The sequence below is a fragment of the Cupressus sempervirens genome, chromosome 5, assembly GCF_028749045.1.
Source record: "Cupressus sempervirens isolate cs-2001-9-10 chromosome 5, ASM2874904v1, whole genome shotgun sequence".
Classification (NCBI taxonomy): domain Eukaryota; kingdom Viridiplantae; phylum Streptophyta; class Pinopsida; order Cupressales; family Cupressaceae; genus Cupressus; species Cupressus sempervirens.
The window spans coordinates 591000129-591288486 of record NC_143122.1 but is presented as its reverse complement, the minus strand read 5'-3'; the positions used below and the strand labels follow the sequence as shown (position 1 = coordinate 591288486).

Below are 288358 nucleotides of genomic sequence, written 5' to 3'. Positions count from 1 at the left end.
TTCTAAATTTTTTTTTAAAAAAATCATTTTTATTAAATTAAATTTTATTAATCATTTTAATAATAGTTTTATTAATTATTAAAAAATTAATAATTAATAATTACTGTTACAATTTAGTATTTATTAATTAATTTAGTTTAATTAAGTTTTAATTAATAATAAATATTATCTAATAAAGTTTAAATTTATTTATTTTATTATTATTATTATTTATGATTTTGATTTTTAATAAAATTGTAATTATTTTATTAGATAATCAATACTTATTATTTTAATAATTTAATAAATAATTCTCTTTAAATTATTTTATGATATTTGATTGTGATCCTTGTAATCTCATAAGTTAAGGGTGATTGTGTAATATGTTCTAACACAAGAAATGGGTTAAGTTGTAAGGGTAAAATGTAAATCTTATCTGCTTGAAAACTTACATTGAAACAAAAACTTAAACCTTAATATTAACTTAGACTATGTGTCTTCAGATTCAAACAAAACTATGAAACTACACTATTAACTGTATGATTGTCTTATGTTTTGGGGTTTGGGTTGACTAGAGTGTTAACTAGTCCTAGGATGTTTACCAGAGTCTCGAGAGTTTTATTTTTGTGATATTATGATGATTTTTCGATCTTGATCTTTTATACTCAACCATGGTAATGTGTTTGGTATTCTTTATGAAGAGTTTGGATCTATTGTTCCTTATTGCTTTCTAGTATTCTTTTGTAAAACTGAGGTGAATGGTGTCACCTATTTGATTTAACTTTTGAGTCTTTGATTAGTTATTTTTGGATGCTTTCTAGTTTCTTATAAAGGACTGAGGTATTATTGTGAATTATCTTTTGATGCTTTCTAGTCACTTGTATAGGGCTAAGGTGAAAACTATGCTTCTTTGATTTGTACTTTTATGAGCTTAGGGTAGGTTATTTGTATGTAATTTTAGGAAGTGGCTTGCAATGGAGGTGGGAGCCCAAAGTGGCTACCTGGGTAACCCATTGTAGATTATTTTAATAAGTGAAAACACTACACTAAATGAGAGTAAAATGAGCCTAATAAGAGTCATTGTCTTTTCTCGCCCATGCGTTGAGTGCTAGTACAAACTAGGATGGGAGTAGAGAGGGTACTTGGTTGCGACCATGCATCGTTAGTATGCCTTGTCAATACAAAAGGATACTAGTGCCACATAGAGTCAGTAGGAGGCCAGGGTCAAGTTAAACTACTAGGGTAACTCTAGAGTTGACTCATGCGATGACCCTTGCCCACTTGCATAGTAGATTCCCTACGTGTCTTTGTATGCCTCTGGATTTAGATGTTGTTTTATATCTTGGCACCCTGAATTAGATTACTTTCAGGTTTTCCCTTAACTTAGATATTACTTTTGATTTTTGGGATTGTTATCCTATTTGGGACTTGAGACTATCTCCTCAGCATAGGGGGAGTGGACCTTTTTGGGTTACCACAAGGTTGGGTGGTAGTGCTTTTTACTTTTACCATTGAGATCCATCTATTGATGTCATGGCTAGAGTTCCTTCTTCTACATTTCCTTTCATTCAATCTTTGTGTATTATGATGGATGGTTATATCTATATGATGGATGATTTTACTTATTGTATTGTACTTTTTTCATGAATTCGAAAGGGATGATGTAATCTATTTTATAAATGCATATTCTTTTAGCCTTTCATACCCTGTGACATGTACAGTGGATGATTGTGCATTCTGATTATTGCCAAGTGGCATTGGAAAAAAATGTATATTATTTAAATAGATTTGAACTTGTAGTTATTCTTTTATGTGGATGTGTTATTGATTGGACTTATTATTATTTAAATTTAAATGTGATTCAACGTCTTGGGATCCTTAAGGAATGTAATCTATTATGTGTTGCTTATATGTATGATTGTATGTTATTGCTTCCATTATTTTATAATTGTTGTTATATGTTATCTCAAAAAAAATGTTTGGCAAACTTAGTAAAACTTTAGGTTAGTTCTTTTGGATCCCTTGGTGGGGCGTTACACCTTACTCTACATCCTAGAAATCCTTATATAGAGAAGGATTGCAACAAGCCTCAAAAGGGTGGGGCACATGTCAAAATACTATTAGAAGAAAGAATACAAACATATTTCTATAAAGCTGCATTTAAGACATTCTCTATATTTAGATAAGACTTAAATAAGTAGTAGCAAGATTGGCCAATGACACTTATTGCAGGAACCTATAATTACTTCTATTTGTCTTCTACTGCCTTAACTATGTAATATCTTCAACTGCCTCCATTAGTAGGGCCATGATATCTCCAACTGCTCCTAAAAAAACTTATCTCCTTTCCTGGGTTGTTCAAAGCATAAAATTTTATTTAGATTTCTCTTTGCTTTGCTCCATCCAAAAATCAGATCCCATATACTGCATAGATCGAGCAATCAATGCTCATCCTTTGGTTTTGTTCCCTCCAGTCCAGCTCTGCAACTCAAAAAGAAAATCCAATGCCTTATGCCACCTTAGTGCATGGATTATCAATGTAATTCTAATCAACCTTTCATGCTTTGTACCTTTTTAAAATTCCATTGGCCATGTTGACCTGCAATGTTGCACCTTCTTTTTGTTTGTTGTTTCACATCCCTTTTTCCTCATTAACTACTTATCCTTGTGATGTTGCAGTCACCTCCTTTTATACTCAATCACTACTTCACATCCTGTAGCTGGGGTTAACACTTAACTCTGTGAGAATGAAAACAAAACATTTCACATTATCGCTACCTTAAATCTAGGTCTGACTTAAATATCTGTAATGAAACAATAACCCTTTGGCTTGACCTTTCTTTGTTTGTTTGCAGCATCACAACCTTGACCCATCACCTCATTTTGAACCCTGCAACTGAGCAAATAAGTATTTTGCGGCTTTTTTGTCTTAACCTTGGGTTAACATTAACCTTTTGTGACCATGCAAAACACTAAATTGGACTACTACTTAAATTCCCATTGCACCATCACAACTTAAAATTTTACTATAGCTTAGACGCTTGTGATGGTGCAATGACTGTTTCCTTGACCACCAAATGACTCTTGTAGCTTTGCAACCTATTGCCCTTTTAATTGCTTGGTTTTGTGATGCTACAATATCTAATAGAAGCTAACTATTTTCTATTCATCATTATTTCACAACTTGCATTATTAACCCATCTTTAAACTCTGTGAAAGTGCGAACAAGAAATTTTGCCACTTCACAACTTGAACCCCAGTCTATATTTAACTGTGTGTAATGATGCAAAAGCATTGATTTTGAAAGTAGCAATTAGCTTCACACCATCATAACTTGAAAAATTAATTCAGTAATTGACACCAAGATAGTGCACTGAATGATTTTGCAAATTCACCATGTTAAACCTAAGTCACACATAACCACTTGCAAAGATACGAAAACCTAAAAAGACTGATGCTACCCACTTTCGCACCGTCATGACTTAAACACTAAAGGTTTTTTGACCACTTGCAACCATGCAATCTCCATTGAATCACTCCTTCACACCCCTAAACTAGTAGTTAGCTTTAATAGTTGTGAAGCAACACTGACCTGTTTGCTGACTTTTTTGCATCTTTGCACCTTGCCAAATAGTTAGCAATTACAAAGAAGAGATGTTGTGCCATAAAGGATTTCGCAACATCATGACTTAAAAAGATAAGGAACATGAAAAAGTAATATGAAGAGCTATTGAAAGACTTAGATATATATATGCATAACCAAGATTTTTCACATTTTGTAAAACATGAAACAACATAAAAGCCCTAGGGTTTAATAAGAAAGACACATTTCAGAAACCCTACCAAGAAAAGTTGATAGCAGTTTTACCAATTTGCACAGGGTGGTAAAAATTGGTAAAACTAGCGAATGATGACTCTATACATTAAAATACTCTATACTTATACCTAGCAAGCCACAATCATCCTGGTAGATTACATTAAATAAACACTTAGAATAGGTGCCAAGTTTACAAACATAAGTAACTCCATTGGGGGACTTCACAGAGAGAGGCATACCCAAACAAGAATCTAGGAGGGATGTTAAGCTACATTCCATAATGCCAAAGATCTTAATCTAAGTAGCTCTATCTATATTGAAGAAGTACAACTTACTTTTATTATAATTTATACGTTGTCAAGAAAGAGAGGCACATGAATCCAAGATTTTCTTCCAATTCAAATCTTTAGAGACAAAAGCCTCTCTAAAAATGATTTTGTTGTCTACAAATTGCCAGTGTGTAGAGGGTCAAAATTGGAAAAAGTTCTTGACACTACAAAGGATATGATTTTCTCTCATTTTTTGGATGTTTCTACCGATTTGTTTAGTCACCATAAGGAAGAGGTAGGGAAAAGGGGATAATTTTGTCTAAGATTTACTTGGCAAGAATAGCCCTGAGGGAGACCTATTAGCCAACATTGATTATTAGTGGAGGTCATACAACATAGCATCTTATTAAAAAATTTACCTTTGAACTAGAAGTTTCTAAGCACAACTTAAAGGAGCTTCCCTCTAAACTTGTCATTGGCTTTAGAAATATCAAGTTTCAACATCATTAGATTTTCTGTGAGATTCCATCAAATGGACCAATTCATGAGTAGAGATAATAACATCCCAAATATTTTAAGATATAGGTTTGTCCGGGGCACCCTTAAATTTATTTACCATAACCTTAGAAATTGCTTTTATACATAGTATTACAAGACTTATAGGACAAAAATTAGACATCAACTTTGGATCACCATTTTTGAGAATCCCAACAATATAGCTACTCTATTAGTCCTCAAAACTTTTTTAGCATTTTTAGTCCTTGCCTATTCATAATAGGGAACTATTTTCATTAGACCTCCATGCTATTAATTTCTACATCCAAATTTATTTAGTTATAAAGTTTAGGAACTATTTCATTTTTAAATTAATTTATTTATATTTGTTCCTTTTTTCTATTGGTTGTTTCCAATTTAGCTGGGGGTTAATTTATTTTTGAATTAAAAAAAAGAAAGAAAAAAATTGTCATTTTATCTAGAAGCTTTCCACTGTCCAGTCTTCTGAAAACTTCGCAAAGCTTTGTCAACAATAATATGTAGTCTTCTATCACCTCCTCAGGCACAACTTGATTCATTTACTTGCAACTACTCTATAATCATGAAGAAATATATTGAATAGACAAGGATCAAGTCACTACAGACTAGTGGCATTGTTGAAAGATTTTATTTCAACTACTCCATAATCATGATCCTACTGAATTCATCATTATTTCTAAGGAATTATGTGCTAAAATTTTGGCCACTTAAATTATGCCTCCTTGCACTTTGAGACATACTTTTGATATGATATAAAAATCTCTAGCTTTGGAAAGGTGTGGAACTAGGGAAAAAAACCTTTATTACTCTAGTTCAGAGCTTTTGCAAACACTACCTATAGCATTGGATTTTTTTGGGCCTTTTGTGTGAGGAAGTAGGTGAGTGTTGGGAACGAATGACGATGGAAATGAATCTAAGGAATCTACTGCGAATTACAATACATAATAGAAAGTGCTTTTGGCAAGTGTTTTTGCTGGCAAGGATTTACTTTTAGAACCACCATGCCCTTCAAAAATATCCTTAAAATAGTCATATTGACAATCAAAACTTAATATATTTTATTTTAGTTAATTGACTTCTAAGAATATTTATTGTAGAAACTTTAATCAAAATTTTTAAGTGTTAAGAATAACCCTAGAAAAAAATAGTTTATGATATTTCACCACTATTTCAATTTCAATTTCATATTATTTTTCAATCAAAGTTTTATGAATAAAATTTCATGTAAATCTATTGTCATGCATATGAAATTTCATTAATTTTGTTTTAATTTAAAATCTAAGCTTATGTTTAAGTATACAATTTTTTTTTCCATATTTATATATGATATTTTATTTAGGTCTATTTTTATGCAAGTGGTAGGAAAGTTTTTGCTCATTTGAGATTGAATATTGAGATTTCTTTAATAAATTGTTTATTTGAGTTTAGTGGTTGAAATGATTCAAATATGAAGAATTCACTGGATAAAAATAAATAAGTTGTGTGTGTATGTGTATAAACTTCTTTTTAGAAATGGGAAATTTTTTAGTTTTACATTTTTTTTAGAAATATAAAAAACTAATTTAATATTTTTAGATTTATTTTATACTAATCAATAGTAAATGTCTTATAATAACTATTATAATTTTTTTTGATTGAAAATAATTATGATTATGATATTTTCATCTTGATTCAGTATCTAAAATCTATCTTCTATTTTAGGCAAAAGGTAGGGACTCCATCTTGACAAAAGCTCTTGTTCGGAAGATAGTTACTATGATTAGAATCGATCATATTTCTACATTTTTCAAGTGCCTTAAAATACTGATGTGATAAGGAAACGAATAAAAAAAATCTATTATATAAGATTGGTGAAAAATTTAGCTAAGTCCTACAAGTAGTTGAAGAGGCCAAAAGTCAATGGAGTAAAGTTGTGTGGTTTTCTTTGGAGATTTTATCTTCTTTTAAAACACGATTTAAATGTCAAAATACATAATGATTTGAAGAATTCAAGAGTTCCATATAAGATTGCCGCTAACATAACTAGAGGGGTAGTTATTATAACTACCAAAAGGATAAGTATATTCATATTTGCATAAATATGTTGTAGAAACATTTTCCCACTATCCTCTTTATGTCCATCAAGGTGGGAGATTTGTATCAAGTACATTAAGAATCATATTCTTAGCTCAAAATGCATGGAAATGTAGAACCATGGAAAATGCAACTTGATCATTCAACAAAATTCTAACAAATAACCCATCTCTACGAGCTTTCAATTTGTGTCTTGACATCCCTGAATGCATGCTAGAAAGGTATGGAGTCATCTAAAAAACATAAATGTAAAATGTGAATTACATCCACCTAACTTGATTTTTTTTTATAGAATACATCTAAGATATATTATATTAAGGGAAGCAATGATTACAAGGTTTGAAGGAAATGGATTTGTTGAACAAACTTTGAAACTTCTCGACGGATTGAACCTATGACATTTTTCCTACTCATACTACATCATGCGACTTGGAACACATTATAAATAGCAACGGAAACTCAATATAAGAAGAGTGTTGTCAAACATCATAATTGGAAATTTCCTCCTAGAGATGAATTTGAAATGTGGAATCATGGGCAACATGGCATCTTGGTTTGGCAAAGAAATTTCTAAGAGACCATCATGTTAATACACTAAATGGATTTGTTAAAATGGCTTCAAGAACTTTCTCCAACATCTTCAGTGCCTACAAGAGAAGATGACAACTTTGGAATAGTGCATGGATAATATTGAAATGACATGAGATCACATTCAAGGATATGAATGGAACATGATGATAGACATGCATTTATAATGTGGAAACATCAATAATGGGTGAATTGTTCAACATAATTCTTCCAAGGGATGTCATTTCTAGGAATAGGCATTAGCAAAGAAAGTTGATGCCATGTAAATGTTACAAGCTAGGGTTTTCATTGCACCAAAATTGCTAGATTAACTGCCAACATTTCCCTCTGGGATTTGTGATATGGATTAACCATCTCTTGTATTCTATAATTCTAGTGGTTGTATCAGGCATTGATAGGATAATATTTTGGTACAACAACAACCCTAGCCTGTAGCAAGTGGTATTAGATCTATGAGTGGGCACTAGTGAGTTCCATTGCCGATTGAGCTGAGGGTAAAATAAAAATGTTACTAATAGTGACTAACCCACATTGGAGAGAATAATATACTTTCTATGTGTAGCCATTTAGAGAAAAGTATTGAAGAGTAGAAGTGGTTTGTGTTTCACATGTGAAAGGTTTAACTATTGCATCATTTAAAGGATTAGTTTAAATCTTGGAGATTGTGGACATTTTTGTGAATAATCACTAGGGAGTTTGTGGAAAATTTATGGGGTGACTATAATAGTTTGACATGAGTGAGAAGCAAGCCAATAGTTTCTTGGAGGAGTTGCATGCACTATAAGTTTGATTGAACCGAAAGTCTCTTGAAATTATTCTTATTCATAATATCATAACTCTTATTCTCTTTGAAAAAGTGTGAGTTAGAAACTATTATATATAGAATAGAGTGTTTGTGTGGTTGACAAGAAAAGTGAAATTTAAAATTGGCATGCTTAAGAAGTGTTGATGAAAAAAATGTTCTTATAGTGTGAAGTGGATAAGAAAATTGAAAAGTGGTAGTTTTTTTGTTGAAATGAAGAGTTTGATAAAGCTCTCTGAATGTTTGTAATCTATAAGATTTTGATGTCCTTGCTTGTTTTGTTTATAAGAATGCCACCACCAAGGCACTATCTTTGCTAGAGACTTGGTGATGATGGGTTTGTGTGTATGAGATTGGGAGCTTCATCATTTATTTATTTTACTATGGCTTCCACTGAGATGTCTAATATTGTGGTTAGTGAAAATTTAGATGTTGTTAATTATGCTAGTTGGACTTTGAGATGGAGTTAATTTTAAGATGAAAGGCTTATGGGAAGTAGCCACAAAAGAAAAACCAACAAATCAAAGTTAACATGATAAATAGAATAAAATGGATATGAATGCACATGTTATAATTTAATGGAGATTTGGTCAAAGGATTAGGCCATACATTCAAAATTTGAAAACAACAAGAAAAAAGAAGTAAAAATTTGCAAACAATGTATAAAAGAACTAGCAAGTTGAAAGTGGTGGATATTAAGAGACAATTAATTCATTTGAAAATGAAAGTAGGAGATAGCATGAATGATCATATTTCTAAATTGAAAAATTTAAGAAATCAACTTGCGACCTGATGAAGGTTGAGCATCAAGATGCTGAAACCATAGATTTTTTAATTGAAAGTCTTCCAGAGGAGTACTATAATTTTATTTGTACATTAGAACTAACTGGAAAATTTGAAAATATAGAGCTGGAAGAAGTAACTAGTGCTTAGTTGAATGAAGAAGAAAAACTTAAAAATTGTACAAGTGAGTCTAGCAAGAGTCAAACATTTATTGCTAGAGGAAATATGAGAATTACAATCAAAATAGATCATATCAAAATCAAAGAAATAATCAAGGGAATCAATATAAAAATAATTAAAGGCAATGAAGAGATAGTCAAAATAGGCAAAGCTATCAAAGGAAACCAAATGAATGGAGAAATTACAAAATAATTTTGAAGGATAAAATGCTATCAAATGTTCTAAGTATGGACAAGAAAGGGATAAAAGTGATCAATGATTAAAATTTAAAAGAAGTAGATTTAATCAAATAAGGCAATCAATTTTTTTCAAGAAGAGAGTAATCATCATATAATGATAGTTTCTATAGCTACCCAAGGAGATTCAAGTAATGTATGCTATATTGATTCAAAGATAGCCTACATATGACTTACAACAAAATATATTTAGCTCTTTAGAGGAAACAAACAGTGCAAGAATATTTATTGGTGATGATAGTTCACATGACATTGAAGGAACATGCACCATACCAATGAAAGGAAATGGTGCTAAAATTTTGTAAATAACTAATGTAAATATTGTACCTAAGTTGACCAAAAATATTCTTTCAATAAGTCAAATAAATGAACATGTTTATAAGGTGGAGTTTTATTCAGATAAGTGTTTAATCAAAAATATTAATGATAGATACAAAATATTGGCAACAAGAGTTGAGAATGATGGACTATAAATTTTTTTAGCATTTATTGATAAGAAAGTTATATTACTACAAGATCAGCCTTAAGTGAGTTATATCATCAAAGGTACATTCACTTTAATTATCAAAGTTTGTCTATGTATTCAAAGATATATATGATACTTGGATAAAAATAAACACTAATATATGTGAAGGATGCATGGTTGGTAAACAATATAGAGACACTTTTGAGAGGTCTACATGGAGAGAAATCAAATTTATCAAACTTGTATCCATATTGATTTGTGTGGTCCTATGAATCCAACATCAAAGGGAGGAGCTAGGTATATTTTAACATTCATTGATGTTTTTTCAATGAAAGTTTGGGTTTTCTTCTTGAAACAAATGGATGAATTGTTTAAGAAATTTGACATTTTCAAAGCTCTTGTGGGAAATGAAAGTGGGAATAATATCAAGCAATAAGAACTAATAATGGTGGATTAAATCTAAACAATAAGTTCAAATAATTTTGTGAGTATCATGTGTTGATATATGATTGAAAAGATCATTTGAGTTAGAAAACTGTTGTAAGAAGTGTTTTCAATCATTGTTTTGTCACTGATGTCAAACCTGCTATATGTTGGTAAGATAATTGCTTACATGTTTCAAGCACTATCACTTAGTTGATTGATGAAGAGGATTTGATCAACAAGATGTAACAAAAGTACCCAGAGGAAAGGTTGAGTTATGATTATGTATTGAAGTGTAAGAATCAGTTAAGACAATGATAACATAATATATTGATGATCTACTTGGGGTTACAAAATGTTTGGCTGCACTTAGAAAGTTTAGATGAAAAAGGTTGAACAGAAGTTCATTTGCTAAAAGCTTGACCAAGTTGACAGAAGGTGTCGAGTAAAGTTAGTGCAAGCCGTGCAAAAAGTCAGTTGGAGCTAAGTGAAAGCAATTTTTAGTGGATGTCGAGCAAACTAATAGCTGTCGAGCAAGTTAGTAGATGTTGAGTGATTTTTAGTATGTGTCAAGCACCAGTAGAATCTAGTTTATGTCGAGTGATTTTACAGTAGATGCCGAGTAACATAGTATGTGTCGAGCATTAGTAAATTGATAATTCCAAGCTACTACATTATGAAAAAGATCAAAGATTTGCCAAATGAAAGCCGACAAGTTTATTTTCTTGGAACTTGTGAATTAGGAGGAAGATAAGATTGATGAGTTGGAGGCATAGAATCTTATGCAAACTATTTTGGAGGTGAGCTAAAATGGATTCTAGGAGAAGTTGCTAGAGAAGACAAGATATGGGGTAGATACATTGTATCCTACGTAATCCATCAAAAACCCTAATTTTTGAGATAGATAATGAGTGGGAAAAAGAGTTCTAATTCCCTATATCTAGGGATGCCCAGTCATGAAACAATGGTAGAGAGGTCAGAGAGTTTTTGGATGCAAAAATCTAACAAGGAGAAGGAAGAATGGTTTGCTTCATCAAGTGACCTGAATGAAGAAGTCTACAATGGTGAACTAAGCAAGAAGGCTTAATGAAGATGAATGCTTGAAGGGTGAACAAGTTGTCAAAACTACAAAGATTGGAAGCCAAGCAAAGTTGAGGACTAAATAGTGATCTGTAATTTGCAAGTAAGGTTGTAAGTTGTATTAGATCAAACTCTATTGTTACTCTCTAACAATTGTATTAGATTAGGGTAAATCATTTGGAGAAAGGTTGACTTAATAGTCATTGGAAAATCCTTTAATAGGGTGCATTCCAAGTGAATGACCTAAAGTCCTCTAGCAAGGCTCACTTTTAACAAGGTGATTAAAATCCCTTAACCGGGTCACATTTAATAGTGTGTGTTGTAACCTTTTAACAGGGTTGGCCTTTAACAAGGAATCACTTTAGAAGAGTGAGAAAGGAGTAGCATGTTATAGGTGGTTTTTCCCAAATTGGGTTTCCAAGTTAAATCATTGTGTCAAGTGTACTGATGGATGTGTTGTGTTTTATGATTTACATTTTTGCATGTTATTTTAACAATAACATATTAGTTTTGGTTAACACACAATGAATGCATGGATGGTTAAGAATGTTTTGTGGGTTCATTGAATTGTAAAAGTTTTATTTGGACATTTGCACTTTGAATAATTGATTCACCCCCCCACCCCACAAGTTATTCTAAAATAATTCCAACATCATGGTAACAAGAGAGAAATAACTTGAACACATACTCCTCAACAAAATTACATTGTTGAAAGGAAGAATACGACTTTAGTAGAAATGACACATTGTATGACATGATCCAAGAATCTTCCTTTGTTTCCATGAGTTTATGCTCTATTAATATTGCATCTAATCTTTTAAATAGATCTCCCACAAATGTTTTGTAAAATATTATTCCTGGAGAAGCTTGGAGTGGGAGTTGGAGGAAACCAAATGGTAAGTACTTTAGAGTGTTTGGATGTGAAGCATATGCTCATTTACTAGATGAGATTAGAGAAAAGATTTTTGATAATAAAGTATTAAGTTCATCTTTGTGGGGTATGATGACCAAAGGAAAGGATATAGGTTGTATGATCCTAGTGCGGAAGATGTGTTTACAAGTAGGGATGTGAGGTATGATGAGGGCTTTAATATTATGAAAAATTCCTCTCCTATTCGACAAGTGACCATAGATAATCATGAATCTCACAATGATTTTGAAATTGGTGACAGTTCTAGGGAAACCTTTGATATAGTTGAAGAATCTCGTCCTCCTCCAAAGACCAAAAATATTTAAGGTATTTATCAAAGGACTCAAAAAATTAATTATACTTTAATGACCACCCTAATAAAGATCAATGTTCCTCAAACATATAAAGAGGTTAAAGGAAAACATGAATGGGAACACACTATGAAAAATGAGTATGATTCCTTGATAAAGAATAAAACTTGAGAATTGGTAAAGTTTACAAAGGGTAAGAATGTGGTTAATAATAAGTGGGTTTACAAGACTAACTTTAAGTCAAATGGGAGTGTTGAAAAATACAAGGCAAGGCTAGTGGCCAAAGGATATTTACAAAATGAGGGATTGACTACACATAAACTTCACCCTAGTAGCAAAAATTAGTATTGTCGAGACTATCACAACATTGACAACTCATTTCAAGTGGCCTCTTCACCAAATGGAAGTTAAAAATACATTTTTGAAAGGTGAAATTGATGAAGAAAACTATATGAATTAGCCTTAAGGATTTGAAACTTTAGGAAAACACTTGGTTTGCAAAATAAGGAAGTCTTTAAATGGTCTAAAACAAGCTCCAAGAGGTTGGTATGCTAAAATTGATGAATATTTTCAAACTCACGGCTTCCATAATAGTCCTCATGATCCAAATTAATATGTGAAGGAATTTGATGATAATGTTATCATAATTATTGTACTTTATGTTGATGATCTTATCATTAGAGGACATAACATGACTCAAATCTATAACATAAAGTTGAACTTGAAAGATACATTTGAGATGATAGATCTTGGTTTTCCACACAATTTTCTTGGCATACAAGTATGCTAGAAGGATGATGGTATTTATCTCTCTCAAACCAAGTATTCTTTAGAATTGTTAAAAAAAATTATAATGGAAGATTGTAAGAGTGTTTCTACTCTAGTTTCTCCAAGACTAAAGTTAAGTAGGGACATGGAAGGTGGAGATGTTGACCCTACCTTATACAAACAATTGGTGGGTAGTCTTGTGTATTTGACATACTCGATCGAACATCTCATTTTTTGTTAGCGTGGTTTCTATATTTTTGCATTCCCCTATGGTACCATATTGAATAGTAGCCAAACGAATATTAAGATATGTGCAAGGAACTTTAACAATGGAAATCTAATAGTCAACTCATGTATATTTCCACTTATTGGGTATTCAGATTCAAATTGAGGAGGATGTGCACATGAGCACAAGTCAACTACATGTTATGTTGTCTATCTTGGTTCAAGTCCCATTCCTTGGTTCTGTAAAATGAAATCTACTATTGCTCTATCTACTACAAAGGCTGAATATACTACGAGAAATGAATCAATGAAAGAAATAACTTGGCTACATGTTATTCTATCAGTCCTCATACACCATCATGGGGGGCCTACTTTACTTTTTTGTGACAATCAAATTATCATTTGATTGACCGAGAATCCAATGTTTCATGCTTGTACAAAAAAAAATTGAGGTATACCATCATTATATCAAACATCTCATCCAATAATAGGTCATTCAACTATAATATTGCAAGACACAAGACTAGATTGTTGATATCTTCATCAAAGCATTATGTGAAACTAAGTTTTTATCTCTTAGACATGTTTTTGACTTATGAGAAGTCACATGATTGTCTCATTGTTTTCATTCAAGGGGGATTCTAGTGGATTCAAACCATCATATTAGGAGAATAATGAATTTTTATAATAAATGGGTGCCTAACAAGGCTTTAGATTAGAACCCATCATTTCTAGACGATAGGAGGATATTTAGATAGTAGTAAAGACATATAAAATAGTTAGTATAATTAATTTAAGAAGGATGTTAGCATAAATTAATTATCAATGATTGACACTTTCACAAATACAACTAAAAAAGTTTACTGTAATCACGTACAACCATCCATAATCACCTACAACCGTCTATACCAACCTCACATTAATAAAAAACTAGAATCTAGAATCTTTTGCATATTTACTGTTCATTTAATTATAAACTAGTAATCACACCTTAGTGTGCAATAGGTACGCCGAAGATATGTTGAAAATAAATTAAGGAAAAATTTGGTTTACTAATGTGTACAATTGAGTAATATTTGATGAAGACATTTCCCATGAGGTTGCAAAAAGTGAAGTTTTCTTTTCCAAGAAAAGACTGATTGATAGATTCAAAGGATTTTGGTCGAGCTTGCCTCAACTTCACTAATGGATCACAAGAACTTGGGGGCCCCTGTTGAAAGATGGCAGTCAAACAATTATTTATGCAAGGGGATTTTTTTGTGGTGGTCTTTGATGATATTCAAGACTAGCAAACAATTCTAGTAATTACTAAATGGGCTTTGAGGAATACCTATTGATGTTGAGATCCTAGAATCCATCTTGGACCTAATATTAAATCTTTCTTTATTGTTCTGTCCTAGGTGGGACTCTTAAACCTTCCATTTCAATTCTTGTTTGATTCTTCTTTTGACACAATCGATAACTCTTTGGGGAAGTTCTTTGGTGTTGATGAGGGGTCCTTAAATAATTCCACAAAACCTGTGATCAGATATTAGTGGATCTGGACATCACCAAAGACTTTTTTGCAGAGATCTCACTTCAAAGTTATAGAAAATTTTACACTCACATGGTAGAAAATGAGGTAATTCCCTTCCGATGTCAAAGGTATTATCATGTTGGCCATGTGGATGATCAAGCCACTTGATGGAGGGGAGTCTCTCCCTAACACTATATTGTGAAAGAAGTGGACATTGTGTAGGAAAGAAAGACTAGGTCTAAGGGAGATCTCTTTGTACAAACCATGGAGTGCAAAGTGGTCAAAAAGTTGCATTTTAAAATACTTTCATGATACCCGTTATGTTCACCTTCAATAATTGCTCACCAAAAATGCCAAAAACACCAGTTTTTTTGGCAAAATGTCTTAGTGGTCATTATGAAATGTCCCAATAGTGGTGCACAAATGGGGCAATTGACAACCAAAAAAAGCTAAAAGAATGATCTATTATTAGTATATGTGTGATTGGTTACTGGGGGTATCTATGACATCTACTCTATGTTGAGAAAAGATTGATGCAAGTATGAGAATGTGTTACCATCATTGTTCTGTCACTGATGTCAAACCTGCTACTTGCTGGTAAGACAATTGCTTAGTTGATTTGAGTATTATCATTTGTTTGATTGATGAAGAGGATTTTATCAAATGAGATAACAAGAGAACCTAGAGGAAAGGTTGAGTTATGGTATGTAAAAGAAGTACTAAGATCAGTTAAGACAATGATGATATAGTGTTGTATCATCTTAAAATGGAAGCACTTCTATGTTAAGAGTGTTTAGCCCTCTGAGTAAGAGGTATGGGGTCATGTCAAGCACCTTGAATGGGTCTTTGCATGGATATAGTTGTTTTTGTTGGAATATTCAAATAGGAAGAATGCTTCTAAGAGGGGGGGGGGGGGTGTGGTGAATCAGAAGTACTATATTTTAGCCATTAAATTTTTTTAACTAAAAGTAGATTGCATGCATATGAACATATTAGATAGTTATGAAAACCACATAAGCATCACCACATAACACTTAAGATTTTGGTAACCCAGAAACTTTCCAAAAATAAGAAGGTAAAACTGGGGTGGGGATGATACCCACAAAATCACTGCAGTAATAATATTTAACCACTTCTGATGGTCTGCCCTGTTAAAGGCTTTACATTGTATCAATAGTGACCTGGTTAAAGGATTTGCAAACACTTCACATGAAGTGTCACCCTGTTAAAGGATCTACAAAATAGCTATTAAGCTAGCCTATCACCATAGAGTTTTTCATTCTAATACAATTTCTAGAGAGTATTAGGTACAATAAACCTGATAGCTTGCAATCCTTCATTTGCTGAATACAGGCACTTGATCTGCTTTCTCTAATCTTGATCCTCTGAGATCTGATACTCTTTACTCTGAAATAGTGTTCCTTCCATACCCTTGTACATCCACTTCTTTTAATGAGATTTTGTCTTCCTTATAAAGATATTCGAAGACTTAGGGTTAGGTATGGATCTACGATCCATATTGAATCTTTGCTTCTCGCTCATTCCTTGCACTTTTCTTATTGGTTGCATGCCTTCTCCATTTTTCTTATTGGTTGCATGTAGATTGCATAGGAAATAAAAAATATTCGATCTTATCATTTAATCCTATCATATGTCGGCCATGAAAATGGTTTACATATGAATCAATGAAGTTACAAACTCTTATGTGCATTCTGTGTTACTCAGCACTTGCTGATTTCAGATGCTTGACACTAATAAAAAATTGGCTTACTTGGGTCCTATTGCATTTCTATATTGCTCGGCATCATCTGTAACTCAACAGTTAAATATCACTTGGCACTTGTATCATGCTCGACACCTAAAGTCATTCAACACTTGAACTTTGCTCGGCACCTGATCTTCACTCGGCACCTAGAGGCTACTCAACACCTAAAGATCACTCAGCACCTGAAGTCTTTCCTAACTCAGGACATGTTGTGGCTCAACATACATGGTGTACTCGGTTCCAATATAGAAATTGGTTAAGTGTATTGGCACTCAAGTGTCAAAAACCATTATGAGGTTAACAATTTTTCCCCTCTTCTATTTCTCTCCCTCCATTTCCAATCTCTTTCTAACAAGTTTCTCTGTGAATATGCAAATTTTGAATTTTTGGGTCAAGGTTTACCTCGACCTTGACCTAGGTCAAGGATGACCTCAACCCTAACCTAGGGAAAGGCTGACCTCATCCTTGACCCTAGGTCCAATTTCCAATTTTTGGGAGTTTCAGGATATCAGGCTTCAGAAAGTTTCATTTTCTCACTTCCATGTTTTGGAATGGTAGACTTTTAAATTGCATTTAATCTAGGTCCATTTCTAGGGGTTAAGGTTAATAGGGATTTAATGCTGCCATGCTGGCCTTCTCTAGAATTTTGTGTCTTAGATCTCTATATAAAGAAGCCTTCTTCTCTCATTTTGGCATCCACGAACAACTATGATCCATGATATACACAAATGCCTATCTACTTACTATGGGAAATTACCTACTTTTCATAAGGAAATATTATCAAGCATTCTAGCAGTCAAGCATTCAAGTTTTCCATTGAAGATCAAGGATTTAAGCATTCAAGCCTTTGAAGGGATTTGGTTCAAGCATTCAAGATTTATCATTCAAAACCCTAGATCTAGTCATCATAGTGGTGTGATTTTCCTTCAAGATCCTTTGTTCATCTTCAAGATCTATTCATACTTCTTTCACAGTGGATTTTAAGCATACAATCATGGAGGTTTTGATTTACATTTGTTAATTTTATGTTTAAGCTTTCATATCAATATACTTGTTTACATCTCAAATACAATTGCATATCTATTGAATAGCATAGCTTCATTGTTAAATTTATTTCTACTACTTGCTAGCATTCTTTATTTCAATCCTATTACTAAGGTTGATTCCAAACCGGGCTTTGACCAAGGCAAACCCCTCATCCAAATTTAAAAAAAACTATTTTTTGTTGCAGATATAGGTGTGGAACAATGAATTAAAGAGTATATTTGGATACCCTTTTCATTGAACTTAGGGGATCTGTGGACATAAATTTCATTAGAGCAGTGTAGGTCAAGGTTGACTTTTTAGGGCACAATTGTGTTGTGAGGTAAGATTGTGCCTCTCTATCTAGGTCAAGTTCAACCTCCCTTCAAAAGGACAAAAGATTTCTAGGTTTTTTCTGTCTTGACATTTCCAGTCCAAAACAAGAAGCACAATTCCCTAAAACTATACATTAACACTAGAAATCAACATTTTCCAGATTTATCCTACTCCAACGTTAGTATTTGTCTTTTATCTATTCAAGATTTAAGCTCATACTTTTTAAATAGAAAGACCATAGGATCTATTATTTTCTTCATATTCTCCATTTCTTGATCCATCTATGCATTGATCACTTCCTTGTGGTTAATCAATTTGGATAATTCCTTTTGGGAATTTTGGTTGAAGATAGGTCCTATTTTCTTCCTATTCATTTTGGTGAACCCAACATACTTACTTCCTATCTTTTGTGGAATCAAATGCCCTATTGTGTTTTGCGGTGTTGAATTTCATTTCATATTTATTAGTTCTTTTCTTGCATTAAGATTAGATTTCATTTATGCTCTTGCATTTTAAAATTTTAAAATACAAAAAAAAAAAAACTATATATTCAATAAAATACAAAAACATTTCTTGCATTTCATTTACTATGAAGATTATTAAGATGCTTTGGTGTGTGGTTATATTCCATATTACCCTTCTTTTAGCATCTCTTTACCATAATTATGATGTTTATGAGAGTATAATTCATTTTATTATGTTCATGATCTTTCATTTTATTCTCGCTTATGCTTTTGTGAATTTAACTGATACTAGTCTTCCTAGATTCAAATCTTTCATTAAAGATTCATGTGGTAGACTTATTGTTATTTTGGATTATGTGAAGGATTTGGTAGATGATACACCATCTCCTAATCTTCCTAATCTAAATGCTATTATTCTTAATCTGATGCCTAGATCTCCAACTGTTAATCCTCATTCTTCCCATACTTATGATAGGTTTCAAGATACTATTCAGGATGCAGATGTACAAGACTTCTTTGATTTACCTTCTCCTCTGATTCATGATAATATTATTGGAAAGGGTAAAGACACTCCTTCCAAACCTATTATTCCACCTTATACAAAATTTTCTTATGAACATGATAAACAATCACCTCTTGTAGACACTTTACATGATATGTACACTCCAAGATATAATATGATAACTAAACAAGGTTACAAAGGTTTAGGGCTTGGAGTTAATGAGCATGTCATTAAGTATCTAGTTCATATACCCTCTACACCGGATTTGCATGGTGTTGGTTATTTGAAATCTCAAGTTAAGGAAGGTGATGTTAATCATCATCCTCCTCTTCATTGAATTCTCCCTACACCTACTTTAGATAACTCTGATATTTGTCAAGATGTGTCTAAACAGATGAATGTTGAATTAATGAATTCCAAAAAAGAAATATGTAAACCTATACTGAAAGATGCCTTATCCAATTACAAATTTCCTTTTCATTATCGTAATACACACTTGTTGATTGTAGACATTTCAAATTGTATGCTCGTGAATGAGCTTCTTTAGGAATTATATCTCACTCTCGTGTAATTTTAAAATTCCTTCATAATTTTGATATAGGGGATTCCCATCCTTCTAATATAATATAGATCTCTTCTCCTTTTGTCTCTGGACTAGGGGGCAAGAGGTGTATTTTCATCCAGTCTCTTAGGATCCATTAGGCTTTTTATTTTGGCTTAATTGGTATTCTTTCTTCCTATTCTCTATTAGATTATGTTCAAGATATCTTTTCTATTATATTTATTTTGTAAAGTTATCCTTTGTCTTCCTCCCTGGGGGCAAGGTTCTTCTTTTTTCTCTTTGTCTCGGGAACTCCTTTCCTTAGCTTAGTGGCATTTGTTTATATTGCAATATTATTTCTTCATATAGATTGATGTTTTGATTATGGATAATAATTTTTTCTTTTCTTAGGTCATCACCTCTTCTTTATGTTGCAAATGTTGTTCTTTATAAACTCTTACCCTTGCTTTGGTGTTAGAGTTGTTTTCCTTGTTCCAAAGAGTCCTCTTCCTCTTCTTTATAAGGTGCTAGATGATTGAATCTTTGTTCCCATTTGATTTATCTTTGAAAGATGATATTTTATCTAAAAGCACTCCTCTATGGTAGGGGTCTTATTGATAAGATATCTTTCTTTGAGGATCCTTTTCCCATAAGTGACATATCCTTTTCATGATTATATATGCTCTTAGATGTAGGGGTCAATATCCCTTGCTAAGAATATGGTATACATTCTTACTGAACAGGATATCTCCTTGCCTTGTGAAGTAGGTATCATCTTCCTCTTCCTTATCATGTCTCATCAATAACCACGATAAGGAGGAGGGCATATATACGGTCTCCCTTGTACTATAGTTTTTAAATTTATATTCTAAATCTTGGAAGATAATGCACATAAGTTGCTAAATTTGGAAGAGACGTGCATTTTTCAATTTTTAATATGTTAAATTCTCAGAGGGTAACACACATAAGTTGCTAAATCCTAAAGAGACATGCATTGCTAAATCATCTAAAGGTAATGCACATAAGTTGCTAAATCCTGTAGAGATACACATTTTTCAATTTTTCAATATGCTAAATCTTCCAAAGGTAACACACATAAGTTGCTAAATCCTAAGGAGACACACATTTCATATTCATAGTTATAAAATAAAGTGGATCTATGGGTATTCTAGAAGCCACATTGCAATTGTAGGCACAATTTATGGGTGAACTATCAGGTTTGGCCACCTATTGGGCTATCCCTCTCTTTTCTTGTTTCATGGTAAGGTGGGCATCTTACTAGGTGAGGTAATCACTTCCTCTTTTCTTTCTTTTCACTTTCATGCTAGTAGGATTGGATCATGAAGTTATGTTTTTTATTAAGTAAAATAGGTTTTAATGGGTGCCTGAAACCCAATAGTAAACAAAATAAAATTGACTAGAAGTTTAGAGCATGAAACAAAACATCAAAAAAAAATAGGCCATAGAAGGTCACTAGAACCAGTCATATGAAAACACAACCTCTTACAGAGTAGGTAAGCCTAGCAAACCAAAATATCAAAGGAAAAATAGAAAAGCCAAGAGAACCAATCAGGGCACTGTATCTTTGATAACTATGTTATTTATAGTGTTGCTCTTGTCTTTCTTATGTAATTATTGAAGGATTTGACCAAAACAAATCCACAAAGCCTTCAAACACTTGCATGCAAAAAACCCATCACAAAAGAAAAATATGAGAGGAGAAAACAATTTTTCTCTGAAAAATATGCTAACATATTCTCAAAAAATGGAAGAGATAAAAAACAATTACAAGAGTTCAACCTTAAAGTTGAACGAAATCCTAAAGCCTAAGAAAGCTAGGTTGCACATTAATAATTAATAAAAGAATTAATGCACCTAAGAGAAAGATTAAGCACTAAAGAGTAATAACTTAACTAATTAAATCAAAATGATTTAAGTAGTAAGGAAAAAAAATATTACTCTAACACCTCACCTTAAGCTGGGAAAAACTAGCCTAGCACAGCTATGAAAGCAGGAAGTGGGTCCCGACAACAAGGCCTGATTAGGTACCCAATACAAGGAAATATCTATAAACTGGAGACAAAGAAGAAAACCCAGTGGGAAAAAGTCCTCTCCAAAAAGAGATGAAAAAACAACAAAAAGAAAATGGCCCAAGAGACTCTCTCAAAACCATAAGTACAACCAGCCCCCCCATGAGAGAGAGATGAGACACCAAAGTCCCCCTAGAATGATGGAGCCACTATAGAAATAAACGAACCAATGGAACTCCAATGTGGAAGAAACAAGGGCATAGAACAAGGAAATCACTAAATGATTGGAAGGCCTAACTGATGCTCAAAGGAGAAAACATGAGGATCCTGAAAGGGAATCCCCAATGCAGGTGTGCAGACACTGTCATGAAAGAGGAGAAGAATGTCCTCTATAAAATCTGCAACAAGTACACCTAGAGGCTTGATGAATGGAGTTGGAGGGTCTGACAGAGTGGAAGTAGAATCTTGTTGAAGAGGAAAAACCTCAACTAGATGTGGTGTGGTAGTCAAAATAGTGATCTCGGGAATAATACAAAGGTTCAAGTGTCTTGACTGCACCACATGATGCTCTTACAAAAGAGAAGAGCTGTGCTTTGACAATGTTGATGGTGGACCAAAGTGTGAGAAGGTGTAGAGATAGGTGGTATGATCAACTGTCCCTATAGCAATAAGGCCTTTTGTTGCACTATCCTGAATGTAGACTGAATCTGAAGTGAACTCAACTATCTTCGCTGATCCACTGTGTGTAATCTGATACATCTAGAGAAGGTTTGTAGATAGAGATGGAACATACAATACATCATTGAATGTTCCATCTTGAATGAAAATTGAACCTTTCCTGTAGACTATTAGGGAAGTGTTATTCCCCATGAGAATATGAGGAATGGGAGAAGCCTCAATAGAGGAGAAGATCTCTTGAGAAGATGCCATATGGTGAGGAGCACCTAAATCCAGTATCAAAAGGACCTAGGAAGGGGATGCAATGGATGCTTATAATGCATGACCCTGGCCAAAATATGGTGTAGATGTCAAAGAGATGGAAGAAGACTGAAAGGAAGACCCCTGTGAGGTAGAAGAGGATGAAGATGAAACAATGCTCTTCTAAAGAAGAGCTTGTAAATCTGTAATCTATTTCTCATAACCATCAAATCTCTTCTGAAAATAATGTGACTCATCATGAGGTCCCTTCCGAAAATAGGAACATGTAGGAGTCTTAGTCTTCTTTTTCTCCTTCTTATAAGAAGATGATGAACCAGTAGAGTGCTAAGAAGAGGAATCTGATATCTGCTTCAGCAACTGCTTCTGTGTATCCTTAGGTGACTTGGCAAGCAATGCCTATGACTGTGAACCTATAAGTGAATCCATCTAAGTGAGCTTGGATTGCTCATGAGTTAACCTATCATGGAATATCTCAAAAGAGGGCATAACATGTAGTGCACCTTGAGCATCCATAGTGGAGTAGAAGGTAGAAGTCAAAATTTGATAAGGGCCTCGAAGCTTTGAGAGTATCAGAAAGATACACTCATCATCTGACTTTGTCTTTCTAGTAACCTATAACATAGATCAAAGAGACTTGAATTTCATCAAGAAGTTTTCAATGCTAGTGAATGATTCAGTAACAAAGGTGGTAAACTCTGCATCTATCTGTAGAACCTTGAATTGATTCATTGTGCCAAACAAGGTGGAAAACTTGTCCCACATAGCCCTAGGTGTAGTCAAATCATTCAGGTGAAATAATAACCCATCTAAAATATTCATTGCAATGAGGCCCATTGCCTCATCCATCTTATTGTGTTGCATAAGAACCTCATAAGGCCTCTGTAGGACTGGCTGGGCCGCATCGAGGCATGACCATAACCCCTTTTCCATAAGCAGTCCAGTCATTTTTCCTTTCCAAGTATGGTAGTTATGAGGTGTAAGGAAGGTGACATAAGATTTTTCCATTGAGAGAAGAAGATGGAAGTAGAAGGGTCGATTCTAATGTAAAATATAGAAATGAAAAGGCACCCCCCATAATGTAATAAATTGATCCCCGACTTAAAAATTGATTGCGTAAAGAAGAGAAGAGAAAAAAAGCTTCATATATGAATCAAAAATACCTAATACCAAATATTGGTAAAAATACTAAGAATCTAAAAAGTGCTCAAGAAGATATTTTTGATGCTTTTTTTGGAATGGAAAATAGAACTATAATGAAGAAGTTATGCCCCCCGGAAGATAGAATCCATCAATAGACTTCAGGTGCCAAAACAAGTATCAGTTTGGAAAAAAATCCCAAATTTTTTTGCTCCATCATCTTTGTCTCAAAACTAGCTTTCTAATGCTTCTTTTAGATAGGAAAAACACCCCTATATGCTCGAGTTATTGCAAAAAAATTGATAGGGCCCCAAGAAGAAGAGAATTTTTTTTTTTTTTTTAAATTATCAAAAAAACACCACTGGAGCGGTTGTGGAGTGGAGCAAGGGTGGTCAGGAGGCATAGTGTGGCCAACATGGCACCAAGGTGGAGTGTGGCGAGGTAGAGTAGCCCCATGATGGTGCTTGGGCAGAGTTCGACAACTGTGTTGAAAAAATAAAAAAACAATGCCAAAAATCATAAAACCGTTGACAGCAGTCGGGAGATGGTAGCCCATGCCGGTAAAAGGAATTAGCGGTTGGTAAAATGGGTCCATGGGCCAAAAAATGGCCTACGGCTATTTCTACTTTTATTTTTTGAAAGATTGCCTCGATGTGTGTGCATGAGGTTGTACAACCTTTTGGGCAAAATGTTTTTGCCTCTCGGACTAACATTGTCTGAAATAGAAAAATTTTATATGGAAATAGGGGTTTTGATGCCTTCTAAATCCATCTATGACATCTATTTGGCCTCAACCTACTCTGAAAATTATTGAACCCCCCATTTTCTCAGAAAATGCTTGAAAAACTTAAGATCTATTTTGTCAAACCCTCATTCTCCTTTTTCTCCAAATAAAGAACAAGCTAAAATAGATCTAGCTTTGATACCATGAAAGATTTGATCAAAAAAAATTCACAAAGCCTTCAAACACTTGCATGCAAAAAACTTGTCACAAAAGAAAAAAAATGAGAGGAGGTAAGGGTTTTGCTCTGAAAAATATGCTAATGTATTCTTACAAAATGGAAGAGATAAAAAACAATTACAAGAGTTCAACCTTAAAGGTGAATGAAACCCTAAAGCCTAAGAAAGCTAGGTTGCACATTAATAATTAATAAAAGAATTAATTATTAATGCACCTAAGAGAAAGCTTAAGAACTAAAGAGTAATAACTTAACTAATTAAATCAAAATGATTTAAGTAGTAAGAAACAAAATATTACTCTAACAATTATTTATATTTTTATGTTAGATTTCCAAATATGATATTAGTATAAGAAATATTTCATAGTAAGGTTCCTTGTGCTAGTTGATTTAGGTTTGTTTTAGTACTAACCCCTCTTTTGTGTCTTTTAACTTTATTTTTGTTTTTCTTTTTTTTCGCACCCCTGTGCGTGTATATTGAGTTAGAATCCTTAGCCTAGAGGCTTGTGTACGTAGATAAGTGTTATTTTATCTCGTCATGAATCCATTAGGATCTCTTCTTTCTTCTCCTTTACCAAGAGTTTGCATTGAATCCATACTCTTGCTAAAGTGGGGGCTAAATGTATCATCTTAAAATGGAAGCACTTCCATGTTAAGAGTGTTTAGCCCTCTGAGTAAGTGGTCTAGGGTCATGTCAAGTGCCTTGAATGGGTCTTTGCATGGATCTAGCTATTTTTCCCCTATTCTACTTCTCTCCCTATATTCCACACCTCTTTTTGACAAATTTCTTTGTGAATCTAAGGATTTTGACTTTTTAGGTCAAGGATGACCTAAAGGGTCAAGGTCAACCTCAAACTTGACCTAGGTCAAGGATGACCTCAACCCTGACCTAGGGTAGGGGTCAACCTTGTCCTTGACCCTAGGTCCAATTTTTAGTTTCTAGAAGTTTTGGGATATCAAGGTTCGAAAAGTTTCATTTTCCGACTTTCGAGTTAGCTATTTTGGGCTTCAAAATGGTAGACTCTTAAATTGCATTTAATCCAGGTCCATTTATAGGGGTTAAGGTTAATTGTATTTAATGCTCCCATGTTGGCCTTCTCTAGAAGTTTGTGCCCTAGATCTCTATATAAAAAAGCCCTCTTCTCTCATTTTAACATCCACAAACAACTACGATCTCGAATTTATCACACACAAACGACTATCTACTTACTATGAGCGATTACCTACTTTTCATGAGGAAATATTATCAATCATTCTATCATTCAAGCATTCAAGTTTTCCATTGAAGATCAAGGATTGAAGCATTCAAGGCTTTGAAGTGATTTGGTTCAAACATTCAAAATTTATTAGTCAAAACCCTAGATCTAGCCATCATGTTGGTGGGATCTTTCTTGAAGATCCTTTGTTCATCTTCAAGATCTATTCATACTTCTTTCAAGAGGGATTCTAAGCATACAATTATGGAGGTTTTGATTTACATTTGTTAATATTATGTTCAAGCTTTCATATCAATATACTTGTTTACATTTCAAATACAATTGCATATCTATTGAATAGCATAGCTTCATTGTTAGATTTATTTCTACTACTTGCTAGCATTCTTTATTTCAATTACATTATTAAGGTTAATTCCATATTGGGGTTTGACCAAGGCAAACCCCTCATTGAAACAACAAAACCATTTTTTCTTAGAGATACAAGTGTGGAACAACGAATTAAAGAGAAAATTTGGATACCCTTTTCGTCGAAATTGTCAAATCTATGGACTTCAATTTCGTCAGAGTAGTTCAAGTCAAGGTCAAATTTTTGGAGTATAATTGTGCCTCAAGGTAAGATTGTGCCCCTCTCTCTGGGTCAAGGTCACCCTCCCTTCCAAAGGACAAAAGATTTTTGTGTTTTCTCTGTCTCAATATTTCTAGTCTAAAATAGGAAGCAAAATTCCCTAAAATTGTACACAGACATTAGAAATCAACATTTTTTAGATTTACCCTACTCCAAGGTTAGTATTTATCTTTTTTCTATTCAGGATTTAAGCTCATACTTTTCAAATAGAAAGACAATAGGATCTATTCTTTTCTTCATATTCTCCACTGCTTGATCCATCTATCCATTGATCACTTCCTTGTGGTTAATCAATTTGGCTCATTCATTTTGGAAATTTGGGTTGAGGATAGGTCCTATTTTCTTCCTATTCAAGTGTATTGTTTATCTACTTAAGGCTGCAAAGGATGGATACATGGAATAAGTCTTGAAGAATAAAAAAAGAAAATTTTGTCTGCTTAGCTTGACTGAATGAATAGTTGGTGCTGAGCAATGTTAGTGCAAGCTGAGCAGAAAGTTAGTTGGTGCTGAGTAAAGTGAAACTTAAGTGTATGTCAAGTGAACGTAGTGTAAGCCAAGTTAAGTTTAGTTGGTGTTAAGCATCAATAAAATTTAGTATGTGCTGAGTGAACTATTAGTGGATGTTGAGCAACACAGTATGTGCCAGGTATTAGCGGTTAGTTAATGTTGAGTGACAAAATTATGAGTTAAATCATGAATTTGATGAATCTAAGTTGACAAAGTTGATTTCTTGGATTGTGTGAACCATGTGGAAGATAAGCTTGATGAGCTGGTGGCACAGAATTCAAGTTAAACTATTTTGAGCTGAATTCAAGGAGGATTGAGAAGGAAGTTTCTAGAGGGAGAAAAATGGAAAAAAGGGAAGATTCAATGAATCTAACCTAACCCTAGAATGGATGATTGTGGTTGAGCAAAAAAATACCTAAATTCTCTTTATAAGGGGATACAAGGCTTGAAGCAACAGTTGGCATGTGCAAGAACCCAAGGAAGACAAGGAGTCTAGGGTGTTGCTTCATATGCTGGCCAAACTATAGAGTCTGCAATTGGCATGCAAAGAAAGAAGGTTTAAGAGGATGAATGCTTGAAGGATGAACAAGATGTCAAAGTTGAAGTGAATGAAGTCAAATAAAATGGAGGAATAAAATAGAGATATGTAATTTGCATGTGAGTTGTGATTTATTATTAGATCAAAGCCTTACTGTTACTCTCTAATCATTGTATCAGTTTAGAGTAAATACTTTGGATTAAGGTTGACCTAACGATCATTTGTAAATCCTTTAATCATGTGACATTCTAATGGAATGGTCTAAAGTCCTCTAACAAGGCTCACTCCTAATAGGGTGATTGAAATCCTTTAACTAGGTCACATTTAACAATGTGTATTGTAACCTTTAACAGGGTTGGCCTTTCACAGGGCATCACTTCAAAAGAGTGAGAATTAGTAGCATGTTACTGGTGGTTTTTCCCAAATTGGGTTTCCACATAAAATTCTTGTTTTATGTGTGAATGATTCTATTATATTTCATGTTTACATTTCTGCAAAGTGATTTTGACCTAGGGTAGTAACCTACAAGTTTAAGTTTTGAATGATATGATGGATGAATACAAGATACATGATAAGGAGATATATGTATGAGTTTTGTTATGCACCAAAAATTTTTATTGGGAGTTTTGGACCTTGGATAACTGATTCACCCTCCCTCTTGGTTATTCTAAACTATTCCAACACTCTATCATGGTCATTGGACCCCTTACCGACTACTGAGTCTTTTCCTCTAATGAACTAAACAATCACCTGAATTTATCAAACATCAAAATTTCAATTTATATTTTAGATTCTCTCATTAAAATAAAATAGAATAAAATAATAATTAAATAATTTATACTTTAAATATTTTTTCTTAAAACTTTAACTATATTATAACTAATCTCATATTAATTAATGAGGTTCATCCATATAACAATTAAACAATTTTTTTAAACACATAATTCATAAAAAATGAACATTTGTAGAAGTAGAGAGATGCATATTCTAGATTTGATTGTGTGGAAAATGCAAAAATATGACACAATCAAATCTTGAATATGCATCTCTCTACTATGATTGATTGTGTAAATTTGTTCATGTTAATTGTAGAAGTGTAAAAGTTAAAATTTTATTAACAATAACTATTGCAATGAGCGAGAGGGGGAATGGACTACAGTTAGAAAGAAAAAGAAGAGTAGAAACCCTTCTCTAGTCTCCCCAACTACAACCAGGAGTAGAGCAAAGGATTATTTTGGAGAAAAACCTAAAACTCCTAGAAGGAACAATCACGACCAGAATAGGAAAGATGAGACTAGAAGGAATCTAGTGGATGGGAGTCAAATGACCATCCAAGATGCCTAACTTGTAAAGAAGAGAGGAATGTCATATCCTAGAAAATTTTTGGGCTAAACGGAGCCCACAAAAAAAAAGTAATCAAAAATATGATTAAGGATCATAGACTAGATTTTATGCTAATTCAATAAACCAAAATGAAAAAGGAGACTATGGAGAGAATCTCTTTCACTAGGAGTATGGAGTGGTTTGCTACGAGTTCGAATGGGGCCTCGAAGGGGTTGCTTACCCTCTACAACTCTAACATTTTCAAGTCCTAAGTCTTATATGTTGAAGGTAATATTCTTCTCATTCAAGTTCTTAATATCAAAAATCATAAATGCTGGTATCTTTTGAATGTCTATGCTCCTAATTCTAAGATTGGTAGGAGGAACTATTGGGTTAATATCATAAATATTTTAACTAGATTCCAAGTGGGAAATTGTATCATTATGGGGGAGTTTAATACCCCCTTAAGGGATGACGAAAAATAGGGGGTTTGGCTCCAGATATGGATAGTACGCAAGACCTATCAGACTTCATTAATGATTTGGCTTTGCTAGATGTTGAACTTCAGGGAGGATTCTTCACCAGGTCTAATAGAAGAGTAGGCATATATTGCATCCAAGTTTAGCTAGACAGGGCTCTGATATCCTCAGATTGGATGAATTCCAACTACTACAATTTATCTTTATTGACTTAGATTAGATCATATCATTCTCTAATTTCGCTCACTTTGGACCCCATTGATATAAAGCATAACTTCCCCTTTAGATTTGAAAGAATGTGGACTTTCCACCCAGATATCTCTTTTTGAATCTAGGAGTGGTGGAATATTCACATAGAGGGCACTACCATGTTCAAGGTGGCCAAAAAGTTGAAAAATATCAAGCTCAATATCAAGAAGTGGAATAAGTCAAATTTTGGTAAAATTTTCCAATCCAAAGCTAAGATCTCAGAGGACCTTAGCATTATTCAGGGTGTTATTTAGAAGGAGGGATACAATGAGGAGAGGCTAGAGGAGGAAAAAAATATTCTTATTAAGCTTCACAATATTATTGGTCAAGAGGAGGCTTACTAGAAATAGAGATCGAGAGCTATCTGGTTAAAAGAGGGGGACCAAAACACTAGATTCTTCCATATCTCTACTCTAAAACATAGAGTCCATAATAGAATCAGTAAAATCAATTTGGGGGATGTTGTTTTGGAGGAAGAAAAAGATATAGCGGCAAAGGCCATCTCTTTCTTCTCTAATCTTCTAACGAGAGATATTAAACTTGGGGAAGAAGACTAGCAAGAAATTATCTCTGATATCCTGAATTTGATCCAACCAGATCATAAATCTATGATTGTGGCTATTCCTTCCCCTCTGGAAGTTGAGCAAGTCATTTTCTCCCTCCCTACAGACAAGTATCCAGGCCTGGATGGTTTGCCTACTTTCTTCTTTCAAATGTTCTAGGAAGTGGTCCATCAAGATGTTATCAAAGTGGTTCAAGAGTTTTTTGGAGCTAAAAGTCTACTCAAGGAGATTAATGCTAGTTTCTTAGTTCTTATCCCTACAGTGTTAGGGGTAGATTCTATGAATCTTTACAGACCTATAAACCTCTGCAACTCTGTCGACGATATTATTTCTAAAGTGTTGGCCAATAGGATAATCAAGATCCTCCCTATTATTATTGCTCCTCAATAGTCTAGTTTTGTTCTAGGGAGACAAATCTTGAATCCTATCATGACTATTCATAAAGTCATCCACTCTTTGGAAGAAGGTAGGAGAGATGGCTTTCTCCAAAAGCTTTACATGTCCAAGGCTTATGATCAGGTGGACTAGTCTCTTCTCTTCAAGGTTTTAAGAGCCTTTGGGTTTGATTCTAAGGTTATCAATCTTATTAACCAACTAATTTCTACTTCCTCTTTGGTTGTTTTTATCAATGGTTCTCCTTCAACATTCTTCAAACCCTCAAGGGGGTTAAGGAAAGGTGATCCCTTACCACCCATTCTCTTTATCATTTTGGTTGAGTGTTTGGGAAGGATGATTTCAACCAACAAAATTCGAAGGGCTTTGAAAGGAATCAAACCTTCTTCTTTAGTCTTCTCTCATCAACAATTTGTAGATGACATATATATATATATATATAAATTTTTTTTGGAGGGGGGGGGGGGGGGAAGCTAGGGTGAACAAAAATATTTTGAGCTCTTATGGTAGGGGATTGGGGAAGGTTATCTATTGGAACAAGAGTTCTATCTTCTTCATCAATACTATGGTTGTGAGACATAGGAAGATAAGTGATATTCTGGGTTGTGGCAAAGGTAGCCTTCCCTCGATTTATTTGGGTTTCCCTATGGGCCTCAAATTTCTTGATTCTTTCTGGATTATTCTTATTGATAGGTTTAATAAGAAATTGGATGGCTAGAAGGGCATCACCCTTAGCCAAGTTGGAAAAATTTAGTTGGTCAAATCCACCCTTCAGAATCTTCCAACCTATGTGCTGAATCTCTTTGGGATTCCCTAGAAGTATGTTGACCTTTTGGAGAAGATTTAGAGGAATTTTCTATGGTCTTGTTTGAAAGACTGCAAGATATTTCCCCTCATTGCATGGGACAATGTATGCCTCCCTAAACACTATGGGGGTTCAGGTATTAGAAAATTAAGACATTTCAATAAATCTCTTCAAGAAAAACAAATTTGGAGGATCTTTTCTAGCAAGGGGGATTGACGAGATATAATGGAAGGAAAATACCTTCAAAGTCCTTCCATAAGATACTTGTTCAATGATGGCACCATTCCCCGTGGCTCAAATATTTGGAATGGCATGCTCGAAGCTAGAGAAACTACCAATTGCAAGGCAAAATGGAGATTAGGAAATGGTAATGATATTCTTTTCTGGTAGGGCAACTAGTTGTTCTAGGGGCCTCTTCTCAATTTTCTTGCTTTTGAAAGATGGGCTAATACTTGTATTTAGAGGTTTGGTAGAAAAGTTAGTGACTATAGATTAGGCCAAGAATGGAGAGACCTTTCTATAATCTTTGAGGACCTAAAATCTCTGATGACTATCCTATACTCAGTGATTTTGAATGATGATAAGGACCAATTAATGTGGGAGAATACTTCTAGTGGCTTTGACTTGGTGGCTTCTAGGTACCAAGCTCAGATGGAGTAGGATTCCAAACTTGTATGGGTGAAGGCTTGATACCCTGGTCTTATTCGTAAGATCAACATCTTCTTTTGGCTTTTCCTCCAGAATAGGGTTCTAACTATTGACAATCTCAGCAAAAGGGGTCTCTATATTCCTAATAGATGTGTTCTATGCAAAAACCAGGCTGAGTCTATAGACCCCTTATTTATTCATTTCTCTTTCACAAGAGAGGTGTGGTCTATTTTTAATCATGGTTTTGATTTGGACTAGTGTGCCCCTACCTTGACTACCAAATTCTTTAGGCAATGGGATGATTCTTGGAAGGGGTCTAGTCGTCAAGCCATCAGCAAATAGGCTCTACCCCACTTTGGTTGGAGAATATGGAAAGAACACAATAATCAAATCTTTAGGGATATCAACCTTCCTACCAAGATAGTGTCAGGTAAAATTCTAAATGCCCTTTTGGAAAATTACCTTTTTGCAAAGGATCTAACTTGTTTGTTGTAGACACCAGAAGTAGCAATGACACACAAAAAAGAAGAAATCAATGCTAATGGTCTTTTCCCCCAGTGGGGTGGCACAAAGAAAATTTTGATGGGGCAATAAAAGATAATCTGGGAGAAGCTGGCAGTGGTGGGGTGATTAGAAATAGCTATAGTTATGGCATAGTGACAGTTATCTTCTATTTGGGGCTCCAAACTAATCACTTCACTAAGGCATGTGCTACCCTTCAAATTACTAAGATGGCAAAAGATATCAGTGTTAAATATCTCTAGCTTGAAGGAGACTCTAATAACATCATAAAATGCCTCAGAGGTGAACATCCTCCATCCTGGTCTATTAAGAATTTGGTGGAAGAAACCAAAAAAATCCTACTTACTTTTGAAAGGGTCTACGTGTCACATGAATATAAAGAGGCTAATTCAGTTGTTGATTAGATGGCTAACGAGGTGGTCAAAAGGGACATGTCATACAAGTGGATTAATGGTGATAGGATTCCAGTGGTAGCTAAAAGCATGATTGAGATTGAGAGAATCTAGGGGAGGATGGGAAGTATTAAGAGTAATTATGAAAGGTAATGATGTTAGTTCCACATTTAAATTAATGAAAGCTAAAAATGGGCCGAACACAAGTAAGCCTAATTGGGAGGCTTTTTGGCATGCTTTCTAGGTGATTGGAAATCTAAATAACTATTACAACCCTAAGGAAAAAGGTAAGTTTTTTTTAGTAAGACTTATCAGAGCTTTGTTCATCACTCTCAAAGTTTGCATAGAATTTGTTCTACTCCTAGCAACAATATGGTGGAGGGGAGGCATCGCAGAGAGCCAAAGAATGAAGCAGCGAAATGGAAAAGGAGGTTGAAAGTTTAGGAGAAGCTAAGGGAAGGTGGTATTTCAAATTTCATCAAGAAATTTCATGGCTGGAACCCAAAAATTACTAAACTCATGGTCACATCTTGGAGAAAAAGGGAAAGTTAAGATTGATGGTATTGACTTCCAAGTTAATGAAGGTGTTATTGTAGAGGTCATTGAATCCCCATCTAAGGGCATCAAATTCTTTAGGGATAAGAAAGTTTCCCCCAATGATGTTAAAGACTTTGCAAAGAATGTCAAGGAGTTGAAAGATTTCATGAAAATAGGGGTGTACTATGAACTAGCATCAATTTAAAAACTTTAGAGGTTTGTTCTAAGGGTGATTATCTCTTACATTACGCTAGACATTAGGAATGATAGAGTCTGTATATCACTTTTTCCTCCTTAACCACTTCAGGTATGGCACTGAAATCTCCATCCCCTACTACCTTTTCTTCTCTATTAATAAGAATATCATGAGATATAAGAAGAAATCGTATGCTAATTCGACTTTCCATGAGGGCCTGTTGTTACTGATTTGTGAGCACTTTAAGGCTCAAACCTGTGGTAGAGCCATAGCACATAAAGTAGAGTCTTTAGAGGACACAAAAAGCTCCTATCTCCCTTCTGACACTAAGGATAGTACTGGGCTTCATTCAGATGATGAAGAGGAGGTGGCCAAGATTATAAAGGATTTGGGAAAAAATAAGAAGAAAAAGGTTGGGAAGGGCTCAATAAGTAGAAGTATAAAGTCTGAGGTTAATTCTGCTGAGGACTATAATGAAGAGGATGTGAATAATGTGAGAGAGGAGGCAACTAGCAAGGCCCCGATTCACAGGAAGGTGGAAAGCCCTGCCAAAAGGAGAAGGGGAATTGATATGCATGTTGATTAGGATTCTAGCAAGGGACATGAGACCACTCTCAATGCCCAAGAGAAGAGAAATGAGAATTATGACACAAAAAAAACTACCTGTGCTTTCGGCTATAAGGGCAAGACAATGGTCTAGAGGAACTTTGAAACTTAGATGGTGAAAATGGGCATGGTGAGAGAAGCTATCTATACTAAGGTCTTATAGGGAAATGATGGTAGATTTTAGTTGGAGGAACTTATTGTTCCAACAATGGTGATACTTAGTGACAATGCTAGGGAGGTGGGAATGAATCTTCTCAAAAATGCCCGTAATACCATGGTGGACAACTTCTAGTCTATCAAGTGGATTTCCCATGAAACATAAGAGATAAAAAATAGGTTGTAGGGTCTGGAAAGGAAGGATGGGGAAGATGGGACCAGCAAAATTGGCAATTTGGATTCCAAGGTTACTAAGATGGAAAAAAGAATGGATAGGATGGAGAGCTCCCTCCACAGCTTTGCTAACTAGAGCCTCAATATTATCAAAGGCGTAAATGATAATATCAAATAGTTGCATACTATGATGGAGGTTAGCACAAGGGTGAAAGTTGACTTAGACAATGAGGAAAGCAAGGTAACTAAAGAGGATGTCAACCCCTTGGTTGAAGCCTGAGCTATAAAACGAGATTGAACAAGAGGAAGAGGGAAAGGGAGGACTCTCTAGATGACATTCACTTGATGAGTGTTGTGGTTGGCACCATAGAAAAGTTGGAGCTCAAGGAAAAAAATTTGGTCAAAGATACAATGTCCTGATTGGTTCTCTTGGCTTTTCTTTTTTTCCTTTGATGTTTTGGTTTTCTAGGCTTGCCTGCTTCGTAAGAGGCTATGTTTTCGTATCATTGGTTCTAGTAGCCTTTAATGACATGTTATTTTTTGATGTTTTGTTTCATGCTCTAGACTTCTAGTTAGTTTTATTTTGTTTACTATTGGGTTCTAGGCACCCACTAAAACCTATTTTACTTAATAAAAAACTATTGCAATATCTAATTAAGAAGAATTATGTAAATGGTCTTACAACATATATAATTTTCTCATATTTTGACAACATGGCAAGATATTGTTTCTAAACATTTTCATGTTTTTTAAGTTGCTGAAAGAAAACGTAATGATTTAATTTTTTTTCACTTATGTGACCAGCTTGGATTAACGATATCAACAATTTAAAAGTTTGATAATAGTTTTAGTCCTCATCCTAAGAATAGGTTGTGTTGATAGGAAAAAATATTTACAATGGGGATTTCTAGTTCACAATGATTGATGTGACTTGTGTTGAGTGGGGGACTTGGTAGGACTGACTTCTTTGAAAGAAAATGATGCCAACACATATGCAATTTTTAAAAAAACTTGAACAAAGAATGTACAAAGCAATGTATGGCACATATATATTGAAGGAATCTCATCATAACAACTTCAATGGTGTAGTGGTCCCCAATACAACAATACTAAGCATTTTGCAAAAATTCAAAACAAATGGTGAAGATTAATTGTATGGTCGTCCAACTACCGTGGACATAGTTGAATCATTGATCATCAAAAACATGTCGGACATGTCAATATAGGAAATGCCTTCGATGTAATAAAATGAAATCGGATTTTTTTTTCATATTTATTGTTCATTTAATTATAAATAGAATGATTGAACATGGTGATTGAGCTATGTCACACTATATTTTCTCTATTTTTTAGTAAATGCTTTAGAAAAGGTAACCAACCTAATACTTGTTGTACTACATTTTCAAAAAAAAAAAAATCAGTAAATGCTTTGGAAAAGGTAACTATGCATGCATGCTAGCCTAAGCAGTATCAATTTTGTCAAGAATCTCGAAGGAGACAATGATCATCACTCTAGTTGATACATGTGTAGAATGGAGGATAATTTCTATCTAATATTATGACCAAATGTGGTCTTTACTACATGTGAGAGAAACCTCTTTTAAATAGCCATATAAAGGAATATCCTCCATCAAACACATAACATTTGTGAGAAAGACACAAAAAATAGATATTTAAGCTGATAGGCTTCACTCCTTGGGAAAGCTTCACCAGTTTGTTCAGATTTTATGACAGTCTTATGCTAGAAAAAATGAATGGGAAAGGTGGAAAACAAACACATTGAAATTGAGCATTTGAGTGTTTTAGTCCAATAAGATCCTCATCGATTAGGTGCCAGATAAGCAAATAAAACAAAAAGAGAAGGGGAGGTGTCACATTAGTTATGATGGTGTAAATACAAAGGCCAGGTATAAAATGCAACATTTGTTGTAGATTTTCGCAACAATCAATTCACTTTGGTTGAAACATATCACACACTCTGGAAGTGAATGAATGTTTGGACATTCCCACTCTTTTTTATATGACATATAATACTCTCGAGTGCTACCAAATATAATTACTGCTTTTGGCTTCCTATGGATTCTCCAGAGGTAGAAAGGTAAATATGATAAGAGAAGAAGGGTCAATGGGTTGCAGCATACAATCTGCCACATGGCATAAATCTAATGAACCCACTGAAACAGTGGCTTCTCAAGCCAATGGGGCAACATATGCTCAAAATAAGACACCAATATCTTTATGTTCAAGTTGTGATATGGAAAATAGAGACATGTTGTTGATGGGAGTTGGTTGACTCTAAAGCCTAATTAATCGATATATGTGTGTGCTTTCAAGCACTAATAAAGCATGTTACATGAGAAGCTGGAGCCATTAAAGAAATATAAACAATTGGGGTTATGAGCTGTTTGGATGTGGCTATGATACCATACCACTTTTTTCTTAGTTCTTTATGTTGTGTGGGAGTATATGTGTGCATGCCTACATTGTTTTGTTGCTCTTTCATTGAGGATGATAACATGATTAGCATGGCTTTAAGATTTATCAAAAAATTGAAATAGTTATTTTTTGTGAAGTAATATTTTTCACTTTAACAATTAAATTAAAAATACAATATAATTCATTTACTTATCTATTAGAAAAAAATTCAATGTTAAAGGTTAGAAAAACATTTGTTAATATATCTAGTGAGGAGCAACCACTTTTAGTAGTTATCGTACTTAGTTGTATTTAATTTATTGTTGCATTTTGAACAATACAAACTTATAGAAGTTTAAGAATAACCTTATTTCATTTTGCATGTGCAATATGTTGAAATTAGAGATTCTTTAGTATAATATAATATTATAAAAAATTATATATGACATATTAATGAAATTCAATTCATATCTCACATGCTATTAAAATTATAAGGTAGTTAGGCAAGAGCCTACACCATAATGGTAACTTGTGAGCCTCCTACTCAAAGTTCAATATAGGTTTCAATTCATTATAGATCAAAAAAAATTCATAAAGAAAAATTATATTATAAATTAATTAAAAAATTGATTAACATGTTAAAACAAGAAAGTCACTCACTCTATATATACCATTATCAAGTTAGTCTTTCTATGAAGAAATTCTCTCTTGATTCAAATCACACTTTAAAAATATTATAAGGGTAAGGTCCCATAGAGGCTTAAGAGGAAGAAGAGATCCAATAAGGAAACAAACTATAATATCTCCTACTTATTAGTTGTTCCTTTTGTTTGTAGGAAGAATATTTCTAAAAGATAGAAAAAATATATTATTTTTCATGTTCTATGTATTCTTTTATCATCACATAAACATTGTTGTAAAAGACTCTCACCATAATCTATTCGAACTTTTTTTTATTACATCTTATATTTTATTTGTCCACAAAATACAAAATAAAAATATAAAATTAGAATTATGTATTTTTAAATTTGATTAAAAAAAAATACATGACATCACATTACAAATACAAAACTATACCCAAATCAATTAGATCAAATCTCAAGAGAAAAAAAAACCCGATTCTCATTCCAACCACCCACCAAATCAAATACAGTATTGTCAATGTTCTTCACAAAGTTTTAGACTGTGCATAACTTTTCCCAAGCGATGCATGCCCTCTAGATGAAACTAAAACTTCAAATGCTTAGGAAAGAAACATGGATAACATTTTGGCTATTTTGGTTGCTTCTTCTTGGTTATATAGAAGTGTGCATTCATGAAAATATCTTCTACCACCATGGTTATTTACAGAACAAGGTAATTGAATTATTCTTAAAAAGATTTGCATATACTTTTGGGGTATGGAGTTTAATTGGGACACATAAAAACATAATCACCGACCACAGATTACCTAGATCTTATCTATACATAAAAATATTTCAATGGTTTCAACCATCCAAGTATGCCCACCTTTTCTAAATTATTTTATTTGAACTTATGCATTAGATTGAAAAAGAATCACATAAAATAGTTTTATAAGAGGATGGAAAGGATAAGGAAGTGGTTACTTGGGTGAATTTATAATACTCTATTTAGTATATTCATTTAGAAAAGCTTTGATAATTGATATTATCTTGTAAGGATATTAATAAATTATGTGTACAATTTTCATGTGATATATATATATATATATATATATATTATATAGATTTTTTTAAGCTTTCAATTGTAATTAGTATATAGATTGAGTTTTCACATGGCATGACGTTATTTATGTATGAGTGTGAATTTATCTTTATTATATACAAATTTATGTTATGTTAATTTGAGATTGAGGAAGTGATGATTATTATGAAGTGCATTAAATTCTTATATTTTCAAAAGTCATTGCAAATGCATATCCAAGGATATGAAACCCTTCTCTTTAATGAAAAGGCGTAGTAGAGAAAATTAAGTAAATAAAAGATTTCAATAATTTCTCTTATTTGAATATCTTTTATATCAATAAAATTGATTATCTATAGCTAAATTTGAAAAAAAAAAATTGAAACTAATACTTTTACAACTTACCAACTTTAATGATGTAATATCTACTTTTAATTAAAATTTTGATATAATTTAATAAATAAAAAATTTGATAACTTTTTGATTTAAAAAAATCATTAATAATCATCAACTGCTTGAAATCTAAATAAATTAATATTATCATTTATTTATTTTAAATATAATATAAGGGGAATTCTAAAATGCAAGTATAGACACTGCATAAGGTAACATCTCATGATGAGGAAATGAATTTGGCAATGTCTTAGTTCAATCGAACATGCATGTGAACACGATATAACTCATAACTATATCTATCACCACCTCAAGTAGAATTGTGTCGATATATCATAGACAAGCAATTACATTCTCCTCACACTATGCCAAGGACATATAAGTGGTTTCTATATATAAAAGACACATTAATACTTGACTCTCACATCTTACCAAAGATGTATTAGCCTCGACTTTAGGTCTCCCATCACTTCTGACTATAACTATTCATTGCCTACACCATAAGAGGTAATTAACTGTGTACATGTTCATAAATTGGATTCATCTAATTTTCATTATGCAAGGTTGAATATAAATAAAATTTACAATTGGTTGTCTTCAAACTTTCTAGGATCACAGATGAATGAATTTGATAATTTATACAAAGTTTTAGACCATTACAAAATAGTTGAACATAACATTATGCTCTTTTAAAATAAAATGCTTATGGTTTCTATGTAAGGCTGAATTATGCATTTCATTATCTATCTAAAATATATGTTAAATAACTCTTTTACCAGACCTACCCATTCCTTGGTCAGAAATGCCCATCAAAGAAGAAGATAAACAACCTCAATCATCAACTACTTGAAATCTAAATAAATTAATATTATAATTTATTTTTTTAAATATAATAAAATATAATATAAGGGGAATTGATGAGGCTTACTACCTTGAGCTTGCCTTTCTAAAGTCACCACCCTATTACTTACTTTCTACATCACAGAGAAGCTGTCTTCTAGCTTCTTTTCTTGGCCCTGCAATCTTTTATCTAGGTTCTTCTCTTGATCTTGCAATCTTTTATCAAGGCTCTTTTCTCTTTTGTCCATGTTCTGCATCAGAGATTGCATCATCTCCTTGATTTCATCTATCCCATTTGAAGATGTGGAAGTTTAAGGGACTGGGACAAGGGATTGTGATGTAGAAGTTGTGGGAAGAAGAGCCATTGATGATTGATTGTTTGGAACATTAGGGAAGAAAGGCATAGGAGGCCTCGGAGCTAGTTTGCCTCCTTGTATTAGGATATTCTCTTATTCTATTGCTATGTCATAAGCATCAGGCAAGGTATCTCCTCCCATAGTTTGGATTGCAGTGGCAATATCATTGTTAAAAGCTCTAAGATAATGCAAGAAGGCATTACCAGGGGTAGGTTTCACTGAAGTAGGTATTCTATCCCATGTCCTTTGAAATCTATAATTAAAATCAGTCATACATTCATGGGGGGCTCTTTTTATAGTAGTCAACTGCTCTAAAAGTGACAGATGATCACTTTTATCCTCAAAATGTTTGCACAATCCTGCTCCTAATCCATCCTAATCTATTATAGAACCATGAGCTAAACCTCTGTACCATTGTAGTGCTTTTCCTTTCAAGGATGAGGCTAGGAGCCTAATTGCAACATCATCCTTTGTAATACCATGGATATTGCAGAAGTTTGCAACTTCTTGAATGTGTTCTGAGGGAGAGATAGATGTTTCACCAGTAAACTCTGGTATACTTTTGAGGGCAGCTACTAGTATGTCATGTCTTTGGGCTAATAGGAGAGGACTTCCACCATTAAAGGTGGCAAAAGTGTGAGCTCTAGGCAACGCCATATAGACAAGTGATCTATTGATATGTATTGATGGCAATCTAGGCTGAGATCTAACAACAAGAGGAGTAGAGATAGATCTTGTAGGTGTATTTGTTACTACTGCACTCCTAACTGGTGATAAAGATATTCTAGTCCTCCTTCTTCTAGGATTTGAAGATGAAAGCTCTTGATACTGAAAATTACCTCTAGAAGATGTCCTTGTCTCAGCTCTGGGCACGAATTTTGCAACTCTGGTTTGGAACTAGATATGTATTTGAAGCTCAGAGTCATCAAGTACTTTGAAGAATGAGCTTCCTGAAGGCTTGAACATCGAGGCCAGTACTATCTCCTCAATATTGATCTTGAAATCTTTCCTTTTGACACCAATAGGCTTGAAGTTTTCCAAGATTTTTGTCCCATCGGGCGTGCCAAAAAATATTGTCACTTAGGTTTGCACCCTTGTCCAAAGCCTATGCATGAGGACAACCTAATGAAACATGGAAACAACCTCCAAGCTGTGGGACTTGAATTGTGAGGTTGAGTCTCCGGAGAAGGCCAGCTTCCTCTTACTATCAGGATGCACCTAACTACTCTTGGAGAGGAAAAGGGAGAAGGAGAGTAAGAAAGCAGATCTACCTAATCTAATCTAAAGAGGTGATGCACCAAAATAGAGTGTTCAAACCAAACTCTGCCCATAAATGCACTATTGAACCAGAATGAAACTAAGGATATACATCTTTAGACTTGCTTTAACCTAATAATCACATGCAGATCAGAAAGACCAAGATGAATGACACAAGGAAAGAAAGATTCACTTATATTATCATTCATTGATCCAAGGAGATACAGTCATGCAGATTACAGATTTCTACAAAACATTGGTGAAGGCAAAGAATTCTTGCACTTTCACACCAATGGCTGAAAGAGATAAAATAGAATATCATTCAGTTCAGAGGCATAGGGGAATTTTACACTGGAGTTGCAGAGCAACAACAGACAACAACAAAGAATGATCGACCTTTATAAAATGCACCAAAATTGCCTTTATAGTTCAGGCATAACTGAGATTTTCCCTCCAAAACCATCCTGCAACCACCACCATCAAGGCTCTGTCAGGAACAATCATGAGGATCTGAGGAAATCTGATCAAAGTATAGCCTTTTGGTACCATGAAATCTGATTTTTTACTAAAACAGGGCCTTGAGAAGACAGAAGCAGCGCCATAACTGTGCTCTGACTAGGCAAATGGATCAACTGGGGGGTGGTGGAGTGTTCTTCTTCATTCAGCATTCATGCTAAAGTGGTTGGCATTGATCACAAGATCAAATAGCGCAAGAAAATGTGATTTCCATCGTTTCTGGGTTCATGAACCAGCAAAGTCAACAAGTCAAACAAAAATCTGTAAGCAAAATTGGTCGTGCGAGCCAATAGTTTCTTTTCTTTCTGCCACCTTGCAGGAGTCTTACATGGTTGACTACCTTTCTATTACTAACCACGCCATGCCCCTGACTGCAGCAATCATACTAACCACCAGTCCTTTAACTGTTAATGCTAATTGTGCTACCTTCCTGGGCCCATAAGGACACGCGTCCTCAAGTCGCTACCTCGCTGTGCATATCTTTCGAGCACCTCTCCATAGCGAGATAGAAAAAGCCATTGATATGAGGTCGATCCAAGGGTGAAGAAACTGCACATGCATTCTGAAGATTGGTGGGTACCATAATCACTATGTTGCTATGAGTAAGCAACTTGCAACTTTCCATAGCGAGGTAGCGAGGACTATTGATTTTGCATTGATCTGATAGTCAAAATCCCTCCTGTGCTTTACAGAAGGGGTGTGGGTACAGGTATTGATGGCATCAAAAAATTTGCACAGCTAGCGAAACAAAACCCCACTTAAGCATTGTCACCCTTCCATGTCGCATGAGGTCCCACCAAATACTCGTTTCATGGTGACTCGCTATGTCGCTAACGGCAAGATGCTTGAGTTTTCTGATAGCAAGATAGCGAGTGCCAAGGGCTTTATCAAAAATCAGCGCCAGAGAAACAATGAGGATAGGGAGGACCCACCGGACACGCGACAAAACCTCGCTATGTCGCTATAGCTAAAGGTCGAGCATTTTCTCATAGCGGCATGGCGAGGGCCGTAGATCCTGAGAAGATCCAACGGCAGGAGAGTTGTGGGTCTGCAGAAATGTTAAAGCGCAGTCACTTAGAAAATAAAGAAATAACCTAAGGTTTTGATCGTTGATTTTTTATATTTCTGGGACGTTTAAAATAATATTAAACCTGGGAAATAGCCGTTGGGCAGGGTTGAGCATTTGGATTCAAATTTTGGCGAGGGCGCAAAAATGAGCTTTATCTCCCTTTATAATTTTCTTTCTATACGTCTCCACAAGATAAAAAAATTTGGACCTGTTACATGGAGAGCATCTCTAATGAGTTTAGGATCGTAAAGAGATGAGTATTTTTTTACATCTATTTATTTTGAATGCATGTCATACTGTTTGGATGAATTCACATGACTCATTGGCTATGAAATGCTTGAAAAGATTGGTATCTTCTTTATCTAAGCTCATTATTGTAGTGGCAGTGCATATCCCTAAGACTTCGACTAACCTCAGTTCTGATAGACTGCAGACTCAATTTTGGTAGTTGTGTTGACCTACAGATGTGTGGAGCTTTCATACATCTGTTAGGAAATTTTCATTTGTTGCCAAAGTGCTCTATCAATCATTCATCTTATGGTCAGTCCCTATCAATCGAGATGTGACTTGTTTCAACATCGTTTTAGGAACAATGTAGGTACTAGTGACTCTTGTCTGATTTGATTGTGATACTATGTTGAACTTTTAGATTAGCTAGATCTTGAACCTAACAATGTCCCATTTGTTATTGAAGTAAAATTTCCCATTTGCTACTTAAGTAATCAATCTAGTAATGAACTTATTTCCAATACCCCGTCTTAAGCTACAAAGTTTTTTTTAGTTTAGAGCTTTCATGAATCAGCAAGGACTTGAACCTAAGAGCTTCTATTTGTTGTTAAGTAAACTCTACCAAATGAACTATTGAACCCTCTATGAACACTCCAATATACTTCTGAGTCTAACTTGTTTCCAACAGTGAACTGCTGACCCCTCTATGACCAATCTATTATCAATTCAGATGTGATTAATTTCTATTAACATATAAATAATTGTTTATGTTATGACATATCCATTGCATTGTTACAACATTGATGCATAAGTCTTTAAGACCCTTGAAGAGGCCTCATTCTTTTCAAGGAGGAGTTGGTTTAACTTTTGGGTATGTACCTCGAGATTGCTCTAATAATGATAGCTTTGTAGGAATACAGGGAGGATCACGCAACCATACCATAGTAGGATTGGTTGTATGTTTGAAGCAAGCTGTGAAGTAAAGAGTTTGAGGCATATCAACCATAGGTCGTTGCCAATTATTAGTTTTTTCTGATTGCTTTTTTTTTGGTTTGCTGTTGATCTTTTAAAATAATTTAAGTGTAATAGTAACTCTTTTTTTATCAATTTTGATCTTCTCTGCTATATTTTGGTATAAGTTAGGATTATTCATTCTTCTAATGGTTTGTCTATAAATTAATTGTTCTTTTTTTTTTTCGTAAAGACTTTATCAATTTTTTTGAACTCTGCCTTTATAAATAATACTCTTTTTGTTATTTTTCATTAAAAAAACACTTTCTTGTGTTCTTCAAAATCTATATGGATTCATCCTCTCCCTCATCAAATTAGGGGTTTCCACAAATCTCAATCTTATATACTGCTTCATCTCTGCTTCAACAATTACTACTTCTGTATTTTCAAATACTTTTCAAAGTCCACAATGTATGAAAACAAGCTGATGTTAATTCCTATTCCAACCTGTGGAGTTCTTTATTTATAACATTCTAATGTGCTAGAATTGTGTTCATCTATTCAAGTTAAAGAGGGAAATTAACAGCTGCTTCCATTTTTAAGAGAACGCGAAAATATCTCAAACCTTCATTACGCCACTCAGGTGAAGTGAAAGTAGCTGTTTTGGTTAAAATCTCGGTCTACAATTGAAGACCTTGCTAGATATATTCCACAAGCGTTCTCTTTCTAAACGTTGAAGAAGTTCCTTTGCACCACTGACCTCCATTTCTGCAACTTCTTTCAAGTAAATGCAGGCTCCAGCTTCTATTATCTCCCTCTTGCACTTTGCATTTTGGGAAACACTAAGCAGAATTGAGATGAGGTATCTTTTGTCTGCAATTAGGCTTGAACAATTTAAGAGTTGCACTGCTCCTAAGATGCCATTTGCTTCCTTTTTGAATATTCTCCTGTTGCCATCAAAGAGCAGTAGAACAGACAGGACCTTCGCTGCTGCTTCCTGTTCATCTTCATAGCTATTCTCGGCTTCAATTATTTTCACCAGTGGATGAATGCAACCAGCTTCTCCAAGTGCCTTTCTACTTTCCATTGAAGTAGCAAACTCATAAATGGCAACAGCTGCGATTTGTTTCAAATTCGGAATCTCAACACAGTTTAAGGAACTTACAAGCCTGGGAATAAATCCAGAAGAAATGAGCAGATCTGAATTTCCTCTGCCCCTCGAAATATTTTTCAGTGCTCCAATTGCAATTTCTTGGGCTCTAGGTGTTGAATCTGCATCCCAGAAGAACATCAGCGCATGAAGTCCACCGTATTTGGCTATCAATGCCCTCAGATTATCATCAGTAGATGCCAAATTTTGCAAAGAATCAGCTGCGTGTTGTTGTGCAAGGGTTGTGCCTGAAGTAATTAGGCTTATTAGGGCAGGTATGGCTTTTCCTTGAACAAAATGTTGCCATAAATCTGACATTTGTAAGATTAGCAAGAGTCCCTGCAGCAGCTGTTTGGGCTGAAGGAGTTCCAAATCCACAAACATCAACCAGAGCTGATATGCCGTAGATTGTTCCTATTGACCTCGCAATTTTAGGCGTGGAAGTTAAAGCTTGAAGAGCTAGTGAAGCTTTTTCTATCGCAACTGATTCCCCTGTCTTCAAAAGCCTTACCAGATGAGGCAGAGCCCCTTCTTCAACCAGCAAATGTTCAAAGCTGTCAGCCTGTGCAAGCCTACAGACAGCAGCTGCAGCTTTCTCTTGGATTTCAGTTAACTCAAAGCTCAATAAGTGAGATATTAGAGGTGCACTATTATGGCCTGCAACAATGTAGACATTTTTCTCATCTTCTTGCATCAAAGATAATAAAGAATCCAAAGCCCTTTGTTTTGACTCTATATTTCCGACTTGTATAAGCCATAGGAGTTCTCTGGTCGTGCAGCATGTTGCAGACTCTCGCCTAACTTCACTTTTCATCGTAGATTTGCAGTCTTGAAGGTGCTGGTTCAGTTTTATGGCTAAACAATCCAGATTGCTTTGCATTTGCAGCTTTCCAATGCTGAGCTCTACATCAACACACATTTTTATGAGATCCCGTGTTTCATTCAGTGTATTTGAAATGGCCTTTATAACCTCAGTGTATATTGTGGTTAGAACAGAATCTGGAAGATTTGCAATATGTGTGAGTTCTTCTGTAAGAAGCTGCAATTTGTTCGTAATAATATTCCACTTTCCTCTGAAGATTTTAACCAAAACAATCTCTGCTAAAACAATCGATACAAGATGCTGAGACTCTTGCCAACAATTATCTCTAAAGATTAATTCGTCTTCGTTGTAAGATTCTGCCATTTTTCTTATTATCTTCTGCGAAAACAAAATAGACTTCAGCAATTACAGACTCGGATTCCTTAGATGGCCGCACACTATTGTTTTACAAGGATTTTTTCTCTTTAAAAAAGTTGAGTAATACAACATTTCCTGACACAGATGTTTCAAATTTACATGACAAAATCCATAAACTTGTGTTAAACTTTTTCTGGTTTTGCACTAGATCAAATTTCACCTCTTCAGTAATGTTTTGCCGTCAAGAATGTTTCCACGGACGCTTGAGTTCATTTTTGCAACCTCTATCTAAACAGTTAGTAAATTCAAATTTGTGAAAAGAATAAAAGCGGAAAATCGAACTTCAAAATATTCGTACAGTATCAAATCAGCGAGAAGATCTTGTTAAGCTCCAAATGCAACAATTCTCGCTTGTGGATCTTGAAAGCTTCCTATACAAACGAGCTTCACGGACTTCCTTTTAAGTTTTGCATACTCTGTTGCATAGTCGAGAAACAATCATTGTTTGCAATTTGGAAGACTTCGAATTTCGACAGCATCCTTTAAATTAGCCGTGTTTGAAATCAGTTTCTGAGTAGCATTTTTTATTTGGATCAACGGAATAAGATATCCAACAAATCTAAGGCAGAAAATGCTTCTGATTTTTTTTTTCTGGAACTGATGACCCAAAATATTTGACGCAGTCACTTCCGAACTAGTTATTGGTTCCTACCGCTTCAAACTCTCCGCCATCTAGACAATCTTATGCTCTACATTCTTGCCTGCAAAAATTCAACCGCAGATTTACAAATCGAATTTTCTTCGCAAAATCCAAAATTTCTCAACCCTATATTATAAGATGAATGCATGAGCTAGGTTTTCTACATATGAGAAGCATGAGCTGTGATTTTAGAATGAAGAGGTTGAAGAGGCCGAGGTAAGGAACTTCAAATCTTTTTGGGGAGAGGAGTTGAGCAGAGTCTAATACTACATCATCCTATCTAATCTTCCCACACATTTTACTATTATTATTATAAATTGTAATTAATTTATCTATTTGTAAATAAGAAGAAATCTAAATGTCGATTAAAAATAGACTAATCCTTGAACACATGAAATCCTTTAAATGCTATAAAATAAATAAGTGAAATAAAAAACTTTTTGTGTCAAAACAAAATATAATAGCTACTTACTAAGCATAGAATTATGGCTTCTCGCTCTCGAGAATTTTCAAACACGCGCGCTCCGGTAGATTCTCAAGCTTCTGTCACTGCCTCTGTGCTTGCCGCAGAGGATTTCCCCTTGTTGCCTTCGGGGTAGGTTGCGGCAAATGGTGCAATTGGGGGGGGGGGGGGGGGGGGGGGGGGGTAGGGCTTCCCTCATGCCCTCTCCTAGTGGCATCATTCCTTCTGTCCTTGTTCTGCTTGCTATGGCCAGAGCTAGTTCTACAGGTCCTAAGGTTGCTGGCCCGTGGGGAAGGGTCTCCTTTGCTGATGTGGCCGGCTTGCATGGCGTTGTTCCTCCCACAGGTCTCTGTTATGGGCCTTCTCGTCTTCGAGTGGCCTCTCCGGTGAGTCTCTCTAGCCCAACAAGGGTTAATTTAGACCAAAATATTGCTGATGAAATTTTTAGTATGGCAAAGGACTTTTCTACCCATGCTACTATTTTTCGATTCTAGGGTTACTAGCCCTCTCTTTCTGATCTCCATGCTTGGATCTCTGAGCATTGGGAACCAATCTTAGACAATGGTGTTCAAATCTACCCGATTGCTAAAGGATTCTTCATTGTCAAGTTTGAAACTGCTGAAGACAAGAAGACTATTCTGTGTGATAGTTTTTCTTGACTGGATCGTTACCCTCTCATGGCCAAACCATGGCATATGGATTTTGATCCGCTCACGGTGTCCTTCAACAAGGTTCCTATTTGGGTTCGGCTTCCTAATCTCCCTATGCACCTCTAGCTTGACTCTATTTTGGAAGTTGTGAGGAATGCTATTGGAAATTTTTTGCTGGTGGACTCGGTTACTTCTGATGTTCTCCATTCGATGTGTGTTCAAATTCTTGTTGAGTTGGATGTCTCAAAGGGCCTCCTAGAGAAAATATGCTTGGCCTCTTCGCGGGGCTCTTGGACTCAAATTCTGGATTAAGAAGGTATACCCTTAAGATGTAGGATTTGTCATATGACAGGTCACAGAGCTGCTCGTTGCTCTACTCTGAAAACCAAGCTACGACGACCTCCTACTTGGTGGCCTGGGGCCTCCTCCGAGCACTATACTCTGCGTAAGTCTCTTGATGTGTCCCTGGATCCTGCGGATGGCTCTCCCCCGATGGTCGGCCCTTTCCCGTCAGATGCTACTTCAGGGACTTTGGTCGATAAGGATACCCGACCTTCGAGTCAGGATCCTGTCCCTTCTCCTTTCTTTGATCTAGCTGCTATTCCTAGTCCTGATGGGGGCCTATCTTCTTCAGGTTCTCCTAGGGAGATTGTTATGTCTGGTGCTTCTGCTTCTCTCAGCATCCTCTCTGAGGCTTGGCTTGGTGAGGCAGCTAGGGTGGAGGATGGATGGACTGATGTAAAAAGGAAAAAAAATTCTAAGCCCTCTATTCATCCTCTAGATATGATTCTCAAGTTGAGCATGGGAGGCTCTAAATCAAAGGGCAAATTGTGAGCTCCCTTGTTGTGACTAGTTTTTGGAGGTGGAGTCCATTGTTGGGTTCTTTGGCTCCTAGTTGGACATTTTGTTTGTACTAGAGTCTTAAGATTTGTACAGGGTTTCAAGCACCCTTTGAAACCTATTTTACTTAATCAAAAACAAAGTATAATAGCTATCTAATATATGTGTGCCTCTTAAAAAATAATATGCTCACTTAAATAAATATTGATACCTTGGTGTACAAATACTATTCTCATATGTACAACTATTGGGGTAGCAATATATACATATAGAGTAAATCATATTAACAATATGTCTTATTACAAATATAAAAAGTGAATATTAATAAATGTCTTGTATTTTGTATGAAACATATGATATTGTCAAAATCTTTTAGTGTTCAACTATTGGTCTATTTATGTTAGATATAGGTTGTATTTTATATAATAATGTGTTATTTTTATAACAACAATTAATTTTTTTCGTTATAAGTATTTGTCCTTTTGTGTTTAATATAAAACTCATATAACAAATATTTATGATTAGTAATAATTATTTGGTCCATTTAAGTTGCATATATGTTACATTTTATATAGTTATACAATATTCTATTAACAACAAATGATATTTTTTAATTTAACTATTAGAGATTCTAGATTAAACTTTGGTTTAATGTTTATAAAGTCATTTTTTGACACATTTCACTAGGTGCATTATTTTGATGAGTCACACCTTCAAACCTTAGTTGTAGGTAGTTCAATGTCCACTTTACATTTCAAGAAAAAAATGAAGGTCTTATGATATCTCATGCAACAACTAGATGTTGACGAAGTTAGCCCTCACGACTATTGGTCCCTCTCCCCTATATACCAGGATGGAAAATTTGAAGGTTTCAATGTATAATTTCTGACGGGAAATCTTGGAATGTTGCCTATATATGAACTTGAAGAATGACTATGGGCTCTGAGTACTTATACCGCTCAGAATTTTCTATGCACGGACATATGATTTCTTGGACATTTTTGAAGCTTTGCAATTGATAAGGATAAGCAAGTTTTTGTTACAAATATATTTCAAGACAGATGAATAGACTTTCCTAATTCGGCTAAGGGCCATACATCATTCTTAAAATATTCTGTTTGCAAAGTGAAACAAATTTCTTATACCAATCAATGACATCAATTTATGGGTAACTTTAAGAAAATTCTCATTCTTTTAGCATTGTAGTAGAGTAGTAGATGGTTGTTTATTTAAACTTGAAGAAATTTGCATTGAGTCATGCCTAGGCCTTAACTTGATGCACACATTCATGCACAACATGGTGAATAAGAAGCATCTTGTAAAATTGTATGGGGAACAATCTTTGAAGAAGATTGAATTTCTAGTATGGTCTATTTTGTCCAATTTATCTTGAGTCGACTTTGTATGTTTGTGGTCCCACTATATATAAAAGATATGCTTAAGGTAGGAGTGTTTTGATATGGCTCAACATTGTAGTGTCTATTTTCTCATTTGAGGAGCTTTCTATTAATTTTTTAAATTTTTTTTTAGAAACTTATCTTATTGTATAAATGATGTTAATAGTAGTACTTGTATCACAAGGTACAATGTTTATGTTGATCAGAGCATATGTTGTAGATATTGTCTAAAATGTAATAATTTTAACATTGTTAGAGAGGGCCATTTATAATTTAAATAGAGATATATGAACAAGATATATTGGATATCATATTTAGTATTCATTATTTTTAAAGAATGAATATTAAAGCAATGTATTCATGTTGATTTTTGTTTTTCTATGTAGCTTGGAAGGTGGAGTTTCTTTAAAGCAACTAGTGTTTGATATTTAACAACAATTTTAGTTTTTATTCGTTAAATAGGATAGTTATGATTTTGTGAGGTAGGATAAAACAAGAGTGATTTTATGTGTTTTAAAACTAAATAAAGCAAGGAAAGAAACTTTCCTTGCTTGTTAAGTAAAGCAGTATATATAAAGTTGTTGTAGCAAACTCTATTGTATTCTAGAAGAGAAAGTTTGTAGTTAGGCGGAATAGAAGATCTAACAGTCGCAAGTTTTTTTCCGGGTTTCTTGAGTATATTTGTGTTATTGTCTATGTCTGATTAGCTTCAGGTTTTTTGCTTTGGTTCCCACTTTTTGGCCAAGTTTGACACTAAAATGGATTTTTTAACAAAAACTTGATTTTCAAATGCATATTACTAAAAAATTATAAATAATTTGATGATGATGTAAACTAGTTTATTTTAACATTTTCTATCTAGTTTCTAACAATAGTTTTAATTTTTTTTTAATAATTTCATTTGAAGTCCATTTTTTAATCTCCTCTCGGAAGTGGTTTCTATGAAAAATTGATATTTTCAAAAAGTGATAGGTGTTTTGATCAACATAACTTTTTTTAAAATAGGATAATTACAAAATTCTTTCAAGGCTAGAATAGTAACATCAATAACTAGAAAGTTTTGTTGGTTTTGTTCAATTTCGTCAAAAATTATAGGTTTTATTTAGTGACAAAGTGACACTAATGATGATTTAGACATAAGTTGCTTTTGATCAATGTAACTTGATTTGTATATATCAAAATGTAATTTTTCTTGGCTTGTTAGAAAGCTAATACACATAGCTTTGATGATAAAAAAAAATTCAAATTTTATTATTTACTTTTATATTTTTCCCAAGGCTTGAAATGGAGATTTCTAAAATGAGAAAAGAACCTATATTTAATAAAATTAAAAATAAAACATCACAATAAACACAATATATGCTAAAAAAAAAATCATTGGAAATCTTATTGAAAGGAAAACACCTTTCTAAACTTAGTTTCAGAGTTTAAACTTATTTGGACCTTGTTTGAGCCATCAAAAGAGGAAAATTTGACAGAAATTGAGAATAAATTGAGAAATTACATTTTTTAGATGCTTCACATGAAGACAACTTCATTCTACGCCCATTTATAGGTCTTCACGCAAAGAGCCTTCAAACGAAGCCTCTAAGGTGGTTTACCACATTTTGGAAGGGCTTTGTTCGAAGCCCCTTGGGTTGTTTCCCGACCCCTGAGAGAGGTCGTGTGGGAAGGCCTAGAGGGTTTAGTTCAAAGCCCCATGCACAACCATGGGACTTTGAATGAAGCCCCTTGGCTACCGCTTTGAGTGCCAGGGGTTTCATTTGAAGACTCTTGGAGGATTGGGTGCCAAGGGGCTTCGTTCAAAGCCTTTAGGCTGCTGTTTTGGGTGTCAAAGGGCTTCAAGCGAAGCCCCTATGATATTGTTTTTGGTGTCACGGGGCTTCACTCGAAGCCCCCTGAAGACCCAAAATAAATTTTTAAAAATAATTTTGTTTGATATAAAAAAACAATTTTGCCTTCATTTTTCAAATCAATACAAAAAAATCTTATAAGGAATTCATTGTTTTTGAAGAAAAAGGACGAAGATTGAAGACAATTTGAAATATTTTGATAGTTTTTTGAAGACCAACTTGACAATTCAAAATACTTTGATAATTTTAGGAAAATCAAAGATGAGACAACGACAAGAAAGACAGAGAAAATATGCAAGAAATAGATCAACTGATGCATAATAGAGAAATTGTGAGAAAAATTTAGCAAATTATCACAAAAAAAGAGAAGGTATGTACATGTGTAAATTCATATGGACGTGTATATTTGCAATTTCATAATTAATTTTCTAATTTTTTCATTTATATGCATGTAAGTCTTTAAAAAAATTGCAAGATGAGAAAATACATGTTGAAGAAGATTTGAGTCATGACAATCTAGGGCATGACAATCTAGGACATAACAATCTGGGACATGATAATTCAAGCCATGAATCAATGAAACTTGGAGAAGGGCCAAGATCAGTTTCCCAAATTGGTATTGATGAACACATAAGACTAGCCACAAGTGTAAAGAAAAATACCAGTCATAGAAATTATGATCATTTACTTACAATGGATGTGGATAAATTTAAATTGCTTGCTGATATTAAATCTTTAAGTCTTTAAAAAAAAGAGCTTTGAATAAGATAGTAAAAGATATAGCAAGTAAATTTGATGTTCAGAAAACACTTGAAAAAACTCAAGTGCTTTCTCATTTTATTTTACAAAAAATCTTGGAAGAGTCGTTAAAATTGCTAGGTGTAGACACAACATCAAAAAAGAGAAAATTTTCTAATATGAAAAGTGATATTATTGAAAATGTTAAGATAGGTTTGAGCTCTATAGGGAAGAAAACTTGAAGTAAAGACAAGAGCACTACAAGAAGAGTTATGTTGCAATCTATTCTTGGTAGTAGTATACTCCAAAATAGACAAATATCTTCAATTTCATCACATATTGGTTTTAGTAGAAAAACCATATCAAAATATATTAAGAGGAAAATGGTTTTGGATGATAGCACTTTGGAAGGAAATTGGACAATTATGTGTAGAGCTCCTCATTGTGATATAATTGATGATAGAATAAAAAATTTGGTAATATCATTTTGGAATGATAATACTCGTCCTTCATCAAATACTAGAGATGTTCTCAAACATAGGGTTAGATGTAACCTTTATGAACATCATACAAAACATTGGTTGGACATAACACAATATGAAATGTATGTCTCATTTTGTAGTTCAAATCTTGATATAAAGATTGGGTAGACATTATTTGAAAGATTGAAACCACATTATATTTCTTGATGTCATTATCATATTGAATTCGATCTCCACTGTCAAGTTTATTGGAAATTTATAGAAGAAACTTTTGGTTATAAAAATGCCCCTCCTAGTAGACGAAGTGAATTCATCTCATCTATTATATGTGAAAAAGTAGATGATCTTGTTGGTCAAATCAATTGCATTAGAGGAAGATGTGGCACGTGTTCTAATTTAGGTCTTTTTCCTTTGAATAATGAAGATATTGATGTCACAAAAGCGATAACTTGCAAGGGTTACAAGTATGTAACAAATGAAACTAAATCTCAGAAAAGATCAAAAAGATTAGAATATGTTGTAGAGGAGATTACTATTGGAGTATTTATGGACAAATTTAAAAGTTTGATACAACCATATATTCGTCGTGCATTTTTTGCAAAGTGGCAAGCACAACAATTTCAAACACTTAGAGATGACTTCCCACTTGGAACCATTTTATCAGAAGTTGACTTTGCAAAAAACTATTCATTTGTTCAGCAAATGGCTATTCAATCAGACTAATATTTTTCAGATCAAGTTACTATTATGGTACAAGTGTGCTATCGTCATGCAGAGTTAGACTTGGATGGTATTCAAAGCACAGTTGAAGCATGAGCTATAAAAAAATATCACTTCTACATAAGTGATGATAAAGAACATGATATTCATTATGTAGAACATTGTTTTAAGAATTTTTTTGCATATATCAAAGAAAGAGGCATAAGTATTGATAAACATGGCAAAGGTGAACATGATGGTGTTGGAACTTGTATCAAATGTGCTATATGAAAGTATCAAATGAATTATAAGGAAGTTTGTATAAACAATGCACATGACATTGTTGATTGGTGTAAGACACATTTTGCATCAAATGAGGTTGGCACATCATCAAGAGTGAGTCAAATAGTACCATCAGAGTCTTTTGGGAGATATTAGGTAAATGTACATGCACATGTATATATATTCTCTCTTAAATCTAATTTAAGTTATACACACATGATATGTGAATACATATTTTTGTCTCTAATTTTATTTGTATATATTAAATATGTGTCTTTAGGTGTGGATAGAAAAAATATGCATGGTTGCAAGAGGGTAGAAAAAATATGATCCTTACATTCTGTTATGGGTACCAATCATCGCAATTGGATATTGTACACGAGAGAGTATTCATGTTTTTGTTGTTATTTATTGAGAATTACATGAATGCATTAATCAAGATCGTGGATATGTAGGTCTATGGACCTTACTGCCACTTGTTGTTAGTAATACAAATAATAGAGATGAAGATGAAAACTCTGATGACATTCCTTTGATTTCTACTGATTATAACCATATATCTAGACTATTTTGAATTGGTAAGTAAAATTTTAAAAATTATATATATATATATATATATATATATTAAAGTCATAAAAAAATTTTAGAGCTCACAATATACATGTATGATATTTAAATTGTGTGTATAGATGAAGTCTTTGTAGTTATTGCTGAGCTTGGAAATGTAAAATCAGCGAGTTACTATTTATTGCATTACACTACAGAAAGGATGAAGTTAACTAAGCTTGAATAAAGTGATAGAATGTTATTCCCTACAGGTACATGCATTAAATTAACTAAATTATGTGTGTTTATATTTAAATGATGAATTTATTTATTACATGTATGTACATTAAATTAACTTTTAAATGCATGGTCTACAGGTGAATAGGAAGAAAATAGGACCTATCCTCAACCCAAATTCCTAAAAGGAATTATTGAAATTGATTAAGCACAAGGAAGTGATCAATGCACAAATGAATCAACAATAGAGAATATGAAGAAAAGATTAGATCATATGGCCTTGCTATTTGAGAAGTATTTGAAATCTGAAATAAAAAGAAGACAAATATTTACCTTAGAATAGGATAAATCTAGAAAATGTTGATTTTTGATGTCTATGTATAGTTTCAAGGATTTCTATAACCTATTCTGGATTGAAATTTCAAGATAGAGGAAACCCAAAAAAAAAAATCCTTTTGAAGGGAGGTCGACCTTGACCTAGATAGAGGGGTACAATCTTACCTCGGGGCACAATTATACCCCAAAAAGTTGATCGTGACCTACATTACTTTGACAAAAATTTTGTTCATGGATTCTGCAAGTTCGACGAAAAGGATATCCAAATTTTCTCTTTAATTTTCTATTCCACACTTGTATCTAAAAAAAATGGCTCTGTTGTTTGGATGAGGGGTTTGCCTTGGTCAAACCCCAATTTGGAATCAACCTTAAAATGGAATTGAAATAAGAAAATGCTAACAAGTAGTAGAAGTAAATCTAACAATGAAGCTATAATACTCAATAGATATACAATTGTATTTGAAATGTAAACAAGTATATTGATATGAAAGCTTGAACATAACATTAGTACATGTAAACCAAAACCTCCATGATTGTATGCTTAGAATCCACCTTGAGAAAAGAATGAATAGATCTAGAAGATGAACAAAGGATCTTGAAGGAAGATCACACCACCATGATGGCTAGATCTAGGGTTTTGAATGATGAATCTTGAATGCTTGAACCAAATCCCTTCAAAGGCTTGAATGCTTCAATCCTTAATCTTCAATGGAAATTTGAATGCTTGAATGATAAAATGCTTGCTCACTTGAAAATGGATGCTTGATAATGGATTGTAGATGCTCTTCATAAAAAGTAGATAATAACTTTGCTCATAGATAGTGGATGCGCTCATGAATAATGGATGTCAAAATGAAGGAAGATGACTTCCTTATATAGAGATCTAGGGCATAAACTCCTAGAGAAGGCCGACAAGGGAGCATTAAATCCCAATTAATTTTAACTTCTAGAAATATACCTAGATTAAATGCAATAGAAGAGTCTTCCATTTTGAAACCTGAAACAACTGACCTGAAAGTGGGAAAATGAAACTTTATGAAGCTTGATATCCCAAAATTCCTAAAACTTGAAAATTGGAACTAGGGTCAAGGACAAGGTCGATCATGCCCTAGGTTAGGGTCGAGGTCATCCTTGACTGACCTAAAAGGTCATCCTTGACCGAAAAAGTCAAAGTCCTCAATTTCACAAAGAAAGTTGTTAGAAATAGGTTGGAAATAGAGAGAGAGAGAGAAGCAGAACAGGGGGAAAACAAACATATCCATGCAAAATCCCGTTCAAGGTGCTTGACATGACCCAGACCACTTGCTCGGAGGGCTAAACCTCTTAATATGGAAGTGCTTCCATTTTAAGATGATACAATAGGTTCAGTTATTTTGGAGGGAACATATCTTAGGCAACAAAAATTAGTGAAACATGGAATTCACTTTGTTGATTACCAAATTGACAATAAAGTGCTTCAATATAGTCACCATGTTATTGCTACATCCATTTCTCTACATCCAATTAAGCATAAAGGTGGATGTCGCAAGTGGAGATTAGATACTAAGGACCTATAAAGAATATTAAATGTTCTCCATGAGCATGTGAAACCACTTGGAACCACTTGACATATTTCATATTTGTAGCACCTGCTTAGATATTTCATATTTCCAGGACTTGCTACATTTAATACTTCATATTTCTATCTCACTTTCTTAGATATTTCATATTTCATATTTCCAGGACTTACTACATTAAATACTTCATATTTCTAGCTTAGATACTTCATATTTCTAGGACTTGCTACATTTAATACTCCATATTTCATATGTAATTTAATCCATTTCATGTACATGTATGTTCATTCTATGTGTCTAGACATGTGTACATATGTTCATTTCATACGTAACTTGCTAGGACTTATATTGAATACTTACATGTTCATTTTATATGGAGTTTAGGAGCTTATTTGTGTACATATACATTTTCATCAATCATGTACATCTAACCATAAACTAAATACATATATAATCAGTCTAATCATAAATTTAACCATTCATGTACATGTCTAACCATAAACTAAAGACATGTATATCACATGGACCATAAACTAGAAACATGTATATCACCTTTAGATAATCATAAATTGAACATGTCTAACCATAAACTAAATACATGTATATCACATGGAGCATAAACCAAAAACATGTATATGTCATATTTTTAATCTAGGATTCACTATAGTGGCAAATAATCACAAAATGATGATTGTTTCCCAGTGACCAGTATCAATTTGGCAAAGTTTTTACACATATGCGGGTTGGTGCATCGCCCCAAGGTTACCAAATATGAGTGAAACCCTTGGACACATTGCTAGAGGATTTATGTCATCAAATCATGTTTCAAAATGAGATAGCTAATCAGAAATATTTTTGGCACACAAAAAATTAAACACTTTCGTCTATGATTTCCCTCATGATCTTTTTGGACTGCCTCAATTCACCCTTGGTTTTCAAATTTTTTTAAGGAGAGGGGCAAAATTTTCCCCCCAAATATATGGATGTGTGTCCACACAAATTCAATTTCTCCATCTATATTGTACATGGTTGTATAATAGACAAACCATATTCACCCTAGAACTTCTAGAATATAGGTTTTTCTTACGTGGACTTTTCCAAATATTTGATACGCCCTATAATATTCCCACAAATTTGGCCACAAAAGAGTGGTATAAATACATTCATAAATAAGTAGGTTGTCCAAGTTTCAATCAGTATTTAGTAGCGAAGTCTCAATTTATCATACTACCAAGATCATTATCGAGTGAGCAGCAAGTGCGAGGACTACGTTTTAGCCAAAGGTAAGTAACTTAGACCCTATCTATCTATTCTCTATAATTTTAGTTCATTCTTATATGTAGTAGATACAAGTTAGAATGTTAGTGGTCAATTATCAACTGGGACCAGTTCAATATCTAGGGAGACTTAGGACATCTATATTTTAAAGTGTAGGTTGTACAACTAATGAATACTATTTAGATAAATATATGTAATAGACTATAGTCAATTGTCAATCTTTTAATAACTTGAATTTTATGGTAGCCTATATTTCTTTAGAGATGTTGAACATGAATGAGGGTAAGAGTCCTACATGTGGTGGAGGTCAAGAAAGGCCAACCAAGCGCACTCACACCTTGGCATCATATTTTGGTGGCAAAAATCAAGAAGCAACATCATCACAAGTGCATTTACAAGATTCCCAACCATTGTCACTACTAGTTCCACTGACACATATTAAAGAAATTGGTGAACCTGATATATCTGATCATGATGAACTTGAAGAAGATATTCAGGTAAATAGCCAGAGTAGCCAAGATCTATAGGTCAATACCCAGAGTAGCGAGAATAATATAATAGACTTGGATGATAATTCCAAAGATGGTGATGGTGCACGACCAAGGAAGGGAAAAAGGAAATACAATGCAAAAACTAGTGTGAAATCCAACAGAAATTGACATTGGGATGTATCAACCAGAAATTTTCAAATAGAATGGGCCTTAAAGTATCCTTTCATTAAACCTATATGCAATCCAAAAGAAGATGAGTCTCCGATAGAATGTAGATGTATGATATGCTCAAGGATAAATAAAAAGGAAAATAGGTTGCAGCTAAAAATTGACACCATAGAAAAGCATATGGGTAAAGTTTATGAGAAGAAAGTCATAGATGGAGTGGAAAAATTTGTTACAAGATGGAAAACCAAGGAGGAATGTCAACATATTAAAAATGCATAAATCTTAGAATTTCAAGAGAAAATACAGACAAAGCCTACTGAAGTAAAAGGCTCCATGAAATCTCTTTTTGGAAAAGCAATGGAAGTTCAAGAAATGGGTAAAGTTCTTCAATTAAGTGTTTTTTTCTATATTTTAAGAAAAGGGTGTGCCATGAAAAAATAACCATCATTGAGTACTTGATTACACTTTGCAAAAGTTTGTTATTTGTGAGGAGTCACTAGTTAGTAAACAATAGATGGGAATGGGAAAGTTGTCTTGTTGAGGTTGAAAAGGAAGATATCAGAGAAAAATTTAAAGAGTCAAATTTTATTGCATTATATTTAGATGAGGTGACAACAATAGACAATACTTCCTGGGTATGTATGCATCTCTATACTATGCACAATTTTGTCTGCCAACTCAATCTACTAATTGTTGTTAAAATGAAGGATAATTCAATAGCGAAAAACATATTTGAACTAGTAAAGAGTTCCCTAATTAAATATAGAGCTATAGATTTTTAAAAAATCTCAAAATTTGGTGTATGTTGGACCGGATGGAGCTTTGGTAATGCAAGGCCATAAGAATGGTCTTGTCACAAAGTTAAAAGAATTTGTTGCACCTTACATTGTTGACCTTTACTGCATGGCTCACAAAATGAATCTAGCATTTGAAATTTTCAGCAACTCTCTACAAATATACAGAGTTGAAGTTTTAATATAAGAGATCTATAGGCACTTTTGTTAAAGTCCTAAACAATTTAGGGAATTTCAATAGTTTGCTAAGGGCCTAACTAATGGGAGAAAGCTGCTTAAGGATGATATTACCTGATGGATCTCTTTGGATGGACTAGCTCATCGAGTTTTTTCTAAATATCCATTGTTTCTTGGCACAATGGAATCAACTCACAACAATCAGGGTGGTCAACGAAAATATGGTGATCTGCTTGAAAGGTTAAGTAATGTAGAGACACTCTTAAGATTGGCAGCCATTCTCCCCATGCTAGAGGAAATGTGAAATATAGTGAATAAGATCCAACAAAGATATATGTATATTGAAAAATATAATACGCTGCATAAAATTACATGCGCAACCCTTGATAATCTCTATAGAAATTCATAGTCTTTTTCTATGGATGAAAAACTTTCAAGGTGGATGAGAATCATAGATTTGGATAATCCTGATAAATTTTTAAAGATTGATGCAAAAGGGGAGTTATGTGCCATTATATCAGGTGTTGAGATACCAATGCACTACTATGGAAGGCCCATGTCTATGAGAAAAGAAAAGAAACCCACGCAACAAAAATTATCTGTTACAAAGGAAGTGTTTAAATAGATTGTCGAGTCTGTAATGAATTCTATGAAGGATATTTCTTATAATATTTCCTCAAGAATTAGAGAAAGATTGCCTCAACATGAATTGCTTGAATCAATTTGTGTTGTGTTTCCCAATGCTGGAGTTTAAGAAGTGCTAAGGATTTTTGAGATAAGTTAATGGTTTTGATAGATCAATTTTGCAAAAGCAAAGCAACCAATGGGGTGACTATAAATGGAGTTTTAGATGAATCTCATTTGAGAGAGTAGTCACATCATTTTTCCTATACAATGGTGGAACAATATGATCTTATGTGGAACCCCAGAGAAGAAAGATTAGTAACCAAACTTTGGACAAATCTAACTCAGAGTGAAGTGTTGTGAGATTCAATATCAGAATTTTTCAAGCTTGTTGAATTATATTTGACCATGATATTGGGGTTTGTGGAGGATGAGAGAGTTTTCAGTACTTTGGGGTTCCTAAGATCGAAGTTAAGAAATAAACTAGACAAGAATTTGGAAAATTGTTAGAGGCTGTATACATCTAGATATGAAATTAATACTTTTCCTTATGAAAGGGCATTGAAATTGTGGACAAAGAAATACCAAAGAAGAGGTTTGGGCAAGGTTTCAAATAATGAGATTAGTAACTCAGGTAGTGGTGCTGGTAGTGGTAGCATTGATGTTGAAATTGAGGATTACTATCAGGATGATGAAGGTATGCCCATTAGAGAAAATATGGAGCATGATGGACTATTTGAACTTGATGTTGAGGAATTAAAAGATTCAGATGATGAGATGATGTGGAAAGTTTAATAGTTAAAATATGATGTGTCAATTCTAAATTATTATCTGAATCTAATCATGATTCATCTATCATGAATAATAATTTGTATCATTTTTTAAATGTCTAATGTCAAACAAACAAGTACATTTTAAGGTAGATGATGCCATGATTCATGCATCAAGATTCATTCAAATTTTAGTATTACTATTGTTTTTTATTCGCATTATTATGCTCATATGATACGTTGTTATGGTACAATGACAATTCTTGATTTTTTTTGTGAAATTATAGCAAATCAAATGATAAAATTTAATGATTTCAATTTGTGAAAGTTAAATTTGGATGCCCAATTACATAATCATGAGTTAAAAGTACTAAATTTACAACTATAACATTTAGCAAATGACCCTGAACTCCCTTCTATAGAAATATAGAAATAAGGGAGAAATAACAGCTTCAAGTCATTTTGCCTCATGGGAAGAGTCTTAGACTCTTAGACCAGCATCAAATTTAATATTAGTTACATTTTTTTGCCTTTGTATTTGATGGGCCTAGTAACCAAAATAGCATTTTAATTATGTTATGTTTATCTTGTTCAAGAAATAAAGTTTAAATTTAAAAATCATATCCAACAATTACAAATAGAGATAAAGTAAACACTACAAAGATGATTAAAATTACTTTCCAAGTGTCACATAATACATACTCTAATGCTTAATGGATGTCTTATGATATGACTAAATATTTGGTTAGCTTTTTTAGGAAGTTGAGGTCTGCTTCATTTGGAGTTTTAACATTTGTTATGTTATAGTAGATGACCTTTAACTTCATCAGACTTCCATTTTTGGAAGATTTACTTGAAAGAAATGCTATATCCAATAGTGCATTCAAATTTTCCAATGGTTTGATGCAATTCAAAATGCCTTCAAGAGTTGAATCCTGAGGAAACTTGACTACTTCGAACATTATTTTGGCCTCCAACTCTTGTTGGTAAGCTTCCCTTCCAATGAATGTTGTTGATGAATTACTAGAGTAAGAAGTAGGCAAACCAAGACCTATCATTAATTTTTCTCAGTCATCCATCTTGGTGAGTTTTCTCCCAATTAAGTTCAAATATTCCTCTCCTTCCCTTATACTCTAGCATTTTTGAATAATAGCTAAGGTCTTTACTAATGCACTAACATGATCATGAACTCCTTGGCTGGCCAAATACCTATCACTATGTGTGTTGATTATGTGTATAACCTATCTTGCAATCTTCTCCAGCTTAAAAAGGTCATTGTTCTTCTCATCCTTCTCTTTGATAATCCCACAAAAAACTCAAAAAAATTGATGTAATTCAGACCAATCATACAACCTATCGATATTTACCATAATTTCCCACCATATTTTTTCTTTAATTAGCTTGAATGATTTTATTTTTTAAAATTTGAATCAAAGAAGTTGTTCTCCATGGTTTTGATTATTTTATTAGCCTTTTGTACCTCTTGCTCCATTTGTGACAACTAATTTTCACTTTGTTTCTTTATTTCCTCTAATTTCTCTTCCCATTGTTTTGTTTTTTCCTTCTCATTGTCCAATTCCTTATTTGTGTTACTGATTGTATGTCCACTAGACTCCATCTTTTTGAAAATATCTATTATAGATGCTCTGTCATCCTCATGTTTTTTATTTGTTTCTTGCAATTTGTCCCTAAGCTCTTTGAGTTTTTCATCGGCTTCCATATTAACATGGTTCAGAGTATAACTGAGTTTCTTATTGCTCCATTCCAATTTTTCCTTTAACATCTCAAGTTTTTCTTATCTCTCTACATTTACATCATATATCTTTTTATTACTTTCTTCAAATTGTTCCTTCAAAAAATTTATTTTTGCCTCCGTATTTTTTGGTTGAGGCTATGTACTTGGTCCTTGAGAGGAAGCACTTGTAATCCTTTTTCTCTATTTCTTTGCACCTGTTGTTTTCTTCTTTCTCCTTTGCCTTTGCATTTTCCAAGTCTTCTTTTAACTTTTCAATTGCCTTCTCCAACCCTTTTTTCTCCTCTGCACCTTGAACAATGAACTGTAGACCAAAAAGTTGGTCTTTTTTTGCTACACTGACTTTGTCAACATTTTGTACTTTGGAGAAATCTATAGATAGTGTGCTAACATGAAAATCTAATGGATTTATCTTACTCTCTAGTGGATTATTATCTAGCTTTGGGGGACAAACAATCATAAACTCCATCGTTTCTTTATTGTGTTATATATTGGAAATATCCTACTTGATGTAAGTTCTTGAGATCAAACCACCTCAAGTACATCCTTCTTGATGCCTTAATATTTTTTCTATTCATCTTTGTTGTTTCTTAAAAGTTTGATACAAAATTATTGAATTCAAAATTTGGGTTTGCTGATAGAATGTGATGCCTCAAAGGAGAAATAGAACTTGCAACATTGTACTTGTCTCCACCAATGCCTGAAGTTGTAATAAATGCATTTTGAGGACTACCAATACCAATGACATCACTCCTTCCTAATCCTGCCCACTGCCACTAACAAGTGGAGTTTTTGGATTGTTTTGAAGGTTTTGTGCTGAGGATGTTGAGACTGGAATTTTATTAGTATCAGTACCCGAAACCTTTTGCTTCTTTTCACAGTGACCTTCAACTCCAAGGGCAAGAATCTTATTAAATTTTAGTCACACCATACCTTTTCCAGAGGAAAGAACTTGGGAGGTTATATATCCACCTAGGATGAAAAATTGCTTGAGTTAACATTTTTTTGAACCCAATCAGTGATTTGACTCATCTCCAATCTTTGGTTTATGACCACGTTTTGGCACGTCTAGTATTGGGAGTGGATACCAATTTCCTTGACCTGTTATGCCCAACCCACCATCACCTGGATAACCCATTTTTTCTATCATATTTGCCCCTATGCCATATTTTTCCCTTCTCTGCTGATTAAGTACAACATATTGTCCAATTTCTATTGAATCAAATGTACTACTACTTGGAGCAGTGGATTTAAGTGAACCAGTGGTAGTGCCTATGGCTATGGATGAAGGATCCTTACAAACCTCATACTCATTGCCTTCATCAGATGCATCATGTTGTGTTGCTGCTACATCTGGATGCTCATTATCCCATAATTTGCTAAATGTTCCATTCTTAGGCAAGTCTTCAAAATTTGGAGAGGTGTATGGTTTGTCGAGATTCTTCTTCATCTCCCAAAATGCATTGATTTTTAATCAACGCCACTTTGCAGCTACACAATCATGATTTATGGCATCTAGAAGATATTTTTTACTTCTATGATCTACTTTCTAGTAGAAATTATAGATTGTCACAAGATGTAATCTTCTTTAATTTGTGTTGACAATTCATATATTTAAATATAATTTTTTCACTGGAGCATTTTTCCATCTCTATTTTGACCTCTTCCCATGAGTCCATATTTTTAAATCTTTCAATCAATGGAACACTCTCATGTTGACATTTGATTGTGGAGTTCCCATTCTGAACAAGCTTTGTACCAATTATGTTTAGTGGATCATACTACCAATTCCTGACAACATCAACTTTAAAAAATGCAAACAATTATTGTATTACATTGAATGTTGTCCTCTCAAATGTGAACCCTCTACATCCAACAAGAAAGGAAGGAAGAATGGTTGTCTTTTGTTGACCATGAAACACTACATTTGTGATTTTCATCTGTCATACATATTCCAATTCAAATAACCTCTCTATCACATGTATAGGAAGTTTGTAGCGTTCCACAAGTAAACTATAAAATCTTAATATAGTGTACTCTTCCATAAAGTACCAGTCGGCCAATTGAATTTGACTTCCTAGTTGAATTAATCATTTACAAGACATAGGCAATCTAGGCATTGAAGTGCCTATTATTTTATGATAAAGTGATGCCAAAAAGAAGCCTATTAAGTGTTTGTAGTTCCCATATGGATCACCCATCCCAATCATAGTTGTCCATTCAAATATTGGTTTATGAAAATTATGTTGAAGCTTGTTTGTTTCAAAAATTTGATGATGCTTTGATAATGAAAGACAACACAAGTAGGTCATGTATCTAAATGTCTTCTATGTTAGTGGGTTTGCCCCTCTTTTAATCATTAACAATTGTTCATTTATGTGATGTACAATGTGCCCAATATAATTATATCTTATGGGTTGTTTTAGACAATGAATATTGAAAATTATTTGCAAAATGTTGGCACCCACTTTCTTGTTACTTTCCAAATCGAAACACATTGATAACTGAGATATAGTATCCTAAATCGACTACAAAAAATATCCAATTTGTAAGGAGGTTTATGATCATCAGGAATATTGAAAGTGATGCAAGAGCATCCTGGGTTGCACTACTATCCTGCATGTTTTCAGTTTTTACCTTGCTGCTAAAACTGTGTTCTGTTGAAACTGTATCTTCTGGTTTTTGGGTGCTTGTTGCATACCATGTAAATAACTATCCTTAATGAATGAAAGGATGAACACTTGATGTATTGAAGAGGGCCTAGAGTAATATCTATCTTCCAAAGTGCAAGTCCTATTTCATCATAAGTTGGGAGATATGGCAATTCTCCCAAAGTATCAATTCCTGGCCGTTCAACATGACATTTTTCTATAATTGACTTTCAGAGTGGACACACACTTTTCTTCAATGAATCATCCTTTTTGCATTTAAGGGGTTGTAGAGGACCTAAAGTACTAACTATGGCTCAAAGCATGAGTTCTAGTTCAATCGAAGCTAGGAGATATTACGATGTTTCTCAGACATCAATATTTGGACATTTAATTGTTGTTGCAGGCCGACTTGTGGCTCTTCAAGTATTTAATTTTGGTTTTTATAATTTTGGGCTGACTTGTGGCTTATATTAGTATAATTAGGGGTCTTGGGTAGAGGCTTAATCACAATTTGAAGGTAGATAATTTGGTAGAGGAGTCTTAGGTGGAGTAGGTTGGAAGCAGAAGTTCATATTTAGGTCTGGAGACCTATTCTTTTTTGAAAGATGTATTCTTCTTTGTAATGGTTGTAACTCGAAAGGCCATATAGCTGAGCATGTTAGATGTAAGCTTCTTGATATGAATTTATTAAATAATTTTTCTCTAGATCTGAATCTTTCTCCCCTTGGTCATTTTTTGCTGTGTGTTTGTTTGATGTTCTCTGGATCACCTCATTTTGGAGTACATCTGGATTAGCACTGCATCAATTGGTATCAAAACTCAATTGTTCCTGAGTGTGCAAGAAGATTGCTGAAGTGTGAGGTAGTTTGTACTAGAACCATAAGAAATGGGCACGAATTGGCTTGGATTTTTTTTGAAAATGGTATAATGTGGAGGAAGTGGCACAAGACAACCTGTGGCTATAAGAATTCACAACCTTAGTCTGGTCTTAGTACTTTTTACAATGACTAGTACAGTACTACTAGGGTTTTCCTAAGAGTTTGGTTTCATTTTCCATTTTGTTTTATCAAATGACAATCACTTTACATGCCTGTAGAGTCTCTAGACTCTACTTCAGATTTTAATTTTCAAGTGACAATGAATATCAATGAAATTTCTAGAGTTCCATATAAAATTTGTATTTCATTATTATGCTTACTTATGCAATATTTTGTCATTTTCCGATTTTTCTATTAAATTGTTAAGAAACAAAATATAACATTTAACATTGAATTAAAATTAACTTATTGAGGTTTCACATTTAACAATCAATTTAATCAATAGTTACTTTTATAATCAGATTTAACTCTCCATTTGATAGGCTTATTTTACAATCAAATTTAAAGAATCATTGAAAAACTATTTCATTTTTAAAATTAGAAATATTCTAATATATTTAAGAACTATGTTACTAATATTATAAAGTTAAAAGGCCATGACATGTTGACCATTGGATGAACAAACATTAACAACTTCAGATGATTTTTTGAGCCGAATTCAGCAACAACTGACTAGCTTTTCCAAAAGCCTCAGAAAGAAGACACATGGCAAACATGATCAAGTGCGAAATCACTATGCGCATAGTAGCACTGTTTGATCAAGTTAGATCAATGACCAGAGATGCTTTTTGGGAAAATGTGGGGCATGCTCAACCAATTTTATAAATGCAACCAGAGAAAAGACACGTGTCATCTCTAGTCTATAATAACTAAAAAATATGCTATATAAGAACACTCAACTATTCATATTGTAATCAATTTTTAATTAAAACTTTAAGTATGCTATATGAATTAGAATAATTTAACTATACTATATTAGGTCCTTAAAACTAATTATATTTTAAGCATCTTTAAAAGCATAAAATAAGATAAATATATTTTTAATGTAAATGGTTTAGTTTGAAATTCAATGCACATTGCACAAATGCAAAAGTGTTAATAGATTCTTGTTTTTATTATAATATAAAAATAATTAATATTAATATTATAATTTAATACGATGATACAAGTGTTAATATAATAAAGGGGATGCCAACACTACCATTAGATGAGCAAGGATCAACAACTCGAGATGTATCTTGGGCCAATTTGCACAACACTCAACTCATTTTCCCAAATCAATCTGGAGAGAAGACACGTGGCATACATGTAATACTAGTGACTATTTGATAATCATTTTGACATGGACGGTGGATATCATACTGACACGCGAGATAGGGAATCAAGCCAACCACCAATAGATCAACTTAGATCAACGACTACAAATAAATTTTGAGTTGATTTAGGCAACAGTCGACTTGTATTCATATATTCCTTAGGAAAAGGACATGTGGCATACTTGATGTAACATCTATTGCAACATTCACATCCTTTACAATGATACAAACCATTCGATCAACAAAGATCAAATGGTCAGAGTCATATTTTTGGTTGATTTTGGCTAAAGCAGTATTGCTTTCTCAAATGCCGCAGAAGGAAGACACATGCCATACATGAATCAGGTCAGAAAGAAGACACATAGCATTGACATAGATCATGGTGAGATAATAGGAAATGTAAAGGTCGATGGCTAACACTTTTGGAGCATCAAAGATTGACAGCTCGAGATTATTTCGGGTTGAATTTGGTTACCTTCAATTTTGTTTCAAAATTTCCCCCAAAAAGAAGTCTTCATAAATTAGTGATAACTATTAGAGTTAACCCTAAATTATACTGTAACATCACACGTTTATGGTTTCACAAATAATTATAATAGCAGTTATGTACAAAGTATGTTAGAATTAATATCAAACACATGCTCGAGTAATTTTCTTTTGTGCATACCATAAGGTTTAGATTTCATTATTCAAACTTGGATTTCTGCTATGTGCACAAATTACCAATCCAAGGACCAAGATTCAGTAAAAGCAATGAAGTTGCGAGCATCAGAAACCTAGTCTTCTTTGACAACTCACAACATCACAATTTTTTTTATCAATTATAGTTTCAAATTTTTTGGTTAGAATTAAGATCCTGATTCTTGAACACATTTTTTACCAATAGTTTAGTAACTAGTATTGAATATAAAATTCAAGGTTTAATTTCCAATTTATCATGCATTGTAAGCCTAAATTGTTACTTTTTAGTGACTAGGTAACTTGAAAAGTTAAAATTACAAATACAATGTACAACTTAAATGTTATTTGTGCCTATAAATTGTAATTTGTGTTCATGTATAGTTCTATAAAATTTTCAACGATGACAAAAATAGACAAAAGGAGTGGCACTGGTAGTGGAATTGCAACCCAAAAGAAAATACAAGGGACCCAAAAACTAGTTTTTGACATGTACAAACTTGTTAAAATACCAGGTTTTACTAATGAATTCCATGATATTTTGGATCTTGCTATCTATGGAAGGAGTATTAAGGAAATCATATATGCTATTGAAGATAAGTGGAATGATGTACAAAAAGAATCAAAATATATTGAATCGAACACTATGATAGGGACCAGTGTAAACAAAGTTGCAAAGTGGACTGGTGAAATTGCTTGCTTGGGGTTCCCTCAAGTATTCCCTTGTCCAAAATTTGTAATAGTTTGTGCTAAAAACTATGATGAAAATAGAAAGGCAATTGTGAATCGAAACACATGCGAGGTGATTTCGTCTATCACATAGAGTGAATTTGGTAGAGTTATGGAACTAGGGTTTGAAGAACAAAACCCAACCCAATTGACCTAGGAAAACTGGTAGAAACATATGACAAGTTAGGTTTAGATAAAAAAAACATTGTTATATTAGAGGTTTATCACATACATTTTGATGTAGTGCTAATTCATATGTACCCCAAAATGAGGTGATCCATAGAACAACAAACAAACTTACGATGAAAAATGAACAAGGGGAGCGAGATTCAGATCTAGAGAAACAATATTTCATACATTCATATCAAGAAGCTTCTAATCTGGATGTACCCCAAAATGAGGTGATCCAAAGAATAACAAACAAATACATAATGAAAAATGAACAAGGGGAGCAAGATTCAAATCCTGAGAAATAATATTTCATATATTCATATCAAGAAGCTTACATCCAACATGCTCGGTTGTACAACCTTTTATGTTACAACCATTACAAAGAAGAATACATCTTTCAAAGAAGAACAGGTTTCTAGACCCAAATACAAACTTCTGCTTCCAAGTTGCTCCACCTAAGACTCCTCTACCAAATTATCTACCTTCAAATTGTGATTAATACTCTACCCAAGACTCCTACTTATACTAATCTAAGCCACAAGTTGGCCCAGAATGCTAAAATTCAAAATTAAATAATTGAAGAGCCACAAGTCAACCTGCAACAATAATTAAATATCCATAAATCGATGTTCGAAAAAAATCACAATATCCCCTAGCTCCGATTGAATTAGAACTCATGCTTCAAACCTCTACACCGCTTAAATGTACATAGTCTAATTCATCAAGGAAAAGTATGCATCCACTCCAAAAGTCAAGCACATAAAATTGTCACGCAGAATGGCCATAAATTGATACTCTGGGAGAAATGTCATATCTCCCAACTTATGAGGAATTAGGACTTGTGCTCTACAAAATAGATAATACTATAGGCCCTCTTCAATCCTTAAAGTGCACAACCTTTCATTCATTAAGGATAATTATTTAAATGATCTGAAACGGTCACCTAGAAACTAGAAAACACAGTTTTAGTAGAACACAGTTTCAATAGCAAGGTAAAAATTGAAAACATGCAGGATACTAGTGCAACCCCGGATACTCCTACATCAGACAACCAAGGTTGGAAGAAATGATTCTCCTGAATCATTGAGATGTCTCAACCTGAGATGAATCCAACTTAGATTAAGAAATCCCTGAAGTATCTTCCATAGATCTATTCTTCCACTTCACCAAATATTCATAGTAAGCTTTTCCCCTTGTGCTCTTACCAACTCTCTGATCCAATATCTATTCAACTTCTTCAATTTGCTTCTTAGGATAATCTTCTAATACAACAACTTCATCATCTGAATCATGATACTTATACAAATCAGAAATATTGAATATAGGATATATACCCATGTCATCAGGTAACTCAACTTCATAAGCATTACTACTATCAAACTTCTTCAAGATCTTACAAGGTCCAAACTTCTTCAACTTTAGCTGCTTGTATGTTCCAATAGGAAATCTTCCTTTCTTTAGATGAACCATCACTTCATCACCAACTTGAAAATCATGATGTCTCCTAGACTGATCAACATTCTCCTTCTACTTCTAATTACGTTGTTCTATCCTCAACTTCACCTCCTTATGTAAATATTTCATAAAATCAGCAAATTCTTTTCCTGCAACACTTCTCTTTTCTTCACTAGTAATATCTCTCAAATCTGATACTCCTCTAAGCTTTATTCCAGTAACAATCTCAAAAGGTGTCTTCCCTGTATTCCTATTCATAGAATTATTAAATGCAAATTCAGCTTGTTCCAATACCATCTCCTAATTACTTGGCTTATTCTCAACTAAACATCTCAACAAATTACCCAAGCTTCTATTCACAACCTCTATATATCCATCTATCTTTGAATGGAATGTAGAACTAAACTTCAACTCAGTACCCATCTTCTTCCACAAAGTCTTACAAAAATAACCAACAAACTTACTGTCTCTGTCAGAAATAATACTTCTTGGTAATCCATGAAATCTAACAATCTCTTTGAAGAAAAGTTGGGCAACATGCTTAGCATCTGATGTCTTCTTATATGGTATGAAATGAGCCATCTTAGAAAATCTATCCACTATAAAAAAATATGGAATCATACCCCTTCACTGTCTTAGGTAATCCAAAAAACAAAATCCATACTAATGTCACTCCAAGGTTTCTTAGGAATCATAATAGGTGTATGCAAACTAGTATTTTGACTCACTCCTTTTGCAACTTGACAAATTCTAAAACTCTTTAAAAAAATTTGAACATCCTGATACATTTGTGGCTAATAATACTTCTCTTTCAACACACTCAATGTCTTATCGATTCCAAAATGTCTAGCCAATCCACCACTATGTTTTTCCTTAATCAGATTCAACCTCATAGAACTTTTAGGAATACAAAACTAAATACCTTTGAACAACATACTTTCTTGAATAAAATACTCATCATACTTATGTGATCTATTAGATTTAGTGCTCTGCACTCTCTCCATGCCTCAAAAAAATTAGGATCAACATCATACAATTCTTTCATTTCATCAAAACTAAGAACTTCAACCTTCATTTTAGTCAACAAAGAACATCTTCTACTCAATGCATCAACAACTCTATTAGTAACTCCACTCTTGTGCTTGATGACAAATGTAAAATTCAACAAGTACTCAACGCACTTCATATGCCTTTGATTCAATTTATGTTGACTTCCCAAGTATTGTAAAGCTTTATGATCAATATATAGCACAAACTCCTTGGGAATCAAATAATGTCTCCACTTCTTCAAAGTTAGTAGAAAAAATCTAAAAATCAACCCTCTATGCTTCATCCATTCAAAAATTAGGATTTCATCCAACCAATCAACATACAAATTGAACTGAAAATCACAATGCTCCATCTACAACTTATCATCAACATCATCCATAACATCATCCTCATACATGAAAACTAAAACAAGAACAATATATAAACTCAGATCCATCATAGCAAAAGCATATAAATTCAAAACATAGGAATCTTCCACCAAATCAATAGCAAATGAATCCATATCAAGAACATACAACAATAACCCTATGTCATCCATATTCATAACAATATATATATTCATTCTTCCAGTAGCATGTAAATCAGCAGCATCATCAAAATCCACATCAGTAGTAACTTCCAAATCCTTCACTATCTCAGTAGAAACATCTAAGTTCAGATCCATATCAGCAACAACAACATTATGTAAATCCACATCAATAACACCTCTAAAACCCTCAACCATATTACCAGCAAGTAAATCCATCTTCTTACCACAAGCAACATCTAGATCAACACCATTCATAATAGAATGAACATATAACTCCAGATCAGCAATGATAGCAAAAGATAAGTCCTCAATCACATCCATTCAAACATTATCATCATTTTGTGTAACATCCAATTCCTTACCAACATAAGTAAAACTCTCCTCTTCAGAAATCTCATTGTGCACAAAAGATGCTTGCAATTTCCATGTCAGATATAACCATATGCTCATGAAAACCAAAAGATACTTCCTCTATTTCAAAAAAATCATCATGTACTTCCATGATCTATCTTCTTCTCTTTATAATATCTTTAACTGGCCAAAAAACCTTCTTTCTAATCGTCAGATGCCAACTCAAATCAGGCTTTTCCAAATCATCAATCCTTTCATGTAAATCATCCCAAAACGAATCATATTCATCAAGATGTCTCCCACGATTTTTTGATAACTTAATAGCTTCTACACTGGCTACAAGTTTCCTCACCGTGTCTAATAATTATGGATCTGCATCTCTCCTTCCACGAACTATCTTTACACATACAAACAACAATCAAATGGAAAGTCCTTGGCAAATGCAGGCCAAATCTACACATCTTCCACCCTACACCAAATCATCACCTAGTTAGGACTTCTAAAATCAATACCCTTTTCTGATAAACTTCACCAAACCAAGGTCCTAGTACAAACTACCTCACACTTCAGAAATCTTCTTGCACACTCAGGAACAACTGAGTTTTGATACCAATTGATGCAGTGCTAATCTAGATGTACTCCAAAATGAGGTGATCTGGAGAACATCAAACAAACACACAGCAAAAAATGAACAAGGGGAGCAAGATTCAGATCTAGAGAAAAATTATTTCATATATTCATATCAAGAAGCTTACATCTAACATGCTTAGCTATATGGCCTTTCGGGTTACAACCATTACAAAGAAGAATACATCTTTCAAAAAAGAATAGGTCTCCAGACCCAAATATGAACTTCTGCTTCCAACCTACTCCACCTAAGACTCCTCTACCAAATTATCTACCTTCAAATTGTGATTAAGACTCTACCCAAGACCCCTAATTATACTAATATAAGCCACAAGTCAGCCCAAATTTCTAAAAACCAAAATTAAATACTTGAAGAGCCACAAGTCGGCTTGCAACAACAATTAAATGTCCAAATATTGATGTCTGAGAAACATCACAATATCTCCTAGCTTCGATTGAACTAGAACTCATTCTTTGAGCCATAGGTAGTAATTTAGGTCCTCTATAACCCCTTAAATGCACAAAGGCTGATTCATTGAAGAAAAGTGTGTGTCCACTCCGAAAGTCAATTATAGAAAAATATCATGTTGAACGGCCAGGAATTGATACTTTGGGAGAATTTCCATATCTCCCAACTTATGAGGAAATAGGACTTGTACTTTGGAAGATAGATAGTACTCTAGGCCCTCTTCAATACCTCAAGTGTGCATCCTTTCATTCATTAAGGATAATTATTTACATGGTATGCAACAAACACCCAAAAACTAGAAGATACAGTTTCAGCAGAACACAGTTTTAGCAGCAAGGTAAAAACTGAAAACATGCAGGATAGTAGTGCAACCCAGGATGCTCCTGCATCACTTTCAATCTTCCTGATGATCATAAACCTCCTTACAAATTGGATATTTTTTGCAGTTGATTTAGGATACTATATCTCAGCTATCAATGTGTTTCGATTTGGAAAGTAACGAGAAAGTGGGTGCCAACATTTTGCAAATAATTTTCAATATTCATTGTCTAAAACAACCCATAAGATATAATTATATTGGGCACATTGTACATCACATAAATGAACAATTGTTAATGATTAAAAGAGGGGCAAACCCACTGACATAGAAGACATTTAGATACATGACCTACTTGTGTTGTCTTTCGTTATCAAAGCATCATCAAATTTTTGAAACAAACAAGCTTCAACATAATTTTCATAAACCAATATTTGAATGGACAATTGTGATTGGGATGGGTGATCCATATGAGAACTACAAAAACTTAATAGGCTTCTTTTTGGCACCACTTTATCATAAAATAATAGGCACTTCAATGCCTAGATTGCCTATGTCTTGTAAATGATTAATTCAACTAGGAAGTCAAATTCAATTGGTCGACTGGTACTTTATGGAAGAGTACACTATATTAAGATATTCATTGTCACTTGAAAATTAAAATCTGAAGTAGAGTCTAGAGACTCTAGAGGCATGTAAAGTGATTGTAATTTGATAAAACAAAATGGAAAATGAAACCAAACTCTAAGGAAAACCCTAGTAGTACTGTACTAGTCATTGTAGAAAGTACTAAGACCAGACTAAGGTTGTGAATTCTTCTAGCCATAGGTTGTCTTGTGCCACTTCCTCTACATTATACCATTTTCAAAAAAAATCCAAGCCAATTTGTGTCCATTTCTTATGGTTCTTCAACTGCCCAGCAGTCAAACCTAACAAAAATCATTGCAGGGCCACATTTTGGCTAGGCTCCATATGCCTGTGGATTTCAGCCGCCCAAGGGATCCCCATCCCTAATTCTACATGAGCAATAATATCAATGTCATCACCCAAGTATTCTTCTTTAAAAGCCTTCCTCGGGAGCAAAAAAATGTTGACCCTTGCTTCTATGAGGTCAAGCAGAGAGGCTAGAAAATGGGACATAATGTTAGTGTTGACACAATACCCATTCTTATTCTCCAAAAACTGATGCCCCTAAACCATTTTCATAGTATGAATAATAAAGTTCACAACAGTAGTTGTAGCAAGAACAACCTCATTGCAGATTGATAAGAGGTTTTCATCAGGGACTTCACCTAAAAAGGACTTATATTCCTCTTCCAATTTGCATGTCATCCAAATTGGAGTGGCCATCTTGACTACAAAGCAAGGCCTACCACTCTACCAGACTACCATCAAGTAAACCAGACCAGAATTGAATGGGCACTAAAAGTATATACCTATTACCAAACTATTGACTACCAAAAATGAGATGAGCAATGACGAATGAAGCAACTCAATTGCCTATAATTAAGCCAAGTGGCTGAGAAATGGTCCTGACTCCCTATATATTTGTCAATCAGTCTTCTAGTTCATTTGTTTTAAATTATTAAGTATTTGCAAATCTTCAACATAAATGCAAGTTCATGCCAAAAGAGTTGTTATGCGTGCAAAGCCGATGAAAGAGAGAATGCCACTAACAATGAAACAGACATGTATGTACGATCCACTACAAGTGATATAGGATGGAAGAAAATGTGTCACCATTCTAGAGACTTGAACAAGGTCGAGGCTTCATTCTAGACATTTGGCCCAAAATAAACCTTCAACCATTGATATATTATCATTCAACAGATGATAGTTTATAAATGGATGTTACTTGTTACACACATATGTTGGAGATATGAAATGATATTAGAAACATTTCCCAAAATTCCATTACTGCATACATCAATTCCTAGTCGCATGCGACATGTGTATTATGTACTATGCACTACTACTGACTAGTAAGTACTTACTAGAAAGTGAAATTGCGATTCACACAAATTTAGAAAGTAAATTTACGATTACTGTAAAATAACTAGAGCCCAAAATAACACCATGCCCACCAAAATATCAAGTAAAAAAAAGGTTTTTACTTTGCATTATATTCTTTGCATGTGCATTACATTTCACCTTCATATAGTATACCAATAATGGTTGTGGTTTCCCTCAAAAAGGGAAGCGACAAAGCTTCAAACCGTTACATTTTAAAATCATATACTTTTGATAATATGTTTTAAAATATAAACCCTAACCAAACTGATGGTTCTTCGTGTAACACTTCCTTTATCCTTCAAAACATCTCAAAAGTGTTGAAGTTTCAATTTTGTTGTTCGACTACATTTGTAGTTTGATCTTCAAAATTAGCAGGGTTGAGACCCATTTCAACAAACATCGCTCAGAGGTCTACCTTTTCCATCTCTTTTTTGAGCTCTTTGATGGTGTCCTCGGGATTAGCAAAGAAAACTTGCGACATTGTAATAAGCTCAGTAGTAAGATCACTTTGTTCCTCATCCTCCTCCATAGTAAAATCTAGGTTGACAACAGGGCTTGGATTTTAATTTGACAATCCCTCTTCCATAGCCAGTCCCATTTTTGGTAACCAACTACTTTTCAGATAATGACAACCACTGAGCATGATGTCTATAATTTAAAGAATATGTTTTCAAAGAGATTCCACCATGCCATAAATGCAATGGGACATTCCACATACATGTCATCCAACCACATTCACCAATGCATTATATATGTTTTTCAATAGAAAGGAAAAATTGCCTAATCAAATATTTTATTTCTAATAAATGAGAAAAATCACCTAATGCAATATATATTTTTTCCAACTAATGGGAAAAATCGGCTAATGCAATATATATATTTTTCCAATGAATGGAAAAATTTTCCATATAAAATATATACCCTTTGTATTAAAAGGGACAAAATCACCTCAATTTTATGAAATTTTGTAATGGTTAAAGAAAATTCGCATCTAACATTAAACTTTTCATGACATCGGAAAAAAATTCACCAACAGAAATTAATTTTTCCCCTGAAAGTAATGTTGGATTTGCCACGAATTTATTTTGAAGAAGGGGTTCTTAAAGTTATCCCTGTTCTAATCATAAATTGAACTAATCATGTATGTCTAAGCATAAACGAAATACATATATCACGTCTAGACCATAAACTACAAATATATATTCACGATTGAATAAATTTCAAACCAATCATGTGTTTAATAAAGAATGAATCATAAACACACATGTGTAAAGATCAACACGTATATATATATGTGTGTGTGTGTGTGTGTGTGTGTGTGTGTGTGTGTGTGTCAAATCATAAATGTATATGTCTCAATTAGATCAATGATAAAGTAAACATGTGCATGTGTCCTAAACTAGAGAGTCCTCCAAACACATACGAACAGAGCAGAGTATCAACTAAGCCCTGCAAATTAAAATATAAAAATGCATTAGACATGTATAGGCCTATATATACATGTGTTCTAGTTTCAAATATTCACATATGTTTAAATTTAAATGCATTGATACAAGTGCACATGTAACTAGTAAATTCCAAACTAATTTAAATTACCTGAGCACTAGTGGGAGTTATATCCATCATATTTGTATCCCCATGAGTAGTAGGTGTCACATCAAGAACATCTCTCCTCCCACTACAATCAAAGCCCATACTAGAAGAAGCATGCTCTACTACTTGTGCCTAGACAAAAATATAATTCATTTGGAAATATGAGTACATAATCATATACTTGTGAATAGAAATTTGCTATTGTAAAAATGAAACTTAAAAGAGGTATAGGTATACCTAGGTTTGAGGACCAAGAGGGTCATTAGTGACACGTACTAAGGTGTCATCAATAGAAACTCCATCTCCAATATTCTTAATCCTCTGAATAGTGAGGAGTGCTAAGGACTAACAAATTGGGATGGAAGTGGTATAGAGTTAGTAGACTGAAATAGCATGTCAATGTATGATCCTATCTCAATGGGAACATGAATTTGACTCAAATCTTGTAACTATTGATCAAGTGCATCAAATCCATTAGTAGAAATAGAAATACCTCAACTAACTCCTAAGGTCCCCTTAGGTGGAGCTACAATAGACTATTGTGCTGAGCATTAGACTACTAAGCACATAGTGTTATATAGAGTACTCAATGCCAAATTCCTTACAGAGTGATGTGTACTCTAGTGTGCATGACCTGATGGCATGTCATGGGATGCTCAAAATATAGGCCTCTATGAAATTGTCTCTATGACACTATGTAATGGAATCCCTTGTCTATTTATGATGTATGAATATGCATGTAAGATATCATCTAGAAAATACAAGTCCATCTCCATATGTTTGTGCTCTCAAGTGAGGCCATGTATATCTCTTGGGGTAGGAATGCATGCAACTCTATAGATCTCATTAGTGGGTAGTGTAGTACTCGATGATGCCTCAAAAGATGATCTAAACTTACTAGGTCTACTCAAAAGATATATGCCCAGAGTGTTAGATGTTATGCTCCTAGTAGTAAATGCAATGTTTCCTATTCGATCAACTACTTCCCTCTCAAAAGCAATAACAACTCTATCAATAGTATCAACCATCACTAGTGTCACTAGTAGGGTCCTATATCCCACCAGTGCACAATGATGAAGAACAACAAAATTCAACTCATGATATGCATCACAATCACAAAATCTACTGACCCTGACCATAATATCCTAAAATATCTAAATAGTTGGCATGGTGCCCCAAATGGAACTCCATGTACAACTATTGGGAAAAATATAATAGAATTTGTTCATTATTAGGATAATGACCATTTGCATCTAGGAATCGAGGGTATAGCATACAAGCAATATGTGGCACAACACATCTAGTAACCTGATATGACCTAATCTTGGTCTTCCCCTCATAAAATGGGAAGACCTCTCATTTGATAATCTCCTTAAAAACCAAGCTCTGAACCTAGTCTAAGGATATACCAACCAAGATCTCTTCTCTAAGCTTATCAAAAATCCTATCTACAAATTGTTATGTAAAGGCAATTTGTGATATAAGTTTGTCAATAAGCTCCTCAAGACTAGTCAAAATATATTGACATATACCTCTATTTAGATGATCCTGAGATCTCTCTATAGTTGATCTCAGTCTAATAGTTTTTGTAGTAAAAAATGGAAATATTGTCATCTTATCAAGAACGCAAGGGTGGATAGATGATACATCAGTAGGTGGTCCCTATCCCTAAGCTTGAGCCTATCTGTGTCCCTGATCCTGAGCTTGACCTTGAGACTCAACATGAGCTTGTCCATGCCCTTGTCCCTATCCTTATCCCTGATCATTTTCCTATTCCTGATCCTCTCCCTATCCCTGATCATTTTCCTATTCGTGACCCTCTCTCTATCCTTGATCTTGAGGTTGAGGTTGATTGTAGTATGCCATCTTCAGGTACGATGTGCAAACTAAATGTTAACTTAATATTACAAGAACATAAGGGGTCAATTAGGGGATGCCATATAATAACAAGAACATGTATTATCATAAGGGGTCATGATAGGTTCTATCATTAATCTAAGGTTCAAGGAGAGAGAAAGTGTGAGGAGAGAGAGTTGAAGAAGAGAGAAAGTGAGAAGAGCGAGAAAGTAAGAAGAGGGAGAAAGTGTGAGGAGAGAGAGTTAAAGGAGAGAGAAAGTGATGAGAGAGAAGTGAGAGGAGAGAGAGACTTCAAGGAGAAAGAAAGTGTAAGGAGAGAGAAAGTGAGAAGAGAGAGAAAGTAAGAAGAGGGAGAGAGTGAGTAGAAAGAGAGTGAGATGAGAGAGTGAAGAGAGAGAAAGTAAGGAGAGAGATAGTGTGAGCAAAGAGAAAGTGAAGAGAGAGAGTTCAAGGAGAGAGAAAGTAAGGAAAGAGAAGTGAGTGGAGAGTGAAAGTGATGAGAGAGCAAGTAAGAAGAGGGAAAGAGTGTGAGGAGAGAGAAAGTGTGAGGAGAAAGAAAGTAATGAGAGAGAAAGTAAGGAGAGAGAAGTGAGAGGAGAGAGAGAGTTCAACGAGAGAGAGAGAGTGTGTGAGAAGAGAGAAAGTGAGAAGAGAGAGAAAGTAAGAAGAGGAAGAGAGTGTGAGGAGAGAGAAAGTGAGATTAGAGAGTGAGGAGAGAGAAAGAGAGAAGAGATAGAGTTCAAGGAGAGAAAGTGTGAGAAGAGAGTGAAGAGAGAGAGTTGAAGGAGAGAGAAAGTGTGAGGAGAGAGAAAGTGATGAGAGAGAAGTGAGCGGAGAGAGAAAGTGATGAGAGATAAAGTAAGAAGAGGGAGAGAGAAAATGATGAGAGAAAGTAAGTAGAGAGAGAGTTCAAAGAGAGAGAAAGTGTGAGGTGAGAGAGAATGTATGAGGAGAGAAAAAGTATGAGGAGAGAGAAGTGAGAGGATAGAGAGAGTTCAAGGAGAGAAAGTGTGAAGAGAGAGAGAGAAAGTGATAAGATAGAAAGTAAGGAGAGAGAAGTGAGATGAGAGAGAAAGTGAGAAGAAAGAGAAAGTGATGAGAGAGAAAGTAAGAAGAGGGAGAGAGAATGTGAGGAGAGAGAGAAAGTAAGGAGAGAGAGTTCAAGGAGAGAGAAAGAAAGTGAGAAGAGAGAGTTTTTCTAGATATTGAAGGTAATTTTTTATTTTTTTATTCATCTAGAGTTTTAAATCATTTTGTGTTTTCTACATCAAATCCTATTGTTTGTTTTCTACATCTATTCATATTTTTGGTTTTCTACATCTAATCATTTTTATTTTTATTGTTTATCTACCTAGCATTTTACATAAACTTAACATATTATTTCTTCCATTGACTACAATTTTAACAATATTTTCTAACATTTAAACTAAAATACAACATATAAACATAAAATTAATTATTGTATACTAAAAATAACAAAATACTCGTAAAAAACTAAATATTCATATAAATAACTAAATATTCATTAAAAAACTACTAATAACTCATCAAAATCAACTAAATATTCATTAAAAATAACTAAATAATCATTAAAAATACAAAAATGAACATACCTAGTATGTTGAATGCTCGAAGGAGGTCAAAAATGGTAACCTAGAATGACGATGCAATTGAAGATGTCACAAAGTTCGCTCCAAGCCCTGCTGCAAAGTCGTCGTGATAATAAAAGGTAAAATGGTAAAATGACTTTTAAAAAGCCTTTTTCAGACAATAGTTAGGGTTTAAAATGGCTTTGATTGAAGTGTTATGGGCTTCACACAAAGCCATATAGGCTTCAAGGGAAGCCCTAGGCTTTGTTCAAAGCCCTAGAGCCCTAGCAGGCACGTCGGCCACTCGGTCTTTGAGTGAAGCCACCTCCACATGGCATTGAGAAAAGCCATGTGGAGGCTTCGATGGAAGCCAAGGCTTTGTTTGAAGACCCTCAAAATATGTTTTCCCACTTTTCATTTGATTCATTTTTGATGAAAAGTGGGAAACGATTGTGTGGTCTTACCCTTCTAGTAATTAACCTAGAGTAATAATTGTTATAGATAAGATTGAGTTTCTTTCTATGAATTTATTGTGCAATTGATTTGTAACTAAGTTATAAATAATTAACATGGTATCAAAGCTCTAAACTTTGAATATAGAGGAAAGATTTGTGATGCAGATTTTAGAGAAAAAAATCTATTTTTGTCTTTAGGTTTTCTTGTTGCTATGGCAACCATTGTTTGATACAAGGAAATATTCGAGGGTTCATCTAACTTCTTGTAGTGGAAGGTTTGAAATACATTTGTTCTCAAGGAGAATAGATTGTGGATCTATGCTAGTACAGTAGTGAATCCACTATATGATCATGTTGCTTTGGATTTGCATGAGGTCAAGGATGTCAAAGCTCAAAGAATCATTCTTGATGGAGTAAGAGATCATTTAAATGCTCATCTATTGGGGAAATTAATTGCCAAGGAGATGTGGGATACACTCATGAGACTCTATGAGAGAAACTACTAGAGTCGTAAGATGATGCTTAAGGACAATTTGCATAATACCAAGATGTCCAAAGGGAAGAATGTGACCTTTTATTTGTCTAAGATGACACAAGTTAGAGATGAGTTGGCCATAATTGCAGAGAAAATTGTTGAAGATGAGTTGGTATGTATAGCCTTAAATGATTTTTTAGATCACTGGGAAGTTTTTGTCAAGTGTGTGGTCAACAGAGATTGACTAACTAATTGGCAAGACTTTGGGATGATTTTGTTCAAGAGGAAATCTGCGAAGGTGCTAATCGAGGATACCTCAAAGAAGGGTTAAGACAAAGAAACTATCGCACTTGCAAGAAAGGGTAAGAAGAATTCTAATAAAGGGAAAACATAAGGTTCTTATCCTTAGAGTGGGAAAAGGAAAGATATAAGTAGGATAAAATGTTTTTGTTTCCATCAAATGGGTCACTATGCCAATTGATCTCTGAATAGGAATAAGAAAAATAAGGAAAATCAAAAGAACCAAGTTGTTGCTAGAGTTGAGATGGAGGAGTTTTCATCATGATTTGAGAATGATTTTTCACTCATCACATGTCTCTCAAGCTTAGTTGCCAATAAGGTTTGGTATAGTGATAGTGGGGCTTCTTGCCACATGACAAGAGTCTAAAACTGTTTCACCAAGTTGGAGGAGAAGAAGTTTGATTTCATAATTGAACTTGGTGACAATGCCAAGTACCATGCAACTAATATTGGGATTGTCAAGCTTTAGAGGGAGTCTAGAAAACCCTTGATGGTGGAGGATGTGTTTTATGTTCCTGGCATGACAAAGAATTTAATTTAAGTTTCTACTTTGGAAGACAAGGGTTACAGTGTAGCCTTTGAAAGGAAAAAAATATATATTCATCCCAAAGATTCCAAAGTTGAAAAAATGATTGGAGTTAGACATGGTAGCTTGTTTCGGTTATAGTTTGAGCCCACACAAGCATTGGTAAGCAGTTGTAAAGGGCAAGGATAATTGTGGCGTAGAAGAATGGCCCATCTTCATTCTAGAGCACTTAATGTGCTCAAGGAAATAGTGACAACGCTACCTGAGATGAAGATAGAAAAGCATGAGATGTGTAAGGGATGTGCTCTTGGGAAATATAACGAGACCAATTTTCCAAGTAGTGATAGTAGATCTGAATGGATTTTGGATCTCGTAAACTAAGATGTGTATGGGCCTATGTCAATAGGATCCTTGAATGGGTATAAGTATTATGTTAGTGTGTCATCTTAAAATGCAAGCACTTCCATGATAACAACATTTAGCCCTACGAGTAAGTGGTATGGGATCATTTCAAGCACCTTGAATAGGTCTTTGCATGGATTTGGTTGTTTTCCCCATATTTTTCTTTTTCCCCCTTGTTTCCAACCTTTTTTATGATAACTTTCTTTAAGAAACTAAAGACTTTGACTTCATGGGTCAATGATGACCTAATGGGTCAACGTCAACTTCAACTCTGACCTAGGGCAGAGTCGACCTCGACCCTAAACCCAAATCCAAATTTTAAGTTCTAGATGTTTCAAGATATCAGACTTTAGAAAGTTTCATTTTTCTGCTTCCGAGTCAGCTACTTCAAATTTCAAAATGGTAAACTCTTAAATTACATTTAATCTAGGTCCATTTCTAGGGATTAAGGTTAATTGAGATTTAATTCTCCAATGTTGACCTCTCTAGAAGTTTGTGCCCTATATCACTATATAAGGAAGCCTGCTCCTCTCATTTTCTCTAATCCACCTTATGATATCAGAAAATCCTTTATTTCCAATTTTATGATCAAGAATTCAAGCATTCAAACAATCAAGTATTCAAGATCCAATTCATCAAGGAGATCCATTGTTAGCCATTGAAGGATTTAATCTCTATGCAGCTCTCTTTTCTCTATAGACTTTCATTCAAGCCTCTTCCTATGCTAAGATCCATTGAAGATTGATGTTGAAGATCTAATGCCATTAATTTGAGACATCCTACATTCATTTCTACATTCATTTGGAGCATCCATACTTGTGAATTCAAGGATTTGAATCGTCCACAAGGATTTCAACATAAACAAGGTGAATAGTTCCATTTACTTTGTTCATAAATATTGCAATTTCAATTAAATTTCAACGTTGATTCCAAACTAGGGTTTCACCAAGGCAAACTCCTCATCCAAACAAAAAAATCATTTTTCTTGTAGGTACAGGTAGAAGATAGTGAATTGAAGTTCAATTCTGGATACCCTTTCCGGTGAACCTCCGAGATCCATGAAACAAATTTTGTTAGAGCAGTGCAGGTCAAGGTCAGAAATAGTAAGATTGTGCCCCACTATCTAGGTCAAAGTTGACCTACCCTCAAAAAGGCAAAATTTTTCTAGGTTTTCTCTTTCTCAACATTTCTAGTCTAAAGTAGTTTGCAGAATTCCCCAAAACAATGCACATACATAAGAAATCAGCATTTTCCAGACTTTCCCTACTTTGAGGTTAGTATTTGCCTTACATTCATTCATGATTTCAAGTACATACTTTCTATAGTAGATTATAGGATTTCCTCCATGTTGGAATTACAAATAGGAAAGGTAAACTTCTTGAGGGGGGGGGGGTGGGTAAATCAGTAGTTTAAGTTTTGATCCATAAAACTTTCACCACACATCTATTTAATGCATTCAATGAATAAACTGAAAAAACATGTAAACATATAATCAATCACACATATATGACACCAGATATGATTACCCAGAAACCCTCCAATGAGAAGGTAAAACTAGGGTGGGGATGACACCCACAAATCTTAACTACTACAGTAATAAAGTGTGTCCAATGAAGGTTACAATGTTTTGACCATGAAACACGATTTACCTTGTGAAAGGTCTACCCTGTTAAAGGCTTACAAAGACTGTTAGGTCTCACCTTGTTAGAAGATTTCAACACCCTAGTAGAAGTGTGTCTGGTTAAAGGAATTTAACTTACAACTAAGTAAGGACCCTATTAAAGGATTTCATACAGTTTGTTAGGATTACTCTGTTAAGAGATTTTGACTGAAATTACCTATTAGAATGTCTCAGCTTTGATCCTGTAGTTAACACTTGCTTGCCTAATAATAGATCACCTCTAAAATATTATGTTCTTGATCCTTCTTGACCAGATGTCCCTTTGATGTATCCTCTTCTTTACTCGGTTCTTCTCTAACTCATTCTGCAATGCATTCTCACTTCTAAATCACCATGAATGCTCTAATTTTGTATGCAAACTATCCTCTTCGCTCCTTCAACACTCATAGAAAGTTTAGGGTTTTTCTTCCTTAAGAAGACTTTGGTGACTTAGGGTTAGGTATGAATCTATGGCTAAGATTCATCCATTTTGTCACTTAATCCTTCCTATTTTCTAATTGAGTGCATGTAATTTCATAGGGAATCCATCTTGAGATTTGTCCTTATGCCCAAAATGTCATAATTCATCCTTAAGTTGGCTCAAAAATGGCTTACATAGCTATTTGTTCATTTACAAATAAATATGTCAAAACAGTTTCACTCAACATCTCAATTCTTTGATGCTTAGCATGCACTAATCTTTATACTATGACTCAGCATCTATAGCACTCGATATCCACTATTTACTCGATACCTGAATGACTTGGTATAGTTTGTATGCTCAGCACTTGAGTGACTCAGCACAGGAGTGGCTCGACACTCACTATGACTAGGTATGTTCTGATATACACATGTTGTGCTCGAGATGTACTACTTGTTCAACATGAACTAAGTAAATAGCTTAAGAGTGTTGACACTCATTTGTTAAAACCAATCTGAGATTAACAATCTCCTCCTTTGACATGAGTGTCAAAAACACTTGAGTATGCATTTAACATCCTTATCCTTATGAGTATAACATATTCTTAACTTGGCTTATATACAAAACTTCAAGATGTCAAATTTTTTATAATAATTTGTATACCTCAAAATTTGATAACTTGCTCTGAGTTGATGTGTCTATTTTGTATCCAAAATATGGTACTCTTGCTAAGTAAATGTGATACTCTTTGACTTCAGTGCTAATTATGCTTGCTCTTCCCCTTTGTCTTGTCTTGTTTCTGTTTACCCCTTTTTGCTTATTCTCCCCATTTCTCATTCTCCTTATATTCTTCTTATTTTTCCTCAAAATATTTCTCCCACTTTATCTTATTCTCCCCCTTTTGACACTTATGTCAATGGGTCATACACTTATAGTGCATTTGTCCAGAAAAGATTTATGGACATCCAATATTATCTTGAGAGCTGCATCCCAGTTCTCACATGCTACATCCGATGAGTTGATTTTGATTGCTAGCTCAAAAATTGTTAGATATTCTTTAGAATAACTGAGAAGGGGGGTTGAATTAACTATTCAAGGTCCAGATGTCCCAATAAAACTTTCTTTACTTCAGCTTAGTAAACCCATTAACCATTCATTCATCCAAGCTAATCACTCAAATTTGCAAGTTACTGATAAACCAACATGCAACAATAAAACATGAAAGATCAACACACATACATCAATTTAACATGGAAACCCAATTTGGAAAAAATCACCAATAACATGCTACTTCTTTCTCACTCTTTTGAAGTGATTCCCTGTGAAATGCTAACCCTATTAAAGCTTACATACACTGTTAAGTGTGACCCGATTAAGGGATTTCAATCACCCTATTAGAAGTGAGCCTAGTTAAAGGACTTTAGGTCATTCACTTGGAATGCCACCCTGTTAAAGGATTTTCTAATGACTATTTAGTCAACCTTAGTCCAAAGGATTTTTACCTGACTAATATAATTGCTAGAGAGTAACAATAAGGGCTTTTGATCTAATACAACTTACAACATATCTTGTAGATTTTTTATCTCAATTCTATTCTCAATTCTACTTGGCTTCTAATCTCTGTAGCTCTAAGAACTTGTTCACTCTTCAAGCTTTTGTCTCCTTAAGCCTTCTTGCTTGTTGTGCCAATGCAGTCACTTCTGTGGTCACTTAGCAAAGTAGAGTCTCTGTACTCTATTGTCCCTTCTCAATGTCTTCTCCTTGACACCACACTCCAACTATTTTTCTTCATGACGTATAATTCCTTCAGTAGGAATTTAGAATACTTTTGCCATTGTATTTTTCATCGTCCAAATTAGGGTTTAGATGGATTAGGTAGGATACAATGTATCTACCCCTTATCTTGTTTCTTCTAAAAGTTTCTCCTAGAATCCATTTGAAATATCCTAAAAATGGTTAACCTCAAATTTTGTACTACTAGCTCATCATTCTTATATTCCACCTAGTTCACAAAATGCAAGATAACAAACTTATTAGCTTAGATTTGGAAAATCTTTGACTTTTCATATAATGTAGCATCTCAGCACTATTATCCTTATGATACTCGGCACATACTGTGTTGCTTGACACCTATTATTTTTTCACTTGGCATCAACTACAATTTACTGATGCTCGACACCTATTGCATTTTTCTTGGCACCAACTATGTTACTCGACACACACTAGAATTTGCTTTTACTTCACACCAACTAATTTTCTGCTCGGCATGAACTAACTTTTCTCAGCACCCACTATCAATTTTGGTCAAGCTTTGCAGAAAGTTCTTGGTTTACCTATTTTTCTAAAGTTTCTAAGTGTAGCCAACCTTTGCATCTTCAAATATATTATCAATACATTATTTCATCATTTTCTTAACTAATCCTTATACTTCATTACATAATCATAACTCAACGTTTCCTCTAGGTGTTTTTGTTACATCTTATCGATTACATCTTCTTTATTAATCAACTAGGTGACAACACATGGATCTTATAAGAAATTGTCTTTCCAACAAATAGCAGGTTTGACACTAGTGACAAAACAATGATTGAAACATTCTTCTTCAACAATCTCCCTTTCCCAACAATGATATTTTCTATTAGATTGCAACAATCTCCCTCTTTGGCATTGATGGCAAACCAAATCGATCAACCAAGTCATCTAAATGATAAAGCATTTTGTTTAATCAAAACTAATTGGGTTAAAATAGTAAGGTAGATATCAAAAATAGATCTTGTATTCAAAATTATTCTTTCTCTTTCTCTCAATAGTTTCTAGCTTCTTATGACTCCCTTTTTCAAAATATTAGAGTAATCATCTCTTTTGCTGATACACTATATCTTTCTCCCTCTTTGATCTTGTGCTACTTCTCCCTCTTAGCTATGACTTCTTCCTCTCTTTTCTTTTCTGCTATTTTTCTTCTCTTCTATCTTTTATCTTGTAGATTTGATCAGTTCTTCTATTTCTCCCTCTTTGACAACAATGCCAAAGACATAACATTTTAGCATGTTAATATGTAGATATAGAATTTGCAATAGCTCCACTTTCTCCCTCTGTCACCTTTCTTGTGACTAATTTGGAGTTTCAAACTTAAAGTAAGAACCTCTGCATCAATTTTTGTCATTCAACAATCAACCTATTTGATGCAGGGCAGTCCTGTTGTGACTTAAACAACCTTGGATAGGGGTATCACCCCTAACTTACCTCTTAGATATTCATATGCATCTTTAGGTAATGGTTTTGTGAAGATTCCATTAATTTGTTCCTTTGAATTGGCATACTCCATCTTCACCTCTTTGTCTTCCACTAGCTCTCTTATATAATGATACTTAATTGCAATGTGCTTTGTTTTGGCATGCATCACTAGATTCTTTGATATGTTGATGGCATTGGTATTCTCACAATAAAGTATCAGAGTTTCATTTATCTCTTCCTTCATACCTTTTAGTAGATGCTTAATCCATACATTATTAGTACAGTTTATGGCAATAGCAACATATTCAACTTCAGTTGTAGATTGTGAGGTGCAACTTTACTTTTTACTAGTCCAAGTAACTAGTCTTCTACCTAAAAAGAGTGCTCCTTGACTAGTTCTTTTCATGTCATCTATATTTCCTCCCCAATCAGCATTAGTGTAAGCTCTTAATTCAAACTTTTCATTCTTCTTATAGTATAAGCCAAAGTCCTTTGTTCCTTTTAAGTACCTCAATATTCTTTTTATTTCCATAAGATAATTTTCTCTTAGGTTTGTATAAAATCTTGCAACTATTCCAATAGACAATGCAATATTAGGTCTATTCTATACAACATATTGTAACTTACCAATCATTGACCTATATAGTGTCTGATTCACTTCAGCTGATTCATCATTCTTTGATAACTTATGTCCTGTTATCATTGGTGTACTCACTGGTTTTGAATTTTCCAATCCAAATGTTTTTAGTATCTCCTTGATTTACTTTGACTGGGTAACAAATATGCCATACTTTAGTTGATAAACTTTTAGGCCAAAAATGAATTTTATTTCACTAAACATTAACATCTCAAACTCATGCTTCATTTGATTAGTGAAGTCTTTGCATAGAGCATCTGTTCCTCCAAATATTATGTCATCAACACAGATTTTAGATAATAGTATGTCTTTACCTTTTTTAGTTTTGATGTATAGATTGTTGTTATCATTAGTTCTCTCAAGTCTAGTCTTCGCAAGATACTTGTGAAGCCTTTCATACCATGCCCTTGGCCCTTGTTTCAAACCATAGAAAGCTTTGTGCAACTTACATACCATATCCTTGTTGTTGTCATCCACAAATCCTTCTAGTTGTTCTATGTAGACTTCTTCTTCTAATATACCATTTAGAAATGTAGACTTAACATCCGTTTGGTAGACTTGGTATCCTTTGTAGGAAGCATATGGAAGTAATGTTCTTATTCCTTCCATCCTTGCAACAGGGGAAAATGTTTCCCCATAATCTATTCCTTCTTCTTGGGCATATCCTTTACAAACTAGTCTGGCTTTGTTTCTTTTGATCTCACCATTTTCATCTAGCTTTTTCCTAAACACCCACTTGTTACCAAGCACATTTTTGTTAGCTAGTCTTGGAACTAAGCTCCGGGCTTTGTTCTTCTCTATCTGCTCAATTTCTTCCTATATAGCTTTCCATCAATCATCATTTTCTAGTACATCTCTCACTATTTTGAGTTTTTTCTATCTTAGCAAGCATGATTCATTCCTTAGTTTGTTCCTTGTCATTGGTCTAGAATCCTTACTTCCAATGATTTGTTCAGTAGGGTGGTGTCTTCTGACATATTTGGATAGTCTTGGTTCAATCCTTGTTTACACATTTGGTCTTTCGGCTTCAAAGTCACTATGAATATTTTTTCAAGTAACTCAACATCTCTGTGATGTGTGCTAACTTCAAAATTAGAATATGTATTTTCTTCATTCAGCAACTCAGCATCTGAATGGAACTTGACATTCACTAGTTGTGACTTGGCAATTACTCAGACTTGTTGTTGGATCTCCACTTGGTTGGCAGCTTCTTCTTTAGCAGACATTCCCTCATAGAAGTATACAAATGATTTTTAATTTTCTAGTCTTTTGATGGGTTCATCATCATTATGAACTTCTGTGTATTCATCAAAATTTACATTTGCACTTTCCACAATTTTGTTAGTGTTAGTATTTAAACACTTATATACTTTACTTCTTGTGGAGTAACCAAGGAATATACCTTCATCACTTTTTGCATCAAATTTACTATTTCTAGTACCCTTAAGAATATAACATTTACTACCAAATAATTTGAAATGTTTCACATTGGGTGACTGACTATACCATAATTCAAAAGGTGTTGCATTTGTACCTTTCTCGATTTGTACTCGGTTTAGGGTATAGACAGTTGTGCTTATAGCTTCTCTCCAGTACTTTAGAGCAACATTCTTCTCCATCATGAATATTCTGGCACAAACCATCATTGATCTATTTCTTCTTTCAGCAATTCCATTCTACGGAGGGGTTCCTGGTGCTAAAGTCTATCTTTTGATTCCTTTGTCATTACAGAACATCTCAAATTCTCTTGATGTGAACTCTCCTCCTCTATCTGATCTTAAACATTTTAGACTCTTTCCTATTTCTTTCTAAACCCTTGTCAAATACCACTTAAACATTTGAAAGGCATCAGACTTTTTCTTTAAAAACATGACAGTCATCATTCTAGAGTAGTCATCTATAAACAACATTATATATCTGTCTCCTTTGTAACTTTTTACTTCTATAGGTCTACACAAATTAGTATGAACAATCTCTAATTATTCTTTAGAGGTTTAAGTTTTACTTTTGAAACTTGACTTAGTCATCTTGCCTAGTTGACATTGTTTGCAAATTACATTGTCAGATTTTTTCAATTTAGGAAAACCTCTAACTTTCATCATATTGCTAATACTAATCAAGTTATCAAAGTTGACATGACATAGCCTTTTATGCTATAACCACACAGCATCAAATTTTACAATAAGACAAGTGGCATCCTCTATATCTAGGTAAAATAGATTTCTTATAGTATGGTCTCCTTTTCCTATCAGATTTTCATTTGTGTCATATATCTTGGCAGTTTTATTTCCAAACTCTACTTTGTAACCTACATTTCTTAACTATGACACACTCAACAAATTGTAATTCAATCCTTCAACATAATATGCATTATCACATGAAATCTTCTCTGTAAGCTTAATGGAACCATTTCCTTTTATTAGACATGGGGCATCATTTCCAAATCTAACACTATTTCCATCATACTAGGTTAGAGTGACAAACTTACTTTTGTCTCATGTCATGTAATGTGAGCATCCACTATCAATGATCCATTTTTCATACTTGTTCACAAAGGTTACAAGTGAAGTTGCCTCATCTTCATTAGACTCATCCTTCATTGCAACATAGACCACCTTATCATCATTTTCATCCAAATCATCTTCTTCTGCAATGTAATACTTTTTGCCTTTATCTTTGAACCCTTTATTGGTTTGATTTATGGATTAGATTGTGTTCATTTTTTACCATCAATGTTTTGAATCATGCTACATGATTCATCACTTGGTTTTGCATCTCATGCTCTCTCATCCTAATGATGAATCATGTAGTATGATTCAAAATTTTGATGGTAAAAAGTGAACACAATCTAATCCAGAAATCAGATCAATAATTTCAATGGATTGTGGAAATCTGATATCTCTTATTTGTACTCTTTGTTGTCTTCATTTCTTTGTATTTTTCATTTCCTTTGTAATTTTTCTTTTTAGGACACCTAGCAGCAATATGTCCAACTTCATTGCAATTAAAAAAAATGATGGGTAGCTTACCTTTAAATTTGCCCTTTTCTCTGTGGAATCTTCTCGCTAGTAGTGCTTCTAATTGATTGACATCCTCTTCATCAGTGTCATTGTCACTGGACACATGTTTTATCCTCCTCTTCTTCCTTTTCTTCTTCTCATCAGAATCTTTTAGTAGCAACTTGGCCTTGAAAGCAAATTCAAGCCTTGTTGACTTGTAGTTTTCAAAGTCAGATAACTCAAATGTAGTGAGTCTTCCTACTAGACCTTTAAGGGTTAGATTATTCCCTGGAATGTATCTCAGTTCCTATATAGTAGATACTCTAATAACATAGACAGGTAATAATGTTCTCAAGACTTTACTTAGAATAGTATCATCATCAATATGACCAGTTGCACCTTTTATAACACTCATAAATTTTATAAGCCCAACCTGAGGAGCAAAAAATGGATTTTGAGATCAAGGGAGGGGAGGTGCAGGTTAAAGACGGGAGGAAAGCTTGGAAAAACTTTAATGTTAGGACCTTAAAAATGGGCCATGAACCCGTAGGTCCTCGTGGAAAACCAAGAAGGGTCGCGGCTTGATGAACTCATAGACCCGATGATTGTGGCTATTTCGGATAAAGCAAGGGAAACTAGGATGAACCTCTTGAACAATGCCCACAATAGTATGATTGATAACTTCAGATCAATCAAGTGGCTTTTCCATGAGTTGGAGGAGGTCAAAGAGTAGGTGGGTCATATGGAGGAATATAGGAATGGAGCAAATTCTGATAATAGAGACGGCCATGGTGAGAGGCTTAGTCTGGCAGAGAGAAGGATTGACAACCTTGAGATCTACAATCACAATCTCTCAAACTAGATGATTGTGTTGCTAAGCTCCATTAACAACAACATCATATCTTTAACTAGCTGGATCAAAGATAGAGTTATGAAGGAAGATGAGGAAGGAAAACATAGGGAAAAAGCCAGACTGGTGGTCGACCCTGCAAAGGACAACATCAACAATGGTTAGGACCAAGAGGATCAAAGGGTGCACCAGTAAGAGGCTGAGGAGAACCAGATGGCCTATGAGGTTGCTCAGGTCATGCAAGAGCTGGAGAGAAAGAACGAGGACTAATCCACTGCATGTTATTTTGTTTCTATCAGTGCCTTTTTTTGGCTTTTTGTTAGGGCTTTTGCCTTTTTCAGTTCTTGTTGTTTATGTTCTTGGTCTTTTCTATTACTTTTTTTTTCGGCTGGGCATTGTGCTAATTATTAACCTTTGAACTTGAACTCTTTTGGCTAGGCTTTTCACACTTATTTTCAGCCTTGTTAATGTTTTAATTCTTGGGTTTTAGGGTCCCTTTAAAACTTGTTTATCTAATCAAAAACTCTCATCACTTCTTTTATTCTAGCAACATACTAAGCAATGTTCTCACCTTCCTCCATTCTCATGTCATCAAACTTTCCTCTGAGGCTCTCAAACTTGGCTCTTTATACATTTTTATCTCCTCCATATATGGTTTGAAAACCTTCCCACATATTGTATGTAGTGTTGCATCCCTTGATGTCATCAAATTCTGCATAGCTGAGGGCAGAGGCAATCTCCAACATTGTCAGATTGTGCTCCTTCTTCTTCATATCTTTAGCAGTAGGCACACCAATTGGATCAACATGTTTCATTGTAATTGAAGATTGTGCATGGTCACCTATTCTTCAAAAGTGCAGCTTCATTAGACTTTTCCATGCAGGGAAGTTGTCTTTGTTGAGCTTGGACACTTCTCTCTTAGACATCTGGATCTTTATGCTTCTAGTACCTTGAAACTAGTTCAATCAACAAATGAATCTAATACCAATTGTTAGATATTCTTTAGAATAACTGAGTGGGGGGGTGAATTAGATATTCAATGTCCAGATGTCCCAATAAAACTTTCTTTACTTCAGCTTAGTAAACCCATTAACAATTCATGCATCCAAGCTAATCACTCAAACTTGCAAGTTATTGATAAACAAACATGCAACAATAAAACATGAAAGATCAACACACATAACACAATGATTTAACATGGAAACCCAATTTGGGAAAAACCACCAGTAACATGCTACTTCTTTCTCACTCTTCTGAAGTGATACCCTGTGAAAGGCCAACCTAGTTAAAGGTTACAATACACACTGTAAAGTGTGACCTAGTTAAGGGATTTTAATCACTCTGTCAGAAGTGAGCCTAGTTAAAGGACTTTAGGTCATTCACTTGGAATGCCACCCTATCAAAAAATTTCTAATGACTATTAAGTCAACCTTTGTCCAAAGAATTTTTCCCCGACTAATACAATTGCTAGAGACTAATAATAAAGGATTTTGATCTGATACAAATTACAACATATCTTGTAGATTTCAAATCTCAATTCTATTCTCAATTCTAGTTGGCTTCTAGTCTCTACAACTCTAACAACTTGTTCACTCTTCAAGATTCTATCTCCTTAAGCCTTCTTGCTTGTTGTGCCAATACACTCACTTTTGTGGTCACTTAGCAAAGTAGAGTCTCTATACTTTGTTCTCCCTTCTCAATGTCTTCTCCTTGACCCCACACTCCAACTATTTTGCTTCATGACCTATAATTCCTTAAGTAGGAATTTTGAATACTTTTTCCACTCTATTTTCCATCATCCAAATTAGGGTTTAGATGGATTAGGTAGGATACAATGTATCTACCCTTATCTTGTTTCTTCTAGAAGTTTTTCCTAGAATCCATTTGAAATCACCTAAAAATAGTTAACCTCAAATTCTGTACCACCAGCGCATCATCCTTATTTTCTATTTGGTTCAAAAAATTCAAGATAACAAACTTATTGGCTCAAATTTGAAAAATCTTTGATTTTTCAAATAATGCAGCAACTTGGCACTATCACCTATTGTGTTTTCACTCAGCATCAACTACAATTTATTGATGCTCGACATCTATTGCATTTTTCTCGGCACCAACTATGTTACTCAACACACATTAGAATTTTCTTTTACTCGGTATGAACTAATTTTCTGCTCAGCATGACCTAACTTTACTCGGCACCCACTATTAATTTTGGTCAAGCTTTGCAGATAGTTCTTGGTTTACCTATTCTTCTAAAGTTTCTAAGTGTAGCCAACCTTTGTATCTTCAAATATATTACCATGACATTATTTCATCATTTTCTTAACTGATCCTTGTACTTCATTACATAATCATAACTCAACCTTTCCTCTAGGTGTTGTTACATCTTATTGATTAATTCTTCTTCATTAATCAACTAGGTGATAGTACTTGGATCTTATAAGAAATTATCTTTCCAGCAAATAGCAAGTTTGACATCAGTGACAAAAAAATGATTGAAACATTCTTCTTCAACAATCTCCCTTTCTCAACAATGATATTTTCAATCAGATTGCAATAGGCAAAAAGGTGAACTAGACCATCTAGAGTAGAAATATTTGGGTCTTTCTTTAGTAGGGTTTCAACATACCCCAGTTCCTTGTGCAAACATTTCATATAAGGGGTGAGAGTTGCCTAAATGTTAGTTAGTTTGGCTCTTATGTTAGCCTCATCTGTTGTCAATATAGCTGACTTTGGGTTTGAAGCAATGTTCTAAAATGCTTCTCAGTCTAAGTTAGATTCATAGGTAGTTTGGCACCTAATGAATTTATCTAACTTAGCTCAAGATGTGACTTCTAGTCTCTTGGGTGAAGAGTGAAGGATTGCACAATTTAGTGTATAATGAGAATATGTTCTCAAGTACCTTCTTCACATCCTCAACCTTAGTTGCTAATGCAACTTGTGTTAGTGTTATACCACCTAATATATTTTCATTGACTTTGTTTTGAAACTTCTTTTATGACCATTCAAGTAATTTGGCATTTGTATCTAGGTCTTCATTATTGACCTTCTCCACTATGTATGTCAGTTGTTCTATTAGTGGCTTGGTCTCATCAGGAGTTGACAAACTAAATGCATCTAAAAATATGTCTTTGATATCTTGTAGTGCCTACCTCTGCCTGTGCTCCCTTCTAAGCATTTCTTGATGCTTTTTCCTTACTAGGGCTTGTTATAGTATGTCCATTTGTTCTATGGTTATTGTATCATAGTCATACTTGGGAAAAATGATTTCTTCTTCAAGGCTCACATCTCCATACTGTATGACTTCTTCTGCCTTTGATGAACTCAAGCTTGACACTGAGATCTATAATGGAGTTGCATCTATGCTTGGCTTCAAAAGAGTTTGTGTGGAAGGAGTGCCAAATGCTGGTAAGTTTACCAAGGCTTGGATGGTTGTTTTCTCCTTCATTCCAAGTATCTACTCTATCTCTTTAGGCTTGCCATGTTCTGTCACAATAGCTTGACTTGCACCTTGATCTTGTGTTGTAGGTGTAGATAAGTTTATCTAACCTATTTCTTGCTATTCTCTAGTAGCAACTTGTGTTTCCACTGTGTTCTTTTCTACTATATCAACCTTAGTAATTGTATCAACCTTGTTAGATGTATCATCTGGTATTTGGACCAAAGGTTGTACATTAATGACTGGAGGGATGATAGAAGGTGGTTCTTGTAGATTCACCTTTTCCCTTGCAATATTAGTCACTGATTTTTGTAGTTCATCCATACTGACCAAAATGGGATTATTGAAAATTTTGGCTTGCAATGTGATAGTTATTGTTTCATTAGTTTCACTTGTATCATGTTGAGGACTGACATTCAACAATTGTGTGTCCTACTGTTGGAAACATTCAAGATTAGCTAGGTTACTAAGAGGGAAGGGGTGAATCAATAACCTCAAAAACTTTATCAAATTCATATCTTAATTGTAATAATCCAATTACCATTTAGTTCATCAAATATGATCTACTTGCATGCATGAGAAATTTAAAACATAAAACATTCATAACACTTGAACACAATGATTTGGTGACCCAAAAACCTTCCAAACAGAAAGTAAAATTGGGGTGGGGATGATACCTACAAAAATTCAATACTGTAGCATAATGTTGGCCAATTAAGGCTTACATTGATCACTTATGATGATCTTCCCTGTTAGGAGCAATTAGGACTGCTAGGTCCACCTTGTTAGAGGTTTTGCACACACACAATGAAGTATGCACTCGATAAAGAGATTTGAGAAAAGACTATTAAGTCTACCTTGTTAAAGGATTTGAACTAGGTCACCTATTAAGATGAAGCAGTAGATCTCTAACTTACAACTAAATTGATGATAGAGATTCCTTGAAGTACTGATCACCTTTATGTGATAGATATGACTCTGCTACTCTGTTATTGATATGGCCTTACAATACACTTTGTCTGCTGCTAATTCATATTCACATGCTTCTTTTTCACATTATTGTCACACTTGGATATGATACAATACATTACATATATATCAATCCAATTTACATAATTACAAAGTCATCCATCATACAAGTTAACACCAATATTACAAAGTCGGCCCATATGTAGATACTCGGGTTCTGAAGATTGACTTGGTGAGGTTCTGATACTCGACGTCCATTATCATTACCCAACATCTTCATGCACTCGGTAGAAGTAGAGGCTTGATCTATACTAATCACTTCAATGTAGTCTTGAACTTGGTTTGCACTAGTGACTTCGTAGATACTATGTAACTTGGTATAAACTGAATTACTTGTTTACCATGACTGCACTCGGTAAACACTAATCCCCATACAACTCGGTTAACACTGGCTTCGCTTTACATGAACTACCAGCTCAGTAGAAACTACAAAGCTCGATAACCATTGAAATGCTCGGGATGAACTGTCAAACTTCACACTGACTAAATTTACTTGGTAACCACTAAAATGCTCGATAGGAACTATATTGCTCGGTGGCTACTAAAATACATGGAAAACACTATAGACTATTCAATGAGCTCGGTAGCCATACAGAATCTGAATAAGTGTGTATCATTAATAACAAACTTGACTGAATGTCAAAAATCTCCCCCTTTGGCATTAGTGACAAAAACACTTATCAGCCAAAACTTATTTATATCACAATGTGATACTAGCTCAGTATGGTATATTGTTTTTGAAATTTTTCAAAATTTGTCTTTGTAAGTATATACAATATGCTATATCTGCAAAATCTCCTCTACTATATACATTTTCTCCCTTTGCATGATTCTACACCATACAATATACATAGCATAACAAGTATCTCTCCCCATATATAGCATATTAAGTGTCTCTCCCCCTTTTTGACAGTAATGCCAAATATTTACTCAAAACTTATTTACATGGAGACACCAAAATGAGAAAGAAAATCGGAATGTACCTTAAGAATGAGTAGTAAGGTCTTATCCCAATTCTCTTTCAAAACTTTGCACATATGTAGAGCAACTTGCACTTCTGCAGATAGCTATATTTTGTGGTCTACAATGGAGAAGTTGTTGTCATGGATCAATGTTTTTGAATAAACAATATGCTTTTGCATTGTATCCATGATGGGAAGGATCATATTCTAAATATCTATCAGTGTAGATTGGATCCTTTCTTATTCTCTGAACAACTCTGCCTACATATCTAACAAGAATCTAATTTTCATATGATATGCAGAGATTGAACTACAGTCAAGTTGCAATTGTTATGCACTAGCCTTCAGATCTTCATCAATCTTTGTCAGTTTTCTCTTTATCTCCTTTGTGAACTCGGTAACATCACACAACTTTCCAAAAAGTGATGTTACATTTGTGCAAGAGGTTTCAAGATTGGTTAGAATTGAGGAAAGCTCCACTTGTTTGATAGCAATTTACTAAGAAAAGTGCTAAAGAACTTTATTATCAAATTTATTTTTTGCTTTCTTAATCAACTTATCTTGACCATTGGTGTCCTCATTAAACTTTTGGACTGCTTATTCTAATTGCAAAAAAATGTGTTGAGAAGTATCAAGTTCAACACCTATAGCCTCGGTCAAAATATTTTTGGCATCATCTATAATTTTATACTCTTTGTCTCTCTCCTCTCTAAGTTTCTATTGCTTTTCTTTCTTTTGGAGGAGTTCACTAACTATGTGCATTTGATCTGCAATGAGATTTTAAATGTCCCATTTGGAAATTTCAATCTCATCATCTAGGCCTATATCCTCCTCTATCTCCTTTCCTTTACTCAAAAATCTTGTACTCGATTGAGCCTTAGGTTCAACTGTCCTTGTACTTAATGCCTTTGAATCGGTATGGAAATAATAGTAGAGATAATAGGACTAGCAGTGAAAAATTGTGCAGTTCCAACAAATGGAATACTAACTAGTATGCTTACTGAATCCAAAACTATAGTAGCCAAAATTGTAGTAATTACCGTAGAAGAGCACAAAATTGTAGAACATATTGTATCCATTGCTAAAGATTTTGACTCGGTGGCTGAAGAAGAGGGATGCTTCAGCTCAGTAGATGAAGTGCTAGACATTTCTATCAATGATGTGTTGAGCTGGGAGCGAAGAGTGATTGGGCATTTGATGTATCTATTATGGTCACACTAAAACTTGTTGAAGCTATCTTCGAGCTTGATGATGTTGCAAGTTTTTCTGCAGAGTGAGGAAGTGAGGCAATGATAGCTATAGCTATCTTGACTGGTTTGGTATCTTCATCATCTTCCTTGGCTTCCTCAATAGCTTCTTCTTCTTCTTTATCTTCTTCATCATCCTTCATCAGTTCTTGATAGTCAACTCTGAAAAATTGAGTTGAATCTTCATCATTATCTTCATCCTTATCACTATCATCATCATCATCATCTTTGATTTCCATTGGCTACTCACTCATTTTGTGAAGATGAAACACATTTTTCCAAGTGTTTGTGGCATTCCTCACAACATACTCTATATCCTTCATCAAAACTAGATAAGTATTGAACTAAAGTGTCATTTTTTTCTCGTTGTCTTTCAATACCTTGTTTACCTCTACATTTGTTAAGGTGGGTACCAGTTGTCTTAAGGTTTGTGCAAAAATATCTTTGACAATTTGCTTGGTATTCTCCCATCTTACCTTGATTTTCTCTAAGAAAACAGCAGGGATTTGTGTTGCCAAATGGTCTAGAGAGTATTTTCATTAGCCCATTTTTTCCGTGACTAGATCCTCAACCTCTTTCTGCTATGTTGGTGTCCTTGTCTCATACTTGAGATTTTTGAAGTTATGCACACTTGCTCCTTCTCTCAGTACCTTGAGTCTTTCCTAAAATGTAGGCGGAGGTCGGTTAAAGTTAACATCACCACCTTCTTTATCTTCCTGGTTCTTGGATCTTCTGGTGAACATTGTAGTGGATGGCTTAGGTGGGTTGGTGATGATAACCTTGCCTTTCTTCTCTACTAGTTCTTCCTTTTCTAACTCCTCTTCATCCTCTACTTCTTCAACATCTTCTCCTTTGCCCTTAGTTAACATAAGAGGTGCCATTGCTTTAAGTTTGGCTAGCCTCCTCTTACTTTTCTTAACTGCCTGTGGAAGCTTAATTTCAAGCTCTATTCTTGCCTTGGCCTCATCATATGTTCCAAAGTATGGTGCCTTTGGATCAATAGGCTCATTCACCATGGCTTCAATAATGTCTTTGGTTTCATCAATGTTTACCTCATAGGGAAGAGGTTTCATCCATACAACTCTAGGTCTTACTGCCTGAATGTCGACTCTATCACTATCTACCATGAAACAAACATCATTTTTGTAGTCTTCAACCAATTTCTTAGGTATCCTGAATCTATTATTCATTTTCTCCTTGAAGACATCAAAATAGTTATCCATAATGCTAACAAAATTCTCTCTCATTTCAGAAATATATTCATTAATATAATATAATACTGGCACATCTTTTCTCCATACTACCGTGCCTTTTGAAGGGAAAAACTTTTGAACATAGAAAAATAAGCAAGTCAATAGAAAATCCAATATGTAGGGGCTATTCTTAGAAGTCCTAATACTTTCCATGTTTCTGTTAAATTCCTTCAACAAAAAATCTGCAAGGTCATATGACAAATTGTTCTTCACAACATTATAAACTAGATCAACAACTTCACATGACACACTATTGACATAGCTTGAACTGTAAATCTTGTAAGCTATCACATGTATGCCGAATTTTATTTATGCATCAATTACACTACTAATTTTCATGACTCCATCATCCCACTCAGCTAGGGTTTTCTTTTCCAACTCCACCCAACCTAGGGTTTTAGTCACTTTGGCCTTGGTGAGCATGGGAAGACTAGTAATACGATGAATCATCTTCTTAGTGATCACAACTGGTTGCTCAAGCTATAACTGACTATTGTGAACTCAACTAAGGATGTATCTAATCCATTTGATTTGAAAGCTTTGGTGCAAGTGGAGAATGTGGATTAAACCCTTGTCTTCCAAATGTTTATGCTCATGTTTAAGAATCGCATTGACACATAGTTCACCTAGGGCATCATCCATTTCTAGGGTTCCAATTTCTTGAATTGCACATTTGAAATGAGTTTGGATGTTGTTAATGAGAAGTACCTTAGGAGGGATATGTGATTGCAGCCTGTTTGGGTCAAAGGTTTCAACAATCACCAACACAAGTTTGAAATCAGGTGCTTTCCATTCTACCCCTTGGACCAACATTTCTGACCCTTTCCTTTCTTCGATACTATTGTTGCTTGATGCCATGGTAACTCGATAAGTTATGAAAACTTTGAAGAACTTAGCTACAAATTTTGCTAAAGTCGCTTGGTCGCTCTGCAATTCGCTTCTTCGCAATAACACTTAGATTTCTCGATGAAAATGAATTTGATTTCCTACTTTTTAAAATTTTGCCATTAATGCTCGGTACGAAGGTAGCTATGATGACATTGTACTTGACACGCTATCATTCACTATCTATTTGGATTTCTTGGTAAAGGCTTCATAACTTGGTAATCAAACATGTCCATGTAACTCCTGACTTTTCTCCGAAGAGTCCATGACCCAACCTTCCTCGGTAGAGAAGTCAACTCGGTGATAACTAATACCGATCTCTCTTGATGATCCTTTTATATCTTGAATACTAATTTGGACCTTTGCTTCCTTTCAATTGGAACTATTAGGATGTGATCTTGGTGACGCGGTTCTAGTACTTCCTCAAGAACTTAGTTGGAAATGGTTGATTCACCCACTTCTTGAGTGACATGACCATTATTTCTTGGACTAGCATGCTCGAAAGATTTAGGAATCTATTGTTGTCTCATCTGCTTTATGATGTTATCTACTTTTGTCTTCTTTTCATCTTCAATTCTGCCTGTACTCATGCAATTTTTAGCTAGATGACCAAGTTCAATACAAGTGAAACATCTTATGGTGGTATCTTTTCTTCTCATGTGATGTTTAACACAATTCATGCCAATGTGTCCAAATTCTCCACAGCAATGACATCTACACCAAGTGTTGTAGTCCCAACTGAATATTGCTTTCACAATTTGTTCTACTAGATTGAGTGACTTAGATCTGCATTAAAATGCCTTGTGACCTTGTTTCTTGCATTTGTGACACTTGCCCTCAAATTTTGGTTTCTCTTTGCATTCATTAGTCCTATGACCATGTTGACTACAATTGTAGCATTTTCTATTAAATTTAGTTTTTCCATTACTCCAACATTTGTTTGATGTATGACCTATCTTACCACAGTGATTGCAATTAGGCTTTTGATTCTTTTGAGAACCTTGTTTGGAGGACTCACCTTCTTCTTTGTATCGAATTCCCGTTTTACCCTTTTTCCTATAAAGATTATGCTCATTCAGTTGATTTAATTGATCAATGTTTGCTTGGGATTTTATTATCCTTTCATTGAGTTGCTTTTTAGAATTCAGATCATTCATCAATCTTTCATTGATCTGTCTTTCAGAGTTTAGATCATTTCTTATCCTTTCATTTTTAGATTTCAGGCTCATGATTTCTTCATTTGCATTGGAGAGTTGATCAATAAGGTTTTCTTGTTGAAAGGATTGATTTTGAATTTCATTATTCCTTACATCCAATTCTTCTTTTGCCTTGTTTCTCTGTTCCAAGATTTCACATAATTTTATTAACTGAATTTCTTGTTCTCTTTTCAATTTCCTTACCTCTTCTTGTAGGAAACCATTCTTTTCTAGGAGTTCTTTGATTGCATCATTTGCTTCATCTAGGTTTCTTGAAGGGGAAAAATCTTCAATTCTCTCTTCAATATATTGACGGTCAATCATTTGATTAGCAAGTTCCTTCATTCTTTTTAGAGATTGGGAAAGATGCTCCTTTTCTTTCTTGAGTTGGACAATGGCCATTTCTACATCTAGCTTTTCATTGTCAATGGCTTTGTTAATTCTGAATATCTTCATTATCCTTGATCTTTTCTCAAGCTGTCAAAATTTATCCTAAGAACTACAAAGCTCTTATACCAATTGCTGGAAATATTCAAGACTAGCTAGGTTACTAAGAGGAGAGGAGTGAATCAATAACCTCAAAAACTTTATCAAATTTAGATCTTAATTATAATAATCCAATTACTATTTAGTTCATCAAATCTGATCTACTTGCAGGCATGAGAAACTAAAAACATAAAACATTCATAACACTTGAACACAATGACTTGGTGACCTAGAAACCTTCCAAATAGAGAGTAAAATTGGGGTGGGAATGATACCAACAAAAATTCAATAGTACAGCATAAAGTTGGCCAGTTAAGGCTTGCATTGATCACTTCTAATGATCTGCCCTGTTAGGAGCAATTAGGACTACTAGATCCACCTTGTTAGAGGTTTTACACACACACACACACAATAAAGTATGCACTTGGTAAAGAGATTTGAGAAAAGACTTTTAAGTCTACCTTGTTAAAGGAATTGAATTGGTTCACCTATTAAGATGAAGCAGTAGATCTCTAACTTACAACTAAATTGCTGATAGAGATTCTTTGAAGTACTGATTGCCTTTATGTGATAGATATGAATCTGTTGCTCCTTTACTGATATGGCCTTACAATACACTTTGTCTGCTATTGATTCACATTTGCATGCTTCTTTTTTACATTATTTTCACACTTGAATATGATACAATACATTACATATATATCAATCCAATTTACATAATTACAAAGTCAACCATCATACAAGTTAACACCAATATTAAAAAGTCGACCCATATGGAGATACTTGGGTTCTAAAGACTGACTTAGTGAGGCTCTGATACTTGGCATCCACTATCATTACTCAGCATCATCATGCACTTGGTAGAAGTAGAAGCCCATTCCATACTAATCACTTCAATGTAGTCTTGAACTTGATCTGCAATGGTGACTTGGTAGATACTGTGTAACTCGGTATACACTAAATTACTTGTTTACCATGACTACACTTGGTAAACACTAATCCCCATATAGCTCAGTTAACACTAGCTTCACTTTACATGACCTACTAGCTCGATAGAAATTGCAAAGCTCGATAACCACTGAAATGCTCGGGTTGAACTGTTAGACTTCACAGTGATTGAATTTACTTGGTAACTACTAAAATGCTCGGTAGGAACTGTAGTGTTTGGTGGCTACTGAAATACATGGAAAACACTGTAGACTATTCAATGAGCTCAGTAGCCATACATAATCTGAATAAGTGTGTCTCACTAATAACAAACTTGACTGAATGCTAACACCTGCACACTCTATTCTTCTTGTTGCTACTCTGGCCTAGATGTTGCCCTATCATTTGTGTCCATTTTAGTTCCTCCCTCAATAGTGTTATCTTTTTCATCATCATCTTCATCATTCTTCACTTCAATGGGTTCAGGTTCAGCTTGCTTTAATGTAGTCCACCCATAAGCGAATTTCCATATTTGTGTAGACTTTTTGACAACATCCTCAATATTATTTTGTAAAATGCTAAAGGCTTTATATTTAGGTGTGAGCCTAACTGTATATTTCTTTACAGCCTTAGCAATTTGTTCCTTAGATAGTTCAAGAATTGCTTGGGCCAGTGTGGTCTCCCTAATTTGTCTTTCTAGGTTTAAACAATAGTGTCATTTTTGCTCAACTATGTCATATAGACTCTTTGGAATTGAATTGGAAATTTTTATTGGGGTTGTCTTGAATTTTTCCATCATAGCATATATGGCTTCTTCTACTTGATTTTTCTCCATTTTACCCAAATTATCAAAATCAATATGTGTAAATCCTGACAATTCTACACTATTCTTAACATTCTCACATAAATTTTCAAGATCTGAAAGAGGATTATGACTCACCGCCTTGAATTGGCTAATGTTATATGACTCTCATTAGACTCGGCTTGTGCAAAATATTTTATTCTTGGTCTTTTTGGCACTTGACCTCATTGTTCTACTTGTTTGGTCTTTTATTTATCCTTTTGAGTTGTTGCACATGTACTAGCCCTTGTAGTAGGTGTTGTGGGCTTGGGCTGACATGGCTTGGCTACCTTTTCAGCCTTGGTCACTAGTTAGACCTTAGCCTTTCTCTTCTTTGGCTCGGTAGGAGTAGGTGCTTCCTTGACTTCTTTTCCCTTGACACCTTCAGTTTCCTCCTCTTCTTGATCTTTTCCTATGCCTTGTGTTAATGTAAGAGGTACGTGTGCTTGGGTTTCTTTTTCATCCTCATCTTCTTCTTCTTCTTCCTCCTCCTCCTTAGCAATCTCTACAAATTTTTCTTTCAACTTTTTCACTATCTTTTCCTTTTTCTTTATGGCAGAGGTAGTCTTTAATTCCATGGTAATTTTGGATTTTATCATTTCATAATTGTCAAATATTTTTTTCACTTTCATCTACCCCTTTTGATAGTAAAGTAGTAATGGCTATATAGGCTTCATCTACATTTATTTCATAACCAAGTGGTCTCAACCATCTCACCCTTGGTGTAGCGGCTTGTACAAAAGTGTAGTCAACATCCACAAGAAAACGCACATTATCATAGTGTTTCTCTACTAGTGACACTGCTATTCTGAATCTTTTCTTTACTGACTACTTGAAATCTTCAAAGTAGCTAGTCATCACAGATTCAAAGTTCTCACCTAACTGTTCAATGTATTCACCAATCTGCAAAGCTACTGACCTATTGGTTTTCCATGCAACTATTCCAAATGTTGGAAATGTATTTTACACATAAAAGAATATGCATATTAATATGGAACCAAATTTACATTGTGCACTCTTGGTTTTCCTTATTGCTCTAAGGTTTTTGATCAATTGTTGCAATTGTAGCTCTACTAGATCATATGTATGATCTTTCTTGACAATCTTGTATCCAACATCCACAACTATATAGGGAAAAAATTTTAATCTACTAGATTGATAAAACTTGTGTGATATAACCCTTACAACAAAGTCTATTAGAGGATCAGTGATTGTGTCAATTGTCATGCCTCTCTTATTCCAGACAACTCCAATATTTTTCTCAATCACCTCCTTTAAGTCACTTCTCAGTGTCTTAGGCCAGTCTAGGGTTAGGTAACCAGTAACCCTATGAATTATTCTCTTAGTAATTTTGATAGGTCCATTGTCCAGCCATAGTGAACCATCGTGAATTTTCCTAAGAACTATCTTAATCCATTCTATCTTGAATACATTTAGAAAATCTAAGGCTCATGTCAATCCCTTTCTCTCAACGATTTTAAATTCTTCTTTCAAAACACCATTATCACAAAGTCTATCATATGCTTCCCTAATCTCCATATCACCTATGTTTCCTATCTTATAGTTGTAGCATTTTCTTACATCTTGAACCATTATCACATTTGGCAGAATAATTGACAATGCACTAGAAGGGTCTTTCTTATAAGCAATATCACGAATAGCTTTGAAAGTGGGTTGTTTGACTTTGTTACTTAGCAAACATTCAAAACTTCCTTTCCTTCTACATTCTTTGAACTCGATCCCATAATGAGAAACTAGGGTTTATGAAATTTAAACTATGTAGCTCAGCTATTGATAAATACCTTATAAAATCTGACGAAATGATGTAGAATTGCTGCTAAAATCTTCTGCAACTACTTTGGATGGATTTTCAGATCACCTTTTTCTCTACTCGTTCTTTCTCAAATTCAAAATGATGTGAAATTAGCTATAAATTAATCAAATACCCTTTGAAAACCCTGTAATAACTGTTGAGTGCTTACATAGTTGTAAGCTCAGCTTATACTAATTTCTTGCTTACTTAGCAACCACTAACATTCGCATCACTCAACAACTACTGTGAGCTCGACACCTTCCAGCATTCCACTCAACATATATACGAAACTTTTGATACTCAGTAGAAACATGAAAAAATTAAAGATTTATCTTGAATTCCTATCAACATCCTGCATCTTTATTCATGCTAATATAGTCCTTTAAGTACTAGAACCTTTTGGAACTGATGTATGATGTAACTTTTAAGTATCAGTCCCAGATACCTCTTGATTGCCTAGTTTGATGAGCTGTGATCACCTGACCCATTGGCGAAGTGATCCCTTCTCCATTTGATGTGCTGCAATCATCCTTTTTCTTCCATGTCTTATTCATCTCATCGCTGATGTGTTCAACATCTGTCTTGCCTTTGCCTTTATCAAATTCATAACTTGGTGCCTTTGACCTAGTTGGACAATATTTACTAATGTGACCAGTCTTCAAATAGCTGAAACATGTGATTTGGCTTAACCACCTTTGGTAATTACCTCTGAAGTGTGTTCTAGTACAATTCTCAGGAACATGTCCATATTCTTGACAATAATGACAACTATACCTTGTATTATAATCCCAGTTATAGGATTTTCCATTGTTCCTCACCTTTGTTTATCTATTTGATGACCACATGGGTTTAAATATGCATTCAAAATATTTGTGTCCATACTTTTGACAGTTGTAGCAATAACCTTCAAATCTTTGTGTGTGCATGGTCTTGGTTCTACATTCATGTGCTTGATGACCTTTCTTGTTGCACTTGTAGCAGTGAACCATGTTCTTAGGCTTGACATTTTGATTTGTAGTCTTGCTCCTGCACATATTAGCAGTATGTCCCTTCTCACCACAATTATCAAAAATAGGTTTGGAGTTCTTACGTTTGGTGTTCCTTTCTTCTGACACTTTTGGCCGATTCTCCTTCTTCAGTGCTTATGTATCCCAATCCAAATGTGTCATTATTGGATCTAGTCAATCTCAATAATTGCTCAAAGTATTTGATGGCTTTATTTGGCTTGTTGAAATTTTTAGCAGATCCTTTTCTCTCTTTAGATCACTCTACAATTGTTCATCCTGCAATTTCAATGTACTTATCTCAATGTCCTTGACATTCAGTTCAAAGTTGGCATTCATCATTTGAATTAGAGTATGCAGTTGCATGTTGGAAATCTTGGTTAGCTCTGTTGACTTCTCTTCCAGTCTCTTGCTCATAATTATTTTGCCTTCTTAAATCATGACTTTATCTTCTATAGTTTTCTTCTTTTGTTCAGTTGCCTCACCTAGCAGTATGGCTTGTGATTCTTCCGCTAACTTGAAATTTATGATTTCCTTAGCTTGGACTCTATTCTTTTCCATCAGATTTATAATTTCTACATCAAATTCATTGGAGTCACCATTGGAAAATAGCTTGTTAGTGTCAATCTCTTTGCATTGTGTGTCATTTTTTGCAATAGCAATTTCTTTCCTTCTCTTTAAGGACTTCTTTAGTTCTTCTCTTGCTTCATCCAATTGATGTAGAATGAGTTGTATCTCAATTCCTTGATTCTAAATAATCTTTCCCAATTTGTAGATTTCCATTTCAAGATCTTTCCTCAAAGCTGCAAAGATTCTCTTTCAAACAACAAAGCTTTGATATCAATTGTTAGAATTACAAATTGGAAAGGTAAACTTTGAAGGGGGGGAGGGCTAAATTGGTATTTTAAGCTTTGACCCATAAAAATTTCACCACACATCTATTTCATGCATTCAATGAATAAACCAAATAACATGTAAACATATAAGAAATCACACATATATGACTCCAGATATGATTACCCAGAAACCCTCCAATAAGAAGGTAAAACTGGTGTGGGGATGACACCCACAAATCTTCACTACTATAGTAATAAAGTGTATGCAATGAAGGTTACAATGTTTTGACTATGAAACATGATCTACCCTGTGAAAGGTCTGCCCTGTTAAAGGCTTACATAGACTATAGGTCTCACCTTGTTAAAGGATTTCAACGCCCTGTTAGAAGTGTATCTGATTAAAGGACTTTATCTTACAACTAAGTAAGCACCCTATTAAAGGATTTCATAGAGTCCATTAGGACTACTCTAATAAGAGATTTCAACTAAAATCATCTGTTAGAATGTCTTAGCTTTGATCCTACAATTAGCACTTTATTGCCTGATAACAAATCACCTATAAACTGCTATCTTCTTGATTCTACTTGATCAAATGTCCCTTTGTCGTATCCTCTTCTTTACTCATATATGCTCTAACTAATTCTGCAATGCAATCTCACTTCTAAATCACCATGAATGCTCTACTTTTGTATGCAAACTATCCTCTATGTTCCTTCAACACTCATAGAAAGTTTAGGGTTTTTCTTCCTTAAGAAGACTTTGGTGACTTAGAGTTAGGTATGAATCTATGGCTAAGATTCATCCATTTTTCTACTTAATCCTTCCTATTTTTTGATTGGCTACATGTAATTGCATAAGGAATCCATCTTGAGATTCGTACTTATTTCCAAAATGTCGTAATTCATCCTTAAGTCAGCTCAAAAATGGTTTACATAGTTGCTTGTGCCTTTACAAACAAATATGTGAAAATCGTTTCACTCAGCATCTGAAGTATCTGATGCTTGACATGCACTAATCTTTGTACTATGACTCGGCATCTATGTTGAATTGGTATTTTAAGCTTTGACCCATAAAACTTTCACCACACATCTATTTCATGCATTCAATGAATAAACTAAAATAACATGTAAACATATAAGAAATCACACATATATGACTCCAAATATGATTACCCAAAAACCCTCCAATAATAAGGTAAAACTGGTGTGGGGATGACACCCACAAATCTTCACTACTATAGTAATAAAGTGTATCCAATGAAGGTTACAATGTTTTGACTATGAAACATGATCTACCCTGTGAAAGGTCTGCCCTGTTAAAGGCTTACAAAGACTATTAGGTCTCACCTTGTTAAAGGATTTCAACACCCTGTTAGAAGTGTGTCTAGTTAAAGGACTTTATCTTAGAAATAAGTAAGCACCTTGTTAAAGGATTTCATACAGTCCGTTAGGACTACTCTAATAAGAGATTTTGACTAAAATTATCTATTAGAATGTCTTAGCTTTGATCCTGCAATTAGCACTTGCTTGCCTGATAACAAATCACCTATAAATTGCTACCTTCTTGATTCTACTTGATCAAATGTCCCTTTGTTGTATCCTCTTCTTTACTCATAGATGCTCTAACTAATTTTGCAATGCAATCTCACTTCTAAATCACCATGAATGCTCTACTTTTGTATGCAAACTATCCTCTATGCTCCTTCAACACTCATAGAAAGTTTAGGGTTTTTCTTCCTTAAGAATACTTTGGTGACTTAGAGTTAGGTATGAATCTACGGCTAAGATTCATCCATTTTTCTACTTAATCTTTTCTAATTTTTGATTGGCTACATGTAATTGCATAGGGAATCCATCTTGAGATTCATACTTATTCCCAAAATGTCATAATTCATCCTTAAGTCAGCTCAAAAATGGTTTACATAGTTGCTTGTGCCTTTACAAACAAATATGTCAAAATCATTTCACTCAGCATCTGAAGTATCTAATGCTCGACATGCACTAATCTTTGTACTATGACTTGGCATCTATAGCGCTCGACATCCACTATTTACTCGGTACTTGAATCATTTGGCATAATCTATCTGCTTGGCACTTGAGTGACTCAGCACATGAGTGACTTGACACATGAGTGCCTCGGCACTCACTATGACTCGACATGTTCTAATGTATACATGTTGTGCCCAACATTTACTACTTGTTCAAAATGAACTAAGTAAATAACTTAAGTGTGTTGCCACTTATTTGTCAACACTAATCTGAGATCAACACTCCTTTCTTCATATTCTCCATTGTTTGATTCATTTGTGTATTGATCACTTCTTTGTGATTAATCAATTTGGATCTTTCCTTTTGGGAATTTGGGTTAAGGATAGGTACTATATTCCCCCTCTTACATCATATATCATACCCCACACATTTTAATCTTATTGAGTTACATTCGTTGATGTTATCTCCGAGAATACATTGATATGTTTTATGAAGAACAAGGATGAGGTCTTTGGTAAATTCAAAGAGTTTTACGGCTCTTGTTGAAAACCAGATGGGGAGAAAGGTCAAGATACTAAGGTCTTATAATGGAGACAAGTATACATCGAATGCCTTCAAAGATTTTTGTATTCATGAAGGTATCAAGAAAGAGTTGGTAGTTTTGTACAACCCCCAACAAAATGGGTTTGTTGAGTGGAAGAACAAGGCTATAGTTGGAGCAACCAAGGTCATGTTTCATGATTAGGACTTTCCTTGGTTCCTATGGGAAGAATCTTGCAATATAGTTATATACTTGAAAAATAGACTAAGTGTTGGGAAAATTGACTCTAGAAGAGGCATTTAGTGGTAAGAAACCATATTTGGGCCATATTTGCATTTTTGGATGCCTTGTGTATTGTCACATTCCTATGGAGAAAAGAACAAAGGTAGAACCAACTATAGAGAAGGGTATCCTTGTTGGGTACAGTGAAACTTCTAAGGCTTATTGGGTTTACATTCCTTCCCTAAGGAAAATAGTTATTCACAGAGAGGTAAGGTTTGAGGAGAAGAAAGATCTTCAAAACTCTAGCATCTTGATGAATGATGAGGAGCAATCATCCACAATCAAGGTAGCACAAATTCCTCAAACTTCAATCACTCAAGCTAGAAAGAAAGACAAGAAAACCAAAAAAGATGATTATGAGGCTCAAAGGAATCCTAAGCCTCATATCCCTATTACAAATAAGAGAAAAAATAAGGTAGTTGAGAAAACTTTGGGAGAGGCTCAAGAATATGTGGGTGATCAACAAGACTCAATCAGACAGAGAAAGGCTCCCAAACGTTATTATGATTATGTAGCACTTATGAGAGAATTAATTGAGGTAGAGCCTCCTAGCTTTCAAGAGGCATCCAAGCACCAAGTTTGGAAGGATGCTATGGTGGAAGAGTATCCTTCCATCATGAAGAATAACATGTGGGAGATAGTACCACAACCAAAAGAGAAGTTTGTGATGGGATCAAGATGGTTGTATAAGATTAAGCATGTTGGAGATAATAATGTGGAAAAGTTCAAAGCTCATTTGTGGCCAAGGGGTTTTCTCAAAAGGAAGAAATTGACTATGATGATATGTTTTCTCCAGTATCCAAGTGCTCTTCCATAAGAGCTATAATTTATGTGGCTGCACAAATGGGGTGGAAGATTCGCCAAATTGATGTTAAAACTGCATTTCTCAATGGAGTAATTAAGGAAGAAATTTACATTGAGAAGCTTAAAGGATTTGAAGAACATGGGAGGGATTCTCATGTTTGCAAGTTGAAAAGAGTAGTATATGAACTCAAGTAAGCTCCTATGGCATGGCGTTCACTGACAATTACTTTCATAGTGTGGGCATCATCAAAAGTGAGGCAAATTTGAACCTGTAATATGTTAAGGTGAAGAATGAACTTCTCATACTGTTATTGTATGTTGATGACATATTTCTTATAAGGGGAGAGAAGCTCATATCACATTGCAAGAGAAATCTTGCAGGAGAGTTTGAGATGAAGGATTTGGGGTTTATTCACTACTTTCAAGGATTGGAGTTATGGTAGAAAGAGGGAGAGATTTTCCTTGGACAAGGTAAATACTTAGTTGATATCTTGAAGAGATTCGGGATGGAGAATTGTAAGCCCATGTCAACACCACTTGTGAAAAATTGGAGGAGGATCGACACTTCCAGATCAGAAGCAGTGGACCCTACTTTGTAGAGACAATTGATAGGCTCTCTTATGTATCTGGTAAACACTAGGTCAAAAATTTGTTTTGCGATGAACTCTCTTAGATAGCTTATGGTGGAACCTAAACATGTGCACTGGATAGCTGTAGAGAATGTTTTGAGATGTCTTTGAGGACCAATTGATTTTGGGCTGAAATATGTTCAGCAAGATGGAGTGAAGCTTGAGGGGTTTACTGGTGTAGATTGGGCAGGCGATATAGTTGACACGAAGAGAACTTCGGGGTGTAGTTTCAGTTTGGGATCATGAGTTGTCTCTTAGTATAGTAGGAAACAAAAGTTAGTTGCACAAAGTTATGTTGAGCTTGAGTATATGGCTGCTAGTATGGCTACATGTGAGGCTATTTGGATTCATAAACTTCTAGTTGGGCTCTTTGATCAGAAGCTAAATCCTACAATCATTTACTGTGATAATCAGAGTTGCATCAAAATTTCTAAGAATCCGATGTTTCATGACAAGCCCAAGCACATTGAGATCAAGTACCACTTCATCAGAGATTGTGTGGAGACGAGGATGGTGAAACTTCACTACATTCATACAAAAGAACAAATAATAAACATCCTAACAAAGACTTGGTAAAGAATAAGTTTGTATTCTTCAAGGATAAGTTGGGTGTTGTGCATAACACCTTCCTCGCTAAGAGGGAGTGTTGATTTTTGTTTTTCTATGTAGCTTGGAAGGTGGAGTTTCATTAAAGAAACTCGAGTTGGATGTTTAGCAACAACTTTAGTTTTTATTCTTTAAATAGGATAATTATGAGTTTGTGAGGTTGCATAAAGAAAGAGTGATTTTATGTGTTTTAAAGCCAAAGAAACCAAGGAAAGTTTCTTTCCTTGCTTGCTAAGTAAAGCAATTGGGCTCTATATATGTAAAGTTGTTGTAGCAAACTCTATTGTATTCTAGAAGAGAAAGTTTGTATATTAGGTTGAATAGAAGATTCAATAGTTGCAGGTTTCTCCCTAAGTTGGGTTTCGTTGGTATAAATGTGTTATTGTCTATATCTGATTGGCTTCTGTTATTATTCTTCTACTATTTGCTTCTAATAATTAACCTATATTATTAATAGTTATAAATTAGATTGAGTTTATTTCTGTGAATTTATTGTGCAATTTATCTGTAACTGGGTTATAAGAAATTCACAGTTCAGACTTGGAGTTCGTCAACTTAACATAGGAATGGGAGACATCTTTGGTAAAATCTTTTGATGTCATGATTTTGTGGATTGTGCCCTCTTGACTTTTTAACACAATCTGCAATATATAACAACAAAACATCATAAAATTTTCAATTACTATATTCAATAGAACACTTTGCTAATGTAATATAGATGTTTTTAATCCTTTACTAGCAAGTATAATATAGAAAAAGAAAAATTAAACACCCTTCCAAAAGAACAATCTATCTTTCCCATAAAAGGAAAATTTAACACATTTATATATTTACAAATCATTATAGCAAATATTTCAATTAGTGCACAAGTCCAACATTAAATTCAATATTTAATACACAATTAAATGCATTCTCATAGTGATGAAATTTTTAACACAACAATTTTTACAATGACCATCTAAGTAATAGAATTTACAATGATAGTGCACGTAAGAATACATCCAAATAGATTATCCATGTCATGTAAATACTAAATAAAAATGTGCCTCAAGTTCTATTTTATTTATTATCACTTTGTTATGGACAACAAAATTAAGAGGTAAGATGTAACTATTTCTAACACAATATATGGTATGTGAATACATACTACATTTTAGAAGACTAAATAATACTCTTAGTGGTAACCCAAACCATACGATAAGATTGAAAGGCCCAAATGAATACCTTTCCATAGCTTGGAAGGTTATATGCACAACGAATTGTTTATAAACAGAGAGCAAGCTTACAATAACTCAAAGAATTGCATTTCAACTACAAAATGAACAAGGAATGCAAAGTCAAAGTTCGTTGAGGAATTCCCTAGAATGACTATAAGAAGAGAAATTCAATATCTTCGTTTTAGATTTCCAACAATCCCCATTCTGAGAAGGATGCTCATAATCAACAGTCCAACGCATAAGGGTCAACAACATATCAATTACATTACTATCTCAGATACCAAAATTTTGGCTTGCAATGTGAAAATTTGAAAGACAGTCAAATTATTGTTTTGATTGATGACAGTGCAAAGCGTTGCCATCAAGGTGCAGAAATGACACAAGGATTTAACTTAATTATAATCAATTAAACCATAAAGCGACTCAATAGCAACATCAATTTTTTCATGATCGAGTATGATTAAAAACTCGTCACAGTCCCAAAGAATGGAACACAATACACAACAACTAATGCCTTGATAAATACTACAAGTACGCTTTATCCCTAGCAATAAGACAACAATGGTTCTGGTAGAATCAACATTGGGCTTTGAATGCAAAAGGGCCTTCACAAAACCTGCTTTAAGACAGAGGGTCAATGTGTGGACTCCCTCTTAACATAGTTTCAAGACTTATTAAGAGACCAACAAGTGAAAAGACTTCATGGCACCACACATCACAATGACCCTCTTTGGACTTGAAGAATATTGGTATAATATTATATCTTGTAATGGAAGATTGAATGTGTTACAAGAAACATTTTGAGGCCAGGCAAAAGCAAAAAATTTAGGATGTGTATAGTGCCAACACCATGCCTCTAGATTTTCCTACATATCATTTCCTCCAATATCGTATGCTTAGATATCAAAGAGGCCTCCCAACAAATGAAATTGACAAAAATAGCTGATGACTATCCCATAAATGAAAAAGCAAAGGGAATTTACCAAATCTTGTGCATAATTGTATCCAATTTAACATAAATTCTAGAACAAAAGAACCCAATAACAAGAGTCATGATTCAAAGAAATTGAAATTGTCCCTGAACAAAAGAACCCAATAATGAATAATGATGCCCAAACTAACAACTAAAGTTTTAGGATCTAAAACAAATATTCACAACTTCTTTTCCTATTCCAGAGATCGTGCATGCCCAAAATGAAAGAGATCATAAATACCATCAACATAGACACACATTGGCTTTTTAGTCCATTGGAACTCTTTAGGATCAAGTGAGTTCATATTTCACTGGCACCTCTAAATTCTCATCACTTGATACATTTGATTCCTCTTCCTCTTCTCTTACCTCTTCCTCCTTCCCCTTCCTTCTCTATATAAGCCTCAACAAAACGAATCTTGTCAGGCTTGTATACTATATGCATCTCCATTGGAACTCTTCAGGATCAGGAGCGAGCTCATATTTCACTAGCACCTCTAAATTATCATTACTTGATACCTTTGATTCCTCTTCCTCTTCTCTTACCTCTTCCTCCTTCCCCTTCCTTCTTTGTATAAGCCTCAACGAAATGAATCTTGTCAGGCTTGTACACTATCGACATCTTATGATCCAACCTTAATGCAAGGCATTTGCTTCTCAATGCCACCCTTGTCCTTCTCGCTGCTTCCATTTTCCCTAAAGCCTCCAATATCTGCAATTAATATATTGGGTTGCTGTATATAAACTGGAGTAAAATGTATCCTTAGTGAAATTTAATTGATATTAGTCACCTCCAACCACTAGTTTCACTAATTCTCCTTATATATTTACTTCTTCTTTTTTTTGAGTTCCAAAGATCCAAAAATCCACAGAGAAACATTTCGTTTGTTGTTTTTGCCAATACCCACAATAACCATCAACTTCCCCCATTTGACAAAAGTCACTCCTCATTTAATGGCCACAGTTTTTGTGTTTAACTATTTCTTTGTGAGAAATGTCATTCAATTTTGAAAGCATAATATAGACATTAAAATTGGGAAAGTTGATCCATAAGCAAGAATTAAGAGCCTTATCTCAAAAAATAATATGCATATCACCCAATTTTTGGAAACTATCTACATCCATAACGAGGCAGAAGAAGGCATTAACCAAATATGGTGTGTGCATATATTTTGTCTCGTTCAGGCATTTCCATTTATTCAATCATTTTAGGCATCGATTACTTTGCTTTATTTTTTAGTTGGTTATTTGTTATAGTATGCAATACTTTGCTTTATTTTTTCAATCGTTATATAATAAAGTAATTTTGTAAAATATCAAAAAATAAGTCTATCAAATACCAACTTTTCAACTTAAATGTCCAACACTTTTCTGGTACTTGACAATTTTCAGGCCATTGTGTGCCGCAATAAATAAACCTATTGACTTAATTAATTCAAACACATATCAAGCTTATAGATTTAAACATATTCCCAACCTTAATGTTAGTTACAAAGAAGTCCCAAAATAAAAACAAGTTATTTATTTAGGATCTTGTTAATTAATATGTAAAAAATATAAAGTTTACTTGAGTGTAGGTAGGTTCATTCAATAATATGCATACACAAACATATTCTTGTCTAATCTAAATATTAGAGGTATGTGCTTATAACTAATGATTTATAACTACTACAATTAATAAATGTATATTAGTGGCATGTTGTGATGGTTAAGTTCTTGTGTTGTTATCCTTGCCATCAAGGTTCAAATCTCATGGGGATGAGGTCCCCCGTTTGTGGCCTCACTGGTTCATAGCTCCAGGTCAAAGTGTTTACCCCTCTTTGAAAATAAATAAATGTATAAACTAAATTAAAAGAATGATACTTTAATCTATGATTGAAGAATATATGCATTGTAATTAAAATTCAAACAATTAGTACTTTAGAAAGGATAATGATAGCCTAATAATCAGTACAAGATTACAATTTATCATGTTTTCTTTGTATAAGGTGAAATCTCTTGTTATAAAAAAATAAATTAAAATTTATACACTTTATCTAGGAGACTACTAAAATCTACTTTTATGCTTGTCTAATTTATCTTTGTATATTTTTTATTTTTTTATATCTACGTAATAGTGAAATCTAAGAAATTCTACTAAAATCCATTCTATTCTTTCCTAATTTATCTTTACATGTTTTCTATTTCTTGATGTCTACATAGTGATAAATTTAGACATAACTTAGAAGAAATATCACTATGTGTACACATCAGATGTTCTCCTAGATGAGTTTACATAACTCTCTTAGTGTTGGACTAATTGTCAACATTCCCATTCAAGATTTGTGACATGACTTAACCACCTCCTTTGTCTGATAAGTCTAGTGGTTGTATCAAACATTAACAGGTCGATCTTTTGGTGCAACGACAACCCTAGATCGTAATAAATGGTATCAAAGCTTGGTCACAGGTTCGAATCTCCTCGGATAATGCCGAGAGGAGATTGTTGGACTAACTGCCAATGTTCCCCTTTGGAATTCATGACATGGCTTAACCGCCTCCTGTGTCCTATAAGTCTAGTGGTTGTATCAGACATTAAAACTAAATATAAAAATTAATAAATAAATATGGAAGGTTTAAGAGGTGACCTCCATTAATTAGAATATAGATTTAAAATTTTAATCTTACAATAGATTGAAAGAATCTCCTCTTCCTTATTTGGATGGAGAATAATTCATAGACATGACCCTTCATTTTAAGTCATCTTAAAGAATAAATATTAATATTAAATGAAACTAAAAGAGTTAAACCTCTCACAAAGGTCTTATCCTTATTATACATAAGAAGTAAAAATAAATATTAATATTAAATAAAACTAAAAGAGTTAAACCTCTCACAAAGGTCTTATCCTTATTATACATAAGAAGTAAAATGTTGGTTTCTTAATATTCTCACCCCTTAGTATTTCTCTTTCTTATCCGACTCTAAGATATTTTCTATTGATTATTCATCACTATAAGTTTTACTAGAATTGAAAATGTCATTATATAATTTTTAAAAAATCAAAATTAAAAGATTGGAAAAAAATTTATAAAAATTTAAAATCATGGACCATATGATAGAATACTAAAACATTCTAACCTTATTACCAAATCATGAAATGTATCATGTTTTAAGAATTAACTTTTTAAAAAAATTGAATTGATTTTCTATAATAAAAAAAGAAATACAAAAATAATTTTATAAAATAAAACATATAATCTATAAGTGAACTGATAAAAAGTATAAAAATAAAAATAGATTGTCGAGATAGTCCAATTTTATCGACACCTAAATATGTGCCTAGTACAGAACATTTTGACCTAGTATAGACCTTCAATAATCAGTAAACAACAAATAAATCACTATTATGTTTTTCCCCAAAGATGTTTTAGAAGGAAATTGCAGTCAATAGATATGAGAGTTCCATTACAGGTCATAAAGAAAATTGTTCCTTCGCCATGTTCATAGCTACAATCAAGTCTGTTAAATATAGGTACTCATCAACTTTTGACATGAAACAATTCCACAACTTACCAGTGTTCCTGCTTCTGTTGGGAGCCAAATTACAACAACGTCAATTTCACTGCTAATATTTAAGCTTAAACTGGAGCTTGACTGAACACACTGAATTGTCTCTATTTATTTGAGTGCTTTGTATTTACAGTTCAAAATTTTTGTAATTTCCTCGCACAAAATCCTCCAGTGCCGATGGAAGCGACCATTAGTATCAGGATGGTATACACGTATAGCTTTTCGAAAAGCCGCCCTACACTTATCAGGTGTATCGATGTTACCCATTTCTGCTTTCCTCGCATCTGGATGACTGTGTTGCCTATATAGGAACTTCAAGAATGACTCTGGGCTCTTCCCCCCTTCCATCTGAATCACGTTAACATCTTCATCAACCTTAGCTGCATTTTTCTCTTGCTCAATTTGGTGTTGACGCACTTTGGACAATGAGTACTTATACCACTCAGAATCTTCTATGCGGGGACACATGATTTCTTGGGCATTTTTGGTGCTCTGCAAGTGATAAGGATAGGCAAGTTTTTCTGATTTCAAGACAGATGAATATACTTTCCCGATTCGACTAAGGGCCATGGCATCACTTTCAGGATCTTTCTCTTTGCAAAGTGAAACAGATTGCTTATACCAATCAATGGCGTCCCACATTAGTTCCTTGCTCACAGCTTCGTCCTCAAATAAAGCCCTTTCAAGTAGTGCATCTCCTTGACAACGGGCTTGTATAGATTCCAATTTTAATTCATGGAGCAACACCTTTTCCTTCAAATTCTCAAATTGTTTTATCAAATCATTATTTTTTGTGGAGTAGACAACACCCTCTGCCTTACCTAATGGAAGATAACACTCCTTGATTGCATTCAAACAAAGTTTGTAATCAATTTCTTCAATTCTTCTGTTTCCTCCATTTTCGTTGCTGATGTATTTGGAGCCGTCATTAAAAATGAATGCAACATGATTCATGTAAAAACGACTTACCAACTCTCTTTTCACTTGGGAGCTGTGTGCACTATCCATCTGTGTACATAGATTAACTAGTATGGGCTGAAAGCATACACTGTAAGTGGCAAGCTGTTCCTTGACCCAGCCAAAAAAATTGTTAGATATAGTCTCTTGTACCTGTGTTAGCCATAGTTCTGATTTAGCACAAGACTTCCCCAATTCAAGAGCCAATATATAAAATTCAAGAGACTTTGATATTCGTTCTTTGGCAGCCCGAATCGCTTGCAAAGCTCCACTGCTTCCTCTGTCCTCCTGTATGTGTATCTGCCATTCTGATTTTCCCCAGAACCAATTTACTGCAGCTAGATTTTTATAACTGGAAGCCCTTTCACTTTTATCGTAGCCTGCAGCCTTCAGAGCTTCTTCATATAGCTTATGAGCTTTCTCCAGTTTAAGCCTCAGCACAGGAGGTCCATAATGCACATCGCGCACTTGAAAATATATTTCATTTCCTTCCTTTCGCAGGACTTCACTTCTGATGCTTTTCTCGTAACTCATTGTTGCAGCTATAATGTTTAAGAACAATGTTAGATAGCAAAGACTCATTAAGAAACAATTGTGATGTAGATCTCATATTTATTTGCCCAAAAGCTAGAAAGTAGTGAAACAAACAAACAGGAGCAAATACAAAAATTTTACATTATCTATAATAATCTCCCATTTGGACACGGTGCAGCTGATTGTCTGTCAGAGACAGTGGTATCAGATATCATTTCGAACAGTTTCATTCTTTTCTGTAATGAATTGTGGCTGACTTAAGATCTATTAGATGCGACTTTTCTCTGCGTCAAACAGGGAAAATAATATTCTGTTTTCTGACAGGAAAACAACAATTGAATTTCACTGTCAATAAACAAAAGAAATTGGACACTCAGCTTGACTTGGCAATTTGCAAAAAGTTATGATATGGTTTTTCAATGTTTTATATTCTATTGTCTATTAAATCTGTCCATTTCAAGATTACACTGCATTTTAATCTTTTAATTTATGTTTATGTAGTGAATTAAAAGACTTAAATCTTTATGGATTGTCAGAAAACATATAATAGACATTAATGTTTGAACTGTAATTTCTCTTCACTCCATATGATTCACCTAAAAACCTACATGAATTGTCCAAACATATGTCTAAAACTGTAATTTCTGTCTACTTCACATGATTCTTATGAGATCTACATATATAGACCTGTAATCTTATAAAATCAAACTAGTTTTTCTTAGCATGAAAACTTATAACATTAATAAACTAAAATCAACAACATAAGAAATTGAACCTATTTTGACTTGCTAAGGTTGAAACACTTCAATATTAATATTTGATTGCCATCTGGGTAACTGCATTCCACCTATAGACATCAGCAACCTTGATGCGGTGACAGTGGTCATTCCTCTCAGTAACCTTGTTGCAGCGTCGATCGACATTTCTAAGACAAGTTCTTCAGAATCTCTGCCAGTTTTACCCCCCAAAAATGACTGGAAATGTGTGCTTGTGGGGGGGCCTTATGGTTGATTGGACTCTTTCTTGGCGGGCATTACCACTTACAAGGACTGCACTGAAATCACCATCCCTGACACCATTGTTGATAGAATAATGATGGACATTTGTACCTTGCTCTGGTGGGGAGATTCTTCAACTTTAGGCCCACTATTGACAGGGTCCAAAAGTGGGTGGACTTACAGTGGAAACTCAAGGGAGTGTGGCCACTTCAGCAATTCCCGGTGGGTTGTTTCTCTTTAGGTTCACCACAGCAAAAGACCATTTCCTAGTGCTTTCGGGATCCTAGTTGTATGGAAAACACTTCCTCACTTTGGCTAAGTGGAAGCCTAGCTTTGACCCCTCAATCGAGCTCAGCCACATGGTTCCTATTTGGGTCCGGCTCTCGTGCCTCTCCCTGAGTTTTGGGATGAGAAGGTGTTTCGGTGATGGGGGATTCCTTCACCAACTGCATCTCTCCGGATATGGTTACTTTGACAAAACCACACCTGGTCTTTGCCAAGTTTTGTGTTAATGTAACCATCAACAAAGCCCTACCAAACCTTGTTACCCTCAAATCCAAGCTGGGTAATTGGACCTGAGTAGTCATGTATGAGGACACTACCTTTTTCTGCCAAGCTTGCAACTTTAAGGATCACTTGATTGCGAACTGTAAGGCTCCCAAGGCACATGACAAAACATAGAAAAATAAGGCTAATATTGGCACAAAGGGCCTTGAGCGAAGGAACCTAGAAATCTCGCCTAAACCACCACCCTCCATGGAGCTTGTGGTGAAAATAAGCGACAAAAAGCTCCCCCCTCCCCTGAAGGTTCTTGCTTCTACAAGCCCTTTGTTGGAAGAGGGGGAAATCCCACCTCTATAGTGGTGGTTGGTCTTGCTATTGAGACGGATTTGGAGATACTTGGATGTTACCCTATGGCCTCAATGCTCATATTGACAGTTGCCAACTTGAAGGAATCCAACCCCATTCTAGGAACAAACGGTCACACCTCTCGCACATCAAGCCCTTGGGATGCCTAAAGATGACACGGAGTGGCAGACCCAAAAAAAGAAAACACAGCAAAAAGCTGGAGGTGGGAAATGACACGAAGGCAGGGAGACCTAAAGAGAGAGCGACATGTCAGAAGCATGTTGCAAGGGAGATTGCTGCAAGAGGGCAACTCACCCTTGACCTCAACCTGAAAGGTATGAAATAATTCTTCTCTTTTAGAATATTAGGGGTCTTTACACCCACAAGCAATTTGTTGTTAAATAGTACATCACCAATCAAAAAGTGGATATTCTTATGCTGCAAGAGGTCAAGATGTCCTATGACAATTTCAAAAACCTTATGGGGAAACTCTGGCTGGGTGCCCTTCTCTTTTACTCTGAAGCTTTTGGGGCCTCAGGAAGCATTTCTACTGTCTGAAGTCTTGTCTATATCAAGGGTGATGTCTATGCCTTTTTCCAACACTACTTGGCCATCTCCTTCACCTCCCAGACTAACCATTGGCATAGTTTCAATGTGTATGTCCCCAGCACCCAGTTGGGTAGATTAGAGTTATGGAGCAACCTTACCTTCTATGGGTAGATTAGAGTTATGGAGCGACCTTACCTCCTATTTTTCTAGGCTCCCAAGGAATTTAATTATGGTTGCTAGAGACTTCAACTCTCCCCTCTTTCCTTTGGAAACTTGGAGGGCTTAATGACAATTCTGACAGTTTGGGGAACCTATCCAATTTTATCTCAGCCAATGGTCTCTTTGATGTTTAGTTGTCTAGCACCCCCTAGTCGAACAACAGAAAAGGCACACATCTCATTCAAGTCAGATTGGACCATTTTATGATTTCGTCCTTCTAAGACTTAGGTTGCATGTCTTCTCTCACTACTATCCCAAAATGACCTCTGACCAGAACCCATTTCTTCTTAAGTGGTACAATCAGCAGCCCCCCTTGCCTTGCTCCTTTCAGGTTTGAGATTATGATGACTTCCCACCCCAACTTCCATGAGCTTATCAAGCAATGTTGGTCTACCTACCTAGGTGAGAGGTTGGGCTACGTTTAGGGTTGCAAAAAACTTGGAGATTATTAAGGGCATTGTCAAAGGGTGGAGCAAAACTAACTTCGGAGATGTATTTAAATTTAAGAATGATCTCTTGTGCACGTTGGACAACCTCCAACAAAGGATGGTAGCAGATGAACTATCCTTGGAACTACACCTTGAAGAAGATACCTCGGCAAGTGGATACCATCCTATGTGACATCCTCAGCCTTCTTCACAATTTTGCGGAGGTGAAAATCAACCACATCTATAGAGAGGGAAACTCGGTGTCTAATTCTCTTCTTGTTGCTGGTCTCTGCTCTGTCAACCTAAACTGTTGGAGAGCTTTGAGTCTGCTCCCCAAGTCCACCCAAAACCTCATGAGGAAAGAGGAGGCCGCACAACCAACCATTAATGATGACCATGATTTTTCAAATCATCAGTATGGATTCTCTAGAAACTTACATAAAGGGTCTTTTCTCCTTTTGTGCCAGGTTTTTGAATTTTAAAATTATAACAAATCACTCTCCCCAAGGTAGATGTCGTGTTGGCTCTTGGCTTTACGGTTCTGGTGTGCTGGCACTACTTTGATGGGGTCCCTACTTGCCTCACTCATTACAGTTTAACTCTTATCACATGGTTCTAGCAGTACATTGCATTAGATTGGGAGGGGCCCACCAAGTACCTCTATTTTATGAGCTACCTTATGGCCCACACTCTTTACCCTTTCACATAGCACCTAGCGAAGAGATGGACCCTTAATCACATTTTGAGGATTCGCTGGGATCCTAAGACTAATTCCTACATTAATTACCTGATTACAGAAAGTTGTATTCTCACGAGGAATTTGTGGAGGTACCCTTAGGCCTGCACAGTTATTATTTTACACCACCACCTTCACAACATGAATTCATTACTGAATGCAGACATTAATTAGTACGCCTTGGATGTGGATTCCATCATTTGCACGTCATCTCCCTATTTGCAAAGCACATGTTGCTTAAGCTTAACATCTAGAAGCTTCAAACTTGCCCTTATTACTCCTTTTCGGCAAGTTTAAGCATTTACAATTGTGCTACTCTCTGCATAAGCATTTTCACCATTTTCTCTAGCTCTCTCTTCTTCTTTTTAAATGGAAGATAATTGGTCCAGAAAAGAGCGACATAAAATCAAGGATGAATTCAACACGGACCTGATTGTTATGTATTTCTGCAAAGATAGCAGAATCCTCCCATTCATGGAATACATGATTGGCTACAAGGAAGTTATTGCTTGCCAGTTTGTGAACTCCTAGAATGAAAGATGGGTCATGGTTAAAGGGTTAACCTTCGAGGTTAGTGAGGAGGTAATTGCCAAGGCTAAGAGGCTGGAAATTTATGACCGCGAATGGATAAAAACTAGTAAAACCCCTGATGGAGCTGGCCTAGAATTATTACAACGCAAAGCATCTCCCAGATTTTAGGCCGAATATGTGTAAAGTCATCCTCAAATACTTTACCATGGAAGTTAGGTATGGTCTCTTTTACTATTACCATCTCCTGTTTGTCCACCATCTTCGTCATAAGGATTTGATTTCCATCCCATTCTTTCTTTGCCACACTATGGAAAGAACAATCTTTGACTATGTTGAAGCTATTGCCCTCTAGGAAAAGTTGGTGATCCTTCACCAAGGTCTCATGTATTGCCTGTATGAGTTTCATCATGCCTTGTGACCCCTTAAAACTAATGTGCTCCTAATTTCCAACCAACACACCCACCCTCCGCCCCCCCCCACCTTAATCTCTAGCCATGTCCTTATTGTGACCTAACCTAGCAAGAAGCCCAAGAAACATACCCTCAATATTGTTGATAGTAATGAGTATATTGCAATGTTCTCGTCATAAAATAAATAAATAATCAAATCATTGTTTATAGGCCGATCGATTTAGTATATCTCAAACCCATTTTTATTTAATTGTTTCCATAAGTGTAGTTATCGGCTATCTTTGTAAACCCTTGGGAGTTCCTCCGAAGGGTATTTAATCACGACATGTAGGTAGTAGTTGATATACGATTTGGATTATTTTCTTTGTACTGTGAATTCTGGTTGGAGTTCAATATTGTTCGTCATTTTGAAAGTGAAAGATCTTCCCTATTTGGCTTTTGTGGTTTTGCTGGGATTCAATTCTCATCCTATTCCATCTGTGTACTTCTTGGCTCAGATCTAGCAAGTCGGAGAACCATCTTTGTCTACAAATACAATTTATAATTTGTTTTTTATATAAGTACAATTTCATGTTTGGCGTACCTTCCCTATATTATCTATGTGCACTAGCGTCTAGGTATTTTATTTAACTCAAATATAATCAGCATTGATCTCCCTCGACATACATCTTCACTACTATGCGCTTCATCTCCTCTCATCCCACTGTACGACCTCCCGATCACCACCACCATTCAATTGTACAAACTCTTACCGTACGGCCTCCACAGGCCCTCCCTCCGTTCAACTTGTCTTCCCCTCCACTCCATACATCACTACATTTCCCTTACTCCTTCTGTACGATATCCACACCATACAACAAACCCCCTTCCTTCGTGCAGCCTTCCCTCCAACCGTATGTCATTCTCTCTCACCGTACACCATTGGCTTGGTCACCACTGTACACCCTCAAGGCCATACGGTCATACTACATCTCCGTACAATATGTTTGTCTACACTAATTCTATGGACTATTTGTCCCAGGGGGTATGAACTTCCCATCTCTTCTTTGTCCTACGGTCATGACCTCACTTTTGTACGCCTTGTGTTGATTCCCTCTTCACCGTACATGTACTCTCTTGTGAAATTTGGTGTAAGTGCGAACTAGGGAACATTACAAATACTGTGCAATGCCATATCGATCATTGTAGCAGGATGGCCAAAGAGAAGGGTAAGAAAGTGTTGTGAGGTTTTCACACCATCGCCCCAAAAAAAAATTTGGGAAACCCCTTTTTTTAAATCTCCTTGGCAAATTTTTGAGTTGTCCCAAAAAAATCTATTCGATTTTTGAAAATTTTAAGTCTTGGACACCTTTAGGGCCAGTGGGTAGAGGGTTAGACTTATTTTCACCCGGTTTCAACTTGATTTTCCAGAACAACCAATTTCATCCTTAGGCCGGACAAAATTTCAAAAAGCAACACTCGACAGGATAAAATTGTAAATTTTGTACTTAGACGATTTGTTTGAAATTTGGATATAATTGTATAAATTTGGATAATTTTCAAAAAATAAATTTTTGTTAGATTTAAGTTATCTGGAAAATCTTGAATTTTTTCGGTCAGAAAATTATTTTTTGTGAAGATGAAATCAAATTGCAAAATCGATTTTAGACTCTAGAAATGATTTTTTTTTTGTCAAAAAATTTAAATTACTTGGCAAAATCGATTTGAATTAAATTGCAAAACATTGGCTTTTAATGGATTAAAATTGCCTTGAAAACTTTTTAAGCCTTTAATGAAATTGGTAATTTAATATTGAAAAAATGGCTTTTGGCTAGCCAAAATCCGATTTTAATGACATATTAATTGTTAAATCATCATTAAATGGAAACACTTAGCATCTCCATGGCATTATTTACTTTATTTTTGCAATTTTGGTCTAATTAGCAATTTAAAAAAGTAAATTTCATCTTGACAAAATTATTTTTGGGCTAAGCATTTAATTGGGGGCCAATTTTGTGTGCTAATTAATATTTTTCTTGTTCCCAGGGTCCCAATCGGCCAGCTAAGGAGAGTATAGGAATGGGATATAAGAGGAAGCCCTTTCCCCTTGTCTCCTCATTCCTCATTCCTCCTCTTCATGGTGTTTGGCGATTTAGGCTAAGGAGCAGATTTCTTCTTCCTCAGACGATTTTTGCAAGGGCAGATTGGTATTTTCCTTTGGATGATTTTTTTGCAAAAGCAGATCTGCACTCTTCTTGCTAGGTGAATTTTGAGGGAGCCGAAATTTGTGGAAGACGAAATTCTGATTTTGCCAAAGAGCTGCGAATTCTGCCCTAATTTGGGCAATTTTATTTGGAGGTGATTGTGATCAAAGGTCTCATTTTTTGGGGCAAATGGTGACAATTCCGAGAGCACTAAATTCTGATTTTTCCAGCTGAGGCCTCAAGATTTGCAAGGGGTTTTAAATTCTTTAAATCTGATCCTAAATTCCAAAAGAAGACCCAGCTATTGGTAAAAGTAATTTCAAATCATTTAGAGTTGAAAGGGGTCCTTAAGCTGATTTCCTTCTTTCGTTCTTGTCTAGATATTGTCTCCCCCGGTTCTTCTTGCATTCATTGTCCACCACTTTACCATCCTGTAATAGGGCAATGAGATGGAGGATGGTAGTGCAAGCAAGAATCCCAAGGGAACAAATACTAAGAAAGACAAAGAGGTTATGATGCCCAAAGCAACTTTCTTTTCGAAAATGAGGCGAATAACCAATACCAATGTCAGTACAGTAAACATGATACAACTACAAGGCAAACTAAAGGAAGGACAATCCCCCTTGGCAAAGAAGAGATACAGAATGCAGTTGCACAACACAGCCCAAGCGTCAACACTTCCATTTCAACCATGATGAGCGACGTTGAGGTGGCACTTGTTTTGAAGGCATCAGAGAAGAGGGCATCAATCAGACAAGACTGAGATCAAGATTGGATGAGTTAGGAAAGGTTGCTATCAAGAAGAAACATTTGAACACCCTTTCCTCCCCCCTCAATGCTTTTATCGGATTTGCAAAAGAGTATGAGAAGGACCATGAGAAGACACTACAGGCAGCAAGCAGCGTGATGAAATCAGCTGAGCTCAAGATAAAGCATACACCTTGTCCTCCCATGGAAGAAGTTAATGAAAGGCTAGCTAAGTTCATTGCCTTAGCTAAAAGAATGAAAGAAAAAAGGAGAGTTATATTGGAAGATCATTTGATGTAAGCCCAAGTGGCAATTTCTCTTTCTTCTAGGATAGGACAAGTGTCTAATTCTGATTGGCCACCATTTTGGTGTCTTCTCATTGGTTGCCACTTTTCCACTTTTTTCATTGGTCCATTGACGAGGTGGGGCCTTCTCATTGGCCAATGGGTTGGCAACCCTAATTAGGGTTTCTAGCATTCAATCTGGATTGTCGGTTTTGCTTCTTTATCTCTACCATCGGTTGTACATTTTGGCCTCTATATAAGGCCATTTTGCTCTCATTTGTGGGAGAGTTATGTTGGAGAATTGTTGCCAAAATACTATCAAAATTGTTCTCTATTCATTGTTGTGGCTTGCATGGTGGATATACATGATCATTTTGGTGTATTGCATGGTTCTTCTCATCTCTCAAATGTAGGATTTCATTTCATGTTGTTAGAGTAGAAGTAGATGGCTAATTGTATGGTGATGTTAGTGAATGTTTGATAGGGATCTACAACTAGGCCACTAGCATCTTAGCCACTGGTTAGGGAGCCTTGTGTGGTAAACTAGTTCTTTTTTCCTTTGAATCATTGCATCTATGGAGGTGGAGCCGCCGGTTAACTTTCATCAGATTCGATCCCCATCCATTTGCTAATCTTTCCATTCATAGGAGTAGGAGTAGAATAGCGAGTAGTTGAGTAGTCGAATTTCACTCTAAGAAAGTTAGGAAGGTAGAAGTCATTAGAAGCATTATTGCCTCCTCGCGCAATCAACATTATCTGGCGCTACATCCTCCACCATCACTGTCACCATCAACATCACCTGGCACTCATACAAAATCATCACCATCTCACCAAAACCCATGTCATCCTTGAATGAGCAACGTAAGGCTGCCGACGTGATTACCAATAAATCACATCGATAATTGAGTTAGTATCCACAGGTGTAAGGAACATTGGAGCTATTGCTTATGTCTTCATAAGTATTAACTTTTCAAGAAAGGAATTGTGTGTTTGATACTCCGTATCAAGTGTTCAATAGTTAATATGTTATGTAGTGGTACAAAAACTCACATCAACATTATCTGGCACTAGAAGGAGGGCTGAATGATTTTCATTCTTGGATCAACTTGGAAATTTAGAGCAAAGATTGACGAGGAATGAGCTTTCAAAGTTAGATTTGAGATAAGAGATCTCTTTTAAAGTAAAAATCAAAAAATCAAAAAAAATTCAAAAAAAAGAAAAAGAAGAAGAAAGAAAGGTAATGAATAGGCAAGTGGACGTTCTTCCCATTTGGTTTGATTTGAACAAAAGGTTACCTCCATTGGATTTGTCTCAACTTGCAGCCTCAAGGAAGTGTAGGATACATGGTACTACGGATCATGAGGAGCTGGATTGTTTGGTGTTTCTCTTAAGAGTGGACTTGACATTAAGAGGAAAAATTTCTTTTTCACAAATACATGACCCTGTGGTCTTTGTCAATTCAGAGGAATATTTTCGTGATTACAAAGAAGATATCAGTAGGGAACCAAAAAACATATATGGAAGAAGTTCTTGGTGCAGGGTACACGGTCTCTTCAGAGTCTCCTTGCCCATCTTGCCAAGACACCATTGACTTGGTCAAGTTTCAATTGGGTTGGTATGAGGAAATATCAGTCGGGGGTGGTAAAGATTTCTTTCAGCTACTAAGTTGGACACCAAAGAATGAATAGGGTAAGATTTATCAAGATGATATGGTTGATTCTAATGTTCAAGATAACCAAGTGGATGAACCTTCACACATTATGTCACGAGGTGGAGAGGTTGACAAGAAAATTGAGAAAACAATTGAATTTATCCAAGAGAGAGAAAGGATGGTAGGCAAGAGTCAACATGTAAGGGCACGCAAAGAACTACAAATGGAACCTCGAAACGAGGATGAAAAGGAAATCTTTGGTGATCCTTCATGCATAATTCAAGTGGTGACTCTTGAGGATGGATTGCAAGAAGTTTCAAATATCCTTAAAAAGGAAGATAATCAAGTGGGTGAGTTGAACAAGGAATTACAAGATATCACAAGAGAGTTCAAATATGAGGAAAATATTGATAAACCAATACAAGGCGCTATCTCCACCACATTCTTTGGGGGGATGCTTGAAGATCCTCTAGAAGAAATACAAAAGGGTCCATTGCCCGAAGCACTTCAAGGTGATCAAATTGTTGCAAGTGGCATGATTCACCATCAACTTCGACCTCCACAAATTTTACCACTTGAAATGGAAGCTGATGGGCGACTCACAAAGACGTATGATGGTTCTACCAATCTTGAAGGTGCTATGTTTGGTGAGAGTCTATATAAAGAATGGCAAGATGTTCCTGAAGAGAGTTCAAAGGGATATTACATGCTAGATGATGTAGCTCCTATTGGTAAGGATGTGCAAGGATTGTTAAGTGGTGATCAAGTTGCTCCCATAGAAAGGGAAAACAAAGAACAATTTGGGTTGAGGCTACAGTTGGATATTGTGTTCAAGCAACTTGGAGAGGCGTTTGATGGGGAGAATATCAAGGAATCCTTGAGTTTTTAGGATACACTTGAGGAGATTCACAAGGATTCATGATTCACTATTCACAGGGACAAGCCCCCAAAGATGATATTTCATGAGGTTGATTCCAAGATTGATCGTGCCTGGACTACCAATGAGTTTGATGTAGATGTTAGAGGAATGGTGCACCACCAACTTCGACCTCCTAAGGCCGTGGAGAATTTTCAGGTTCCATTTGAATTTGAGTCATGCCAGGTTGTTTCTTTCCCTACTCTTAAAGATGAAAGGTTTGAAAGTTTTTATTTTGATTATGGAAATTTTGGAGAAACAACTTGTATTTGGATTAATCATGGACCGTATGAGTTGCCTCAATTGTTGGTCTTGCATGATAATTCTCTAGAGTTTGAGTTTGAGGTGAATTTTTTTTTTTTCAGAGTATAAGGATGAGTTTGCGAGATTGAGAACTGTCATCCAAACCTTGTTACTTTTGAACATCTTGAGAAACCATGTTAGATCCAGTGTATATATCAGATCACTTAGTGTTTTCCCTTTAGAATCTTGTACATAGTTAGGGTAGGTTTGTCCAGGAACATTTGGTTCAGGAGAGTAGTTTAGTTTCCTTTCAGTTGGGTAGATTAAGTTTCCTTTCAGTTGGGTAGATTTAGTTTCCTTTCAGTTGGGTAGATTAAAGTTTCCCTTTTAGCTGGTTAGAGTAGATTTCTTTTAGTTGTTTAGTTTAGGTGTTGTGAGGGAGCTCGATTTGATTTGCATCAAATCATTTGACTTGAATTTTTTTTTTTCTTTTTTTTTTTAACTTCCCTCAATTGGAGCAGTTTTGGTTTTGGGTTTTCCAAGAGTAAAGGGAGGTCCATGTTATCACTCGTGGGCGAAGTGTGTAGATTTTACATTGTGGTGACAAAATGGAGTCTATCTTGTTCATTTCTCGAATACATTTGACGAGGTTCAGAGGTTAAAGGATGTGCTTAGTTGTTGGTCTATGGTAGGACTTGTACTAAATTTGGGTCGAATTCGATGGAGGTTCTTAAGTTATCTCTGGCATGGTTACAACATTCTACTCACACTTAATTGCTCTGAGTTCTTGATGTTTTCAAGTGAAGTTGGACTTAGTAAAAATCATACACCTGCTTCAACACCACTGTGGTCTTCCAAACCCTCCACAAGCTTCATTGCCTACAAACCAAACAAAAGATTGAAAAGAAAAGAAATGAGAAAATATCATGAGAAAGGAGAAAAGGCAGTATCAAAGTGAAAATAAAGATGAAATTTGGTTCAAGGGTGTGCAATCATCTCTACCGGTGCTATAAAAATAATCACTAAAGGTAGAACCATGGTTGTGGTGCCACAGCGATAACTCCATCGAGGCTATAGGCGCCTAACTGGCAGCGAGGCTCTATCCAGGTTGCTTTTGAAGAAAGGATATTATAATAAGCTAAGTTTGATGGATCTGAGAAATTATCAAGTCCTTGTCGAGCTAGAAATAAATCATTTGCACACACGTGAGTAACTTATGGTCAAGATGCTTAGGATCAACTTGAGAGTTCTTTCCCTTGTTGAGTGCTCGTCCTTAAGTAGGTTTTCGAGTAAGCCATCCTGAGATTTTTTGTTCTAAGTTACTTATTTCTTGAAATGTTCAAGAACATTTATTTGGGTTGATGCTAGATGTTGTGAGGTTTTCACACCATTGCCCCCAAAAAAAATTTGGGGACCCCCTTTTTCTTTAAATCGCCTTGGTAAATTTTTGAAATGTCCAAAAAAATTTGATTCGATTTTTGAAAATTTTAAGTCTTGGACACCTTTAGGGCCAGTAGAGAGAGGGTTAGATTTACTTTCACCTGGTTTCAACTTGATTTTCCAAAACAACCAATTTCATCCTTAGGCTAGACAAAATTTCAAAAAGCAACACTTGGCAGGATAAAATTGTAAATTTTGTACTTAGACGATTTGTTTGAAAATTTGAATATAATTGTATAAATTTGGATAATTTTTATTAGATTTAAGTTACTTGAAAAATCTTGAATATTTTCGGTGAGAAAATTAATTTTTGTGAAGATGAAATCAAATTTCAAAATCGATTTGAGACTCTAGAAATGATTTTTTTTGTCAAAAAATTTAAATTATTTGGCAAAATCGATTTGAATTAAATTGCAAAAAATTGGCTTTTAAAGGATTAAAATTGCCTTGAAATTTTTTTAAGCATTTAATGAAATTGGTAATTTAATATTGAAAAAATGGCTTTTGGCTAGCCAAAATCTGATTTTATTGACATATTAATTGCTAGATCATCATTAAATGGAAACACTTAGCATCTCCAAGGCATTATTTACTTATTTTTGCAATTTTGGTCTAATTAGCAATTTAAAAAAGTAAATTTCATCTTGACAAAATTAATTTTGAGCTAAACATTTAATTGGGGGCCAATTTTGTGTGCTAATTAATATTTTTCTTGCTCCCAGGGTCCCAGTCGGCCAGCTAAGCAGAGTATAGGAATGGGGTATAAGAGGAAGCCCTTTCCCCTTATTTCCTCATTCCTCACTCCTCCTCTTCATGGTGTTTGGCGATTCAGACTAAGGAGCAGATTTCTTCTTCCTTGGACAGTTTTTGCAAGGGCAGATTGGTATTTTCCTTGGATAGATTTTTTTTGCAAAAGCAGATCTGCAATCTTCTTGCTAGGCAAATTTTGTGGGAGCCAAATTTTGTGGAAGACAATTCTGATTTTGCCAAGGAGCTGCGATTTTTTCCCTAATTTGGGTGATTTTATTTGGAGATGATTGTGATCAAAGGTCTGATTCTTTGGGGCAAATGGTGGACAATTCCAAGAGCACTAAATTCTGATTTTTTTCTAGTTGAGGCCTCAAGATTTGCAAGGGGCTTGAAATTCTTTAAGTCTGATCCTAAATTCCAAAAGAAGACCCGACTATTGGTAAAAGTAATTTCAAATAATTTAGAGTTGAAAGGGGTCCTTAAGCTGATTTCCTTTTGTTCTTGTCTAGATATTGTCTCCCCTGGTTCTTTTTGTATTCATTGTCCACCACTTTACCATCCTGTAATAGGGCGACAAGATGGAGGATGGTAATGCAAGCAAGAATCCTAAGGGAACAAACAATAAGAAAAACAAAGAGGATATGATGCCCAAAACAACTTTCTTCTCGAAAATGAGGCGAATAACCGATACCAATGTCGGTACTATAAACCATAGTTCCAAGAATCACGGCGATTCATGCGATTCACGCGATTCGGCGATTCGATTCAAGCCAAACGATTTTTTGTGAATTGGTGAATCGAATCAGCGATAAAGGGTTTATGAAATAAGTTACTCACTAAATTTCAAGGGTTTTTTTAATTTTCCGATTCATGGCCGATTCATGGCCGATTCACGATTTGATTCAGCCTTGCCGATTCTGATCCGATTCCGATTCTTGTTACTTTGCTATAAACATGATATAGGTAAAGGGCAGACTAAAGGAAGGACAATCCTGCTTGGCAAAGAAGAGATACAAAATGCAGTTGCACAACACAGCCCAAGCGTCGACACTTCCATTTCAACCATGATGAGCGATGTTGAGGTGGCACTTGATTTTGAAGGCATCAGAGAAGAGGGCATCAATGAGTCAAGACTAGGATCAAGATTGGATGAGTTAAGAAAGGTTGCTATCAAGAAGAAACATTTGAACGCCCTTTCCTCCCTCAATGCTTTTATCGGATTTGCAAAAGAGTATGAGAAGGACCATGAGAAGACACTACAAGCAACAAGCAGCATGATGAAATTGGTTGAGCTCAAAATAAAGCATACACCTTGTCCTCCCATGGAAGAAGTTAATGAAAGGCTACCTAAGTTCATTGCCTTAGCTAAAAGAATGAAAGAAAAAGGGAGAGATATATTGGAAGATCATTTGATGTAAGCCCAAGTGGCAATTTCTCTTTCTTCTAGGATAGGAAAAGTGTCTAATTCTGATTGGCCACAATTTTGGTGTCTTCTCATTGGTTGCCACTTTTTCACTCTTTTCATTGGTCCATTGACGAGGTGGCGCCTTCTCATTGGCCGATGGGGTGGCAACCCTAATTAGGGTTTCTAGCATTCAATCTGGATCGTCAGTTTTGCCTCTTTATCTCTACCATCGGCTGTACATTTTGGCCTCTATATAAGGCCATTTTGCTCTCGTTTGTGGGAGAGTTATGTTGGAGAATTGTTGCCAAAACACTATCAAAATTGTTCTCTATTCATTGTTGTGGCTTGCATTGTGGATATATATGATCATTTTGGTGTATTGCATGGTTCTTCTCATCTCTCAAATTAAAGTAGGATTTCATTTCATGTTATTAGAGTAGAAGTAGATGGCTAATTGTATGGTGATGTTAATGAATGTTTGATAGGGATCTACAACTAGGCCACTAGCATCTTAGCCGCTGGTTAGGGCGCCTTGTGTGGTAAACTAGTTCTCTTTTCCTTTGAATCATTGCATCTATGGAGGTGCAGCCGCTGGTTAACTTTCATTAGATTCGATCCCCAATCGTTTGCTAATCTTTCCATTCATAGGAGTAGGACTAGAATAGCGAGTAGTTGAGTAGTCGAATTCCACTCTAAGAAAGTTAGGAAGGTAGAAGTCATTAGAAGCATTATTGCCTGCTCCTCGTGCAATCAACATTATCTGGCGCTACATCCTCCACCATCACTGTCACCATAAACATAACTTAGCACTCATACAAAATCATCACCATCTCACCAAAACCCAAGTCATCCTTGAATGAGCAACATAAGGCCGCCAACGTGATTACCAAAAAATCACATCAATAATTGAGTTAGTATCCACAAGTGTAAGGAACATTGGAGTTATTTCTTATGTCTTATAAGTATTAACTTTTCAAGAGAGGAATTGTGTGTTATGATACTCCATATCAAGTGTTCAATTGCTAATATGTTATGTAGTGGTACAAAAACTCACATCAACAGAAAGCCATTAGGGACCTAGCCAAATAATGAGGACTCCTCAATGGATACAATTAAAAAGCGCCCTAATGAAAATTACATTGAAGATTCCTCTTCCAACGACACCTTGAGCCTAGTGAAGACCCCTTCCCGACCCCTAACGCCAACCCCATCTCCCCTACTCATCCCCTGCAGAATTCCCCCAAGCCTACCCCACTTATGTCCCCTTAAACTCTAGATTGATAGCCTAGAAAGATTGGTCAAGCAACTCAAAGAGGAGATGGGTACCTTGAACAATCACTTCAAGGACGTTAACAAATTCACCCTAAAGATTATGCATGCATGTGCAAATACCCTCTGTATCATGCAGGGCAAGGTTTTCGGTGGCGATCTCTTGGAAGGAGGATGCTAAGGAACTGATTAAGTTCCTTAATGAGGAGTGGGCTGCTATTTTGTTGTCCAAGAGGTTGGGTGGGAATTGATGTTGTTGTTTATGTGGTTTCTCTGCTACTGGATTACTAGCCCTAGGGGCTATGTCACTTTTGATTCTAGTCCTAGTTTATGTTTGAGTTTGAACTCTGGGTCTGCAAGGCATGACATGTTGGTTAATTTTTATATGTCGACAAACTTCCAGACAATTAGGGCTAGTTTTTTTATGGATGTTTTTAAGAAAATGTAGATGCTTAATACTTTTCTTCCATTAGTTTTTGATAGAGGTAGGGTTTCTCTGTGGATTTTTAACTCTTACACTCTAATGTCATTAATTCTCTATTAATGCACTTCTAATGTGCTTATTGTACCATGAGCTAGGACCCTCTTGATGTTGCTTTTATCAATAACATTTGATTGACATTTTTAATTTGTACTGTCCTAATATTCAAATGTAATTTTGTTGTCTGTTACGGTTTTTGAACTTATGTTAACATCAAAATAAACTCTATAAAATATATAATATTTATTAATATATTATATATTACACATATATATACACATATACCTAATTCTCCATTATTAATATATTATATATTACACATATATATACATATATACCTAATTCTCCATAGTCAATAGAATGTCTCAATATTGAAATCTGTACCCATACCAACACCTTACCCTTCCACTAAATACCAATGACTTTACTTTTAGGGTAGGACCTGGAGCTGCTAAGCTTTTTTTGGCTAGCAGCTGCTGCTCGGCTTTTTTAGCATCTATTTGTGGAGTTGGTGATCCTGTGCAGACGAATTTTTGGCTGCTTATTTTTTGAACAGTTATCTGAAAAACCATTTTAAAATAAAATCATTAAATAAAAATGATCTAGAGAAAAATTTGGAGGCAAATAAAAGGAGGGAAAACAAATTGTGAAGTCGTGCGTTGTTTTTTGTTTTTTGCAATTAGCAGTGGCTGCTTATTTTCAGAACCTCCTTTTTGTTGATGCTTATTTTTATTTTTTAAGCAGTCACTGCTCCACTAAAATTGGAGGTCCTATTTAATCCTATTCCTGTGATTTAAAATATGCACGGAAGACTATAGCAGCTTAAAATTAAGCAGAAATTGAAACTAAGCAGCCACATGGAAACAAGGGGTTAATATAACTCATATTCAAGCTTGAAGTGGAGCTTTACTGAACATAATGAATTTTATGGCGGTAATGACTACGTGTCCTGGCATAATTGGGTTCCACCAAAGTGGACTGGCATAAGAAAACAGTAGAGAGGGAATAAGAAAGTCTTGATAGAAGAGGAGACCTATAACAGAAGCTGAAAAAATTTGTAATTTCTTTCCACAAATCTCCAGTGCTGTTGAAAGCGATCATTAGTATCAGGATGGTATGTATGTATAGCTTTCCGAAGAGCTGCCTTGCAATTATTAGGTATAACAATGTTACCTATCTGGCCTTTACTCAGATCTGAATGGTATATGAACTTGAATAATGATGAGCTTTTTCGCTGTCCATTTTAATGGCATTAATTATTTCTTCAATCCTCACCTGAATTTCATCTTGCTCGATTTGGTGTTGATTCACATTAATTGCATCTCCAAGTACATATTTATTAGTAACACCTTTTCCTTCAAATTCTTAAATTGTTTTATCACCCTTATTTAATGCCAGATAATGATCCTTGATTACTGCTGCTGCTTTCTTGGGACTCATTGTGGCAGCTATAAATTTATAATAAAACAATTAGTCTTATTTTAGGTGACAGATTCAATACCATAAAAACTGTGTTTTAGATCATAAGATTTATTTGCATCATCCATCAAGGCTGAAAAGAAAAAGGGGGAAAAGTGATGAAAGAAAGAGGGAAAAATAAAATAAGAGACAACCATAATACTATTATTCTATATTTATGAGTATTTATACATACTGGTGAATGTATTTTTGTATTGTATTAATATTTTATTTTAAATTGTCAAAGCTTTAAATTCAGAATCATTAGATGTTTACAATAACATTTTTGAAGTTGAAATGAACAGCTTCAAATAATATTTTCATTCATCTTTGGACAGTATTGTATTGCTTGTTATAAAAAACAAAGGTTTTAAAAGGTACATAATCTCTATATTTTTGTAGGATTGTAATTTTAGTAATATATTTCTATAATTGAGAGGTGTTGCTGTAGCGTAATGTGATGAACTTGGTGGAGTCACATTACATCTATCAGTGTTGCAAAAGTGCAATGTGATATTTTAACTAAGCAGCCATTAGAGTTGCATTATACTAAAATAGTATACAAGAGTGTGATGTCCCCTCTGCTGGGATTAAAATAAAATTTTCTTTAATATATTTATAAAGTGTTTTTAAACACTTAATAATATAATAATAATAAATAAGAAACAAAAGTGTTTGTCGGATAGATGTTTGAATTTGGAAAGTCTCTCAGCAAGATATGCAAAATATCCTCTTGCAAAATAGTCATTCTATTTTCTGACTCTTAAGCAGCTTAAAAATCTTTCACCCTCTAATGTAGCCTGTGTTATAACTGGTAGTATAGATGAGTTATTAGCTCCTGCAGGGAACAATTATTTTCCTCCTTCTAGGCATGGACGTGTAATATTCCCATTCCCCTACGTTCCCTTTGCGTAAGGATTTGTCCCATTCATAACTGAAATTACTGAATGATGGAGACAATTGTAGTGACCATATAGTTCAGAGTAGGAGGCCGTATGGTTCAAATCATGTGCAACACCAAATTGGGGTCGGACCCAGATGTCGCATGGTAGTATGTTGATGGCCACACAACAAACTCAAGATGTCATATGCTGAAGGGGGTGAGGAGCTGGCCGTACAATGTAGGGTTGTACAGTAGGAAGTAAGGGTAGACTGATCGTACAGTAGCAATGGGAGTGAAGTTTGAATGTCATACGGTATTGGGATAGGGGAATAGTATGACGTATATATGGTAGGCTCAAGAGGTCGTACGGTCGGAGTATTGCAGGACTGTATAGTCAATATGCAATCCATACGATAATGTTTGGGAGATTGGATGGTGGTGAAGGGAAGGTGTCGTGCTGTGCTGGTGATGTAGGATGTGGTGTACGGTGACGAAGGTGATGCAGTACGATGTTACTTCTCCTCTAATGCTAAGACTTGAAGTAAATGTATAGAAGACACCAAAATATATTGACATAATAACAGATAATATATTCCAGACAAGAATGGTGTTCCAGATTTGCTAGATCCAAAGCAAAGTAAACAACAACGGAACAAGGTGACGGTGAATCCCACCAAAACAGGAAAAGCCAAGTAGGGAAGGTCTTCCACTTCCGAAATGGCGAACAACAGAGAATCCCAACGGGAATTCGCAATACAAAGAAATAATCCAAATCGCATACCAACAACTACCGACAAGTCGTGCTTTCCGAGGGTTACAAAGATAGCTAATGGCTACACTTACCTACATAAACAAAAATAAAAATGGGTCTGAGATATACTAAATCAATCGGAACCACAAATGCACATTATTAACTTGGGCCCCATCATAATTAATTAAAGGTCCTTTTGTTGTATTATTTAAATTCTAGGACCAGTTAATTAATTAATTTAATTTAATTATTACATTCAAATTTGGGGATATGGCAGGGAGTGGGTCAGGTACAAAGGGTGTGGATTCTAAAAATCAATTTTCTTCTCAAAACTATAACTTGATAAGTACACATAATGATGTTGTTGAATCATTGGCTAGGGATGCAATGGTTAATTCCATTGATGATAATTTTGTTACACTTAACCATAATTTTCATCATTCCTCCTTCAAACCCTTTTGATGCTTTGTCTACTGACTTTGATAACATGGATGATTTGCCTATTTTGGATGCTTCCCCAATGTTAGAAGCTAAGATTTCTTGTATCTCTCGCCCGATAACAATTGATACAATTGATGTGAATGTTATTAATTTAGACATATGTAAGGATCCTAATCAGATTTCATCTACTTCGGTTGATTTGGCAAAAAAACGTCCTATTTTCACTCATCTCCTTCTCTTGAAGATTATGTTTTATGTCCTACAAATGTTGTTAATAATCTAGATTGCACTCTAAAAGGGAATATTTCAATTGAAACCAATAATACGTGTTAAAGTTTGGCCAGAAATAAAGATAAATAGAAATAAGGAAAAACAAAAAACGATACAAGAGACACACAAGATTATCCTAGGAAAGCCCTTCAACTTGAAGGGGAAAACCCCAACCACATGACAAAAATCATTATTCTTGATTATAAAATGTTGAAGTGTACAATGTTTTTCGTTTGATCTAATATATAAACAACTAGAGAGACTGTTCACATTACAACCGAAGGTCCCTTCGATTTCCCAAAATATAACTCGTCATATTCCAAGTGCATGCCTCTATGCCTGACATATGACACATGTCTTAATATTTAATATTATCTCAATTTTTATCACCAATGTCCTATTCAGCTGAAGATGACCAAAATGGTTATAATGATAATATTTCTAGAAAAATCAGACATAAAGATCTCTATCACAACTACAATCTTCAACACTCCCTCTTAGTGAGTGAGAGATCTTTAGCATAGAAGTTACACATAGCTGCAACAAAAAATGCCAATGATAAATTCTTTATAAAAAAACATGTTATCTTAGCATAACATAATTCATGGAATCACTCAACATGAAAGACCTGCAAAATTAAAAACCAACTTTCATCACAAATTCTCTCAACATGATGTTGCCTGGGGATCTCTCAACATAACAAACCTGCAAGGCTCTTACATTATGGACTTTTTCAACGTGATGTTGTCATGGAATCTCTCAACATGGTAAGCCTGCAAGGCTCACATCTACCTCCCATCATGGAATCTCTCAACATGATGATATCATAGACTCTCTCTACATGATGTTCACTATGATTTCCCTCATAAGTGAAAGAGGTTTTAAAGTTGTCCTTACAACTATTATTAGTTTCACATAAGTAAGAACTCATAATCAACAAGAAAGGAAATCATAATTGAGACTCTTTTCCATCAAGAGTCTCAAATTCTATAATATCAAAACATTAACATGTATAAGAATGACAGGGATGCCATAAGAACTCCCTCTCAATCAATAACTACTTTGATCACCACAATAAGATAGTGGATGTATCCTCCCTTTGAGGCTGAACATCTCCCTCTAAATCACAAGCTCCCTCTAAGTCTCAAATTTGAAAGCAAATATGAATCATCAATTTAGTAACAATCTTTATAACCTCTCATCATCCCATTGCGTCTTGCAATCAAGAGAGATTAATAATAATTCATAATATCAATCTATCATGAAGAGATATGTAGAGTTTAATGCTTAGAGCAATACTATTCCCAATGTTATAACAAAAATTCAATATTCAAGACACAATCATAGGATACCTATTTCTTTGTAGTCTATTTTTACTATGCAATTTAGTTGCCGTCAACAACCACCAGAATTTCAATGGAGAAGACATCATTAGTCACAGGCTTCTTCCTTACACAGTGTTAATCGGCATTATTAGAGACACCTTCCTTTGCATGTTATGCTTCCTCCTGTATATTATAAAGTTGAGGCCTTAGATCTAAGAACTACAAGAATCTGATACCTCTTATCTGCAGATAAAATCATATCTATAAGCTTGAAGATGTATAGAAATCTTGTCAGTGAATCGTCTAAACTTGCTTTGTTAATGTACCATGCTAAAAGTTGCGGTATTGAGACTAGCTGGAAATACTCATAAAATAAAGGAGCCGTCGTGGAGTCCATATAAGTTGAGTCCCAAAAATCATTGAGCTGAGTCACCAATAAATTTTGCAGCAATGCAAGGTGATTGGAACACATAAAAATGGCACAAATAAAGGAACCAACAAAGATGAAGCATTCTCAACATGGCTATAGCAATGGAAAGCTTTCCATGTAGGCAAGGACTTCATACAATACATCAAGAATGGGACGTAGATGATATTGTTCAATGCTGTAAAAAAACCATGGGGAACTACTCTAAGGATGCAACAAAAATCAGACGGTATATCTCCGAATGAGATTCCCAGCACATAAAGAAGTTTCTAGTTGTCCATAGTGTATATTATTATGAGATTTTGCAACCATAAATGGAAATAAAAATTGCTTGGATACTTATAAAATTAGTTGAGGCTAAGTGATGCAGGAGCATCCAGAGGTATAAGGGCAATCCTGTGTCACCCAAAAAAATGTACTTAGACTTAGTTTCTGTTTCATGTCTTTACATTTTTGGATACCCATTTGGGTCAAATAAAGGTTCCAACTCTCACAGTTCAACTATCAGTGTGCTAGAAAATCCCGAAAAAAATAGGAGCATGCAATTTGGCCATCATTTTGGTGACCTAGAATGTGTGAATTGACCAGAGGAATGTAATTGTGATTTAGAGCATTCCAGAAAAAGAATCAAGTCAAAAGGCCCCACGGTTTGAAAGTTATTGCAGTTTTTCGGGTTTTGGAGACCTCCTAAGAATGCTTCAAAGTCAGGTTAGGGGCATTAAATGATTTTGAAAAGGGCCGAAAAATGGGGGACGAGCGAAGCTGGTCCATAGGGCTATAGAGCGCTTCGAGAGCTTTCCGAAAATGTAAACGGTTCGTCAATCGGAGCTACGGTTCAAAAGTTATGCCTCCCGGAAGTTCGGTTACCGTTTCTAGATTCTTCTAGATTTGCGCCAATTTCTACCGCAGCTTCCGGAACCTTCTATTTGGTTGGTGGATGCCTACTAGCACTTTCTAGAATGTACTCCTAGTCCTTAACCCTCCGGGGTCTATTTAAGGAGATTTCTGGCATTGTAAAAGACAGTTCGGAGTGGAGTTTGAGAGGAGGTACTGAAAGGAGAAATTATCTGCAGATTTATGCTATTGTAAGCCCTTAGGGCATATTTTGAAGTTTATTTTCCTGTACTGTTGTACTAGCTTATTTTCTCAGTTAATATAATTTTCCCTTTTCTGTTGTGTCCATTTTGCCTTGGGTTGTGTTCCTATCAAGTGGTATCAAAGCTGGTTTTCCTGAGTGTGTAGACAGAGCGCCGACTGTGAGGCAGTTTGCACCAGGACTGTGTGGTTGTGGGATTGAGTTAGAAGATGCCTCCACGAAAAGAGTGTGGTGGAAGGGCCAGAGCTATTAATCCTGAGGAGGTTAGAGCCCTCCAAAGGCAGGTGCAGGCATTGCAAGAGGAGCTTCGTAGAGGAGCAAATGTTGCCGCAAGTGACAACAGTGAGGATGACAATGAAGAAGAAGTAATGGGACCAGAAGAGGAATTTGACGGGGAAGTTCTGAATCATGCAGAGGAAAGGCTTTTTAGGGCCATTACTAAGTTTGGGAAAAGACCCACAATTGAAGTGGGTGTATTTTCAGGAAATCTGAAACCAGATGAGTTGATCGATTGGATCAATGAACTGGAAGAATACTTTGAGTATGAGGATATCAGGGACCCAGATAGGGTTAAATTTGCAAAGGCCAAACTGAAAGGCCATGCCAAAATCTGGTGGCAAGTGGTCCAATTGGAAAGAAACAGAAGAGGAAAGGAGAAGATCACAAGATGGGATCGCATGGTGGACAAATTGAAGAAGCAGTTCATTCCTGTGGACTATGAGCTTGATTTGTTTAAGAAGATGCATGGGTTAAAGCAAGCAGGAAGATCAGTCCAAGAATATACAGAGGAATTTTATCGACTCTTGATTAGAGCGGGACATGCAGAAGTAAATAAGGAGAAGGTTGCTCGTTATATCAGTGGGTTGCGACCTAGCATCCAAGAGGAATTAAGTCTGGTAAGAATGACCAGCGTTGAAGAGGCATACCAGTTTTCCCTACGAGTTGAAGAGAAGCTGAATAAAAGGTTTGAAGGAAGACAATGAGGGCGCGGTCAAGGAGGAAGGGGAAGCGGTAGATCATCTGGAGGCCGCAATCAAACCCAAAAGAAAAATTAAGATGTGGGTACTAGCAAGAACCAAAGGAATGAGGGTTTGAGGGTTTCAACCGCTCCCATGACCAAGACTTTGGAAATCAGAGAGGAAGAGGTAGAGGACGTGGACAAGGAAGAGGAGTCTTCCGTGGTACCTGTTTCCATTGCAATGAAGAAGGTCATCGTGCCTTTGAATGCCCTCAACGACAAGGAAGGACAGATAGGAGAGCTAAGGGTCAAGCTAGGGTTGATCATGTGGATGAGGATGCACAATCATCACATTCAGAGGATGCAGAAAGAGGAGAGACCTTGATAAATGGAAGAGTCCTACTAAGTGGTGAGATTGAACCAGGACAATGGAGGAGTTTGTTTCGTACCAGATGCAAGTGTGAGGATAAATGTTGTGACGTGATCATTGATGGTGGTAGCACTGATAACTTGGTATCAAAAGAGATGGTCTCTAAGCTGAAGCTCAAGAGGGAGAAACATCCCCAGCCCTATCGGATTGCTTGGGTAAAAGATGATCATAAGGTCCTGGTAAGTGAACAATGTTTAGTGAAATTCAAAATTGGGAGTTACCATGATGAAGTTCTCTGTGATGTTATTTCGATGGATGTTTGCCATCTACTGTTGGGTAGACCATGGTAGTTTGATAGACATGCAGTACATGATGGACATGCAAACATATACTCTCTGACAAAGGATGGAGTTCGCCACAAATTGAAGCCCATGAAAAAGGAAGGTGAAAAGGTATGTAGCAGTGCTAGGATTTGTCTTGTTGATGAAAGGAAGTTTTTAGATGGCATGAAACATCAGCATATGTGCTATGCTTTGATTCCTAGGAAAGATAAAGAAGGTAGTAGTGAAATGCCACTTGAAGTTTCAGATTTACTAGAGGAGTTTGGAGATATTATCTTTGATAATGTTCCAGATGGATTGCCACCAGTAAGGCAAATCAGTCATCAGATAGATCTGATTCCAGGAGCTAGTTTTCCGAACAAGGCTGCTCACAGGATGACTCCTACTGAAACAGAGGAGCTAAATAGACAGGTTCAAGAGCTGTTGAGGAAGGGCTTGATTCGAGAGAGCCTGAGTCCATGTGCAGTACCTGCAATACTCGCACCAAAGAAGGATGGAGAGTGGAGGATGTGTACAGATTCTCGAGCTATAAATAGGATCACCATCAAGTACCGGTTTCCTTTGCCAAGGATGGATGATATTATACACTGCTTGAGTGGAGCTCAGTACTTCACAAAGATAGATCTGAAGAGTGGTTATCACCAGATACGGATTCGAGAAGGAGATGAGTGGAAAACAGCCTTCAAGACCAAGGAGGGTCTTTATGAGTGGTTAGTCATGCCCTTTGGATTGACGAACGCCCCAAGCACCTTCATGCAGCTCATGAATGAGGTACTTAAGAAGTTCTTGGGAAAATTTGTTATTGTCTATTTGGATGATATTTTAATTTTCAACAAGACTTTGGAAGAACATTTATTGCATATTCGTAGTGTCCTTGAAAGGCTAAGGGAAGAGAAACTGTTAATTAATCTGAAGAAGTGTAACTTTGCAAAAAGGGAGTTAGTCTATTTGGGGTTTGTTATATCACCTGAAGGTCTCAAAATGGATCCGGAGAAGGTAAAAGCCATCTTGGAATGGCCTACTCCAAGGTCTGCTACTGAGGTAAGATCATTTCATGGTCTGGTTAGTTTTTACAGGAAGTTTATTAAGAATTTCAGTGGCATATGTGCACCCCTAACTGATACAATAAGAGGGGATAGAAAAGAGTTCAAATGGACTGCAGCAGCTGCGAGAAGTTTTGAATTGCTGAAGAAGAAGGTAACAGAACAGCCTATGTTGGCACTTCCAGATTTTAGAAAGGTTTTCCAAGTAGATTGTGATGTCAGTGGCAGCACTATTGGGGCTGTATTAAGCCAAGAAGGTAAGCCTATTGCATATTTTAGTGAAAAATTGAATGATGCAAAGAAGAAGTATTCTGTTTATGATCAAGAGTTCTATGCAATAGTTCAGGCCTTAAAAAAATGGAGGCATTATTTATTGCCAAAAGAATTTGTGTTGTATACTGATCATCAGGCATTACAGTACCTAAATAGCCAAGGTAAATTGAATCAGAGTCATATGAAGTGGGTAGAGTTCTTGCAGAGCTATACATTTGTGTTGAAGCATAGAAGTGGAAAATCTAACAGGGTTGCAGATGCACTAAGTAGGAGACAGTTGTTGCTTACAGTAATGCAGGTTGAAGTAGTTGGGTTTGATGAACTCAAGAATTTGTACCCCGAGGATCCTGATTTTGCTGAAGCATGGAAAGCTTGTAAAGAACCTGTTGCTGTAGATAGAACCAAGTGGTTAGACTATTTGATTCAGGATGGCATGTTGTTCAAAGGTAGTCAATTGTGCATTCCAAGGAGTTCCATGAGGGAAAATTTGATTAAGGAGAAACACAGTGGAGGGATGACAGGACATTTTGGTCGAGATAAGACCATTGCCATTCTTAGAGAACATTATTTTTGGCCTCAAATTACACAAGATGTGAAGAAGTTTGTACAGAGTTGTCAGGTTTGTCAAGTTGCCAAGGGGTTTAGTCACAATACTGGCCTATATCAGCCATTGCCTGTTCCATCAAGGCCATGGGAGGACATAAGTATGGATTTTGTTCTTGGATTGCCAAGGACACAAAGGGGTAATGACTCAGTATTCGTGGTGGTTGATAGGTTCTCCAAAATGGCACATTTCATTCCATGCCACAAAACTCATGATGCTGTCCATATTGCAAACTTGTTCTTCAGAGAGGTGGTAAGACTACATGGTCTTCCAAGGAGTATAGTTTCTGACAGAGATACTAAATTTGTGGGGTATTTCTGGAGGACATTGTGGAAAAAGTTGAGAACAGACTTGAAATTCAGTTCCACGCATCACCCACAAACTAACGGCCAAACAGAAGTCTGGGCAATTTGCTGAGATGTTTAGTTGGGGATAAGCCCAAGGGATGGGATTTGATTCTACCACAAGCAGAGTTTGCTTATAATAACTCTATAAATAGGAGTACTAGAAAATCACCATTCCAAATTGTATATGGGAATAGCCCAAGGACTGCACCAGAATTGAGGAAGATAGAGCAAGGGGAGAGGACAAGTGCTGAAGCTGAGGAATTTGCTGAACATATCAAGCGTCTACATGAGGAGGTTCAAGCACACATTACCAAGATGAATCAAGAGTATTAAGCTAGGGCTGATCAAAGGAGAAGACATAAGGAATTCCAAGTAGGGGATCTAGTCATGGTGCACTTACGAAAAGAAAGATTTCTAGTCGGTACTTACAACAAGCTGAAAATGAAGAAATTTGGCCCCTGCAAAATTTTGAAGAAACATGACTCAGGAAATGCATATGAGGTGGAGCTGTCAGATGGTATTCACATTTCTCCCATTTTCAACATTGCAGATTTAACAGAGTATCATGATGATGGTGCAGATGAGGAGCTGGTGTTAGAGCCATGTCCAATTCCTGTTTCTAAGGAGGAGATAGAAGACATTCTAGATCATCGTGTGGGTAGGAGTACCAGAAATAGGCAGTATGAAGAGTATTTGGTCAAATGGAAAGGACAGCCAATCGAAGACTCAACTTGGGTTTCAGCAGCTAAGGTTTCCCATTTGGGATTTCCTCTACCATCCATAAAGTGACAGGGTCACATTTCAATCTACCCTGGGTGTCTGATGCAGGAGCATCCAGAGGTATAAGGGCAATCCTGTGTCACCCAAAAAAATGTACTTAGACTTAGTTTCTGTTTCATGTCTTTACATTTTTGGATACCCATTTGGGTCAAATAAAGGTTCCAACTCTCACGGTTCAACTATTAGTGTGCTAGAAAATCCCGAAAAAAATAGGAGCATGCAATTTGGCCATCATTTTGGTGACCTAGAATGTGTGAATTGGCCAGATGAGTGTAATTGTGATTTAGAGCATTCCAGAAAAAGAATCAAGTCAAAAGGCCCCATGGTTTGAAAGTTATTGCAGTTTTTCGAGTTTTGGAGACCTCCTAAGAATGCTTCAAAGTCAAGTTAGGAGCATTAAATGACCTCGAAAAGGGCCGAAAATGGGGGACGAGCGAAGCTGGTCCATAGGGCTATAGAGCGCTTCGAGAGCTTTTCGAAAATGTAAACGGTTCGTCAATCGGACCTACGGTTCAAAAGTTATGCCTCTTGGAAGTTCGGTTACCGTTTCTAGATTCTTCTAGATTTGCGCCAACTTCTACCGCAGCTTCTGGAACCTTCTATTTGGTCGGTGGATGCCTACTAGCACTTTCTAGAATGTACTCCTAGTCCTTAACCCTCCGAGGTCTATTTAAGGAGATTTCTGGCATTGTAAAAGGCAGTTCGAAGTGGAGTTTGAGAGGAGGTACTGAAAAGAGAAATTATCTCCAGATTTATGCTATTGTAAGCCCTTAGGGCATGTTTTGAAGTTTATTTTCCTGTACTATTGTACTAGCTTATTTTCTCAGTTAATATAATTTTCCCTTTTCTGTTGTGTCCATTTTGTCTTGGGTTGTGTTCCCATCACTAAGATTCATACCATGTAATTTTGATCAATTTAAAATTGACAAAAACACATTGTTGTGTACTATTGTTAAAGACTTTGACAACCACTAATATCCAACAATGCTACTACACTCTGCTCCGATATTCCACCCTTCCTGAATATTTTAACCACAAGAAACTGAGGCAGTTACATGAATGATACATATTCTATGCTTAATATGATCCACATGAACCTAGACAAGTATTTCTTGATACATATAATAATCACAAATAAACCAACAGAGCTAAAGATAAGGAATCACTCCTCAGTCTCTGTGCAAGACTTCACTAATCTTGATATGTAAACCACAATTTCGTGACAAAACTTATTGTGGGAACAGATTTCCAAAGTCGGGTTGAGTTCTAGTCTTTGAGAAATATTTACATGCCTTCAATAGATTTTCTTTTTCGACTAAGTCATGTCAATCTGAGATAGATCAATGAAGAATGAAGCCTTTTCAGACCTTTAGTTGTGTCGTTAAAATTATCAACCTCATTCAATGTTCTTAGCTAGGTCTTTTATCTCATTCCACCTCATACACTTTTACTGCCACTTCCAACAACATGGGCCAGATCGACAATTTCGTCTCAATTCATGTTTTCTAGGGGAAGCTCCACGATGATGAACCAATGGTTGTAGTCACTAGCGTCCTGCAAAATGGTCTCCTAGGGAGGCTTCTTGCCGAAGTCGGCAACACAATCAGTAAACGATGACTTTGCCAACAAGTGACAAACACTATTACCAAGCTTTTGTTCCCAAGGAAGTTGTTACAAACAATAATGCACCAAGGTTACTGGGGGGGAGGTGAATCAGTTTCCAACAATTAAAACATTTATCTTCCTTAAATAAACTTAACCATTCAACCAAAGTAAACAATCACCATAATAAGATGCACATAGACAATTACACTAGATATGTTAACTAGGGAAACCCTTGATTAGAGGGAAAACCCCAGTGGGAATGATGCCCACAAGATGATGTACTAATATAAATATTCCTTGTTAGAGGATGGACCCTGTTAGGAGTCTATTACAACATTTAGTACATATGAGTCCCTGTTAGGAGACTTTGAATCCCTATTAGGAGTTGTGCCAACCCTGTTAGGAGTTGTAGTACAATGTATGCAAGATGAGCCCACTGCCCAAACATGCAAATTTTAATTACAAGAAGAGCTCACTACTCAAACATGCAATTTACTAATATGTTCTTATTTCCTTTGTCCTGTCAACCGAAACAATCACTGGTAGACATTGTAGACCAGGTCACAAACCTCGGATCCAAATACCAAACCTCGGATCACACAATAGAACCTCAACAATGAAGTTTCCTTCACTTCCACTCTACTCTGCTCAACTTCACATTCTGTTCTCCCTGCTTCTTACAATCACTTCTCATCGATATAATTCCATCTCATATGATAAAGAAAAATGTCCTTCCTTTATACCAAGTCCATAAAATAATTCCCTGTGTCAGCTGTTAGACCTTCTCAATTAATCATTATAGGACCCCATTAAGAACATGTTACACTATAGCGATAACATTAATCTTCCACCTTGCAACCCGAATATCTTTCCGTACACGTAGTATTATGTTGAGCAAGCTTAGACACGTCACCACCAACATGTCTTCTTCACATCCTCAACCTCGATTCTCAGAATAATAACTTTACTAAGAGATATAACAAATTTACCAGAACAAGCCTCTATAACCTCTATCTCAGAACAAACATCACCAAAACTTACATGACTTCTTCCAGACTTATCATTTCTTTGTCTGACGTTAACTACATATACTAGATACTCAGAAGTATCTCTCATAACCTCGGATAGTGAGAATACTCAACTAGCCATCCGTACCAACTTGATCTTTCCGTTGTTCTTCTGTCAGACACCACAGAAGACTGCTATGTTGACATCAATGACAAACTCAGTCATGAAAGTAACATATCATCATAATAACATATCTACAATACTCCCCCATAGGAATATCATCAGCATTCATGTTTCCAATAGAAGTTGTGGGATCAAAATTGTTCCCCAAAAAATGCCCACCACAAAAAAGGTGCAAGTTGCTCTACTCTACCTCGTATGGCCTGAATCAAAACTCTTCATGGACAATCCAGATCCCTATTTTGCAACATTTTTACCTCTTTTGGAAGCATACTCAAAACTTTAGATAAACGACCAATTCGAACTTAATATGGTCAATTTTACATCAAAGGGATGTTGGTAAACCTAATGGAAGCTAAAGCGTTCCAACTCTTTCCATATCTTCCAATATGAATAAAGAAGGTATGAGTGGGATGTAAAAACCCCTTGTGGCCTAATATTAATTTGCTGTTTGAAAATGAGAAATGTTTGGATTTTGTGTTTCTGATTTTGAAAACTATACTTTTAAAATTCATTGTCAAAAATACATGAATGACAAGGAACATTATTAAAAGATAACACCACCTCAAAAAATTTCCAGAATTTATTTGCTTGAAATGAAATAGAAAATTTAACAATGTCTTTCAGAATTAAAATAGTTTTCAACAACCCAAAACCTGATTGCAATTCGAGTACTGCTGGTATGAGCTGAAAGGAAGATGATAACTCCAGATTGCAAGTGTGGAAATCAACGTGTCACCTCCAATTCAGACTTTGACCCAGCCTGCCATAGTTGCTATTCCCTTAATTATTACTGCTGATCAGAAATATGGCCTGCTATATGATCGAAGTGCAGAATTGAACCAATTCGGAGGTCATTACATACAAACACTGAGCATGGGGTGTGTTGCAGGTGAGTTCCAGTCTCATGGAATGCTAATAACGGATATCAGTCGTCACCAATTCCTGATTCTAACTCAGAATTTCCCTCATGCAAACCACCATTCACAAGCATTGAACCCATCCTCCATGAAATTAAGACTCCAAATCTTGAGCCGCTGCTTTGGCTTTAACGTCGGCCTTAGGTGATTCAACTTCACAGCTCCAGCAAAGCCATTCACCAACAAATAAACTTTGTAAATAAACCTCTCCTCTAGACACAGTGAAATACAGTAGAAGGCAATCAGGCGAGTTGTCATACAACAGCAACAATTTGCAATATTGCTTTCAGCAATTCTCAGAAATTCACAAACTCTTCAGAATTCAATCTTTCAACAAGACAATTACTCCCAGCCACAGGAAACATACTTAGGGAGATATAATTAATATTCAAAATATCACAAATCACTATACCTCAGCAATGAATTGCCCACTCAACTTCAGACCCTTATACCACAGCAACGGCTAAGAACTCGGAACTCAAGAAAAATCCACGAAGGCAACAAAAGTAAATTAATTTTCAAGCATGGTCTTCCCAATGAAATGAGCTTATATTTATAACCTCCAGATTCCCTTTTGTTGCCAAAATGTAACTTCACTCAAGAAGCTTCACCACACAACATTAATTAGAAGCTTTCATTATATTCTCTCACTTGACTTGGCTTAACTAATTAATAAGTGACACTTTCCAATGATAACTCAACTCTCAAGTGAAATTATAAAGTTAAATTATAACTTTATAATAAGTCATTTAATAATTATTAATAATTTGGCGACTAAAAATATATCTAGTATAAATATCTTAAATAAATCTATCTAAAGAAATGTTGATAGATATCCACTGCAAAATAATTATAATTTATTTGAACATATCTAAAATTATTTATATTTCCTTTATCTCCATTTATTTAGGTCTTTACTAATTCAAACTTTTAATTTTAATTTCTAAAAAAATGGATGATTTATATATCTAAATATTATAATTTAAACAAATATTTTATGTGGTATTTATTCAATTATTTTTAAAAGTATATTCTATGTATAGTAAGATTTAAAATTTTGACATGTAGATGGTTGTCAAATTTAACCTCGAAGAATAAAAGTTAACATTAATAAGCTCACACGATCCCACTCCACCCATTCTGCCATTGTAGAATACCTATCGACATTAATAACTCCCAAAATACTCATCATTTAAATATGTCGTCTGAAATAGAAGTCATACCTATTATTTCTCTATATGACCAAATGCACTTTTCAAAAATAGAAAGGGTCCATCTCAATCAACACCAACATATCACAAATAGTAAGTACACAAAACTAAGGTTAAATGAAGTCTAATCTGAGCCAAACGAAGACCACCTTGTAGCTTACTGAGATGTGGAGAAGATAAGACCCTCCCAAGCCAAGCCACTGCCATAGAAGACCCTCTATCCACAATAATTAGCCTATGAGGATCACAATAATAGGCTAATCCCTGAAACTCTGATGCCGACAAAATTGGGAACATTACACGGAAGACCATATACATCCAAAAAACACTTCAACTACTAAACCTAAACTTCAGCACTTGCAAACATGATACTCAACACATGCCAAAGGAACTTTCTTACCAATATCTAACCAAGCTCTGGTACCATGTTAAAGTTAGACCAGAAATAAAGATAAACAATAATAAGGAAAAGCAAAAAATGATAGAAGCGACACACAAGATTACCTAGAAAAACCCTTCAACTTGATGGGAAAAAAATCCAGCAACACAAACAAAATCACATTTATTAATAATATAACGTTCAAGCGTACAATGTTTTTCACTTGATGCGATATATAAACAATTAGAAAGACTCTTCACATTAAAACCAAAGTTCCCTTCAATTTCCCAAAACATGACTCTTCATATTCCAAATGCATGCCTCTATGGATGACGTATGACACATGTCTTTGTATTTAATATTATCTCAGTTTTTATCACCAATGTCTTCTTTAACTGAAGATGACCAAAATGGTTATAATCATCATATTTCTAAAAAAACAAAGATAAAGATCTCTATCGCAACTACAATCTTCAACAATGCGAAGGTACAAAATATTATTGAAGGCTCGTGTCTAAATTTGACTTGTGATCAAGATACTCATCTTAGTAAAAACTTTTTATATTTCTCTTGATCAGACTTTGATAGATAAAATTCAGGAAATTATTTATAAAACAAATACTCGTCTTGAGAGTTATGCTACTCATAAAGTTATTGAGGAAATTGATACAGATTTAGTAATTTTTCAGAAAGAGGCTTCAATTCCAATTTCTCCTAATCCCTTAGAGGATCTTAATTCTATAACAGCTTTGACTGACGTAGGTAAGATTAAGGGTACTTGTTCGATTTACCAAACACCTCTATCTCCATCTTCTCCATTCTCGAAAGGAAAATGTAGTAGAGGTAGGAAACCCAAAAGTTTTAAAGTTCAATAGGAAATTGATGTTAGAGTTCAACCTACTTTGTTCTCCCCTATTAATAAAGGTAAGTTCAACTTACTTTGTTCTCCCCTATTAATAAAGGTAAGTTTGGCAAGTTTAGCCCTTGTATCACAAGATTGTCAACTACTAAAAAGAGTTTACAGCATGAATTTTTTTAGGGGTAAATCAAGCCTCAAAAAAAATGTTAAGAGTGGAGAGGATTCCTCCCCTTCGAGGAGCATGAAGGTCCTATCATGGAATTTTAGAGGCTTAATAAAGAGTGCTTGATTAAGTGCCAATTAGAGAGTGCTAGGGTTTATGTTGTTACTTTTCAAGAGACTAAGTTATCCTTTGATGTGGTTGTCAAAAAAATTCCTCTTGGAATTTGGGCAAGTTTCACATAGGTAAGAGAGCTAGTGCCTCTGTTGGATTAGCTACCTTATGGAAAGACCATAGTGTTGAGGGAGAATTAGTATCTATGATACATTCCTTTTTGGTGGTCTTCGTCAAGAGTAGATGTTCTAATTTGAGATTTTGGCTAATCAATTTGTATGCTCCAACTAGCATTAGGGGTAAGTTTGATCTTTGGAGGCATTTGTTTGAGATTTCTGTGTCTCTTTAGAGGGATTTAGTTGTCTTGGGGGGGGTGGGGGGCTTCAACCTAATGATGGTGAGAAAATGGGAGATATTGTTCCTCCTATAACAGGTTGTTCTAGACTTCAAAAAATTTGAGATTAGCAACAAACTATTTGATTGCATCCCCAAAAATGGTATGTATAGATGGACAAATAGGCGAAAGGGATTTTTCTCATAGTTACAAGAATCACCCAAAAATTGCCAGAATCACCGGTTTGACGATTTGATTCAGGCATGCTGATTTTTTTGGAGCCGATGAATCGAATCACCAATATTTTGCCACGACTCGCCAATTCATTCGATTCATGAAAAAAATCGCATGAATTGGCCATGTGGCAAGGCAAAAAGCGAACTCATTTTTCAATTAAAATACATTTTAATCTTTTTATTTGCCTTTCCTCTTTGTTTTAACTCTAAAGGGCCTTCTAATTGTTAAGCATGAGTATATTATGATAATAGATAATCGTCTATTATTAGTTAATGGTTATCTATTGTAAATATCTAGTTAGCTTTAGTGTGCTTTCGTTTTTTAGCTTTCTCTGTTAGAATAGAATGTTTCTATTCTTTACGATCGTTTCCTAAGGAAACATCGCTTTATTTTTTTGTATTTAATGACCTTTCGGTCTCTGTTAATAACAAGCAAGTATTTTACCAATTACTTCCGTAATATGGTATTAGAGCCAATATTTTTTCGAAAAATTTATAATTTTTTTTTGAAATTTTCGAGCTTTTCGCATAAACTCAGCTAGGGTTTCCGTTTTTTCTTTCGTGACGACATTCATCCGTTCAAATCTTGGAGATTCTGCAATATAATTGTGATCTTAGCTCTTGCTTACAGGTCTAAAAGAAAAACGTGGATTTGCTTCCAACCTGAAAATTGCGGCCATCTGCTAATCACAATTTTCAATTGGTTGTTCGTCTGCCACTAACCTTTATTCTAAGTGTTTCCTTGGGTATTCTTTCTATTATTCACGATTGTAAGTAAACATTTTCTCACAGCTGATCACAAAAAAAAAACACAGGTAACTCAAGCTCACAGCAGATCACGTTTTGGTCGCTGATTTGATCCTTCATGTACGCTTCAAACACTCTCTGTGGTGTCATTTTTGCTCCCCACAACCATTGACGACCTCAAACCAATTGTGTGTGACCACAAATAGGACATCTTTCTGTTGACAATTGGCTATATGTAGATATGTAAATGTTGTCAATAATGGCAACACATGATGTACATCCTTGTAGTAAACTTCGGAAATAAAGATATTGTTAATGTTATAATTTTGTCGGATAAGTTATATTATATATATGAGATATATAAATAATATATGACAAATATTATACATGGAATAATTAACTTATATTAAGAGAGAGAGAGAGAGAGAGAGTGTGTGTGTGTGTGTGTGTGTGTGTGTGTGTGTGTGTATATAATCATTATAATATATTGAAGATATATTACTTGTGTTATAACTATAACTAATATAAGTTAATATATTAAAAAGACATGCCTCTTTATATCACACATATATTCATTCGTATAGTAACTTGGAAAACATATAAAAATCTATAAGTGCTATTACAAGTTACAGAACAGATTAATCGATCCTATTTCACTAACATGGTATCAGAGCACGTTCAATCTTTGGGACCTTTATCACATTTGGTAAGTTGGAAAATATTGTGATCGTGATTCTGTGTTAAATGCAGTCTTTCATCATACTTTGAAGATTGTAAACTTGTTAAACACTGAGATGTGATTGAGTCGCATTGAAAATGGGGACGATGATCTATGTTGGGAAGTTATTGGAGAAAGATATTTCTACAACGGTGGCAGGGAAAAATCGATTCAGCACTGAGAGTTTTATTTCTGATTTGTAGGCGTGGCCGAAATATAGGTCGAAGATTATTAAGGGCTCTTTGTATCTCTTCATTGGTAGCCTGAAATCAAGCTTCGATTGGGGCACATATTCTAACCCGATTCCCATGTCGTACTATTTTGGGTAGAAATGGAATCACTTTCTTCATGGCTCCCTTTGACACCCAACCTACCGACAACGGTACTGGCCAACGGCTCAGCATGTTCAACACCTACAAGAACCTATTTGACCATGGTGGCAATCATGCAGAAATACATACAATAACTTTTATAGGTTGGTTGTCACTGTTACAAGAACCTATTCTAACATCAACTCGGTTGTATTCATTGTAAATGTTTTACCGTACACAAATGAAAGTGCACATCTGGTCAATTGGACTCTCAAGAATGGTCATATTGGGAGGCATAGGTTGATTATGATGGGGAAGCAGGGGACATTTAAGTTATTATTTTATTCAATCTAACAATGGAAATAATCATGCCACACACCATATCTCATACGCAAATAAAGAGAGAGACTAATATAATCAGGAATCAACGTGGAATTATTTAAGTTCCCTATTTTGTGTTGTGGACTTTTATTAGTGTATTTGTGGATGTTTGTTATTATATGAAGTATCAATAGTTGAAGAATATAAGGCTGTATTAATCTTCCAAAGGGAAAAACAACTATTCACATCTATCGGCTGACCTTAATTTCCAAAATTGTAATGGACAAAATGATGGCTTATTTGGTGTATTTGAATCTATGGGCTCAAACTATTATCATGCTAAATATCACATGGTGGCCTTAAAGCAATTTTGTACACGTCATTTTACAATGTAAAATGAAGCCGGACGCAATGGTTCTTCAAGTGCTTGAATATATATATATTCATGAGCAATTCAATTATATTTCTATTGTTACTACCGTGTCTGGAAGAAACTGCTCTAACTGTGGGTTGAGAACGTAACATCTGGTGCATATGAGAGAGGGACCTTCCAAGTTTACGCACACAACCTCCAAGACTAAAGAAACATCATTCTCTATAGACACAACTTGATAAAGGGACTAATGTATCAAAATTAAGCTGCACATTTCAACACATTATTATTTTAGATTGCTTACAAAATACTTATCTGTAAGCTACTTGGATACTTTCCTATTATTCTATCAACTGCCACAAGGTTTAGGTTGGCTGTCACTGTTACCATCAATTATGTATCTATTATTGGCACTGAAGATGGAGGAGACAAAGGTTCCCTCTCTTACTAATTTGCAGGTTGAAGATGGTCAATAAATTGGAATTTGAGATCGACCATGTCTTAGGTCACGTGGAGGAGTAAACACCAAACACTAACAACATTGACAAGTTGACAGGTACATAATGACAAAGGGGGTAGACCCCACTCTTCTCGGAGGTATGACTTATAGTTTATTATTCTTATTGTAATGTATCATGTCTATAAATATAACACTACAATAGATATAAAATCCATTGAGTGCCCACTCTTCTCGGAGGTATGACTTATAGTTTATTATTCTTATTGTAATGTATCATGTCTATAAATATAAGGCTAAAATGGATATAAAATCCATTCAAATACTGATTTGATTTTTAAATGAATCTATCTATGATTAAGAAATATGGTCCTTATATGAGGAATAGTGAAATTTTGATAATATTGTGTTAACCTATAGATTAACATCATAGAGATTAAGAGGATTCATATCATGGGGTATGGAGACATTATCCATATAACTACCGTGATTCAGATAAAAAATTGAAAATCTCCATGTGACATAATATTATTGGTAGCGATAATTTCCAAATCACTATTATCTTTTTATGAAGATATGAACCATGGATAGACCTTGATATATTTTGAAGAGGGTTCGACTACCAGAAGGATTGGATATATAAAGTAGAGGAAGTATTAATATTAGTATCAAGAGGACAAATCAAGAAGTATTAAAGATTACATCAAAGATGTGTATGTACAAGTATTATATTATAATATATTGTGTTAAGTTCCTAGCATAATTAATATGTTAGTATACTTGATAAATTATTTTAAGTTGAAATATAGGCATATGAGAGCCTATAAGAATAGTACTTTAGATTAATTACGAAACATTTTGAATGTAAAGATTTATTAAAGGAGAATATAGGATACTTTGGATCTTTATAACGAAGAAATAACGAATAATCAGAACTCAAGAAAAGGAGAGAGATAAGTTCTTATTATTATCTCGAGAAGAATGTTTAAAGGTGAAAGGTGATGACCTTACAAATAACTTGTATCATGATATACATTTTGTGAAAATGTTGAAATAAATCATGAAAGGCTTTATCTTATGAATCAACAACTAAGTGTTAGATGTCATTAATTTGACTATCTACAAGTTGCTTGTATATATTTTAGGTACTTGGTAAATATCTTGCCTTGATATTCTAATAGGCCATTACTGCATTGAGTACTTGGTGAATATCATTTAGTTGATATTCTGATAGGCCATTACTCAGGATACTTGGCGAATATCATTTGATTGATGTTCTAATAGGCCAATGCTCATGTTACCTAATATGATATCAAATAGTAATTGGTGAATATCATGTGTTGATATTTTGATAGGCCAATACTTATGATATCATATATTGGAAATCTTTTGATCAAAGATTTCCTATATGTATTATTATTATTTTTTATATTACCTACGGTGTAATATCTATGTGTTTTATCCTTCTTCATTAAGAGGGAGTGTTAATGTTGTAAGAATTTGGTATAGCTCTGATACCGTGTAAGAATTTGCCTAAGGCAATAATTCAACACCAAGATCAAGAAGCTCAATAGATAGCATAAGAGAGACTAATGATGATCAAATGAGAATGGATATCAGATGATTGGATAATTCGATTAATACATTATAGAGGGTGTTTGTATATAAGGGCAACCGATATGTCTAGAAGTCACACAAGAGATGCGGATTACAACTCAGCACATGTCCACCAAAGGTCGATTATCCTCCATTGAGCACAGGAGTTTGTGCGATGATGAGAGGATAAGTTTACATAGGTGTATCTCATAAAGAGATGTTGCAGACACCATGTGCTCAAATAAGTTGCTAACACCTATATTGTCAATAGGACAACTCATATGACTATGCATATTCCTAAGTAAACTTAAGTAAAGTGTAATAATAATTAATTATTTACACTAACACCCCCGTTAAGTGCAACTTAGGGGAATGCACTTAAGCTCACAAAGCTAAATGCAAGATGCAATGTGGGTCCCGGCTACTAGGCCATGTTAGGTACCCATGTACAAATGCAATGCTCTACATACAATGTGATGCAATGTAATCTCTCTAAAAATGGAGAAACAGGTAAAACCTCCTCCAAAAAGAGAGATGAAGAAATACAAGATGCATGCAAGGATGGAGTAAGCAAGACCCCCCTAGTATGACATACATCATGCATATACAAGCATATATCCCCCATAAGAAAAAAAACATGATGGTATCCCCCCATATTGAATGATCTCCTACAAGGATGTCATGAAGACAAAAAAGTATCCAATGCCTACAAACGACATTTCTCCATTTAGAAAGAAGATACACCAAGTATAGGTGCAAGTATACTTCCCATTGTGGATAGGAAGATGGATAAGGAATCCATATCTAGTATGCTATGGATGCTGCCTCTGAAGTCTACTCATATGTTGACAAGTACTTGATGAATGTAGATGCCACAAGCCAATTTGGTGGATGCCTAAAAGAAGGTGGCAAACAAGGTAACATGTCCATGTATGAAAGTGAATCAAACTCTAAAGACAAGGAATCATCCTTATAGGAAGATATGGGAAGAGAAGCAATGTAGCCTCCCCTCAATGATGAATGCACACCCATGAAAGAAGCTCCTTGATGACTGAAGAAGCTACACCATGAAACTGAATGATGTTCCTCCTTATAGGAAGAAGTAGTGCCATAGGTGTAGTAGAGAATGCTCCCCAACTAATAGGAAAATTTCTCAAAAGTTATGATCTCTGAGGAAACTGGAATACAATCTCCAAAGACTGATATGTCTCCTTTGGAGAAAAAGAGTCCTCCTCCAACTACTGAAAAGAAGTGTCCACAATCATGTCAATCTCAAATGAAAGATCAAGTGGTTGAGGGTCTAAGTGTCCCCTTGCAACAAGTGAAGAAGAATTCTCCTCAACAAAGAGAAGATGGATGTCATCAATAATGTCTCCCACATCTTTAATGTAAGACTCCACAAACAACACTGCAATATCTGGAAGAAAGTCATCCCATAAAGTTGAAATAGGAAGACATGGTGTTTCCTGCTGCACTGAATCAGGAGCATCTATGGTTGGAACTGGATCAGTAGAAGCAATAGAAGCATCAGGAGGTATGATCTCAATTGGAGTTGTAGATACCACAACTGTAGTGACTGGTGGTAGAATGTCCTATGGGAATGGAGGGACTCGTGGATCTCCATATGCTTCCCAAAGACACATTCAAACGTCATGAGGACTACTTGCCTTACTAAGAGGAGCAAAAGATTCTTTACTCATACTTTTATACATAAAGAAAAGAAGAAGAGAAAGATGTCCCGAATTAGTATTAGGCGGAAATATTTTCGAATATAGATAAGGAAACACTTCCTTATGTTCTCTTAGATGATCAATCATCAAAGCATTCCATTTCTGATAGTTCCTTTTTGTCAATTTGAATCTTAAACCAAAGAGACACTTTTGACATGACTCCATGAGATCAAATGATGTATGCACCCCCAAAATGCAAAAAAAATAATCAAAGAAACCCCCCAATGCATGATTTGGCATTTTGTATTTAGTGTGATTACAATAGCCACTTGCCAATTTAGGGCATAAGTGGACTTCTGATTTTGATGGTTTCAACAACAAATATGAAAATATATCGGACTCAACAAGATAAGACACAAGACCTCTCAAGGATCTAATTAATTACAAGTGCCAATAGGTCAAAATGAGACCAAAATTTGAAAGTACTATGTCTACTCAAAATTACTCCAAACTAATACCATATCTGGAAAGTAGACAAAAAATATGCACTCTCAAAAACAAGCACTGAATATGTGTCTAGATAAGCCTGAACTAAGCCTTTGAAGTTGCAAAAATTGGGATTTACGATTTTCAAAAAAACTCAGGAACAAGGATTGCAAACAACCTGTAACAATGTGTAGATCATGAAATTCTACCCCAAAACAAAAAAAAATTGCTCGAAAAAAGAGTCCGTATGAGGGAGATATCGCTGTTTGAAAATCACCTTTGTAATTATCTTTCCTAAATTGCCGCCATTGCACCTCCAAAAATCAAATGACTCTAGATTTCACCTCAGACATCCGATTTTGATAAAACAAAAGTCGATTTGGGGGTTTTTTGACCTTTTGAATGTGATGCCGATATCTGATTTGCACTAGCAAGCTCCAACCTTGACCTGCAAAAAAAATCTCTTCAGTGGCTATGCAATGAAATTCCTATGGCTCTGATACCATGTAAGAATTTGGTATAGCTCTGATACCATGTAAGAATTTTCTTAAAGCAATAATTCAACACCAAGATCAGGAAGCTCAATAGAAAGCACAAGAGAGACTAATGATGATCAAATGAAAATGGATATCAGATAATTGGATATCAGATGATGGGATAATTTGATGAATACATCATAGAGGGTGCCTATATATAAGGGCAACCGATATCTCTAGAAGTCACACAAGAGATAAGGATTACAACATAGCACATGTCCACCAAAAGTTGATTATCCTCCATTAAGCACAGGAGTTTGTGCGATGATGAGAGGATAAGTTTACATAGATGTATCTCATAAAGAGATGTTGTAGAGTCTAGACACCATGTGCTCAAATAAGTTGTTAACTTCTGTGTTGCCAACAAGACAACTCATGTGACTATGCATATTCCTAAGTAAACTTAAGTAAAGTGTAATAATAATTAATTATTTACACTAACAAATATTATAATTTTGTCGGATAAGTTATATTATATAGATGAGATATATAAATAATATATGAGAAATATTATATATGGAATAATTAACTTATATTAAGAGTGTGTGTATATATATAATCATTATAATATATTGAGGGTATATTACTTGTGTTATAACTAATATAAGTTAATATATTAAAAAGAGATGTCTCTTCAAGAGACATGCCTCTTTACATCACATATTTATTTATTCGTATAATAACTTAGAAAATACATAAAAATTCGTAAGTGCTATTAAAAGTTATAGAACAGATTAATCGATCCTATTTCACTAGTAGATACTTAGCTTTTTGGTACTCAGAAAATTGTCTAAGTATGGAAATGGTACAGAATTGTATTGTTTTATGTATAACCTATTTATACGATGTTATTCTTGAGAGAGAAGATATATAGGAACAATATACATGTTGATGATGATGTGTATAACCTCGGACATCAGTATGGACAGTACGGAAAAGAATCTAAGATGTACAGTGTTGGGTGGATATTTTGCAACCGACAGTTTTGGGGTAAAAATCCAATCGCAAAATAGGACAACCAACCACAGCGTGTGAGACAGAGTCTCTCCTACCTTAAAGGGAAGGCTCCCCCTTCTCACCGTTCCTTGGATCAACTCAAGGTAAGCAAGAAGTTGAGAGATTTATAAACAGGGTGTTACTATTATTCTTTCTTCTTGACTTTCAAGAAAGTATCCACTTATTCGTTGAGAGAATAATGGGCGAGGTGAATCTCTAACTACACTTCTATCAAGAGCTAGAAACAGTGATTCCGATAAACTTTTACTAACCCAAAGGCTAGCTAAAATGTACCAGTTTGGCTCTAAGTCCGTTCGTACTTCTATATGGTAAAAGCTTTACAATTAGGGCACCAAGACTCCTAAAAGTAAGAACAATCTAACTATTTTGCAAATTAAGATGAAAATACGACCTACAGACAAAGCTTCTAGCTATAGATTTTCACAATTGTTCCTTGTCAAAGCTCTGGCTTCAATTGTTTATTAATTATTTTCTATCAATTCACAAGATACAATACCAATAACAAAAGATAGTACAAATCAAAGATAACTTGAATGAATTATAGACAAAGCTTACAATTCACACAAATAACAATTTCACTTAATCAAAGTTAAGTCTCAAATGCTCCTTTGTATTCACTTTCTCTCAAAATAATGCTCACACAAACAAAGTTCTGCTGACACAATTTCTCCAGAGCTCTCTTGCATAAAAATAATGATGATTTTACAATGAGGGGGCACTCCTTTATATAAGCAAAGAAGTTGAGAAAAAAGGGTAAGGAAAATGTGAGAGCAACTCAACCAACATTGACCAAATCTAACTACAAAAACTAAAGGGTTACATGCAACTCACATTACATCTTTTGCATACATGTAATTCACATTACATGCGATTACATTTTTTTCATGTAATGCATTCTAAACAACTATGAAATAGAACCTATACAACAATCTTAGAGATTGTTTCTTAAGGCCTTGAATTTCACAATGACATCACGCACTATGGGAAGATTAGCAATCTCTATAATCGTTGATATGGCTTCAATTCTCATTGCATTTTCATATGCTGATTGCACAACTTTGGAATTTGTTGTTGTATTATCTAACAAGTGTTTTGTCAAGGATTTGTACAAAACAAACTTGTTCATTGTGTGCGAACCAAAATCTTCGGAATCTACATCAGCATTGATCCTGCTTGTATATTCTGAATTCACTCTTTCTGCTACCAAAAGATTACCAAGATTATCAGTAACACGGCATCCCAATTGCTCCAAATCACAAGTAAGCTTATTTTCAACTGCTTGACAATCTTCAAGAGCCACTTGCAATTTTGTGATCAACTTTCTTAATGTCTCTTTCTTGTAACCAATGAGTCCTTGAAATCTAAAGAACATTTCACATGACGGAAGAACATCACATGAGACCATAGCATCCAAATCAAATTTTATCATTTCATCCCAATCCTCAAGGATTTCCTTCGGGTCATCTGCTTCTTGAGTCAAAGAAAAAATTAAGCTTAGTTCCATTTTGTTCATCTCTTTGACACGCCTTAGAACTACAAGTGTTTCTGTGATAGCTCAAACTCCTTCAGCAATGATTTCCTATATCCAAGACTTAGCAGCTTCAATCAACCTTCTCTCATTAGATGTTTGTGATGTAACAATAACATTTTGAGAAGATTGCTTCTGAATGACCTCATTCAAACGAGCTATTTCTTGTTTCAATTGATTCTTCTTTTTCCAAATCTCATGATTGTTTTTTGATACATTTGTCAATGAATCTTGAGCATCTTGTAAGCAACTCAAACAAGATTGCTTTCCAACTTCAACCATAGTAAACTTATAATCAGAACGGGTAAGTTCTTCAACAAGTTTATCTACTAAGGGGGCTTAGCAACCTCAACATATTTGGTTTTGTCAGAATCAACCAAAATTCTGGAAACAATCTTATTTTTCAGAGATTTGGATTTAGTCTTCTTCACAAGGAGATCATCAGGAGGAACAATTACTTTTCTTCTCTTTGTTGTTATTCTACTCAACCATGCAAGTAGGCTGAAACTTTCATCCGTTGAAGCAGGCGTAGTGGAGACCATTGGCATTGATCCTGATTGTATATCTGTAGTGACTGAACAGGATTCAATTTGTACTACTGAAGACATAGTAATATGTTGTGAAGATTCTGTCATGAAAAGTTCAAATCCTGTCAAAAATGTATCAAGTTGGAAAACTTGACCACTAGTAAGAGTCAGAAAATCTTCAAACACATTTGCTAAGTTTTCATATTGATCATGTGCAGGAACACAAGGAGAAGCGGATGAAATCAGAAGAGCCATGGTGTTAACCTCCAAGACTGGAATGAAGTGAGTGAAAACAGTAAAAAATGAATCTACATCATTATCAACCTCATGCAAAAAAAGCTCTTCATGTAGAGAAGACATGCAAGCTCGTGCAGGCTTTGGAAGAGATATGATCCTAATTTCTCCTTTTTCATCTTAATCTTCTTTCTCGGATTTTGTTTTCAATTCTTCTTCTGATTCTGCCACTAATTCTTGAATTGGTTCAGGAACTTGAGATGATTTAGTGTCTTTTCCACCCTTTAATTTGAATTTGAGGGTACTCTTGGCATTTGAAGATGAGGCACCATCTTTCCCTGTAATTTCCAGTTGTGATTCTTGCCAGGAGGACCGAAACTTCCACAATCCAGACCCATCTTAGGATTTACTCTTTTAAGGCCTTTACTTTTCAACCATTTGTTAGTGTTTACTAAGATGGATTGAAACCTATCCATAATAGATGTACCTTCATTTTGTTGCCATTAAATAGGGAAAGCGCACATTTTATCAAAATCAGCTTGATGAAATTACAAATCAAGGATGTTGCCATCATCTTCAACTTGAAAATCTGGAGGGATTTCCAACATATTAAGATCGATTATTTGTTACAAAGCTAACCTGCAATAATCTATCTTCATAACGTCAAGTTCTGTTCTCATGTCAATCCAAATATCTTCAATGCGATGAACATGAGTGTAGGCCCTTTTTATCTAAGAGTTCATCTCTCAATAACCAAAATCAAATCTAGCCTTGATCTTCTCCAATGTAATCAACTACAACTCTGCTTCCATATTCTTTGCTTTAGGCACAGAAACATTGAATAATTGCCAATAGATAAAGGCCTAGTTGAGGTAATACCAAATCCGAGCCTATGTGAAGCATGCTAATCACTCTGCACGTCCATGAGTTGTCTTGCTAACTCCATTAGAATGATTCGATTTGTAGCATACCTAGGTAGGGTATACGGCTCTCCCTTGAAATATCCAACTCTCAAGTATGTGAAAGTGGGAAATTGGAGAAAAATGCAGTCGTACTAGTTTACCTTTTCCCATGCTGCATCAGATACTCTTTTGATAGACAAGTGTTTGTCGAAAAAACACCTGTAATGTCCAAAGAAGGCATCTTTGACTCTTCTGTAATGGAATTCACTATTAGCCAAAGTGATTTGGTCATAGTATTCTCAAATAGGTACTTGAAGACGATCTCCTTTGGTAGAAAGACCCCAAAAAGATCCCATGGCAGCAGCAATGTAAACTAGATAAGAATTCATGTAAAAAAGTATTGATGTTCCTATATTGCATATCTGCTGGCAGAGCGCAGTACTGATAAGCTCTCCTGAAAAGATGTGTTCTTTGTTCTCTATAATTTGAAACATAAATTTGTACATCCATGGCTCAAAATCGGAAGAATCTTTAAGACCATAGATCTGCTGAGAAGGATGATGAGATCCTTGTATTCTTGTTTAAAATTTGATCAATGAAGAGTCTTTGGCCACCTGGAAAAATTGCTTCTTTTGTTGTCTAACCAGTAAAGGTTGACATACTTCTGATAATTGCTTTTTTGCTCATTCCAACAAGCCAATGATGATTCTTTGGTCAAATCAACACATTCTGATTTATGAGGAACTTTGAAGAATTGTTCAATAACTTCAAGGTCAAGGCTAATGATAACCTTGCCATCAGCATCTGTGATAGTCCTTGTCTTAGGAGTAAATCGCCGAGCAAATCCATAAACAAAGTCAGGTTCAATAGCCGCCATGGGAAACGTAGAAACCAAGTGGATGTTGCTTCTTCTAATACGTTTCATTTCATGAGTAGCTGGAGCTTCAATCCTTTGTAAAAAATCAGCCACGTCTACATGACCAATCTTGGTGTCTAGCACATTATCCAAAACAGATGTGATTGAAGAAGGAATTGCATGAGCCAATTCTTTATCATATTGATATTTCATTTTGCCCTTGGATTTGGATGGTGAGGACATATCTTGTGCTTGTGCTACAACACAAAAATCCCAAAACATAAACACATCATCAGAACGAATCTCCATGCAAGTGAATTCCAGAGCAGCAATGAAGATTCAAAAAAGGAGTGACTTTCAAAGAGAAGGCATATGCGTATGCAAAAGTTGGCGGCAAAAGTTTGTAAAATAATGATTCACCCCCCTCTCAGTATTCCCTATTTCTAACAATTGGTATCCGAGCTTAGTTACTCAAAAGAGGCTTCACAACTTGAGTAAAATCCATATGGATATGGAATAGTTGATGAAGAACCTTGAAGAGGCACTTGAACAAAATGATCCCCTTACAAAAGAAAGAGATAAGCTGAAAGATAGATATGACGACTCCAAAGTATACATTGGACAACTGAAGGACAAGATTGAACATCTCAAATCCAAGCCTAAATCTACTGAATCTGAAACTGGCAATGATGAATATTCAAAACTGAAGACAGAGTACAAGATCTTGAAGCATGAATTGAAGATTACCAATCTAAAGTTGAGTTTGAAGAATGATCCTAGCAAAGTTGAATCTGATTTGAAGACTAAAAACTCAAATCTTAGAGAAAATTTAGCAAAAAGGACATCTGAATTTGAAACATTAAAAGATCATGAAAAACTTCATAAGTACAACACTATTGTGAGAGGTGAGCTAACTCAGTGCAAGCTACAACTCGAAAATCTTTGTTCTAGCATGAAGACAGAGTACAAGATCTTGAAGCCTGAATTGAAGATTACCAATCTAAAGTTGAGTTTGAAGAATGATCCTAGTAAAGTTGAATCTGATTTGAAGACTAAAAACTCAGATCTTAGAGCGAATCTAGCAAAAAGGACATCTAAATTTGAAACATTAAAAGATCATGAAGAACTCCATAAGTACAACACTATTGTAAGAGGTGAACTAATTCAGTGCAACCTACAGATTGAAAAACTTTATTCTAGCAGAGAAAAATTTGATGAATCAATGTCAATACAAAGACCTACCTATGATAAGACTGGTCTTGGTTACCTATTTAATATGTTTGCAAAGAAACTTGAAAGTGGACCAAATCTGAAAGAAAAAGATAAATCTGATTATAAGATTGAATCCTATCAATCTTCTGGTAAATCCAAAGAAGTTGGACAAGAGAAGGAAACTGTGAAATTAGATGAACATAAGCAAGTGGAATCCCCTAAGGAAACTAGGTATGAATTTAGAGGTAAGTGTTTTTCATGTAATGGAATAGGTCATATGAAAAGAAATTGTACAAATAAGTCATTTAATCATGTTACAAATTTTTATTATCATAAATGTTATGGTGTTGGTCATAAAGAAATTGATGGTAAAAAACATAAATATGATAATAATAAAAGGTGTTGGTGTAATTAAATATTAACTAATTACACTTACTTTAGCTTACTTAGGATAATGCATTGCATAGTAATTTGTGATTGAGACACTTAGGAGTTTGTACCTCAATTAAACACATGGTATAGGAGAATTCCACTCTAGGTGGTCATAGTTGTTCTCTCAATCCACCTTTAATGCAATTATCACATTATCATCCTCATTATTGCACATAATTCATTGCATAATGGAGGATGATCCACCTTTCGTGGACATGTGATTCCACCTTGTGTGGGTGATAGCTTAACTTCTCCTTATCATTGTCCCTTATCGCCTCTCCTGTATAAGGAGGCCTATTATGTACATTTTAAATCAATCAATTAGATGTCAATCAAGTCCATTATCAATAATAGAATTCGTGCATCTTCATGAATTGTCTTGCTAATCTCTTGTGAAAGTTATCTTGGTCTTTCATTTGATCCAACGGCAAAGGACAAGCATTTATTGCTTCCACACATCCTGAGCAAGGTAAATGGCTTCTTGATTCAGGTGCATCACATCATATGGAATCTTCTAGAGATATGTTTTCTTCTATTGAGCCGTGTACTTCTCCACCTATATTGATGGGTAATAATACATACATGAAAGTTTGTGGGAAAGGTTTTATTCCTATGGGACAGGGTACATTTAATGATGTTCTTTGTGTACCATCCTTGACCCCTAATATCCTTTCCATTTACCAAAGTACTCATGGGGCACAAGGTAAAATTGTTGAGTTCACTTCTGATTATGTCTATATTAAGGACATGGCGACTAGAGATGTCATAGCTATGGGAGTTGTTGATCATACATCACACTTGTATTCTTTTGCACATTTTATTGATAATGATTATGATATTTATGATGTACCTAACCCTTTATCAAAGGCGAATAATTCATGTGAGGAGAATATTAGACACTTGAATCATTTTGTTCTTGAGACAAGTGTTGAACTTCCTACTCCACCTCCTACTTCTTCAGACGTGTTATACTATTCAACAGGATGATCTTTATGTTTCAGATCTTGCAATGTGGGATGAATTCCTGGATGCTCTTTCAAACAAGTCTCATAATGCAGATTTGGTTAATACATCTGAGGAGGTTTATCTTCGAGATACTTCTTCACCTTCTTTGGAGATTGGAATTCCCAACTCTTCATGTTCTCTTGGTTTTTCACATCTCATAGGTCATCTTGATGGTGTGACATAATCTTTGAGCTTGAAGACACCTATTCAAGCTTCAGATATGCATACATGGAGACCTTCTTCCTCCTTCCTCACTTTTTACATGGAGTGGCTTCTTCATCTTTTGATGCATTTATCTCTTCTTTAGGAGAGACATGTTTCTTGTAGGCATTGGATTATATTTTTCTTACAGGTACTCTTCATCCACATTGGAGCTTCTTCATTATGGGGGGGATATCATGTCTCCTTATTTCCTTCCTATGGGGGGATCATTCTTTGTATATACATGATGTATGCAATTTTTGGGGGGTCTTGAGTACTCCATCCATCCATGCATCTTGTTTTCATCTCTCTTTCTAGAGGAGGATTTTTTCCATGAGGTCTTCTCTCTTTCTCTACTTTATGAGAGATTACATTTCATGTATTGCATTGCATATTGGGTACCTAAAATGGCCTAGTAGTCGGGACCCATCTTGCATTGTTAGTTTAAGTGAATTCCCCTAAGTTGCACTTAAGGGGGGGTGTTGGTGTAATAAAATATTCACTCATTACACTTACTTTAGCTTACTTAGGATAATGCATTGCATAGTAGTTTGTGATTGAGACACTTAGGAGTTTGCACCTCAATTAAACACATGGTATAGGAGAATTCCACTCTAGGTGGTCATAGTTGTTATCTCAATCCACCTTTAATGCACTTATCACATTATCATCCTCATCATTGCACATACTTCATTGCATAATGGAGGATGATCCACCTTTGGTGGACATGTGATTCCACCTTGTGTGGGTGATAGTTTATCTTCTCCTTATCGTTGTCTCTTATTGCCTCTCCTATATAAGGAGGCCTATTATGTACATTTTAAATCAATCAATTAGATGTCAATCAAGTCCATTATCAATAATAGCATTCTTGCATCTTCATGTAATTGTCTTGCCAATCTCTTGTGGAAGTTATCTTGGCCTTTCATTTGATTCTGGGGGTGTTGTAGAGTGACCTAAAAATCTAACAAAAGAAATAGTAGAATGTTTGGAAATACTAACCTTGTAGATAGAAGATCTAATGAGAGGACATTAAGAGAAAGAAGACCTTTTGAAAAAAGAAAGCAGATCGTATGTTATAAGTGTAACAACTTTGGACACATAGCTCGGAATTGTCAAGCACCTATCGATCAACAGAATCCTAGAAGCAGAACCCCAGTATGTTAGTTATGCAACAACTTCGGACATATAGCAAAGTATTGCAGAATGGACAGAAGCAACAATGGAAGAAACTTCGGAAATGACAGAAGGAATCATGAAAGTAACCCCGGAACTAAGAAAGACAATGAAGATCAAAGAAATGCAACTAGAGAACTTAGAGAAGAACTTGATGAGACATTTGTGAAGGAAATAACTATTGGATCTGAAGAAAAGTCAAATGATGCAGAGAAAGGAAGATTGAAGTCAAGAATTGAGTTTGATTCAATCAAGTTGAATTAAGCGTGTTCTTAGCACCAGAATTTGAAACTTCATTTAGAGACAGGACTGTGAGTAGCGAGGTTGAGAGAAGATGTATCTAGATGAGTTTAGATTCTAGCTCAACTCGCTTGCAATTTGGAGCCTATCAGAACAAGTTACAAAGGAATTAAGAGTCGTTGTTATCACAGAGAAAGTTTACTCTATGATAGAAGATGACATCTATGTTTTCACTACCAATTTTGTGGAGCGAAGTATTGTGGACCATTGTTATGAGGAAAGAAAGCTATGATTAACCTTAGATAGCATTTGAAGATCGGACAAATGATCTTGAGCAAATATTTGATTTCAAAATGAAATTAACAGATTTTTCGATTTGGCAAAGTACGCAATTAATGCAAGTTCTAGTTGGATAAATAGAGTAAAAACTTGATTATTTCCACAGTACGATTATCTCAGAAGCTTAGAGCACTCAAAAGCGATTTGACAAGGCGATTTTGAACTAAACCCTACTTCGGAAAAAGGTATTTTATCATTTTCTCGCACATAATTTCATTGATAAATTTATATTTGGTGAAATCATGGATATGTCAGTAGTTCATAATGTTGAGGATGATGAGAGACCCAAGCTAAAGGTTACTCCTATCAAACCCTTAGAAGGAAACCTTAATTCGGCTCTATCAACAACTTCGAACAACATAGTGTATTTGGAAGACGTAGGAAGTTATTTAACTAGCAAGTTTGAAACTAATGGAAGTGAGTTTATGAACAAGGATATGGAAATTGTTTTCAACCATGATATGACAGTGAAGCCCGAATTTGAACATCTGAAGGATTTAGACTTATTCAAATATCATTTCTACCGTGAACTAGACACTGAAGAATGGACTCAGATCATATTGAGCAGAATTCATAATGGAAAGCTATGGATGGGAGATAATGTAGTTGACATTTCAGTTGACCTTATTCATGAATTTACTGGTCTTAGCAAACAAGGCAGTGTACCTATTGGTGAGAAATTAGTTAAGAAAAAAGTTGAAAGTTACACTAAGGCAATTTATAGTGGTAAGGCAATGGTGATCGGCACCATTAGACAACATGATGCGAGATTCTTGAGAAGAACCATTGCATATTCTATTTGTACAAGTTCTAAGAGTGATGAGTTGTCAGCAGGTTTTATCTCTGCAGCCTACAAGATTTGTGTTGAGAAAGAACAAGTGAATTTGAGTGAGATTTTGAGAGTACAACAACACCTTGAAAAATCTACAGAAAATTAAGAGAACTAAGAACGGTGTATTCAAAATTCAATCACATTTTCTTTCATGTACTTAAAAGATTTCCATTTCTATCAGTTATAAAGATTATGAGCAGTGAAAGATGTACTATGGATAAGATAATAGATGTATGCAAAAGGCATCCTACAGATTAAATCTTGGACAGCGGAAACCTGATTATGAGAACAATCCTAAATAAGATGAAACAGAGATTTAGAATTGCACCTGCAATTGTCGACAAATTTAAGGATGATATATGTTTTATAGTAGATACAAATCTAACTCATATTGAAGCGGTAGAACCTCGGGAAACATTTCTTGATCCCTTAGGTTACAAGTTTAGTGATGATGTAGCTATTGGTTACATTGATCTATTGTTGAACTCCGAAAAGGTCCCAGCATCTTACAGATTTGGAACATATGAGGAGATAACTCAGTCAACTTACCAGGCATCCTTAGAGAAAGCATCTCATAAGAAGATTAAGAATATAATGAAGAAAGCATTAACTGAGGCCAGTATGTCAGAAAGTGAATCACAGGCAGTTAGGCAAACTATCTCCGGACTAATGCAAATTGGTGAACAAGGCACGATGTATGGAACACCTCTATCAGTTGGGCAAGCATTAGGTGTATCTATTGCGGAAGCTCCTACAGAGCAAAGCATTCCATATGTTGTTTTTATAAACAGAGCAACCTAGTGAACCCAAAAGGGAGTCTGAAAGGTTAGTAGAAGTTGAGACTCATAAGTCAAAGAAAGTTGAGCAACTAGCTATTGGACCTGAGAAAAGGAAGAAAATGTTGTTGACAAATGAAGACTCCAATAAGGAAGATAATGAGGAACAAGAAGTTAATAAGCCTGAAAAGGTTATTGTTTCTAAGTAGTCAACAGGTAAAACAAGACAATCTTGGAAGCCTAAGATTGAAAAGATTAACACAGCTATTACAAATGAAGGAAACTTTGTGCAAATGAATAAGTTTTATGATTTGCACAATGATATTGAGAAAGATCAGATTGATATCTCTATTGTGAGATATATGATTCTTAATAATTTGAAACTCGAAGATATTGAAGGTATTGTAAATCAGAAAGTCTATGATAGACTTATAGCTAAGAAGGCACCAGTTCGTGAGGAAGACATGGAACTTCGGAAATCAATGATAAGAACTATATGCAAAATTGATGATGAAGAAGAAATCAAGAAATTGATGAACAAACTAGCACCTTACTTAAGAAATAAGTTGAGGCCATTTTTGTCTATAGGAGGTGAGAAGAATGTTATAAGAAGTGAAACAGCTGAAGCCATCAAGAAGATGATGTTTGAATCAAAGGCAACACCTGCCACAATAGAGAAAACTTCGGAAGTGTCAGTAAGTGGTGACACCATGTAAATTAATCAAACTAATATTACTATTAACATTGATGAGAATCCTTTTGAAAGCTTTAATCAGCCCAAGTTTCATTCTGAGGACATTCAAGATCAATTTAAACTGATTGAAGAGGAGAAAAGGCAATTAGAAGAGGAAAAGAAGAAAATTTAAGAAGCCAAGCAGAAATTGCTTGAGGAAGATAATAGGCAGAAAGAAGAAAAGAAGAGGAGAGGAGAGAAGAGGAAAAACAGAAGAAGTTAGAGGAAGAAAAGAAAGAACAGGAAAGGAAAGAAAAAGAGGAGAAGGAAGAAGAAGAGAGAAAAGAAAGGGAGGCGGCAGAAAAGAAACTAAAGGAAGATGAGACAAAAGCATCTATCTCATCCACTCCACTATCTCTTGCCGACCTTACAGGAGATGATGATGATCAATCTAACTTGATCTCATCTTTGAACAAGTTAATTGAGAAGAACAGGAAAATCAGGAGTCTACAGAGAGCATTAATGGAGGTGACTGACAGATTGCACAACACTCTGGCAGCCAAACATACAGAACCAGACCCCGAACAGAGAGCCAAAGTAGTAGTAAAATCATTTGATGATGAATTTACTAATTTCTTGAATGTTGTTGAGTCTAAGGCACAAATTTCTCATGATGTTAATCTTCTTAGCACTATGTGTCAGAACATAAAGAATTATTTGTTGAGTCTTGATACTTATATCAAGGAACTCCGAAGATGTCAACAAGATGGTAAGGTACTGTACATCAAATGTACTTTATCTCACAAGTTGACCAAAGTCTTGGGCGATAAGATGGAAGGGAAGGTGAGTGAGATGGAAGCTCTGACAAGTCAGTTGCAGCAACCCTACAGTAGAGATGATGACTTTGAAGGACAATTTGCCAGTGTTCACACTGAAATCATAAAACTGCAACTTGAGAAAGAGCAAATTTTGAGAAGAATATCATATTTCAGAGAATCTATAGCTCTGAAACTATCAGCCATTGAGAGACAATTGGAGGAATGTGTTAAAGAAAAGGACACTTATTCCAATTTCATATACTCCGACCTTAATGCAGTTGAGATTGCACCCTAATGCAATTCTCACTACAACCAAAGCAGTCAAGGACACATGGGAGAAAGGTATGGACAGTCTAAAGGCAAATTTTGATGATTGTATGAAGATGATATCAGCTTGAGGCAGCAAGACAAATAATTTTTTGACAGCAATTAGCAGAACTTTTTGACATTTTTTGGACATTTTGACCTTTTTCATTGATGTCAAAGGGGAAGAAGTTGTATTAGAAAATTGTAAGTTATGTATTTTGTAGTCATGTCAAAGGGGGAGCATTTGTAATAAATGTAGATGAAGATGAAGCATTTGTAATAGATGATAAGTACAGTTATGTTGTAAGTTTTGGAAAAGTTTTTGATATTTAGCCATTTTTCCTACTTTGTTGCCATCAATGCCAAAAGGGGAGATTTATAACAATTGACTATAAGTAGATATGTAAATGTTGTCATTAATGGCAACACATGATGTACATGTTTGTGGTAAACCTCAGAAATAAAGATACTTAGCTTTTGGTACTCCGAAAATTGCCAACAGTGTATTGTTTTATGTATAACTTGTTTATACGATGGTATTCTTGACAGAGAAAATATATGGGAATAATATGCATGTTGATGATGATGTCTATAACTTCGGACATCAATACGAACAGTACAGAAAAGAGATATCTAAGATGTACAGAACATCGGAATGAAAGGTAAAGGAATTATTTTGTTTACAAAATAATTACTTGACCAATTAGGGCCAACATCCTAGACATTTACTCTAAGTTGGAAAAGTATATTTTGGTCTTAGCCGACCTAGCAGCAATTGTGAAAAGGCATGGTATTTATGCAAAGATATCTTGCAAGATTATTGTGAAGTGATTTGCAAATAACATGCAAAAGTTGTGAATGCGAAGTTTTGTGTCATATGCAAAAGCAAATTTTGATAACCTGATTTTGTGATCTGAGATCAAGCTAAGGTCAGAGATCAGCTAAAAGAAGGTACAACATCCATACTTCTGTATTCGAGGAACTTTAATTACTTGTTTGGGCACTGAGCTCTTCTTGCACACATTGTACCACAACTCCTAACAGGTTTGGAATCTCCTAACAGGGATTCAAAGTCTCCTAACAAGGACTCTTATGTATTGAATGAGCTGATAGACTCCTAACAAAGTCCATCCTCTATCAAGGAACATTTATATTAGTACATCATCTTGTGCGTATCATCCCCACCAAGGTTTTCTCTTGGCCAAGGTTTCCCTAGTTAACAAAATATGGTGTTATGAGTTCTCTCTATGCATAGTTACTTTTACTGTTCAACATTACTTGTTTACTTTCTTATGCATGGTTCAAAGTAATAAATAATATCCAGTTAAAGCGACAAAAGTTTGTAGAATACCAATTCACCCCCCTCTCGGTATTCTCTATTTCTAACACTTTCTACGTGCAACACCATTTTTCTAAAATTTCGACCATTAATGGCCGTCAGCTAGGGTTTTCTTCGAAACCCCAATTTTTGAGCTCGAAAAACTATTATGATTTCAAATTCTTGGTGGGTTTTTCGAGAGCTCAACTAGGTTCTCATCAAATTTTTCTAGGTGCCTCGATTTTTGTGAATCGATTTTTTAGCCTGCAGATCCAAAAAACGACAAAATATTCCTTTTGGGTTTTTCGAGCTTTCTTCTGGGTCATTCTCTGATTTTTCTTGGTCTTCTGTTTTTTGCCTTGAAGAACATGCCTTCATAGATTTTCACAATTTTTCATTAAAAAACGTGTCATGGCATCTCTGACAAACATTTTGCTCAAGCACAACTCCAAATTCAATGGTCGAAATTATGACACTTGGAAGTAACAAATCATCACCATTTTCAAATATCGAAACACCGATCAACATGTACTAGGTGTTACGAAGCGTCCGACTGCTCCTAGTTCTGATTAGGATACATAGGATCTGAATAATTGAGAGGCAGTGATGTTTCTCAAATTATCCGTGGCTATTGATCAACTTTCTCAGATTCCATCTGCCAAGACAACTACTGAGATCTAGATAAATCTCAAAGTTCTTCGTGAGACTTCTAACAAAAGCAAAGCCTTCTTTTTGAAAAACACTCTGTTTTCTATTGTCATGGATGAGCGTGCCTCACTCTAGGCACACCTGAATCGGATTCAAGAAATCCGTGATTAGTTACTTGCCATCGGTCTCAAGATGGAGGAAGAGGATATTGTGGTTATCAGTCTTCAGAGTTTACCAAAGTCCTATGGTGCGCACTTTAGACCAGCTCATTATGGCCTTTTTCTTTCCCTTATCTCCTCCACGGGGTTTGAAGAGACCTTCTAGTAATTCTCATTCCAAATTAGTTAGACACTGCACCAGTCTCTCCAAGCAGCGACAGTCCTACAGGTGTTCTACACGACATTCTCAAACTAGAGCTCATTCACGAGTCTACCCCTCTATTACTAATTTCTTTGTGGCATGGAAGGACCCTCAATCATTACCTTGTCTTCTTTCTTTTTTGTGTCTTGCTTTTGTTTCTTCTCAGTCACCGTTTGGTGCTTCTATTTGGCCGACTCTTCTGTTTGTATGCTCAGTCCCATAAACCTTGTTGGTTTTTCGTGGACATTAATATTATTATCTTATCTTATCTATGAGCATTTTATCGAACTCTCAACATCACACCTTCTAGTGTTGATTTGAAGTTCACTGATCTTTGCACCCTGTTACTTCAGCAAGATTGGTAGAAACAACAGTTCAGTAGCAACTCCAATTCCACCTCCACAGAGCAAGCCTTTGCTGCGAAATCCTTTCAAAAGGATAAAGGGTTTCAGCAGCCATCTCAGCAGAAGTCTTTTGCTCCAGCATCAGATGGTTCCTAAAAGAAGAACATTCAATGCAACTACTACCACAAGTTTGAACTTTGGAGACATGAAGGTTGAATGTCAAAAATGCTTAGCTGCAAAATCTAAGCAATCATATTCGTAGCCCAAAGAAAACAATGTAGATCACACTGAGCAGGTAGAATTTGTCTTTTACGCTTTCATGGCTAAAGAACCTACAGATCATGTCAAGTCATTTACCTGGTACATTGGTTTGGGTGCCTCTCGTCATTTCACTCACTGCAGAGACTAGTTTACTAACTACCAGCCTTATTCAGTTATTGTGACATTCTCCACACTTGGATGTCACCTTTAGTGCACATCAATGTACCATCACTGATCGGGCAACTCAATCTACTATTGCAGGGGGTCTTGAGGACCATAGTCTTTTGAGACTTACTAATTTTGGTGATTCTCAGGACTTAGCTATGGCTGCTCAACGATCTTTTGTCAGCACACTTTGGCATCAGCGATATGGACACTTAAATGTGCATTACCTCTCACAGTATTCTCGAGATGAGCTTGTTCTTCAATTGCTAGAGGTTCAGACTCAACAATTTGGAGTTTGTGACACATGCCAAGCTGGGAAGCAACATTGCACACCTTCCACCAATGGTCTCATGGCAAGCTTCTCAGGTACTTTAGCTTGTACATGTTGATATCTGCAGCCCTATGGTAACTATATCTGCAGCCCTATGGTAACTCCTTCTATTCTTAGGTCCAAATATTTTCTGTTGTTTGTTCATGATTTTAGTAGATAAATATGGGTGTATTTCTTTAAAAAGAAATAAAATGCATTTCCTGTATTTCAGAAGTTTAAACCTTTAGTTGAAAAAGAGTCTGGGAAATCTCTTATTACTTTTAAATCAGACAAATGGGAGGAATTTTGTTCTAATACTTTCTCCAACTTCTTGGATACACATGGCATCAAATGCCAGTTAACCACATGCCACAACACAACAATGTAGTTGAACTTCAAAATAGAACAATCACCAAGATGGCTCGATCCATGCTCAAACATAGACATGTTCCGAAGAAGTTTTGAGCAGAAGCAGTTAACACTGCAGTTTATTTGTTGAACCGATTACCCACAGTGGTTGTCAAAGGTAAAACTCCGGAAGAGGCCTGGTCAAGTTGCAAGCCCAGAATCAGTCACCTGAAGGTTTTTGGCTCCCTTGCTTTTGTTTGGATTCCTGATTCATCACACACCAAGTTGGATGCCAATAGTCAGAAACTTATGCTTGCAGGATACAGTATTCTTCACAAAGCCTACCGCCTAATCGATGTTGAAACATCTCATCTCATCTATTGTCGTGATGTAGTCTTTGATGAGCAGCGAGGACCTTTCATGCCTTCTTCTCCTACTCCTGATCCAGCCGAACAAGCTATGAAGTCTCATCATTTGAGAGTTCAGCTTCCATTAGGTCCATCAGATGGTAGGGCTCCAATAGCTCCTGCAGTTCCAATTATTCCAATGATCCCTGTACAAACACCTCCAGCTTCTCTTGTAGGATCATCTCAATTTGTAGATGCTTCACCTGAGTTTTAATCCGATTCTTCTTATGAGGAACCTGATCACCAAGCATCTCCTAATACTCATGTTAGTTGTTCTCCCCTTTGGCCTAAGTGGTAGGCTAAGATGCTTGCTGATCTTTGTGATGATGAGCTCATTGATGGGAGAACTGCTCGGAAAAAGAGCAAAACTACAAATTCTATTAACTTTTCTCTCATGGCCAGCATTCATAGTGTGTTTGAACCTTAAACATATTTCGAGGCTAAAGGAATTCCAGAGTGGGAATAGGCCATGCAATCTGAACACCAGAGCCTATTGAAGAACAACACCTAGGTCCTTTTTGATCTTCCACCAGGGAAGAAACCCATTGGCTACAAATGGGTTTACAAAATCAAATACAAATCAGATGGTACTTTGGACAAGTACAAAGCTCATTTAGTGGCAAACGAATTTTTTTAGCGTCGAGGCATTGATTATGAGGAGACCTTTGCTCCTACTACAAAGATGAGCACTATTAGATTAGTCCTAGCCATGGCAGCACAGTTTGGCTAGAAGGTCCATCAAATGGATGTCAAGAGTGCTTTCTTGAATGGTGATCTCCATGAAGAAGTCTACATGACGCATCCTCCTGGTTTCAAAGTTGCTGGTAAAAACTATCAGGTTCTCATATTGGTAAAAAGCTCTCTATGGCTTGAAGCAAGCCCCTCGGGCATGGTACATAAAAATTGATAAGTACCTTAGTGATCAAGGCTTCAAGAGGAGTTCTTCAAACTCAAATCTGTACATCGAGACTACTGACAATGACATCATCTTTTTGGTTATTTATGTGGATGATTTGAGCATTACTGGCAGTTTGGCATCTTTGATTTAGGGAATTAAATAGAATTTATGCCAGTCTTTTATTATGATTGACCTTGGGCTCATGCATTATTGCCTAGATTGTTGAAGTTTGGCAACAGTCTTCTGGTATATTCATCTCTCAATCCAAATATGTCAGGGCCCTATTAGACAAATTTCGTATGCAGGATTCTAAATCTGCCTCTACACCTATGGAGAAAGGTCTCAAGTTATCCACAAAGTCTAATTCTCCTTCCATTGATGATACTACATACAGGCAACTAGTAGGCAGCCTCATCTACCTCTCTGCTACTAGGCCTGATATCAACTTCACAGTCTACTATGTTTCGTGCTTTATGACAACTCTTAAGGCTGATCATTGGATGGCAGCAAAGCGTGTGATTCGTTATGTGAAAAGCACTTCAGATTATGGACTTGTGTACTCTTGAAGCTCAATCCTAAACTTAGTTCACAGATTCAGATTTGGTAGGCTGTGTTGATGATAAAAAGTCAACTTCTGGATATGTGTTCAGTTTGAGATCCAATGCAGTCACATGGACCAGTAAGAAGTAGCAGGCAGTTTCTCTCTCCTCTACAGAGGCAAAATATAAAGGGACTATTGAGGCAAGATGTGAAGTCGTTTGGCTTTGTCAGATGCTTGGAGATATGCAAATGTCACCAGCAGGACCAACTACTCTATTTGTTGATAACGAAGGCATTATCAAGTGAACACGAAATCCAATCTTCCATGAAATAACCAAGCATGTGGGTGTTCACTATCATTACATACGACAATTGGTTGAAGACGGAACTATAGATTTGCACTATGTTCCTATCACAAATCAGACTACAGACATTCTCACCAAGCCTCTTGGGCTTGGTAAGTTTGTCAAATTCAGATGACAACCTGGTGTTCTAGATAGATTAACCATTAAGGGAGGGTATTACGATAATAGATAATTGTCCATTATTAGTTAATGGTTATCTATTGTAAATATTTAGTTAGCTTTAGTTTGTTTTCATTTTTTAGCTTTCTCTGTTAGAATAGAATGTTTATATTCTTTACGATCGTTTCCTAAGGAAACACATTTTTATCTTTTGTATATAATGACCTTTCGGTCTCTGTTAATAACAAGCAAGTATTTAACAATTACTTCCATAATAGAGTAAAAGAAAGGAAAAGTCAAAGAAAAGAAGAGAAAAGAAAAACCACAGGTTTGCAACCAGCAAGAAGGAAGAGCATCAAAGAGATAAAAGTCTATTTGGGGAGGCCATAAGATTGCATTGGGAGCATTAAGGAGTCAATAGGAACACTCCTCAACTCATTTGCAAGAGGTAAGTGTATATTTTTTCGCATGCTAGTGTATTATGCATTTTTTTTTAATTTTTTTTTTAGTTTTCATTTGAAAATGTTTTTTAGTTTTACTAAATTGCAAAGTAAGGTTTGTTGTTTTGTAACTTTTGTTTATTAGTTTCAAACTTTGAGGTTTTACATGAATTTTCTTATTGTAGCAGCCTTAACTTTCATTTTCCACAATGGGTAAAAAGGATGAATGTTGGAAATATACCAAAGACTCTCTTGGAAGAACCAAATTTCAAACAAAATGTATGTTTTGTAAAGAAATAAATTGTGGTAGTATTTAAAAATTCAAATACCACATTGTTGTTATACCTGGACATGATATTACAATTTGCATGCAACAAAGTGCTGAGGCAAAACACACTTCTTTAGTAGCATTAGAAAATTATGTAGATAAATTGAATAAGAAAAGGCAAATTGAAGGGTTAAGGGCTAAGGGCTATTGGCTCCTGTGCTCCCATAGCCGCATCTGCATCCACATCCATTGGTTGTGTTGGAGAGGGTTCTTCCAAGCCTCTTTTTTGTCCTAATTCTAGTGCTCGTGCTAGTGCTCGTGCTAGTGCTAGTGCTAGTCGATCTTATACTAAGATTGAGTCCTACCTATTGCAGCTTAGAGTGTGAAAGAACAGATTGGATAGTTACTTTGTGTCCCACACTACTCTTAGCTCACGACCCACACTTGAGGGCATGAGTTTGAACAAGAAGATTCATGATGCTGCCAGAAAAGAAATTTGCAAACTTTAGTACTTTTGCAACATTCCATTTGTTGCAGCTAGGTAGTTGATTCTTTTTTCTTTGTTTTCTTTAAGGTTAAAATAAAATTTTAATTACATTTACTTGTTTTATGATTCATTGATTAATCATAGATTCACTTTACAAGCTTACATAATGATTTGTCATCTGAATTTCTAATCATAATCTATTTATGAGAGTGCTCCTTCTTGACAAAACATGATAGATGCAGTTGCTATTTGTGGTCCGGGGTTTAAAGCCCCAGCTAAGGTTGAGTTGAGTAGATACCTCTTGGATGAAATGATAGAGGATATGAAGGTTAAGCTTGAGGACCACCGAAAAGAGTGGATCATCATGACTGATGGTTGGACAGATAGAAGGAATACAACACTGCTCAATTTTCTTATTTCCTGTGGAGATGATTGATCATTCTACTTTCCTACGTACATTGTGAATTGTGAATTCTTGTTTTCTGTGGAGGTGATTGATCATTCTACTTTCCTACATACATTTTGAATTGTGAACCGTGATTGAATATTTTATATTTTGATTTGTTGATGATCCATGATAATTCATTGTTTTGTAGGACATATCATGTTCCTCAAATCCATTGATGCTTCCACTCATATCAAAAATGTCACATACTTATGTGAAGTTATTGAGTAAGTCATAGTAGAGGTGGGGGAACAACATGTGGTGCAGGTGGTGATGGATAATGCAACAAGTTATATTGTTGCAGATAAACTTTTAACTTTTCAAGTTTTGAAAATAAATTTATTTGAATTTTGAACTATTTCTAATTCTAAGTTTCATAACATATTTGAATTTCTAATTAACTTTAAAATGTTGTAGGTAAACTTTTGATGGAGAGGCACCCCACCATATTTTGATCTGCTTGTGCAACACATTGCCTTGACCTCATGTTGGAGGCAATTGGCAAAGCTTGAGTGAGTCAAATCATGTGTGGAATGGGTAAAAAGTATATGCAAGTTTATCTACAATCATTCATTCATCCTTAGCAGAATGAGGGACTAGACAAGAGGCAAGGAGTTAGCTCGTCCAGGCATTACGAGGTTTGCCTCGAATTTCATCACACTGTAGTCCTTATTGACATCAAGGGACGATTTAAAGAGCATGTTTGTTGGGCAGAAGAGGATTACATATTCCTATGCTATGACCACTACAGGGGTAGATGTGGTGAATTGCATCTTTGATGATGATTGTTTTGGAAACCTACTAAAGAAATCCTTAAGGTAAATTTATTGCAATTTAACGTTTAGTATTTTACTATTTAGTATTTAATATTTATTATTTAATTGTTTAATGATTTAGTTTTACTTTTAGTTATATTATTTTATATTTGAGTTTTGACTCAAATGTTTTTTTTACATTATGTGTAGGTCACTAAGCCCCTTGTATCTCTCCTACGAACTGCTGATGGGGAGAAGCCCTCTATGGGCTACATATATGAGGGCATGGATAGGACCAAGAAGACCATTAGAGCCCAGTATGCAAAAGTGCAAGAGAAGTACGCCGCTAATTGAAAGATCATTGATAGGAGACGACAGAATCAACACTACCGACCCATCCATGCAGCAACTTACTATCTGAATCCAACATTTTGTTTTCCTCTTGAATTCAAGGCGAGTGAGGTTCTCACCGACTTATATACAATAATCCAGAGTTGAGTCGTGATGAGGATAGCGCAACTGCAACCATTGAGCTAGACAAGTTCAATAATAAAGAAGGGTCACCTTTCTCTGGCAGGATGGCCATAGATGCCCAAACAACAACATAGCCACGTTAAAATAATATATTCATGAATCTTAAGTTTATGACTTATAAGTTGTGCATTTTAATTGTTGATTATGTAATTTTAAAGTTGCAAATTAGACTAATTATTTTTGTTTTCCCTTATTTCAAATAGATGGTAGCAAATGTTTGGGCCCACAACCCCAAAACTTCAAAAAATTACCATCCATATTCTGAGTCAGCCAAGCAACGCTTCTGGATGTAAGCGCAGTTGGTCCATGTTCGAGCACATCCACTTGAAGAGGAGAAATAGGTTGAATGATCTTGTCTTTGTTCATTACAACCTTCGTCTTAGGATCAGACAGATTTTGGGCACTAACTCCTCTCTGATCATTTTGGAGGAGATTGATCCAGAATCAGAGTGGCTCAATGAGGTTGTGGATCCAAACTTCATTGAGGAAGACCATGAGTTGGTTGACCAAGTGGATAGAGAGGCTAACGTTGTGGCCGTGGCAGAGGAGGCAGCTAGAGCACATTCTGGCACTGATAGACGCACACACAGACACATGTCGTAGTGATGTTGTTCGTGAGCACATCTTACATGCGGAGCCTATGGCTCGATAGTCCTCTAGGACCTACCTTTCTAGAAGGCAGACTAGATACTCAGAGGCTGAGGTTGAGGATGCGACCGAGCTTGAGGATGATGATGAGGATGGTGAGGCTTGAGCTAGAGCCTTGTTTTTTCATTTTGTTTACAAATATTGATAGACATATGTTTCATGGATCTTCATCTTAGATTCTTATATACATTTATGATTTGATGTCTTATGGATCTTCATCTTACATACATTCTATGATTTGAATCATTATGATCATATGATTTCTATTTACTTCAGCTATAGCTTACAATTTACATTTTACGTATAACATAGTTACGTCTGTGATGGATTTACCATTTACGTTCCATGTTTATGTATGTTAACTTCTATTTGATGATATTTTAATGTGTTTAAGTTATATTCAATAAAGGGTGCATGAAATAAGTTTTAAATGGTTAAAATCTCTAAATTTAAAGGGTTTTTTTAAGTTGCCAATTCAATTTCAATTCATGCTCGATTCACAATTCGATTTGGCCTTGCCAATTCCGATCCGATTCCAATTCTCGTTACGTTGATTTTGCTAGATCAATTTTTGATCTCCAAAGCTTGGCTAAATTTGGATAATGGTATGTTTTTAAATATCTACATTTAACTGGTTTGATCATTTTCATATTATGTTTGAAGCTCTCAAAGTTAGAAACCCTAGGAAGTCATATGTTGAGTTTGAACCCATATGATTTCAAGATCATATACTTTTGCCTTATGTGAGATATTTGTGGCTAAATATGCCTTTCTTTTCAAGATCTCACATGTTTCAGTTTTGTAAGAGGTTGCAATTTTGAAGGAAAAAATCAAGATATGAAACAAAGTTCAGTTTAAGAATATCTTTTTGGAGAAGGCTAGGGTTGAAAATGAATTGCAGTCTTTAAATGACCAAGTGATCAATGGAGGTATGGATTATGATCTATTTCTTATGGAAAAGGAACTAAAAGGTGAACTCGAGGAGGTGCTACAATGAGAAGAGATTTACTGGCAGCAAAAGTCTTGCGAGACCTGGTTATGTGATGGTGATAGGAAAACAAAAAAATTCCATGCCTCTACCAAAGTTAGGAAACAGAAGAATCAAATATTGTCCATTCAAGATGAAAGTGGCAATCTGATAGAGGATACAAATTTACTTTCTTTTGAAGCAGCTGATTTTTTTCGATCCTTGTTAATTTCTGAACCAGTCATAATTACTAATTCTATTTTCGATACTATCCCAAATTATGTGTCAGAAATGGATAATAAGATGTTGATGGCTAAAATTTCTTTGCAAGAATTGAAAGATGTATTCTCTTTTCCTTTTGATAAGGCTTCTAGTCCAGATGTGTTTACAAGATTGTTCTTTCAAAAATGTTGGGATTTTATTGGAAACAATATTTTATTAGCACTTGAAGAGTCTAGAAATTGTACTATTTCAAAAGAAATGAAAGGTACCTTGATTGTTATTATACCCAAGATTGATCACCCTAAGAATTTTAAGGATTTTAGGCCAATAGCTTTATGTAATGTTATCTATAAGATTTTTACTAAGGCTATTTCTCTTTGGTTGGAACAATTTATTCCTTGTATCATCTTTGAAGAGCAAGGAGGTTTTGTGCCTAGTAGGGAAACTCCGAAGAGGGCCATATTAGCGCATAAAATTTTGCACTCCTTACCAATAGAAAGGAAATCTGTCATGGTCATAAAACTCGACATAATGAAAGTATATGATAGAGTGAATTGGAATTTTCTCTGAACAATGTTGGGCAGATTTGGCTTTGCTACTAGTTGGATTAAATGGATTTCATCTTGTATATCTACTGCAATATTTTCAGTTTTGGTCAATGGATCACCCCATGGTTTTTTTTGGATCCTTTAGGGGAATTTGACAAGGGGATCCATTGTCTCCCTTTTTGTTCATTATTATGGTAGAAGGATTAAGTGGAGCCATTAAGAAAGCCAACTTAGATGGGGATTGGAAAGAAATTCGAGTTCGGCATTTGGAAGGATCACACATTCATAATATCTTTCTTGACAATACTCTTTTATTTGGTCTTTCTTCTATGGAGGAAGCTATGGCCATCAAGGATATTATAAGTGATTATTCCTCTTCCTCAAGCTATCTTGTGAATCAAAGTAAGTCCAAGATCTTCTTGATCAATGTATCACCTTTGGTTAGTAGGGCTCTTATTGAGTTTTAGGGTTTTGAGGTTGGATCATAACCATGTAAATATCTGGGAATGCCCTTTATTCAAGGGAATGAGAATCATGAGTTCTAAGGCAAGGTATTGACTCCCATTTCTAATCGAGTTTTGTCTTGGAAGGATAAATGGCTCACATTATCTAGATTATTATTGATGATTATGCCTATCTTGAATGTTGATCCTATTTACTTGATGTTTGTCCTCAATTCGCTCAGTAAGGTGAAAAGTGATTTGAAGGGCATAAAAAAGTATCTTTTGTGCATTGAGAATGCTACTAAAAGGATAAGATTCCCTTGTTAGCTCGGGATAAGGTATACCTTCCCAAAGAATGTCGTGGAGCAGGGGTAAGGAGATCTTCAAAAGGGCATTGGGTGTAAAAATGATATGGAAATTATATAAATTCCCCTTTCTCAAATGGTGTAGGCTTGTTAGGGATAAATATCTAGATGCTCCCAATATCAAGAGGATTTCTACAGCTTCAAACTTGCCTTAAGGCTCTAAGATCTAGAAGTTTATAAGTTATTGCAGAGATGCTATACATCCGCACTTGTCTTGGCTAATCCATGATGGATCTCGAGCATGGTTTCAGGAAGATTCTTGGAATCGTCACCCACCTCTTTCCTCCTTTCTTGAATTTTCACCTATTTCTGGCATTTTAAAGGATTTATGGAGATATAAAGTTACAGATTTCTGGTCTTGACTCTTTCGACGACTTGTGAGGTTTTCACACCATCGCCACAAAATTTTTTGGGGACCCCCTTCTTTTTTTTCCGCCTCGGCAATAGTTTTTGAAAGTTGTCCAAAAGTTTTTTTTGAGTTTTGAAAATCTTGAGCCTTGGACACCTTCAGGCCAGTGGGAGAGACTTAGCTTATTTTCACCCGGATTTTTTTTAGCTTGATTTTCCAGAGCCACCAATTTCATCCTTTGATTGGACAAAATTTTAAAAAGCAACATTTGGCAAGATAAAATTGTAAAATTTGTACTTCAACATTTTCTTTTGAAAATCCGGATAGAATTGTGTAAATTTGAATAATCTTTCAAAAGAAAGAAAATTTTGTTAGACTTGAGTTTTGGAAAATCTTAAATTTTTCTTTGGTGAAAATTTTAATTTTGTAGAAATGAGGCTAAATTGCAAAAATCAATTTTTGACTCTAGAGGCAATTTTATTTTATTTTTGTCAAAAAATTCTAAATAGCATAACAAAATCGATTTGGAGAAAAATTGCAAAAAATTGGCTTTAACAGATTAAAATTGCCTTGAAAACTTTTTGCCTATGATGAAATTGGTAATTTAATATTGAAAAATGGCTTTTGATTAGCCAAAATCCAATTTTAATGACGTATTAATTACTAAATCCTCATTAAATGGAAATATTTAACATCTCCAAGGCACAATTTAATTTCTTTTTACAATTTAGAACTAATTGGCAATTTTCATTTTGACAAAATTAATATTTAGGTAAGTATTTAATTGTGGGCCATTTTTGCATTAATTATTGTTTTTCTTGCTCCTAAGGTCCAAGTCGGCTAGCTTGGGGGGAGTAAGAAAGTTGGGTATAAGAGGAGGCCTCTCTCCTATTTCTTCCTCACTTCTCACTTCTTCTCAAGGTGTTGGCGATTTTGCAAGAGCAGATCTGCACTCTTCTTGCTTGGCGAATTTTGCGGGAGTCGAATTTTGCGGGAGCCAAAATTTGTGGGAGCCGAAATTTGTGGAAGATAAAATTCTAATTTTCAAGAGAGGCTGCGATTTTTGCCCTAAGTTAGGTAATTTTATTTGGAGGTGAATTACATAATAAATTTCTAATTCGCAAGTGGATTTGACATTCTTGAGGTCTAGTCCTAGTTCTGGAAAGTCGTTGTACGATTATTGATTAAAGTGAATTTTAATCATTTAGAGTTGAAAGGGGTCCTTAAGCTTACATCCTTCTTTTGTTCTAGTCTAAGGATTGCTTCCCTTGGTTCGACTTGCCTTCTGGTCCACCACTCTACCATCCCGTAATAGGGCGACGAGTATGGAGGATGTTAGTGCAAGTAAGAATTCCAAGCGGACAAACACTAAGAAAGACAAAGAGGATATGATGCCCAAAACACCCTTCTTCTCAAAAATGAAGCGAATAATCAACACCAATATCAATGCAATGGACATGATACGAATGAAGGACAGACTAAAGGAAGGACAATCCCCCTTGGCAAAGAAGATATATAGAAGTAGAATTGTACACGCAACAAGTAGCGTGGTGAAGTCAACGAAACTCAGGGCGAAGCACACACCTTGTCCGCCTATGGAAGAAGTTAACGAAAGGCTAGCTAAGTTCATTGCCTTGGCTAAGAAAATGAAAGAAAAGGGAAGAGTTATATTAGATCATTTGATGTAAGCCCAAGTGGCAAAATTCTCTTTCTTCTAGAATAGGACAAGTGTCTATTTCTGATTGGCCACCATTTTGGTGCTTTCTCATTGGTTGCCACTTTTTGCACTTTTTTCATTAGTCCATTGATGAGGTGGCATCTTTTCATTGGCCGATGGGGTGGCAACCCTAATTAGGATTTTTTGGATCCAATTTGGATCGTTGATCTTATTTTGATCTCCACCGTCTATTGTATTTCTAGCCCCTATATAAGGCCATTTGCTCTCATTTGTAAAGTGTTGGAGAAATTGTTGCTAAGATAATACCAAAATTGCTCTCTTCTTCATTGTTGTGACTTGCATAGTGATTAAGAACATTGGGTGTTATTGCATGTTTTCTACTTCCACATATTAGATTTCTTTTCAAGTTGTTGAAGCAAATTTCATTTCAAGTTGTTTAAGCAAGAGTAAGGTAGATGGATAGTTGCATGGTAGCATTAGTAGATGTTTGATAGGGATCAATACTAGACCACTAGCATTGTAGCGGCTGGTTGGGAAGCCTTGTGTGGTAAACTAGTTTATTTTTCCTTAGAATCATTGCATCTATCGAGGTGGGGCCGCTAGTTAGCCTTCATTAGATTTGATCCCCGTCCATTTGTTAACCTTCCATTCGTAGGAGTAAGAGTAGGATAGTGAGTAGCTGAGTAGTCGAGGTTTAGAGAAGGAAGTTAGAGGAGTAAGTCAAGTATTAGAACACATCCATTCACCTTCCACCACCATCACTTTCCCACCAACATCATCATTGGCAGACACATCCTACATCATCACCACCATCAACATTATCTGCCCCTCGCATATTTCACAAACCCATCATCATCTCCATCATTCCACTAAAGCCCAAGTCACCCTTGAATGAAAAGCCTAAGGCCACCTACGTGATTACTAGCAAATCACATCGATAAAACCGAGTGAGTACCCACAAGAGTAAGGAACATTGGAGCTATTGCTTATGTCTTCATGAGCATTAACTTTTCAAGAGAGGAATTGTATGTTTGATACTCCGTATCGGATATCCAATTACTAATATGTTATGTAAGTGAAAACTCGCATCAACACGACTGTTATAATTTTGTCCCATTCGTTATATGGAAATGCATTGATTTTTTCTGTTTCCCTAAGCAATTAAAGATAAAATTGTCATAAAGTTATGAAATGGGACTCTAAAATTCTCTTACAAGGAGGATGAGTTGATTTAGACTAAGTCAAAATCTGGTAATTATGCTGTCAAGGATGGGTATAATTCATTAGTTCTAGGACTAGTGCTTCTGATTGGCCTAAGAAATTGTTATGGGGGTCTACATGCCTTCTAAAGTAGGGGCCTTTTCTTGGCTTTCCATTCAGGATCGAGTGCTTACTGGCATGAAACTAGACAAAATAGGAATTACCATTGTTTTCCCTTGTATTTTTTGTGGCTACTTTCTAAAATCATCTGATCATTTTTTTTTAGGTGTCCTCTTGCCCAATAGTTTTGGTATTGGTTGTTCCGGAAACTAGGTTGGTATTCATCACTTTGTTCTTCATTATTACTACATTTCTAGAGTTGGCCTTTGTTGTTTTGGTCATCTATATTTGCATGTCTATGTGATATTAATCATTCTCTTGTTCTTTGGAACATTTGATTGAAAAGGAATAATAGGATTTTCAAGAAACACTCGTGATTTTTCTAAACTTCTTGATCATATTGACAAAAATATTTCTTAAGTGGCTCTTAGTTATCTTCATAAGACTACTAGTACGAAGAGGGTCTTTTCTAGCGGGGATAGCAATATTTTGAAGTATTGGCCATTATTGAATAAATTTCCTGCTCCTAGATCAATTCCTTCTAATAAACCTTTGACAAGCATGTCATATTAAAATGGGAAAATCTATTTGACAATATGTTTCAATTAAATTTTGACGGGTGAACCGTGGAGAATGCTGGATTAGTATTATAATCAGATCTTCTCTTTGGTCAATTGTTAAGCTTTCTTGTGCTAGTATTGACGTTGGCACAAACAGTTATGCTGGAGTCATGGCATTAAAATATGGCTTGGAATTGGCCTCCTCTTTGAATATTAGCAAACTCAAGATTGTGAGTGAGTCCATGATAACTGTACAAGCCATCACATCTGGTATGTCTTGTGTTTGGTCGTTGCAATATGTCTTAGACATTATTAAAATGTCTCCAATACTTTCACTATCACAAAATTCAACACTGCTATAGGGTAAATAACAGAATGGCTGACAAAATGGCTTATTTCACCATTGATAGAGGCTTACTATATTCAGAATTTAATAATGATCCTACTCCCCCACCTAATTAAATCTATTAAAATCTACATCTTTTCATCTTTTCCTGAATTACTATCAACCTTTATATTGTGTTGATTTTCTTACATATTTTCTGTATAATATTTTGTTTGTCAAACTATTTGTTGGAGTGAAATGCAAGCCTATAGTGTTTTTCCCCTTGGCTCCACGGGAGATCAACGATACTCGTATGTATGACTCTATGTTACATCCCAAATTTTGCCCTAATTTTAAATTTATTTATAGCCGTTAGATTGAATGGATTTTCTTTCATAATCATGTGAAGAGGGTAGTTAAATATATCTATTGTATTCATTATGTTAATTGTTTAATGAAGATGGTCGTTATCCATTATTTGTCATGTGATGATTAGCAGTTGCTTGAATTTGGAATTATGGTTAATAATTAAATTCTTTATCTATATCAAATGTTATTATGGAATTATTATGGAACTTGTTATTACTGTGGAAATATTGCATGGGTGATTGCAAGAGAAGATGAAGGGGAGAAGCATTGCTAAATGGGATCAACGGAATGGGATACTCGCTTAGTCCAATTATCAGGTTGACAGGTATGACCTTTAATTGCCTTGGTAAGGACCTAGCAACTTGAACATTAGGATACAATTGATGGACCACATGAGCTATTATATAAACATTTAAAACATTAATTATTTTAATTAAAAATAATGCATACCTCAAATGGTTTTTGATTGATTTTTCCACCACATGATTATAATGTATACCTATGTATGTGCACATAGATATAGGAATAAAAGTGACACCATAATATTATTTTTATAAATAATATGATGCCACCTTATAAGTACATCTACGTGCAAGTAGATAGATATAAATTATAATTATCCTCGATTTATAACCTTCAAATCTTTTACCATATTTATTCAATTTCTTGCTAAAACTGAAATGAACATTTGGCATATTTTATTGGCGATCAAGAGCCAAGTCTCTTCTTTATGAGTTACGGCTTCTTAGAAGCCAAAGAGACTTCGAATACCTTCTTATATTATAAAGTTGAGGGAGATCATGAGCAAAACATACCACCCGATTCCCTTTCATATCACTCGATACCTCTGCATATATCACACAACATCCCTGCAATATACCACTTGATAACTATTGCATTTTCGTTGCAACAATTTGTCTTTTTCACTGATACTTTGCTAAAGACGTGATTGATAATCACACTGAGATTTGTGCCTAAAGATTTATTCCATGAAAGAGTTGATTATTAGCATCCAATAAGACTCCATTTTATTTCCAGATTTTACTAAGTTATGTGATTGTCCAAATCCCAAGCATTGCAATATGTTTTATTATCAAATATTACTGCATCTTGAATATTATAGCACTAAGATACAGTTCCAGATTATGATGCAAATCATCTTTGTTTAAATATCATTGGTTAGTCCCTCTCTCGGAGAGAACTATTTATGATGAATAAAAGTCAAGTATCTATGACATGATATATTTTATTTATGGTGTTGAAAGTCAGAATCAAATGATATTTATGCTACATGTCTCAAAGTTACATTTTTCAGATCACAGAATGTGATAAGCTAGAAACATATAATATTCTTATATCAGTAGAGGATCAACAGACAAAGCCGATTGCTTTGAGATTCGAGCACCTGGGACTCACCAGATGTATAGCTATGCAAAAGGTGAAGAGGTGAGAAGGAATTTGTAATAACATGGAAATAAAAGTCAGACATGACATAACAATTCTAAATTAATTTCATTTAATAGCTCATACTTGTCCATACTATTGTTTCCCTGTTATCAAGTCGAACGGTGGTAATCGGGTCATTGAACCCATCAGAAAACCTTGGCCAAGGGCGTTAAAGGCATTTTTGCCATCTATGATCACTTCATATCAGTAGTGCCAATTATTCAGACATGTCCGTCCATAATTGTGCGGACATTCTAAACACTAGAATGCTCAGGTGGCTGGACTAAAAGTATCCCAAGCCCGATCCCGAGGTAGGGAGGGCCTTTCTATTCAATAGATTGTGTGAGGATGAATATGGTCTAAGGTTGGGAGGTTAAGCTTAAGTCAATGCTTCTCTTCTTACCAAAAGCCAAGGCTTGCACAACCAATTAAAGACTCACCAGATACTTCTCGTATGTTCTTTTTTCTATTTCATGTTATGCATTTACTTTACTTGTATGCAACAAAAGATAGTAAATCATTATTTATGTTATATCATTTGATCGTTATTACAATTATTACAGTTAATCATTGTTACAGTTATTTCAATTGATTGTTATCATAGTTATTTCAGTAATTACAATTATTACATTTGATCATTGTTACAGTTATTTCAGTCGATCGTTATAATAGTTACTTCAGTTGAGTTTTGTTATCTCAGTTAATCGTTGGTAGTTAAAAGCTATGCTCCACGGGGACGCGTCCCCTGCCTCTGTACCCTAGTACCCGTACCGGGTACGAAATGGGGACGCGGGTACGGATTTTGGACGTACCCTGCGACGTCCCTTTTTGAGGGGAAAGGGGACGGTCCCCGAAACGCAAAAAAAAATTTCGTAGGAAACTTGGGTACGGATTTCCGTACCGGGGACAGCGTTCCCGTCCCTCGCCCGTACCCTTTTGCCCACGCCGTCCCCTATTTTCCAGCCGGCCATGGGTGAGTTAAAAAGTTAAAAAAAATGGTTTTTTTTAAAAAAAATTTAATCTTTTCTATTCCGCCTAGGGCCCACATGGATGTTAAGTTGTTAACCCTAATGTGTCTTCTTAAATAGTTAAAGTTGGAGCTCATTGCTCATTTGGAGTTGTTTGCAAGTTGGGAAGAGGAAGAGGAAAACATTGAACATTCAACAACAACAAAAGAGGAGTGTGTTTTGGAGGTGGAAGAGAAAGTTTTGCCTTCATTTCTACTTCATTCTAGGTATGTTTTTTATTTTCTTTTTGTTTGATTCAAACTTCATTGTTGTTTGTTGTCATTTTTCATTTTTTTCAATGACATAAAGAGGGCATGTTAATGGAACATTGAAATATTTTTTTTTTCTATAACTTGCAGCAGTATACTATAAATCATTGTAAAATCCAAAGGCAAAAACATGAGCAGCAGTGAGAGTGAGGGAAGTAGTGATAGCATGGAAGTTGCCATGCAAGAAACTCAAGTGTCACAATTACAAAGACCAAGAAAAAGACCTAGGGCAGCCATTGATGAGCCTAATGTAGATGTCCCTATGCCTAATCCATTTGAGTGCCCTTCCAAAGCCTTAAAACAATATGCCAAAGGCCCATTCAACCCTAAGAAACCTCTCGTACAATTTGCCACAAAAGTAGACAAGAATAAGAAGAAAAATTCGGGGGGTAGTAGGGAATGGGAGTGTCATTTATGTAAGAAGCATTATTTTGGGAGCTACACAAGAGTGTATTGCCATCTTTTATAGATAGGTGGGCAAGGGGTGAAAGGTTGCAAAAAAATTACGGAGGAAGAAAAACTTGAGGCCAATAGGTTGTATGTGGAGGGGGAGTTATTGAAATCCGGGGGTCCTATGAGTAGCACACCCACACCCTCATTGACTCCCACTAGCACTGTTAGTAAAGGGAAGGGAAAGGCCAAGACTAAGAGAGATACCAATGTGGCTGATTTATTTAACATACAAGCAAAAGATAGAGCTGAAGAGTCCATTGGCAGATTTCTTGTTGCTCATGGCATACCATACCATGTTTCTCGTTCCTCATTCTATAAACAAATGTGCAAAGATATTTATGCTGCTGGTCCCTCATTTGTACCACCAGGAGAGACTAAATTACGCACCACTATCCTTGACAAAGAGTACTCAAAAGTAAACATTTTGATGGAGGATATGAGGCAAACATGGATGAGTGATGGATGTTCTATTATCATGGATGGTTGGACCGATATCAAACATCGGCCACTCATCAATCTTATTGTCACTAGTACAGCAGGGGCCTATTTTCTTAGAGCCATTGATTGTTCGGGAAAAAAGAAGGATGCATCCTTCCAATTTCAGATTTTGAAGGATGCTATAGAAGAGGTAGGGACTTCAAATGTTGTGCAAGTAGTCACTGATTCAGCCCGTGTGTGTAAATCAGCTGGATTGATAATAGAGAGCACCTATAGACACATTTTTTGGACCCCATGTTGTGTACATGCATTGAATAACACCTTGAAGGACTTTGGGAAAATTGATTGGATAAAGACTATGGTGTTTGAGGCTAGAGACGTGCAAATGTTTATTTGCAATCATCACACATCTCTTGCATTATTTAGGACATTTTCCAAAAAAGAATTCCTCAAGCCTGTGGAGACTCGATATGCTAGCTACTTCATTTTGTTGGAGAGGATGCTTGAGGTCCAAGAGGCCTTACAATCCATGGTGGTCAATGCAGAGTGGAATAGATGGCATGAATCAAGCACCCCAGATGGAAGACTTGTCAAACGAAGAATCCTAGATGAACATTGGTGGACCACAATGAGGTAAGAAACTTAAGAATTGGTGGATATCATAATTGTTATTATTGCTGATTTAATAAAAAAAAAAAATTGATTTAAGCACTTGCTGATTTTTTTAACATATTATGTTTCTCACTTGCAATTTTCTTTCATTTGCAGATACATTTGCTCCTTCATTGACCCTATTGTGCAGGTCATTAGATATGCTGATACTGACTCTCCTAGCCTTGGAGAGATTTATGAGACTTTTGATAGCATGCTTGGGCAGATCAAGCAAGCTGTTAAAGATAAGGAACCTACTTTGGAGTTCTACGAGGAGCATCTTAAGCCCATTGTAATGAAAAGGTGGAACACTATGAACAACCCACTTCATATGGCAGCCTATGCAGTCAATCCAAAATGGTATGCACCAAGGCCTGGGAGAGTGCTTCCATCTAATGATGAGGAGGTGAGTTTAATTTATTAAAGAATTCTGATTTTATAATACATTTTTAAATATTTTATTTTATTTGTAAAGTTTATAAACTCTAAGTTCTCACTTCTTAATTTTTGTTTGTTCAATATAGGTGAAGGACGGCTTCTTCAAGGCCCTTTCAAAAATGTATAGTGCAGAGGATGCTGCAAAAATTCGAGGGCAATGGCTTGACTTTGCCAATCTTCGTGGTCCAACATTTGGTAGACCAGAGGCGAGGACTGATAGAGCTACATTAGCTCAAAAGGACCCGATTGGATGGTGGACATGGCATGGTAGAGATGCACCTGAGCTGAAAGCCCTTGCCACCCGTCTTCTCTCACAGGTTGCGAGTTCCTCTGCTGCAGAGAGGAATTGGTCTACATATAGCTTCATTCAATCGGTCAAGAGGAACAACCTTACCTCTAGACGATCAGAGAAGCTTGTGGCTGTTCATAGTGTATTGCGACTACAGGAGCGACAGAGTCTTGAGTATCGACAGACTCCAGCACTACGTTGGGATGTTAATCCTGAGGATGCATTGCAGATTGATGAGGATAACACACCCCCAGGGCTGCTTGGAGTTCCATTGGATGAGGACCCTCTGCCTACCCCTGCCAGTGATTCAGAGGATGAGATTGATGATGATCTTGATTTAGATAGAGATTTAGATTCCTAGAGGACAGCCATATATTTGGCCTTCTGCTTTTCAGATACTCAGATACATTATTGCTTTTGATTATTATGGAGTTGGACATCTCATTTACACTTCTAGTATTTACTTTCATTGTGTCATTTTGATTTTCATTTCATGCATGATGATGATAGATTGATACTTGGAGCCTTTGGGCATTTTTGCTAATTGTATGCGATATTCGGATATATCATCATATCATATTCTCATTTTGATTCTAATCTTAATAGTTTTCAATTTCCATGTATTCTATGGTGAATGGTTTATCAATGTTATGATTTATCATTGTTATGGTATGCATATCAGAAATATATCTCTAAAGAAGTCTAATTCTCCATATATAAAAAATTTAAAATTCCCTATATTTTATAGCCGTCCCCTGAGGTCCCGTCCCCTAAATTTTGGCTTCGACCCGTACCCGTACCGGAAACACGTTCCCGTCCCCTAAAACGTCCCCGTCCCGGAAACTCCGTGGAGCATAGGTTAAAAGTAGTTAATGTCTCATGAAAAGGAATTCAATATATTTTTGTTCAATAATTAGTTGAGGAAAACTCTTTCTAGATCACCTTTATTTTGCTATTAAAATCCATTTGTTACACTCTACAAACCTTTATCTGGTCTTTATATATCCATGTAAATGATAACATTAGGAAAGTTTTGGGTAGCTCTTGGTTGAGTGAAAACTGTAATTGTTGCACCTTCTTGGTTTCCCACTATCTCTATGGATCTAATTTACAGTATTTCTTTGGTGAAGGAATTATGCCTGATCTAGATTCTACCTTCTTTGATTGTAATTTTTAAATCTTCTTAAGATGCTTGGTAGTTATCAGTTAAACATGGACTCTTTGTCTACTAGAGGTTGCTACTAATAATTTACGTGTTGAGTTGCATATGCTATTAGAGATGGTCTGGCAGACTGCTCGCTTCACTCTCTGCAATATCCGTTATACCCAATTGTGGAAGACTTAGATTGGACCAACCTAGTGATAACTTTTATTAATGCAAAGATCCGAGTTGACAAGGGAAAGGAGATAATATTTCAAAGGCTTTTTTGATGTTTTCCTTTACAAGCATCATCATGATTATCATGTGTAAAGGGGCGGGTTTTGTATTATAAGGATTATCATGTTTATCACGTGCAAAGTGTGGGGTTTGTATCAATGCACTCTTAAGGTGGGGTTTCTAGTGTTCGTTTATAACAATGTAACCTTATCAGTCACCTTATTTTGATGTCACTAGAGATTCCGGCTTTTAAGTTTCTTTCATGAGAAAGACCAGAGGTTTACTTTACCTAGTTCTTTCCTACCAGTTCTCTTTGAACCAGATTTGTTTAAAAAAATATAAATATTAATAAAATTCAGTGGTATTTACTACTATAAAAAAGCAAAATCATAATATCTAATTCTTTTCTTTATGATCGGGTATGGCGAGGCTTGGAGGAACTAGTTGTTGGAAAGGTTTTGCAGGGAAGTCAGATCGGTATCTAACACAGGGGGTCATGACTTGTAGCGAGTCACAGAAAATAATGCAATTATTGTCTGGATGCCACCAGGAAGAATTGGGCAAAAGGAAAATCTGATTTTGAGCAATAAAGTAGGGAATGGCTTCAGGAAACCTTCTAGAAGCCGGATCTACAACGAGATTGGAGCAAGACATTGGCTACAGTCAAGCGATGGCTAGGGATGGATTTTGAAAAGAAATGTTGCTGGATGGAGTAAAGTAGAAAAAAGACATGACAGCTGATGGAGACTCAAGCTGCAAAGGCGGCTACAACTAAAGAAGGAACCTTGGAGGTATATTTTGTCTCAGACAAAAGCCCTTAATTGTCAGTCAATGTAGACAACTCTTGCAGGAAAAATGCTATATAATGGTTGAAAGACAAAGGTTTTCTCATGAAATAGATGGGTGATTAGCTGACAGACTCCAAAATAAAAAAGTGGTGTGTTGATACTTGCCATTTTCAAGTAGAGCTGAAAACCCAGCCAAATGTCTTTTATCTAGGGCTCTGTGGAACTAGGTAGGCAGAATAATGGATTCTCAACAATGGACCATATATGATGGCTGGAACAGAGGTTATCATCAAAGATTGGGAACCTAACTTTAATCCCCTGACAATCAAAATTGATGAAGTCCCTGTATGGATAAGACTCTACAATCTCCCCTTCAAATTATGGGATAAAGAGATGTTGGGGGCAACTAGGAATAAATTGGGAAGATTTCTTTGAGTTTGGGAAGATGTAGAAAACAAAGATTACAGTATGTATGAAAGGGTATGTATAAGGTAGTATTCAGGCCAGCCACTCCCAAAGTACATTGACCTAATCTCAAATGCAGGCTTTTGGAAACAGAATATAGAAGTTGAGGAATATGTGGACAAATGCAAAGCATGTAAGAGTTTAGGGCACAGAGAATGGTAGTGCTCTAAGCTTGGAAAAGGAAAGGATAGTGTTCATGATTTTATCATCTAGAAAGTCATCCACATAAGAGAAGAGGGCTCCAATGAGAAAACAAGGAAAGTGAGACCAAGGGATAATGTAGCTGCAAAGGAGGAACTTACTCTAGAATATCCATCTCATATTTGTCTTGTTTTGGATCTAGGTAAATAGGATAAAGAAACAAGAGATGTTTTCAAAACAAATATAGAGCTACCAAGCAAAGAGATTAGCCAGAATATGCAACTGATGGGAGAGAATGACTAGAATTTATTAGAGGAGAAAATTAAAGGAGCATTAAGTCTCTTCCAAAATAGAAAACACAAGGAAGTGAACGAGGGTTTAGTGTTTGGTGAGAATACCAATTTGCAATCATATAACCCAGACACTAGGGCAACAATGATTCAACAAACTCCACCCACTAATGCAATAAATATGGAAAAACCCTCATATGGAAACATGCAAGGGCCGAATGATGGTGAGATGTACGTGCAAAGTGTCCCACATGAACAAAGTATCGAAATGGATGTATAACATTCTATGGAAAAGTCACCTCTTAGATTTGGCAACAATGTGGAAGATTCAAAAGAAACAATGCCACGAAGCTATGTAGAAGAGGATTTGGCTCATCTACAAAGTAGACCCTAAAGCCTCCACTGCTCCTTCTCCATCTTTGGAAGTCAAGAGTCTCCTTGCTTTGAGAAAATAGTAAAATCTGCATACAGAGGATTCTTGACAATAGAGGCCGAACGTAGAATAGAAGCCAAACAAACAAAAAATACTTTGGAGAAGGGCATCGGTCTCTCATGGTTTGATAGAGACTTAAGCTTTGATGAGGAGGCTATCACGAAGAAGAGAACATTAAGTTTGCAAGTTAAACAAAAGAATGTCAAGATTGGAGAAAAGCAACCAATAGAATGCAGGTCTGCAAAATATTAATTGGAACTAACTACTAGTGCCTAAAGAAACCGACATCCTGAGAAGGGCATTTTGCTTCTTGAAGAGCCATGAAGACCTTATGGTGGATATCAAAGGATGCAATGCCTTTAATGAAAGGAGGTTTATCAAAAGATGTTCTGATCAAGAAAAGCTAGATATCATTTTGAAAAGAAACAAAATTAGAAAAGGATGAGTTTGATAAACTGTTTATGGGGTGGCCACACTGGAAAGATGTTTGTGTGGATGCAATTGGAGAATTAAGTGGCTTGGGGATCTTATGAAATCTGCAAAAAGTGGATGCTCACGAAATTATCAAGGAACAACATTGTAGTTGGTGAAAGTGCATGTTGTTGAGGCCAATAAAGATATATTATTCCTCAAAAAAGGATAGTTTAGAACCAGATCAACGGTGTATACAATCATTAGGCTCTTCCCTTTTCATATTGGGTGGAGCTTTTAATGTTAATAGTTGACATTTTGATAAAATGAAGTCTGACAGACTTTCAATCTAATGCAGTCAGATTCCCCAAAGTTTTATTTTCAACAACAAATTTTACGGACAGGTTGGATCAATATTTTGTGGCAAGAAAAGGGAAAGGTCATGTTTCGATATACTTAAATCTCTCATTTTACCCTTCTTAAGATTGGATCATTTTCTAATCATTCTCAACTTTCAAGACAATAATGCACCCATATGCTCCCCTTTTACATTTGAGGCCATGTGGCTATGTTATCCCAATGTCCTTCAGCCCATAGATTAATGATGGGAAGGCACTCCTACTATGGAAGCATTAAAAGATTTTGGGATTTTTAAAAAACAACACGTCAAAGGAAGGTTGGAGGAATGGAATAGGACCTTAAAGAATATTTTTTCAGAAAAAGAAAGGATCGGAAGGAACTTGAAGATTTGAATTCAAACGTTAGCAAGAACAGAATGACTGGCTTTGAATTCTAGAATGAGAAGGAACTGATCCAGGATTTGACAGAGATTCAAGCTTGGTAGAAAATATACTAGAGACATAAAATCAGAGAATGTTAACTCAAGGCAAGGGATAAAAACACTAAATTTTTCCATTCCTTGGTAAAGGTAAGGTGCGTAAGAAACAAAACCAGCATGATCAAGGATGCAAATGGATCACTTCTCACAGAGAAGGAAGATATCGACAAGGTGGAAGTCAAGTATTTTTGTACACAATCAATATGAATGATATTGAGGCTATTATTTCTAGAGCAATAAGAAGATAACAGAACTCTCTCTTGTTGAAACTAATGACCATATAGTAAGTGAAAAACTATCATGTTCTCCTTGCCGAGCAATAATGCACCAGGACCGGATGAGTTTCCTGTGGGTTTCATTCAAAGATCTTGGGAGACAATCAGTTCCAATCTTGTTTACCTGGTCAAAGAATCAAGAGAAAAGGCTTTTACGTACAAGGATATCAATAACACATTAATTGATTTAGTCCCAAAGAAGGAAGTGTCTAAGACATTTGAGGACTATCGAACAATTGCATTATGAAATGTCACACACAAAGTTATGACTAAAGTAATTGTCAATAGGCTAAAGCCTTTGCTACACTTTCTAATTTCAAAAGAACAACACGGATTTGTGTCGGAGATTTATTGTGGAAGGTATTTTCATCGTACATAAGGTAATCCATTCTATCAAGAATGCCTCAAATGGATAAAATCATAGTCGAGTTAGATATAAGGAAGGCATATGACCATGATAACCGCACCTTTCTTTATCAGGTCTTTAGATGTTTTGGCTCTGATGAGAGATGTGTAGCATGGCTAAAAAGTTGTACAGCTATAACAGAATCTTCAATTATTGTGAATGCAGACCTCAGGGTTTTTTAAGTCTTCTCAAGGTGTCGGATGGGATAATCCATTATCCCTAGAATTATTTATTTTTATGGCAAAATTCTTGGGCAAATAGATAACCATGAGGTGGAAAGAAGGATAGCCTTCACTTAGGGAGGCTAGATACATGAAGAAAACACTGGGTAGTTATTGTTCCCTATTGAGAAAAATGGTGAATTGGCACAAATTGAAGGTAATTTTCTTTAATATAGATCTAAGTAAGAAACTTGAAAGCAGTAAAATACTCAAGGTTAAAATGGGGAGACTCCCTCAAAAATTCTTGGGACTTCCACTCTTTGGTGGAGATGACAAGACATTGCTATGGACAAAACTCCTTAAAAATTGTCTTGGGATAATGGAGGAATGGAAAAGCATATGGCTTTCATCAGCAAGGCATATCCTAATGCTGAAATCAGTAATATTAGCAATACGTATATACCCTATGATGTGTATAAAAATATATGGAAATTCATCAAGTCTATTGAATAGAAGACAAGGAGGTTCTTCTGGAATGGAAGCCAGGGACAAGATAAGATTCCCCTTGTGTCCTGGGACCAGATTTGTAATCCCAAAGAAGCAAGAGGCGTAGGATTGAGACAATAGAATTTGACAAATGATGAATGGGGTGAAGTTTATATACAGAAATGAACCAAGATCCTTGCACACAAATATTTAGATGATCAGTCAAGGGAAAGAATTAAAACCATTTTGGACCCACCATAAGGATTTTCAATATAGAACTTCATGATGAATTGCAGTCACGTTATAATAGATAACATCACATGGCAATTGGGGAATGGATAAAGAGCCAACTTTGAGAGGACTCCTATGAAGGTTAACCAACATTACTTCAGGAGATTACAATAGAGAAATCAAGCAAAAAGAAGAAAATGCCTAGGGCACAGGAGTTGCAGACTATGTCAATGAAGAGGAAATATGAAGATGGAGTGAAGTGGCAGTGGAAAGATGGAAGACATTTGGACCTATCAAGAGAAGAGCTCTTCAAACTGGAGAGTATGATGAATAATAGATTTTTTTTAATTCTAAGGAGATAATGATGATCTTATATGGTGCAGAGATTAAAAACAGGATTACTCAAGTCAAAAATGGATATACTCTGGAATAAATATTGCTTACCGCAGGCGATTACTTTTTCTTAGCTTTCTATCGAAGGATGGATCCTCACGGTCGAAAGAATGATGCATTATGACTTCTGTAGGCCTTTTGAAATTTTTTAATGCAAAGAAAAGGAGAACACATGTCACTTCATTTTAAGACCTCAAAGACCTGTTGGCACCATGTACTCAATAAACTCAATATACAGGTTGCCATCCTGGAAAAAATTAGGGAGATACATTTCAATCCTACATAATTCCAAATAGAAAGTTTTCCTTCTCAGACTAATGAAATAAGGGGGAAAAGGTAGAATAAGTTCATGGTTTATAGTTTTAGTTTAGATATTTAAACTATCATACTTACGGTTTGGTTTTGAGCAGTCAGTTTCAAAATTGGATCAACAGATTGAAAAAATAAACATGAAATTTTCATTTGCTTTTATCAATTATCTAAATGTCTAAGAAGTTTACATATAGCAAAATCCACAGACTCCTTAACTAAACAATCAAATGGTTCAATTTTCATAACTCAGAGTATAACATGTCATTCAATCTAAGTACCCATATAATAAATCCCTTGTATTCGAAAATGTATTGTGTAGAAACCATTTAATTCATGGTCTTATGGAGTTTATATATTTGTGTTTCTTAACGTAAGTAGTATAATAAGTATCTTGTGACCTTTAAATTAATGAGAACACATAATTTAGAATCCCTTTTTATAATAATTTGAAGTTGTTATAACACAGAATTTTGAAATCATGAAATGATAATTATAAGGAGCTGAAATGCTGTAGTTAGAATCTTCTATTATTATGGTGGATCTCGTTGGATTTCAAAAATACTGAGCTTGAATTTCTAAAACCAAATCTTACTCAAAAGGTCAAGAGTATCATCATCCAAGTGAAATCAACTCATCAAAAAATTAAAGAGGATTAATGACCAAGGCTACGAGAGGATTTTATCTTCTACTTTTCAAGTTCATCTTAAACTGAAGAAAGTTTGCTTAGAATATTCCTCAATAGCTATTAAATACAAATAAAATAAATAATTACAAACTAACAACTACCAAACCCAACTTGCTAACTTTTTCCCAAGGAGCATCAGCATATTAGGAACAACTGACTACCTTAATAACCACTATATAGCTGATACTGACATACAACTATAACTCACAAAAATTAATGCATTTGAAGCTAATCAAAAATAGGTCGTATTTATATCATTAGATTATGAAAGTACATAAACAACTCCTACTCCTACACTATTGAATTTTGTTTGAGCTGAATGAATTGAAATCAATAAATGGTCCCAAACTTTTGTATTTTTTTAACAACAAAGTTGCAACAAATCAAGGAGCAAATTGGAATAAGAGTACGACAAGAATTATCAACAAAACCTATACAACAGTTGAGATCTTTACAATTGTTACATCCCATTTTTTGGCCAAGTTTAAATGTCTTTTATAGTGTTCATTAAAATTTCAAAGTCCATCGAGGTCAATGAAATACAAGAAGAAGGGTATGTTACATCCCATATTTTTGGCTCAATTTAAAAATGTTCATATAGCAGTCGAGATTTCATGTGAAGTCAGTTGACAGGGAAAATTAGTTATGATGATGTGAAATGGTAAGATGGTTCATCGTTATTATTGCATATGAAAATGACATGTTAGTTAATCGTTATGATATTATTGTTATCTTGAAAACTTGGAAAGTTGGTTATTCATCATGGGAAGTGAAAGGGTGGTTAGCTGTTATGATGATTTATGAATAATAACTTGTTATGATAATTGTGATTATATTGAGGAATATGATATAATCGTGAAGAATTCCCTTCCTTGTAGGACCACATCGAAAGGGGGGATGCATTGCTAGAAAGGAATTGGGCACGGGGGGCACCACCTATCACTGGGCAAATAGGTACGAGTCCTGAACCACCATGGCTATCGAAAAAAGACTAGGCAAGCAAGAGTGTACATTGGACAACCATGAGCTAATCCAGTTGAAAATTATAACATTAAAATATGTAAACAAAAGGATTACCTTTATAATGGGATTGATCTCTGAACATCTTGCAATTTCTATCATGTCTTAATATAATAATACTGTGGCCATATTTAGTGGCTATAACATATGTACATATGTTTACACACACATATATATACATGTATGCGTGATCTTTAATAAAGTGTACATATATAGATATATATATATAAGCTATCCATACAGGCATAAAGGGGGTGATATCATTATATTAAAGCGTTATTTTGAAACATTGGTTTTTGCTATCTTAATTATTTGGACCTTGGTGATAGTTTTATTATTTTTGCCATAGTGGCCACTGTCCATATTTCTACTTCTTTCCATCGGGCCTTGTTTTTGGAGAATGATTCTCTTATTTTTAAAATTTGAATCGATGGCCTTTTTAAATGCCTTGCCACCTTGAGGTTCTTGCAAAATTGTTCATGCACAGCGATGAGCCTTTTATCTACGCTCATGATGGGATTCTTATTTACTCTCCCATTTCTCGTGTGGGGCTTGGATACTTATTCTAGCCATAAAGTCTCAAATTTAGAAGCTACTGTTTCAATTCAATCTGGAATCTATTTCTCTACTGTATTGAGTGTGCGCAATTTGTGGCTCATACTACTAGTTCCATTTCAAGGAAATGGACGAGGTTATTCTTTCCTTGCTGCACGAGATAGTTGGCCCCCATTTCTAGCATTTATTGACCTCCAAATATGTGCTTGACTCAAGCTTACTACTCTCAAGTCGTGTATATATGATCTTCTTGTGCTATTCTGAATTCAAGCAGCAGATTAAACAATTCGGTCTGCTAAATGAGAGAAACAATATCCATACTAAGTCCAGGAAATGGACTGATTTCCAGTCTCGTTTTTTTCCTCCTTTACTTTGTTTATCTGTGCGGATATAAGAAAAACAGTAACTGCAGGTATACATGAGTATTCTTTGATCTCTATCTAAGGGAGCTTACTTGTATAGAGGTATTGTCAATATACCTCTGAGATAAATACAGCATCCATATGTTGATGAATCAAATTAGAAAGTATTATAATTTCTCATCTGTAATGCCAGAGGCCAGTATGGGCATGATAAGATGGCAATGCTTTATATTTCCAAGAACCATATATCATTTAAAGAATCACCCTGAAATTCATCCATTAGGACCAGCATGGTTGAGATAAACGGTGTAAATGGGAGTATCCCTACAAGATAATGTAAACATGAATCAGTAACAATTATTCAAATCTAAAATAACTAAATCAGCTCATAGTAGCCAAATGTATAGATCTTGTTGCCTAGTCGAGCAGTGGTCTATTAGCAGGATGCTCAGTGGTTGGATTGGGTGTCCCATGTTTATTTTGAGTAGGGAGGGCCTTTCCTGGATGAGATTGTGTGGGGATATTTAAGGGTCCATGGTTGGGAGTTAATCTCCTGACAATGCTTCTCCTCTCCACCAAATGCCAAAGCTTGCACAAGATAGAGATATGATCTGCATTCAAATATCTTTTAGTAACAAGTATTTTACTTTATATTTATAATCTCAAGTTGAAGAAACGTTAGATGATTAATATCGTTTAGTTAGTTACTCCCTTTAATGCTTAGAAATTAGTGAAATCAGTTGATTATAAAATTAATCGTGAAATATAACTGCCTATAGGAGATAGGCTTACTTGATGGTTGTTATAACTGTCATTCATTCACATGAATATGAATATAAACGTATCTTATATTTATTTTTAATTGTCATAATATGCAATGGGAAAATAAGGATGTTATAGTGGTTTTTTTACCCTAAATAGTAATGGTTTTAATGATATAGTGGTATAACTTTTGTGCCCTGAGCGGTATATGTGGACTAACCCATAGTTTTGCAGATATTGCCCAAGGTAGATTCCGGTTTTGGAATTTAAGGTATTGCAAACTTAAAATCCAATCAATTTAGTTTTATTTGATTTTTTTCCTTCAATTGTTAGTTATTATATTTCAATTAAACTAATTGTAACCATTAATCTCTATCATATGAACATGTAAGATAATTGTTATAACTGTCTTCTTATGAGTGTGAAGTAGTAACTATATTTCAATGATATGCTAGTTGTTAGCTAAGGCTCGGGAGCAAGGGTTGTCACAACAATATTTGTAACATTTTTAGAATACTACACATTTATCAATCCTAATCATACACTCGTGCAAGCAGATGTGTACGGTTAAAACCCACAGCAATGACCAAGATATATGCTTGAATCATGCCTAATGTCCTAGAGATATTCTCCAACGAAACTTATTATAATATGTCTTCTATCCTACGTAACCCAGGGACACGTCCCCACCCTAAAAGGTCAAGTTTCAAAAACGAGGACATCCCTGGGACAGGGGGACAGGTATGGGACGTCCCCCCCACGTTCTCATTTTCCCAGAATTGCCACGAGACGTCCATAAAACGTGGCAACTTCTAGCAGAAAAAAGGGACATACAAACGACCCCACTACGGAAAGGGACAAACACAACCACAAAATGTTTGTTTGACATTTGTTTTGTTTTGCATGTGAAGTTGGAGTTTATAGCAGCAGGCTGGGGGTTTCATATTTTGCAACAAGAGAAGGTGATTTTTTTGCTTCCAAGAGCTTAAACAAGGGTTTCAGCTTCCTCTATTGTGCACCAGGTATGCAAGAATCCTCGCTTTATTCAGGTCTTTCTCTACGAAGGAGTTCCTCAAACCAGCTGAGACAAGGTATGTCAATTTTAATTATAGTTTAGTTTTTTTTACGTTTATTTTAGTTTATAATTGTTAGAAACTTACATGTGATTTGTTTAATGTTTAACTTTATTTTAATTTATGATTATCTCTATACGTATTGGACATGCTTCATCTTGATCAGATGATGATTGAGGTGCATGAGGTCCTCCAGTTGATGGCGGTGAATCCAAAGTGAGAATGACAATCCAATTCTAAGTTCTATGAAGGAACAGTGGTGAACCAAAGGATCTTTGATGACAATTGGTGGTCCACAATGAGGTAAGTTGCTGAATTTTAAAGTAAATGTTAGTCTTTTGCTTGCTGTTTTTCATACTAACTTCAAATTTCTAATTCTAATTTTCATTTTTGTCTGCATCTTGCAGATATATCTGTCATAGCCCCCATTATAGATGTCATTAGATATACTGATACTGACACTCCTAGTCTTCGAGAGATATATGAGACTTTTGACAGCATGTTGGGGAAGATGAAGAAAATCATTGTAACAAGGGATCCTACATTGGGGTTTTACGAGGAGCACATTAGGCTTATTGTGACACGAAGGTGGAACATAATGAATATCTCACTTCATATGGCAACCTTTGCTATAAATCCCAAATGGTATGCAGAGTAATGGATGGCTTCACAAGAGCCATTTATAAGATGTATTCAGTTCAAGAGGCCTCTACTCTTCGTGCACAATCCCTTGACTTCACCAACCTTTGTGGCCCAAACTTGAGTAAGCCACAAGCAAGGTTGGATAGAGCATTTTTGGCATAGAGAGATCTTATTGGATGGTGGACTTGGCATGGGAGAGATACACTAGAGTTGAAAGTACTTTCCATTCGCCTCCTTGCACAGGTTGCTAGTTCCTCAGTTGCAAAGAGGAATTGGTCCACATATTCATTTATCCACTCTATTAAAAAGAATATACTTACCTCTAAACAAGCGGACAGGCTAGTGGCAGTGCATCATCTATAGGCAAACTCCAGCTTTGCGATAGGATGTTGAGCCTAAGGATGTGGCCAAGATAGATGAAGCTAAGACAACACCAGGATTGGTTGGGGTTCCATTAGATGAGACAACGCTTCCTGTAGAGTATTATAGTGAGGATGAGGACTCTGATTTTGATGCCATGGTGGCATAAGCAGAATAGGAGCAACAATCTGCTTCATTTTTCTTAGTTTTTTTTTTTTTTTTTGTTTTTTATGTTGAACTTGATGATGAAACTTTAATGCATACCTCTAGCCTTTAGGCATATTTAGATTTCAATATTTATATGATATAGTTCACTGCTAAACTTATATTTTTGTTCACATATTGATATACATATTGACAATTGAGTACCAAATCGGTTATTATTTCCTAGATGGCATTCAATGGTGTATGTTAAAGTTATATATTGTTTAAATGACATGCTTTGTGCTTAGTTTCATATGAATGACATGTATATTTGCAAATTTCATTGTGTATTTTAACATTTCCCTTTATATATATTTAAAAGGCTCATTACATATTTAAAAATACACATTTTTATTTGCCCAGTTCCTCAACTTGGCTTCCTAGAGAAAATCACACTCTCCAAGTGCTATTACATGTGTTTGTCTTTTGCATGTAGAAGGGAGTTTTGTGTTAGTTTTAGAGAGATTGCTGTAAATATAATTGTATTGTCTTATTGTGGTATACATTTTCCAAATAGCAGCCATCTCTCTTATATTAGATGAAAAATGGATAGACATGTCCCTTCACGGGACATCTTTATTCATTAGTATTTAATATAATAGTTTGTTTTTTATCATCAAAAGCAACAAGAGTGCGCTGGCCCATATAATAGACTAGCACATTAATAGCACTAGCGACTTTCAGCACATTAATATAATAGCTTGTTATTTAACACACACACACGTATATATAACATATGTAATATATCCCATATATCTAAGTATATATATATATATATATATCTATATATATATATAGTTGTTGGTGAACAGATTGTCCTTTTTAACAATTATCAGATTTACTCTATGCCCAATTTTATAACAAGAACAATGACCATTCACATCAGTTGAGAAACTGTGACTTTATCTACCTTTCTCTCTGAATTTTTATAAGGTATAGCTCCCTTGTCAGTTTTACAATGAATACAATATTATTTTTACACTTTTTCTCGAAAGTGCCTAAGGATCTCTCAATTGCTCTTGGGCAATGAGGTAGGAAACAATACAAACTTCGAATAAATGATTGAAAATAAACTATCACACATATGAAATCCACTTCAAAGAACGAATCTTCATCACAAAATATAACATGAATTAAGAAACTAAACTAATGCACTTACGAGAAGAGAACAGTGACCAAGATTTCCGAATTGCCAAACCACATTCACAAAGTAATGATAATCCGACGCTTTGAACACCAAGTTTCAAAGTTCAAACCCGAAATTCTTCATATATGTATATAACACTTCCATGCACAAAGTCTTAGAAAGCAAAACTTCCATATACTATCTCAGATCACTGTTTTTAAAATTATCTAAGTCTATAACATCTACTGTTATCTATATCTGCTACTTCCTATTACTTGCTTAAAAAAAGAACAATCAAATGCCCTAACATTTATAGTTTTTCAAACCCGAAAGAGCCTCCATCAAAACCCAGCTCTTTTGGTTACAAAAGAAACCGTTATAAAACGAAAGAGCAGTTAAACAACAAAAAGAAAGAAATGCTGGAAGGTGAACCGTTCAGTTTCCAACTTCGTCGGTTTTGTCTTCCTCTCCTACAGTCTAGCGCACGAGCTTCCAACTCCGAAACGTGGCCATGAATTCTTGCGTTGCAAGCGAATGAGGATTCTTCAAGCTCATCAATCAAGCCCTGCACATATCTTTTTGCCACCTGTATTCTTTCATTTTGAGGCTCTAACGTGGCATCAGATTTTTGTTCAAGCGCAACATAGACTCGATACTTGCTAATGCAGAGAAGTCTTCGGCTTTAGGCAGCTCACTATCTCTCTTTTGTTCAACCGCTTCACTGAATTTCTTTGTTAACACGTCGGCATCCATATTCCATTCGTCGAACTGCAAGACGCCTATTGGATTCACAATCTTCATATCTTTTATGAGCTTTTCATGCATTTCTGTGATCCGGTTTTCAATGCCTTGTATTTATTTGATTGTTTCTCTATAGATGGGCTCTTTCTAGTGCATATTGTTCTTCAGGACAAATAGCATGCAAGGGTCTACATTCTTCATAGGATTTTCGTTCAGGAATTTGGGGACTCCAAAACGTTCTACTTCTGTTATTTGGAAAACTACTGCTTGGCAACGCACTAGCTCTGTCTCCCATCCTGGGACCAAGGTTTGAATTTCTCCTAGCAGTGTTTCACCCTCTGTGTAGACACTAGTAAATTCAGAGATAAATTTATTGCCTTCCTCAATTATACCATTTGCCCAACTTCCCATGGCATCAGTTAGCAACTTGCCTTTCTGCACTTGTCTCATTAGCTGTTGACTCTCAGCCGAACTGAGATCAAACGGTTGTGAAACCTGTATAATTGGCGAAGCTCCAAGATTGATCAGAGAGTCAATGTACGCAGCCATGGTAGTTATCATCCCCTTCAATTCTTTCTTCTCCTTACTATCCTTTTCAGACTGCGTGAGCATGCGGTCAGCAGAAAACTTAAAGAAATTATTACCAGTGCTCCTATTGAAGTGACCTTGAATCCTTCTTCATCGACATCTCTAGATTCTTTCTTTTGCTTATAAGTGGCCACTTCCGCGATGATTTTCCCTGTCACTGGATCCTTGGTCAGATAAGCATCTGTTTTTGTTTTCTTTGCCTTTGAGCCTCTGGCTGCATATTTTGTGACTATATCCTTCACCGGCGTAGACACCGGTTGCAAACTCCTTTTCTTACTGATTGAACTTGACAGCCATGGAGGAATGGTAGGACTCACAAGTATCATCTGAGCATCCCTGACCGAAGTCAGAAACTTAGGTTGTTCTGTCTTAGGAGCTTCGATAAACTGAACGTCACCATCTCCTCCATCAGGTGAATGCAGTCCATCACCTAGATCTTGTCCTTGGGATGCCATCTCTTGCTTCTGGGCTTTGAACCGTTTCAAGGCTTCTGACTTGGCTTGGGACCTTGTCCTAGGAGCCATAGTTTGTAAATGGGGAGACTTTCCCTTTGTATCTAGGATAGATGCACTACTTGCAATAGGAGAAAATGAAATGTCAGAATGAAGTGGTTCAAGGGAAGAAGTCACCTCAACAGGAGGTTCATTGAAAATTCTTTGAGCCCTTTTCTATAGCCAATCATCTGTGTAGGTAAATATGAACCTAGCCCTTCGATTAATGTCATCCTCTTCCTCCTTGTACCAATCAACTGCTAAGGACTCTGTTTCATCTAATTCTTTCCAACCAGGTTCAACCATGTTTGAACCATCATCCTCTACTTCTCCTATATTGAATTTCAGTTTGAAAGAATTAATTTGCTGCAAGGTCAGCCTTGAATGATCCCTTTTTAGAACCTCTTCCTCATTCTTGTAGTCTCTCCAAAGATCTTCTAAATATGGTGTGGCTGGAAGATGAACTTCAAGGCCGAGAATTTGGGCTGCATACCCCTTACTGTCGAAATTTCTCCCGCTATGATAGAAACCAAGGTTGAACCTGCGTAGATTGCTTCCAATGATGGAAGCGTTATCCATACTACTACAAACGAATGAACCCAATTTGACAGGGAAGGCCATTTCCCAATTCTTCTGTGGTAGGTTGTCTTTGATAACATGAAAAAACTGTCTGCATAACTCAGCTAACACAAAGCAATCAAGGGCATACTGGGGTAACTTCATAGGTTCATCATCGAATCCACCAACCCTCAAATACATGAACCTAGGAAATTGGATAAAGAAGCTCCCATATTGTTGAACCAATCCCTACGCCTCAGGGGAGAGTCTCGACATCTTCCCCTTTTCCAAAGACAAACAAATGTTGTCCAGGAGTACATCATGCACTTTGCGAAAATCCTCTAAAACCTTATCCTTTTGCAAAGGAGGACAATATTGAAAAACAATCATCTCTTCACTCCATATCTCATGAGGCAGGGGAGTGAGATCACATGTACAGGCAATGCAATAGGTTAAATACAAGGCCATATAGAAATCCTCGCGCGATTCTTTAGCGTGCTTAAGTTGGGATATCAAAGAAGTTGCAATAATATCCACCCAATCCATCCATTGATCACCTTTTAAAATGATCTCAATGTATCTGAACATCCATTCCTCAAACAAGAACGAATCTGCTGAACCTTTCACACGGTGTAATAATACAACAAGATCATGTATGTGGGATTTCATGTGATCTTTGGTAATGACCTTTGGGAGTCTAGACCCACCTCCATAATTGATCTCAATCCATTTTATGGCCATGGTATTTCGGAACTTACTAGGGGCTGCCCTGTATTCGGCCAAAGCTTGAGTAGGCGAGAATGAGGCAAAGGTATTTGTTGTTAACCGCAAAACAAAAGAAATGGTTTCTCTTGAAATGGAAAGGATAGTTGAGCCATCTTTGCTCACAATACTCTTACTTTTGATGTCATAGTGATCTATACATAGTTGCAAGAGCTCGCGAGTTACAAAGGCAAGAGGAAATGTAGCAGCTTCTATCAATCCACTAGTTAACACCTCCATGCATCCATTAGTCTCATTGGCACATTCTAGGAATATGGCCTATAAATTTTCTACTTTCACTCCTTGCAAATTTGTATCACAAATAATTGGTCTTTCACATTCAGGACTAGAAACATTACCAAGGAAGTGTAAAACTGACCGCATTGCTAATCAAACATGCAAAGTCTTGAGCAGATAAACTCTTGAAAACAATACAGATTGCAGAACAAAACAAAGATTGTTAAGTTCTCACCTTTTTCCACTGGAAATCCAGTACTTTCCCTATTCTCCTTAACAGCTCCTTTACAAATCCAGTTCTTCGCATGATGATTTTAAAGGGAACCGATTGGCTTTTTATACAAAGGAAGCATTTGCGTGCGAAAGTACAGGATAATAACTAGGCCTTAATGACATACCACTTTGATCACCTTCGCATGTTTGAAAGCCATTCTGCACTAGCTTTTCATTTAATGATTTCCCTTTTGGCGGCCGCCTTGTTTATAATTTGCCCAATCATTTTTCTCAAACTGAAGATTTACCCCACTCGCAATAATGATGATTTTCACTCCTCGAAAAAAGAAATGGCCTCCAAATCGTGATTTTCTGACAATATCACGAATAGATGACGAAACGTCGTACTTCCAAGCTAGAAACGCCGATTATGTTGTCTTGAACCGCTTTGAACTACTTCGAACCAAGGTTCGAAGTGGTTCGAAGTACTTCGGGAGAAAGCACCGCTGCATGAGAAACATCACCTACCAAAGAAAGATATTAGAGCAAAACCTTATGTTGAACTACTTTGAACTACTTCGAACCAAGAAGTGGTTCGAAGTACTTCGGGAGAAAGCACTGCCGCATGAGAAACATCACCTGCCAAAGAAAGATATTAGAGAAAAACCTTATGTTGAACTACTTTGAACTACTTTGAACCAAGGTTCAAAGTGGTTCAAAGTGGTTCAATTGAAGGAGAGAACTACTGCGAATGTTCAAGACTTCAACTGATCACCTTGGGGACAATGAACTCTTGGACAGCAAGGGAAAAGACTTCAATCGACAAAAAGTAGAAGAGAAAGGGAAGTTTAAAACAAACAGTGACTCTATCTATGACTAACAATAGTTAGGGAGGATAAACACAGGACCATTAACACTCCCTCTTAGTTAGGGAGGATAAACACAGGACCATTTATTACCACAATGTATATTTATAAGAATATTTTTTATCATAAGATATTCAACATTTTGATATCATGAGTGTTGGCCTCAAAAATATCAACAAATGATATTCACCAAATACTCTGATAACGATATTGGGAGTAATGGCCCTCTGAATGTCATCTCATATGACATTCAGCATGTACTCTTTAAGCAATGGCCTCATGAATGTCGAGTTGCAAGATATTCACAAAGTATTGTGAGTAATGGCCTCCTGAATGTTATCTCATATGATATTCACCAAGTACTTTGTGTAATGGCCTCTTGAACATCAATTTGCATAACATTCACCACGCACTCAAAATGTTCATAAGGTATGTGGACACGAACTCTCATAATGCTTACCATATGAATATCCACCATGCAAAGTATAATCTATCATGATCTGCATAGACATTGTAAGATATACATCATAATAGAAAAGTAAGTTATTGTAAGATCATCACCTTTCAACAACTTCTACAAATACAAGTGATAATCATTTGGAAGTCGTCACTTCCTCATGGTGTACATAGGGGGCAGGCCCATTAAAACCATGTAGTCACACACAGATTTCCAGACTTCCTCTAAATATCAATCGCCATAACTGCTCATCCAATGTTACCTTTGAAGAGGTGTCAAACTCCCTTTGAGTCTAAAATCAATATCTCTTTTCCTACAAGAACATTATCAGAGGATTTGATCAAGGCAAATAGCTCTTAAAATAAAAATCACTTTTAATAATTATTCTCAATAATAATACTATTGTATTTTAATTATAAGAACATTCAAATTTTTTATTTTTAATAGTCATTAAATCTTATCCTTTTATATCAATAAAAATTTTCAAATAATTTATATTAACTAGAAAATAGGAATCAATCATTTACTAACTTTGATTCTCACTCTTCTTTTATTTTTCACCTTACATTTCAAAAAAAAGTCATATCTTTCCTTGTATGTTGCACACGTGGTTAAGTCATACTTGTCTAACCTTTAAAGTTTAATTCTAAACTCAAGTAATTCTTGATGGATTTGTGCCCAATATCTCTACCAAGCTCATGCTACTTCAATATGTTAGATCCTTTTATGAATAGAGATATAGCTTCCTTTCTTTTCTCATGTGGAAGTCAAACCTTATTTCCTATTTGTCCCTTACCAAATGACATGGGCCCCTATCAATATTCCACTCTTCCTCGCTCATAAACATGCCCAAACAACAAGACATCTCTCCCTGCTATTCCATTCCTCTCCATCATTGCCATCTCTGGTTCAACAACGCTTCCATATTATTTGTAATGTTCTCATCATAAATAAATAAATAATCAGAGCATTGTTTATGGGTCGATTGATTTAGTATATTCGGGCCCATTTTTATTTTAATTGTTTCCGTAGGTGTTGCTATCGACTGTCTTTGTAAACCCTCGAGAGTTCCTCCTAAGGGTATTTAAGCACAGCATGTAGGTAGTAGTTGGTATGCGGGTTGGATTGTTTTCTTTGTACTGCAAATTCCTGTTGGAGATCAGTATTGTTCACCATCTTAGAAGTAAAAAAATCTTCCCTACTTGGCTTTCTGGTTTCTGTGGGATTCAACTCTCACCCTATTCTGTGGGTGTATTACTTGGCTCAAATCTAGAAAATCGGAGCACCATATGTATGCAAAAATATCATTACTACTCGGTAACAAGTTGCATATATCTATTTGGTCTCTCTGGTTTTTGCAAGCTATTTGTGTTTAATATACATATCATTTGCATTTAAATTGGCAATGCCAAATTCCACCGCAATCCCTCCGCCTTCAATCACACATCTCCGTACAGCACAACTATGTACGGCACAGTACCATACACACTTTCCTCGATCTCTTCCTATGTCGTACACTACCATACACCACCATCATGCAGTACTCCCACTCCCTCCTTGTCCATACGCCTATCCCTCCTTTTGACCTCGTACAACCTCCTGCCTGCACTGTACAGTCATATGGTATCCCACCAACCATGCGACATTCCCTCCAACCGTACGAACCTTATCCTTGCCACATGCCTTGCCTCACTATTGCCATACACCCTCATCTTCACCCTACCATACGGTTCTATTGGCCTCCACCTCCATACAGACCACTATTGTGCTCCTACAACATATGCTTGCACCACTCCATACGAAAAGCTCCACAACCATCATACCTCCCCCTTACCGCTATGCCACAAGTATAAATTTTACACCATTATATTTGTCAAGTATTGACCATGCAGTCTCTGTTGAACCATATATGTCATACAGCAATGTGAAGCAACTGTCCAGCCCATACATCCACGTACTATAACGGTGTTTGCTCCTCATTTGTGGGATCGTAACACATAATCATTTTCTTTGGGGCTACGTGTGTAGGGTCTTAGGTTCTCATTTAGTATAGACTCAGACTCAACACCTAAGTTTTTCTGCCCACATTTCCATTGAGACTTCTGACATTACAAATACTCGGATCGAGAACATTACAGACAAAAGCACCCTCGCCCCAAGCAATATACAAATGGAAATAACTGACCCTCTATAAAGCTGCACAAAATGCTCACCCACCACAGTCCTCACTTCCTGCCAAACGTTGTCCATTAACATTACTCTCCCCCATAGCTCAATTCTATCGCCCCCTTGCCTTTTCCCCACCATTACCCATTTACATACTACCGTCAACACTGCCATGGTAAGCCCTATCAATAATTACAACCAGGTGCGTGGAAAGTCCTTCCTCCAAAGCCCACATGCAAACCCCTTGTCCTGCTTTGGCTTGTCAAATGCTATTCATGCAATTTTTTTAGCATCTATTACATATACCGTGCGGGTGAGTAAAACAAAGGGCGTGATATTCTAGTAGAACAATGTAAGGGTGTAGCGTACGAGAAAGTTATCAATTGCTTATCCCTCCAATCATGAGCTTTAATCAATAGTAGTCTCTATGATACTTGGCTCCTGTATGCGGACAAATGTTTGCTAGATATCTGTGGACCGATATTAATCGCCAGTATTTTGTAGTGTCTTTGTAATCCCATTTTTCATTTCACTGAAATATAGTCTTTGGAATGTGTTTTAACATCGGTTTCAAGGATTGAGGCACATTACCCTTTCTTTAGCCAGAGTGACTTTTATCAACACAAAAAAAATGCATTCTACGTGTTCCTAGCAAATGCACTGCTCTGATAGCATGTTAGATTTAGAGAGATTGTTGTAAATATATTTGAATGTGTATTATGGTAATATGTTTTCCAAAAGGCAGCTATCTCTCTTATATTAAATGAAATAGGGATAGACATGTCCCTTCATGTGACATGTCTATTCATTAGTATTTAATATAGTAGTTTGTTATTTAACACACAGTTACACACACACACACACACACACACATATCACACATCATATATATATATATATATATATATATATATAGTGAGTTTTATCCAACTAAAACTACACTAACATTAACAGTTTTCATGTAAATTGGACTCTAGGAAGTCTATTCCATATCTAAAATATGCTTTAGTATGTTAAACACATGTATTTTCAAGCCAACATCGAACTCTACAAATGCATTTGCATGTAAACATGTAAAAAGACATGTTATTGAGTTTGCATAATTTAAGTGACCAATTAAGCACATGTCTAATTGATTTTTGAGTTAATATCACTTAAAGGGGTCAAATATAATACTTAAACTATATAGTTTATATCATTGTGCAATATTAATCAAAAAGTAATATTTCACATAGATGTTTTAAAATAAAACATAGAGTAAAACTTAGCATTAAATAGAACTATATAGAGATAAAGTCACCTAAGTGAAAAATTAAAAAGCAGTTCAACATGAAAATATAACATATAGTGCACTATAGTCACTTAACTAATAACGTAACTTAAAAACATAACAAAAAGTGAATTTATATTATATTTTTCAAAAAGTGAATGTCAACATTAAAATATAACATTGATATTTTAAATCTGCGACTATGCCTGGAGAGTCCACTTATTGAGTACTTAAATGATCATATCTTTTGACTACCAAGTTTGATTAAGCCCTATAATTAATAAAATTAAAGAGTATAATCATTTTGGATCAACAAGAAAGCTCATCACAAGAAATCAACTACTATGAATCAACAAGAAAGCTCATCACAACCAACCAGTAAAAATGATGCGTTGCAAAAGGATAGAAGCTATGAGGGCAAGGATAATGTGGAAACAAATCATGTCACAAATGAGACCAGTCATGAGCACCAGTCAACAAATGACAATGTTCTAGAAAACGAATACCCTTCAAATAAGATAAAAGATCCAAACACTCTGGAAACTCAAATGAAAGGACCCTCAAACTTGGTAGAATTATCTCCAAAAAATTCGGAAAATGCTGAAAATTCAAAAGGGCGCATTAACATGGAGGCAAGTTTTGAGGATTTATCAACACCTGTCTCACAATAGGTGTCATTGGAAAGGGGGAAAGAGCACATTGAGGAACTTGAGGATTCTGAGGAAGAGGAGGATCCATTTGGCAATATTGAGGAAGTGGGCATTGAGAAATCTCGAACTGTTAAGAAAACAATGGAAAAATCTAATAAGGTAAAGCCAGGAGACATGAAGTCAAGAGGGAGGAAATCCATTCAGTGCTTACTGGAAGATGCAAGCAACATGAAGGGGTAAAAGAAGCTTAAATGTAGAAGAGACATTGTCTTTCCTGGGAAGCCATGAAGCTCCTAACCTAGAACATCAAGGGCTGCAATGCCCCTGACAAAAGAAGTCTAATCAAAAGAGGATTTGATCACGCTAAGGCTGACCTAATATGCATTCAGGAAACAAAGGTTAATGTGAAATTGTCTGCAAGTTTTCTCAATGTACGACAGTATTGGTCGTGTTTTTTTGTTGATCCTGTAGCCGCTTCCGAAGGGCTTGGAATTCTTTGGAACCCCTTGACTGTTTCATTGACTCCACAATCCAAATCACGTAATTGGCAGATGATGAAGTTTAGCACTAAAACGGTAAATTTATCAAGACTTATTGTCAGTGTGTATGGGCCATCCCATCCAGACCTCAAAAAAGAGGTTTGGTCTGAAATCTCTAGAACGGTCGGTGCAAATCCATAAGAACTGATGATCATTGCTAGGGATTTCAAAGCAACATCGATCCCCTCGGATAACAATGGGGGAAGAGGAACTATCAGTCAAGTCCAAAACGATTTCCAAGAGTGTCACTCAGAATGGGATTTGGGAGGTTAAAGCAAAAGTGGGTACATTTACATGGACAAACCGAAGAAAGGGATTCTCAAACATGGCAGAGAAATTGGACAAGTTCTTGCTAACAGGGCCATGGGCTACAATTCCTCTTATTTTTTAAGTGTGTCTTATAAATTTCCTGATCTAACCATTTTCTAGTTTCCCTTATCATTCAAAGAGATGGTATCCCACCTTGATGTCCTTTTAAGATGGAGTTGATGTGGTTCAGTGAACCGGGATCCCTAGAAATGGTTTCCAATTCGTGGAGGAATGCTCCAACCAAGAAAGGTGATTATGTCTTCATGTTCTTTGAAAAACTTGAATACATCAAGCAAAATTTAAAGACCTAGAACAAAACTCACTTCGGGAATATCTTCAAGGAAAAGGAAGAATTGGAGGGTTATTTGGTTGCTCTCAATAATTAGGTTTTAGAGGAGGTGATGGATGATGTAGAATTTGAGACGGAAAAGGATTTGTTGGGTAGGTATGGTTAAATATATCCATGTAAAGCAAAAATCGCGAGAGACTTGGTTGCGGGAGGGAGATCACAACACAAAATACTTTCACTGTTCCGCCAAAGAACACAAGAGTCTCAACAGAATTTTATCTATCACTTGTGAAGATGGTTCCATATCAGACAATCTACAGACAATTAATCATGAGGCCATGAATTTCTATGATTCTCTATGGAGAGTGGATCATTGTGATAGGCGTCAAGCCCAGGAGGAAATTCTAGAGGTAATTCCTGTTAAAGTTTGTAGCTCTAATAGAGATCTTTATCTCTCAAAATCTAGACATTATGACCATTATTGTCATCTTCAGCTAAAAAGGACATTTAAGTTTAATTTGTAATATTAAATGTAAATGACATGTGTCATTCACATGCATTAAGACATGAATATTCTCAGAATTATAATTAATTATAGGAGTTATGAGAATCTCAAGAGACCTTCGGTTATAATGTGAAGAGTCTCTCCTATTGTTATATATTCGCATCAAGCAAAGGATATTGTACACTTGAACATTTCATTATTAATAAAGATATATTTGTGTTGTGGCTGGGTATTTCCCTTCATTCTCGAAGGGTTTTCCCAGGATAATTCTAGTGTTCTTTATTTCAGTTTTTACTCTTTCTTATTGCTGGTTATCTTCATGGATTTCTGGGATCTAGTTTTAACATGGTATCAAAGCCAGGTTTGATAACATCAATGAGGAAATTTTTTAAGACAAAATGTGATTGTTATGGTAGCTGTGAGAGAATTTGGCATGTCTCTTTTAATATAGCATCCTTCCATGTTCGAAAACTATCAAGGAAGGAAGTTTTTTTTTGTATGCATGTGTGATCATTCTCTTGCAGCAACATTTAACAGAAAAAGGGTTTTATGATTTGTGGAACTGGTTTGAAAGCTGATATATTTTTTGGACGGTTGTCGAATCATGTGATAATGAAGGTGTTACCATCTTGCCACTACTTTAGATTTTTTTAAGAAGGCTCCTGCTCTGGCAGTACTTATGAAGGAGGACGCACATCATTTATTGGCTTCTACTTGTTGTATGAACATGAAGTATGTACCGTTTATTGTGATTATCTTTATGATGAGAACCTTTTGGTGCCTCGATCTTCATGGTGGTTGTTTTCCTCCACAGGAGCTGGAGAGCTTTCTTTAGTCAAAATATTCAACGGCATAATTCTCATATGAGTAGACTATGATATTCAATGCAATCGTATCTCACACGGAGGTAAAGAATGACACTCAATTTGCTGGCATCATAAGGCATCTACAGTTATTATCTGTGGAATAGGATGAGTTATTATTCATCACTCAAGTGAAGGTATCGATTCATATTAAAGATTGTCGTGCAAAGCATCATTTCTTTATTGCTGCTATATGTGTCAATTGGCCCTTTCTTGCATTATCGCATGTGTGTAATGGCATAGCATTTTTTTTTATCACAGCTCATTTTTATTTTTATTCGTCATTTTTTATGCTGTCATGCTTTATATGGCAACCGTTCATGAGGTCGTTTAAATTCATAATGGCTTTAAGAATAACGTAGAATGTGTGCAGCGTTTTTCTTTTTTTTTGTATTAAAATATTGGAAATCTTTTTTATTCTCTTAACGGCTTTTGTGTTAAGCGATAGGTTTTGCAGACTTAATCAGTATTGGCGTGCAGATTTATAGTCGAGCCAATACTGCCACAGCTCAGAGATTTTTGGCATAAGTAAAAGGATCTTGTTAATTATTTTCTTTTTGTCACACTTAGCGTCTCTCTAACCCTTTCTTGTTGCCTCTGGAATTTGTTTTTTTTTCAGCGGGAGGTGTCATTTGTCTTTGGTATTGAGGATTCTTATGTGTCGTCTTTGAATTCATCAGTCTGATTTTATCAGCTATTAGCAGTGTTTTGTCTTCACGATTTCAAAGTTGTTATGATAAGGAAAAGTGTTGATGATGGGTTATCATCGAAGGATTGAAGGGCAAATATGGAGAGATTATGGTCTCAATCCATGTGAAAGATATAAGTATTCTATAGTGTATTTTCAGAATTTATCTCTATATATCTCCTTATGATAGATCAATTTAGTCTTTATTGGTTGTAGGATGCAACAAGAATCATGAGATGAAGATGAAGTTTAATGAATTGAATTAAAGATACATTATTTCATTCAGATATGAAGTTTAGAAGGAGTTTTTTGCTTCAGAGTGAGGCTTCATAATTAAGAGGGAGTGCTTATGGAATCCCTTTCATTTTAATATATGCTTTTAATGCTTCCAATATTTGTAGAACTTGATCCTCTTCATTTTCATATATGATTTTAATGCTTGCAATATTTGTAGAATTTGAGACTTAAATGCAACTAAGTCTTGTTTTGTTATGTCTATTTCTATTCATGTAAAATCAACACTAAGATTGTAAGAATCAGCTACGATAACTCTTTCACTATGCGGTAGTGAACATCACATTGAGAGACTCCATGATGTCATCACATTGAGAGATTCCGTGATGGGAGTTGGAAGTCATGCTAAGAGATTCCATGATAGTTCATGTTGAAAGAGTCCGTGGATAAAGGCTTAGCTGCGAGACTTACAAATCTTTTTCATGTTGAGTAATTCCATGAATATGAGTAATTGTTATAGGGTTTCATGTTGAGTAATTCCATGAATATGATTAATTGTTAGAGGGTTTCATGTTGAGTAATTCCATGATTATGATTGATTGTTACAAGTTTTCGTGTTGAGTAACTCCATGAATTATGTTTTGAATTCATATGATCAGAATTTATCATAGAAATTTTTTGGTTGCAGCTTTGTGTGACTATTCAGCGAAAGATCTCTCTCTTGCTAAGAGGGAGTGTTAAAGTTTGTAGCTGCGATAGAGATCTTTATCTCTCAAAATCTGGACATTATGACTGTTACTGTCATCTTCCGTTGAAAAGGACATTTAAGTTTAATTTGTAATATTAAATGTAAATGACATGTGTCATTCACATGCATTAAGACATGAATATTCTCAGAGTTATAATTAATTATAGGAATTATGAGAATCTCAAGAGACTTTCGGTTATATTGTGAAGAGTCTCTCCTATTGTTATATATTCGCATCAAGCAAAGGATATTGTACACTTGAACATTTCATTATCAATAAAAATATATTTGTGTTGTGTAACTAGGTTTTTCCCTTCATTCTCGAAGGGTTTTCTTAGGATAATTCTGGTGTTCTTTCTTTCAGTTTTTACTCTTTCTTATTGCTGGTTATCTTCATGGATTTCTAGGCTCTAATTTTAACAATTCCCAACTTAGTTACTCCATCAGATAATACAATGCTAATGGAGCTTGTGACTCTAAAGGAACTAAAAGAAGCTGTCTTTGGGATGGGAGGGGGATAAATCCCAAGGCCTTGATGGTTTCCAAGCTGCCTTTTATCATAAATTTTGGGATGTCCTCAAGGATAATTTGCTCAACATGGTAGAAGAATCTAGGACTACGGGATTTATTTTCAAGGATTTTAAGAACACCTTTGAGATGCTCATTTCAAAGAAGGACAAACCTACATCGTTTGATGACTTTTGTCCTATCTCTTTATGCAACCCGGTTTACAAGATAATTACAAAAGTGGCAGCTAATAGACTTAAGCGAGTATTGGACAAGCTTATTTCGCCTAAACAATGTGGCTTTAATCTAAATTGAACTGTAGTGGATGGTATAATAGTGGCCCATGAGGCGATCCATTCAATACAACTCAGCAATAGAAGGCACATCCTATTGAAACTAGATATTCAAAAGGCCTCTGACAGAGTTGATAGAGGTTTCCTCTTGCAGGTGCTAAATAAATTTGGCTTCAGTAGCAATTGGGTAAATTGGATACATGGAATGATATCAGGATATCAAGCTTCAATTCTTGTGAATGACAGCCCTCAAGGATTCTTCAAAACATCTCGTTGGATCCAGCAAGGGGATCCAATTTCATCTTTCTTGTTTATTATACTCGTTGAAGTGTCAAACAAGCTTTTAGAGTTAACAGACAATAGAAAGGAATTTGAATTGCACAAAATATGGATCTAGAAATTCATTCCCAATTCGCAAACGACAATGTTTTTGGGGTAGTCTCAATGGCAGAGGCAAGGACAATGAAAAAGGTTATGGATGCTTACAGTGTGACTACAGGACAAGTGGTCAATTGGAATAAGTCAGAAATTTATTTCATGATACAAAATTGGGATCACAACAAGACATAGCAGATTTGTTTGGGGTACGCATTGGTAAATTGCCAGGAAAATTCCTTGGTGGTCCCCTTTTCTCTAGTGTAGCAAAGAAAGAATATTGGAAGGAACTAATTGATAGTTGTTGCAGCCGCATGGAGGATTGGAAAAGTAGATGGTTGACTTTGGCTAGGGGCATTCTCATGCTTAAATTTGTGATATCAGCTTTGCCCATTTATTCTATGTCATGTTTCATAATCCCAAATAAGGTCATCTCTACCATCCAACAAAAAATGCGTAAATTCCTCAAGAATGGAAGTAGGGAACAGGACAAACACCCATTGATGGCATGGGAAAAGGCTTTTTAGCCAAATGGACAAGGTAGAGTAGGGTTGCGTGATTGGAAATTGATGAATATGGCACTAGGAGGAAAACTAGTGTGGCAGTTATAATCCCAGCCTAATCAAAGATGGGTGAGAATTTTACAGGCTAAATATTTGGATGGCATGTCAAACAAAAGAATTGTTACTATTGTCAATCCCATGAGAGGTTCTCCCATTTGGAACTTCTTGATTGAATGCAGGAATCTAATTACAAACCATCTCACATGGCAGATTGGAGATGGGAAAACGATAGATTTTCAGTTTGATTCTTGGGATGCTGAAAAATCACTGGCTGAATTGGATGTTGGGGGATTGGTGATTGATGCAACACGCAGGCAATGGGGTGAGAAAGTAGCAGACTTTGTGGATCTAAATTCTATATGGCATGGCTTCCCAACAACTTGGAAAAACTTAGATAATTTGACCATATCAGAAGATGGGAAAAATATGCTTAGAACAATACTGAGAAGCAGGTAGATAATCAGATCAGATCAATAGGATTCTCTCCAGTGATGTGGAGCTAAGAGTGGGCAATATTCTATTAAAGTGGGATACACTCTCTTGGACAAACATCATGAAGCTTTTTAATGGGAGAACAAATTGTGTTGGCATAGCTTTTGTTTGTCGAAAGTGGGGGCTTTCCTTTGGTTAGTCGAGTATGCAGAAATCCGATCTGAGATAGGCTAAAATGCTTGGGATTTGCAGGCCCATTTCGATGCACTCTCTGCAACAATACCAAGGAAACTTTGGATAGCTTGTTTTTGGGCTGTGATTTTTCCAAAGAGGTGTGGGACTTCATTTATAAAAGATTAGGATAGCAAGGTCCAATGCCAAGAAATTTGCAGGCTTGGTTGGACGCTTGGCCTTCTTTCCCACATTCAAATTGTCTATTCTTCAATCTAGAACATTATGCCGTCTATCGCATCATGGGAGATTCAGAAGGAATGAAATAGCTGATTTTTTCAAGACACGCAGGAAAATATTCCCAGATTTCTGATGAGAATTGAGAAAGTTGTTTCAGAGGTAGTCTCCAACGCAACATCTCAGGCCAAGGGCGCTTTAAAACACAGAGATGTGTTTATCCAAACGACTTGGCCCTTGATCAAATATCGGCTCGTTCATGGGCCTTCGAGAGTTGATTCTCTTCGGATTTCAAAGAACGTTGAATGGGTTCCGCCTGAAAATGGCTGGCTGAAAATTAAATTTGGCAATGCTTCCAAGGGGAATACAGGGCCCTCGGGAATTGGAATAGTGGCTAGATCAATTGATGGTAGCATCATGGCCTTAAGCGCAAAAAGGATCAAAGATAAAACCAGAAATCAGGCAGAATATCAAGCAGCAGCGGATGTTTGGGATAAAACTTGGAGCTCGTAAAATTCACATCGAAGAAGATTCTCAAATTGTGGCGAATGACATCATGAAGGGGTAGTTGGAGTCTTGGTATCTTGACAAATATTTAAAGCAAATTAGAATGTTTCTTCAGGAGGTTAAGGAATTCAAAATATCTCATGTCTTAAGAAAAAACAATTCCTTGATTGATAAGTTATCCAATATCAAGGTGGCCAGCCTTGTTTGAAGAAACATTTGATTTATGGAAGGATTATCGAAACATTGCAACATGTGAATTGGATTGGTAAAGTACGGATAGTGTACCTAGTATTTGTTAAAAGATAGTTGACTTTTGTGCAAACAATGTACTCTGCTCGCTTGACAAATCTCACCACATTTATAAGATTGTGGAGGTCTTCAAAATCTGCACTGAATTTGGATAGGATCATGGGCTACAAAGCAGCAGCTGGACATGACTACAGTTGATATTTCCCCTCTAGCAATCTGTGAGGAGAAGCGTGTTGGAGCTGGGCAAAAGGAAAAAAAGCCAAAGGGATCTCAGAGGGATGAGTTCATGTACTTCATTCATGAGGAAGCAACCAAGTGATTTTAGATTTACAAATGTGAGACGTTTAGTTAATGTTTCTGCTATGGTTGATAGTGTTGTTAGGGTGAGGTTTAGATGAATAGGTGGTCATGGCAATCCCACATTTTGGCCATCATGACTTGTGGGAAATTTTGAATTATGCTGTTATGTATGTATGTTTTAGATGGTGTCTAGTAGGAAAGCAAGGTTCATAGGTGGATGTTGTGTTGTTCTATTACTTTCAAGCTGGAATAGCCATTGGAAACTTGGATGTAATTACTTTTTCAATACTGATATAATATTAAATTGCCAATAAATAAAAAGTTTGACTAAGCCCTAAGATATACCGAATCAAAGGGAAAACTAAAACCAAGAGATTGAACGAAAGAAAATGTGTAAAGCAAACTAGACAAACACTTGAATCCCAAATAAGGACTTTGAAGGCTTCAAAAATCAAGCATAGGCTTAATAAAATGAAAAATGAAAAGGACTTGACGAAAGCCTTCAGTAGAAGTATTCATTATACAAATTGGAGTCGATTGGTTGATCAATGTTTGCCAATTAAATAGTAAATTATCTCAGAGAAATGTGAAACTAAATTGAAAAAGATTCATACTATTACTTGCATTTTGTGGTGACAAAATGCAGGACAACAGGGGGGAAGGGGCTTGCCTTGGTCAAGCCCATGTTTAGGAATCAGCTTTGGAATAAAAAAAGTATGTAAAAGTAAGACAAATGTAAATATTCACCTTACTTGTCAAACCTCTATGAATGGATTCAGATTTGTTATCCACAAAGATGTATAGATGTTTGTATGTAGATGAATGAATGATGTAGAATGGTAATGTAGGATGTTTCTACTAATGCAATAGGTCTACAAGTTCCAAATCATAGACCTATGGATGTAAATATTCTCTTGAATGCATGAAGGATGAATTCTTGAATGCATATACAATGTTGATGAATGTAGATCTCCTCCCTTGATGGCCAACTCAACTATCTTCCATGAAGAAAGAGACTAGATCTTAAGAAGGACATGCATGCTTGTTGATATGAAATGAGGGTTTTAAATGAATCCTTTCTTGTTAGACTTGAACTCCTTAAATGCCCCTCGAAAGCTTGCTTGCACACGATGACTTGAATGAAGGTATGAATCTTGTTCACAAGTTGATGACACAAATGGACTTCTTGCATATGAGTAACGTATGATCAAATAAAGTAAGTCTTCTTTTATAATGATTTTGGGATCAAATAAAAAAGTGGTTGACTATAAAAGGTGAGAAAAGGATAGAAAACCCTGAAATAATCCCAAGTTCTTAGCAGAAACACCTTGGGGTAAGGAACAACCTCAGCCCTTACCTAGGGGTAAGGAACGAGCTCGACCCTTACCCAAAGGGTTTTCCTCATCATAATTCCCTCCAAGATCTTAGGGGTGCATAAAAAATGATTGTAAATGGGCAAAATCTCAGGAAAAGACAGCACTACGAGCATAAATGCATCCATGTTCTAGGAGATCACTAAAAGGAGGGCTAAAAGGTCTTACAAAGCAAGTGTACACTTTTTCAAACAGTACACATGAGAATCTCAATGAGAAAAATTATTAATGAGACAACCTAGAAATATTGTTGTGAAGGAACAAGAAAAATTGGTTTGTAAGTTAAAGTGAAAGATGAAATAGGATTTATTGCTATAAAGGAAGAAAGTCTCGTAAAAGAGGAAAAAGCACTTGTATCACATGTAGAAAAGAAAAAGTCTGATTGGATAATAAATAGTGGATGTTCACATCATATGATGGGTGATAGAGAAAAGTTTGTTGAATTCAAGAGCATTTGAAGCAGTCACCAAGAATGTGGTGTGAAAAAATTATTTATTTTGCATTAGATCACGACTTCATCAGAAGAGAAGAAGATCATTGTGTTTATGTCAAATTAATTAATGGCCAAATTAACAATCATTTAAAATTTTCCTTTATGTTGATGATATGTTATTTATCAAAAACGATAAGGGAATGATTAGGAAACTCAAGGATCAAATATCTAGTGCTTTCAACAAGGATCGAGTGAACATAAAATTATGGTTAAGTCAAAAGAAGCATGTTAACACTATTTCTGCAATTTTTTGCCATGCATGATTGTAAAACAGATAGTATTCCCTTTCTAAATGGCACTAAGCCATCTCTAGAATAATGTTCTAAAAATGATGATGATGTTGAAGAGATGTATAAAATTTCATATGATAGTGTTGTAGGAAGTCTTATGCATTCTATGGTCTGTACACGACCAATTATTGCCCAAGCAATGGACGCTCTTAGTAGATTTATGAAAAATCTTGTAGAAGAACCTTGTTCAACTTATGTGAAAAGGGTTTTAAGATATTTATGTGGGACTTCTAATCATTGCATTTCTTATCATGGATCTAATGATACAAGCAAGGTGATTGATTTGCAGGATTTATTGATTCAGATTTTGCTGGATTGTTGAAGCTCCACAAGTGTCTGTGCCTTTACTTTGGTTGGAGCAGTTAGTTGGATGAGAAAAAGACAACCTACAGTTGCATTGTCGACTACTAAAGCAGAGTAAATGGCTGCAACACATGCTTGTCAAGAGCCGTGGGTAGAGAGATTATGTTCAGATTTTGGTTATGAAATAGATATGACTGGCAATGTGCTATTTTTTTGGCTAAAAACCCAAAGCATCATGCTTGGACAATACAGATGGATGTTTAGTATCACTTTGTTTGGGAAATTTTTAAGGGTAGTACAGTCATGTTATAGGAAGTAGATGTTTTAGATAATGTTGCAGATTCTCTTACTAAACCGGTAAGCATGAAAAATTTGGCCACCCTTAAACATCACACACTAAGGAAGAAATTAAGCTTGGAAAAAAAATCAACTTTGACTATTTAACACTTTTATTGCCAAGGAATCAAGCCTTAGTGTGTGATGTTTAAGCTGTCAAGAAAAATTCAGTTGGTGTAGAAGGGCCATGGACCATACTTCTTTCAAAGCTTGATTTATTCAGTTTCCCTTTATGCTTTTTTCAAGGTGTTCAACAAGTTGTCTCAACCTTTTTGTTTCTATATTTGAATTAAATTATTAATTAGAAAATTGTAAATATCTTTAGTTGTCATGGAAGTGACTAAATGCAATTGTGACATGTAAGATACTTCTGAATTGCAAAAATAGTAAGAACGTGAAAAAAGTAAAGATAGATGAAAGTGTGGCTAAAATAAGGGAGATTTTTGAAAAGGTGTATAAGATCACAAGTACAAAGATGAAGGTTTCTATTTTCTATGATTTATGACTAAATAGCTTCGGGAATCATTTGTGTTTTTAGTTTTATCTCTTGCCTATATAGTTTGTGATTGAGTTGAAGCATAAGGATGGAATTAACAAAATCTTGAAGCAATGAAGTGTTGGAGCTTTGGCTGTGGAATTATTTTCCTGAAAGGATTTTCTCCGCACAAATTTTGGAGTTATGATTTACAATTATTTTGTCATCCATCAGTTTTTGTTAGTTATCTGTTTATTTAGTTGCAATAATTATTAGTACATTTTTCATTGTTTTATCCTATTTTTAAACACTATTTTCATATGTCGAGAGGGGGTAGGGGAGCTTGGAAGTATTCTCCCCAAATACAATACAACGTATCCCAATAAGATCGTGGCCAATATGATTTTCAAACCAAATTTTCTTGTTTTGTTCTAGCACAGGTGGAAGAGTCTCTACGCATAATCCAAATTTTGTGAAGTTTGTGGAAACAAAGGTACAAAGATGACTTGATTGTAGGAAAAACAATGGTAATGGAAAGTTGTGTCCAACTATTGAAAATTTGTTATTTGGAACATCAGCAAATGGTAATTACTCTTTCATAGATGACTAATGTACTTGTAGGCCTGCAAATGACTTCTCATTGAAGACTACATCCCAACTTTGAATTGTAGTCTTCATCACTGTTAGAAATAAATAATACTAAGAGGGGGGGGTGAATCAATATTTTCAATCTTTTTAACCACAACTAAATATTTTTAATTACTTTCCACATGCATGAGAAAGAATACCAATAGTGCTAAACAAAATAAGCAACCATACAAGAAGAGAACTCATAACACCATATTTGTTAACTAGAGAAAACCTGGCCAAGGGAAAACCCCGGTGGGGATGGAACCCACAAGATGATTCACTATATAAAGTATCTAATTAAGGATATTGACCCTGTTAAGAGTCTATGAAGAATGTATAGTGTCTCGAGTCCCTGTTAGGAGACTAGGCCTTATTAGAAGCCTCAACCCTGTTAGGAGTTGGTAGAAAAAATACAAATGTGTGCAAGAAGAGCCCATTGCCCTAACATGCAACAATAGAATAAGTTCTTCAAGAAATAAGTATACATACAATACTGAAATACTTGTACTTTGCAAATCTTCTGATTGTCAATTCTTCATACAAAGAGTGACTGCGCACATATCAATCTGCATCATATCTCGCATGACCTTGCTTTGCATCATAAATCATAACATCGCATTCACTTGTCACTTGTATTTCACAACATTCACTTTACTTTGCAATTGCTGGTTACACATGTATTTCACAATATCACATCACATCACATTTACACACAACTTCGCAAATGAAGTTCTTTACTTATACCAAACATGTTGGTAAATTCTTCCTTAGTCGGCTCACATATCATTCTTAGAGTCAGCTCACCAAGAAATAATAATTAGAACAATTAGTTGTTTAACATATTCTGCTGACATGCTCTGTTTTGCGCTGTAACATTACTACATCACTATTTCCTTCATAACTTGAACTCGCTTGGTCGTACGGACATGCATACAAGTATACATCATCAGTATGATGTCATACATCTCTGGTTGACTGCACAAGAGAATATTCTAAGGGAATATTCTGCTATCAACAAATCTGTCATGTTGCTGTAACACTGTCTAATACTTAGACAATTTTCCTTCACAAATAAACATGACTAATCTGCAAAACAAATATGTTGTCATAAATGACAACCATGTAACTTACCTTATTTGATTGATTGGTCATATTGCCAACAATCTCCTCCGTTGGCATTGATGGCAACATTTTGGGAAAATTGGCTAAGTCTCAAACATGCTATCGTACCAATCAAAATAGATAACCATAACACAGTAGAACATTGTATTCATGTTTTGAAAGGATTACATCCCTTATAACTCTGATTAGAAAGTTAGCAAAACTTACTACTATACTTTGAACTATGACTATCAACTATACTTTTCCTTATTTCTCCCCCTTACAATTACAATTCCTTACAATTACAATTTTCCATATTTCTCCCCCTTTGACATCAATGACAAAGGTGCCACAAAAAGAAAAGACTGTCAAAATCTGGTAGCTGCATCAAAACTTAGAAAAGCAATCACTGAAGTTGGTCTTCAACTGCACAAAGTGTTTCTTCCAACTTTCTTTTAGTACATCAGATACACTGATTAGCGGACATAAGGCATATATGGCTAACTCTGCTGCGTTCAAGTCTGTAGCCACAAATTTGTCATATGAGGTCTTTGCTGCCAAGCATTCCTCCAACTGATTTTCTAGTAATGTTACCTGTGGGATTTCTAGTAATGTTACCTGTGGGAACAAGTGATCTCTCAAAAGAGTGAATCTCTTCAGAACTTTCTCTTTCTCTACTTGAATTTTCCTTATGCTGTCATGAAGTGTCTGCATTATATGCTCAATGGTATCTAACTTCTGATTCTGTTTCAGAAAGTTGTTAGTGAGCATCTAAAGCTCAGTTACCTTTTCTTTGATTTGATCATGAAAACTTTGAAGATGGATGTATGCCAAGTTGCACTTAGCATAAGCCTATTTTCCTTCTTTTATGCACTGTCTTAATGCCTTAATGCATATATTCAAAGTTTCTATATCATTCCTTATATTAGCACACATGATATCAAGGATTTTACCATCATGCTCTGTTTGTGCTTGAATTGTAGCTACATTAGAAAGTGTTGAGAACTCATTATCAAAAGCTTTACACAAAATGGTTGCGTGTTGTTGAATATCAGCAGGTGTGTCCACAGGGCTTACTGTCTTTTCCATTCTGTCCAAAACTGAAGTCAAAGTCTTTTCAATAGACTTGACTGATTTCTTTTTCTCAAGAAATTTACTCAAAGAAGATATGAGATTTTGCGCTTCATCTTCTTCATCTAACTGTACTGTTGCCACTGCTACTTGAGTAGGTGGTGTTGAGGGTGTTGTTGTTGCTACTGGTAAGGGCACACTTGAAGTAGTTGCTTCAATGCTGGATTCAATTTTCTTTTCATCATCTTCCTTTGGCTTCTGATCCTTTTCTTCATCAGATGAGCGGTTGTAATCCACAATATTGCCAACAATGTTGGTACCAAAATCTTTGAATGGATCCTCAGTTCTATCAACTGTCACGTTGGTGTTATCTACTTGCATGGATTCACTACCAATGGTGATATGTGGTGAATTACTTGGAATTGGTGTTCCAATTGGTAGCTCAAAACTGTGAGGTGGATTGCCTGCTATAGGACTTGCTTCCTCTGTCTGCACACAATCCTTAGACTTCTTAGACATAAAACTTGCCTTCTCTGGCTGCGCACTCTTTTCTAACATAGGACTTACCGTTTCTGTCTGCGCACTCATACAGGTTGCCTTCTCTAGCTGCACACTCAAATTTGGCATAGTAGACATGAATGTAACTATAGCCTTTTGAGTTTCCACATTTATTTCTTCATAGTTTCCTCCCATGAGGAGAATGGATCTCCTTTTATTCCTTAATAGTGGTGTTATTCCCTTCAGAATTTTTGTTATCTCTTCCTCATTATTTATGGTACATAACTTTTTCACCATATTGATTTTCATTTGCTTGTTTTCCTCTGTCACTCTGCTTTTTCTATTTCTCAGTCTATTGTACAAATCTTCAGGTATCTGACCTCTTATACTATCAAACCTTTTATCTTTCAGAATCATATTCCTAACTACAGCATTCTCTAGCTGGCTCCTATCCATATTATTGTACAAATCATAGTACTTATTTAATTGCACAAATTATTGTCATTAATTATTTGCATGTTGAGATTCTCTACCTTAGGTTTCCATGCCTTTCGTCCGGTTGAGGTCTTTGCTTCTTGATCAGCTGGCTCTACTGGTCTGTCACCAATTTCTTCCTCAGATTTAGAAGAACTAATCTACAAGGTTCTTCTCTTCTTGCTTAGACCACTTGAAGTCTGCTTGACTCTCTTCTTAGGAGGGGTGGTCTTTTCCAGCCTTGTAGACTTCCTAAGCATTGGCGCTTCCTCAATCTTTACTGGATTCTTTGAAGGTTGCTGCTGCGCAACTGCTGCATATGGAACTGTAGGTGTTTGCGCACTTGTCCGGGCAATTGTAACCTCTTCAAATAGGTACGACCACTACAATAGGTGTGGGGGTCAATAGCTCAGATTGACCACTGGCCTTCATTTCCATGGCTATCCCTTTCATTTCATCAAATTCCTTTCTTGTCATTCTTGATTCCTTCATAATAGAATCAATCACCTTTTCCACCTTTTTCTTAGAGTCCTTGATTATTTAAATTGTTTTGACTTCTCTCATTTTCTCAGTATATGTCCCCCATCTATGACATTCAAAATCAACTTCTGAGTGAAGGATTATCTGCGCATACCCTTCAATCAATTCCTCACTCATTCCATAACCCATAGGTTCAATGAATTTAACTCGAGGAACTACTGCCTCCATACAAGTAAAATTTGTTTCTACCATGAAGCACAGTTCATCCTTGTATTTTTCCACTAACGCAGGAGGTATTCTATACCTTTGTTTCATTTCTTCTTGGAAAGATTTCATTACTCTGTCAATATCACTGTCTTTGATTGTTTCAGGTCTGGCTCTATATGCATGAGTGATTGTTTGCATTGCACACTCACTTTCATCCCAATTTTTGATACCAGGAAACTTCTTAATTGCATAGAAGAATATATGAGTCAGTAGGGATACAAACCTAAAGACTATGCTCCTAGACTTCTTGATTCTTGATATATTATCCAACAGCTGTGTTCGGATAATGTCACACAGATTAACATCTTCACCTTTTACTACCAAGTAAGCTGCATGAAGAAATCCTGCAAGGACTGAATCTATCCTTGATCCATGATTGAATTTGTATCCCAAAATTTTGCAAATCAGTCTTACTCCATCATCCTGAATGCTATTGACCTTCATGTTCTTGTCGTCAAAACATGTGTTGAGATTTGTCTCAACTATCTTGCACACATTCTTAATGTTCACAAGATTACTTCCTTCATTATTTAGAATTGTGACCTTGTGAATTAGGTCATTATCGATACTTATGATAGAATCTCCTAGCCATAGAAGATCATCATGCACTCTGCTCAGAATTATCCTTGTCCATTCATGATTGTCGAAGTCCGTGTAGAACATATGCTTAACTAGGTTAAGTTGCTCTAAATATCCATATTCAAGTTTCAATTAAAAATCATTTCTGCACATTTTCTCCAATTCCTTATGAATCTCTATATCACCTATGCTTTCAATTTTGCAATGACTATAATCTCTTATATCCTCGATGTGAAGAATGTTTTCCGAAACTTGCGAAAATGCTCCAAGAGGGCCATCAAGTAAAGAAACAAATGGGTGTTTCTTGAAATTGTATCTAGGTCTATTGCTGACATTAAAAACTTTGTCTTGCCATTTCTGAAAGATTATGCTCAACAATTTCAGAGAATACCTTAATTTCGCATATTAGGGTTTCCGATGACTTCGCATATCTACAGACTTCTTTAACACTTCAAATCTTGCTTTGATCTCGCACTCAAATTTCGCACAAACAAATGATGTATGCAAATCAATTCGCGTCCTTTAAATCTTTCGCAATTTGTACTTCACATTAAATGCATATCTGTCACTAGCTTTGTATATTGTCTCTATATAACAGAAAGATTATTCTTCTTATATATCCCTATCTTGATCATATAAAGCAATGCGCACTTCGCTGTAGACTCCTTTCAATGTCTAGAATGTACTATTAACTGCGCAACCTATGATACTCTTTCTAAGATTAGTTATCAATAACTAACACTCTTGTTTTGCTGAGAAGACTTAATCCTGGTAGGATGAGTCATAGACAATAAGTGACTTCATTGTCTTGTTAGGTACATCTTCTAGAGCTGTATGAGAGCTTTTAGGTTCCTTTGCCTTTACAAATGTTTCCTTGAGTTCTTTTGTCTGCTCCTTCATTTCTTCCTTTAGACTATCATCATTTCTTCTATTGTTCCTTTTGTAATTCTGATTCCTTTTCAAGTCTCTTCTATCCATTCTGCAGAACTTTGTTGTGTGCCTAAAATTATTACATAATTGGCATACAGGTACATTTCTTCTTTGTTCATTCTGTTGGTCGTCAGGTGCTCTGCAATTCCTTCCAATGTGTCCAAGATTGTTGCATCTGTAACAAACAATTTCTCTTCTTTCTCCACTTTCATTGCTGTGAGATCTTATGTTTCTTGCATGGTTAGTGTTCTTAAACATTTTATTATTTGTATTATACCATCAAATTTAGGTTTCTTACAATCTACTGCATAATGCCCATATCCATGACAATTATGACAATAAAAATTAGAGATAGATTTGAATGACTTACGTTTGCAATCATCTTCAAGTTCATCACACCAGGCATGAGATTCCTTTCTTCTGTTATCCTTATTTCAGATTCTTTAGGTTTCTCAGAGTAAGTAACATTCTCTTTGTCTTTTGTCTTTAGATGTATCATCTGTTTTGCTCGAATCCTTCTTGACTTCAGGACTATCAGGTTCTTCTCTCTCAATAGGTTTCTTGGCGGATTGTCCAAGAAAATATCCAAATCCAGTCTTGTCATAACTGGGTCTTTGTACAAATATTTGTTCTTCAATCTTTTCACTGGTAGTATATAATTTCTCAAGTTGCTATTTGGTTTGTACCAACTCACCTTTCACAATAGTGTTGTATTTTTCTAATTCTGCATGCTCTAACTTGATAGACTCCAATTCAGATGTTACCTTGCTTAACTGGGATCTTAGATCTGCATTTTCAGCTTTAATTCCAAAGTCATTCTTTCCTCCATTTTTCTTAAGACGTAGCTTAAGTTCAACTATGTTTAACTCATGTTTTAAGATCTCATTCTCTTTCTTTAGATCTTCAATATCATCGTCATTGGTTTGCTTACTAGGTCCTTTTTGCTTCAGATCATCTATCTTGTCTTTTAGTTCACTAATGTAAGCTTTTGCATCTTTGTATCTGTCTTTAAGGCCATCTCTTTCATCTGTAAGTAGATCAATTTGTTCAAGAGCTTCTTCAAGATTCTTCTTCAATTGTTCCATATCCATAGGGATCTTATTCAAGTTGTTAAGCCTCTTCTGAATAAGTAAGCTCTAATACCAATTGTTAGAAATAGTTATTACTGAGAGGGGGGGTGAATCAGTATTTTCAATCTTTTTAACCACAACTAAATATTTTTAATTACTTTTCCACATGCATGAGAAAGAATACTAATAGTGCTAAACAAAATAAGCAACCATACAAGAAGAGAACTCATAACACCATATTTGTTAACTAGGGAAACCCTGGCCCAAGGGAAAACTCCGGTGGGGATGGAACCCACGAAATGATTCACTATATAAAGTATCTGGTTAAGGATATTGACCCTGTTAGGAGTCTATAAGAATGTATAGTGTCTCGAGTTCCTGTTAGGAGACTAGGCCTTGTTAGAAGCCTCAACCCTGTTAGGAGTTGGTAGAACAAATAATGTGTGCAAGAAGAGCCCACTGCCCTAACGTGCAGCAATACAATAAGTTCTTCAAGAAATAAGTATACATACAATACTGAAATACTTGATGTACTTTGCAAATCTTCTAATTGTCAATTCTTCGTACAGAGAGTGACTACGCACACATCAATCTGCATCATATCTCACATGACCTTGCTTCGCATCATAAATCATAACATCGCATTCACTTGTCACTTGTATTTCACAACATTCACTTTACTTTGCAATTGCTGGTTACACATGTATTTAGCAATATCACATCACATCACATTTACACACAACTTCGCAAATGAAGTTCTTTACTTATACCAAACATGTTGGTAAATTCTTCCTTAGTCGGCTCACATATCATTCTTAGAGTCCGCTCACCAAGAAATATTAATTAGAACAATTATTCAAGTTGTTTAACATATTCTACTGACATGCTCTGTTCTACGCTGTAACATTACTGCATCACTAATTCCTTCATAACTTGAACTCGCTTGGTCATACGAACATGCGCACTAGTATACATCATCAGTATGATGTCATGCATCTCTAGTTGACTGCGCAAGAGAATATTCCAAGGGAATATTCCTCTATCAACAAATCTGTCATGCTGCTGTAACACTGTCTTATACTTAGACAATTTTCCTTCACAAATAAACATGACTAATTTGCAAAACAAATATTTTGCCATAAATGACAACCATGTAACTTACCTTATCTGATTGGTTGGTCATATTGCCAACAATAACTCTATTATAAGCAGTGTTGAATTCATTGCCCTTCAATCTTTCTTGTGCCTTTTTGTATGACCAACATTTTTCCAATATGTGATTGGCTTTCCCATAAAACCAACAATCATTCTTTCTAACCAGTGACCTTTATCTTCTTATAAATTTGGGTCTTCTTCTGTTTTAAAACAGTTCTTGCCTCTCTCTTTAGGCCTTATCCTATTTGGGGTATATCTAGAAAGATAGGCGTGCGGAGTATTAGGTGGACACTGAGAGAAAAGGAGTTTGGGGTAATTTTCTTTTGAAAATAGGGAGATTCTTTAGTATGCCACGAACACATGTGCTATGATTTAGGTTCACTAAGTAAAGCCCCGGTGGCTTCCCTTCCAGCATGAATGAGAGAACTTGTTTAATCAATGGTAACTCCACATGCATCTTCCACAGACCAAAGTTCTGTCTAAAGAATTTCTTTATTCTCCATTTATTCTTGTCCTTTATTTTCTAGAGATTCTTTAACAAATTACATTCAACTTCACTACTGAGGTCTGATACCAAATTGTTAGTAATGAAGATCAAATAAAAATGATCTACAGAACCAGAAAATAAAGAATGAAAGATAACAGGTTCGCCAAAAAACTACATCAATTTTCAAAGCAGAGACATTGTCTTATTAATTACTGGTTTTTTCGACCATGCATATGCAACAGAAAACAACCAATATATAGACAATTCTAATACCCAAAAGTCTTCAAATGAACAAGTTGAAAAACCAGATTTATTGGAAGGCAAAAAGAGGCAGTTGGGTTTCATATCCAACAATGCAAAAAAAAATACCATGCCACCTTTTCATGCTAACCTATAAAGGGAAACACGTCCTCTAAAATTGGTGCAAGAGCATCCTGCCTGGCCATGTCAAAATGGAAACATAAAAAATAAGTATGGACATTTACTGAATGAAACTCGATTATTTGACAGTTAGAAAATGAAGAGTTGTGTTTCTGGTTAATGACTATTAATATATGTAACTGGAGGAAGAGAACATCCAAATGATTGAATACATGGTGCACAAGGGAAAGAAAGAAAGAAGACTGCCACAAACAGAAGTCGATAATGAGAAATGGCACTGAGAAAATTAAGGCAGTGGAAATAGAATCTTGGGAAGAATAATACAGTCCTCCTCATGATGCATATCAGAAGTGGTGCTCAATATTACACGAGCTCCATTAGTAGAGAGAGACGAGATTGCATTATTAAAAGAACGCAGAGTGGATCTATGTTGTGGAGATTTCAGCATAGAGGAGAGGGGTTATACATTGGGTGGAGTAACCAGGAGGGGCCTAGTGGAGCAGAGGCAGTGCATAAGAGAAGCGATAAGGCTACATTGCAGACAGATTGTGCTAAGGAATCAAACCTGCACGAAGTTGGTGGTTTTGTTGATAAGACTAGTAATATTGATAGGGAATCCACCCTAAAAAAATAGAAGACTAGTTTTGAGATTAGTGGCTAAAAGAAAGGAGAGTTTTATTTCACCACATGAGTAGCTGGGTGCCACTTAGCTCTAAGTAAGGATGAAGAATGTGACAAGATAGAGAAGAGCATAGAATGAAGGAAAAGATAAGGGTTGGAGCTGAAATGAATGTCAAGAATGAAAACTAAGAATGTAATGATTGTATGTGTTTATATTGAATTGATTAATGTGAAAGAGAGTCATGAAGGGCATTTTCTTTTAACATGTTTTGTAATGTGATTGAATATATTTTTTTTAGAAACATTGATTTGCAAAGTGATTGAATATATTCATTTTCATAAATTGAGTTTTTTTACATGTATGTTATATGTTATGATTCTTTGAGTTTGTGAAAGAGAGTCGTGAGGAATTTCATTTTTTGAAACAATGTGATTGAATATATTCACTGTCGCAAATTGACCTTCTCTACATGTATGCTATATGTTGTGCTTCTTTAAGTTTGTAGCTGAGGGGAGTTTTTGGTATTGCATCAAAAACTCAAACCAAAAATCGTAACCTTGTTATTGTATGCATGAAATAAACATGAATGTTGTGTTCTCGTAAGATGAATTGTCTTCTTTTGAAGTTCAGAATCAACATGACCCCTCATGGTCATACTTACGGATTCCTCCTTTAGTCAACCAAATTTCCTTTTTACTTGTGGCTTTAATAGTGTTGGTCGATATTAGGTATGACCACATTACTAATTACAGTAGGACCTGTGACTTTGCCCACTTTTTCTCATGTTATGCACAATACTCATATGCAATCTTGTTCTAGGTGTATGGTGAATTCATGCTATGTAAGCAGTTCCTTCTACTCGTCGCTGTATAATCAAGGAGTATCTTAATCCTTATAGTGATGTCTAAGAAGTGGGATGGATATCCTCCTTTAACACTATTTTTCCCTTTACAATACAATGTCCTATTGAAAATGTTTTCTTAGCAAAAGAACCAGGGTCCGTTAGACTTTGCACCCTTTATTAATAGAGAATATAGAGTCCCCAATCCAAATGTAAAGCTTCAAAGGAACGTTGTGCTTCATTTATCCAAGCCACCTCTTCTCCTAACAAATGTCTTAATAATGATTGGGTCTCTTTAGACTTCCACATAATTGAAACTAAAAGTAAAACCTCTCCTCCTGTCATTTTAATGCCCACGAAAGGTTGTACATTTTATTTGAAAAAACTGTATGAAGTTGGTGTTAATATTATTTCCAAGCGTGGATACAAAGAAATGGTTTATGATGCATGGAAAAGGGTATCAAGGTTCATGAGAAATTTTCATGATGATTTTCTAGAGAGGGTTTAGGTTTCCAACCTCCTTTAACTAAAGTATTCCTAATAAATCACAAACAGCTCCACGTCTATTTTAAAGAACACCCCCCCTAATTCTCATAAATCTCCAAGAACAAACAATAGATTGTAATGTCCCCGTTTTGGCGGTAATTTGATTTAATTAATTTAATTGATTAAGTTGTCCAAAATAATGAATATTTTATGAGAATGACCAATTAATTATTTTAATTAAATAAATAAGTGGTATTAAGTTAATTATCTATAAAGTTATCAAATAAATAAATATTAAAAAGATAACTTTATATTTAATTAATTTAATAAAGTGACTTGAAAAATATCTTATAAAGTCACTTCATAAATAAAATAAAAATAATGTTCTAAGAGTTTTTGGAGAAAGTGGAGAAAAAGAATAAATAGGCATCCTGGGCTTCATTCTCATCATCCAGTTTTTATCATTTCTCTTGACATCAGATTGTGAATACAATCACATGGTCTATTGTGAAGCCAAGGATTTCAGATAGTCTATTGGTCTTTGGGAACGATACCTCCCAGTAGATCGCATAACTGAGGAAGTGAAAGATCTTATGAAGGGTTGCACTTTGAAAGTGGTATTCAGCTATTTCAAGTTGAGCTTAATTTGTATACTCAGACTACTTGAAGGTTTGAGTTTTTGGAAGTATTCTAAAAAAGCAGATCCGAAAAAGCAGTCCGAAAAAGCAGATCCGAAAAAGCAATCCAAAAAAGCAGATCCAAAAAAGCAATCCGAAAAAAGTAGATCCGAAAAAGCAGTTCGAAAAAGCAAAGCGAAAAAGCAGATCCGAAAAAAGCAAAGCGAAAAAGCAGATCCGAAAAAAGCAAGTGAAAAAGCAAATCAGAAAAAGCAAAGTAGAAAGGCAGCATTGGAGAAAATTATTACAGCCATCTACAATCAAGTTCCTTTGGATATTACATGCATTGTTCTTATCATTTGGATGCATATTAGAAGGTAAGGCTATAGGTGAAAGTTGTAACAGTTTTAAGCATTATTCTTGCGGATGTAAGCCAAGAGTCTTGGCCATTTCATACTAGCATTGTAGTTAAAATTTTATGTGCAATAAAAGAGACATAATTTGCTGGTCTAATATAGTGTAATTGAATATCTATTTATCATTCATGATTAGCTTATTAGTTTGCATGCCAATTGTTTGACAAAATGTCAATTGGTTGTAGGTTCTCTTTTTTGGCATAAATAATGTTATAATTCTGTATACCAAGTGTTTGTATTAATGCCACTTGGCTATAAGTGCATTAACGCCATCACAAGTTGCATCCCAAGTGTTTGTCAAAATTACTAGTTGTTGTAGCTGCATATTGCAAGTAGTTTCAGTCACATATATGCATTGAATATTGTCAAAATAATTTGCACATTCATGTGAGGTCATTGTTTAGTCAATTTAAAGTCTTCTTGCAAGCATTCTTATTGATGCTAAGTGAAGAAAAGGGCCATAAAAGCAAACTGAAATTTTATATCAGTCATATGACCCTTGTATGCAAAGTGTTTTCTTGAACCTTTATCAGCATTTTGGGATCAAATTTGAGCAGGGTCATTACAGTGGTATCAAAGCGGTTTCCTGCCAGCCTAACTGGGTCATTTTAGAATGAATTCAATTATTAGTATAGCGTTAACAGGAGACAGAGATTTGGAAGAAAGAATGTACAATGCAAAAAAGAAATTAGATTGCCCATTTCAGCAAACAGAGGACCTTCTAAAAACCTTGGAGGAGTTGGAAAATTATTTAGACAAGATTGATCAGTCAAAACTCGATGCTATGTGCCAATAGTGGCATGTTGTGATGGTTAAGTTGTTGAGTTGTTATCCTTGCCATCAAGGTTCAAATCTAATGGGGATGAGGTCCCCTATTTGTGACCTCACTGGTTCATAGCTCCAGGTCAAAGCGTTTACCCCTTTAAAAAAAAAAAAAAAAACCCAATGCTATGCAAACAGTTTTATCTCCAACATTTGGTTCTTTGGTTAAGCACTGCTTATTGAGACATCATGATGAGGTGATAAGACTTGCAGCTCTCTCTTGCATTAGTGAAATCATGAGGATAATAGCTGGCCTTAATTCTTATAACGATTAGATTATGAGAGAGATACTTCACGCCATGGTAAAAAGCTTTGAAAAGTTGGACAACATCTGGGACCCTTATTTCACAAAAAGGGAAAGATTGCTTGAAGTATTTGCAAGGTGTAGATTTGAAAACATTATGCTGGCAATAGGTTGTATCGGTGACATTCACAGGATGTTTAACACATTTTGGAATATTATGGATGAGTTTCATCTCAGCAGCGTATTAGCATCGATGCACTCCATCATGTTCACAATCTTGTTTGAGGAGGAGAATGAAATTTCTAAACTTTTGGCAAAAGATTTATGGTGGGTTTGGACCAAAAAGAGGAATGTGTCACCTATGGCATGTACGTGGTTAAAGAGCCTAATTGATAGGCCTAAGGATCGAAGTACTTTTCCTATGACAGGCAGAAACTTGTATGAGGAGTTTAACAAACATGCTGATTCGATACAGGGAGACATTAGCACATCTTTAGGTAATGGTTTATCTGCATCATCTTCACAGGCAGAAGTGGTTACAGATGTTGTGCAGGTTGAGGCAGTTGCATTAGAAGGTGATATCACAGGCACACTAGACTGCGTGACTGACACAGATAGTGATTCCAGTACAGTTGGGCTGGATGAAGTTACAACAGTTGAGGATACTGTCATGTTTGAGGATAGTACGGTTGATCAGAAAGTGAGCATTTAGGACTTTGCAGGAAATGAGTATCAAGCACAGTTGGATGCTTCTTCGCATGAGATAGAGGCTAGTAGTTCTTCACGTGTTTTGGCAAGCCAGTTGAAGACGAAGAAAAAGGATATTGTCGCGGCTTTATCTCATCATGACAAGATGCATGGATTGATCAAGAATCACATTTGGATGATTCAACTGCAGGAGAGACAGAAAGGAGTCACAACAGGTTTTTCTTATGACGACTTACAGCAGATCAAGGAAGGCATGGAAGCAATGAAGGTAAGTTACATACACCTACTTTCAAATCGTGATCATCTCCTTAATCTTGTGGGGATCTATTCAGATGCATTGAAGAAGAAGGAAGAGGAGGTTGACCGATTTTCTCATGAGCTGGAGGATACTCGGAATTCCTTGATGTATACTCAGTTGGCTCTCTAGGATTCTGAGAGACATGTGGACGAGCTTTGTCTCGAGGTGAGTTCAGTTCAAGAGTTAGCGCATATGGCAGGGACTCAGTTTTCTTTTACAGTCGGGTCACATGTTGATGATGATATGAGTATGTCTAGCATTCACACTCCAGATTCAGAGATTGTAGTGGGTATAGTAGATAGGTGCGTGAAGTCATTTGGTATTGTTCACATTACTTAGGTGAGGAGTTTACTTGAGTTGCCAGTTGATTTCCGTTCATAGATTAGTTGTTGAGATCCTTATCTTACTACTTGGGAATGTTTTGATCGGAGATGTCTATCATTTTTTGGTAATAGTATCTGTTGCACCATCATGGACTTGATTAGTAGTTTACCAAGTGTAGTTCTCATCCATGCCAACAGCTTGTTTGATGCTGGAATTAGTTTTTATACACTTGTGTTGGGCATTGTTCATGTATCCAGTCGACCATTCTTGTTGGAATGGGTTGATGATCTCTCAGATATGACAGAGTTTACAGAAGAGTCTCAGGATCTGATTATTACAGATGACACCCAGGGGGATGTTGTGGACAGTGTCGAGGACTTAATCTCTTCAGCGGGTTCCTTTGATACAGAGGTTTATGTTGATACTTCAGTCACTCCGTTGGATGATATGAGTTCAGTAGTTGGTCTGCAGAATTTGGATGGCAGTATTACAGATGATAGCGATTTTGAGGTTACTCCTTTGGACAGTGTACCAGGGGTAGAGTATAGGAGTTTGACCAACCAACACAATCATGTGTCTAGTCAGCTGAGAGTTAGTGAGCGACACATTGCTATCGCTTGCGAGCATTTCGATGCTGCTCGACAGTTGTTAGCAGTTTATGGATGGGGTTCTCCTACTAGTGATGAGCAGGGAGGCAGTTATCTTCCTTGATAGAGATCCACTCTTTATGGAAGGCTATCCGGATTCTGAGACAAATTTATATGCAGTTGGTAGCCGACAGAGATTATCTTATGGAGTGGGGCAGTACAGCATATGACGCATTATTGGTCAAAGAAGATAAGGTGAGTGAACTTACTCAACAGCTCGAGGTGACTTTTGAGTTCCTTGAGAGTACACAATTGGCTTTCGAGGAGTCACAATTTCATTTGGCTGAGGTGACCATGGAGTTAGAGCGACTTCAGTCTTTACCAGATTCTGTATAGTCACAGACCGCGATATCTGGCGATCCGAGGATGTCCATGGTCAAGGTTGATAGAGGCAGTGGAGATGAGGATATATCTGTCCTCAATACCAGTATTGGCATGTTTGGTTCGTTTCCACTGGAGGCAGGTTCAGTTGAGTTGGGCGCTGCAGCTGAGCATGGAGGTATGTTTGACTTGGTGGTGGTCTCTACTACGAATGGCAAGGACACTAGTGATGTTGTATCAGAGATCATGTGTGATGTTGGTGAGCCGGCAGCTGGCATGGTTCTTGCTAGTGACACTACTCCCTTGGCAATATCTTCGGAAGTAGTAGTTAGTTCCAGCTTGATTAGTGATCAGTTGCAGTGGGTTGCATCACCTGTGTATGGCGAGCTATCAACTGAGGCTGGTTCTTTTAATCAGCATTATACTGCAAGGTATGTTCATCAGTTTGCAGTGGACCCAGGTGTTAAGGACTTGATGGCCGTCAGATTTGGTTTGGGTTCTAGTTCTTGCTATCTATCATGTGATGACTATTCGCCATCAGCGATGCATGGAAGTTATGGTTATGAGACAGTGGTCGGTGATCTGCAGAGTTGTGTTGACTGCAGGAGTTGTACAGTATGTGGATTCTCCATACTGGGTACAATTTCATTCGGGAATGTTCACCATTGTTGCAAAGTTGGGTTGTACATTCCACTTAGGCCAGTAGAATGCGTTGGTGGTATTGAGTTGGTACGATAGGATGACAGATGGATTGAGCAAATGTTGCAGGAGTTGTTTGGCAATGACAGGGACATTATGCAATTCTTCTTGTGGGATCCAGGTGGTGAATTGCTTGAGGTCAAGCAATTTCAAGAGGGGCGAATTGTAATGTCCCCGTTTTGGCGGTAATTTGATTTAATTAATTTAATTAATTAAGTTGTCCAAAATAATGAATATTTTATGAGGATGACCAATTAATTATTTTAATTAAATAAATAAGTGGTATTAAGTTAATTATCTATAAAGTTATCAAATAAATAAATATTAAAAAGGTAACTTTATATTTAATTAATTTAATAAAGTGACTTGAAAAATATCTTATAAAGTCACTTAATAAATAAAATAAAAATAATGTTCTAAAAGTTTCTGGTGAAGGTGGAGAAAAAGAATAAATAGGCATCCTGGGCTTCATTCTCATCATCCAGTTTTTATCATTTCTCTTGACATCAGATTGTGAATACAATCACATGGTCTATTGTGAAGCCAAGGGTTTCAGATAGTCTATTGGTCTTTGGGAATGATACCTCCCAGTAGATCACATAACTGAGGAAGTGAAAGATTTTCTGAAGGGTTGCACTTTGAAAGTGGTATTCAACCATTTCAAGTTGAGCTTAATTTGTATACTCAGACTACCTAAGGGTTTAAGTTTTTGGAAGCAGATCCGAAAAAGCAGTCCGAAAAAAGAAGATCCGAAAAAGCAGTCTGAAAAAAGCAGATCCGAAAAAACAACCCGAAAAATCAATTCGAAAAAGCAAAGCGAAAAAGCAGATCCGAAAAAAAGCAAGTGAAAAAGCAGATCGAAAAAAGCAAAGCAGAAAGAGAGCATTGGAAAAAATTATTACAGCCATCTACAATCAAGTTCCTTTAGATATTACATGCATTGTTCTTATCATTTAGATGCATATTAGAAGGTAAGGCTGTAGGTGAAAGTTGTAACAGACTTAAGCAATATTATTGTGGATGTAAGCCAAGAGTCTTGGCCATTTCATACTAGCATTGTAGTTAACATTTTATGTGCAATAAAAGAGACATAATTTGTTGGTCTAATATAGTGTAATTGAATATGTATTTATCATTCGTGATCAGCTTATTAGTTTGCATGCCAATTGTTTGACAAAATGTCAATTGGCTGTAGGTTCTCTTTTTTGGCATAAATAATGTTATAATTCTGCATACCAAGTATTTGTATTAATGCCACTTGGCTATAAGTGCATTAACACCATCACAGGTTGCATCCCAAGTGTTTGTCAAAATTACTAGTTGTTGTAGCTGCATATTGCAAGTAGTTTCAGTCACATATATGCATTGAATATTGTCAAAATAAGTTGCACATTCATGTTAGGTCATTGTTTAGTCAATTTAGAGTCTTCTTGCAAGTATTCTTGTTGATGCTAAGTGAAGGAAAGAGCCATAAAAGCAAACTAAAATTTTATATCAGTCATATGACCCTTGTATGCAAAGTGTTTTCTTGAACCTTTATCAGCATTTTGGGATCAGATTTGAGCAGGGTCATTACATAGATTATGAAGTTTTCTCTAATTTATTAACTTTCCTCCATGACAAGTATTTCGACGGGTAAATTCCTTTTTCATTTTTAGATGGAACAGTACCAATTAAATTTCCTTGAATAAAACATAAATTTAGTACTGAGCTTGATCTTACTAATTAGTGATTTGTAAACATTTATTTATACATTGTGCTTTCATTCTTTCATTCTGTACTGAAAGCATCTAAATTAAGAGAAAATATACACTTTTGGGCGTTTCAAATTCAATTTAGAGTTCTCTAATAAGGTTAAAGCTTCTTGGATTGATAGTAAAGGATGAAAAAAAAATTATTTTTTAAAAGTGGTTCGAAAATGCTTTTAGGCTAAAACATTTTTGACAGATAGACATAATTGTTTGAGTCATCTGATAAGGGAAGACACGTTTAGGTTGAAATCTTTTTGGCTACAAGCAAAGCATTAATAGGTGTTGATTCTATTAGAGTCAATCATCCAATACAACTCTTAGGTTGAAATTTCTTTGACTGATTGGCCAAATGGTTCTAGCGAACACAATTTTTAGGTTGGAACAGAAATCTTTTTGGTTGGTAGTGAAGGACTGGAGTGTATCAATTCCACCAAAATCACTCAGACAACACAAATCTTAAACTAAAACCTCTTTCAGTTATAAAAAAAAAAATTATAGCCTGCCTTCTAAGAGACAACTTCAGTCTTAGGTTGAATCCTATCTTGCTGATAGCAAATAACTGAAATTTAACCTAAACTACAATATCAGCTTCATCACTTATACTGCCAAGTCCTTGCAATTAACAATAGTTGATCTCTATTGATTCACATTGAACTATCCAACTTCACCAAAAAACCCAAAGCCCAAAATCCATCCTATTTGTTTCTATATGCTCTATATCAGATTTAAACACCTAAAAACTAGCATTATAATATAATATTTACACCAGATTCTTTATCTTCACTCATTCCTGCTTACCCCCAAATTTTACTATTATAAATGAATCGACCATGAGAGAATTTATACGGTTTTCTAGCTCTGGTTAAATCAAATGCTATCCATTTTCAAAATTATGTATGCCCTGTTTTGATCTTCTTTTTCCTATCCTATGTGTATAGGATTGAAACGACAAAAAATCTGCTCTTATTGTTCCTACACATTATTGTCTACCCGAGTTTCAGAACCATGATCTACTCATTTTAAACGTAAAATATCTGCTGTCGAAATCAAATGTTCCTACAAGAAAGACAAAGTAGAGAAAATTTTACAGAAGCAGCTCTGTAGAGGAAGTCATAAATACCTGTGGTGCGATCTTCTATCCTGTTGAGACACCTCAGCCTTGCCTTTTCTAAATTTCCTCTGCAGATGGAGCTGTTTCCTTCTATAAATGGCCTACGGACGACTTATTCAGAGGACAGTCTTACGGAATTGGAAAATTGAATCATAGACTAAAATAAAAAAATTATAAGTGAAATATCGTCAGAGTACGGTTTGACGGAATTCAACGATATATAAATCTAGATTGAAATAATTATTTATTTTTTCTTCACAATGTTGCAGGGAAATTTACATTTATACAAAATAATTTGCATTGATTTATTTCAAAATTTTAATCTTTGTTATATATAATTACCTTTGTTTTTCATCTAAATTTTACTCTTTCCGCTTAAAATGTAAATACATTAAAAATATATATAAAACGTGTTGTAGTTTTGCTGAAAGTGCCTATTAAATGTTTTTAACTAGTTCTGTCCACAAATTGTCAGGAATGTATTGGAAGTCGCCAAGGAGCGTATGATGTAACATTTGAGGAACATTTTGTCCAGACCCGCAAGTGACGGCTTCTCTAGGCCCTTGGCTAAATAGCCGAGAAAATGCACCTGACGTGACAGGTTCTTCTCTAAATCATGATTTTCGTCTTGAAAAACGCGTGTGACGTAAGATTTGCAGTGAGAACTGCAAATCACGGCTTCTCTGAAACTGTTTTAGATTTTTGGTTTAATTTTGAAGGGTAAGAAGCAATGGTAGGTACAATCGTTAAAAAATCTCAGTTGACTTCAACGATCAATGGCTAAACGCGATTCAGAGTCCGACAAAGTACATTAAACAGCAAATGGGTGTAGAGTTTTTGGATGCCGCTAAGTTCAATAAAATGTACTATTCATCAAATTTGAAAATTCTAAAAAAAAAAAAAAAAAAATTTAAATCACTGTTGAGTGAATTTGGAAAAAAAAATTGACTATTTTATCTGTAACCCTTATCAAGTGGATATTTGGTAAGATTGAAAAAAAAAGGTCTACCTCCTTTTATAAGAGTTAAGTGTAGTGTAAGTTTAGATAATTTAATTAAGATAATATTAAGTATAAGTTTAGATAATTTAATTAAAATAATCAAGTTAAATATGGTGGAATGAGTTTGACTTTTTTTTCCAATTTTTTCATAACTTTAAATATGGTGGAATGAATTCTGATTTTCTCTCAATTTAAATTTTGTAAGTTAAATTTCTTATCTTTTCTCTTCTATGATGTCAAGAGTTTTTTATATTGAATAATTATTTAGAAAATATCAATCATTTAATCATTCATAAATAAATATAATTCAATTTCTAATTTAGATATTATTAATATTCTTGAAATAGATTAAAATCAATTTGCATATGCTAGCAAATTTTATCTTTTGTTGTAGTCCACAAAAAGTTACATAACTAAATATTATAATGTCTATATGACTTTATAAAATGGTAACATTCAATCATTAAAATATTTAATTTAAATTTTAAAAAATTAATTTTTTTTAAATATTAGTATTTAAATTCAATGTAATAAATATATTAGTATCATAATCTATAAAATGGAAAATCAAATTTGATAAATATAAATATTTGTTATTCTTTTATAAATTTAATTTTTATGTACATAATTAAGAATTCATTTTAAGTTTTTTCTCAAATTTTATTTTAGTTAGTTTTTAATGTAACAAAACTTGAACTCCAACCCTTCAAGAAAAGAAATTATATCTCTATGTCTTATATAAATCCTAGGCTAACTTCGTGATTCAGGGGATAAAAATTAGTGAAAATTAAAAAGTCTTCAATGCTCCAAGAATCAACATCATTACAAAGTGTTCCCAATTTTGACTCCAACGCAACTTGAACGGGTGAAATTGGAGTTCAGAAGAAAAAGTTATGGCAAGTCAAAGTTTGGTAAAACTGGGACCAAAGACCATAAAAAGGTGGAAAAAATAATCATCTCAAAAGTGGTCAACAATGACTTTCAAATAAAAGAGCTCGTTGAGATCTTTCCAACCAAATTCGTTTCGTTAACAACAGAATTTGTACTTAGAAGTTATGGCGCTTTGAAGTTTGAAAAACAAAAAATTATTAATGACATCATCATGATGTCAGCATGATGAGGAGGCACCTTGAAAAGCAGTTGGTAAACTTAAAACCCCCTACCAACAAACCTTCCAAACAAATGAGGGATGGGGGATTGAGGTCAGCGAGTTTGAACCCTTTACCACCAGCCTCCTAAAATTAAGGCCCACCATTGCGCCATTTAGCATTTATAATTAAATAGTGAGATTTGTTCTATTTGAATGATAGGTTTTTTGCCAACCTCATTCAAATAAGGTTAATTATAAAAAACAAACCATTATTTTAACATGAAATTATAACCAAAGTTCATTAAGGGGTAAATACGAAGATGAGGATGATTATGGAGGGATTATTTTTGTAATAATTTGTTTTAGCCTATTTTGGCTAATTTTATGTATTTAAGTGGGGATTGTAAGCCTTAGTAAGACATTCAGGTGAAGAGAAGGAGAGAATGCATTGGGATTTTGTCGTCGGTCTTGTACATCAGAATATTGTGATGTTGTTGTACTTGAAAGGAATGATCTTGTAAACACTTGTAAGTGATTCTTGGAGTTAATCGGATCGGTCACCTTATTGGAGAGGGACCCAGAGATGTAGTCCAATCTGCGGACGAACTCTGTTATCAATTTGTGTTTTGCCTTCTATCTCTCTACTCTCTTTCTTTTAGTTTGTAAATTTTATATGCTTCATTCATATAGGCATTTAATTTATGCTAATTTGCTAATTAATGCTTTGAATTAACTTTATGTAATTATGTTAAGCATTCCTCTATAATAGTCCTAGATCCTAATCAGATCAAGTTCGGTATCAGAGCTCTTGTGTAACTAGTATTGCAGATTTGAATGCTAACAAGATCCAGGATTGGGAAAGGTGAAGGAAAGCTCAAGGAATACAATCCTGAGATTGGAAAATAAAGGACTAAACCATCATCACAAATAACAGACGAAGGTGGTGGACAAGTTTTTCAAGATAAGAGTATCCAAAAGACTCTTTAGAATTTGCAAACAATGGTAGAAGTTTTCGTACAGGAAAGAGAAGAAAAGATGCAAAGACATGCAACTCGGAAGGGCAAAGGGAAAAAGAAAAGAGACAGTTGTGATCCTCCAAACACACCTCCCTCTTCTCCTTCTTCCCCCTCTTCTCCTTCTTCTACCCATTCTGAGTCTTCTAACATTTTTAAGGGTGGGCATAAGCCTCGAATAAAGTTGGATGTAAAGTTTGACTTGCCAAAGTATTGTGGGGAGTTAAATGCCGAGAAATTAGATGACTAGATTCAACAAGTAGAAGTCTATTGTAGAGTTCAAAACCTTGTAGATGATGTTGATAGAATTCAGTTAGCCACTCTTCGGTTAGGAGGTAAAGCTCTAACTTGGTGGGAGAGTAAGACTCGGGATGAAGCTTCACAGCATTTTAAGTTTAGTTTGTCTTGGTCAGAATTTGTAATGCTTTAAAGAAGCAATTCTACCCCCTAGGCCATATGCAACAATTAATGATGAACTGGCAACATTTTAGGCAAGGGAGAGGTCAAATTGTCCAAGAGTACACTCATGAATTTTGTAAAAAGGTTATTTCATTAAATGTTCCATTGTACACCCAAGATACTTTACTCAAGTACATAGGTGGTCTTCATCTTACCTTGGACACTCTATTTTGGTTTTTGAATCCATGTAATTTGGATGAAGTATGTGTACAGGCTACACATTTAGGGTTAAGGGGTAAGGGTACTTTCATTGATAAGGTTGATAAGAAGCCATCTAAGTTTGAAGGTAAATCCAAAGACAAAGGAAAGGGAAAAAAGATAGCTACAATAAAGAAAGAGGGTGAAAAATTCACATGCTCACATTGCAAGAAAGAAGGGCATGATGATTCTAAGTGTTGGAAGCTGCACCTTGAAAAGAGGCTAAAGAGATATGGTGGAAATAAAGGCAAACAAAAGACTAATGTTGTAATTCAACAAGATCTTGGATCTGGCTCCGGAGATGAGACAAAGATTGTTGCTATCAGAATCCAAGGTAAAGGAAAAGGTATATCTTTTTCTCCAGCTACAAGTTCTTCAAATATAAGTTCAAGTACAAGTAAAAAATCTTCTCCTAAGAATGATAAGAAAGGGAATGAATTATTTCAAATTTGGGTTGTTATCAAACATAATAAGGTTTATACTTTGTTTGATACGGGTTCTCAAGTTAATTTGATAGCTGAAGAAGTTGTTAAAGAGCTTACTTGACTAAAACACCTCATCCAAAACCATATTCGCTTGGATGGGTTTGCAATGATGCACAATTACAAGTAACTAAGCAATGTAAATTAAGATTTGCTATCACTGCAAACTTTGTAGACGAGGTCGAAGTTGATGTAGTCCCTTTAGATATTTGTGGTCTTGTGCTTGGGAGAACAAATATCATTTTTTCAAAGATAAGGTTGAATATGTTGTACAAGCACATAAGATAAAGACTAATCTTGTATTAGTTAATGCTGGTCAGATGAAAAGGTTAGTCAATTCCAATAAGAACTTTTTGTTAATTCTTGTAAAAGCCAAAGAAGATGAAACATCTAAGGCATTTAAGGGGTGTGATCTTAAACATAAGTCTAAAATGGTCAAGGTTGTTTCTGCTTATGATGATATATTTCAGGAACCGAAAGGATTGCCTCCTAAGAGAGAGATACAACATGAAATTTAGTTACAGCAGGATGTGCCACTTCCTAACATTGGCATGTACCATTTGTCAGTTCTGCAAAATGAAGAAATCAAAAAGAAGGTTCAAGAGCTCGTTGAGAAAGGAGTTATTCATCCTAGTTCTTCTCCTATTGTGTTGGTTCCAAAGAAAGATGGGGCTTGGAGAATGTGCATTGACTACAAGGATCTAAACAAGATAATGGTAAAGAACAGGTATCTAGAATAGAACATGAAATTTATTTCACTAAGTTAGACTTGCGTAGTGAATATCATCAAATTCCAATTATAGAGAATGATATTAGGAAAATTGCTTTTAAGACAGAAAATGGATTATTTGAGTGGTTGGTTATGCCTTTTGGGCTTTGTAATGCACCAGCTACATTTATGAGAGTCATGAATGGTGTCTTTCATCCCTTTATTGATGATTTTGTCATAATCAATTTAGATGATATCCTTGTATTTAGTAATTCTTGGGATGATCATGTAACTCATGTAAAAAGAGTCTTGGATGTATTGAGAAAAGAAAAACTTTATGTAAAAATGTCTAAATGTGAATTTGCTAAGACATCATTAGTGTACTTAGGCTATGTTGTAGGGAATGGTCAATTGAAAGTAGATCCTGCAAAGGTTGAATGTATTGGAAAATGCCCTAAGCCAAGTACAGTTACAAAAGTTAGGAGTTTCTTAGGTGCAGTTCAGTACTGGAGAAAGTTCATTGTAAACTTCTCTTATATTGCATCATCATTGCATGCATTAACTGATATGAAGGCAACCTTTTAGTGGGGAGGTCCGCAACAGAAGGCTTTTGACACTTTGAAGGAAAAGTTGAGCACCGCACTAGTTCTGGCTTTACCAGATTTACATCAACCATTTGAGATCGAGATAGATGCGAGTGGATTTGCCATGGGAGTTGTACTAATGCAAGGAGCTAAACTAATCTGCTACCACTTTGAGACTTTTTTAAGGAGCAATAAGTAACTATCCCACTTATGATAAGGAGCTTTATGCTTTAGTTCAGAGTGTTAAGAAATGGAAACGCTACTTAATAGGAAAAGAAACTATAATCCACACTGACCACCAGCCTCTTCAATATTTTGCACTCACAGTCTAAGTTGCAACAAAGTAAGCACTCTAGGTGGATGGATTTTCTACAACAGTTTCATTTGGTTATTAGGTATAAGAAGGGCGCCCATAACAAAGTAACAGATATGCTCTCTAGGCCTCCTATTAAAAATGCTTTGATAATCCTTCAGAATAGTTATATGGTTCATGAAAGTTTTCAGGAACAATATCCTAATGATGAGAACTTTAAGGATATCTATGCAACTTTAATCTAGGGTAAACATATAGAAGAGAAAGATTACTATGTGTAGGATAATTTGTTGTACCACTTGGAAAAATTATACATTCCTAAAGATGAACCGACACATGTAATCCAGGAAGCACATACCTGTTTGATTGCAGGAAAATTTGGGGTAAGTAAGGCATTGGCTCAATTGCAAAAACATTATTACTAGCCTCGTATGCAAGAAATTGTCACTAGATATATCAAAGGATGCGTAATGTGTGCAACTAGAAAACCAAGTAATAGGAAATTGGGTTTGTACACACCTTTACCTATACCATCCCATCCATGGGAAAGTGTATCTATGGACTTTGTTGGGGGTTTACCTATGTCTAGGAAGGGTCATGATTATTTGTATGTAGTAGTTGATCGATTCAGAAAAAATGTGTATTTTAATACCTTGTAAAAAGCAAGTCACTGTTGAATTGACAACTCATTTGTACTTTCAATTTGAATGGGTTCATTTTGGGTTACCTACTTCTAATGTATCAGATTGAGATTCTTGATTCTTGAGGGAATTTTGGTCATCTTTGTGGGGAGTCATGGACACCAAGCTGAAGAAGAGTACAACCTTCCATCCATAGACCAACAGACAAACAAAGGTAGTCAACAGGGCAATTGTTCATCTTTTTAGAGGTTACTTTAGTAAGCATCCTAAGTTGTGGGATGAAAGTCTTCACTATGTACAACATGCTTACAACCATGTGGCACACTCTTCTACAAAGAGGTCTCCTTTTGAGACTTGCTTTGAATACTTGCCTAAGACACCAATGGATTTTGCTTTTTAGAAGGATGATGTTGTAGATGGATGCCATGATGTAGAAAAGGCTTTAAAGTTCATCCAAGATGTCCAAGCAATCCAATAGGCAATAGAAGCACAATTGGAGCAGAGCCAAGCAAAATACAAGGCTCGCCATGATAAGCATCATATCAATCACCATTTTCAAGTTGGTAATAGAGTTTGATTACACATCAACAAGGAAAGAATGCAAGGTGAAGGAAGTCCAGTATGGTCCTTTTGAGATCTTAGAAAAGATTAGTACCAATGTCTTTCACCTTAATCTTCCTCCATACATGCAAATTTACCCAAGCCTCCAATGATCTTGGATGAAGACATAGACATTCAGGTTCCATCCATTGATAATCTTTCACTAGAGTACATGTCAGAATTGCCAGAAGATGTCATCCTTGGCAGGAATGTTAGGACATCATGAAGAGGACCAATTGAATACCTCCGAGTGGGATTGAAAAGGATGCATCCAAGCAAGGCAAGGTGGATGGAGATTGATAAAGTGAGGGAACTTTACCCTTACCTACTTTCCAAGTAATTAAACTTTTGGAGGTCCAAAAGCTCTTCAGTGGGGAGGCTTGATCTAGGGGATAAAAATCAATGAAAATTAAAATGTCCCCAATACTCCAAGAATCAACATCATTACAAAGTGTTCACAGTTCTAACTCCAACACAACTTGAATAGGTGAAATTAGAATCCATAAGAAAAAGTTATGGCCAGTCAAAGTTTTGTCAAACTGGGACCAAAGGTCGTAAACAAGTGGAAAAATTAATGATCTCAAAAGTTGTCAACAATGGATTTCAAATGAAAGAACTTGTTGAGATCTTTCCAACCAAATTTCTTTCGTCAAAAATAGAATCTGTATGTAGAAGTTATGGTGTTTTGAAGTTTGAGAAAATAATTATTATTATTGATGAGGAGGCACCTTGAAAAGCAGTTAGCAAATTGTCTTCATGGAATTCAAACTCACAATTCCCTACCACCAAACCTTCCAAACTCATAACCCCCTACCAATAAACCTTCTAAAATGGCCGCTACACCACACGTTGGTATTTGCTAAGCAAAGGAGGGGTGTGCTATTTAAATGCAACAAAGCCGCCAAATGGGGGATTGAGGCCAGTGGGTGTTGAACCCCTAACCACCAACCTTCTAAAATTAAGGCCCACCACTGTGTCATTTAGCATTTATGATTAAATGGTGAGATTCATTCTATTTGAATGATATGTTTTCCACCAACCTCATTTAAATAAGGTTAATTAATAAAAACAAACTCCTTATTTTAACATGAAATCATAACCAAAATTCATTAAGATGTAAATATGAAGATGAGCATGATTACAAAGGGATTATTTTTGTAATAATTTTTTTAGCATATTTTGGCTAATTTTATGTATTTAAGTGGGGGTTGTAGGCCTTAGTAAGGCATTCAAGTGATGAGAAGGAGAGAATGCACTGGGATTTTGTTATCAATCTTGTACATCAAAATATTGTGATGTTGCTGTACTTGAAGGGAAGGGATTTTTTTAGTGGCGATTAGTCGCCAATTGGTGAATATGTCTCGATCGGGCTATAGAAATTGGTGAAAAAAACACCGTATACTAGTTGACCGATTCACCCAGATTTTATAAAATACTCATATAGTGGTCAAAACATTTACCACTATTATTACGTAATTTTAGTTTGGTAGTTGGGTTCTTCACCCATATTTCTCTTTAATGTTTACTCTTATTCGCCACGGAATTAATTGAGTATCTCTTTCGATGATCATCATTCGCCAAATTCGCATTTTCCTATGTGAAATTTGTATTTGTCCTAGGATCCAATTCGCCATGCATCACACACAATGGGGTCCCAAATTCCCGCCCTATTCGCCCACCTGATTACTTGAAATTACGCAAGCTTCGCCAAATATTAGTTATTATCATATGTAACGGTCGGCCCATTCGCCAAAATGAAAACGGTTTATTTGTAGTTGTCTATTTAAGACATCAGTTTCATTATTGAAACATGCCGAATGAAGGAGCCTTCTTCATAGTATTGTGATTAGTAGAGAACTGGAACGACTACGACTACGAGTCCATAGTATTTTATTGCAACCTTAATTTGATGGAGATGTCACAGTCAAATTTAAATAGGAAGATGAGTAGGACTAATGAAGGTGGAGATGTCCAAGAGAGGCCAACGAAATGCAAAAATATATCTTCATACTTTGGTGGGGGTAGACGCAACAGTGTTGGTCAAAGTAAGGAAGGTACATCATCAGAGGAGCCTGTACAATCTCAACCTACACAAGAGTCCATTCAACAAATTGGGGAGCCTAATAAATCTGGTGATGGAGTTGCAGAACCTGATATCTCTAATGAAGATGACCTTGAAGAAGAATATCTAGTAAATAACTAGTACCAGGACGAATCAATCGACTTCGGTGATGATGATGGTGCAATTAACAGTAATAGTGACACTAAAGGGAGAGGAAAATTGAAAGAAAAAATTGATTGTCAGTGGGAGATGGCTAGGAGATTTAAATTTGATTGGGCAGAAAAGTATACATTCATTGAGCTCGTGGACAATCCAATTGTAGGTGAGCCACCGGTAGAATGCAGATGTACAATTTGTAGTTGGAATTATAAAAAGGAAAAGCGGTTGCAGCTTAAACTAGACACCATAGACAAACATGTTGGTAAGATTTACGAAACCTCAACTGTAGATAGTAAGGAAATAAAAGTGGTAAGATATAAAACAAAGGAGCAATGTCAACATAAAAGGAATGCTGAAGAATATTATATGTTTAAGAAATTTCAGACGAAGCCTGGTGAAGTTCAAGGTTCTATTAATGCTATTTTTGCAAAAGCAAGTGAAGTAGAAGAACGTGGAAAAGTTGTTCAATTAAGTAATGTTTTATATATTTTGAGCAGAGGGCATCCAATGATAGACTATCCAGAAATGAGTGGTTTTTTACACTTTTTGAAAGTTCCTAACTATCTTGTCAGTCATTGGTTGATAAACAGTGGATGGGAATGGGCAAGTTGTATTGCACAGGTTGAAATAGAGGATGTACAAAGAAAAATAAAAGAGTCAAGCTTTATTGCATTTACCTTAGATGAAGTCACGGCAATAGATAATACGTCATGGGTATGCATGCATGTTTATACTGTATAGAATAATGTCCGTCAACCACATCTACTATTTGTTGCTAAATTGAGAGACAATGCGATAGCAGAAACTTTATTTCAGTTAGTAAAGAGCAATTTAATTGAATATGGAGCTATGGATGAATTAACAATAGTGAAGAAGTTGGTTTGTGTTGGAGCGGATGGAGCTTCAGTAATGCAAGGTCAAAGGAATGGTCTTTGCACAAAGATGCAGGCTTCTTGTTCACCATATGTTGTTGCCATTCACTGTATGGCCCATAGGATGAATCTTGCTTTTAGAGTTGTGAAGAAGTTTCCTTCAGTAAACAAGGTTGAAGATTTAGTAAGAGATTTGTATGCATATTTTTGTTGAACTCCCAAGCATTTTAGGGAATTTCAACACTTTGCTGATGGAATTACCGATGGAAACAAGCTTCTAAAAGTTGTTGATACCAAATGGATCTCTTTGGATGGACTAGCGCATCGAGTATTTTTTGAATATCAATCTTTGATTGGACTGATGTACGAAAATCGGGACAATGCAGAAAATCAGAGATGTGGTGACCTGCTTCGGAGGTTAAGCAATCTAGAGACACTTTTGACTTTGGCATCTCTTCTTCCCATGCTAGAAGAAATGAGGTTAATTATGAAAAAAGCCCAACAAAGAGCCATGTATATTGCAGAATATGCTCAGTTGCATAAAGTGTCATGCCGAGCCCTCGATAGTCTCTATCATACTGACCTAAATTTATCTGATGATAGATTTAATCACTGGCAAAAATTAACAGATTTGGACGATCCTGATAATTATTTAAAGATTGTTGAAAATGGAGATTTATGTGTTTGTGTAAGGGGATTTCAGATACCAATGTACTACAATGCCCCAAAGAAGTGAGCTACAAGAGTTACAAGGGAAGAGTTTACCAAGATTGTTGAGTCTATAGCATCTACTACAAGGGACATAGCCTATAGAGTTTCCTCTGAAATAATATCACGATTCCCATATGATCAACTGCTTGAGGCCATGGCAATTGTGTTTCCTCAATATTGGTCCTTCAACAATAAGGAAGATTATCGTAGAAGGCTGTTGATTTTGATAAAGGAATTTTGCAAATCTATAGAATTCAATGGAGTGACTATCAACGGAATATTAGATGAGGGTCTTCTTAGACAGCAATCAGGCACCTTTGCAAGGACCATGAAGCATCAATATCAATTAATGTGTAACCCACATGAAGAGGGCTCGGCAACAAAGCTTTGGACAGAACTAAAACAAAGCACATCGTTGCGTGAAGAAATTTCAAAGTACTTCAAGCTTGTTGATCTATGTCAAACCATGATATTAGGTTCAGTGGAGGATGAGAGAGTTTTCAGTGCTTTGAGCTTCCTAAAATCAAAGCTAAGAAACAAACTAGACAAGAATTTGGAATCATGCTTGAGGGTATACACATCTAGGTATAATGTCAATACTTTTCCTTTTCAAAAAGCAATGGAAATTTGGAAGAAAAGATGCAAAAGAAGAAGGGTGGGACTAGGCAACACCATTAACCAATCTCCTACAGCGACTCCAAGTGGGACAAGTACAGTTGGCAGTGGCACTGGCCATGGGATTGGAAGTTTGAGTCATAGAAGCGGAGGTCAGAGTGAACTTGAAGTTGAAGAAGATATAAATGAAAATGAAGAGAACAATGAAGCAAATGGACTACTAGAATTGGATGATGATGACGACATAGAGATAAATTGGAAAATTTAGGAAATTTCTACTAAATTAGCAGTGGCAACCAATAGGTATTTTTTGAACTTATTAACTACTATATGATATCCTATCATTCAATGTTCATTTTAGAAAAGCAAGAAATTAGGATGTATTATGTTTCATCATTAAAATTTGAGAACAAAGAGTATTATTACTGTAGAGTGTAGTTTATATCATGTCATCAATGATCATTCATATTTGGATTTGAAATTCCTGAATGAAATTTTGTTTTCTATTTTATTCATTTATTCAACATACATTGAATTGGAAAACATGAAAATTAGATAGAATCATAGATTCAATTCCACAATTAATAATTATCAATGGTTTTCATTTGCAATATTCAGCTAATACGGTACAATTCTTATAAGCCAATGACCTTGAATTCCCTTTTATAGAAAAAAGGGAGCAACACCAACTTCAGGTCGATTTGCCTAATGTGAAGTCTCAAACTCTAAATCAGTAAGACATCTACAAGTCCAAAACATCTCTACAACTTTAGTTGTACATTTCTACATTTGACAGGCCAGTTTAGTAAATTAGCAATTTTAGTATAGGCAATAGCATTTGCAAGACTGCAACATTGATCCTGTTCAAAAACAAAGTTCAAACTTGTTACTTTAAACTCAATTCTAGAGTCTAGACTGTAGTATGTAGGATAATATGAAAGATATTCATATATAGTAAAGATATAGAGATGATTGAAACTGAAAGTACTTTCACATACAGACTATAAGTTTATGTAGTATGCTCCATTCTTCTTCGGTTGGAAGGGCAAATTTTTTGATGTTATGGTAAATGACCTGCATTCTCGTCGGCATTCCATACTTGGAAGAGGATGTTTCAAGCAATGTTCATTCCACTAGTGCATGCAAATTTGTGAATGTTTTGATGCACTTTGCAATGCCTTCATGGGTTATGTCCTGAGGAAGGTTGCCTAAATCAAAGGTTATTTGGTCCTCCAACTTTTGTTTGTAAACTTCTCTTCCAATGAAACCCGTTGTTGAGAAATCAGGTCCAGGACTCGATAAACCAAGAGATATCAATTTTGTTGTTTTATTGTTCATCTTGGCGAGCTTTGGCCCAAATAAAGCAAGAACTTCTTCTGCTTTTGTTAATTTTTGACATTTATGAAATACAGAGGTCGCCTTTATTATTTAACCAATGTGGTCCTAAATTCCCTTGCTTGCCAAATGCCTGTCAGTAGTGCTGTTGATTTCTTCCATAATCCGCTTTGCAGTTTTCTGTCTCTGACCAAAACTTTTGTTCTCCTCAAGTTGCTCTTTCAGCTTCCCAAAAAAATTTGTAAGAGCTTCGTAGAGTTCGAACCAATCACACAACCTATCAATAGAAGTCTTTATTTGCCCCCAGAAGTAATTTTTTATTTGCTTTACTATATTATTTACATGGTCATTCAAGCCGTTTTCATATTTTTTAATATTATCATTTGCCTTCTTTAGGTCTTCTTTCATTTTTGAGTACTCGTGTTCACTATGTTTTCTTATTTGCTCTGCTTTATTTTCCCACCCTTTTGCTTTCTCTTCCCACTCTTTTGTTTTTACCCTCTCATTTTCCAATTCTTTATTTAACTTATTGTTTACATTTGTAGCATTCTCCAAGTTTCTGTATAACTTTGTTGAAGATTCTTTTTCATCCTGGAGTTTTTTTCCCATTTTTTCCAAATTTTCCCTTAGAGTTTTCAGTTCTGTGTCCATTTGTTCTTGCTATTCAGTTGCTTCTTTAGAGCCAGAGGATGAATTTTTTATCCTTTTCTCTAATTCTTTGCATCTGTTTACTGTTGCTTTCTCACTTGCCTTTACATTTGCCAGGTTTTCCTTTAACTTATCTATTGTGCCCTGAAGCTTTCCTTTCTCTCTCTCCAACTTCATCACTGAACTGTAGACCACTTGGTTGGTCATTTTGGACACATTTATCTTGTCCACATTTTTAATTTTGGATAAATCCATTTGGAGGGTGCTAACTTAAAATTCAGATGGATCTAACTGACTCTCTAGTGGATTGTTATCTCTAGCTGGGGGCATAACAACCATGAATTCCATCATATCTTTATCTAGGTCATACGTGGGAAATAGCCTATTGGTTGCAGGTTCTGCATCATGAGCTGTAGCAATTGCTTCCATCTTCATTGTCTTACTATTTTATCTATTCTTGTTTTTTGTTTTTTCATAGTTAGTTACAAATTCATTGTAATGAAAATCAGGATTTTGTGAGACAATTGAATGTTTGAATGGTGAAATAGCAGTAGCACTTGCTCTGATGTACGAGCTTCCACCAATACCATGAGGATAACCAACACCTAGACCCATTAGTGGGGTTTGTGGACTTTTCTGAAGGTTTTGTCCTGAAGGATGGGCAATTGTTGGACTCACAGTCACCATTGGTGTTGTTGTACTAGTAGTACTACTAATACTTGTCATAACCTTCTACTTCTTTACACTTTCTTGATCTCCGAGACCAAATTTTTTTGCATCTATATATAATGTCCTTTTCGGACCACTAGTTGTAGTTGTACCCATGATATCTACAGTTATGGGAGTGACAGTTGATTTGAATTGAATCTGAGTGCTTGGAAGCGGAACTGTAAATGAAGAAGGAACAAATTTAATTAACTGAGATGAATCCAATGTGGATGGAATTGACTGAGTTGATGATTGATCTCCATGCCCAAGGCCTGGTTTCTGACCATGTTTTGGTGCTACAGCTAGTGGTTGAGGTGGTAACCAAACCCCTTCTCCACTAGGACCCAGACCACCAAAACCTTGGTAGCCCATTTTTTCTACAATTTTTGCCCCTTTGCTATATAGAAGTTGGGTGGATGCATCAACTCCTCTCTGAATTTGTGTACTGGATGAGGGATTCAAAGAATCCTGGTCATCGTAATCATCATCAGTATCATTGTGATGTGCTTCAGTTGGATGCTCCTTATTCCACAATTCGTCAAATATTCTATCCTCTTCAGCCTCATCACGATCTAAAGAGGTCTTTGGCTCACCAAGATTCTTCCTCATTTCCCAAAATTGAGAAATTTTGCTTCGACTCCATCCAGCATCTATACAATCATTCATTAGCTCTTTTGGAATAGGTTTTGTAGATGGTTTATCAGCTTTCTTGTAGAAATTGGACAATGTCATGCCCTACACTTTTCCTTTCTATTTGTGCAATGCCATTATTTGTGATGACAATTCCTGTATTGACATATTATTTTTAGCAGCATATTTCTCCATCTATTTTTTGACCTCCTCCCAAGAGTCCATGTTTTTAAAATTTTCAATCAAAGGCATGCTTTCATGTGGATATTTGCTTGCAGAAGTCCCAATGCCCTTAAGCCTTGCTCCAATTATGTTCAGTGGATCATATTGCCAGTGATTGTTAACATCAAATCGAAAAATTGAAAAAAAGGCTTCTGCCACTTTGAATCCTCTTCTCTCAAATGTGAACCCTCCAAAGGAGAATGGCAAGGAGGGAAATATCATTTTCTTTTGCTAACCATGAAAGAGTACATCTATGCTCTCCATTTGTCATACATATTCCAATGCAAATACCCTCTCTGTTACATGTATTGGAAGTTTGTAGGGTTCTACACATGAACCGTAAAACCTTAACATAGTGTACTCTTCCATTAAGTACCAGTCAGCCAATTGTAGTTCACTTCCGAGTTGAATGCAATTTCTACAAGTAACAGGCAATCTAGGCATTGGAGTGCCTGTAATTTTATGGTACATTGGTGCCAAAAAGAAGTCTACAAAATTGTTGTAGTTCCTTCTATTATCAATCATCCTTATCTGAGGTGTCCACTCATATATTGGATTTTGGCCTTGAGTCTGACTGCAAAGCTTGTTTGCCTCAAATAATGCACGATGCTTTGCTAGGAGAAGATAGCACAAGTAGGTTGTGAATCTAAATATCTTCTCTGAACCTCTTTGAATCATTAGTAATTGATCTTGCATGCAATGAACAATGTGCTCAATAAAATGATATCTTACTGGTTCTTTTTTAAAATGAATATGATAAAGCATTTCAAGAATGTTGGCATCCACTTGTTTGTTACTATCCAATCTCAAACAAAATGCTAGCAAGGAAATACTGTCCTATGCCCATGGCAACAAAAATTCAAAATCATAAGGAGGCACGTGATTTGGACTCAACCTACAACCGCTTGTTATTCCTCTGATATAAGAATCTCTCTGTTTTGCATCTAATTTTTCATAATCATCTGCCAGCTTTCCCAGGTCAATATGTACGTTTGACTGTTGTTGAAACCCTAGGTTCAACAGACTAGCAAATTCACTCTCAGTTATGGACAAAATTTCCTCCTGAGTAATTTTATTCACAATTGCTTTTCTATTTTCATCATAATTTTCGGCGCAGAGCATAACAATTTCTGGGCAAGAGAATACTTGAGGTAACGCCATGTGTGTCGACCCAACTAGCCACGGTGCAATTTTATTTGTAGTTGCATTTACACTAGGGTTAAATGAACAAAATTTTGTAGCCTTATTTGGATCGTTCCACTTGTTTTCAAGTGCAAATCTTATCTCCATTATACCCTTATTTCCATGAATAACAGGATCATGTATATCATGGAATAAATCACTGAAACCTGGTGTTTTAAGCATATTGTGAAATTTTGTTATTTTGCCCATTGTGGTAAATATTTAAACACAGCTACAAGCCTACAGGGGTGATTCAAAATTAAAACCTTACAGACTAAATTTTTATATATAATATAAACAGTAAAGTTGTAAAATTTAAAATGCGGGACGTAAATTTTTAGGATTTTAGTAGTTACACTTACCCGTTCACGTTCATGTTGCCCTTAGTTTCAATTTTTGCAGAGAGCTGAGAGTCTAGAGACTGTAGTTTTTTGCTTTCCTTGAACCACAATCCTCAACCCAGAAATTAAGAATCTGTAACTTTGTTGCGCTGTAACTTTGTAAATTGTAATTTGTAACCCCTTTCTAATTTCTAAATTTGCAGACAACGTATAATTGCAAAATTAAAAAAACTTAACGCGCCAAAATTGTATAATCTATACTCTATAGTCTATAGTCATCACTCTTGTCACACAGTACACTTTCAGTATAAATGTGAGTGGAATCGTGGACCACTAGTGTTACCTAACCCATCATAATGTATTAATGTCATTCATAACGTCACTGTTAACTGCAAGTGGAATGTGATTATGTCAATGTGTTAACTGAGCAGTGACACGTATCATGTTTTCGGGACGCGTTTGAAATGATAGGGTTTCTTTTTCCTTTCATCCCGAAACTCAACTTCAGTCGTTGATCTATAAACATCCAACGACACCGGTGAATGGTGTGGTGGCCCCGTGGGTCATGGGTCCCACTCCCATTAACTAAGGTAGTTAGGTATCAGGATGACTCACATCACGAGTTAGACGTGTTAGTGTCACGTCATCACCAAATTGAAACTACATTGTTATTTGTTGGTCGACTGAGGATTTTAGTGACACGTGTCATGTTTTCGGAACTCGTTTGAAATGACAGGGTTTCTTTTTCCTTTCATCCTGAAACTCAACTTCGGTCATTGATCTATAAACATCCAAGGCACCGGTGAATGGTGTGGTGGCCCCGTGGTTCGTGGGTCCCACTCTCATTAAATTACGAGTATAGTTAGTATATTATTGTACTTATCGGTAGGCTAGTACTATTGCATTTAGTTTGCACAATAAGTGAATTAGTTTAGAATCAACCAACCAATGAAAATGAACTATTTTTCTTTTTATCAAATATTTCTAAAGTTTTTATATAAATTTATTATTCTCATATATTATCTATACTATTTATCTGAATGATAATTGGTTCTTTTTATTTAGTGTTATACGACCCCTTTTCTCGGAGGCTACCTCCATGTTCATTTATTTTCGGCTAGATTCTCGTATACTTTTTGACATAAATTTTCTTTTACATAGATTTCAATATCACAATTTGTAAATTGAATAAGAAATAATTATATTATTAAAAAAATTAATAATTCAAGAAAAAAGAGTTTATTGGGTTAATCCTAAGCTAGGTGATTCTGATAACATTTTGATATGCAATAATCTATAAATTATACAATTTTAAATCTAGAGAAGGATTGGTTAGAACCTTCTTCACTAACTTCATTTTTAAAAGTTAAAATTAAATAATTTAGTAAACTATTTTAAACGTATATTTTTATAATTATATATATTCTAATAAAATATTTAAATTATTTTGTACCTAATTAGAATTTATTTTAATTGAAGTTAAAATTAGTAAATTCTTGTCTTTATTTTAACCAATATTAGAATTTTTGTATACCCTTCATAAATGTAATGCAAATTTAGAATTTTTTTCAATTTACTATAAAGACATAATATTTTAGTAAAAGTGTTAAATTTATTATTTAAATTATAATTTTTAATTAGTATAAAAACTATAACTTAACTCCATACTAATTCTATTTTTCTAATTTTTATATAATAACTTTTAAAAAAAAATGTAAATCCTAATTTCTAATTAGTCTAATAACTATTAGGCAAGTACATGCCACGATGTGGCACTTGTTAAATTATATAATTGCAATGATGTATATTAATTAAAATAGTAAAAGAATATATAAATAAACATTATAGTATCATGCTAAATTAAAACTAGATGACATCCTAAAGAACATTTATCATACCAAAGATATTTATCAACTAATTATACTATACATGAGATATAGATAAAATTGTATAATTTTTTTTAAAAAGAGTTAAATTGATTAATTTCAGTTATTAAATTGTTTGATATATCTTGTTCAAGTGATAAATTTATCCAATTGCAGAAGCTGGACAATATTCTTAAGGTTAAATATAATGCATTAAAAAAAAAAATTAAATTTTAAAATAACATTTATGCTTAAAAAAACCAAACACACTTATAATAAATAAATTGATAATATACCAAGCTAAATAATCTGAACTTTATTAAAATTGATACAAAATTAATATTATGTATTTTAAAGTATAAATTAACAATATTAATATAGTAAAAATTATATATGTTAAATAAATGTATAATCTAATAAAATTATATATATATAAAAGCATTGGTTTAGATAGAGGTGTTGAAAAAAATAGTTGTATTTTTTATGAAGAAAATTGAATTTTTTCATTGCCTTTTTCATCATGAACCAATAAAGTTTTAAAAAAATTGTATTTTTCAATTTTAAAAAAATGCAAATTAATAAACCTTTTGCAAACTCTTGCCAAAGGCAAAAACTAATAATATTTTATATTCACATAGGCTTTTATAAACAATTCAATAGAAAATTAAAAAATGCAAAATATTGCAATGTTGCATAAGTAAGCATAAGAAGTTAAAACAATGAAATACAATTTTATATGGAACTGAAACTCAAGAAATTTCATTGATATTTCTTGAAATTTACAAATTTACAAAATCGGGGGAAAACTCTAGACTCTAGAACTATTGTACTATTCATTGTAGAAACCACCAGAATTGACCATGGTTGTGAATTCTTGTAGCCAGTTGTTGCCATCTTCCACTTTATCTAGGAAAAACCATTTTCGAAGAAAATTCAACGCAATTCTAGCGCATTTCCTATGGTGCTGCAACTGCCCAGCAGTCAAGCCCAGTAAAAATGGTTGTAGGACCACATTCTAGCCAGGTTCCAGAAGCTTGTGGACTTCACCCGCTCAAGGGATCCCAACTCCTAAAACTGCATGAGCGACAATTTCAATGTCATCGCCCAAATATACTACTTTAAAAATCTTCCTCAGGAGCAGCAGAATTTCGGCCCTTACTTCTCCGAGGTCAAGCAGGGAGGCTAGAAATTGTGATGTAATGTCACTGTTGACACGATACCGATTCTCATTCTTCAAAAACTCATGCCCCAAAACCATTTTGACAGCAGCAATAACAAACTTCACACCAGAGCATGGAACAACCTCATTGCAAATTAACAAGAGGTTTTCCTCAAGAACGCGACCTAGAAAGGCCTTATGCTCCTCTTCCAAAATGCATCTCAGGCGAATAGGGTTGTCCACCTTTACTGCAAAGTTCAAACTAACACCAAACAATTAACAAATAATTAACAAACCAGACCTATCGACTACCAAAAATGAGATGAGCAATGATGAAAGAAGTAGCTCAATTGCCTATAAATAAGCTTGGCGGGCAGGGTGCCAGGGATTATTTGTTTGTTTCCGTCCGACTGCCAATTCAATTACATTAAATTAGCAAATATTCTCAAATCTTGAACATAATTGCAAGTACGTGCCAAAAAGGCCAATTTTAATTAAACACTAATACCGTCCATTGTCCTGTAATGCGTGTGAAGCCACCTAACCGATGGAAAAGGCCAATTATAATTAAGACTAATAGTAATAGTACTACTGCTAGTGGACTGTGCCATGTCCTGCAATGCATGCGAAGCCGCTTCGCCGATGGAAAAGGCCAATTGTAAATTGTAATTAACAGTGACAAGACATCAATATACTATCTCCTACAACTTAAGTGATACACGTTGGACAAAAATGTGTCACCATTCCGAACACTTGAACAAGGTCGAGGCTTCATTCCAAACATGGCATGTCATTTAATTCTTTTCGGGTGCACTGTACTCTGCATACAACTTACCTTGATATGTGTCAACATTCCGATGACTACCTCGACAATTCTTCTTCCTTCAAAAAATGTTAGCCGGAATTAAACCTCAACCATTGATCTTAGATCATCAGATGGTCTGAGTTCTCAAATAATAGATTTAACATAATTACAGTGGTAGTGGCCAATAATTAATGTAAGTTGGTATGTTAGGTTAGGCTACTTATTTCCCATCTTTTAAAAATAGCCATACCAACTATAACTTTCTGAAAACCATTCACCATAACAAATAAATTAATTCAATTATTTGGAAAATAATTTCGCCACCTTTTTATAAAAAAGGTACTGGTTATTAAAATATTCGCCAACCAATATCCATATTTCAAAACATAATTCACCATCAATATTAATAATTTTATTAAAAACAAAAATTATAATTGCCATTAATTTATAAAAATTGTCTAAACTATTAAAAAAATCGCCACCAAATATCCATCCACTGACGCTTAATTCGCCAACACTATTTTTTTTTTCACCCAAATGACATGTGATTCACCACAATTTTATAAATTGGGGGGGGGGTGTTCCTTAAAGTTATCCCTGTTGAATGAAATGATCTTGTAAACACTAGTAATTGATTTTTGGAGTTGATTAAATTGGTCACCCTATTGGAGAGGGACCCGAAGACGTAGTCCAACCTGCGAATGAACTCCGTTATCAATTTGTGTTTTGCCTTCTATCTCTCTACTCTCTTTCTTTTAATTTATATATTTTATATGCTTCATTCATTTAAGAATTTGATTTATGTTAATTCACTAACTAATGGTTTGAATTAACTTTATGTAATTATGTTAAGCATTCCTTTGTAATAGTCTTAGATCCTAATTAGATCACTTCACGCACCTACAATTCCTAATCCATATGTCAAAATTTCTCAATTATTTTGGTGAACCTTTGTAGGTGAGTGAAGAGTTTAAAGTTAACCTTTCATCTTTCCCCTATTTATAGAGATCTTTGTAGAACTTGTAGAGTGTGAGGTGGTCTAAAAGTGCCATTTTAAAGCATTCACTTGGAACTTGCCACAAAACCCCCCCAATGACCATAACCTTTTAACCCAAAAAACATTACCAATATATCCAATTAGTAATTGCTTTTGCATCAATATATGTTCATTTTATAATGTGAACTTGTGAACTAGGTAGAAAGGGTGGCGAGGGGGTCATTTTAATTAAAACACATTGTCTCTAGTGGTAATCAAAACTCCATGTGTATTACACCTCTCTGTGTATCCCCACTTAACCATGACCAACCATAAACCCATGCATGGTGACATGTATAGAGGTTCACCAAATGCCACATTACCACCTGTGGTTAACCAAATAACTAAGGAAAATTTACCCTAAACCTATTCATTTTCATCATGTTGAAGTCACTCACAGAGCTCCTACCAATGCTTCCCGCCGACTCCATCTCTGCCATTTTGGTCAAATTTGTTCTTCTTCTGCATTTGACATGAGAAATCATAAAGTAGCAATATATTGTTGTTATTTATCATTCACTTACTGTTTCCATGATATTCATGGAGCTTTTGTTGTATTTTTTAGGGTTTCACCATGAAATGATTGCATGTAATGTGAAAGAAAGTAATAGTTTAAGAAAATGGCAAAGACAAAATGTATAATATTGATATAATTGTTGCTTTCTGTTAAGTATTTTGTAGGTTTTGGCAGAAATATGGGGCTTTGGCTGTACTTATGGTTTTCTTTTACATATTTACCAAAATCATTGCTTTTACTATTTTTCAATTATTTTGTAAGGTTATGTTGCAACTAATAATGTCAATGAAGGAAATCATTACAGGAAAGAGGAAATGACAAAATGAGGTTAAGGGTTTGTAATGATTTAAGGGTTTTTAATCATTGAATGTGATTCGAGGGTTTTGGGATGATTCAAGGGGTTTTAATAAGTGAGGTTAAAGGTTTTTTTTATTTTTATTTTTAATTTTGGGGTTTTTCATAATTTAATGTACAACACTATAAACAAATGATTAGTCTAAATGGTAAAGAATTGGTGTAGAATGTTGATATAATCATTGATTTATGTTGTGTTTTTTGTGAATGTTTGAAGTGGCTTGCATGTTTTGGCACAAATATGGGGAGTTCTATGTGTTTATAATGTTCTTCAACATATTTATTGAAATCATTGTTTTTTATTGTTTCAATCTATTTTTAAGGTTTTGTTGTTGCTAATAATGACAATGAAGAAAATTATTACAGGATAAGGGAAATGAAAATTTGGGTTTTGAAATGGTTTTGAAAAACCTAGATGAAATGTAAAAGGGATTCTTTTAAATGTGAATTGATTTGTGGTTAAGGGTTTGTAATGATTTAGGGTTTTTAATCCTTGAATATCAATGCTAGTTTTGTAGAACGTGTATTCAGGAGTTTAAGGATGGGGCTAAGGGTTTTGGGATGATTGTAGGGTTTTTAATCATCAAGGTTAAGGTTTATTTTTTATTTAAGGGTTTTGAATCAAGTAATGCACACAGATAGAAAAGAAGAAAATAGTCAAAATAGTAAAGAATTTGTGTACAATGTTGATATAGTCATTGTTTTCTATTGTGTTCTTTTCAAATGTTTGAAGTACCTTGTAGGATTCAGTAGAATAATGGAGTTTTATTTGAGTTTATAATTTTCTTGAATATGTTTACTGAAATCATTGCTTTTATTGTGTTTCAATAATTTTCTAAGGTTTTGCTGATGCTAATAATGTTAGTGAAAGAATTCATTACAAGAAAAGGGAACTAATTTAATGGGATCTTAATTGCTTTCAAAAGAATATGATGAAATGTGAGAGGGATTCTTTTAAATGATATTTTATTTGCAGTTAAGGGTTTTGGGATGATTCAAGGTTTTATAATAATTGACTATACAACCATAGAAACAAAAAATTAGTCGAAATGGTCAAGTAATTCTCTATAATGTCCAAAATAGAGACCGATTTTATATTGTGGTTTTCTAATTCAATCTTTCGACCTTCAAATCATTGCATGTAATGTGACAAAAAGAAATAATTAGAAGAAATGGTAAACAAATAGTGTACATTGTTGATTTAATCATTACTTGATATTGTACTATTTGTGTATGTCCACAATTTCTTCTGCTCTTCATTTTACATAATGGGAATTTATCTGTGTTCATCATTGTCTTCCACATAAGTTGTTATTATAGAAACATTCAACATCCACTCATGCTTCCCTTTGCCCTCCTTTGCAATACTTAACTTACCTTAGACCTTTCTTAATTTTTCATTGTTTTGTTGGACACCCTAAATATACTCATTTGCATACATCTATTTGATTGCATTGTCTCATTTAAGTAAATACATGCATTATTAGGGGGTAGTCATCAATGCATACATTGTTCAATTGACATTGACTGTGCGTTGTTAATTTGACATTGATTGTGTTAATTGTTAAATTGATATTGCATGTATGCCATGTAAAGTTGACAATAATTGTATGATTTGTCAAGTTGACATTAACTATAGGCATGAACCTCGAGGTACATGTTGAGTTATCATTTTGCACGATACTTAATGACAAGAATCCTTTTGAACTCCTCTCTTGAAAAGCTAATCTAGGATCAACTCCAAGGTTCTAGGTGATCTTACAACCTACTAGAATCGACTCAATTGAAGATAAATGTGTATGTTTAGGAGGATGCCTTTGCTGGTTCGATCGATTTCAGATAAGATGTTCAATCTGTTGTTTTAAAAGTAACCAGAAAAGAGATATATTTTTGGTATTTTATGTTTTATGATGAACGAAATTTATTGATGCAACTATATGAATTCTTATTTTAACCAAGTGTTAGAAAAGAAAATAACAAAGACAAGGTAATGGAAATTAAAGAAAATAACTTTAAAGGAAAAATTCCTAACAGACATAAATTGTGGTAACAACACGTCTACAAGTTGAATTGCTGAAAAGATAAGGTAGGAAACCAATTAAAATAAGGGCAAGGCTTCCCCAATTCTACTGATGCATTTGTCGATGAGAACTTAATAATAACTGAAAGATTCTTCACTTCTCATAGAATCACAAGGCCATGAAAAGTCTACTTATGTTAGACGAGAAGCTATGTAGGAACAATAGGTGATCTTTTCTCCAACTCCATACATCAACAAAAATCATTAACACAAGGAAAACACTAGAACTAAAAGGTTGCAAAACCATAACAATGCAATAAAACCATTGGTTCCATTATCATTCATGAACATGCATTCACAAAAATAACACACTCTGGCAAGAATAACTACACTCAGAATAAGAGCACCAATAACATATATTATTGCATCAAAATAACAACCTAAGGTACATATTACATCCATGTATTTATAAGAAATCATCTCCTCCCTTTGTGTTAGGAGAGGGAGAGTTCTTAAAATGCAACTCATGCTATAAAATAATAAAAAAAATCTAATTATATACCCTTGTTTATATCAATTAATGGATGGATGAGCCTTTACGTGACTTAAAACAATGAAAAAACTAGATAAGAAGAAGGAAGCTACAAGAGAATCTAAGAGTCACTAGAAGCTCTAAAAATGGAAGCTTGGCCTTCTTTGAATGTTTCTGGGAGTTGAACTACAATCAAATTGCATTTTTGGTGCATGAAATGTTCTTAAAATAACAACCAACAATTAGTTGCCGTTGCACTATTGTTTCTTCAAAATTGTTAGTTCAATTCTATGAAAAGCACACCTGCGCACCTTGATGATGGGTTCCAAAAAATGCAAAATTTTTCCAAGTGTCAAAATGAAATTTCCAACATCTAGGTTTTCTTCCCCTTTATACCAAGATGATGTTTGGATGTTTGCTCTCGAATTTCTCTATTATCTTTGTCACTTGGGTAGCTTCTAGAAAATCCAAAGCTCCATGTTTATCCTTTACTAATGTCTAGCTCCAACAATACCTCTTCAGTCTTGAATGCTTGTCTGATATCTTCATCTAATGAAGCATCTTCGAAGGTTCCTCAGAATTGTTGGACTATTGATTACACTATATTGAGCTTAGTCTTTGACTTACCTTCAAAAATCTCAAGGCAAGCAACATTGTAATACCTTTCTACTTCCAAAATTTTCTCTTGAGTTTGGTCTCTTATTTTCTGAATATCTACATGTAGACCCTGAATAACTTTAGTGTTGGTTGATATCTTCTCTATCCAATCATCCAACTTATCAAGCTCCTCGGCAGTCAATACTTCCATGAATGTATGATACCTTTGGCCTTTTATTTGTTAGAGCGCCTATAGGTCTTTAGCTCAGGTATGTACCTCATCCATCAATCCAAAATCTTGGTTCACTATAGATACCATCTTATCCACACTCAACTGAATTTGGTGCAACAGGTTCAAGTTCACTTGTACTATTTGTACACCTTTCTCCTTAAAATTGTCATGACATTGTTGACATGCCTCCAAAAGTGAGTCTAATTGTAAATTACCCATCTCTTTTCTCTCTAATGCTGGAAAAAGAGTGATTTATGGATTGTCCAGTTCTATAGGCCCACAAATCTATGCAAATAGTCTCTTAAAAGTTCATTTTTTCCTCAACACAATCAACTCGGACTCATCTCAGTCCATATGTCAAAACAACTCTTTCATCCCTATAGTGATCATTACTTTAGCAGTGTCTATCATGGGTCTACCCAACATGACCTCCTTTATTTGATATTTCTTAGGAGTTAGTTGTTTGGTGTCAACATGCTAAGGAGGAATAACTATGTGTGCAAGCAAGTCTTCATCTCGGTTCTATATTATGAAGACTAGTGTTTGTGTATCACTCATAGGTGGCTTAGGCTTCTTGATGGCTTTGACCATCTCTCTCATTCCCTTCTCAATAGTTAGATCTAGAAGTTTCTTTTGTTGAAACATAACCTCCCTCTTCAACCATGTCAGTGTAGTGCCCATTGGAGACCTGTACTTAACTGAAGAGGTGATTTCCACTATAGCCCCTTTTCCCTTACCCACCCTCTTTGGAGTCTTTTCCTATCAAGAAAGATCACCTGTTGGAGTCTCTATATTTTCTTGGGCTAATGTCCTACCCTCTATATAATGGTGAGCTTGTTGAGGCTCTTTAGCTATTTTCCCTTCCTCTGATACTTCATCAGCTTGCAGTTGTTGGAGCTCATCTTCCTCTATTGCTTGTTCTTTTATTTTTGTAGCCTGAGGAAGTGGTGTTGTTGAGCCTTTGTCTAGGAATGTTAAGTCCTAAGATGGTGGTGGTGGGATGCCTAGAGGTCTTTGAGGCAGACGTGGCATTTGATTCTAGACCTCTCCTAAGGGTTCACTTGTGGTAGTATATCTTATTTTCTCTCCCACCATCTCAGTACCTATGGGCATGAAATCAAAATCAAAGAAGTTGAAGATAACAGTTTCTTGACCCCCCATATCTGCTATCCATTGTTGTTTCTCATCCTCTGATGTTGAAATGTGAATAGGCTCCTTTTGAGAAAATGGAGGCATCAAGGTTGAGCTTTTTCCCCTTTCTTCTTCAACTATCCTAGTAGAGTGAGTCCTTTGACTCAAATGGACATATTCAATTTTGTCCCTCTCTTCTTCTTTCACTTTAGCTTCTGGTATAATGTCAAGGACCTAAGGAGACAAAGTAGTTTTCTTCTTTAACTTTCTCCTCCTTGTTCTCACCACTTGTGATTCAATTCTTTTTCTTTTAGGAGCTAAGGGGGAGGCTTCTTCCTCTTGTGTAGCTTATTGTGGCACCCTCTACTCTTCTAGCTTCTCTTCTTCTGCCTATTCATCCTACATTTGTTCTTCATGTGGAGGCGCTTGTGGCTCTTGGCTGGGCTCTTGAGCTTCAGGCTCAACTTGTGGCTCAAGTTGTGTAGTTTGTACCTATTCTTGTTGAGGTACTTGAACTTGAGCCATTTTCTTCTTTGGCTTTGCAGGAGCTCTCCTCCTTTTGACACCCCTATCTACTTCAAAATACTCAACCTCCCACTCATGTTGACGCACCATTTCCATCCTGACAAGAGATTGAGTTGGGAAGGTTGGTACTGTAACTTTCGCACCTTTACCCTTCACAGGGCATGTTGTGGCTTGAAGAGGAATAGTCTAAGTAACTAGATTAAGTTTAAAAGGTTTCTTGATCTAGTCCTTCATTAACTAAACTATGTGCCTGGCTCTATGATTGATGTTTGTGTTTTCATCTCTTTCAATCTCTGCATTCATTATAGTCCTGTCGTAAATTTTGTCCCTATTGTATAGAGGATCCAAGATGTCTCATGTATGTTTCTCAACAACCTTTAATGGGATCTTCATTTTGAGCACCTTCTTTGCCAAATATAGAGTCATCCTACAATGATCCCTTATGTGGATATCATAGTCATCTACTATGTTCATCCAATGGTCTTCTAATGCATCTTCATGTTCAAACTGCTTCCTTGCTAGATGGTGTACCATCTTGGTGCAGAGGCACCTCGTCATTTGAATCTTTTGTTCAAAGTTTTATAAATATTTAAGGGGTTCAAAATTCCCTTATACAATGACAAAGTTTTATTGTTTAAAATTGCAACATAATGTATCCAAAATAGAAGGATTTCAGCCACCAATGTTATTGAAAAATTACCATAGGGAAGTTGATGAGTTTATTTTGTAACTGTCAAGAATTCAAACCATCTTGTAAGACTTCATAACTACCTCAAATGTTATAAGAGGAAGAGATTGAAGGGACAGAGAGGAGAATCGATAAGGGCAAAAAGATAATATTTTGATAGAGAGTAAGTGAATAGAAGGAAATGTAAGTGGCTCTCTGGTTGCTGCCAGAGAGCCATCCATTTTGTAATCTGCAGATAGTTATATGTAGTGAAAATATGTGTTGTTTTTAATGGTGAATCAGTCTTCTTATCGATTCTTGTTAGGTTCCCTATGCTTTTGGTTTGGTACGGTATGTTTTATCGTCAAGTTTGTGAGTGCTCCATTGGAAGGGCACGAACAGCAGATGAATAATGGTGTAGAGAGTGAGAGTGAGAGTGAACAACAAGAGGTTGTTGTTGAACCTTGTGAGGAAAAGGTTCTTGCAAATGAGGGAGAGTTGGTGACAAGTATGGTTGAAGAAATGATATGCCCAGATGATGGAGATGTTGACAAAAATGATCAGGAAGGAAAAGATGTAGTGCAAAGATCAGATGCTGAAGAGAAGACTATTGATGACAAGGATGAAGTATTTGTTAATAATTGTGATGCTCTAGAGATATATAAACAGGAAGAAGATCAGATTGTGTATCAAGTTGATTGGTATTTTTGTGTAGGTGATATGTGGCTGGAAAATGTATTTGTTCCATGATGCAATGAACATGCCATGAAGGATATTCATTATACAAGTTGGAATTAGCATGTTGTGGCGAGAAACATCAATTCGATCATTCTTATGTTGACATTATTACCTCCATGCAGTTGGAAAACCCGAAATAAAAACACAACAATTCAACGGGACTTGAATTTTTCTGTCCCTGGGAGTGTGATGTAGGGGCATCACAAGAGTCGAGACTTTTCAGATATTTGAGATCATATATGCATTATAAGTGTTTATTTTCATAAGATGAATGTAATTAGTCGAGTAAGAGTGTTTATTATGGTTGAGATAGATGATAGTATTTTGATTTAATATATGTTTGGTATTATCATGAAGTTGATACTATTCTAGTGTCTTTTATAGTTTTGAAACTTACTCTAATCGATATTGTAAAACCGTTAGAGGAAGTAGATTAAGTTGGAAAGGAGAAGTTAAAAGTTAGTTTTAAATTTAGTTGTCAAGTTGTCTTGTTTTGAAGATCTTTATATTCAAGAACCCGAGAGTAGTAGTGGGACAACGGAGAGTCCGAGCAAAATGGAGGGAAAAGATCAATGTAGTCAATGTAATACAAAGAATGAATAAATAACATTTTGTATCTACATTCGATTTTCTCTTTGACTATTTGGATTTAAGAATATTATGTATTGTAATGGAAGCCTCTGTTATTTGCTGTTGGTTCAATGATTCAAATTTATTAATATTTTCATCAGTGAGATCATGAATTTCTTTGTCAAGTATAATTGGTTATACAATGAGTTATGTTTGATTTCTTGAGATTTGTTTGGAGATATCAGTGCATAGAATTTTGATTGGCTCATTCATCATTTTGTTGTGTTCTCTGCATCACATCCCTATGTTATCAAAGTAGGGGCGAGGGGAGTTGTACTCTTCTAGTGGATATTGGTCACACTTAGAATCAAAAGTTGCAATATCTTACTTTTTCTTGACCTCAAAAACACCAATTGTGATAGGCCATACCCATGTCTTTTTGTGTTGTTTTCTCACTCTGTCATATGAAGATGTAAGTTGTTGAGTAATCTCTAGCAAAATGAGCCTATTTAATGGATATCTCAGGAGCTTTTTTAGGTTTTCCAATGTACTGACTACCCTTAGGTAGGTGAATATTTTTAATTGGATATAGTACGTGTCGATCTCTGTGATCTTGGTCACTGCTTCTACTAACATCATTTTAGCATAATCACCCTCTATGAATTGAATGATTTAAATATATGAAATTTTGATTCACTACCCTATATTCTATGCTCTACTCTAAGAGTTCACTCTTTACCAGTTGAGGGTACACCACATAGGGCCAGACATTGGCATCTTGCATGCTTCCCTTCTTGTAAAGTCCTGGGTAGTATGTTGTTCTAGTTGCTTATAAGTACACCAAATATGATGTCATGTAGAATTTGGGGTCAGCCTTGACAACTACCAAATGCTCATCTAGGTTATCACTCATAATTGTGGCCCAACCAATTGACAACTTTGTCATCTTGATAGTTTCTATGAAATGGGCCATCCAAGTTTGAAGGTATCCCACTATAGGTAGTCCTATGACTCTGCTCAAAAGCATAATGGCGTATCCAATGTCATCCTTCATATATCCCTGGGTCATGTCTACTTTGCTAACTCTACAGCCCACTGGTGTTCTATCAATCAAGAAAGATGATTGGATTATCTCTCTAGATTCTTTCTCATTTTCTCTGTACCATCTCTCAAATCCTTGATAACAAACCTATAAATATTGATCGACTCTAGGAAGGTGGAAAACCTTTTTGATATTTTAAGGTCAAAGGTTCAGGACTATCTCCTCGTGACACTCTTGATAACCTTTTCTTTGGTCATGTAGTTATCCACAAGAACCATTATGAGTTCTAAAGATTGAAGGGGTGTAGGATCTAATGTTGTGTTGAGTAGACCAAATCTGATAAGCATTGATACCATTGTAGATCATTCTTTAGGTTTATTGTAGAAGGTGAGGAATGTGTTCTAGTCTATATGCCCAAGCTTGGTATCTCTGATCTCTGAATGTCCATCTTGAAATTGGGATTTCCTCAGTGCACCTTGATATTTGAAAACAATGAGCTTTGGAGTTATCTTCTCTACCATCAAAGAGGATGATGATGCCATCTTATCTATACAAGAGAGGAGACGTTATTCCAAAAAGCTAAAATATGACCTTAAAAAAAATCCTAATTGACCCTAAATAGATGGAAAAGAAACCCAAAACCACACAAAATAGTCAGAGTTGAGTCAATTCTTCCCCATTAGCCATGTTATGTAGATTAAAGCACCTAGCGCACCCTTACAGGTGTGATAGGTGTGCTAAATGACCCCTATTTGGCCATTTATGCACAGTTGCACACGTGCGTAACTTGGTAAGGTGCGCAACTACGCACATGTGCGCAATGCAAGTATTGTTTTGGGGGGGGGTGGGTGGTTGTGTGGGGAATCAATGACTATGTTTTGATTCTTGTATTTGTGCATAAGGGTGTGCACATGAGCACCTTGATAGGGTGTGCACCTTTTACTTATGTTTATTGATAGCAAAAAGGGTGTGGACATGCGCACCTTAGGAGGTGTGCATGTGTGCACCTTTACCTTGTTTGTATTGCATTAGTTTCATGTGGTTGGTGACTTAGCTTTATTTTAGGGTTTTAAGCATTAGTTTTGTGTTTTTCTATGAAAGAAGGTGCACACATGTGCACCTTGAGGAGGTGCACATGTGCACACCTTCTAGTGTTTTAGCTAACCTTGTGCCTAGTGTTGATTATAGGTATGAAGGATGAGAAAATGCACATGAAGGGGTGTGGAGGTGTGGTGGTTAGATGAGCATGGAGAAGAATGAAGAGGGGTCAAAGGTTTATATAGACCCCAAGCCCTGGTGAGCACCTCCATAGGTGCATACCCTCGTAGGTGCACACCCTTCGGAGGTGCACACAGGTGCAAGTGCACATTTCTAGAAGATGTGTGTGCACATGAGCACTGAGTGCACCTGCGCACCTTGATAAGGTGCGCATGTGCACTAGTACACACTTTTGCATTGAAAAATAACAAAACTTCATTTTTTCCCTACGTCAGGCCCTTTGGACTTCCCTAGTCAGAGACAGATGCTTGACATAGACTCCTGCGGGAGTCAAAAAATGACCCAAGCCCCGTACTAGGGGACTAGGAGACAAAAATTTACTAGGGGGTCACCATTTCTAAGAGAAATGAGGTGTGCACTGTGAGACCACAATATATAGCCCCAACAAAAGGGAAGAAATGACAAAGGCATTTCTTCATCAATAAGCCTTCTTCTAACATGTTTCAAATGGCAATTGAATCCCAAACACTTAAAATAGCTTTGAAGTTCTTTGATACTCAAAACTTCAGGATCTTGAATCTCCAAGCTCAATGTGTACACACTATATTCATTTCCTTTTGATGTTTCAAAGTGCAGTCTATCATGAGCTTCTAGCAACTTGGAAACAATCTTTCACTCAACCAGTCCATTCATCAGGAATCCTTGTAATAACTTGTCTATCAACCATTGTCTAACCATATGAGAGAATCCATTCTAAGGGCTCTTGATAGGTTATCAATTTTCTATTTTAGGTCCTTAGTAATCTCTTTTGATTTTGCTTCATGGAGCTCACATGCTTCTGTGTTGCATAAAAATGTAAATAAAGGAAAACACATTAAGCAACTAATGCACATTCCTACATTATCATGCAAAACCTCAAAATATGAAAGAAGACATGTAAAAAGCATAACATGAACATCAAAGTAGCACTATGCAAACCTCATGAAATCATCAAGTGTAGATGATTTCATTGTTGTTGTGGGATGTGGTTGCTCACAAATCCAGCACCATAACAATGAGGTAGATAGTAGATGTGGAAATGAGGAGAGGGCTCTCCTTTTATAGGAAAATGGATGCAATGGATGGCTAAGATTGAATGAAAGATGGAGGGCTAAGATCTCTCAGGATTGATGAGGTGTCAATGAGGTGGAGGCCAAGTAGACTCCACATGGATTAGGGTTTTGACCATTCAAAGGGGGCAATATGCTCACACATGTGTGAGCAACCTTTGATGGTGACATGATCAATGAGGTGTGAGACAACTTGATTCTCATGCAAGAGGACAAGTATGCAAGGGGTGTGAGAAGGCATGGCTTCTCACACATGTGTGAGACACCTTGACTCTCATGCAAGAGGACAAGTGTGCAAGAGACATGCAAGACATGAGGGATGAGGAAAGTGTGAACATCTCTCACACATGTGTGAGGATTCCTCACACATGTGTGAGAACACACTTAGGATTAAGAGGTGATTAGCTAGGATGATTATGCAAAGCAAGCATGATTAGGGAAGTGGGTAGGTTTAGCATGATGGGTTAGGTAGGCTAGTGAGGTTAGGTGAGGGTTAAATGTAGGAGCCATGTGCTCAAATAGGATTAAATGAAATATTTAATTCTTAGTGGGATTAGGAGGAAATTAATTAAGTAAATGACATACTTAATTAAAGTGAAAGGGGTTAGATGCAAGTGGGAATAGGTTAGGATTTAAATAAACCTTAGTTTATTTAAATCAAGGTAAGGCGAGTATAATTAAATAAATGCGAATTTATTTAATTAAACATAGGGTAATTAAATAGATAATAAATATCTATTTAATTGACTAGGAAATGGATTTTGGACAAATTTTGGTGTCTACATTTTGCCCCTCTTTGATATAGCATTAGTAATGTTATATCAAAGAAGAATAAAATATAGTGGCTAGAAGGATAAGACTAGTAGCATGATGCCCCAGTCATGGAAGGATGACGAAGGATGACAAGGGTGGAAGGGTATGCCCCCTCGAGAGGACATGCGGGTTAGAAGAACACGGATGTTCTCTCGAAATGCAAGGAAGATGGAAGGGAGTTATGCTACAATGGTGTGAACAACCTAAGTTTGATATTGTATTTAACACTATGCACCAAGGTATGAGGAACCAAGATGACAATGTGTCAAGTACGTGAAAATAGGGGTCTAATACAACCATATGCCTTATGAAACCATGATATGGAAGACCATGATTCCTGGGGACAATAGGATGGAAAGACCATGATACATGCAAAAAATGCTAATGCATACAAGTAATCAAGCAACCATGCACAAAAGACCAAAAGCAAACCAACATTTTGCTCCTAGTCAAGCTGAAAACTTATTAATGGATTGATTGATGATGATTGATTAAGGATGGCAAAGCTAATGCTAAGTGGAATGCACATCCAAGGATTGGGAAGGATTCATCCCATGATAGTGATGTTTGAATATAATAAATGGATTATCAGCTGATTGGGTCAAAGTGATGAATTGATTAAAGATTGATGTACAAGATTACAAGATTAGATTGATTGAATTAATATTGATTGCATAGTTGATATGTTTTATGATTTTATGATGTATAGAAGAATGAACGTGGATGAGATTGGAAGAATGATTTTGGTAGGATGAAGAATGATGAGAGTAGAATAGAAATTGATTTGAAAGAATTAGAAGAATTGAAAATTGATTGAATTAGCGAATGGTTGAATTTGATTGAAGTGATTAGAAGAATTAGATTGAATGTGATATGAATGAATGTGGAATAGAATAGATAGAATGGATTGGGACCAATGACAAGGGAGGGTCAAGGTATGGTAAATGGAGGAAAGGCAACGTGATGTTGGTGGATGCAAGGAATAGTGAAAGGATATGAGGGGCCAAATGATATGGAATTGGAAAATGTGGGGCCAAGGATCATGTTTCGAAGGAGTCCAAATGCCCCATACCAAGGATAGGAAAATGGAAGACAATATGGTGGGAAAGGATGCATGGAAATGGGAAGGATGGCGTGAAGGCTTAGCGTATGGAGGAAGAGAAGGCATGTGCTCTTCCAAAGCATGTATGAACCTTTTGTATAATGTGCCTCTAGTATGGATCACGAGCATGGGGATGAAAGCGACTGAATAAGGGATATGGGAGGGAGAGATGGAAAAGGGATAATGCTATGAAGGTTATGAATGAAATGTGGGATATGAAGTGGATGAAATGGAGGGATAACCAAGATCAAGGACATATGAAAGAGGGATGGAAGTATATAGGAGTATGGATGGAAAATGGATGAACATGAGAAGAACTATGGAATGAAAGATATGGATAGCATGTCAAGATCAAATGCATGAAAGGATGAATTATGGATGTATATAGGATAATGAGAAAGGGATATGAAAAGTAAGCATGAGTGGATGGAAGGAATAGGATAGTCAAGATCAAAGATGGAAGCAGAATATGAACGGTAGATGGAAGGATGGAAGAGATGTAAGGAAGAGTGGTATGGATGGCGCTTGCCCCCAATGTATAGTGCAAGTGGAAGAGGAAAAGTGAATAGGTGGAAGGATAAGTGGAAGTGGAAGACATGATAGGAAAATGGAGGGAGGACTCAAGCATCTATTTTCATGGATGGTATCCCTTGAATTTTTATTATTCCTTTTTTTTCTTTTTTATTTTCAAGGAATTTTGATTATTTGCTCATAGATGTTGATAGGGTAGTGAACGGAGGAAAATGGCTTATGAAAAAGTTTGGATTAAGGGATTGGAGTGGGTGGGAGGAAGATATGGTTGATGGATGCTAGGTTGGAAGGCTTGTGAATGAGTGGATGAAGGAGGCGGAAAGATCAGCATTGGCACACACCTTGAAGGGTGATGGAAAGGAGGAAATTTTGGAGGATATGTAGGAGTGGATTTTGGGATATAGGCACCCAAAATAGATGAAGGAGACGATGGAGTTGGAATGGTGGATTTGGGTATATAAGGACCCAAAACGGATGTGGAAGCCTTTGGATTAGCAGAATTGGATGTCATTTTGAATCTTTCTTTGAGATTCATTGCTACATTAAGTAGCTTTGGAATCCACATAATCTTTGCATTTTTTATTTTCAGCCTTTGTGGCCTTTTGATTTTGCTTTGGATCATATTTGTCTTTTCTTGAACATGTCTTTTAGAGGGGACATGTTGATCCTTGGATTTTTGTGGATTTTTAGCTTTATTCGCTTTTTCTGTAGCATCCAATTTGCTTCCATTGGCTATGGTATGGGTGCATGAAGGTAAATGCGATGGAGAGCATATGGATGGTGAACATTTGGAGGAATTCAAGGATGTGTGCCTTTGTTGATCTTTATTAGGAACATGAGGGGGTGAAGGGGAAAACATGGATATGGTAGATGGATGTATGTAGGGACTCAAAATGGATGGAAGGGACGAAGGGTTTGGCTTTGGAACATAGGGACCTAGAATGGATGGAAGATAAGGACCTAGAATGGACTTGGAGGATGAATGATGGGAAGCTTTGGGTGTGGATGGAGGAAATTTGGAGTTGGAAGAAGTGGAAGGCATACCAACATCTTGAAAAATTGTTTCATTAATGGGATACTTAGCATTTTCAACACAAGATGCGAGTCCAGGTGTATGGGGTTCATGAGGGGGTTGGATAGGTATGATAGGATCATGTGGAGGATTAGGATCATGAAGGGCATTACGAGGGATAATAGGATCTTGGGATGGGGTGGGATCATGAAAGGAAAATGAAGGAGAGCTTTGATCTTGACTTAGAAAAGGTTCATTGAGTGGAATGCATGGATCATGAGATGGAATAGAATCATGAGATAGAGTGGAGGGGATGGAATCAGGAGATGGCATGATTTGATCTTGACATGGAGGAATATTAGTGGATGGAGTGGAAGGAACTTCTGCATGAAGGGGAAGATCTATTGAGGCTAACTCTTGAGATGGAATGGAATCGGTAATTTGTGCAGTACATGAAATGCCTTGATCTTGATTAGGAAGGGGATTAGGAGATGGACTAGGAGGGATAAATGGATCTTGAGGGATAGGGGAAGGATGGGATGGAGAAATGCTCTGATCTAGAGGAGAAGAGGCATCTATAATATCATGCTTTGGAGGAAGGTCATGAGATGGAGTTGGGGGTATGACTTTGGGTGATTGGCTCTATTCATTTTGTATTTTACACTTAGCCAAGAGTGATGTGAAAAACCCCTTGCGAGGTGGGGATGATGTTTTTGGAGGATTAGGATGAGGATTGTGGGAAGGTGTAACTATGGGTGGGGGATTGCATGGAGGGTTGGGGTTGGATGGGACATGAGGACTAGGATCTTCAAAACATGGGGGAAGAGGACACATGGCATGGAAGGTGGCCTCTTGCTGTTGGCTTGCCAATAGATAATTCTTTAATTGTTCAATTTTCATGGCAAGGGCATTTGTGTTGGAGGAAGTGTGTGAGCTAGGAATGGAATTGTATGTAGTAGAAGGGTAAGGAGGTAGATTTACCTTGTCAAAGGTAGAAGAATAATGAACATGAGATGGATGAGAGTTGGATATGAAGTGTTAAGGATGGATTTGATATGCAGGTTG

At 35.4% G+C, this 288358-nt stretch overlaps 3 protein-coding genes across 4 annotated transcripts; 1 reads left to right on the top strand and 2 right to left on the bottom strand.

Annotated features, from left to right (window-relative positions):
* Positions 1-43034: 43034 nt before the first annotated feature.
* On the bottom strand, positions 43035-46651 carry LOC149557312 (U-box domain-containing protein 43-like). Its single transcript, XM_089830195.1, has 3 exons — positions 45760-46651; positions 45010-45713; positions 43035-43115 (listed from the first exon to the last, which is right to left on the bottom strand). Exons 1-3 carry the CDS (start codon positions 46649-46651, stop codon positions 43035-43037), a joined length of 1677 nt encoding a protein of 558 aa, XP_089686321.1.
* Positions 46652-120026: 73375 nt separating this feature from the next.
* LOC149557310 (uncharacterized) lies at positions 120027-251699 on the bottom strand. Of its 2 annotated transcripts, XM_089831992.1 has the most exons (3): positions 251487-251699; positions 251154-251245; positions 120027-121719 (listed from the first exon to the last, which is right to left on the bottom strand). In XM_089831992.1, the coding sequence occupies exon 3, from the start codon at positions 121709-121711 to the stop codon at positions 120329-120331; it is 1383 nt and encodes a 460-aa protein (XP_089688118.1). In that variant the 5' UTR covers positions 121712-121719; positions 251154-251245; positions 251487-251699; the 3' UTR covers positions 120027-120328. The 2 variants fall into 2 exon arrangements, with proteins under 2 accessions (XP_089688118.1, XP_089688119.1); XM_089831993.1 differs by lacking the exons at positions 251154-251245; positions 251487-251699 and adding an exon at positions 121853-121965.
* LOC149557311 (uncharacterized) lies at positions 196427-198836 on the top strand. Its single transcript, XM_089831991.1, has 3 exons — positions 196427-197494; positions 197630-197918; positions 198037-198836. Exons 1-3 carry the CDS (start codon positions 196545-196547, stop codon positions 198598-198600), a joined length of 1803 nt encoding a protein of 600 aa, XP_089688117.1. The 5' UTR covers positions 196427-196544; the 3' UTR covers positions 198601-198836.
* Positions 251700-288358: the final 36659 nt, after the last annotated feature.

What these genes read in the sequence shown, in the direction of transcription:
- LOC149557312 (XM_089830195.1), bottom strand. Translation starts at nt 46,651, where the DNA reads ATGGCAGAATCTTACAACGAAGACGAATTAATCTTTAGAGATAATTGT. An exon ending in CAGATTTATGGCAACATTTT is followed by an intron (nt 45,714 to 45,759) that starts GTTCAAGGAAAA and finishes TAATTACTTCAG; the next exon opens with GCACAACCCTTGCACAACAA. An exon ending in TGTGGAATATATCTAGCAAG is followed by an intron (nt 43,116 to 45,009) that starts GTCTTCAATTGT and finishes ACATTTCTGCAG; the next exon opens with ACCCACAACTCTCCTGCCGT.
- LOC149557310 (XM_089831992.1), bottom strand. Translation starts at nt 121,711, where the DNA reads ATGAGTTACGAGAAAAGCATCAGAAGTGAAGTCCTGCGAAAGGAAGGA.
- LOC149557311 (XM_089831991.1), top strand. Translation starts at nt 196,545, where the DNA reads ATGAGTAGCACACCCACACCCTCATTGACTCCCACTAGCACTGTTAGT. An exon ending in CATTGGTGGACCACAATGAG is followed by an intron (nt 197,495 to 197,629) that starts GTAAGAAACTTA and finishes TTTCATTTGCAG; the next exon opens with ATACATTTGCTCCTTCATTG. An exon ending in TTCCATCTAATGATGAGGAG is followed by an intron (nt 197,919 to 198,036) that starts GTGAGTTTAATT and finishes TGTTCAATATAG; the next exon opens with GTGAAGGACGGCTTCTTCAA.